This window comes from Chaetodon auriga, chromosome 7, assembly GCF_051107435.1.
Source record: "Chaetodon auriga isolate fChaAug3 chromosome 7, fChaAug3.hap1, whole genome shotgun sequence".
Lineage (NCBI taxonomy): Eukaryota > Metazoa > Chordata > Actinopteri > Chaetodontiformes > Chaetodontidae > Chaetodon > Chaetodon auriga.
In genome coordinates, this window is record NC_135080.1 from 10,611,573 (window position 1) to 10,897,778 (window position 286,206).

General features: G+C 43.0%; 15 protein-coding genes, 1 long non-coding RNA gene and 1 other non-coding gene across 22 annotated transcripts; 6 read left to right on the forward strand and 11 right to left on the reverse strand.

Annotated features, from left to right (window-relative positions):
• Positions 1 to 5,641: 5,641 nt before the first annotated feature.
• map3k10 (mitogen-activated protein kinase kinase kinase 10) lies at positions 5,642 to 38,911 on the reverse strand. 2 transcript variants are annotated; one of them, XM_076734632.1, is made up of 12 exons: positions 35,940 to 38,911; positions 16,788 to 16,968; positions 16,413 to 16,561; positions 14,166 to 14,341; positions 13,092 to 13,338; positions 12,335 to 12,457; positions 12,114 to 12,252; positions 11,232 to 11,344; positions 10,865 to 11,151; positions 8,824 to 9,358; positions 7,942 to 7,992; positions 5,642 to 7,820 (listed from the first exon to the last, which is right to left on the reverse strand). In XM_076734632.1, the coding sequence occupies exons 1-11, from the start codon at positions 36,943 to 36,945 to the stop codon at positions 7,943 to 7,945; spliced, it is 3,006 nt and encodes a 1,001-aa protein (XP_076590747.1). In that variant the 5' UTR covers positions 36,946 to 38,911; the 3' UTR covers positions 5,642 to 7,820; position 7,942. The 2 variants fall into 2 exon arrangements, with proteins under 2 accessions (XP_076590747.1, XP_076590746.1); XM_076734631.1 differs by lacking the exon at positions 7,942 to 7,992.
• A 2,195-nt stretch (positions 38,912 to 41,106) lies between these two features.
• Positions 41,107 to 110,452, forward strand: sipa1l3 (signal-induced proliferation-associated 1 like 3). Its single transcript, XM_076736086.1, has 24 exons — positions 41,107 to 41,233; positions 73,677 to 73,769; positions 82,578 to 83,315; positions 83,471 to 84,458; positions 86,967 to 87,097; positions 89,420 to 89,608; positions 90,224 to 90,398; positions 91,009 to 91,112; positions 92,799 to 92,956; positions 93,054 to 93,636; positions 95,230 to 95,328; positions 95,450 to 95,625; positions 98,257 to 98,508; positions 99,972 to 100,154; positions 100,622 to 100,746; positions 101,299 to 101,414; positions 101,493 to 101,938; positions 103,760 to 103,996; positions 104,375 to 104,537; positions 104,630 to 104,801; positions 104,977 to 105,126; positions 105,908 to 106,034; positions 106,486 to 106,567; positions 106,994 to 110,452. The coding sequence occupies exons 3-24, from the start codon at positions 82,824 to 82,826 to the stop codon at positions 107,186 to 107,188; spliced, it is 5,343 nt and encodes a 1,780-aa protein (XP_076592201.1). The 5' UTR covers positions 41,107 to 41,233; positions 73,677 to 73,769; positions 82,578 to 82,823; the 3' UTR covers positions 107,189 to 110,452.
• A 107-nt stretch (positions 110,453 to 110,559) lies between these two features.
• Positions 110,560 to 115,158, reverse strand: LOC143323912 (ribonucleoside-diphosphate reductase large subunit). The gene is made up of 4 exons (XM_076736087.1): positions 114,951 to 115,158; positions 111,468 to 113,449; positions 111,117 to 111,305; positions 110,560 to 111,023 (listed from the first exon to the last, which is right to left on the reverse strand). Exons 1-4 carry the CDS (start codon positions 114,967 to 114,969, stop codon positions 110,829 to 110,831), a joined length of 2,385 nt encoding a protein of 794 aa, XP_076592202.1. The 5' UTR covers positions 114,970 to 115,158; the 3' UTR covers positions 110,560 to 110,828.
• Positions 115,159 to 116,248: 1,090 nt separating this feature from the next.
• qpctla (glutaminyl-peptide cyclotransferase-like a) lies at positions 116,249 to 121,078 on the forward strand. The gene is made up of 7 exons (XM_076734967.1): positions 116,249 to 117,034; positions 118,351 to 118,497; positions 118,584 to 118,877; positions 119,298 to 119,459; positions 119,812 to 119,911; positions 120,001 to 120,117; positions 120,222 to 121,078. The coding sequence occupies exons 1-7, from the start codon at positions 116,816 to 116,818 to the stop codon at positions 120,365 to 120,367; spliced, it is 1,185 nt and encodes a 394-aa protein (XP_076591082.1). The 5' UTR covers positions 116,249 to 116,815; the 3' UTR covers positions 120,368 to 121,078.
• Positions 121,079 to 121,205: 127 nt separating this feature from the next.
• six9 (SIX homeobox 9) lies at positions 121,206 to 123,681 on the reverse strand. Its single transcript, XM_076734968.1, has 3 exons — positions 123,292 to 123,681; positions 122,314 to 122,474; positions 121,206 to 121,564 (listed from the first exon to the last, which is right to left on the reverse strand). The coding sequence occupies exons 1-3, from the start codon at positions 123,679 to 123,681 to the stop codon at positions 121,435 to 121,437; spliced, it is 681 nt and encodes a 226-aa protein (XP_076591083.1). The 3' UTR covers positions 121,206 to 121,434.
• Positions 123,522 to 128,465, forward strand: LOC143323230 (uncharacterized). Its single transcript, XR_013077394.1, has 3 exons — positions 123,522 to 123,896; positions 126,882 to 127,094; positions 128,334 to 128,465. It is a non-coding gene; the product is annotated as an uncharacterized LOC143323230 (long non-coding RNA).
• On the reverse strand, positions 124,336 to 132,589 carry six5 (SIX homeobox 5). Its single transcript, XM_076734966.1, has 3 exons — positions 131,865 to 132,589; positions 128,356 to 129,863; positions 124,336 to 127,583 (listed from the first exon to the last, which is right to left on the reverse strand). The coding sequence occupies exons 1-3, from the start codon at positions 132,548 to 132,550 to the stop codon at positions 126,916 to 126,918; spliced, it is 2,862 nt and encodes a 953-aa protein (XP_076591081.1). The 5' UTR covers positions 132,551 to 132,589; the 3' UTR covers positions 124,336 to 126,915.
• A 2,477-nt stretch (positions 132,590 to 135,066) lies between these two features.
• tbcb (tubulin folding cofactor B) lies at positions 135,067 to 140,282 on the forward strand. The gene is made up of 7 exons (XM_076735569.1): positions 135,067 to 135,632; positions 136,134 to 136,289; positions 136,481 to 136,624; positions 137,071 to 137,164; positions 137,672 to 137,863; positions 138,539 to 138,611; positions 138,709 to 140,282. Exons 2-7 carry the CDS (start codon positions 136,170 to 136,172, stop codon positions 138,821 to 138,823), a joined length of 738 nt encoding a protein of 245 aa, XP_076591684.1. The 5' UTR covers positions 135,067 to 135,632; positions 136,134 to 136,169; the 3' UTR covers positions 138,824 to 140,282.
• A 633-nt stretch (positions 140,283 to 140,915) lies between these two features.
• Positions 140,916 to 152,111, forward strand: clptm1 (CLPTM1 regulator of GABA type A receptor forward trafficking). Its single transcript, XM_076735355.1, has 14 exons — positions 140,916 to 141,029; positions 144,451 to 144,599; positions 146,716 to 146,839; positions 147,058 to 147,216; positions 147,413 to 147,530; positions 147,618 to 147,703; positions 148,059 to 148,179; positions 148,282 to 148,526; positions 148,618 to 148,711; positions 148,810 to 149,000; positions 149,278 to 149,373; positions 149,487 to 149,622; positions 150,217 to 150,384; positions 150,884 to 152,111. Exons 1-14 carry the CDS (start codon positions 140,979 to 140,981, stop codon positions 151,057 to 151,059), a joined length of 1,914 nt encoding a protein of 637 aa, XP_076591470.1. The 5' UTR covers positions 140,916 to 140,978; the 3' UTR covers positions 151,060 to 152,111.
• A 1,692-nt stretch (positions 152,112 to 153,803) lies between these two features.
• On the forward strand, positions 153,804 to 164,693 carry relb (v-rel avian reticuloendotheliosis viral oncogene homolog B). 3 transcript variants are annotated; one of them, XM_076736055.1, is made up of 11 exons: positions 153,804 to 154,107; positions 154,358 to 154,378; positions 155,306 to 155,481; positions 158,745 to 159,080; positions 160,247 to 160,413; positions 160,531 to 160,622; positions 160,757 to 160,888; positions 160,989 to 161,093; positions 162,206 to 162,421; positions 162,527 to 162,598; positions 163,359 to 164,693. In XM_076736055.1, exons 1-11 carry the CDS (start codon positions 154,074 to 154,076, stop codon positions 163,799 to 163,801), a joined length of 1,794 nt encoding a protein of 597 aa, XP_076592170.1. In that variant the 5' UTR covers positions 153,804 to 154,073; the 3' UTR covers positions 163,802 to 164,693. The 3 variants fall into 3 exon arrangements, with proteins under 3 accessions (XP_076592170.1, XP_076592169.1, XP_076592171.1); XM_076736054.1 differs by having other exon boundaries at positions 153,843 to 154,107; positions 163,356 to 164,693; XM_076736056.1 differs by lacking the exon at positions 154,358 to 154,378 and having other exon boundaries at positions 153,961 to 154,107; positions 163,356 to 164,693.
• Positions 164,694 to 169,457: 4,764 nt separating this feature from the next.
• On the reverse strand, positions 169,458 to 172,864 carry mrpl28 (mitochondrial ribosomal protein L28). Its single transcript, XM_076734273.1, has 6 exons — positions 172,744 to 172,864; positions 171,677 to 171,986; positions 171,008 to 171,160; positions 170,789 to 170,923; positions 170,582 to 170,668; positions 169,458 to 170,360 (listed from the first exon to the last, which is right to left on the reverse strand). The coding sequence occupies exons 2-6, from the start codon at positions 171,959 to 171,961 to the stop codon at positions 170,265 to 170,267; spliced, it is 756 nt and encodes a 251-aa protein (XP_076590388.1). The 5' UTR covers positions 171,962 to 171,986; positions 172,744 to 172,864; the 3' UTR covers positions 169,458 to 170,264.
• Positions 172,865 to 173,576: 712 nt separating this feature from the next.
• On the reverse strand, positions 173,577 to 173,663 carry trnastop-uca (transfer RNA opal suppressor (anticodon UCA)). The gene has a single exon. It is a non-coding gene; the product is annotated as a tRNA-Sec (tRNA).
• A 1,230-nt stretch (positions 173,664 to 174,893) lies between these two features.
• Positions 174,894 to 181,224, reverse strand: LOC143323913 (uncharacterized). 2 transcript variants are annotated; one of them, XM_076736089.1, is made up of 6 exons: positions 181,138 to 181,224; positions 178,021 to 178,647; positions 176,711 to 176,962; positions 176,203 to 176,480; positions 175,836 to 176,023; positions 174,894 to 175,494 (listed from the first exon to the last, which is right to left on the reverse strand). In XM_076736089.1, the coding sequence occupies exons 2-6, from the start codon at positions 178,637 to 178,639 to the stop codon at positions 175,182 to 175,184; spliced, it is 1,650 nt and encodes a 549-aa protein (XP_076592204.1). In that variant the 5' UTR covers positions 178,640 to 178,647; positions 181,138 to 181,224; the 3' UTR covers positions 174,894 to 175,181. The 2 variants fall into 2 exon arrangements, with proteins under 2 accessions (XP_076592204.1, XP_076592203.1); XM_076736088.1 differs by lacking the exon at positions 181,138 to 181,224 and having other exon boundaries at positions 178,021 to 178,690.
• Positions 181,225 to 186,121: 4,897 nt separating this feature from the next.
• Positions 186,122 to 224,449, reverse strand: ppp1r37 (protein phosphatase 1, regulatory subunit 37). The gene is made up of 13 exons (XM_076734670.1): positions 222,602 to 224,449; positions 204,759 to 204,856; positions 199,891 to 199,936; positions 199,657 to 199,757; positions 197,074 to 197,193; positions 194,938 to 195,088; positions 194,629 to 194,784; positions 193,701 to 193,813; positions 191,161 to 191,302; positions 190,903 to 191,069; positions 188,885 to 190,616; positions 188,706 to 188,791; positions 186,122 to 188,193 (listed from the first exon to the last, which is right to left on the reverse strand). The coding sequence occupies exons 1-12, from the start codon at positions 223,347 to 223,349 to the stop codon at positions 188,715 to 188,717; spliced, it is 3,651 nt and encodes a 1,216-aa protein (XP_076590785.1). The 5' UTR covers positions 223,350 to 224,449; the 3' UTR covers positions 186,122 to 188,193; positions 188,706 to 188,714.
• A 791-nt stretch (positions 224,450 to 225,240) lies between these two features.
• LOC143323408 (histone H2A-like) lies at positions 225,241 to 225,657 on the reverse strand. Its single transcript, XM_076735239.1, has one exon. It carries the CDS (start codon positions 225,655 to 225,657, stop codon positions 225,241 to 225,243), a length of 417 nt encoding a protein of 138 aa, XP_076591354.1.
• An 18,301-nt stretch (positions 225,658 to 243,958) lies between these two features.
• Positions 243,959 to 254,503, reverse strand: bmp16 (bone morphogenetic protein 16). Of its 2 annotated transcripts, none has more exons than XM_076734281.1 (4): positions 254,461 to 254,503; positions 253,199 to 253,282; positions 247,555 to 247,928; positions 243,959 to 246,484 (listed from the first exon to the last, which is right to left on the reverse strand). In XM_076734281.1, the coding sequence occupies exons 1-4, from the start codon at positions 254,481 to 254,483 to the stop codon at positions 245,409 to 245,411; spliced, it is 1,557 nt and encodes a 518-aa protein (XP_076590396.1). In that variant the 5' UTR covers positions 254,484 to 254,503; the 3' UTR covers positions 243,959 to 245,408. The 2 variants fall into 2 exon arrangements, with proteins under 2 accessions (XP_076590396.1, XP_076590397.1); XM_076734282.1 differs by lacking the exon at positions 254,461 to 254,503 and adding an exon at positions 253,378 to 253,770 and having other exon boundaries at positions 243,965 to 246,484.
• A 21,944-nt stretch (positions 254,504 to 276,447) lies between these two features.
• gemin7 (gem (nuclear organelle) associated protein 7) lies at positions 276,448 to 277,970 on the reverse strand. The gene is made up of 2 exons (XM_076735377.1): positions 277,908 to 277,970; positions 276,448 to 277,643 (listed from the first exon to the last, which is right to left on the reverse strand). Exon 2 carries the CDS (start codon positions 277,620 to 277,622, stop codon positions 277,236 to 277,238), a length of 387 nt encoding a protein of 128 aa, XP_076591492.1. The 5' UTR covers positions 277,623 to 277,643; positions 277,908 to 277,970; the 3' UTR covers positions 276,448 to 277,235.
• Between the last annotated feature and the right edge of the window lie 8,236 nt (positions 277,971 to 286,206).

Sequence of the window (286,206 nt, forward strand, 5' to 3'; positions counted from 1 at the left end):
GTAATCGTTCATCAAGTAGAAAAAAAGCCTAATCTGTTGCTCCTCTGTCTTACGTTTCTTTCCTTGATGCCATGGATCTCAGATTCGGAAGTTTTTTTTTTTGTTTTTTAATTCAAGGGCTAATTCAAGTGTTTGTAATCTGTTACTAGGGTTTTTAATTTGCTTTCGGTGTTCATCATACTCAGTGGTAATTAATCGGTTGTTAAAAGCATCTGTGTGCGCAGCAAACAGACAAAATTCTCCAGCAGTTCTTGCTGTTATCAGGTGTGCTACTGTGGAAACTGGTGTGTCTTGAATCTGTCGTCCCTTCTGGGTCATGTGTTGCTGTTGTTGAGATTGTCGAAGCCCCTCCCTCTCTCCCTCCCTCCGCCCCTGCTTGTTCTCCCTTTAATGATGTCACAAGGGAAAATAGCCAATGGGATCGGAGTTCCATCAACCGGCGTTGGCTAGATGGAGATCCACTCTAAAGTTTCAAAGCGAGAAACACTTTAAATTTCTAAACGTCTGTCCAACCTTTTATCGGTAATGCTGAAGCTTCCCAGACATCGATAACACACCGAGGAGACTCTGGGCAGCGTTAGTGCAGGGAAAACAATCACACATCTGTCCTGGAGCACTCAGCATTAGTGCACTTCAACAAGAGGGTGCCATTTGAGATTTCTTCCTCTTTCAGTTTATCTGTGTTTGAAACTTGTTCCAAACATAGAGCTGTGAGGACAGACAACACGCAGCGTTAGCATTAGCCAACACTGCTGATGATATGGTTTGTGGATATCCGTGGGCAGAGGTCAAACAATACGTAGATAATTTGCCACCGCTTCTCTTGTGACTTGTGAAGCCAAATCATTGACAATGCAATTATTGCTTTTATGATAGCTTTGCCAGAGGTATAAATCTGCCTGCCCTGTTCTGCAGAAGGTTGGACTGATGATCAAAGCATGACCTGAATTCCCGTCGTCTCTGATGCCATGAAACTCTTTCCCATGTGCAAGCACACCTCCTGCATGTAACGTGCGACTCCAGAGAGTTACTTCAGATGTATGGGATAGGGATTATATCTGCTCTGTTGCTTTCTGTCATGGCATGCTGCCACACTGTTTGCTCATACCTTTATCCATTCTGCCCTTTATAAATACACACAGAAGGCGGTGACAGACTCTGATCACTGCGGTAGAATAAGTAACAGATAAATCTGCAAAAAAAAAAAGGTCTTTTAATGAATTAGGATCACCTTCTGCCTCAGCTTAGTGAGGTGATGAGAGCTGATTCCACTGCTTAAGAAAATCAAAAAAAAAAAAAAAAAAGGTGGAAGAGGAAATCAAAGATGCTGTAAAAGATTTCCCCTCCCCATTTTTTTCAGTGACCTGTTAGGAGGTAAATAGGGACCTAAGTGTGTCAATGGGACTCTGGAGAGACGGCACCATGCGTCGAGGAGACCGGCATGATACAGAGAGGCTCCAGTGGAGGGAGAAGTAGGCCAGTAAAGCAGCTGCAGCAGAGACACGAGATTACAAACAGAGACGTTCAGGAGATTTATCATCATACATTATATGGCTGAACGTATGTGGACACCTGAGGGTTAAATCCATATATGATAGCTGAACATCTCATTCCCGAACTTCAGGTGTTAATCTGCCACAATCTCTGCCTTTCCCAGAGGGTTTTCCTCGAGATTTCTGCACCTGGCTGCAGCGATTTGCTACACACCTACTACAAATAATCACAACTCACTGGTGCAATTTCTCAAACATTTGATTTTGATCGCTCGGCTCTGGAGTTAAAACACCAGGCGCAGAAGCCTTCCTCACTCTTGATGTGCCTCTCTACGCTCTTCTTCTCTCTTCCCCTGGTACCCCAGAGGAAAGAAATCAGCAAAACAGCAGTGAGGAACGGCACCTGCAGGCTCGGTCTCCATGGCTGCCCGGGCTGAGTCTACTCACCCATGAGCCCCTCGGGGATAGGTCTCCTCCTGTGGTCCTCTCTCCAAAGCGCCAGTCCGCCATCTTGTTTGTGTCTCGCTGTGCTAAGTCATTCTAGCTCAACGTGTGCTATGACCGTCTTGGGGATAACTAGCTGCACACAGAACAGGTTCACTTCTGGCTGATCAGTTCCTGATTAATGGGAGCTGAGGCTGTTATTGTGAGCGCAATCTGACAACACGCTGTCTGTGCAAAAAGAGATACGTGATCTCGAGACCAGTGTAGCTTTGAAAACAACAAAAAGCACAACAAAAAAGAGACGGAAAAGTCAAACTACTGGCTGTGTTATTTTTGCTCTTTTGCTTTGATGTCATTTGAGGTAAATGTTTGTCAAATGTCAGAGTAGTTTTTGTGAATATATGATACAAATGTACAAAAAAAAATTAACAAAAATGGAAAGTTTTATGGTTGTGAAAAGCTTTACTTTATTGACTTACTTTATGTACGGAAAAGAAAAGCAAGAGATAGAAAAGAGAATTTTACTATAGCTCCTCCACAGAGCTGCTTTGTGACTGTGTCTGTATTTGTTGGTATTTCTGTTGATGTCCCTTACGTCAAGGGATCCAGAACTGGCTCAGAGTGTGTGCAATGCCCTTTGACCCCCGCTGTCCAAATGACCTTTCACCCGACTCGTCTGTTTCTGCACAGTAAGGCGACCGGTAACACAGGAGCGGAGGAGGACTCTGAGGGACTCGTACCAGAGCGCAGAGCTGCTCCTCACAGCCACAGATCTCCATCCTGCTTGTTTCTGTGGTGATGGAGAGGGAGGAAAAAAAAGGACATGAAGCTGGGGACGTCAAGGCTATGACTGAGTTTTTGTCTCGCCTCGCTCCCAAGAGGCCTTTTTCCATTCGACATCCAAACATCGCAGGCCTCCATCACTGGTTTTACTGAACTGCTAGCCCGGGAATGCACTATTGATTGGTTAATGAAGATTATGAATAAAGTTTCAAACAAAGAGGAATGATGTTGTTGTGTGGTCAGAATAAAGTTTACAGATGTCGGGGAGTACTACTGCAAGTGATGTCACTTGAGTCAGCATGGATTGGGTCTGAAGACTACAAGCCTGAAAATGAAAAATTTTGGGTGTGTGGAGTAAGACAGAAATGAGCTCACCAGACATTAGTCAGTACTGGTCAATGCTAACTATTAAAGGGACATTCCTCCAATTTACACATGAGGAAGAAGAAGTCGTATAATGTCTTCTGTGGCTCTGGAGGAGTTTTCTAAAGCCTGGCAGTGACGTTCATATCACATGATCTTCATCTGTAGATTTAAGTTGCTCAGAGTCATTGAATTGTAGATGTTCAGATTTTCATTTTTTGCTTCTTGCTTCTCCTTGATTTTGGATGAGGCATTTGACAAAACAGTCTTAAATAATAGCTCTTCTGGAGCTTTTGATTGCGTCACATGATCTCTTCAACGACTTCAAGGGCTTCTTGTCCATGATGGCTTAAAAGTTGAGTTTCAAAATTCATTTTGTGAAGGTCATGATGATGAAGACCATGCAAAATGATTGAAAGATATGAAGAGCAGCTACTAAATTGACCTGTCTCCCACAAGTCCCCCAGTTTGATGGACATTCAACAAGTCACGATGGACAGTGAGATTGTTCAGCAGCTCTGGCTGTAGACTCCTGAACGCAGCATACATCAGGTGAGCTGCATCAGTAACGAGCTCTCAGCTTCACCTTCTGACTTCCTGGAACAAAAAACTAAAACGAGTCAAGCCTCAGGCCCACTTCTTTCAAACTCCACAACCAAAGTCAGAGCAGTACTATCTGTGACGAGTTGGCTGACTTTGACATGTGAAATCGAAACGTTAAATGCTTTCAACGCTTTCTTCTTCAGTTTCAGTGAGTTGGGATCTGATTGATCATGACTGCACTCACAAAATCACTTCTGGACTTTCATTATGCATCCATGACTTTGGCACTGGTTTCCTCCAGCATGGGCTCAATTTAGAACACTTCACACAGATCCTTTCAGAATAAAACTTCCTTCATGGTTTAACGATCTGATAAAGATTTAGTTAAAGACAAAGAGAGTCCTTGTGGAGGTCTGAGGACACACCAACTAGCAGGCAGTCTGGGCCGTGGTTCACTTCAAATCTGAACACACATGTTTGCTCTTTCTGTCTCTTTTCTTTCATCCGTGCTTTAGATGGTCTGAAGTGGAGCCAACATTATCACCTCCTCCTTATTCTAATTATGCCATGATTGCTCCCTGAAGCGAAGAAACCGGGAAAAGATAGAATGATAGATAAGAAGAAATATGGTGGGAAATCTGTTGAGGAAGCGATGAGGGGAAATACGGAGAAGATGATAAACGTGAGAGAGTTGCTGCTGCAGTTGAGGACAAAGGCAGACAGAAAAAGACGGGCGAAGCACACAGTGTCTTCCTACCAGACAAAACACTTGTGTGTGCGAGCTGTGAAGCAGCCAGGCGAAGCTCAGCCTGCACAATCCTTTCTGCTGGCTCTTTCTCACCTCTCTCACTCTCTCTCTTCCTCACTTCATTTTCAGGCCCATCATCCCCTTTTTTTTTCCTCTCGTTTTCTTTGTTGTTGCTTTTAATAGCATCACCATGGAAGTGAAGAGGGGTTGCTAGGTAACTGGCTGGCGTCTGGAAGGGTGTTTGATTGGCGGTCACGCTGACAGACACAACAGTGGAGTGTGTGAGGATGTGTGTTTGTGTCATGTGTACATGTTGCATGTGCATTCGTCTTTCCATCCAATTCTGGCACGCAAGTGTGAAATATGACATTTTGTTTGGCCTTTAAGACGGTTTCCTCCTGCTCTTACATCTCAAATTTACTCCTAAAATCTTCGATTGCTTCGTTGAATGCATGAGTGCACCTTCATCTGCCTGTTGTGGTAACTGCAGAGTCAGAGAGCGACTACAGGAATTCATTACACAGAGAAAAACAGCAGACCCGGAGATGATATGACATCATAGGCCACAGTGATGACACCTAGAGGATATTGTGTGTTACTGCAGGCACCTTTGTCTGCTGGTACATGCATGTAAGCACCAAACGGCAACATAACCACCATCAGTAATCATAATACTACATTAGTATCATACTCAGAGCAGTTTTGACGAGCTTGTAATTTACAAGATTATTTTCATGTGTGCTACTGTTTACCTCTACTCCACAATATTTGAGGGAAATATAATTTTACTGTGCTACAACACTAGTACTGGTTACTTTTCAGATTAAGATTTGACATGAAAAACAATCAATAAGCTCATGAAACACAAGCTGATAAAGTTTTTTTCATATCTTTTTGGCTTGCGGCCTCTTACAGTAAAGCAGTGTCTTTGGAGGGGCCCGACGCCTCATCTGGACCCCCCTGAACTATAATACCTGTAGTAGCTACAACAGTAAAATACTAAAACATTCATGCATCAGTATTCACATCTATAATGTCATAAATTTATATATACAGTACATAACATTTTACTCCATTACAAGTGCTAATACCTTTGTACATTTTAATGAAGTTTTGAATGCAGGACTTGTATTTTTCTGTTCTCGCTTCTTGTATTTTTACTCAAGAATCTGAGTACTTCTTCCATCTCATCTGTTGAGGCTCTACGTGATTACCTCACAGACATAACGGATGCAATGAAAAAATAGATTTAGCACTGACACTGGAGCATCTTTCATGTTTTTTTATTCGCCTCTCATTCATCACATTTCACACTTTCTCCTCACTGAACCGAGAAATGTCACAGGTTGAGACTGGAGACAACATGGACGTTTCAGTAAGCAGTTTCCTAGGTTTTCCTTGGTTTTTCCTGTTATATTAACAAATATTTACAGATATCCCAGGAAGAACATCGTCATAATAATAATAATAATTAATCCTTTCCAACAATAACAATAAATTTAATAAATACTCAGTGTTCTTAACCACATGAGGAGAATGAGTTTGGGCTCACTCTTCTACCAATGGGATTGTCACCATCCCATACAAATAATAACACACACGCATATTCACGCTCACACGCACACACTCACTCTGAGAAATTTGCACTGTCAAGTAAATACCACCTGCAGCCAAGAGGAAACGTCCGCTGTGCGAAAACAACTCCGCGGAGAAAAGTTGATTTGTCAGCCGTGACTCGAGTCCACAGAGAGACTGACTAGATGCACAACGCGGCTCCAGAGGGGCCACTGATGCTGAACACAACAGGCGAGGGGAGAATACGAAGCGTCCTAACTGTGTTTCCTTCTTCCGTGTCCATTTGAGCGGCATGAACGGGATCCATATAGAGTGCTACTGACGGCTAGTGAGGAATGTTTTCAGCAAAAAAAAAAGAGAGAAAAAAGTGTAAAAGACAAACAGATGAGAACGCGTGTAGCAACCATCGGTCTTATTTTGAAGAAGTGCTGCACGTAGCACAGAGCGAACCATTCACACGGAAAACAACATGCACTGAAAAAGCACCAGCACGCAAAGAAAGAACCCATTTTGTTCTTCCACACATGTACTGTAATATATGCACATTCACACAAAGAGAAACACACCTGGTCTGCCGAACCAATAGAAAAACGTTTTTGCTAACAGGGTGCAGAAGGGGTGCACTGAGAAATTAACTGTGTTTTTCACTGGCTGAGGATCTCACCAGTCCACCAGTGCAGCGAGAAAAAGGCTTTTTCCCGTCTCAGTCCTGGAGGGACGAGGTGATGATGACCCCCATACAGAGAGATGACGCGTGAGGATGAAGGCAGAGCTGAGGATGGAGGGTTTATGGGAGATGTCCGCGCACCGGCAGAAAAAACAGCGTGCAAAAATAAGAAGAAAGACACTCTTTATTAAGGATTCGAAACAGTCCAGCTCCTCTTTTTGTCTGGGAAACACTCCTGAAGCGATGAATGTTTAGGTGAAATGTGCGTGAACTTTATTTCGCGATCCTTGGAGTGAGAGATGCAAGCAGAGAGTGAGCAGCTGCACAGACAGGCAAAAGCACAGGCAGGTGGGTCGAAATGAACAATTAGCAAAGTCAAAAAGTGGCTCTTTAAGTACTTGAATGGCTTTCGAAGGTCTTGAAGGAAACCAACCTGGTCATGGGTCACTAAGAAGCAGGTAAAGATGGCTTCCGAGGGTGTAAAGAGGTGTTGGGTAAGGTAGGTGGGTGAGCACACTACAAGGCTTTTAAAAGGCCTCTAGGACCCTCGGTGTCGTGCAGGTTAGAGCTCTATCAGGGAAGGGCTTGCTGAAAGGGTTTCACACCATATCAGGACACGAAAAGGACACACGAGAGGAATGACCTCCAGTAAGTGCCTAAAACATGACATGAAAGATGTGTTCACAAACTTTCAGTGAGTGCACTTTGCTCGGCTCAGACATCAGTAGGCATTCCTTCCTCAGCCCAAGCTCTGAAAAAAAAAAAAAAAAAACGGACTCGAAAATGTTCACTTGTTATTTTCACTACAAATAGTGTTGTCCACACAGGGTGGCAGGCTGCCGCTGTCCACACAGAGGGACAGTGTGGTCCGAACTCTGGCCCTCCACGTCCATGTCCATCAGGTTGGGCCGTGCGGTGCTGGCGCTGCTGTCCCCTGAGCCGAGGGGGCTGTCACAGCTGCTGCCCGGCGAGGAGCTGAGGGTCCGGGAGAGAGAGCCCAGCTTCCAGGGGTCGGCTCTCATCCTGGCTGGGGTGGGCCGCGGCCGGGGGGCGAACTCCAGCGTCTTGGGTCTCTCCAGCGGACTGATGAGGCAGAGAGGATCCGGGTCTGGGATCGGTGGAGCGGGGGCTTTACGCCGATGGGGGACTGGGAAGAGGGTGGAGGGGTCGGGGAGACGGGGGATATCTAGGGTGTCAGGTGTACCTGAATAATGAAAGAGAGAAGAAGAATGCAAAAAAAAAAATCCAACTCTGACTGTCATTGTTCAAGAAAAGAACAGAAATATTCTCTGATTCTAGTTTCTCAAATGTGACGATTTTCTTACCCTAATATCTTTTGGCTTTGGACTGTAGGTTGATGAGGATGTCACTTTGCACTAGATCAGATAATGATCAGAGCATATATTCAGAAGGTGATTTGTTCATTTTTATCAGGGGGGGTGACGTTAACCTTAACTCCTAACCCTAACCCTGCAGTAAAAAAATATCTGGAGTCATGTCTCCCATAAAAAAAATGTATTTACAGAGGTGGTTTGGTCTGGGGTGTATTTTCAGCCCCACAGATGCTCCTGAATGACTGTAGACATATCACAGGAATACTACAGGCAGCCATGTGTCTACATGATCCTCTCACTCTTATAGGCGGCAATATAGCATAGAATTGAGTTTTTAATAAAAGACCAACTAATCAGACATGGTGGACTAACACCTCTGCCCCTGATCTCCCTCCACCAGACATGTTAGCATTTCAGTTTGTGTGAATTTTGAACATTTCTTTAATATGATTATGTTCAAAAAAAAGTATTTCATGTCATTTCAGGCTCTGGTGGGTGGTCTGCGAGGTGAGGGATGGGGCAACAACTGCAATAAATGCTTCAAACCTATGAAGAGTGTGTTTTAAAGGTTTTTCAGACTAACACTCCAGGATAGCAGGGTTTCCCACAAGCCATGAACGCACCAGAAGTGTACTTGTTTGACGTGTGTGATTTATTTGATGTCTTTCAGGGTAAACTTTGTTTTGAGGAAACATAGGAGCATATAGGATGTCATTTAACTGTGTGCTGGTGAACAGAGTGTGAATCCTCATGACTTTGCTGATGCCTAGCGCCACCAACAGGTGAGAGTTTTCACTTATCAAGTCAAGTATTTTGGCTCATTTTTCCCTGTAACATTGAAAAAAATCCAGTTCTAAATTATTCATCTCTTACCTTTGTTAGTAGTTTTGTGTGGTACTCCTGGTGGAGGAGGCATGGGCATGCTCCCATCTGACGGTGACCTGTGGTGTCCCAGAGTTTGGGCTCGGGGTCGTATCGCCCCATCTGAAGGGGTCCGTCTGTGTCCTCTGTTCAGCGCCATGGCTGCAGACACGTGGGTGGGCGTGAGCGACTGATTGGGCTCCTTCTTGAAGCTCTCCGCCCGCAGGTCCAAGAGCGGGTTGAGGGCAGGGGTCGGCGGCGCAGCCGGTGTTTTGACCCCCGTCATCGGGGTCAGGGGGTACTCGTCTGGGTCGGAGGGAAGAAGGGACTTGGTGGAGTTGCAGTCAGACAGAGAGGACAAGGAGAGGAGTGTGACAGAGGGAGAAGGGTCCATGCAGGGGAGTGTCGAGTCGTGATGTCTGGAGAGGGAGAGGGAGAGGTTTCGGCTGGGCGGAGAGGTGCTGCGACGGAAACGTCCGGTCCGCTGGAAGAGACCCTCCTTCTTCTTACGCTGCTCCTCTCTGAGGTCCTGCTCATCCTGAAGCACCTGACAACAACATCAAGTAACGTTAACACGCCACTGAGAAGCAGTCTGACTGACATGAAATCAGCTGGAAAATGTTGCCACTCTAGCTCTTTGATGATCACATTCTGCCCCGATTAAAGCAAAAGATTACATCCAAATCATCTCATTGATCCTCTCTCTGTACTCTCTGCGTCTACTTTGGTAAGACCCTCGTTTGCTTCGACAGCAGACAGAAATCCTCATAACACAGAATCAACACGGTGCTGGAAAGCGTCCGTGCAGAACTCGGTTCATGCTGACTCGACGGCGTCACTAATTTCCTGCTGATAATTTGGCAGCTTGTTCATCCTGCCTCATCCCATCCCAGAGGTGATGTCATATCGCTGTTAGTGGTGCAATCATGAGACGACGCTGGCTTTGGGGCCTGCTGGAAATATCCATCTAAGAAAGGATCGACTGTATTGCTTGTTTAAATGGGGCAGACATCCAATACAAGGAATAAAGAAAAGGGAATGTGAATGATGCTCACCACAATGTAAACATTTATTATGCTGTAAGGGATATTTTGTTTACAGCTTGTAAAATAAAAACCATGAACCAGGAGGTATCTTAACTAATAAAAACTAATTAAAAACAATAAAACCTCACATAATGGCGACATCTTGAATAATAACACAGAGCTGAGTGTAAATAACGACCGCTCCTGGAGAGAAAATTAAAGTCATGCTTATAGCCTCAAATATCAGCTAAATTCCTAAAAAAAAAAAAAAAAAAACCTCCACCCATATATCGATATTGAGTAGATGTGCCACAGAAACAGTGCTGGTCGTGAAACTCATTTATTACAGCAGGTCTTCTGCTTGGTAGCCAACTTGTTTGTGATATTATGTTCTCTAATAAAGGTTTGGTTTGTTTATGTTTGGTGATAAACTTGCGGATCATTTTGTGAGCTTATTTATTCTTATTATGTATATTTTTATTATTAGCAGTGGTTGGATTTGTGGGCAGGTTCGATCACGACAGTTTAAAATGCTTGTCATTAAAATATACATAACAACAGAACGATGACTCTTCCTCGACATTATAACCCAACGACGACGCATTTAATCTGATGGTCAGTTGGCTGAAAGAAAACTGCTTGAGCATAATGACTGTTTGTCTTACTTGATCTACTTCTCTGATCAGAAGAATGAATTGAATTAAGTGACGTACTGTCAGTGTGTGGACCTCTGCGGTCGATGAGGTGCAGTCTCTTCTGCATAACCACTGTCGTATTTTTCTCCTCTTCATTTCATTACTTCCTTTCATTAGTGTGTTTCTTTATTAGGCAATGGGACAAATGGCTTCCAAGCTGTCTTATAGTACTTTCATTTATCTATTTATTATGTAATTTCTATCAATTACAGAATAAAACTGAGGTTGAAAAACACAAGAATTTTCCTTAAAGGTATGCTGTGATCGAGTCTGGTGGTTTCTTCCATAGAGATGAAACTCGAGCGATCACGGGATGTTTTACAGTTTTCTCACCTGTAGTTTTCCGAGCTGCAGCAGGTCTTGTCCGAGGGCAACGGACGCGAGCAGAGAGGCGCAACCCAACAGCAACATATCGCTCTTCTTCCTCTGGCTGCAGCGACGGAGCGAGTCCTGGTAGCTCGCCCCCGACCCCAGGCCTCCCTGACAGGAGCTACCGACAGTCGACAAAGTGTTGGGCCCAAGGTTGCCCCACATGGACCCCGAGTCGTCCACAGCCCCATTGCTGCTGGTCTCTGAGGGCAGCAAGGACCCTGGTGACTCCTCAAACTCGCAGCACTCCTCTGTTTGACAGAGAAAACGGGTTAAGATGAGGTTCTTCTCACTCGGTTAATCATGCACAGCTGGCAATGAAAAGACTCACCCATTTCATTGAGGCTGGAGAAGCCAGCGGTCATGGGGGCATGTTTGGGGGACTTGCCCAGATTCGGTGCACTGGACGACCAAACTTTGCATCCCTCACCCAGTGATTTCAGTCTACAAACAGACAAAATCACATCGAGACAGAAGCAACCAGAAAGAAATAGGAATCAGAACGCTTCGTGTGGTGTGAGGACAGCGTTCACACACAGCATAGATTTTCTCCACCACATTTCCAGAGATAATTGCTCTGCTTCTGACTGCTCCACAGACTGTGATGGGATATTGATTGAAAGGTTTTGTTTCTCTGTGTTATGAGCAATAATCCATCCAGAAAAATGGGAGAAAAGTCTGTTTCATTTCGCCTGTGATAACCTCTGTTAGCCTTTGTTACCTCACAAAAACCATCCAATTTTCGTCTCTGCAGTGTTATCAGGCGCTGTGCTTTGTGATATTTAACCTCCTTGTAGAAAACACTGACCCACTGTAAGAAATTACTGATCAAAACTTATTTACAAAGAGCTGTGACTTTCTGTGTTATGTCTCTTCCTTTCTGTAACATGTATCTCTTCCTATCTGAGCAGGTTTGTGAGGAAAGGTGCTACAAATACTGTACAACCCTGATTCCAAAAAGTTGGACACTGTGGAAAACATGAAGAAAAACAGGAGGAAATAATCAGCTGCTTAATCCATAATAAATATAATCATTAGTTATAGTCTTATACAAAATAGTTCAAAATGAGCTCCACCTCAACCAGCTACAACAGTATAACCCTGCTTTTACATTAATGCCTGAGTAATAATCTAATGATTCAATGAGTGACAGTGTAACAGTCACAGGGGACATTTGTCTGCACACTGGTATGTAAACATATCGTGCACGTACTTTTCCTCCCCGCCGACCCTCTCTTTTTGGTGGGTGGAGCTCGGTCCCCAGGTGCGTCCTTTCTTCTTGCTGGTCGACAGGTCTTCCTTCTTACACACAGCGCTGCGTCCCCACGTCTTACTGCCGTCGCTCGGTGTCACTGACGGACAGTAGGAAAACCCACATTACATTGGCTTTCTCTCGCACAGGAAGCTTTCTGACTTTCGGGTATTTGCACTCACATCTTATGGCTCTCAATCGGGGTATGACCCCCGGGCTGGCAGGCGGGGTGGTGCTCTCGCTCCCCTGAGTCTTCCTCTTGTCCACACTGGGAGACGCCTGGACGGTGATCTTGTGCTCAAAGCCTTCGAGTGAGCAAGAGCAGAAACATTTTTAACTTTGGAAACACACAAACAGTGAGGTGCAGGCCAGAATGAGCTTCAATACAAGTTAAATTAAAAGTCACACAGAGGTGCGGCTTAGGGGATAACATGCTGGACGTGAACTGCACTGTCAACAGGTTGCACCCAGTCACTCCTCATCTCTCTCTTTTATGATTTCCTGTCAGTTCTCTGCCATGTCTATCAAATAAAGATATGCAATCTCTCCAATACATCATTTAAAAAAGACGAGTCTTCTTGAATATACAATGCAACAATTATAACACGTATGATATACTGGAGAGACATTTCCATATACTGTGACTTTCCTTTACGTAGGTCTGATTAAGAAACACACACACTGAGTTACAGTAATTTAATTGTATCACCAACAGTTTGAGAGTGAAACATCGATGATACAGTGAAATCACTGGCGATCACATTGACTTTGCAGTGTACTGATGTAGATGCACTTCATGCAGTCTATGTCCTAAATATCCAGCGTGGAAATACACAGTGTAACAGGAAATGGCATCAAACCGGGAGCTCTGCCAGTTTCATGCACCTGATTCATCAGATACAACAAAAAAATCTGACTGCAGTTCCTGTTTCCACCCACCAGAGGGCAGACTGATGCAGTTACTGTCTCGGCCCAGCTTCAGCAGTCTGCTCTTCTTGAAGTGGCCTTTTCTTTTCTTGACACTGGGCTTCTCCTGGTACACCTGGTGGATGATGATGTTCAGCTCCCGCTCCACGATGTCGATCTCCCTCTCCGCAAGCTCCTGCTCTCGCCTCCTCAGCTGCTCCTCCTGCTCCCTCTGCTCTTCAGCTGCTCGAGCCAAGGCCTCCTCCCAAGACCTCAGCTCCTGCAGAGAGGAGAGGAAAAGTGAGGAGGGAAGAGGAGAGGAGAGAAAGAGGGAGAAGGAGAAGGAGAAGGAGAAAGAGGACAGGAGAGGACAAAGGTGTCGAGAACGGGAGTGGAAGAGGATTCAGGGGAGAGGAAATGAGGAAGATGAGAGGAGATTAAGTGGAAGAGGAGAGAACAGGGAGAAAACAGGAAAGAAAGAGGAAAAGAGGGGAGGAAAGGAGAGGATGAGGATAAGAAGAGGAGAGTTTGAGGAGATGAAAGGAAAGTAAGAGGATGTGGAGGAGACGAGACGAGAAGAGAGAAAGAAGGAGAAGGAGGACAGGAGAGGACAAAGGTGAGGAGGACAGGAGTGGAAGAGGATTCAGGCAAGAGGAAATGAGATAGAGGAGAAGAGAGGAAGATGAGAGAAGAGGAAGAGGAGAGAACAGGGAGAAAACAGGAGAGAAGGAGGAGAACAGGGGAGGAAAGGAGAGGATGAGGATAAGAGGAAGAGGAGAGATAAAGGAGATGAATAGAGAAGAGGAGAAAAGAGAAGAGGAAGATGACAAGAGGGGAAGAAAAAAGGAAGAGGAGAGAGTGATGCAGTGAGGAATAGCGAAGAGGAGAAAAGAGAAGAGGAAGAGGTTATTAGCACCTCTGTTAACACCTCTTCTGACGACAGGTTGGTTGCTAAGGTAGTTTTTACAGACAGACAGTGAAGCGCTGAGATATCTGCCAGCCTCAGTCTGAAATTTGACATTTTCTGCTAACAAACTCAAACGAAACACAAATAAAAGTCCTCAGAGTTACACAGAAACGTCTCAGCTGAGCTTTCAGTTCTCTCACCTTCTCTTTGGCCCTGAGCTCGTCAAACATCTGCTGGATCTCCAGCCTCCAGTCTTCTTGTAAGGAGTGAAAGGACTCCAGGGGCATTTGAAACATGGCCGACTGCTCGATGGCCAGCAGCCGCCTCAGGATGCTGGTGAAGGAGGGTCTGCTGCGGGGGTTTGGGCTCCAGCACTCTGCTGGGCAGGAGATGGTGTTAGTCTCACCACATTACTTTACATTCATTTAGTAAATGCTTTTGACGTTGTGCATTCAACCTCCATAGGAACAAACACTGTATCTGCACATAAACTGTAATAATGTATAATAATACTTTGTAATTAAAATGTAATAATTGAATGTTTTTATGTCTTTGAAATGCTTGACACAGATGTAGCTGTGTTTTTATTTATAAGGCAATCTTCTTCTCACCTGCTATGAACCCTGTAATACACAACGATTCACGCCAGCTTCCATTAACAGAACACCAAATGTTACAGCTCACACTGGCTCAGATAAAAAGGCATTTATGTTTCAAACACACTGCCTGTAATACCGTACCGAGGGAGTTTCAGCAGACTCCCTGATGATTTCTATATTTTTCTTTTTCTTATAGTTAATAAATGCCATAAAAAGACCAAAATCATTCAGCCCATCTTTCTGATTTCCCCTCCTCTGTAACCCCTTCTTTTCTACCAAAACCATAAATCTTTAAAAACAGGTCTCAAACATTAAGTATAGTTTATTTTTTAAAGGCTCAGTCATTTCCTAAAACAGCTGGGCACTGTAGTTTTTTAGCACATATCACTATAACAGATGTAAATACCACATTTGATGGGGACTATTTTCAGCTGTGGATTAATACACATTTGGTGCTCCAGTGAGTATTTAGAGCAGCAGGATGGTGAATATGGGATCGACTACACAGACAAAACCTGTTAGGGAGATCAATTATCATCAAATCACCATTCAAAGGATTCAACCGTGAATTTTTGGTCTGAATATATTTTTTTTCTTTAATTTCTGGCAGTGGAAAAGGCAACATGAGAAATGGAAGTGAGCAAGATGGGACAGCATATGGCAGCCATCATGAGCCAAACCCCGACTGACAGTGTAGCTGGAGAAAGATGGTGCACACCTACAGTAATCTGCTGAGCCACACACTGACCAGTACTGCCTCTACAACATTAAACCACACATATAGTAAAAGATGCAATTTGTGCCAAGAAAAGCATCAACAAAGACAAAGTAAAATGTTATTTTAGTGCAACCAGGGAGCTGTTCCACAGGCTAAAATATAGCAGGTAGCATGTATTTATTAGGTAACCTCAATTAGCATAAAGAGTATGGGGATAAAGTTGGAGGGAGAGGAGATGAAAGTGAGATGATGACAGGAGTAAACAGAGTGTAGAGAGCAGCGAGGGATGAAAAAGGAGAGCTTAACGGATGAACACGGATAAGATGAAATAGTGTGAGAGGAGGGATGAGGAGGAAAAGAGCTCCAGGAGCGGAGTGGGAGGGAAGTGGAGGGAGGTGACTGAAGTTGGCTGCCGGGCTGACAGTTTGAGAAACAAACAACTCAACCCTCCCTTTTTTTTTACGAGACCTAAAACCTGGCCTGCAGCTTACCCCTGCATAAAGAAAGGAGCTTGGGAATAAGCACATTAAGGCAAATTGGACATAAGGCAGGTGTGTGTTTAAACAGAGATGACCTGAACTGTGAAACAAGAGCCGGTTAATACTCCACCGCTGCTAACAAAGCGCTGCCTGGATTATGTACAAGGTGAAAAGGAGAAATCGGGTCCCAGGGGAGCTCAGGCGCAGGGCTGCACGAGGATGTATAAAAAGCAACTTAATGAAACCGTTCAGACGGTCTTCACCCATTTTTAACTCTTAGCGTTCGTCTCAGCTGGAAGATGCAGAATAAAAAGGCTTCAAAAACAACTGTAACCTCAAAAATCCAAGTGAGGTTAAAGTCAGCGGATGTGAACACCCAGAGGGCCCTTTTCAAAGCGAGTTACTGTACGTGACATGTTTAAGGTCACTTCTGATGACTGATGTACAGCACAGTCCCAAAAGAAAGAGCACAAGGACACGAGGAGCTAAACTTGCCAACCACGAAAGAACGAGACAAGTGAGACGAGTAGAAGGAAGCCCCGAGTCAAAAACACTGTCAAGCTGCTTTCACTGTGAGACGTTTGAAAATCACTTTCTCGGCTTCTTATTCTTGGATTTAATACCAAGTGTTCAGGTGGTCGGTCTGCTTACCGCTCAGCAGCTGAGCGAAAGGTTCGGGGCACGTCGAGGGGATGGGGAGCGTCAGCTTGTTCATGGCGACACCGTAAGCGACGGCCAGAGCGTCGATCTCCCGGTAGGGAACCTCGCCGGTGAGCAGCTCCCACAGCAGCACACCGAAACTGCGGCGAGAGACGCAGAGAGAGGACGGACAAGGAAAATGTTATGCTTAATAACAACTGAAGCATCTCCACCGGCTGATGAAGGCCATGAGGTGCTTTTGCTTCTGATACTTGAAGTACAGTTTGATAACTACGCTTATGTTCTTCTATTTAAGTGACATTTTCAATGCTGCAACGCTGACACAGTTTGTGTGTATCAGGCGGAGGGAGGTGAAACAGGCAGTACCTCCACACGTCGCTGCTCTTGGAGAAGAGGGAGAGCTTGATGACCTCCGGGGCCATCCAGGCGTAGGTCCCCGCCGCACTCATCTTGGTGGTCTGGTGCCACTCTCTGGCCAGACCGAAGTCTGTGATCTTCAGGATTTTCCCCCACAAGTCGTCCCGCTCCACCGGCTCCAGGATGAGGACTGAGGAGGAGGAGGAAGGAATGACAGAAGAGGAGGAGGAGGACAGAGAGAAGGAGAAGGCCGAGACAAAGAGCAGATTGTGTTAGAAGATGACAGCGTTGCACGCACAGTACATATCAGGCGGCAACATAAAAAACAGGAATGCGGACAGCAAAGAGAGCTCAGAGAGTCATGAATTATTAAAGTGAAAACCATCAATCAAACGGCTGTAAAGCGAACATTTCACAGAATAATTAGTCCATTGATTGATCAGTTAATGGACACAAATCAAGCAGTCTAACTATCGAATACTTTGATAATCGATTAAACTTAACGAAAAATGTACTGGTTTAAATGCCTTAACTACAGTGGAGGGAGAGATATTCTGATGTTTTATTGAAGTAACTAAAGCAAAATCTTACTTTATTTTCTTGTTCTATAAAAGTACAGAAGTATTAGCATCAACAGAGGCCTTAACTTACTAAAAGTGCCAAAAGTAAAAGCAGTCTGTCTGCAAAATGTCCCATTTCAGAATATTACGTGACTGGATTATAATTATTGAATTAATGTGTTCATCACTTTGAAGTCGAAGCTGGTAAAGGTGGAGCTCATTTCAATACTGCTGGGTGACTTCATCTCTAATAATATGTCTTAATTTATTAGTTGAATACTATAATCTGCAAAATACTCAAGCATATAAGTACTCAAGTGAATGTACTTAGTTACCACCACTTCTTAAATGTGAATATTTGGTTTTCGCAGTAAATTGAATATCTTTGGGTTTTAGACTGTTGAATAAAATAGGCAGTTGAAGATCTCTGCTTGCTGTTTGGGAAATATTTCACTAGTTTCTGACATTTTATGAACTAAACAACTAATTTATTTGAGGAAGAAATAATCAGCAGATGAAACTACAATGAAAACACTCGATAAACCATTAAACAAACATGTATAAGGAACAGGAAAGACCGGTAAATCGTCTGCATTTCACAACCTAGTCTTGTTGATTTAAGTCAATTTTAGATGTTTTGACTGATACTTTTTGAGATCACATGTTTCTATATGCAGCAGCTTGATTTTTATTGGTGCCGCAAATAAAGTCCACACTCAAAAACAACATGTGTAAAGGCCCATGTTCAATAACACAGTCATGTTTACTATACAGGCGTGGTCACCTGCGTGCTATTCAGGTTTCTGCTACAGGGCATAAGTATGGCCTCTGGTTCAGCAGTCTGCAGTGTGACGTGTGTATATTATCCACATACTGATTTTAATTCACGCAGTATCCTCATTAATGCGAGCATTTGACCCCATCCTTCTCTCTGTTTCTCTGTACGACTTCCTCCTTCATTTCCGTGTGAGGGCTGGCTATGGAAATGTTTGGAGTGTACACAGTTCACAGGCACTGGCAGGCAGGTGGGGGTTGCTTTCTCCCTCTCTCACTTATCTACAGGCGTATGCAAAGGGTGGTGGAGAGAGGCCACGCACACACAGCGGCGTCTTTGTTTACACACACACTCGCACGCACGCACGCACACACACACACACACAAGCTTTCACGTGATAAAGGTGTGCCGCTCTGTGCTCTGCTCTGCTCTGTCCACAAGCTGGCTAGGAGACCAGTTTCAGTGATAACAAATTGATCTGAGGCCAGTCTGTAGATATTTCCATAGTCAGAAAGAAGTATTGACATCTTTTACTTAAGCAAAAGCAATACTGCACAGTACAAATACTAAATAAAAGTAGTGCATTTAACATTTTACTCCCCTTACACTGGATATCATCACTCACGAATCAAAATGTGAGCAGGATGTTGTCGCTGCTCGAGCTGGAGGTTTGACTACCATTTATAAGGGCTGAAAAAAATGGTCAATTAATCAATTAATTGGCTGGCAAGTATCCTAAAAATCAAATACACACTTTTTAAGCAGAACTGCCAAACGTCTGTGGTTTCCAGCTGCTCAAATGTGAGATATTTGATGCTTTTCTTTGTCATTTACGACAGTGAACTGAACATTTTTGGACAGTTGGTTGAGTAAGACAAGCAGCATTGGAAAGTAACTAAGTACAATTACTCTGTAGTAATTGAGTATCTGAGTATCTTTATTTTTGATACTTTGAGCACATTGCTTGTAGTACTTATCTACTTTCACTTAAGTGGGATTCTGAGTGTAGAACTTGTGATATCATAAACCAAACGATTAATTGATTAATAGAGAAAGTAATCAGCAGATTAATTAAATAATTGATTAGTCTCAGCTGGACTTCCTCTGCTGTTGAGTGGTTTAATCAACACAAATGTAAAAAAAAAAACGATCACATTAAAAATGTTGCTCTCAGATAAATGTAGAAGGGCCATTTTCCTTTAAAATGCAGTGAAGTAGAAGTGCAAAGTATCATGAAGTGTGAGCACTGAAGTGAGGGAGTACTGCAGGCGTCTTTTCTATTCTGATACTGTGGTTTCTGTGAGGGACAGCTGTCTCCTCAGGGCCTAACTCCTTCTCTCTGTGTGTCTCTGAAAAGCAAAAGATGGAGACGGACTCAGAGAGGCCGAGAGGACGGGACGTGTTTGCATGCTGAGATGGGTGTGTCCTCCTCACAGTCTACCTCTGCTGGTTTGTGAAGCACATCCATAAGAGGAAAGGGACACCCGGCCTGACGGGTGGCGGGTGGGGTGGAAGCAGAGAGGACAGAAACAGACGAGGCTGTGACGGAGCCAGGAGCTAACACGGAAACTGAATGGAGGCAAGTTTACAGATGAACGCGTGAGTGAAGCAGCGCCTCCGCCTGCTCCCAACCTCTTCCTCATGAGATTATACCATCATCATGTTACTTTCACACCTCGAGAACATCGGCGTGCAGCCTCTTAACACCACCTTCGCATGTTCGCTCATCCCATCACAGGTTTCCACTACCGGCAGCACCTCATACATACGTCCGACGCAAAGATCAACATGTTTGTATTTAGCCGGCGGCACTGAGGCACAGCGATACACAAATAACACCTGCGAGGCTGTCGGAAGCATCAGAGCACATTTTATCACAGAGAAGAAGAAAAAAAACGTCCTCGAGGATAGTGTGGCTTTTACACAATGCAGTGCCAGCGCTGTTGGAAATGTTACCTCAAAATAGAGTACAGCATACGAATGAGAAGAAAGTGCTGCTGCTTAGCTCCCTGGTTACTACAAAGTCTCCCATAGCAACATGCATTATGGGAAATATCACAGGCCTGGCACAGTTTGATATTATATAATGAATTAATGTGACAATTGCTGCTGCACTGCCTTTTAATGCCCTGATCAAATGATGAGCTTTCGCTGTTTCAGTATTCGTCTGAGCACGCAGGAGATGACCCATTTCTTCTTACGTCCTCCACCGCGACCTTTTCTGTGCAAAGCCGATATCAATCAGACTCAATCTTATCAACAAACTGCATTATGCTAACAGACAGCCACTACATAAATGTAATCTAGCTAATTAGCAAGAGTCTGCAGCCATGCTGGCTGTGAGGCTGTAATGCTCACTGTAATGAAACGCAAATGATAAGATGGATAAAAACGGAGGTCCGAAGCTGGTTTCCCTTGAGCCTCAGTGCTGGGGCAAATGTCAAATAGTAGTAGTTGTCATGCTCATAGTGATGATGCTAAAGCAATCATGTTTAAACAGGTATAATGTACACCATCTTAATTAGAACGCTAACCTTTGCTAATTAGCACTATGAAGCTGATGTGATTGTCATTAGTTTTGCAGCAATTTGGACATGAACCAAAGAATTGGACAAAATGAAACATCAGGGGATCATCAGATTTATCCCAGATCATCTTGTGGGCACAATCAACGTCTGTACCAAACTTCATGATAATGCATCCAGCACTTGTTCACTTTGAAACCAAAGTGGTTGACCGACAGATATTTCCATCCCTGGAACCACATAACAAGAGCACAATTAGCAAATTTTGCCATTGAACAAGTTTTATATGATTACAAAATGCATTACTTGTAATGAAAGGATTCTAAAATCTATCCAGATAATGTAGAAAAATGCTTGTGGTCTGTGGTGATGCCTCCTATCGGGACCCTTTAAACCCTTTAAGGAGTGGTGCACCATCCTCAATGAGTGCAGACTTGTGCTGCAGGGGTTCAGGCTGGCACAAGGGGTGGAAAACATAGTTGGAAACTTTATAACATGTTGCCCTGCAGGTCACAATCCAGAAACTACTGTTAGGGCCAAGTATTATTGATCAGTTGTCAAAAACACCTGCTGACTGGGGTTTCGCCGGAGTCTCAGTTTCAGCACACAGAGAGCAGAGCGGCACTTTCCTTTCAGCTCCATGTGATTATGTGTTGATTTAACCTTTAAACTGCTGCCGTTCTTTCCTCCATCCTTGGACCCTGAACCCAGCTAAGTGTTGAGAAATGCCAGAGTGTCACTATTTAAACAGCGATGGAAGAGTACCCATCCAGGCTTTAACCTGACTAATGATCTCCAGACTGGTGAGTCAGTGCAGAAAGCACAGGTCACACATTAGCTTACAACCCACTCAAATATTTCACCACAGGGGAATGCAATCAAAGGTCTTCTGAGTGATGGTATTTCTGTCAGAGCCACTTCCAGCAAAGTTTATAATGCCTTTAACAAGCAGTGCAACAACTTTGGCATGCGGTTTCTCTAATCTGGAAACTCCCTGCTGGTCAACAGAGGATAATCTGCTTCATAAACAACATTAAGTCAGCACTTACAATAAAAGATTAGACAGTTAACAACAGCACAAAAATATCTGGTAATAGTAAAAGCCTGATGTGACAATAATGAGCTCTGAGCTGGGTGATGAAGGGGATTGGAGTATAATGGCCGTGGGAAGGAATTTAATTTTCACCCAGTCAAAACAAAACTTTATTTACTACAGATATACAGTATACATTCAATACATTATTGCATGCACAGCCCATACTGTATTTCATTTAAGTGTGCAGATTACAGACCACCCAACATCAACATTAGTCAATTATTTTTTTGTTCAGATCAGATATCAGATACAGATGACACAGATAACAGTGTCAGCCTGGTCTCTACCTTTTTATACTGACCCGACCTCACCTGCACGCTGTTATCGGCAAAGGGCGACACACCCACTGGCCACAGGTTGGAGCCCAGAAACATCCCGACCACAGCAAAACACGAAGAAAGTAATGAAATACAGGCAGAGGGCAGATGAATACACCGCCACACTTCTGGTGCTCTTAAGTGACGAGAGAGATTCATTCTGTATAAGCCATTTCATTGTTTTTTAGGAAAATTCTGCACAGTGTAACTTTGAAAACCTTCTGTAACTGTGTTTATATAAAAATATCTATATCTATCTATATATAGATAGATATATAGATTTGTAGTTGCTTTTCATGATTATTTGGGGCACTTAAACTGCAAAAAAAATTACAAAACAATGACCGTTCTATTGTCTCCCTGTGCTACCTCGCCTTAAATAAACTATGTGATGTGGGAGTGACCAATCAGCTGCCAGGGTTTTGGGCGTGGTCATCTGAGCAGTCCTCTGGGAGATGTGGTCAACTGATCTGGGTGCAGGAGGTGCAACATGTCTTTGATTTTTCCTGGATGAAGTATTTGATGCAGCTTTTTGTCATTTTTGAATCCTGAACACACTCAGACATACAGATGTGCATTCATTTGACCTCTGCACTGTACCTGTGGAATAAAGTGGTGAAACAGTATCCTGCTGTTGGTCCTGTGTGGTTTCATTTTTTAAGGAGAGTCACAGGTGAAATCCTCTTTTTGTTTTAATTTTCTCAATCAATCAATCAATCAATCTAAGAACATAAATTCAGTACAAATGGGAAAACTGTACTTTCACATTTTGGCAAAATCACAAAATCAGATCTGCCTACAGAGCAGTGCATTCTGTGTTTCTGCACTTGAACTGGATTTCCAAAAATAAGATGTGAGCCACAGTCACAGGCTGCTTCACAAATACAAACCTCCTCTGTATGACCTAAAGTCACTGATCAATTCAGTCTAAAGAGTTAAACAAACGGTGAAGAACGCACAAAGCTCGGTTCAAATAATATTGTTTCGTGTTATTTTGGCCGAGGATCAGTTCAGTATGCTGTGTCATTAACTTGCTGTTATGGTAACAAGGGCAGAGGTCACAGACTGAGACTATGACGCTGGGAAAGTAGAGAAGAAAACCCTCATGCCCCGATGAGGATGATTTGTTTTTGCCTTTCTCCCCTCTCACTTAATTTTCTGTTTAAAGGAGCCCTCCACTGATTTTTGACCATTCTTGTTAAATCTGACAACTTTATCAGGATAAAGTGCTAAAAACTTGGAATTTCGCTTTAAATTCAGCATATTTTCTATTGGAATAAGATCACCTCTATATACAAGACATTCAGTCAGTTCAGTCAATGATGAATAATTATTGACTTGTTTTTCAAACATGCATCACAGTCATTGGCTCAGCAACAGCTGTGTGGCTATAACGTCCAATCATATTCATGCAGGTGCACTGCGTATGTGGAACCTGACACTCATTATTCCTCTGCAGATATGCTCAAGCCTCAGCTGTACTTCATGTTTAGTGCTAATTTGCCAGTGTCAGCTTGCCAACATGCTAAATTAAAATGGTTAACAGTGTAAACTTCATACCTGCTTCACGTCAGCATGGTAAAGTTTTCATGTTAGCATGCTGATATTAGCATTTAGCTCAAACCACTGCTGGTGCCAGGGAAAATTCACATGAACACACCCTCAAGTTGGAACTCAGAAAATCTGCGAAAACTTTGGTGCACCGCTTTGACGACTTTGACAGATATGATGTGGGCCATACCTGCACCTGAACCCAACGTGACCTAGATTAGTTCAAAAAGTTAAAATATAACGCATCTTGTTTGTAGCGTCCATGCTGTTTCCACATTACGACTTAAAGGTTCATGAACACAGCACTGTTGGCAGAACAACTTCCTAACTCGGGAAATGGGACGATCCAAGGAACATGTGAATGCACTCTAAGCACAGCCTCACAGAGCCGCTAGCTTGTGTTTATCATAGATATCACATACATACATATTGATAGAATGCTAGGTATGTTTTCTGTTGCTCATTTGGAAGAACCTTTTCAGGGTTAAATATTTAATAAGACTGAAGACAGTTCTACCAGCTGGTATGTCAGATCTGTGATGCTTTTTGAGGAGACAAGACACAGAAAAAGAAACAAAAAAAACATGAAATGAAATGCAATGAAAAACATACGAAAGCAGCAGACATTTGTTTTTTCTCTTTCTAACACTGTTCTTCTTCCCTTTCCCCTCATTAGCCTCTTTTTCACCATCCTCCACTCACACAGAAACAGGTGTAGCCTGCAGGATGGAACAGCTGTTGCCGTGGCGCCAACTCAGCGAATCAGGTCCCACGTTCCAACAAACCCTGGACAGAGTCTCAGGTACCTCCCTCTAACTCTGCACAGCTCACAACACCTTCACACCTTCTTCCACCGTCTCATCCCCCTGCATGCCAAGAGCTGCTGCTTGTTTAGGCACAACATCAGCACCTCTGCGCCGGTCCCTGCCGTCTGTTTGTGCTGGTGTGTGCAAGCATGTCTGCGAGACAAACACAGCAAACTGAGTGGCGTCGCGGCGAGCCGACGGTGCATCAACACAGATGAGATACAGGCCCGTGGGATGCTGAGCAGCCAGCCCCCCGCCCCGCAGGCCGGGCATCTCCGTCTCTGTTTCTGCCTCGGCAAAGATCAAAACCTTGTCGACAAAAAAAGTAACCACCCCCTGCAACCCCACCGCCGTATGACTGTCCCTTCATCTTCACATCCCCCCTTTTCCGCCATCGTCATCCCTTCTTTCCCTCCCTCCCTCCCTCTGTTGGTGCCCACTGCCTGACTGTCTGCTGTTGCAGCTGCTGCCAGCCTGGCTACGATCACAACACACCAGGGAGAAGACATGGAAGAAGAGACGCAGGGAAAGCAAAACAGTGGAGGGAGTAACAAAAAAAAAAAAAGAGTAACTGAGAGGTAGATTGTGTGTTCATAACGTGGGAGGTGGCGGCAGAGTGGGAGGGGGTGTAAGAAGATGAGGAGGCAAAGCTGGCTGGAGGTTTGAAGATGAGGAATGGGGGAGGGGAGACAGAGGACGAGAGGAGGAAGGAGGCAAGAACGGAACAAAAAATGACAAGACGAAAGATGGGAAGGGCTGCAGAAATGAGGGCAAGAGAGGAAGAATGAAATATTGGGAGGACGCAGCTGAAAAAGGAGGAAGAGCCAGTGCAGGAGAGTAAGAAAAGGCACGAAACAGAGAGCGAGATGGGGGAGAAAAGGAACGAGCACTACGAGAAAGAGGGTAATAATGAGTGGATGAAAAGATGCGGGCTGCTGGAGGTAAAGGGAGATGACTGGAGGGAGAGCTTTTTGTCATTTTCCTGGCAGCACATACCAGATGTCTTTGTATCTCAATGGGTCTCTCCATTTTCCTTCGGCGTTCACACATCTCGTCTCTCAAGAGATTTCAAGCACAGGAAGGCATAAAACACATACATACACACACACACACACACACACACACACACACACACACACACACACAACAGCCCTTCAAACTCCCTCATAACCTGACATCCAAGTATATTTAGTTCAAATACAATATGAAATTTCAATCGCAGACACGTACAGCACATGAAAATGCTTTTAAAAATGTTGTTTCTCAATGACAACCATTTGGGTTATTTATCTAAAAGTAAATAGCTTCGCTAACCAGTTACATCCTCTGCATTCATAGCATTTCAATACATAAACAACAGTCAATTAAGGTGAAAAACTGATGCACACCAGAGCGAGACATGCAGCGAATCACTGGGTCTCTTCCCCGTTCCCCCATGCTTTGATATGGAGGTTGTAGTGAGTATGCTCCCATGTCATTGATACTGTGCTTTGGCTCCACTTGTACCACCACAGGCCATCGGGGCTCTAATCCTGAGCCGCTCAGTGGCACAGTTTCACCCCGCAGCCATTCACTTTGTCTCCACACAAGCGCAGCTGCCAGATTCGTGTGACCAGGCAGCCTCTCTCTCAGAAGAGATTGAGGTATTAAATGAGGTGGCTTTCTCTTGCCTCTTTTTGCTTGGCGTATGTGTGTGTGTGTGTGTGTGTGGCATGAAAAAAGGGAGTTCGTACAGTTTGGGAATTCACAGAGAGGTATGAGCGTCTTTTTTTGTGACTGATGACAGATTTTAACTTCTATGGTTGCTTTAGTTTTACAAATTGCTCAGAGCCAAACTGCTTTTATGTGCCACAACTGCAAAACATCGGGCTGTATGTTACAACAGACCTAAAAACGGCTGTACTCAGCTCTACAGCGAAGAAAAAGAGAGTCCCCTCATGCCTTGATCACTTTGGTGATTTTTATTCACGACAACTAGATTGACAAAACCGCAGATGCGTTTTGTCATGACACATTCATCAGAGCACGATGCTGACGAGCCAGCTGTGACGAAGGCCTCCGAACAAAACGTGTCCATAAAAAAAAAACAAGATGATTGTTGTGACATCTTTGCCCACAGTGTCGCCAGTTTGCTGTATCTATTTTGGAGAAACCAACATGTTCAAGTGTGTTTCTACTCCTCTTATACTTATGATGCAAAACAACCACCCACAAGCAAACAAAAAAAAGCTTCATTTAACTTTCAAGTGACTCATCTCACCTGATGCTCAGTTTTTCACTTTTAAGACAATAAGACCGAAAATGACAGAAAATCACATTCAAAGAATTTTCTGTGACACTACTTCTGTGATATTGTATTTGGCCATATTTCGATAAGATTTTGGTTATTTGTTCAGCCCCAGATAACACATTATAAACTGAGCAGCGTTGCCAGTTTCATGTCATTGTATTACACTCGACATCCATGAGTTATGGATGGACTTGAGCTCTCAGTGGGCTGTCCAGGAACAATACAACATGTTTACATCTCAAATCTCTCCACTCCTGAACATAAATGTTGAATAAAACATGACATTCTAGCATTGGCTCCCAGGGCTACAGACTCCATACAAACATGCCGTGGACTGCCCGTTGTTTGGCTGAAGTGTCCTCTACTTGACTCCACTACGAAAGTGGGTGAAGGACTTTCGGCTCGGGGGACACCCAGCGCCTTCTCTGCTTGGCCTGACTCCCCACTCTCCGTGCCAGGCTGCTGGCAAACAACAATGACCCTCTAACAGCAGAGTCAACAGCCACCGAACATACAACAGCCCAGGAGGTGCCAATGTGAGTGTGAATGTGTGACATTACTGTGTTGGTAATACGGAAATGTACAGCTTTGCCCCCTTGGCACACAAAGTCATATTGTACTTGTATTCGGGAGCATTATTCCACAAGAATCTTTGACTTAAGCAACCATCACCACGATAGCTAAAGTAAAACAAGGGCAACACAAATGTATTGTTTGTGTTGCTCCAGCTGAGTGGCTCCCCCGAGTTACACTCCTTTGTCATCTTGACTTTAATTTCAGACGACCTCTCGTGCCGCGGCTTCTCGGGCACTTTGTCTGAGTGAGGAGCTGAGGTGAATTTGAGGCGATGACGAGGAAAGGCGCTGCCTGTAGCATTTAACCGTGTGTGCTTACTGCTCTGCAGCTCCACTGCACTGTCTGCCTGTCTACCTGTCTCAGAGTAAAATACTCTTTAGGCCTGTTTTGCAGAAATGGACTGAGAAACACAAGTATATAAGTAGTAGTATATAAGTATATAATCCACTGGTGTACAGTATGTGTTTGCATACTGTGCTTGTGTGTACGAATACAGTTTCAAGACCAAAATGTGACAAAAGCAAACATTTGTACAGCGATCACAAGCAGCAAATCAATCCGCAGTACTGCAGCTCCACATCAACAGTGGTGTGTTTATGACTACCACTGTTACTCAGCTGTATTATGCAAATTCATAATGTACAACATACAGCAGGAGGAGGTGTGAATGTGTGTCAGTGTGTTTGGCAGGTCCACAGAGAGCCGGAGCTGCAATGCAGTAAAAGAGAGCATCCGGGAGTCGCTGTTAACTGATTTCAAATCAACTTTTTATCGACCAGTGGAGAAAAACATTTGTTATGTGTGTGTACGTGTGTGTGGGCGCATGCATGTGTATTCGTTTGTGCTCACGCAGCCATTGACTGGTGTCACTGTTTGGTTTAGTTGTGTCACTGTGGCTCTCCCTCTGTCTCTCACTCACTGAGACAGACTGAAACTCAGCAGTGTTTCCTTCTGACAGCGAGGCAACACAAACATCTGTTAGCAGTGTGGCCGAGTTCACATGGTGCCAGAGAACTGAGAAAGAGTCCAAAGTCTTTTCAACAGTCCACACTCTCAGACTCGTCCCTGTTTTATGTCATCAGCCTGACTGCGCTATAGATATGAAAAAGTAAAATCAACCCGAGCACAATGTATAACATGTCCTGTATTGCATTCTGGTCTGATGAGGCTACCATCAGCGCAGAACTCAACATCTCTCTGCTTTTCTCCCTCCTGCTGCAGCTGTCAGAATGGACTGAACGCTACTAGCCGCTAGCGTGGTTACACAGAAAGACAACTAGGATATTAACTTATTTCTGTGGGTCACTCAATGTAACTGGAGCTAATTTGAATTGAGAATCATTTACAGAAGCTGCAATTTATTTGAAGTTTAGTAGACCTACAAGACAATTAGGAAGATTTATGTATGCTACATCTACTGCGACTCAGGCCGTCATTATAAAGAAATGTTTTGGGGTCAGATTATCACCTATTACGAGCCCTTTACATGCTGGGGCTCACATGGTTCCAGCTGTTCCATAATTTGTGCATTTGACTTGAACTTGAGATGTATTGGTATAATGTGGCTTACAGTACAGACAGACACTGACAGCGGAGAACTGCAGCCCACAGTCCATCAAGAGCGTTAGCCTTAAATCTGCAGCCAGCTCACTGAGCAAAAGAAGAATGGTTTGACCTCTTCTCAGACTGGCCTTATACTTCTCCCTACTCCTGCATTTATCTCTCCCTCCCCCCATCCATCTCCCCATTCCCTTTCCTAACTAAGCCTCCAGGGGTTTCTCTACAGCCACTGCATTCCTGCTCTGCTCCTCTGCCCATCCTGCCTGCATCTCTCCGCTCTGTCATTCACGGCCTACAGTCGCCCCTCGCTGCCTGTATCGCCCACCCTTCGTCCACCATCCCCCCTGCAGTGACTCCTGCCATTGTGAGCTCTGCTCTCACTCGGTCTTGGGCTGCTGTGTGAGAATGGGGTCATTGTTGCCCTGTTGCAGTGTGTACATGAGTGTGTGTGTGTGTGTGTGTGTGTGTGTGTGTGTGTGTGTGTGTATGATAGTTGGAGGGTGAGAGTTATCTGCCCTAGTGCCAGCATGTCCTGCTGTCCGGCCTCCATATGCACACAGACCAACACACTCAAGTGCACACACACCAAGCTTCCCAATAACCTGTAATCCTAATTTTCTATACATTTCTAAACATTTGACAATGCCTGACGAGGATCTGTCGCAGCAACAGCTTTGCAAATGTAGGTATTACTTTGTTCATATATGCACACATGGAGAAATGCTCTCCACAGTCTGCAGTAGTCATGCATTTTGTTTATTTGTTGCATTATTTTGGGGGAAATGTAAAAAATTTCCCAGTTTAGGTAATAATTAAACTAACGTCAGCTTTGTTGTGTATTTCAGGTGGATGCACATCAGTTACACCTGGCTGTCAGTGCGGATATCTAGTCATGACTTACCTCACCATAAGAGTTTGTGTCATGTTGTTATTTCCTGATGCCCAAATCTCCAAATGAATTAGTAATACAGGCTAGGTTTGAACTTACTAACAGATGGTGCAACCAGCTCCAGGTCTGCATCAGTGAAACTGGTTTTACAGCAATGTGATTTTAATTAGTGCTAGTGTGGTAATAATACAGCAATTTCCAATTCCTTATTTCTTCCACTTTTTTGGTTAAAGAACCCCAGACTTAATTATGCGCCGCACCACCAGCAGCACATCTGAAACTAATCTATACCCTTAATAATAAAAGGAGCCATATCTATACATATCACACATATCCCTCAACTGCACGGCCATGAAATACTTCATCACCTCAGGCTAAAAGACGTGCGATAGCGGCCTCTTCCTCTCTATTTTGTGGGCCAGCCATATTGCTAGCTCACACTCCGGTTAGTCACAGTCTCGGCCTCCACCGCTCTGTCTCTCTGAGGGATTAGCAGCCGGCACTGGCCACCACTCTAATCCTTTCCTCAACAGACTCGCTCTTATATTCTCTCTCTCTCTCTCTCTCTCTCACACACACACATAGCCAGATGCAGGCTTTTCAATGACTCTTAGCCATATCTCACCTTGCTAATCTGTTGACTAGTTATTATAGCACTTATGCGCAGCGCTGCTGCTGATGTCATGGTAGCCTGTTTAACACATGAAGAAAAATGAAAAGAAAAATCCCAAAGAAACGGCCCTGTTATTACATCAATTTGTCTTTTCTTGCTTTGTAATCTAAACTCTCTCTGAGCAAACAGCATACTTGACAAGCCTGCTTTGAGACACCATTCAGATGATTGTTTACTGTGTAAACATGGCTTCCATTTGCAGCTACAGCAGTCAAAACACTTAATATAACAGTGAATGCCAAATGCGCTCTGTCTTATTGTGTGTCTATTAGCCTCTGCATTCACACTTTATCACCACAGAAGCTTCACCTAAATCACCATTTACATCCACCGTTGATTAAGTGTTTCATTAAGGTGAAGACGACTTATCTAAGATGTTGAAAGGGGAGGACAAACATGAGCCATTTGTATGTCCACAGTGAGACATTGTCAAGCTCTATGATGTTTACTCTATGTACGAGCAGGCTGCAGGAACAGATATGACCTGTGTTGCTGCAGTGAGCAACAGGTGATCAGCTCACCTGTATTGTCTTACCTGCAGCTGACTCACCGCCTCTTCAGAGCTTCTATATAAAGTGTCAGTGGCTCTCAGTGACGTACATGTACCTTAAAAAGGAACCATGGCAGAAACAGAACAGACCATAATGATCTCAACTCAAGGTCCGCTTGCTCAGTCGTTCTGGAGCTTTTTACCGTATCACACAGTGCTCATCATGAACTGTCCAGCTCAAGTTAATATATGTGTTTGATTTTTAAGAAGTTGGAGCTTTAATCATTATCTGTTAACTGCACTGTAAAATTCTCAAACAAATACGTGATCAGTTACAAACCTTTATAACTGGAGCTGAGCCACAAGTAACAGATATCTCAGGCTAGGAAAGCCAGACAAAGCCAGATATCTCAATACACTCCAAATAACTCCATGACGAGACTGTTACTCATGAATTTTGGCACTTTGGGAGGATTTTTTTTTCTAAATTATACAGATAATTATCACCAATAAGGTGATGACATTTATTCATTCATTTCATTCAACTACGACTAACTTACTTTAGTTAACAAAATTGTATTAATTCTCAGGCATCCTTAAAATTAAGAAAATAATGTGATATTGTGATAGCCAGAATCAATATTTGGTCCCATATAGGGTCAAAACGATTAGTTGATTGATTGCCTTAATCTTGCAACAACATGGATAGTCAATTGATCAGTCAATTGATTTTTCAGCAAAAAATGTCAAAGATTCACTGGTTCCAGCTTCTTGAGTGTGAATAGTTACTGGTTTTCCAAGTCTAACAAACTGAATATCTTTGGGGTTTTGGACTATGGGTAAGAAAACCAATCAAGAAATTAATCAACAGATTAATTGATGATTAAAGTTGCAGCTCTTCTCTCACACAGTAACACTGATATTAAATCATTACACTGTATCTTTTATGTTTGTGGTGATCAAGGGCACTGAGTGTTTCCACTGTTTCTACTTTAATCCCACGCGTCAATCAAGCCAATCAAGGAGGACTGTTGCCCTATGCTTTGAGAATCTGGAGGCTGATCCAGGATCAGAGTGACAGGTAAGACATGACCACAGGTGGCAATGACCTGCCAACCCACAAACATGCTGTGACATCACTCTAAGGAGGTCATGGTAATCAGATTATCCCCGTAACACCGACTCACTCACCACTGAGCGCCTGACCGACAGCAACACTCAGCAGGTTAAAACACAGAACACGCTCTCCCACGTGCACGAGGACACGCCTTAAAAAAAAAAAAAAAACGCTTTCACTCTGCTGGGATAAAATTAGATGAAAGCAGTGCGACTGAGCTGGAAATAAAATCCCAGTGTTGTAAAATGCTTGCAAAGCTTCAAACACACGTTGAGCACACTGAGCAGTGTCACGTTTTGCCTTGATGAATTCCTCTTCTGTGGGAGAATAAAGTCTGTTTACTGAGCACAGAAGCCGGATGATGGAAGACAGCGGAGAGGCTCGGGGGCCTGAGCTGCTCTGTAACCGCAGTGATGCCAAGTGGTCGGCGGTTTGAAGAGGACACCTGAGACCAGCGCACCTGGACAATGAGCTGAGGTGTAACCCTAAACTGAGATGAACCGCTGTTTATCCCCCGCGCTCTCCTTCTCTCGCTCTTTCCCATCAGTCTCCTCTCTCGCTTCATACATCTCAGCTCCCTTTCTTCCATCCCGTTATTCTCCCAGTGGTGGAATGTAAGAACTTTGATCAAGTACTGCACTTAAATACAACTGTGAAGTACTTTTCTTGAGTATTTCCATTTTATGCCACATTATACTTCCACTCAACTACACTTCAGAGGGACATATTTACTCATAATGCTTAGATTTGAAGAAGAATCAGATTTAGATTGTTAATGCAAAATACAAATCATCTAATAAATTATCATATGTTATTATCAGTCAAGCTGCCCAGCAGTATATAAAGACAAAATACCCCCTCCTTTACCAGCTGCAATATTGAAGTGGTGTACACATTAACGCATCAATAATTATCATTCATTGATTATTAATCAAGCAGTCCAGTAAAGTAACATCTATGATTCTGAAATGGAACATTCCGCATAATTAGTTCTCAGTACTTTTTACCTAAGATTTTGAATGCAGGACTTTCACCTGGAACAGAGTATTTCTACATTGCAGTATCATTTCTTTTACTTAAGCAAAAGACTTGACTACTTCTTCCAACACTGTATTCTCAGAATCTGACTGACTGCCTCCCTCCACTCTCCCTCTCTTCACCCTCCTGGGCATCACCAGGCTAATTCAAACATCCGTCAGTATGGGTGGGCGTCACAGTCTAATCACATACTTAACGATTACCACCCACACATGTCCAGCAAGAATCATCATTCAAGGGGAAAAGAGGGCCCAAGCCCTTCCTGAGACATTCCTGCATTTCTTCAGTTGCTATTTTCACACAAACAATACTCTAAATTGGGAGACTGACATTTTGTGCAGCAGCTGACAGCGGCTAGCAGCTGTATGACTCAGCGACACAGAAGCAGGGCCCATGTCACCATGGAAAAGGCAGCGTTATGGTGTTGTTGCCAAGGCTCTGCTGTCCAATACGCATCTGATCCCCCATTACTCGTTACACTGGAGCTGCAAAGGGAGGAGGGAGAAATGGGGAAGAGGCCTGCGTGTTTAAGAGTGAGGCGCGATAGAAAAGTGAGAGACTAAAGAAGTGAGGGATTGAAGATTAGGAGACATTTCAGCAGCAAGTCTGTTAGAGCTCCTCTTACTTCTGCTGTCTCCCTCTTTAAAAGGACTTTAGTCAGCATCCTGAACACTCCACCCATATTTATACACTCCCTCCTCCATCACTCATATCACTTGGGATAAACACACACCTGCATGTCAACCTGCATGTATACATACACACACACACACACACACACACACACACACACACACACACACACATACACACACACACACACACACACACACACACACACAATTGCACTTAGATGATCACTGTGTGTTATGTCTTTGATGCACCAACAACTGCAACTGCGTCTTTAAACAGCAAGTAGCACAAAGGACCAAAAATAGCACAGTGAGTTGCAGAGCAGAACTGCTCTCCTTGAGGAGGGGAGGAAAGAGGAGGAGGATGAAGAGCAGGAGGAGGTGCAGAGAGAGATGACAGGGAAAAGATGGCAGAAGGAGACCAGCTCTCCAGGACTTAGGCCTCCCTGCTGGCTTCAATTTAACTTTCTCATCCAGCGTCAGCTCGTGGAGACTGAATTCAGTGACAACGCTTCACATAATCACATTTCTATGAAAGTCATGAAATAATAAGGAGAGGGCTGAATGTTTGTACATTTGTAAATGTCCACCATGCCTGTGAATTCCATGTAGGCCGATCAGAGACACTACACACAGAACAACAAGACCACAAACATGTCAATGTCAGAGGTGATTCAGTTAATTCGGGCTGCAAACAACAATTATTTTCATTATTGATTAATCAGCTGATTATTTCACGATTAATTGTTTAGTGTATAAAATGAACCAAAAAAAAAACAATTTCCCAAAGTGAAGTCTTCAAACTGCGTCTTTTATTCATCCAACAGTCCAAAACCCAAAGACTCTTCATTTACCGTCATAAACGACGAACAAAAGGAACAAATATATTTAAGAAGCTGCAACCAGGAAATGTTTGATATTTTGGCTTGAAAACAGACTGAAATGATTAATAAATACATTACTGAGCTTCAGAGGCTGATTTCATTACCTTTGGACAGAGCCAGGCTAGCTGTTTCCCTCTGTTTCCTGTTTTTGTGCTAAGCTAAGCTAACTGTCTCCTGGCTACAGCTTCACATTTGCCACTCAGGCATGAAAATGGTGTCGATCTCCTTATCTTGCGCTGTCTAACAAAGATAATAAGCGTATTTCTCAAAATATCAAGCTGTTCCCTTTAGGCTATGTTTGTGCCTTGCAATATAAAATGCATGAAAAAATGCCCTGATGCCACTGTTAGCATTAGCCAATTATTCCCACCTTGTGTCAATATCACTGTCACAGACTTATATCAGAACACTTCATGTGTTTGAACTACTTGTTTGCAATAAAACCACAAAATACTGTTGCCCTGCCAATTTCTTTAGAAATAGATGAGAGGGGGGAAAAAAACAATACTCAGTTGCCAGTTTATTAGGTACAACTGGCTAAAAGTCCAGTACATCAGTTCTGTAATAAATGCTACCTTCATGAAGGTTAGAGTCTTCTGCTTTTGTTGGATGAGTTTCAACAACTCATGATTCACCTCCACTAGCTGTTATTTGGCTCTTTCAACCACGTATCACACTTCTACTGTTGTAATATTTCTGCTGTGCTCTCTTGTCTACCTCATAATATCAGTGAGCGTAGACTACATAGTAGACAAAGCTTTCAGTGTAACGCGATATAATTCAGCAGCACCACAAACTACAGTCTCTAAAATGATCAGAAAGTTGAATCAGTACTGTAGACCTGTGTTGTGTGAATCTGTGGGAATTTTTCTTGTATTTGAGTCTATATTATATACATACTGTATGTGTGGCCTGTGCCTGGAGTTTGACCCCACCTGTCCTCATTAAACCTCTCAGCTGTGAGTAAGATGATACATACAGATGAATGAGCTTTAAGGTTCATTATTCACCTTGGAAATTGTACTGTGACAAAGAGGGTCTACTGAATGTAAATATTCTGGTGCTTTGAGACACACTATGATCACCCATCCTGTATATGACCACCTGTTACTACGTGTACATCTTCGGTCACATGAAAAACTCCACCTACTGATGAAGACCACAACATGTGTCCTTGTTGCTGTGTTTTATGCACATAATAAGTTCTGCTTTGAAAATAGATGCGTTCTGTTTTTTTTAATTTATCTATCAATTAACCTCCCAAAACAACTCCCCTCTTCAGTTTTCATAATGTTCTCACAAGTGTTATGAAATTCAAATCAGATATTATCTAATTTGTTTATTTACTCAGAGGATAAGTCTCACATATTTTCAGTACTTACTATTGCTGGACTTGAGGTCTCTGTGGATGATGGGTACGAATGCCTGGTTGTGCAGGTAGTCCATCCCAGTAGCAATCTGGACCGCCCAGTTCACCAGAACCCTCGGAGGAACCTTCTTTCCAGCAAGCGCTCGGTTCAGAGCCCCCCCTCTGGCATACTCCATCACCAAGCACAGGTTGGGTTCCCGCAGGCAGACCCCACGGAGGGCGATTATGTTGGGGTGCCGGAGCATCCAGAACAGCCTGGCCTCCTGCCGCACACTCTCTGCTGTGACACTAATATCCTCATCAGGGTCTTGCCTGGCAGCTTTTACTGCTACTTCTTCTTTCCGCCATACTCCTTTGTACACCTTTCCAAACCCACCAGCTCCAATCACCTCCTCCAGGAGCAGTTCTGAGAAGTCTATCTCCAAAGGGCATTCACCCACCCCACCTACCACCAGCCCTCCTGCAGTCAGCTGCTGGTAGTTGGCAGCGTCCCCCTTCGTGACATAGTTGCTTGGAAAGATACCCACCTTGTCCTGGATCTTACCTGTCCACCAACCCTCGTCCCCAGATACTTTGGAGTCTTTGGAGAGAACCTCAAGAAGGTCCCCACGGCGCAGAGTTAACTCCTCATCTGCTGTGGCCTCATAGTCAAACACTGCCGTCCAGTAGGGGTTGGGGTTGTTGGCCCCACAGCGGTGACCAGGGTGAGAGTCTGGGGAGCCAGATGAGGAGATGGTGGAGGAGTTCCAGCTGCTACCATTCTCCACCTGTAAGACCGGGGCCGGAAACATCGGTGGCGGAGGGGTCATATTCGGAGGCATGGAGGAGGAGGAGGAGGTAGTAGAGGAGGGGGGTCCGGGCGGGATTAGGCAAGGGGGAGGCGGGGAGCAGCAGCCCCCACAGCTGGTGCAGGACAGGGGGGCTGCTGTGCTGCTCGCTCTGCCGTATGGGTTCATGGCAGCCTGACTGCTGTTTGACGCTGTAGGTCTGCCCTCTGTCAACTCAGGCACAAAATCCATACGGGGCCCATTGACAGAGACGAGGTGTCCTCGACCATCAGTGGGGGGGAGAGGGGATCAGAGGATCAGAGAGCTGCAACTGCTCTCCCCCATCACCACATCTCGCTGTTGAAACTGTGCCAAATCCTGTCACCGGTTGCTGCTGTGCTGTTGCTACGCAGTGTGTAAGTAACATGTATTCCCAACGGCAAGTTCACGCAGGGACAATGTACATCAGGTCAAACAATGACACTCAGCTGAGCAGATCCATGAGTGTACCCCCCCACCCCCCGACCCAATTGACTGCTTCCACAATTGTATCTTTTAGCAAGCTGCCACAGACTCTCACAGGAGATGGGAATATGTGTTTATCTAAGAAACAGCAGGTCTGATGAAGTCCTTCAGTCTAATGAGTTCTTGATCAATGAGCGAGTTGTGAAATTAAGTCAGGACATTATTTTTCTCACTGGCCTCTCAACTGCTGCCTACCATTAATAAAACATTTACATACTCGATAACAATGTCCTACATTGCCATTACAGTAAGAGTTTATCTAAATTTAAGACAAACGTAATCAAGGCTCATGGTTCAGAGTTTTGAATCCTTTGCCCTCATAAATACATAACCTCTTCTATATCAACATCAGCCCATTGGGAATTAGTCTTGACTCCGGAAGCTACACCCAAAGGCAATAATGAAACCGCTTAATTTTACTATGAAATATGGACTATTTAGGCTGCCAATAAAAACAGAAGTCTGTGTTTGAGCTGAGTAAAATCCTCTGAGCAGGGGTCCTCATTATTTCTCATCCAGCCCAGCGTAGATTCACCTCCCCCGCCAGCCATCTCCATGAACATGGGCTGTTTTCTCTGCTTCTACTGTGTTTGGAAATATCCGCGGATATTCGCCCTACATCCCGACAAGCCGGTCCAGACTAAATCCTACATGCATGGTCACTCACGAGCCGGTTCAACGTCCCTGAATAGATTTTATCAAAGAGGCCCCGTCCATTTTAAGACAGCAGGGGAATAACAGAAACAAGCTCACGCCAGGTATTCAATACAGAGCTGAAAAGTGGCACCGTGTTCAGCAGCATCCGGCCAACTCTGAGCACAACAAACCCGCCTCCGTCTCTGCGCAGCGGCCTGGATCAGTCGCCTCTGAAGGGTTACATTTGTGATGGTGACGAGTCCCCGACTGGGAAAGAAACTCTTCTTCACTGGAGGCAGTAAAGGGATGCCAGCATTTCTCATTATCCCGCTGCGTCGCGAGCACGCGTGGCAGTTTCAGATCATCAATCAATAGTGTTGTCGCGAAGGTGCGGGGTTGTTTAAATGTCCACAGCTTCCTTAGGAACGACAGAAACCATCATACGGTGGCAACAAGGTGGAAAAGATTCTCAGCGAAGGTTTGCATGGAGGCATTGCAGCATTACAGTATCTCTGATCCGAGAGGACGAGACGAAATGAAGCGATGAAGGGATCCACTCCATGTTTCCTCCATCAGAGGATCGACACCCCGTCTTAATACTACTACTAATAATAATAATAATAACAACAAAAACGATAATAACAATAACGATAAGAATAATAATAGTAATAATAACAGAATATGGTTGTTTATTATGCGCGTAAAATGTTGTATGTATCCAGTCTCCTCTTGCGTCTTCCGCCCCGAACAGCTTCAATTTTAATACGTAAACAATTCGCGTTTACTGTAACCTAACCTGGACACTGAGGGCAGCAACATCCACCGACATCGTCGCATGGGCGTGTGGTTGCATCCGAGTAAGAGGGACCATCCAGGTCAGTAACCCAGTTTAGTGACAAATGAAAACGCTCCCGGGAGTCCCTGCGCGTGCTGCTCAGCCAGCAGTCCGGAGGTCCATCGCACTCAGCCAGGCTTTATCTCCAAAAAAGACGTGACATTTCGAGCACCGAGCTGTCAGTCTGTGGGCTGACTTTGCATCCGAATACACCGGGGTGCCGTTCACGTACGTACGGACAAGTGCTTCCTCTGTCACTGATCTACAACACACAGGGATGGTTGAAGCGCGCACGCTGCTTACGCACCCACGCCCATCACATGCGCGCAGATCGCGGCGCAGCTCGCCGCGCAGGCCGGAGAGGAGGACGCCACGGCCTGTTGGAACGGGGCTGGGCAGTGCTGGTGGTGATGGTGTGAGGTTGCATTGTGGGTAATGTAGTTTATGAGGGATCTCCTGCTGACCCACATCATTTTGGCAGCTCATGACCAAATAATTAGCAATGGTATAATCATAAGGAAAATGATGGGTGTCATCAAAGATATAGTTAATTTATCCTGCACTGCAGTGCGTTGCCCTATTGAATGAAGACCAGCAGTTATCATTGTGACAATGGATTGCAATGATTGACTTAATTTATTCTCAGTGAAAAAACGTATCTTCTTTCCTCCACACATGGTCTGAGTCAAAGGCCAGCAAGAAAACACCACCCCTGTAGGTGGCAGGGATTGAGTGTTTGGCTCAAGAACACTATGAGGCAGTTTGAGGCCCAGTTAATCCAATATTCTTCTTATTCTTTCAAGACTAGAATGAGCACACACCTGCAAAAATGTGCCATATGTTTTTTTTTTTTTTTTTTTTTTAATGCAGGAGAACATAAGGTGAGGAAAAAAAATGTCGACATTCTTCTTGACATTGCATAAGACTGGGTCTTTCTGAGAACACATTAGACATTATATGACATGGTTGAGGGTCTTGTACACATGTATGTCATGTGTGATGATGTTATTTTAGTCTAAAGCATAATAATTATGTGTCAGAATTTCATTGCATTTCAGAATACAATCGATTGATGGGTTATTCAGACAATATGTAGCAGTGGTAATCACGCACATCAATTTTTGAGCTATACTGACCCCTGGTGCCCTATGAGTGAAACACAAGTATTTAGTGGTGGTCCAGTGTTCTGTGCATTTTCAGAAATATGCAGTGCTGGAAAGTACTACATTTCACAGGATATTGTACTTGCTTCATTTACATGACAGTTTTAGTTGCAAGTTACTTTTCATTTTGAATCTTTACACAGAAAACCTATGATTCACTTCTAAAATAGTATGTAGTTACGGGTTCAACAACAATATAGCAATAGATTGAAAGCATGGTTGTCAAAATTAGGCCCACCTCGACCCGCTCCAACATCAACAGTAATGTTATAGCAATAATAATCAGATAATATAACACATAATACAGTATCATTTCAATGAGTTCTTACACTTTTGATACTTTAAGTACTTTTTGTGGCTAATACTTTTATACTTTTACTTAGGTAAATTTTTGATTGAGTATTTCTACAGTGTAATATTGCTACTTTTACTTCAGCAAAAGATCCAAATATTTCTTTCATAACTGGAAATATTGGTATCTTTTGAGTTATACTTAGTTCTCATCATCTGAGCAGGACCTACAGTTTCAACAATTGTTTGCCTCCTTAATCTACCTTTTACCCCTTTTTTAATGTGTCTAATGAATGTTTAGCCTGTTGTATAACTCACACTTTGGAGATTCATATTTGTGAGCTCACCGTGTGTTTGTTTTTTTCTCTTTCTTTTGGTATTGATGTATATATTGATATGATCATTACCAGTTGACAGTCATAAAAAGTATTTAAAGATTAAAATTCATCTTCACCTGTACTTTAATAAATTGATTTATCTTTTAATTTTCAGGTCTTTTCAGGATTCCCGCCCCTCAAACACATGATTAGATAATTCATGAAAGTGAAATGGTGATTTAACAATTACATTTTTTTTTATCATTCATGTATATTATGTTAATTTGCGAAAGACCGTAACTGACGTCTCACAGGACTGATTATGTTTAGCAGCCACAAGGTTGTGCTATTGACTAATTTGTGTAAGATGCATAATCAAAATTTGATCATGCAGCACGATTAATATTCAGTATGCCTCTCTCGTGTTGTTTCTATAAGTGCTCACACTCACATGTTGTTCCCGTGCCTTTAATGTTCACAGTAAACTCTGTCACATTTACCAGATGGTCATTAAAACTACGTGTGTGTCCACAGTCCCAGCAGTAGTAGTCTGCTGCCCCCTGTGTGTTACTATCAGTAGGTTGCGCCAATCGGAGCTGCGCATGCGCAGTGAGCGTGCGGGCGCAGCTTCGCCGTGGTTTCGGTTGAGCATTCTTGGCAACGTCTCGCTCGGTGAACAGGCAGTCGACCGTCGGCCAACGAGTGTTTCCACAATGTCTGGAGAATTATTTTAACGGAGTAGGAGCCGAGCGGAAACACCGGAGCAGCGTGAGGTAAGACGTGTGCTCTTTTGGTTTTCTCTTAACAGTTTTAGTTGAGCAGTGCGGGCTATTCAAAAGCGCTGAAAAGTGACGAGTGAACTAAACGTTAGCGAGCAAGGCGAACGGCGAGAGGCAGCGGAGCCGACCAACTTCAGTCAATGCAGAGAGCAGGCTCCTTACTACGGCTACTGCTTAGTCTGAATATCGTTACTACTGAAAGCCGCTAAAACCGACTCAGGGCTTCGCTTCGACCTCCAGCCATTCAACGGAGCAACGTTACATATATACACTCAAATATGCCGCTACCCCCAAAATTTTAACTACCAAATATTCTACAACCTTCCTGATCACAGGGGTTCCAGTGCGCTTGCGCAGAGTGCTGTTCAGACTTCGGATTTGTAGTTTTTCGTACCTGAGTTGATCACAGTTGTGAGGGCCAAGAGAATATGGTAAGACTACAAGTTCCAGACAATGGGAGCTTTGTTTGGGAGCAGGGCTAGCCAGCTAGTTAGCCCGGACGAGCTTTGAATTTCGAGTAGTTGTGCTGCAAATCGGAAGTTGCCATGGCTGGAGATTTGTTTCAGAATGAGCTGCATGGGAGATCTTTTTTGTTTTCTCTACGGTTGCACACACAGGTTTGTTTCCCAGGAGTGTTGCAGTAGTGCTAAGTGACACCAGTTTGGAATGATGGGATGTGCAACATGTTTAATGTTATCTTAAAAGAAAAAATAATCGTGCACCTATGTGGTTGGACATGCAGACTCTGCTCAGATGACAGAAGACGTGTGCACTGTGCGCAGGATTTGCAAGTGCGTAGTATACATATGCATGTCTATATCTCTCTCTCTGTGTGAATGTATGTGTGTGTGTGTACACTGAGTAGGGGAGGTGATGATACCTCGGCGTGTCGTCTCCCTTTCATAGAGGTCTCCTGTGTTGCTGCTGTATTCCCCAGCCCTCAGGAAATGACACGTCGAGTATCAGGATGATGGATCTGTCATGCAAGAGCAGCAGAGCATGGCTGCACTGCACATATTCTGGGCAACATTTACTCTGGTTTCCTCCCATCTGGAACTAATGGAATAATTATTACTAGGGAGAAATCTGAGAATTACCATTTAGCGTCTAACCCTTGTTATCCTACTGCTTACCTGCCTGTAACAGCACAAGTGTTGATCACCCCTTTGCCCACTGTTGGCTGTACTATGGGGAAATCCTGCATTTCATCTTCAGTTTGAGAGGAAATCAGATTTTAATGTAGTCAACATAGCTCTGAACTGTGAAGCTGATGCAGAATGATAAGGTTCTCCTTATTGTACATCCAGTTCCCTTTGATCAAAGGCTGTGTACCAGACTGAAGTCAGTTATGAAATGGTGTCTGTTTTTAATTCCCATGAATTATTATCTTTTCAACAGAAATTTGCAAAACTAAGCAGACTTAATACTTCTGGCTTGTCACCTTATCAGTGTGTGCCTCTCCAGTGTTGTTTAGCTGGAAATCCAGATCACATTACAATTATTAAGCAGTGTCCTGCTTAATGACACTTGGATGAGACACAATGCTGTTGTGAGGCCTTCGAGTTTGAAACACCCTCGATTCATGAGGCCACGATATTTGCTCGTAACCTTCACAGACGCGCTTACTTTATATGCTCTTTTCCTGTCTCCTATTGTACTTCTCTACCTGTCTGACAAAGCAGCAAAAATACCATTAATTGATGGTTTGGGGGGAAAACTGCAGCACACGTGTAGTTCAGAATGACATATTACATCAGTGAGTGCAGCTGCATGTCCCTGCAAGCTGTTTTTGATGGATATATTGAAAACAACGGGAGCTTGTGACTTGAAAAAGATGAAGCAAATCTGCAGAGAGTACTACTTAAAATGTTGTGTAGATACATCGGTGCAGTTAGAATCTTGCAATTCAACGATTATGTTATCAAAAATTTATGGTTTAACTCCTTAAATCCACTATTGCATGGGCCTTTATACAGTGGGGGTGTGATGCTGCCATAGTTGTGGTGTAGTTATTTTTCACCTCCCATAATATGCTAATATAGCCCTTGAAAATGACAATTTAAAAAACGCCATTGGTATTAAACTCTTATTTTATTCTAAAAGTTCTGGTATTAACAGTGCATCAAATATCAGCCCAGTGTAGACTAATGTTAGGTTAAACAGTGTCTGTTCCGCGTTTAAAGGTTTAGGGTTAGGAAGCTGCAAAAATGGCGGACACTGTGCTTAGCATAGAGCCTCATCTTATACAATAAAAGTGTAGAACTGGGATTCTATAAGAGTTCAAAAATATGGTTCATACCTATTGGAGTTTGTCCAGAATATGTTTTGCTGCCAGTATACCATGATTTTGGGAAGTCCCGCCAGGTCTATTATATCAGTACAAGCCTGTTTACTTGGGTATTTCTGCAACAATATCACATCATTCATGCTAATCTGTGCTCATTTCATAACTTTGGACACACGTCACGTAGTTGTAAAGCACCTCCAGCAGTCGGCCTGTACCCGGCTCCACTGGGTACGAGATAACAATTGCTTAGACTGTGTGATCCTGAGGAACATCTCATATTTTGTGCTACTTGTTCTGGTGTTGCTTTGCAAACAGCTGCGGGAACAAAGGATCCTGTCTTCAAAGAGAGCTGAACGTGGGCCACCTGAGTTATTTTGCCTGTAAACATTACATTGAATCACCATGTCTTATCTTGGCAAAGGTGACTCATCACTAGTTGGTTTCTTCCGGCTCCTTTATTCTTGACAAAGATTTTAAAGAACTCACACACAGACATGCAGTCATAGTCATCTGTTGGGTGAACAATACATTTTTCAAAGAGGGTCTTTTGTGCAGTTTTTTAAGCAGCAAAGATTTTTGATTCGGCTACGGCTCTGGTTAAAGTTCTCCTTCCCCAACCGTGACACCTTGGCAGCCCTCCTGCTGTTTGTAATTTTAGAATGAAAAGCCTCTTGCCAGGTTCCTATTTAATCCTTGGAGGCGTCTTAGTTGAATAAAGGTTAATAGAAATGAATGATTGTGTGTTATCATAGCTTGCAGAAGAACACACACACACACACACACTCACTCACACTTAGGTACCTCAGACAACATCCATCACGATCACTGGGGGTATCCTGATAGGTCACAGAAAGGGAGGACAATACCTTAGGCCAACTAATGCCATATGGTCTGTCAGAATGTACAGTGAAGGCAGAAATGTGTGTTTTGAGGTGGATGAACATCTAACTTAGTCTTGCCAAAGCATCCTTGGGCAAGATACTGAACCCCAAAACTGCCCCCAGTGCTGCGGCATCGGTATGTGAATTCATATGTACATCGCTTTGGATGAAAGCGTCCGCCAAATGACCAATTGTAATTGTACTGACATTCACTTGTTATTGAAGACTGCTCTCTCTGTGTTTATTGCTGCCTCGTGCTGTTGATTTGTACTCCTTTTAAACCAACACTGTGATACAGGTTCAACCCGGGTATGTAGTTAATCTGAGTGGGTCGCCACACGTCATCACACCTGGTATTACAGCCTTCTCCCAACTGGGGCTGACGACAATTGAGACATTAACTGACTACAGTAAAAAGGTGTCTTTAGTTGGGTCAACATCTTATTTTCTAGTTGCTTTTTCTGACCATTTTGATCAGTTAAAAAGAACTTAAATAAGTAGATAAAGACCACCGTGGAGGTGACCAAACCCTCCTTATTCCTGCAAGAAGTACTAGTAGTTACAGTGCAGTAATATGGAATCCATTATATACTAATTGGGATATTCACTGAAGTCAGTCTTGTTGATAGTTAAACTTTTACTCGTTGACTGGTCTAACAAGAAAGAGACGGAGAGAATTGCATTGTGTGGCTGAGAGCCAGCATGGAGGCAGAGAGAAACTGGAAATGAAATTTTATTTGATAATTATGTAATGTAATGTAGTTCTGTGTAATTCTGTGGTTTAACTGTGATGAGTATGGCACTACAGTGGTAGACTAGAGTCTGTGTGAACAGCAATGTCCTCAAATAACAGAAAGAAAGATCTGTGCTCGCCTCAGATTCTAACATGTGCGTCAGAGCGCAACAAAACTTGACAGATTTTTTAAAGATCTCCTCCAAATTACATTGCTAGTCTGCACAACCTTCATCAGTTATATGGAGAAGCATTACAACTGATCCCTAATATATACTTCCATATATATACATAGACAATCTATGTAAGTAAAACTGTTGTGATACATGTGTAAACATAATAAATAAAAATGCAAGCAGTCACAGAGCTTTTTTGACTTCTTCAAGGGATTAACCCATGGTAGCAGTCTCATGTAAATGGGTCAAACAGAGGTTGAATGTGCGTTTGGTAGATCTGCGTCATAGATGAGTATTAGTCTGAGTGCAGGTGTACAGTTTGAGATGAAATACATTAGACCACCAACGGTATTGCAGTAACCCCCATCCACTCGCTTTGATGTATTTGCCTCCCGTGAGGGTCTTAACCATAAATCAACATACATGACAGTGTCAAGAGGTCAGAGATTTACAGAAAGAGGAGCACACCATGTTTCTTGAAATGAGTCTCTGCTTTATGGCCTACTGTGCAGCCATAAAACATTTGCTAGGTAGGCAGTTGATCTATCAAGCCTGCCTCCTCATTTTTTCTTCCTCTCACTCCCTCAGAGGTCAAATTCCCTCAAGGTGTTGTTTACCAATCTGTGTCTCCTTCTCGGGGAAGAGGATGAATCACAGAATCACAGTCCTGTGCATAAATGCCCAAAGTGTGCCTTTCATTCGGCTGATCGCGCTGACAGTGTGCGCTTTCTGTCTTTTTTACAGGGGTTGGGGTCTTCTCAGTTTTGGATATAAGACAGAGTTGATCTCCCAGGCGTAGCATAGGCTTTCTTCTCTTGACTCCTCTCTGTGCTGGATATGTTTGACTGGGGTAAATATAGCCTGTTGGTTTTAGCTCGAGGATAAACACAGATGTTGAGGAGGCCTTTCTTGCCACAGGTCGGCCTGCGTCCTCCCGCTGGTCAGCGCTGGTAGCAGAGGGAGAGAGTGAGAGGGAATGCCTCACTATCCGACCACAACACACTTAAACAGGACTATTGAACTTAAGACTAAGCTTTTGACAGGGTTATAGGACATGTATACGTGTTTAGACAGCCCGACAAAGTGCTGTGCATAAAGAGTGATTTACGTCCGGCTATATATGGCTCCCCATTTAGTAGAAGTGCAGGCCCCTCTACAGATTTACAAATGGGTGTCCACTTGAGAAAAAGCCTGCACTTAGCTTGAATACTTGGATCTGTGTTTATTGAAATAGAGGAGAATTTGAAGATTTTCACAGATAGGACTGTAAGAAAGCCAGACCTGACTGTTTGGGTTATTTCTCAATTCTCACACTGAATCCAAGGCCACAGGGGATAGGGATTGCTGCGATAACTGGCTATAGGCCTGCTTAGTCCCTGAGCAGTACTGAATGTGCTCATTTCCATAACATTAAGAGCTCTTATCTGTTACCCCCCCCCCCCCCTATAATGTTTCTCTCTAGCCTATATGCCTCTTTCAAAAGGGACTGATGATGCTAAATGGTGTTTCAGTGCTGTGCTGTAACAGACTTGGTGATAGGAGCGCAAATCATGCTTTCCTTCTCTGGGGAACAGGCTTTGTTCTAGAGACTTCCAAAGCATTGACACACATAACCATTAATATGAATTGTCATGCAGCTGAGAGGGGCAGCAGCTACCTTTCACTCTGTAATGTCTTCATTTCCTTTTTTCTTCCTACATCTTGTTTCTTGTGTCTTGGGAGTTGAGTTTGTCTGCCGCCTTAAGGGGGAAGAGTGTGTTGTTACACCTGCTTCATATCTGTCTCTAACTGAGGCATTACACAAAGAGTTGACAGGTGGTGTGTGTGTATGTGTGTGTGCGTGTGCACGCACAAAGAGCTCTGTCATACACGAACATAGCAGAAATGTTCTAGAAAGAGGAAATCCTGCATGACGGGATAGAGGAACAGCTGATTCTGTCTCCATCTGTTTTTATGGAGTGAGGCAAAGTAAATTAACCTCATGTGCCCCACATACACATGAGCTTGACCATCACACACCTGTCAGGTCATTAGCTCACTATGCATTTCAGTGTGAGCTGCAGCAAACAACCAAAAGGATACGCTACAGTTATAGTTGATTAATCATTTATGCATTTAGTTATAGTTGATTTATAATTTTTGTTTTTAGTATTTTTTTCTCTTCTACATCTCCTTTTCTGCTACTATTGCTGCTGTCTGTAACACCAAAATTTCCCAGCGGGAGATTAATAAAGTTCTATCTGTTACAGACCGATGATTAATCGAAAATCCCCCAAAAAACGCCATTAATTGATTGAATGATTAACTGATAATGATTAGTGGTTGTAGCCTTAACTTCTGGGACCATATAATCACATGAAGGCTACAACTAATGATTATTTATTTTTCAAATAAACATTAGTTTCAGCCGTTAAATGACAGAAAATTCTGAGAGATGTCCACCACAGAGCCCAAATCGACATCTTCACATTGATTCTTTTGTTCATCTAACTATGTCCGATGTCCCAAAGATATTCAGTTTACAGTTATATAAAACATACAAACACTCACATTTGAAGTGCTGCAACCAGTGAATATTTGTTCTCTATTACTGACTTAAATGATTACTGAGTTTAAATGTATTTTAAAAGGGAGGGAGGGAGAAATGTAGCCAGCAGAGCTCTTTAAGAGCAATTTCAAGGCAAGTATTAGTGCTAGACCATAATGGCAGGATGTTTCAAATCTCTGTGCAAGAACGTTAATGCGAATGAGTGAGTTAAGAAGCCCGTAATCACTGTCAATGACCTGAATCACTTAATCAACAAAGGGTTGGAGTGACCCACCCCACTATAGTCCCTTTCTTGTATGAACTCTGCACAATGTGCACACATGGGTTCAATTGGACATTACTCAGACTTTGTGCTAGAGATCTGACAGGGTAAATTGTGGTTAACCTGTTATGGACATTCGTATTCACACGTACAGCTCATACGGGTAATGTCCGGAAAAATTCAGCGTCGCAGCTTATGTCTGAATTCTTCTTTATGTCGATTCTGTCAAGTCAGTTCTTTGTGAGAGATGTGTGGCCAACCACATTTTCTTTCTTTCTGTAGAGCAGTAAGAGCATTGTTGTAGCCCCCAGACACCTTGTGAAATTCCATCTGTGTTTTATTTGGAGGCGTATGTCGGCCTCTTTGCTCCTTCTGGCTCTCCGTGCTGCCTGTTGGAGGTCAAGCTGTCGGACAGGAAGTGAGTATGTTCTGAGGAGGATGCGAGTGTGCGGTGGAGATGAGTGTTGCTATGAATCAGACAATAGGCATCAGGGAGAGAAGTGGCCTTGCACTACAGAGATCAGTCACTAAGACGAATGACTTGTTCCCAGGACATGAGTAAAAACATTCCTTTAAAGCTCAGAAAAATGTTAACACAATTTGTCTCTGGCATGCAGCTGATATCCTGGACTTTCTTTGCTGTTCATTGTTTGGATAGTTCAGTGTTAGCTCATCTGAGAAGAGAGGAATCACACTGCCTCCAACTGCTGCTGGAAAAAAAACGGTCGGAGAAAGGGTGTAACACCAACCACCACCAGGAAATGTGGAGATAGATTTGCATGTTTCCCCTTTCCTCTGTCACTTAGGATGTTTTTCCTTTGCTGACCTGCATGTCCTTTTTAAATACAGACTGCTAAACACTCCACCTCGTGTGTGTGTGTGTGTGTGTGTGTGGTCTGGGTGGGAATGGGTGGGTTTCAAAGATGTTTTTAGTTTTTTCTTCAGTCTCATTCGAAGATGTTTTAGGAAACATCAAAAGTCAGTGTCTCTTTCTTTTCACTAATTTTGTGGTATGTGTGCAGAGAGGCATGCATACATACATGCAGCCATTCAGAGAGGCATGCATACATACATATGGCCCGTCCCACCCTCTTCCTCTTCATAGCTCAGATCTCAGGCTATGACTGCTGACTGTGGAGCCATTGTTTTAATGCTAATTGAGTGTAGCATGTGGTCATTCCATGAATGCCTCTTGGCCCAGTTTTTATGGTACTGTATCAAAATGTGCATTTTTTTCCCTCCTCATTTCCAAATCAGATTTGACACTGGATGGAGGCTATTTAGCGTGCCATTTCCTCACAAGTTCATTTGGTCTATTCTGCACAATGGAGGGCAGGGTATGCTAATGTGTTTACGCTGTCGCTGAGGCAGGGTAGTGCAGATAATGTGTTACGTCTGCTCAATGAGTGGGACATGAGGGGATTTCTGAGAAACATACAGTATACAGTTGTTTGTTTTGGGGCTTTAAAAAAGCGTGTGCATGCATGTGCACTATGGCATCATTGATGAGTGTTTCTTGTGATCAATCTGTCATCAGGCAACCAAGTTCATTGCCTGTCTTAATGGGTGTTCAAATCAGGAACAGAAGGGATGGGGGTGTGTTGCTTCAAGTAAGGTGAGAGGATGAAATATGATCCAGTAGGGCTTGAGTTATAGATCCATGAATTTAAGGGCTTAACACCAAAACACTGCATAGTGATTTATGATACTGTGAGGAAGGATTTTACGACTCTGGAAAGGTATCACGAATAGCCAATGTAGTGCATTGCAGGAGTTATAAGGAGGAGAAATCTGTAGTGGGACTAACTGTGGTCACATCACACTCAGCAGTCCAAAAGCATTTCACATACTTTGTACAGTTATACAAAGATAATGTCTGAGAGGGAAACTATAGTGCGGCTCCTACTGCTTCATTTCCCTCCAAATAAAGGTTCTGTTCATCCAGCAAAATACACATAGATTTTTTTTAAGCTTTTTTGCTGAGCCTAAGCATTTCCAGGCGTTTCCAGCACTGCTACATGTGAAAACTTGTATGCCTTCCAGTGCTGTTTACTTAAGTGCTTGATTAAAGTAGTAGTATTGTAATTAGCTCTGCTGATGACACCCTTTGAAACACTTGCATTATAAGTGTCTCTTTGACTGTTTTTAGTCTTTAGTTTGACGTAATTCCTCTCTGCACATTTGGCTGCTGCCCAGTTTCTCTCAGTTTCTGCTGTAAGTGATGGGTAACACTTGTTTGTGGTAAGTACTCTTTTATTGCAGTTATTGGCATCAGTTTTCACTGTAATTATTTGTTGTAGCCTAAGACAGTGATACAAACTACTGTCTTCCCCACCAGCATACGAGCGTCTCTGCGTGTGTGTGTTTTTCATGTCGTGAGTGTGTGCGGCAGTGACAGCCTTGTTAACTGTCCCATAGGAGTAGTCCAGAGAGCAGTGGAGCGGAGAAGGAAGTGACAGAAGTTTGGGTGTTTCTGCACACAACAGTAGAGCCTGTTATCATCGTGGGAGAGGAGGAGACGGATGAGCTGATAACTCAGAGGGAGAGACATGGTTTGACAGGGGAGGAGGGATAGGAGGACATACACTGGGAGAGGCTAAAAGGGAGGCCTGTTGCAAGAAGAAAGCCAGCCCATGTGCTTCCTTCTCCTCTTTCACCTCCTTGGTTCGTCCCTCCTTTTCTTCCCCTGTTTTCCCCATGACCTCTGCAGCTGAGCTCTGATTAGATAACTGTCTGGTTCGGTGTGTCAGACGAGGCTCCACCTGAGAAATAATAACGATAATCAAAAGACAAAGAGGAAGAACAAAACAGTGGAAGTGAGTGACGATAAAAAAAAAAAACTTGTGAATGTGATACAATCCCCCCTAGAGAGAGGTGAGAGCCTCAGAGAGGGGAAGAGTGTGTGAATCTGCAGAGAAAATGCAGAGTCTGTTGTGTGGTTTTCTCTGGAGAGGGTGTGTATGTGGAGCGGATCTCTTCTGGCTGTGATGAGTACGATTAAGAGCTGCAGCTCAAAAAGGTTTTAGAACAAGAGAGAGACAGAAGACAGTGGACATTTTGTCCCTGTGCTGCAGCTACCAGGTGACTGCTTGTAAGTGCGCTGAAGGTCACAGCTATCACCCCGCCCCTGGATGAAACTTGCTTGACCCACTTTGTTGCCCAAAGGCGCTCAAACACCGACAACGCCTCCCCCCTACTCCTCCACAGACATTCACATCCCTGCTCCGCTCTCTCTCCAAGACTTGAACTCTTGTCACTGCTCTCAGCCCAAACACCTCAGCACACACATGGCTGCATCCATTAAGCACATTTCTGCCATACAACTACTGCAGACACTCCCCCACCCCCCTTGATGTGCATGTACACTCTCACATCCATGGTTGTCTATGGAGGGCTGTGTTTTTCTAGTGGTTCCCATGTCTGAATTTGACAGGAATGTTGGCAGCCCAGTGGGGAGCCTCTAGACTGCGGGGTTTTTTTCCTCCCATCGCAGTTTATAAAGGAATAGTTCAACATTTTGAGAAATGCGCTTTTTTGTGCTCTTGCAAAAATTACATTTGAAGATCAGTACCGCTCATGGCTGTCTGTGACTTTCTGTTAAATTTGAACCAGGAGCCAGTAGACACTTAGCTTAGTCTATCTTAGCATAAAGACTTGTAGCAGTGGGAAACAGCTAGCCTGGCTTTGTCCGAATAATTATTTGGACAATGTTTAACCTAACAGATTGAATTGTGCTCAATTTTGACTAATATCTGAGTGTTTTCTTACATTTAGACTAGTTGATTAGTCTAAGTTTAAACTTCCATTTAAACGTCAGGGGGGATCAAGCCGTTTGCAACCTCCCTAGATTTTACTAGGTGTTGTTAATTTTGCCAGACACACAGATTTTCTTGAGCCAAGTTAGCTGTTTCCGCGATTCCAGTCTTTATGCTAAACTAAGATAATCCACTCTTGGCACTAGCACCAAAGTTATTACATAGACACAGAGTGGTATTGATCTTCTCAACTAACTCTTGGCAAAAAAGCAAATATGCGGATTTCATTCAAACGTCAAGTTATACCTTTAACCCCTCCTTTTCCCCTCTCTGCACCTTTTTTTTTTTCTCTCTTAACTTTTTGCCTTGACTCAAGTGTTTTCACTCTGCACCATAGCTGTCTCTGCCTGGAAAACAAATAGGCCAGTGTATGCTTTTGTGAGCACATGTGCAGCTCAGTGTGGGTGCACATGCATGCGTGAGTGCATATATGGCTGCAGAACCACACCCTGGACTCACGCCACGCTTTAAACCAAACACAGAGAGAAAGAGAGGCGACTTCTGGAGGGATTTAGCTTGTTGTGACAGCGCTCTGCACTAGTTTAGGCCGAGGCGGTGATGACTGTTTATCGCAGGGTGAAGAACGAGCAAGGTGACAGACATGCAGGCCTTCAAGCCATTCCCACTCCTGTTGCCTTAGCAAAGTTTGAGGAACAAAGTGATGATGGTGATACGGTGGTACAGTCCCTCTGTTGGAGTTTCATTTGAAGCTGGTTGGAGCAGACACGCCTCCGACTTTGCTGTTATTACTGTTGCTGTTATTACTAGCCAAATTCCACTCCAGAGATGCTGCAGTCGGCCCAGATGCCTGAGATAGTTTTGAGGGGCTGAGATCTCTGTCAGCTTGTAAAACTCCCCCTCACCTCCCGTGTGTGATTGATACCGCGACCTGAAACCAACAAGCATATATAAATTATCCCAGCTACTTCAGCATTAGAACCATATGCTGGTTTTAGTGGGAACCAGGTTTTAAAGTAATTTTAGATTGACCTCTGTATTCTGAAGGAAAGGTGTTGACAGACCTTAACTCAGATCCTGTGTCTCCATTTAACTTTCCATAATGGGGGGTTCATATGGGTGCATGCACACACACACACACACACACACACACACACACACACACAATGCCACTCTGAGTTAAAGGAGCCACACCTTTCTCCTTTAATCCTCTTTCAGTTGAGACAAACCCCTCTTTATAACGTCTTCTGAATAGACCGTGTTCACCTGTGCTTACCACCTGCCTCTTGTTTTGCAGATGTGTGTATATGTGTGTGTGTGTGTGTGTGTGTGTGTGTGTGTGTGTGTGTGTGTGTGAGAGAAGCACATTTTGTGAATGGATGCATTATTAGGATTATTTTTGCTGATTTCCATCTGAAACAAACAATACAAAACCAAGTATTCATTTATAGTCGTCAAATAAGAATAAATCGTATGACAGAAAACAAAACCAGACAACCACAAATACATAAAAATAAGAAGCAAGTAGATAAATAAATACATTCAATGTGAGACCAGCAATAAATAAATAAAAAAATGCAAAAAATGTTTGCAACAGGTATCCATTTTGTTTTTTTTGCATATTTCAGCAATGCGGACATTCACACAAGACAACATTCAGTGACAACCAACTTTTAATTCTCGAAATGGATGATGAATGGCTGCCAGAGTGATTCTAACCTGTATTTGATCCCTTATCCGCTGAGTGTAGGTGGATGATGTTTCATCCGTCTTACCTGAGAAGATTCAGTCTTCTGAGAATCAGAGACATAAAAGCAGTAGTGTTTTAATTTATATTGTGAAAGATTAGTTTCTTCAGCAGCTACTTCAGCTTGGTCTGTCAGTGGATATGGGTTGAAAGAGATCACAAACCTTTTGAGGGAGTTTTGAAAATGCCTGCTGGGGCGCCCCTATAGCTCAGTTGGTAGGGTGTGCGCCCCATGTATTGAGGCTATTAGTCCTCTGCAGTGGCCACAGGTGGGACTCAAACCTGCGGCTCATTTGCTGTGTGTCGTACCCTCTCTCTGCCCCCCCTTTTCCTGTCGTACCTTCAGCTGTCTTCAGCTCTATCATAAAGGCTAAAAAGCCCAAAAAATAATTGAAATAGAAAGAAAGAAAGAAAATGCCTGCTCAGTAGCCACGGTAGTAGAGGGAGTAGAGTAGAGGGCAAAGTGTTTGATAAGGGACCCTGGTGATTTGTGCACCTAGCACATAGGCACTTCCCATATATTTTAACAAATATACAGTTACCGTTGAGATTTACTTCTGGTGCTATTTGCTTTGTTTTAACCTCCCTGGCTCGTCGGCTGCATTCTTTGTTTCTCTTTTCTCACAGCGTCAGTTTGTACAGTGCTTTCTGCTGCTCTGTGTTTCAGCTCAGTCTCAATGGACCTACTGTACTCTGTTTGCTCTCTCTAGTCAAAGTCCCGCAGGCGAACAGTGCCTGTTCTCTCTGGGGTCTGGGACTGTGCTAGAGCAGAGCCAGGCATGCTGAACTACAGTACTACAGTTTCACCATAGACTCATGTTACCACAGTGTCTGGTTAGTGACGCTGTGTGAGAAGTGGGGTTGTGTGTGTGTGTGTGTGTGTGTGTGTGTGTGTGTGTGTGTGTGTGTGGATTCACCATGGACTCCAGATGCATTTTTTTTTTGTAAGAGCTAAACACACAGAGAGTGCACACAGATCAATAAAAAGAGTCACACAGATGTAATGTTTTAGGCCTACACAGAGTGAAAAATATGGCCTCACATGAAGAGACAGGGAAAGGGGAGGAGGAGTGGAAACACTAGATCAAACGTAACAGTAGGTGTGAGAGGAAGAGCAGCAGACCCTCGTAAAAGAAAGATGCACCCCCCATTAGCAAGGAGGACTCAGCCATTGTCCCCCACGTTGCATGTTCACATTTTGGCGCACGTCTTTTCGATTTAATCGAACTCCAGCTACCTCAAAAGTATTCTGTGAGACTTGGAATTGCTCCTCTCGGCTGTTGTTGGCAGACGGAGGGAGAAGCAGGGAGGAGGAGGGGACGACCGGAGCGATTATGAGACTTGGGGTGTGCTTTAACCCACTTACCACACCATCTCAGGGTCCTTTGCCAAAACAGTGAGCTTAGTGCTTTTAATCCTCTTCCCAGAGTGAGCTGATAGTTTGTTGCTTGCGGCTGTTCTCTTGTCTTACTGCCTAAAAATGTTTTCTGTGTGAGTTTTTCTCCTCCCTTCACAATTTGTGATTATTTCTATCACCATGATGTTTTTATTTGTCTTTCAAGTGGATGTGCATCTGTCCATCTTGCAGTGAGTCTGTGAGAGTTCTGTGTGCAAGTTGTCTGGCAGTTTCCTGGTCATAAACACACCAGTGAAGTAGCCCTGCTGTGGTTTGAAGTGAGCCTCCCTGTTGGCCGTTTCAGTGCTCTCAGTCAGCCAGGCAGGCATGTTTATTTGCCCCCTCCAGACTGGTTTGTGCTGGGCTGGCCTCTGCCCCAGGGGTCTGACTACAGTCCAGTTTTGAGTCCATCCTCTCCCAGCTTACTGCCAGCATCATATGCCTGTTATCCCCACACTATGCTTTGCTCCCTCTCTTAATAAAATGGGCTCATAACGCCACGTTCCTTGCATTCTTTATGTGCAGGCTTCTCTCCCCTTTTTCACATGCCTGCATGGGTTGCACTGAGAAATGTAGACCACACCATTAATGAAGCCAAATTGTGCACAGAGCTTTTAGTGTGGCTGAATGTTCTCGAGTTTTTGATCTGTTAATTTGCCACCATAGTGCATTCACAGCATAGCAGGTCTCCACATAACATTTGAAGAAGTTTCCTGTTTTGTGCAAGTGGAAGTGCAAAGTGAAGAGCAAAGACGGAGGAGGAGGGGGGAGCAGGAGGAAGTGATGGCTGATTCAGTGGTGGGGGTGCGTTGTTGGAGCAGCAGCAACCCTGTCACTGTAGGTTTGCGTCTGGACTCCCCCACTCCTCCTAGCAGAGTGAAGTCATGGCAGAATTGGGGTCAGTCAGGCTTCCTCAGTAGCTACCCGGTCCTCATTTTATCCCTCTTTCCCCCAGAACAAACTCTCTCTTCTCTATGTCCCTTCTCATTTCTGTCATCTCTCAATCTGACCTCCTTCAAATCATTTTTTCTCATTTCTCTCTACCTCTCTTAATATCCCTCCTCATTTCATGTATTTGCTCTGGGTACTTTCCTACCCCGTGCCTGTAAGGGGAAGAGGACAGGGTGAGATTTATAATTAACAAAGGCTGATTCTAGCACTGAAAGGGAGAACTGTCTGAAGAGTCTGTGTGGAGGGGGGTGCCGGGTGGGGATGGTGAACAAATTGTGCTTTTTATACATATGAAATAGATGGTGAAGAGGAAAAAAGCAGGCTGATGAGACACAATGAGTGATGTGATCTAAAAGAGGTTGTGCTGTTTTTGTATGCAAGTTTTGGCCAAGTCTAAGCTGCTTAGCCATGGCAGAACTCCACTTTAAAAGCAGCCTACAGTACGGTGGTATGTAGTCCAATACTGCATAAATGCTCTGATGAGCTTGGGCAGCCATGAAGACTCATTACCATCTCATAAAAGATCTTTGTCCTCTCAAGACTACATTATCTCTGTTTACTTCTAGTGCTGTGTTGTTGTACATGCATAGTACAATTACACTCGGGAGAACTTCTGCATCTGTTTGTAAAGGTCAGAGTTTATGACCTGAGTGCAGATTTAACAAATTACATAAATGCAGTACAGTTGTGGAGTTTGCATAAGCAAACAGAACCTTTTTTCCTGGCACAACGCAGATCATCATATCTCATAAAACCAATGCTGTCTGGCTTTACAAGACAGCAGTATATTATCATGGTGGTTCATGTATGCCAGGATACTTGTTTACTCAAGGAAGGCAGTTTGAAAGAGGGAATGCAAATGATATCCAAAACTAACCGTCTGCATCTCTAAAGATGCAGACCTACACTGAGGCTATAAGGCAGGGCCTGGCCTGGCCTGGCACAGTCTGGTTGGTTAAACAGATGGCTCAGTGCAGGCTCAGTGCAGGCCAGTGTGGCAGAGGGAGGAACCGTGCAGACAGACTCTTAACCATCTGGGTTCCAAGTGACACCAGGGCTATTTCTCTGTATGTACATAAAACCGATACCTGCCTCCTGATGATGATAAGGTAAAAGTACTTAAGTACTAAGTTAAGTGCTTCATTGAACTCTACACAGAATGTTGCTTGCTGTCACCCCAATGTGGATAGGAGTCGATAATCTTACTGCTACCTGAAGAAAATGAACAGTGTTTGAAAAAATAGTTTGACATTTTGGGTAACGCACTTATTCACTGAAAAGGTGAAAACAAAGGGCTGGCTCTACCAGCACCTCTAAAACTCACAAATTAACGCTTCATGCTGCGTTTATTTCATATAAAATCTGATGTGTGAACACTTACAGTATGTGGTTTGATGGGAGTTCATATGTGGGAGGTTAGCAAGCAACGTAACAGTCCTGCGCTGACAGTCCTGCACCTAACAATCCTGCACGTGGGTCCTTGTAAAACCGCACAAAATCATTTTGACATTTGGGTTTCCAGTCTTTATGTTAAGCTCAGCGAGCTGTCTGCTGCTTCCACTTTATGTTGAACTGGCAATTATGAGAGTGGTATTGAATGAATAAGCGTGTTTCACAAAATATCAAACTGTTTAACTTTCCCACCTTGAAAGAAATGTTAAAAACTCACAGTCACCAAATGTTTCACTGACAGTCAGTCTATTTGTCCTCAAAGGGGAAGAAAGAAAAACAAAACATGTACCATTGCAGGATACAGCTACACTGACTTTGAGTTTTCTTGTGGCATCAGTTGGAGTTTAGCTTGGTTTGATAAAGTATACATCGGCCAAGTCAAAGGTCCTGGATTCCAATCCTGTATGAGTCAGGTTAGAAACAACGTGGTCACAGCTTACTAGAAATTCCAAGCTTGTTTTAACTAGTCACTGCTTTGACCTTCCTCGTGTGTGTTGACTGTAAGCCTTTTTCCAAAGCAATGTGGAACTGACAGTTTCACCAGAAACAACAGTTCTCTTTATTATTTTATGCTCACTAACTGAGTCAATAACAGACTGAATGAGAGTGTGGTGTGGCTTTGGAGATGTACTGCTGCATTCTGAACTTAAGTCCAAGGTGATGCGGTGGAGCACAGAGGCAGGGCCCAAGCCAGCCCTCAGTCAATATTTGCCTCAGAGAGTGCCTAGCCGCTGGCAGGAGAACAAACTAAAATGGTCTGGCAAATGTGTTAGACAGAGGTCCAGAGTTTCTCTTGGAGGTCTCAGCTCTAATGTTAAACCTCCTACAGCTGCCACCGAGTATGTGCGACACCTGTTCCCCACGTTCTTCAGGTCTGTGTTTATAAAAAGCATCAGAGCAAAACCGCAGCACTAAGTGGTTAGTGGGTGGCTGCAGCAGAAGCTTCATTAGATGCTCAAATGTACAGCATTTGTGTGTGTGTGCTGCTTTAGCTTAACGTTTGCATCGTGAGCTGCTGTTGTGACTGGTCATCGACAAACAGCGTGGACACAGGCCACCCAGAGAGAACTGGACGCTCTGCTGTTTGTCACCCACCCTCTCTCTCTTTGTCCCTCTGCTCTATCCATCTGGCTGGCAAAGAGGGAGAAATTAACAGTAGTACACAGGTGGGAAGAGCTGCCATGATGACACAAAAGAAATGAGAAAAGACAGTTGAGAATGAGGATGCCAAGAAAAAATGGAGGAGGAAAAAACAAGGGGAAGCAAGAAGATACTGAGATACCAATGAACAGAAAGGTGTGGCACTGAGGGTAAAAGTGTATGTGTGATTCTGTAACACATGTGGCACGTAAAGAGAGCGGCTCATCTCATTAACCAGACCTTCCACAGAGGCTTTGAAGGGAGCCACACTACCCCAGTTGTGTAACATTTACCACCCCATCCAACTAGAGTGACAATGTGGCAGCGCACAGAAAGTTGTAATCCTCTAGGAACAAGGTTCAGAGTATCTACATGCCTGCTCACCAGAGCTTTGCTCTGCACCCCAGAAGCATAGTTAACGTTATCAATATGATTTGGATTGTGATAATAAAAATAAGATAATAATGTTAAAGGGACTGATATGCTGTGGTATTGTCGCACCAAGCTTTGACATATGGACTTTGACTTTTTTAATATCCTTAGGCTGGCCTTTGGTATCTGGGTAAACCCCCTAACATCCCCAAATACAAGATGTTAAGTCTTTCTTTTTAAGTCATCCCTGCTGGCTTTTCAGTGGCCCCACCTTCTCCAATTGGATCGTCTGTCTGTGATCTCAAGCAACCACGACTGGACGATATGATATAGAAACGACAGCCCAACACTACTTTTGGTTTTCTACCCAGTTTTTGTGTTTCTTTGATATATACATTTTTTAATATACGAAGGTTTTAGCAGCTTTCTACCTTGTAAAAGATCACCTGACATTTATGAAAACAAAGCTCTCCTGCAGTTTCTGTTTGCGTAAAGTAATGAGGTTGTGTGTGCATACAGGCCAACATGCTGTCGGTATGACTTCCAACGAAAAACACATTGTTACTTTTTGTTCACGGAGGTGTGCAGTGACTCATGGCGTACTGAAACTCGCTTGCCTGGTTTACTCTCAGTTGTCCCCACTGTGCTGTGTGTGCTGCTGCGATGAAGTTGTATTTCCTGTTTTGCCAGGAGTTCCAGCAACCGGCGGCTTTGTTTGGGGTTGTGGGTTTGGGCTGTTTGAACGTGTTTACATGAAACTCTTCCACAAGAGTGACAGGCATGGCGACACACAGATGGATAAACAAAAAATAGCCAGATCTTTCTTTGAATTCACAGCAGTGAGATCACCTTTGTAAAATCTTTTGAGGTCTATGTCAGGACCAGTTGCTCCCTCTTAGCTCTGTCACTGCCAAGAGGGGAAAATAAACCGCACAGACATATCTATTATAGATTCATTTTCAGTATGGCATTGCTGAAGAGTAAAATGGAAAAGGGGCTCAATCACACTTCTTGTGGTCTCCATGTGGTATCTCCATAGCTGCAGTGGCCTTGATGTGTAGTTATATATTTTGAGTAGGTGCACGACAGCTCCAGCAGATCTACAGAGCCTCTGCAACACCCTAAAGCAGAAATATGGGTGGTTTAATGTTACAAGTGCAACAATTAGACTGGACAAAAAGATGTTAGCCATGAGAGTTCCCAAACACCTCCAAATGACAGCTGAAACTAAGTGTATCTGAAAATAACTGCGTTCAGCAATTACGTTAAGAGTGACAACCAAAGCGTAGCCTCTATGGCTAAGAGTGTAGCCACGGAGGTGCTCATCCTGGGACTGCATAGTCTTGAAATAAAGTCTGTAGTAAACTGGCAACAACTGTTGCTGATATGCAACTCTCTTGTCTCTTTTGACAGCTCCAAGCACCAGTCCTGTATGGATAGATGTGCATCAAAATTAAAGAAGTCACTGGTCTGAATGGATTTTCGCAAATGACTACTCACTTGACTACAGTGAGCTGAACTAAACATGCCACAACCTGGCAGGAAGTGAGTTTAGGCTTTTAGTGAAGGGTGAAAATGCAGCGATGTAAAGGAAAGGGGTGCGCTGGATTTATAACACAAGACAAAAGGAGAGCGTCACTGCAAAACAGAATGCAGAACAATTGTTTTATCTCAATTATATATCACTTTATACTGATTGCTTAGGGGAAAGCAAAGCAAATCAACCCGCTCCTCCAGTACAAAATTGGCTAAGAACACAATGTGAGGCTGAATGAGAAATCAGCTGAGTAACAATGATGGACATGTAACGAGGGAAAGAAAAGAAAATATTTGTTTAAAAAAATAAGTTTCTGTTACAGTGGCTAGAGGTTGAATTGGGCTGTGCACTTTTCTGTTTTGTGTAATTTCTAGATGAGTTTGTATTGAGACTCAGCAGTTGTAAGGCATTCAGCTCGGCAAATTCAGACTGAGGTTTCATTCAGCCGTTCAAAATGTGGCTGTTAAAATATAGGGGATCATATTTTTAGGGTTCCCCCATGCATTCCCCCCCCTTGTATTTTCCGTGTTCCTTGCCTGTATATCCTCTTAACCTTCTGTGAACGTCTTTCTTTGGCTAAAAGCAATCTGATCCCAGACATTTCTCACCGACCTGACCACAGAAGAGTCTACAGCGAGAGAAGTGACTCAGGCTATTATATATAGGGTTTTGGTAATTGTGATTCTGCTGACTTTTGGAGAAAATGATTTGTAATTTCATTTTATCTTGTACCTTACAGAAACTAGGGTTAAACTGTTGTAATCCATGGATTCCTTATCAGCCAGACATGGAGATGGTAGAGAAACAGCTCTTTCTCTCTCATAAATTTAGACTCTGGGGTTGAAGCAATAAATATTAAAAATGGAACTTAGTATGTAGACTTTACCAGGAGGAACAAGTATTTGGCCTCACTCAAGAGGAGAGGGAGGAAAAGGGAGGAACAAGGGAGTGGTAGCTGTGTTTTTAATTTCCTCTAGCAACTCTTAGCCTCCGTCTGCTGCTGTGCTGCCGCTGTGTAGAGTCCCCGTGATGGATTGAAGGGGTCTGGGTCAGGATCACCTCGGGATAGGGTGGAGGGGCATCGGGCCAGATTTAAGCAAGCAGAAAGGTTGGGTGAGGACAGGGGAGCAACATTTAAAGGACCAGTTTGTTAGATTCAGGGGGATCTATTTGCAGAAATGGAGTGTGATATTCATAAGTATGTTTTCATTAGTGTATAATCACCTGAAAATTAGAATTGTCGGGATCCACAGGGTCTGCCAAGCTGCACTCCATATTTCTACAGTAAGCCAGAAAGGACAATCCAACAAGTTGGCTGTAATGCACCTAAATCCTACACGCTGGTCCTGTTAAAAGATGGGATTTCTCAAGAGCTGTAAATTTTACTATAAAAGTCTACAGTCCTTTACTCTTTCCTCCTCTGGAAGTCTTTTCTCACTTCACAGTGAGGACTGACTGTGACTGTGCCCTACCTGACTCTATAACCCTCATGTCTCCGGTTCTTTATGGTCATTGTTTCCACTGTATGGTGGGGATCTGTTGTTTAGATCAGAAGTTGTCTTCTTCCTTTTTCTGCAAACATTTGAACTTTAAATGGTTCTGCTTTCTGGTAGTTCAGCTTTTTGCCAATTCCCAGTTGATTGACATTTACTTGGCGGTACATGTATTCATGTGCTGATAAAAAGGTTCAGACACATTTACAATGGTATGTTGTGACAGGTATGTCACACATTTTACCTTTTATTTTTATCAAAAATTGCAGCTCCTGCGATTTGGATATAGCCACTGTGATTTCAATAACATTTCAATCAATTGTTCAGCCCCAGTTAGAAACATATGATAGTGACTATGCTGCTTGCACATCCTCTTACATATTACAATGTTGCAGATGGAATTGAGGGGAACTTGGGCTGAGTGCCCTTTACAGCCACATTTTGAACCCAGAAGCCTTTAGCTGAATGATCCAGACCAGTGTGTTTGACTTGCTTCATTTAGAAAGCTAGGTATTGCGAATAAGACGCAAATTAAAAGTGAGCCCATAAAACTGCGCTTCTTCTCTTACAGTGCCTCATTTCACAGAGGACAAATTGCACTGAATAATCTCCAAATTCGCCAGCGGTTAAACCCTTTTACTTGTTCTGAGATTAATTTGACCTTACAGTATTACACCCACAATATGCCAAGCCTTTCCCACACTTTGTCTCAGCCTAACCACTGACTATGCTACAAAGCCAGTGACAATATGTACTGTCTGCAGAGAAAACCCCAAAGGAGTCCATCATTTCATCAGAGGAACCGCCGGGTACTATTATCTCTATCTCTGACCGCTATCTCTCAGCCCTGCAACATTCTCTCTCCACCAGCTGAGCCTATCTAGGACATACAGCTTTACAAATGCTGGGTGGAGGAAGCTGCAGTCATAGCTTTCAAAGCCCAAAATCAGGCAAAAGGCATCCAAGACTCATATCTTAAATTACATTGTTAATACTATCTTGATTTTCAAATGTTATAACCATTTTTTTTTAGCCAATTACAAACTCTGACCCCCAGTCTGTGTGCGTCATTCACTCTGGAGAAACAGTCACTGAGGGAAAATGATCTGCAACAGTCAGGTTTGTCTCTGAGAGCTCATTTATTCCTTTGGAAGCTCACAAAGTCTTCATACAATAAGGTCCTAACTGCTTCTTCTTTCAATGGACCCATTCAGGGAAAAAAATCAGTTAGAGGCCTGGTGAAAAAACAGGGAGAGAGAGAAAGACTGGCTGGATTTGTGTCAGAGGCCCTCTTTGTTTGAATACACTGTAACCCTACCACACACACACACACACACCCCTTGACCCTGTGCTCTTACGCTATTGTGGATGCATCATGCAGAGGAGTTTGCAGTAAAGAGGACAACAGTGTCACTTCTCATTAATCAGCCCTGTTATAAACGCAACTGATGGAAATGTCATTCGGTTTACTCTCACCTCCTTTATGTTTAAAAGGAAGGGTGTTAGCCCTTAATGCTAAATGAGGTTATGCTCTCATGTCACACTTAGCAGCATTTTGATTGACAATGCTGTCCAAATTGTCTTTATTGACCATGATATTCATGACGAATCCTAGATTTCAGTATTTTTAGTTCTTCCATGGATTTATTTAATTTACTGGCTGGAATGGAACTTTTGATAAACACTTTCTTGGATGCTTAATGGAAACTGTCCACAGTTTAATTATTGATGAATGTGCCTTAATGTCGTCATATTGCTTGTTTTCTCCAAGCAAAAGTCCAAAACCCAAAAATATTCAGTTTACAATCGTATAAAACAGAGAAAAGCAGCAAATCTTCACATTTGGAAACAGGACCCACTGAGTAGTTGGCCTTTTTCCTTAAGAAATGACAGAAAAGATTAATTCGTTATCAAATTTTCTTTTTTTCTGCCTTTTTTAGTGAGTTAACAGTCGAGAGATTGCAGGATATGAGGGAACAGAGATCCCTGACCTGACTTGAACTAGGAACCTTGTGGCTCTTGGCCTTAACCTCTAGATCACTTGAGCACACCCAATTTTTGAATTACTCAACAAATTGTTTCACCTGTAAAGTCAGCACTCATGCTTATTGCTGAAGCGTCATTGAGCAGGGCACTGTAGCCCACCCTGTGCTCTCTGTGGAAGGGAGCAGAGCATCAGAGATCAATAGAGCATGATCAGTTATCGCTGCTTATTTTTGTCTGTCTGTTTTTTCTTCAGTACATTTTGAATGTTGCCAGATCCTGTCCTTAGCCTTAAATACCGTTTTTGGCTCTTTTCAGTGCCTGTGCTGATTAAATAATCTGTTTTTAGTGATGTGCTTGGAGGAATGCGCTTTAGGAATTTTTTGATTGAGGCTTACCCCGCGCTTGAACCTCCCTGATCCGGTCACTGGAGGTAGTGAGATGGAGACCTAAGACTGTTGCTTGGCTGGCAGTCTGATCAGGGGCTGTTGAATGAAAGCCTACATTTGTTTACATCAGTAAACTGCAGCAGCACAGCATATGTCTCAGAGAAGGAAGAAGAAGGAGCGCACTTCAAGGACCTGAGACCAAGCTGTTAACCCTGACCCCTGACCTCACTTTGAAGAAGGGAATTTCCTCAAGGGGATCAATAATACATCATGTCTTAGCTGCTACTTGACTTTCAGACATTTTGTATTGCACAGGTCTAATTGGTGACTCCTAGTGGATACTGTAGACGATGAGACCAGCTTTTCTCTGCAGCATATAATGTTTCTATAAAAGTAAAGCTTCTGGACAAAAAGCCCTGACTGCCTCCCAGCTGTTTGACACATCTTCTCTTCTCCCTGCTGGAGGCCTTCTCTTCCTGAAGCCTCATCATCATTTAGCCTCATTAGTCTGTCACTGCTCTGATTCGGTTACAGGAAGAACCTTGAAATAACCCGCCGTACAGCCTCACACACAATTATATGTCGACAAACTCATGCCCCTGCGTCTTCCATGAGGTAGCATTGTAGAGAAATATATGAGAATATATGCAGATCTTTCCCTATCTTACTTTGAGTATTATAGTATAGTGTTTTTCGACAAAATCCTCCTTTATATTTAGCAAGATACACTAAGCTGAGCTGCTTAAAGGACCAGTGTGTAAGATTCAGGGGGATCTATTTGCAGAAAGGGAATATCATGTTCAGAAATATATTTTCATTAGTGTACAATCACCTGAAAACAAGAGTCATTGTGTTTTTGTTACCTTAGAATTAGCTATTTTTATCCACAGAGGGAGCGGCTCCTCTTCCACGGAGTCTGCCATGTTGGACCGCCATGTTTCTAAGGTAGCTCAGAATGGACAAACCAAACACTGGCTCTAGAGAACCTTTCGCATTTTTTCATACAGATTGACAAAGTGATGTGTAAAACACAACAGCTGCAAACATGTCTGCAAGTGACTTCAAAGGAGACCATGATTTTTTATCTGCAGGCACGAAATGAATGTCTCCTGAGCAGAGCCTCTGCTGCTCTGATTGCATGTCATTTTCGTGTGAGTGTATTTATGGAATCTGCATGAAATTATAGTAATAGACCAATGATTACCAACCCCATAATCACAATCAGCTGGCTAATTTATTTTTTATTTATTTTTTGGTCAAAAGATTGTAGCTGACCTCAGAGTGCAATCAAACAATGGTGTACAGCTTTAGAAATGGTGAAGATATTTCTGGTTGATTTGAGAAAATCTCTGCTGTACATTTCTCGCACTTAGCTGTGAGAGACTTTGGAGACAGAAGCACAAATTGCTAATCTCTTGTTGCTGTCACAGTGCTCACTTATCTGACTGCTCCTGCTCTGCCAAACTGCTCATATTGGGTACGAAGGGGAAACACCAGCTAATCACTATTGTGCTAGACAGATTGAATATGACAGATGTATTTACTGTAGTGGAATTGCTCTCACGATCCGCCTTCAGAGCTGTCAGTTTCTTGACTGGTGAGCAAACATGAATTCAGCATTATTCCCAATTATGAAAGCATGTGTCACTGATATAGTTCACCTGCAGGCAGGCTTGCTCAGCTGTAACTTGACAAAGCACAATTTTTTACATACCTCTGTTTGTAATGATTAATCATAGCAGTTGCCTCTGTGTTCTTCAACAGCATGGTGAAAAGCTAGCCACAGGGACCACTGTCTGGGTAGTCAGGTCGGGGGTCAAGATATTTTAACAAAAGCCTTTATTGTTCCTTAATTTAGCTCAAAATATACACAAAATAATGAAACTGAATAATTAAATTTAATATCTTTAGTTCAAGAGCTAAATGTTTGCATATTCCCAGGTCATTAGCATGTATTAGTTTTGCTAGTAGAACAAGGTTTCCGCTCACTGAGAAAGTGCAAATATGAGCATTCAATATACTTTAATTTGAGTTGTAAGTTGTATATTATTACATCAATGATATTGCCCTAATAGATGCAACCACGTCAGTATTATCATTATTGTAGTAGTGGTAGCAGTAATAATTTTATGCTTAAAGTTGGCTGAGAAAAATAAATATCATAGAAACAAACCGTCCATTGAGTCAAATATCAAAGGTGTCAGTGATTGGACACGTTTTGAACCACAGTAGTCAGATAAAATATTTTATTTCTTTTCTGTTACCTCCCGCTGATACACAAACACAGTAACAATTAAACATGAAGGTACCAGGCAGACAGTGCACATCTATGGATTGCGTTGCATTCATTTTCAACTTCTCCCTCAGAAAACATGAAAGAGGATTGAATAAACTACAGAAAGATATAGTTAAAAGCAGTAAGAACTCAACAAAGATTTTACTCTGGTAAATCTTGCACTACATTGCGAGTGGTAAGTTTAGCTCAGTAGCAAAGTAATTAAGCCATCCAGGCAAAGTGATAAGATAAAGCTAATAAATTATTTATTTAAACAATAAATGATTCAAAAACACAATGCAGGAGGAAAAACACACAGAAAGACATCCTAAAACCATTGTCTCGTGCCGTAGAAGATGAGTACTACTGAATTATTAAATAAATATTAAACTTTAAGCTACACCACAATGTCTTAAGTGCAGTAGTAAACATGCAGGTCTGCCTCAGCCTGTGCGTGAAAGTGTGTGTTTTCCTCGATGGTCCATGTGCACACCCTCGGGTTAATCAGCATGGAGCAGCAGTAGCCCGCTGTTCTCCCCTGAGACGTCTCTGTGGGAGCTGCAACAGCTGTGACGCTGTAAGTCACCCCGAGGACCCGTCGTTACTGCTGTGCACGCACACACACTCACTCATACACACACGGACGAACCCACCCAGTCTCACCGCACACCCATGGGGATAGAGGCTGAGGCCAAGAGCAGAGCTGAGGGCTTGCAGCTCTGTTTCCTTATTGTCTTCTATGTGTTTCTACATTGTGAGCAGTCAGCCAAGTCTCTTTCTCACAGTCTTTAGATATATACTGTTTGTATAGTCTAACCTGGTGTTAAATGCTTTTAAACAATGTTAAGCTCTGAACACATAATCAGCTGTTTCAACATTTAAGACTTGGGTATGGATGCTGGGTGTTTAACTGTAAAGTTGCATGTTGTTCTCCTCCATGTCGTCCCCGTTGCAGCCAAGAAACACATGTCAGGAATGTGCTCTTCTGGCCTTAGTCTGGATCAAATAATCAGTGAAGCTGATGTGTTCATTTCAACAGAAAGAAGTAGGCTGGTCTCGTTTCTGACCTGCACATCATTGCACAGGAATGTGTCTGGCAGTTTGTAAGACAGGCAGATAAAATGCAGGCCTGGCCTCCCGCGATATCTAGATGATAATCGTTGCTGTGTGCCGACAGTCACCTGACGCCAGGTGATATGCCTTGATGAGCCAGGAGAATGGCCGTGTGTTGAGAATATGTCTGTGTCGTGACAAATTCCCTCTTTTATATATGATATATCCTGAATAGGCAGGCCTGGAATCTCTAAGAAGTCGGTGTCATTTACAGCAGCTGTCTGAGGACACTGAGAGGTGAAGATTATATTACAGTACATGTGTGTATTCATGTGTGCATGATTTCTAACACAAACAGATACAAACGAAGGCCCAGGACATGAACAACCAAACTTCACATTGTCAGAGTGAATGTCACTGACTTAAGGGTCGTTATTTAGCTAAATTAGCTTAGTTATTTAGGAAGGGCAGAGGGAATTTTGTTTACCTGTGAACTTCCAGACATACAGTAAAGTTTACCCTTTTGACTCCTCTGCTAATCCTAATTACTTACTGTCACCAGGTTCAGGCTTTGCAGATGTAATTGAAAAGCCTCTCCATACAGCTGGCTCTGGAACCTGGCATATGGCTGCTTAATTCACCTTAAATAGTGTCTAAGACGGCCATCTATAGAAAATGCAAAGGAATTTGCTGGACGGGATTATGCTATGGAAACAAAAACAAGTAACAGATGCTGCAAGTCTGCTGATGACTGCCCTTTTACAGCCCTCAGCTTTTTCGTTTGTTTGAAGAGTTTAGAGCCCTTTTTAACATGCTTTGATGCTCGCATGGTACGTGGTCACGAGGGGACACGGACAGACTGATTAAACCACAGAGGAAGAAGGAACAGATCTGAGAACGGTTGCGTGAACGCTTTGCAGACAGAGAGGTAAAATTAGAATAAGAATAAGCAAGATCCACTGCAGCACCTCGAGTGAGCAAAGTTTGTTCAGTTATTCCAGCAAAGCACATGCAGTGTGTGTGTGTGTGTGTGTGTGTGTGTGTGTGTGTGTGAGCTTTGCTGCAGTGTGCTGCAGTGACAGCACACATCAGCCTGCCAAGTGACCAACTGATGGCCGCGTTATGTGCATTACTGTGTTGTGTCTTATTATTTACAGCTCCGCTCTCTCAGGTTGTGTCCTGATTGCCTGCGGCCCGCCGCCTACATCTTACGTCTTTTTGCTGGTGCACCTTGGCGTTCCTATGGCAACCAGCGGCAGCATAGCGATCAAACAGCTACAGCAGCATTTCCAAGTGGTTTTTGGTGAAAGGAGCTCTGTCTATTGCATATGACTTCATCACTGTATTTTCCTCTTATGTTGCCCAGAGTTAAAGCACACAGCCAGTGGACTTTGCTCAGTCCATTAAAAATTGAGAAATGCCTGATTTTGAGTTGAGATTTGGTATATCATTAATATGGTGCAATCATCCGTTGCTGAGCAAGTAATAATTAAAAACATGAGTCCTAATAAATAATCGTTGGAACAAACACCCACACACTTACAGTGAGTTTAGGATGCTTTCCAAAAATGCTCTCTGAGTAGATAATTACAGCCTGAAACAGTGTGATGGATGGAAGCAAACGTGGTGTTTGTTGACTCGCTGCAAGAGAATAATAATTTACTGCCTGATGTGTATCAGATAATGCAAGCTATGCACGCTTACTTTCCAAATTCATAGTGGAACACTGGAGTAGGTGGATCGCCAACCTCATATTTAGAAATGGATCCTCATTCCCACTGATCAGCTTCTGATCAATGAGAGCAACCCTGACACACGTAAGGCTACTTTAAGAGCACACTGTCTGGTTTCATATTGCTTTTGCAGTGGTTTGCCATCATGCAGCACTCTCACTCCATCCTGATTTCATCTTAATGAAGATCTTCACAGCAGGAAGCTTTACAGCGGGACAGAGCCACGTGTCACTTGTGCGGCTCAGAGCAAGGAAGCAAATCAAGGTCCCCTTTTCCCCCCAAACATCTTGCTCCATTTCAATTCGAATAAGACGAGGTGGCAAGAATAACAGGGGAAGACAGAGGGGTGTGCAGAGGATCGGAGATGTGAAAGGGATGAAAGTGTGGCTGTCCCCACCTCCCAGTGTTGGAGTGTGAATGGGGCTGCCCACCCCTCTCTGCAGGGGGTTCTCTCCCTCTCCTGCAGCTTGTGCACTCATTACCCACTCCAGACTACAGCATAATATGTGAAGAATATGCAAACCTAGACACAATGACTGCTGGTTTCAAACTGTAAACAACTCTGCAGAGATTTTTTACTGAGAAATGTAAACAGTAAAAATGTTGAAACTTAACATTTTGTATTTTTTATATGTTCACTGTAAGCTGCATATCTTGAATAAGATACTATTCAAAGATAAAGTGATTGTTGGTTGGCTTTTAGATGTGGATATTTGCAAGACACCTTTCAATGGACCATTATTTTCATCATTTTACCACTTTATAAAATGACTTAATCAATGAATTGATCATCACAATAGTTGCTGATTAATCTTCCATTAACAAAGCAATAGTTAAGCTTTAGCTTAGCTTATTTGAGCTTTAATCTATGACAAGCTAGTAGCACTAATAAAGCTCTTATATATTTGGTCACCTGTGAAAATCAGTTCATTTTTGGCAGAAAGTTTTTAATTCACTGTGTCATATCCATATCATATATCATATACATAACATGCATTAATCTAATGTCCAGAGCTGAATATACCAAGTGGAAATGATGAATCAACAAATATTTATTATCTGTTGCACAGATATTTTACTGGCCTTTCAGCTTTCTAGAAAATAGGATGCGCATTTTCAACACTCAGTATGAGTGAAAACTTGAGTAGGCTGAACTCTGGAGGAGTACCGGCACAGCAAATGCTCTAAAATATTCATGCACCAGAGTTGTGACAGTAATCCCATCTTAATCACAAAATAAAGCCAATGATGGTGAAGGCGCTGACATGCCTGCAGACACGTATACTGACTCCTTTTATCCCATCAGTGGTGGTTGTCTTTCACTTGTGTTTCTTCTCTGAAACGCTCAAGCAGACGAATGTATTTATTTATAGAATTATTTATGCTGAACTCATAGTCATACCGTCCTGAAAACATACTGTATGTACACAGACACACGCGCACACACACACACACACACACACACAAGGAGTAAGCCAACTGTGTTCTGGCTGTGTGACAGTTATTCTGTCTGGCAGGATTCAGAGCCACAGAGAATGACTCCACTACTAAATATACAGCAGACTCAAGACTTTACCAGATCCGAGTCACAGAGATCGACTTTCCACCAGGCACATGTGGACGTCTGCTCTGAATTCAGCTCTGCTCTGCACTCCACCGCTTCACGCAAAGGTTCAGTGATGTTTAGATGTGGTGTTCATGGAGGCCACAGAGGCCATTTGTCTTTATCCTGGTGCTCATGAATCCTCTGTCCAGCTTGTTCTGTGGTAAGACCTTTACCGTAATATCAGGCAGTCTTTGCACTCAGTATGTGTTTTAAGTTGTTCACTCTGTCACAGGTTGACCACCTTTCACACACGCGTCTTGTTTATGTAAGAAATTGATTGAAAGAAGTGTTGATTTTGTTTTCAAATACAGGTACTTCAGGAATAGCAGCACTGCCACAGATGGCAGCTTCTGATCCTCACACTAGAGGTTTTAAGATGAGCCTGTGGCACAGAGGTGATGATTCAACCCTGTGGCTGTTTGTGAGGGTATAGTTTTGTCATGGTGATGTGTGTTTGTGTGTGAGTGCGTGTGGTTTACCAGCTATGTTGGTATGAGTCCCATCACTCATGTTGTTGAGCTTCTGACCACTTTGGCAGTGTGGTTTATGGCTGTGACTTGTGAGTCAGGTGTCGACCGGCCTCTGTGGGAATCTCTTAAATACCAAAATAACCATTCCCATTGTCTTCTCAAGTCGTGTCTCCATCAGTGTATTTTTATGCGCATTTTCAATTTCCCAAACCAGTTTTTACGCCCACTTGTGGTTTTTGCCTTTTTGAGTTAATGTGTGTAAAGGGAGATGGAAACACCTTTTTCAGATAGATTTATCTCGCATGACCAGTCAGCTGTTACATCAGATTGAAATGTCTCCTCTTCATCTCTCCACGCAGATCTGATGTAACCTTCCTCGCATTAATACATAAAACAAACAGACATTTCTGTCACACATTTCCATTGCGTGTTTTTTTTTTATGTTGGAGCGATGCTCTCACATCATCGTGTTCTGTCTTCTTCTTCTGCAATACTAATACGGTTTCCCGACTGGAGGATTGATGCCACCTACTGCTTATCTCGATTGACTCTGAGAAAACTTGGCTTTAGGTAGAAAGCAAGTCCAAGAACTTGCAAAGAAAACAGGAGCACTTTGGAATGATGGGCTTGCAGAGTAGACTTTATTCCATGAGCTGATATTTTGGAAACAGTGAGCCTTCCTCAGATCTTAAAGGGAAAGGCTTGAAAACATTGTATTTATGCTTTCATGGGTAACTGGACATATGAAATCTTCTGTACACAAAATATTTAGTAAACCCAATTTCAAACCTAAGGTAACTACGTGTAGGTGCCCTCTGTAAATGTAATTGATTCAGTTTTCATCATTCATATTAGTTTGCTCCAAATATATGCTGTTTGTGTAAGTTTTCATTTGTTTGCCTTGATTTCAGTAATGCAGTATGTGTCCTTGAGTGTGTGTGTGTGTGTGTGTGTGTGTGTGTGTGTGTGTGTGTGTGTGTGTGTGTGTGTGTGTGAGATAATAGTATAATCACATTGAGGCTGAGGCTGGGGCCTGTGGTGCAAAGTCTGCCATGGTTGGGAAGTTTTCACTTACAGTTTAATTTCATTTTCGGGGCAGTGGAGTGAAGCCTGAGCCTTAAATCTGTGCTGATGCTGCTGACGTTCAGGACTGACACTTTGCTTTAGGAAAATAGACCCTCACATGAGCACTGACCCCTGTCCACCCCTGCTCTCCCCTTCTGCTAAGGACAGTGTTATTATGCTTGCCCTGGCAGGATAAGTGCACCCTGATTGATCTGTATTGATTAGAACTGTATTTGTCAGACAGTAATGGGCCTCCCCCTCAGGACATTATGTCTGCTGATTCCCACCCGCCCCCTCCTCTGGCCCCACTTCACCCATCTCTTTATGAAGACCCCCACCCTTCTCTTGGGCCCCTTGACCTCTAATCAAAATCACAGCCTCCTCCACTTTGCCTCCACTCTTCCTTTGTATATCTGGCCATGCTCCAGAAAGAGCTGGAAGATGGTTTCAGGTTGTGAGAATGAAACAAGAAATGACACAGGGGTTGGCAGAGACAGTATCAGAGCACGTTGGTTTGTTTCTGAGGAAGGAATGAATCCATCAGCTGTTTTGTTTTTTATGCACATTATTTCTGGTCCAGTGTTTGAGCTAATATTAAACAATTGGTTCTTGCAGAACCTGCATGACGTGGTGTTTGTAACGCCGCTTGTGTGCAAGCCCGTCTGCGTGTATGCAAACATGTTTACGGTACAGATGTGGCACAGATAGACCGCCGAGGGCATTTTTGTTCAGACTCCTCACAAACAATAGGCATGTCTGTGTGGATGACCTGATGAGCGTGGAACTGATCACAGCTGCTCTCCAGAAACACACACACACACCCTCAATTATTACCGCCACACACAGATTATGTGAAAAACAAAAGGTTAAAAACCTGACATCATAGTATGGCAAGTGGGTGCACGTTAATGTATGAAAACACATTGATTCAGTAAGTTTATGTTCACCTGTTATCCATTATATCATACAAAACTATTTGCATGTGTAACACAAAGACCTTGAGTCTTTTTAATGACGGTATGAAATAGTAGCCATAAAGCATGACTTTGAGATGTGTCTCAGATATCAACTGCAGTTTAACAAGAGGTCATTTTCTCTTTCATTTTTTCCTTCAGAGTCAAAGACTGAGCCCTCTCTCTCTGCACTGCGACGTCAAAGCTCACCACACCTGCTTCACCTGCATACTGCTCAGCTGAAGGCAGAACAAGGTAAAACTGGGACGTCTGATGTTGTATATATGTGTGTGTGTGTGTGTGTGTGTGTGTGTGTGTGTGTGTGTGTGTGAACATTAAGCAGGCTGTGCGATCCACTTTTCTCGAAATGACTTGATACTTTTAATGCAAGCATTTCTCCTCTAATCATTGTAATCTGCAGGTTATTGTATCAGTCTGCGGTTGCCAGTATTTAAGCTCTCCGTGAACGTAACTCACTGCACTTGCAAAATGTTTGATTGAAAGAAAAGTGACTTCCAAAGACTTGATAAAAGGCTAATTGACTTGATGACCTGGATATTCTTCTGCAGTGTAGCTCCGCTATTTTGTAGATAAAAGGTTTCCTCATCTGCATTTTGTGCTGATAATGAAAAGCAGGGTACCTGTTCTGTACTCTGTTCCATGGAGGAGCGCTGCACTAAAGGCCGCTGTGACAGCGCAACATCCAGCTCAATAGGGACTCCCATAATGCAGTGTTCTGGGTGCCATAATGACTCTCTCTGATTTAAATAACAGCTCACCAATACTTTCTTCAATGTCTCTCTGATTGTCATGTTATCCGCAGCCTCTTCTTGATTTACAAAACTATTGTGTTTTGGCCTCAGGAAGCACTGTGACCTGCCTCTGAACCGTCTGTCTGTGCTAACCTTAGCTATCTTAAGCTCTAGTGTCAACAAAGGTGCTGGCTGCAGAAGCTGAAATTCTTGTCTTTTAGTTTTTCACTTTTTAGTCTTTCATTTTTGTGTTAGGTAACCCATACTTTGATGCTAGTGCTGGTCTGGGATTCCCTCGCACAGCACTGATGTAGGAGACCAAAATAATATTTGATCAAATAATTAACATCACAATATAAAGCTGACAACCATCAGAGATTTTGCCATACCATTTGCTCCATAGTAGCTATCCCATTAATATCTGTGGATGTATCGGTTTAGGGCAGCACTGCTACAAATCAATCATCAGAAGTGGTTTATAACTACATTGGTTATGACCTCTGCATCAATTTGATGAACTATCTTGATTTATCATGTATTTAATTAGCTGGATTTGCCAAAACTACCACACATATCTGTCTTGTTATTGTATCCTTAACAGTTTCCCAGAAAACTGACTGCTGCTCGGGCTATAGCTAACCACTTCTTTTCTTGATTGATAGAATAGTTATTAGAAATGTAAGACAATAAAAAAATCACAACATCTTAGAGTCCAAGATAACTTCATCAAATGTCACAATATACCATAGATAGAACAGATTTATTTTATAAAGCCGCACATAGAAAGACAAACACTGGAGGAGGATGTGTTCACATTGTTCCATACAGTTGCTTGTTAAACAATTAATTGCTTTAAGTTAGAAACCGTGTCCTTCAACGAGACCTTGAAGGTTCATGAACACGTGTTATCTTCACCTTGTTGAGATGTGCTTGAGCAGGACACTGAATCCCTTCCAGCTGCTGCTGCACTGACCTCTGATCTGGGATGAATTTGATTATTCTGGAAAATCCTTTGGCAAACCAGAGAGATTGAAATGTCTCCTACATCCCCGCAGTATCTGAATATTTACATACTCATCTTGACCTCCCGTCTGTGTCTCCTCTCCACCTTCATCTCTGTAACTCTCCTTGTTTTCTCACCACCATTCATTTGTTCCAGTGAATGATGATGAATGTTGATGTGGGCTGCGATTCGTGATCCTCCAACTGGATGCAAATTATTCGACTCGCTAAGTGGATATCTGAATGTGTGTGTGTGTGTTTTGGATCTATTTCCTCTGAATGCATCTTGCTCTTTTCACCCCAACCCCTTGTCTTCCTCCTCCTCCTCCTCTTCTTCACGAGCTGTCTCAGTGTCATGGGACAGCAGCCTGACGGACAGACAGGCAGATGGAAGTGACACTAGCGACATCAGCGGGATTCAGCATAACAATGTAGACGGAAATCAGTGGAGACAATGACAGTGGGGTCGGGAGGGACTTGAGGAAAAGACTGGGGAGGAAAGTGAGTGGAAAGGAAAGCAGGGCGACAGGGAGCGAGCTGTAGCTTCGTACAGCTCCAGTCTGAGAGGGAGAGATGTTGCCTCCAGATAAGCCAAACGGACTTAAAAGCCCAATATAGATTCGAGTCAGAGGCCTCGACTGTTTATTTCCTTCCAGCCCAATGTTCTGATATGTCGGTGTTGTTTTCAGTGTTTCCTGTAGGGTTTTGTTGTTGATGGAGGGGACTCCATGGAGGGAAGTTTGTATCTGAGACTGTCGGGATCACCTGCAAATAGTGTTGCATGAATGTTTGTGCTGAGTTTAAGTTGGATGACTGGTCAGAAGCAGAGCTCTGTAGCTCCATATGGCTCGAATGCCAGCATGTCATCAACTTTGTTTATCAAATCTGTTATTGTAGAAGGAAAGACAAGTTGCCTCTGCAATCACATCAGGGAAACACAGACAGACACCGGCAGTCATCCTGTAACCTCTCATGCTGCTCCACTCCACAGCACAATGAAACATCCGCTGAACTTCACTCATGGCTCCAGACACTTCACCTCTACCACTTCCTCTTAAAGGCACTGACCTTTCAGCAGTGCACTGATGTCTTTTCATTTTATACTTCCTTTTTGTAATCAGAGCTGGTTTTTCCACATCGTGTCACTAGTCTTTATGGGCAAATTGAAAGTTTCACGTCTCTGAATGCTCATCAAAGGACATGTCTGTCTTAATAACATGCTTATATGCCACATGTATGTTGAAAGAGTTACTGATTATCATTTGTGTTTTCCATGGCCATGAAAACATCCTTTGCGTTGTGACTACACTGTAAGAAATGGGGGATAGGCAAACAGCATCTGACCTTTTCCTTTTAAAGCTTTTATGAAGAGTGGTCGGTTTTCTTACCTAAGACCAAGATGTTCATATCGCATTTATTTTGTATTTTTGTGGCATCGTATCAGGTCAGAGCTTCAGACTTGAATGTTTTTTCTTCATCTTTAGAAAGTCGAGATGCAAACCAAAGTCCAAATCTCAAATCTGTAGTCTGCTCTTCATGTTTTGTGGCTACTTAAACAAAAACAAGTTTCTGTGTTGCCAGTACTCCACATTCAGCCTGTCTCAATGGCCTGAGGTTATTTTTATGTTTACTCGTGTCTTCAGTTTGAAAGTCTCTCTTGGTTTTTTAAATTCATCACTTCAGCTGCCTCTGTCTTCGGCAACTTTGCCCTTCTCAATGAGCTGAGGTCGCTCAGGTTGAGTTCAGGGTCGGCGCAGATCTGATGGCACGTCCTGGTCTGTCCACTCCGTCAGAAGCCAGAGTGGCATGGACACTGGACATGCTGTCCCTGCCAGCGCTGTATTGTGTTGTATTACAGTGTCGTGATCTGCTCCTGCTCCTGTCTGCCATCTGCCAGTCATATGTACCACCATCTGTTCTTCAAGACAGCCCATAATCTAGCTCGCACTCTGGCATCGTTAGCTTAATTTAAACACTTACAGTAACTGCTGCTGATGTTTAATGTCTGGGGAGCTTTTTCTTTTTTCTTTGGGGATTTTTTAAAACCTGTGTTAATACCACTCTTTGCTGCCGTGGCACTATGTCAAGAGCTAATGTTTGCATTTTCTTTTAGAACTTAGATAGTTAGGACAGATTTTTGGGAGTCTTTTGTCTTTTTATTTGACTTTTGCCTTTCGTCTCACATCCCTGCTTCAGTCTCAGCTATAATTACGCTGCTTTCTATTTTGGCAATGATAGAGAGAGACACATGTGGCAGGTCTATATCTCCTCATCTCTGATCCTTTTACATTTGTGACAAGCTCTCAGTGGCTCTTCACGCTGATCTCAGGTCAGTCCGTACTGGTATGACATGCATGCGAGCAGCAGCATCAGCAGCACCTCCTCCACACAGAGTACACTCATCGCTCTGGAAGCTGTACTCCTCTGCTAACTCTGTCATTACTACCATCTAACCAGTGTAATTACCAGCCTCGGTGTGTGTTTGTGGTGCTTGGGCCAAGCCTGCATCATGCATAGCAAGTCGGAGCGGGTGTGGAGGGAAGGAGCATGAATGGGAGAGTCAAAACAGGGGAGGTATATCCCAGAGCTAACTAATTACTGTATGTGAGTAATTAAAAGGCATTAAATGTCTGCACTTTATCTTCTGAAGTCTGGGCCAAAGCTGAATGTGTCTGCTCAATTCTTACTGTGTTTGATGGGGATTAATTCTTTGTTCTCACACGTTTTCCTCTGCATTCTTTTTCTTTGTGGTTGATAATCATATTTTGTAATGCTGTTGATTGAAACGCCTCCCCCCCAGTGCTCCTCTTCATCTCACCAGTGGAGCAAATATGTGGTTTACAGGGATAGTTTGTCGGCCTCCTCTTCTCTTCCTTTTATATCTAAAGTTACATTTTTCTAATTTTACAGACGTTTCTCTAAATCAGAACATGTACTGTGTGAGTGTTTGAAGGTCATGATGACCTGACGTGACAACGTCTGGTTGTTGTGTGTAAGTTCAATTCACAGAGGAAAACCTGGGATGTTGTTCAAATCTCAGACAGAGGTTGGACCTTCAGCTGAGAATAATTTGTCACAGTGATTTCAAGACTCATGCTCAAATTAATCTTGCAAATTGGATGATAACTAGATTCAGTGCATCTTGGGAGATTTGTGAACATAGTGAATCCCTACTGTTTGTATTTAACTTCTTTTTTGTCATAATTTATGGGTGTAACTGGTATTTACAACAGATGTTTGAGGGCAGTATAATGTATTTCATCTGTCACTTGGTCACTAGTTGTGCACAACAATCAGTCGTCTCATCGTCATCTTGGTGTATGAAAGGCAGATTTTACAAAATACACTGAGCATGAAGAAAATAATGCACTTTTGAGATGTGATAAACGTGTTACCACATCAGGGTAACCAGACGCCCCTCAGTCGGCATGTTAGTGCTGTCATTGTGAACATGTTAGCATGTTGGCATTAGCATTTAGCTCAGTACAGCCACACAGGGATGGTAGTGGGCTGTAGACTCTTAGTCTTGTTGTATTGATGTAGCTATAAACGGCGCCGTCCCACAGATTAGCCATCTCACAGGGAAAACTCCAGATTACCAGTATGTATCTCTCACTCAGTGGTGTCTGTTAAACATCGTCAGGCTGCAGGCACTCCGACAGAAGTCTGAAGTCGCTAGTAAAGATCAAACCACACTCTCTCCATTGCCTCTCTCATCAAGCACCTCAGACACATAATGAAGCCATTCTGTAGCTCCTGCAGCTGGGGCCGGATAATCTGGGATTGGGCCTGATAGTGGATCACAGGACAGCAGTCCGGATGAGGAGAAACCCTGTCAGACAGCATGATCAGAGTGGGAGTCTTTGGCCCGGAAGTGCCTGTGGTTCTCCTAAAACAAAGACATGATACATTTGCGTGGCTGTATGAGTATAGGGGGATTTTGTTTGCTGTGAATGAGTTCTGTTGATGATGCCCGTGTGCGTGTATGAGTGAATGAGTAATGCAGTCTTGGGGCCAGAAATGAATTCAGCAAGGACTCATAAAAAGCTTTGTGTATCATAAAACACACACAAACCACTCAGAGCTGCCTTGACACAATGAAAAGCTCAACATTATGCAAATTGGACTTCATAACGAGATAGTCACCCCAGGAGTCGACGTTTGTAGAATTCACAAAAACTGAGGCAGCTGGAGAGAGACAAGCACAGATTTGTTCTCACAACAAAAATTGTTCCTAATGTACGCTTTCTGCTGGCTATTAAACTTAAAGGGTCAAATGTTTAGCTCCTCTTTTCAGTGTAGCCCCAGATTTTTAAACCCCAATGGCTCCACGTGTAAAAAACACTATCAGTGAACACGCTTAGATTTTTATGTGGTTGTACGGGGGCCCAAATGAATATAGAGTTAAACATTGTGTGTAGGTGTCCTTAAAGCTTTTGTCTGAGGAGTCAGAATTTTACTGCCCCTGTCTTTTTAGGGGTGCTCATGCATAAAATAAGATTGTATTATTCTTAATTATTAAAATTTTCTGTATTATTTTCTTATTGTCTTTATTATGACATTACAAGCAGTGTATTGATATACTGTTATCAAACCTGTATTCTCCTCAGAGAGAGAGAGAGAGAGAGAGAGAGAGAGAGAGAGAGAGAGAGAGAGCTAAAGGTCTGATGAATTGAATTGAGGTTGAATCCCATGTTGTGGTGCAGACAAACATGTGCAAGAAAAGAGTATCAGGAAGGTTTCATAGATCCATGATGCAGGAATAAAATTAAGGAAATCATGAAATTTGCAAGACTGAAACCTGACAACAGCACATTTTAAAAGGTAGATATGGAGATGGTATGCGTTTGCCCTCTGAGCAATTTAGCGTAGATATTTGAATGACTTTGGCTGTTTGAGCAGAGACTTATGTAGATAAAGGAGCTTAAATCCAGGAATGGAGAACTAAATAGAGAATGAGATTAGACAGGAACCTGAGAATGGGAAAGGAAATTCAGGAGAGAGGAATAGTAGCATTGGAAAGAGGAGCAGTTTGACTTCAGCAGAAATGGGCGGATTGAGCACATTTACATTTCAGACATTTAGCCGACGCTCTCATTCAAAATATTTAAACCCCCCACAGACTCTAATAATCTTGCTTTCCATATTGCGTGCTGAATTGTGTAATCAGAGTATCTACTAGTCCTGAAGAGTCTTAAAAAGAATTGAATTTGGTTTCCTCCGAAAAGAATTTGACCGCCAAAAAATTTTAATTTGACCATTATAGGAAGGTATGTTGCTCATAAAATGTTTCTGTATCAAAGTACTAAAAAATGTGAAGAAATGAAAATAGATATTCTAGACCATATCCATATCATTTTCAGTTGAGTGTTTGTCAAGAAGGATTAGCAAGTTATCAACTTTTTTGGAATCTGGGTTGTACTTTGGCCAGTGTGACTGTGAAGCAGATATTAGATTGCATGCCGTGTGGTATTAAAAGGTTTTTAAAAGTCTAAATTTGAACTATGTGAACCACGTAGAAACCCTGTTAATGAGACACGAACAGATACTGCAGATTTCACACGAATGCACTGTGCTTGTTGTTCAAGGCTGCCAAGATCCCACTGCCAGCATATTGTCATTGCTTGCTGTGTTAATCATTGTCATCCAGTGGATTCATAACCACAACATAATGTTATTGAATATGAATTCCCAGCCGGTCACTATGAGCAACCACAACAGTCATAGCCTAAAAATTATGACCATGACTTGGACGTTTTGTCTGGACCAAAGGGTTCAATGATTCAGTCTGATGGGAACTTTACAATGAGTGCCACGCTAGTGTAAATGCTTTAAGATCACCAAACATGAACATTAATATAGAGTGTGAGGCATAAACCACATTCCCGTGCATGTGCAATGACCACGTAAAGATGCCTGCAAAAAAAGTAATTACATTAAAGCTCAGCAGAGACATGAGATGCCTCCGAGTAAACAAGAGTCTTCACAAGGCCGGTGCGTTTTTAAGACTTGATGCAGTGTGACTGTCGTATTAAAGCACGCCGTTGTGGTTCACTGAGCAATGTGTCGCTCTCCTCCTTGCTCTTTCATGACTGTGTCCATTCTATTTCTGGATTTACCCCACCCCTCCCCTCCAGCTGTTGGGTCACTTTGTGCCCCTTTCTGTCTCTCCTGAAGTCCCTATTCTTCTCATGTCACAGTTGTAGTTTGTTGTTTGGCTTCGTCAGAGTTCGGAGGGCTCGATCATAATCCAGATTAATAATGGTCAGTAATGGATTTCTCACTAGCTTGGAAACATAATGCATTTTGGCCACTTCAAGCACCAGTACTGCAACAGCACAAATAGATGCTAATCAAAATCCAAGGGGCTTGACTGGGTTTTCGCAAAGGATGGCTCGCTGGAGTGCAGTGAGCTGGACTAAACGTGCCACACCCTGGCTCCGAGTGGGTTTGAGATTTTGGGGAGGAGTGAGGGCGCAAGGCTGCAAAGGGAAGGGGTGCGCTGGATTTACAATACAAGACAAACGAGACCATCACTGCGAAGCAGAATGCGGCGCAATTGTTTTCTTTCGATTATCTTGTTTTCATAATCGTTGGCAAAATTGAAATAGAAAGTAAAATTTATCACCCAGCCCTATTCAGAGCAGAGCAGAGTATTTTCTTTGTCTCAGCCATGCGGAGATCAGAGCCCGCAGGATGACAACATCAGTGATGAGCTGACTCCAACACACATATCAGCGTTATCATCATCACCGTGGGCCTCTTTCAGACACGAGACATGCGGAGCAAATACGCTACAGTGCTCAAGTGCTTAAATTGTCTGCGTACTCTGCATTCCCTCTGTTTGGATCCGTATTACTTTCTAGTCAGATGATATTAGCTGAGGTGTTTCAGTGGGTTTAATCTGCAGCAGAGCGGCCACAGCCTTCATGTCCTGTGGCTGTTTGAGTGTCTGTGTGTGCACGCACATGCACTCGAGTGCACAGTGTGTGATATAATAATATCCCTTGTCAGCCTCCTGAAGATTAGCCTCAATGGGAGAAATCCTCTGTCATATCCCCTCACCTTATTTTCTCTCTCTCTCTCTCTCTCTCTCTCTCTCTCTCTCTCTCTTATCAGTCTTACATAGTCGTACAGATGACTGAGTCACTCTTTTCTGAATTCAGGTTTTCTTTGTGCCTGTGGAAAAAACATTTAGGTCACAAAAGCTCTGTGATTTAAACATGTTCAAAGTATTTAAGATCTAATTTGTTTTGCTTTCTGATTTGTTGAATGATTGTTTTTCTCGTCTTTTTTTTTCTTTTCTCAGATCTGCATTAGACAAAAAAACAAACAAAATAAGGCAAAGAGGATTGGTCCTGATGCAAGTCGGTCCTCCATGGACCAGTGAAGTCTCTCCCATCCTGCTAGTTAAAAGAGATGTTTTTGGGAGCTGGAGGCCGTAGCACCGTCAGCCGAGTGTGTGTGGGGCCCCTCCTCTCCCACTTTCCCAGCACCCCTCCTGACATGGGATGTCAGCCCCCTGCCTCCCTGTCCTGAGCTCTCCTGGGCTGCCATGAACAGTTACAGAGACAGAGGGGTCACTTGCACCTCCTCGGACCTCCTGGATGGAGGTGGTGGAGGAGGAGGGTTGCCCCAAAACACTCCGTTTCGCCACACCCCCAATGGCCACCCGGCTCCTGGCCTCACAGACCCGGCCATCCAACCACGTGTCTCTGTGCCCAAAATGGGTGTGCGGGCGCGGATTGCAGAATGGCCCCCACGCCGCGCACAGTCCAGGGAGTCGCTGCTTGAAAATGGGCAAATTGGCATCAGTCGCCATGGAGATGACTGCTCCACTTCAGTTTCCTCATCAGTTTTGTCATCTGACATCGGGTTGGTGCGGGGAGGCGTTGCCAGGTTGCCACGACGGCGGTCCAAGGATGTAGAGTTCAGAGGAGGAGGGTTCGGCGGTGAAAGAGGTTCGCCTTTGAGCCTGAGAGTGTTCCCTCCACTGAGACAACGTTCAAACAGCGAGGTGACGCTGAGTGAGCAGGACGAAAACGAGGTGAGTCTTACATCTTCAGTCGCTCAGATGACATGTGTGGTTCAAAACAAAAATTATATTTTCGTTCAGTTTCATTTCATGTTTACACTTTGTCCAAAACAGAGTTGTTCTGCATCCACTGATACCACAAAATTCTCTCCACTTTCTGCTCAAAGGTGGAGGTACGTGGAGGTGGCGGGATGGGGAACCTGTTCAGAGAATATGGCAGCACCTCCTCCATCGACATCCAGGGCATTCCCGACCAGAGCTTCTTCGATATGCTCAGCCAATTCCACCAGGAGAGACCTGACCAGCGCAGCTCAGCACCCGTACGCCTCGGGGAGCTGCTGCGCGCTCCTGACTCACCACCAAACGCACCCCTTCCCTCTGCTCCCTCACCTGGTCCCACAGGCGGGGACGACAGAGGGACAGGAAGGAAGGACGGAACTGAGAGGGTGAGGAAGAAAAGTGGAGGGACGGAGTCCTCACTCGGCACCTCCTCTCTGTTCAGGAAACTTAGGAGCTCTAGTCGAGGCGAGCTGGATGGAGGGAAAGGAGAGACTAATGAGGACGGGGGAGGCCGGAGTTCAGGAGATGCCTCCTACAAACCGTGGGTGTGCCCCAAGAGCTTTGTCCACTTCGATGCTCAGAGCATCCTGTTTGACCTCCATGAGGCGGCAGCTCAGCGGGGCTACGCCGCCCAGAGGAGGAACACTGCCACAGGGGCGTCAGCTGCCTCAGTGTCCCTGTCTGTCTCCAGATCGTCGGCTCCAAGTATGAATGACCCAGTTTACTCCAGCATAGAGGATCTGACCCTGAGCCTCGACCCTGGCTCCACGACACCCTCCCTGGGTACGGACCCCCTGGAGGGGCTTCCCGGAGCCCACAGCACAAGCCCGCTGCTCCTCTGCTGCCCCCACTTCCTCAATGAGACCGGGGGCCACGGGGAACGCAACATCAGCTTCCTCAGCTCGTCAGGTGAACGAGGAGGAGATGGAGGAGGGGACGGAGCAAGGGGTTGGCTGAGGAGGAGTAACGCCAGTGTCTCAGTGCTGGAGGTGCCTATTGAACAGCAGGTCACGAGACTGGACAGGCTGAAACTGTACAGCATAGAGCATGTAGACCTGGGGGCCAGGTACTACAGAGACTACTTCCATGGGAAAGGTAATACTGATACACAGTCACTGCAAGGCAGATTTCACACTTAAAGAATCACTGATGCCAGCTGTGGCATGTACTTAAGAATCAATATGAAAATTGATTATACTTTATTGTGCTTTGCAGTAATACAATTTAGTATAATAGTGCAATATGCTTTGTCGTAACTGTGGTTTATAAATGCCTGAACAGTGTTTATTCCAGTTAGAGTTCATGAAAATGGGCAAGGCCAGCAATTACTCTCATGAAATAGAGAGCATACTTCAAGCAGACAAGGCAGGTGCATTTGCATTGCACAGTGTGAGGATTTGCTGCTTCTTTATAAACTTTTTAAAACATTTTATAAACTGAATACCTATAAGTTTTGGACTGTCAGAGGAAACAGTCAGCCTGAAGATGTTACCATGGGCTCTGAGAAATTATGATCTCATTGTTTTCTCACTCCAGGCTGATGGAGCTAAAGTATGTGCATACTGATCCCATTTTATACTCTTGATTTGGGCCCCGCTGTTATCCATCCACATGAAATAGAGAGCGTAGATGTCGTTTCTCCAGCCAGAGTTTCTCCAGTGTCATTCCCCACATCTCATCCTGTGGCTGTTAAAATCCAGCTGGGCCTGAGCAGAGCAGAGTGGGCCAAGCTGGCAACACTCCCAGAGTTTTTATTACACATGTACCTGCCACTGGACTGTTGGCAAACTCCGAGCTGATGATACACCACCTGCCTTTCTGCACCGTCATACAAGTGCCACTTAACATGTTAAGCCAGTGCAGCTTTGGTTTACATCTGGTTTTCAGTGTCAGAAGTAACACCTAACTTCAGAAAACAGTGGTGTGCGTGTTTGTGTGTATGATGTGTGCCTGTCCATATGTGTGTGCATGTTGGCATTTCTTGTCAACATCACCTCTTCAGACACTGTAGATGAAACTTCCACTTGGCAAGCATCATCTGGCTGCACCCTAATTAGTGACAGATGCTGTTAGAGCACGTGTGTGCAAGCGAGCGTGTGTGTGTGCATGCGTGTGTGTGTGTCTGCATGCGCGTATAAGAGAGAGAGAGACAGAGAGAGAGAGACAGAGCGAGAGAGAGAGAGAGAGAGAGGCCTGCAGCCACACAGATAAAGGTTATCATTCCAAAAATATGTTCATCTGCTGACTCGTTGCCAGCTTAGCTGTCCCCCAGAACGAGCCTGTGATTGTGTGTGCGTGTGTGCGTGTGTGCGTGTGTGCGTGTGTGCGTGTGTGCGTGTGTGCGTGTGTGTGTGTGTGTGTGTGTGTGTGTGTGTGTGTGAGTGAGTGAGTGTGTGAGTGAGTGAGTACGTGCACGCACGCGCTGAGATATGCCTCATGTGCACGTCAGAAAGCCTCATCAAAAAGCTGACATTTTCACCACAGGACATGGCATGTGAGCTAAGCAGTATCCTAACGCGTACGTCGTCCCGGTTCATTCCAGTCGGACAGGGGATCGAGGAGGAGTACTTGTCAAGCACGATTCCTCCCTGAGTGTCAGGAGAATTTGTCTCTCGGCTGCCACACTGCCTGTGGTGCTGGCATTACCACGACTTAGCTTAGGAGCTTTAAGAGAGAACATGGGAGATGCTTATGAAGTGTGTCAGTAACTTTGTCTCGGCACTCTTAATGGACGGTATGTTGTGTGGTAACACTGATAACAAGAATGTTACTCATCGACTTATGGCTCCACATTTTGCTGATTTCCTACAAGACTCAGGACATACTTGTTCCTTCACTGTCTTATTGTTCAACATGGAGTCTAATGGTATTTTATCAGGTCTTCCTGTAGTGAAACTCCGACACACAACATCAGAAATATTTTTAGCATCTCTTTGGCTATGAGACTATTTAGTCCTTTAATCCTCACCTTTCTTTAGCAACATTTTCTCTGGGTAACGCTTGTGTTGGCTAACCTGATTTTGTAATTATGTGAGTATTGATTACTAGATAACATGTCATTGTCTTAGTCCTGTCCTTGGCTTAATGCTCCTCCTCCATCAGTCCTGCTCACGACACAGACAGTGCCTGGTTTCTTTTTTTCTAACTCCTCTGATCCTCTTTCAACTCCTCTTTTATCTGTCGCATCTTTATCTCTGGATGGTCTCACTTTAGAGTCAATAGCTTTTTGTTATTCATACAAATGTACCAAACAAAGTACCAAAAACAACTGAATGCTGGGACAGAATACCAGATTTAAATTGTGACATTTTCTGCTAGTGTTTAAACACAAATGTTAAATACAGAAAAACAAAGAATCGAAATAGTTTGATCAGAAAATAGTAAAAATAGAAAACCAGCAAATATTCACATTTGAGAAGCTGGAAACACTTAAAATGATTATTTTCATTATCACTTGTTAGGATTTTATCACTATGATTGATTAATTCTTTGATCTATAAAAGGTTAATCACATATAAAGTATATAAAACATTGGTCCATAAAACAGTGAAAAATGCTCTTTCACACGTGTAATGTCTCGTCTTTGTGCTCATCCTTCACCAGAGCACTCAAACTACTTTGGGACAGACGATAAGCTTGGCCCCGTGGCCGTGAGCATCCGCAGGGAGAAACTGGAAGACACCAAAGACCTGAAAGACCAGTACCAGTACCGCCTCATCGTCAGGACAAGTGAGGTATGCACTGACCTGCCGTTTGTGTGTGTTTGTTTGGGGATGTCTGAGCGATGGCGACTGTCAGTGTGCACGCTCAAGTCAGTTCCTTTGCTACCTTCGTTTCACTCAGCCCTCTCTCTCCCTACCTGTGATTCTCCTCACCCTGTCTGCCCTGATTTTAACCTCCCCCCCTCACCCCTCACCCCCTCTCTTGTCTCTGCCAGTGGAAAATTCCACCTGCCCCGGCCCCAGCAGAGCAAAGCCAAACCAAACACTGGCGGCTCTGGCCAAAGTGTTTGGCCCGCTCTCATAGGGAGCACACCCAACCACTTTTCCACTTTGATGGATCAAATCCTCGTAATGTGTTAAATGACAGGCTGGTGATCATGGAGAATTAATTTCTCTGCAGTCTCCCCCAGACTTGTTCGAAGCAGGTCATTTATGTTCATTTACTTACAGAGATTCTGCTTTCAGAGCACAAAGCGTTTTTTTTTTTTTTCTCATCTTTTTCCACAGTTAATGACTGGTAACAATATGAACCTAGCAGACAGTCTCTTTTCAAGCAAAAATGGAAAATATTCGCTTGTTTTCATCTTCTCATATGTGAGGATTTTCTTTGCCTTGTGTGATTTTAAAGTGAATATCTTTAATATCACACAAGACCCATAGACCAAGGTGACATTTGAGTGTGACACCTTGATGTCTGGGAAACTGTCATCTGCATTTTTTGTCCATTTTTTGTTTAGATAAGATCAATTAATCTGGAAAATAAATGGCCGATTAACCTATAATGTCAAAACAGTGTTTTGCAATTATTGTGTTCGTCCTCTGAGGTCTCCATGAATAGCTTATTATATTATGATATTGTAGTAACACCTGTGTAGCTTTGTCAAGGTCACTCTTGCAAACAGCGAAGTTTGCCTCTGATCACTGTGTATATGTGGTGTCTTCGTCTGTGTGGCTGTGTTGATTTTAGTTGGATTACATGGCTGCCTGGCCTCATCACCTTAGCTCTGGTATAACAATGGAGCCTCTCCGCCATCTAAGTACACAGAGCTCAGCTAACAGACACAACCAGCACGCCCAGGCCTACTGTTCCCACACAGAAAGAAAAAAAGATTGATTGCAGACTTTATTCTCTCCCACTCAAGCCGCAGCTGCTCTCAAATATCCATCCCCCTAAAGTCTGTCATTTAATTCTGTGCAGCAGTGCTGACACAGCAAGGTGGAGAGACTTCCTCTTTCTCCCTCCATCACACATTTACACACAAAGCCCTCATGCTCGCTCCACTGTCGCACAGAAGCTGACGAGTTGAAACGACCGCTCCATAACTTCAGCTGCGTGTCAATCAGGTTTCATTTCTCTGCGGCACACACCCGAGTCTCTGAGGTTACACTGTCTCTCCGGCCTCTGCCAGCTCCAGAGTCTGCCATGCATTTTTAATGAAGCCGATTTGTGTGTGTTGTGTGTGTATGCCCGTGTGCGTGTGTCTGTGTGTGAGAAAGAACAGCCCACTCCTTCCAACTGTATCTGAGGTTATTATAGTCTCACTGTTTTGAAGCAGGTCAATTTCCCCTCACCAGGGAGCAGCACTCTGTGGCAGCACAACACTGAGCAGAATATTAATTCACAATACAGCTCGACTTTAAGTCCTCAACACAGAGCACTTTCACTGTGCGTGCGTGCGTGCATGCGCCTTCAGGGCAGCAGGCCTTTGTTATGAGTAGTGAGGTCCATCCTTCATCTGATGGACCCGCTTCAAGCTCCCAGGCGACTAATCATCCACCCCTCTATTTCCAGACTGTATTATATTGTAGCTGAGCCTGACCTGTGACCTTTTCCAACACATTTAACCTAATATCAATAGTCTGACTATGAGGGCTGAACAATCAATCGAAATCCTATCAAAATCGCAATATGGCCCAGTGCAGAATCCACACTGCAGGAGCTGCAAATTCTTTTGAAGAAGGTAAAATGTGTCACGACATAAATCACATTCTCAGCATCTAAGGAGACATGCTTGTTTACAAACCTCAGCAATTATCATTTTTATACTTTTTTCAGTAAAATGGAGTGCAAAAATGACCATTCCCAATAAAACTGTGACTCATATCCCAATCGCAGTATCTGTGAACATAATATGATTTTTTTATTGCATATTGTTGTGCATGTAGCATTTTGACGTTACTGTTTGGCCAGGCTAAGCCTCAATCCCCCTGCTACTTGATACAAAACAACTATACACAACACAAAGGCTTTAACCATTACCAATAAAAAAAAAAACATGAAACAAATAAAGAAGTATGTAATTGAGCAACATTTTATTTTTCCCCCACGTTCAGCTTGTGACCCTGCGAGGCGCCATTTTAGAGGATTCGGTGGCATCGACAGGGAGGCATGGTACAGTGCGGGGTCTGCCGCTCAAAGAGGTCCTGGAGCAGATCGTCCCCGAGCTCAGCGTCTCCTGTTTGAGGCTGGCACTCAGCACACCCAAAGTCACCGAGCAGCTTCTCAAACTGGATGAGCAGGGGGTGAGTTTGGTCTCTGCGTCTGTATTTGCATTTTGTTTTATGGCTTGTGTAAGAAAAATGAAATCAAGCAGCAACTATGCCTCTAATGAAATTTCTCTTGGGTAAAATACACAAAGTGTAAAGTCAGTACAAGTCAGGCTGGCTAAAATCTGAGCTGATAAAGAAACACACTGACATATGGTACGTTCAGATAGTGTGTTTGAAAGTGTCTGAAACCCATAACTGATTTAGTGCTGGTGCAAAGTACAGAATTGTACTGAGGGCAGTGAAAGCTGAGTGAAGCAGGGTGTGGTGTGTTTGAGCATGAGTGTGCAACCATAAAAGCTTTAATGTTCAGCCATGTTATCTCACCTTTTTATTTAATGGAGGATGAAGTGCAAGGCGGAGGTGTTTTGCCAGCCGTAGGCTTGTTTTTGTTTGTGTGGGTGGTTTATACAACACTGAAGTTGTGCCCAGCGTGTGTGTTTTAAGTGCACCCAGATATACATCCTTATCTCCCACATCTACTTTCAAATTAAGTCGCATTAGAAGCACACGGTTCAGACCGCAGTGTGTTTGAATGTGGTGTTTCAGCTGTTTGTGTAATGTTAATGTTATCTCTCCGCTGCCTGGCAGTTAAGTCAGAAGCACAAGGTGGGTGTTCTGCTGTGCCGTGCTGGCCAGAGCACAGAGGAGGAGATGTACAACAATGAGGAGGCGTCGCCAGCCTTCTCTGCCTTCCTGGAGCTGCTGGGGGAGCAGGTGCTTCTCAAAGGATTCACCAAATACGCCGCACAGCTCGACACAAAGAGTGAGTCTTCACAAGAGCCCCTTTCAGACAAATCTGCATCAAAGTCAAGATTTCCACCTTACGAGGTCGAACCTGCTAACATTTTCTGGGCCCTTTCACCATTGAACATGTGCAGATTGTCAAATTAACTTCAAGGCTGCAGCAGCACAAGGTTAACATGTAGGTCTTGCTCACCATATGAAGTCACTGTAATAAACATATCAGATAATTATCGTCTCTGATGCGTTGAGAAGATAAAATAAATCAGCGCATTTTCTCTCTTTCTTCATTCAGTTAGCATTAGGAATATACAGCAAGATGTTTTTAAAGCATGTGAGCAAATAGGAATGAAATGGGAGTCCAGAGAGAATGACTTGTCAAATGTTGCATGTGCACTGTTGGACATTATAAAATAGGCAGCAGAATTATCTATCAATGAGGAATGTGAAACATGCATTGTTATGAATCCTGTGTCTGGAAAGTGCTAAGTGATAACCAGGCCAAGTGTAATAACCCCAGCTGTGAGTCTTCATGATCCCTGGAAAAAACATCTGTTTGCACCAGGAAGCGTTTGGATTCAAATTCAACATCTGCAGTTAACAGCTTCTGACTCCTGAATATCTTTCTCCAGCCGACTCCACGGGCACCCACTCCCTGTACACCACCTACCAAGGCTACGAGGTCATGTTCCACGTGTCCACCATGCTGCCGTACATGCCCAACAACCCTCAGCAGGTAAGAGCTTCTGAGCAGCCCGACCTAAATCCTGCACCATCACAGAGGCCTGTATGTCTGAGGTCAAGTTTTGGTGTGTACAGAGTGTCCTTTCTTGTCACCCAAAGCCTTTCAAAGTCTGCCTGTGGTTGTTGGTTAAAGCGTCTGCCATTTGCTCTGGGTTATAAACCACAGCCAGAATTCATCAAGTGGAAACTCGTGATTTGTGTCACCCTCTTCATTTAGAGTCTCTTTCCTTTTTTCATTCAGCCTCTCGTGTTTTTATAGTCTTTGTTCTCCGTGTCTTGGCTTCTCTGTCCTCCCTGTCTCACTGGCTTGCCCTCACTCTGGCTCTCATTCTTTAACTGGATCAGAGCTGGGTGGGGTTCAGTAGTGAGTAGTTTCTTTATTTTCTCCCTCCTTTTTTTCACTTAAACTAAACTGCCTTCCTACACGTTCTCCTGGGCGCTGTGTGTTTGCAGCGTGGGCTGCATGGAAGCGACCTGTGTGTAAGATAGCATTTTGCGTGTGGGTATTTTTAATAGTTTGCATAAGTGTTTGCGTGAGAGGCTGAGAGCACACGGGTGAACACATGTGCTCAAACTGGCCCTGTGGGTGCTCAGGATTTGTGTACACACTGTAATGTGTCGGTGCATCACTGCAGAACAGTGCAGGCTATGGAGAAGTCATTTGCTCTTCCTCAAAACATCAATTAACCTTGTGAATTGGAGAACTATGCTTTTATTACCATACCCACCGCAATTTATTGTCTGTTGTTGCAAACAAGCTTTTCTGACAGTTACATCATCCTGTTAAACCTCTTGTAAATGGTGAGTAAACAAGAAACGTGAGGGTTTAAAAACGAGTTTCAACAGTTCATATTACTATCGACTCTTAAAATCAGAAAGTAATATTTTACAAGTGGTACAATAACTCCATCCAGAGGTTTAGAGACTGCAGCAGCGAGGAGTTTTACTTGCTCAGATGAACCTCTAGGTGGCAGCATTGACATTAAAAGTAAACCACAGTGGATGAACAGGAAGGATGAAGAAGGAATACAGAAAGTGTGAACACTCGTACTCAGGAGAGAGGAAAAGGGGAGCACAAGCTCGGCCTGCGCAACCAATCAGCAGCGTTATCTGGGTCAAGAATGGATGCAAAAGAGGAAATAGTCAAGAAGTTGATAAATGACTTATTTCATTCAAATGATTAATTCTAATAATTGTAGTTCATGTTTATACCCTGTATAAAGTACGTTTAGCACGATAATCCAGATTTTCAAAACTGTATTGTTGATGAAGTGAAGGATGCTCCTCTGGCACCATGCTGGAGAATGTGAGTATCTGTGGCCAAACAGTGGGCTGGATTACATAATTGGTACTTTCACACTTCCCTCTGCAGATGAAGAGAGGATTGGCAAGCACCACACCACAGACACAGCCTGGACTCTGTGCCGCGTCTCCTACACAAACACAGATAGACGGACAAACCAGCGCGCACACACACAGACGCAAATAGCCCACACAGAATCCGAAAAACAAATTACATAAAGAGCTGTTGTTTGGTGTCTGGTAGCGAGCGTCTCAATCTCTCATTCCCCTTGTCAGACTTTCTGTATCGGTGACTGAGTCAGTTGTGTCGATGCCAGTTATGTTAGCTCATTTTATTAATTTGTCGTTTTTATCTCTGCTCACTTCTCTCCCTCAGCTCTTGAGAAAGAGGCACATAGGGAACGACATTGTCACCATAATCTTTCAGGAGCCGGGAGCGTTGCCTTTCACCCCTCAGAATATTCGCTCACACTTCCAGCATGTCTTTGTTATCGTCCGTGTGCACAACCCCTGCTCTGAAAGCCCCTGTTACAGGTAAATGTTTAGAATAGAACAAGCACATGTTCATATACACACAGCTATGATTAAAAGTTTCCCACACTTCAAATTCTCCATGTTCTGTTTTTTCCAGTGTTGCTGTGACAAGAATGAAGGATGTGCCTCCCTTCGGCCCGCCCATCCCCAGCGGTGTCACCTTTCGTGACCCAGAAACCTTTCGGAACTTCCTTTTAGCCAAAGTTATCAATGCAGAAAATGCAGCGCACAAGTCGGAGAAGTTCCACACCATGGCAACACGAACACGGCAGGAGTACCTGCGCGATCTGGCAGAGAACTACATTAGCAGCACACCACTTGACTCGGCCGGCAAGCTTAACAACCTCATCTCGCTCGCGTCCAAAAAACGTGAGCGCACCAAGGCAAGAGAGGGAGCAGAGCTGGGAGCCGCGGGGGCTGTCGCCTGGAGGGTCCAAGCCCAGGACTTCAGTGGAGGTGGGACGGAGCTCCCCTGTGCCTTGGGTTTGTCGGCCGAGTACGTCCTCTTGACAGACTGTTCCACCAAAGAGGTGGTGTTTAATTGTTTCTGTTCGGATGTGATTGGCTGGACTCCGGAGCGGCTGGCGCTGAAGATCTTCTACGGCAGAGGAGACCACATTGCTGTGCGGGTACCAGAGGGCTGCGCGCAGGACATCAGGGAGGTGGTGCAGAGATTAAAGGTGAGAGCTTAGAGCTTGTTCCAGTTCAAGTGAAGAGGAATAGTGATCACCAGAGCAGAAAATGCAAAACTCTATGGCCTAGCTTACACTGTATTTGGCATCATAGTGTGTAGTAGGACGACCAGAGCTTAAAAGTATCCTATATAATGTTATATTTACAGTGTTTTTCACCAGAAAACATTCCATGTATGTACGGTGACCAGATGTCCTGGTTCATCTGGGATTCTCCCAGTTTCAAGCTGGTTTTCAACAATCACTACCAAGTTGATCAAGTTTTCACCATAAATACAAACTATACTCATTTGTTAGCACTTGCGTAGATGTTTTGCGTGTTCTGTCTCACTCATTTTTACCTAACCCTTTATAAAAGCATAAACAATGCACCACATGTCTGAATTCAACTCTGATTTGTCTGCATGTGTGTCAATCAATGTGTCGTCAAGGCTGTTGCTAGTGCCTGAGTCATAGGCAAGTGTCATAGGCTATGGCGCTGGCAGCTCTTTCTAAGAGAAGCTGTCAGCATGCCAAAGAGAAAGTCAGCCTTTTCTAAACAGCTCCAGGAGGCTCACTTCCTCCTTTGTAAAGTACCTGCCATCAGAACTGCGGCGTTCATGGTGTCCATGGTGTTCAGTGTATGAAAATACGGTCACTCTAACATTGTGTGTATCCTTGAGGTCTGATGAATGTGTTGAATGCATCTCCTTCCTACTAAAATATTTGAAAAGACAATTTTTAAAATATTTCTCCTGTCATCTCTTTACTGGTGCTATTAGATAAAGGCATTAAATGCAAAAAAAAAAAAAAAGGCTTACAGGTTTCTTCTTCACGGCGGCATTAAATGTTCTGAAATGTTGGAGACGATGCAATATCTGTGTTTTTTGAATGTGATTTATTATGGTTTTATCTTGACAATTGGTGGAATTGTTCACATTTCATGACCGTGTTACTCCTCAGTTCTGTTATATATTCTTCTTACACTCCGCAACAACTAACTGAGGAGCAACCGTAAAGATGTTGACAGAAGTGTTTCTTGTATGGCCCTGGACACAATGTGTAGTGTAATTATGTACTTTCTCATTAAAAAGTATCAGCTCAAAGCTAACAACCTTCAAAAACTAAAATTGCAGGCTAATTAGATTTATATGAGAACGTGAACACAGTTATTATATAGCTTGCAGGTTCTCTGGGCGACCATATCACTTTTTCAGTGAAGTTGTGCATCTGCATGCACTGGCTGATGATATTGTCATAATCCCTGGAAAATGTGATGAATTAAATGCTGGGAAAAGGAGATTTCCTGGAGTCCAGTGAGCTTTGTGTTAATCCAAGAGAAAACTCATATTTAAAAAATTAGATAATCTTTCTAAAAATACCAAATAAATGCATATGAGAGACTGATCGGGTTTCCAGAAGCAGGATTCACAGTTGAACAGCCTTCATGTCCTTTCCTCGTTCAGGCGCTTTTCATGAAGTTTTCTTTGTTCTGGAGGACACCTCCAGAGTATTTTAGTGCACACATACAGTAAGAACATGATAGTACTGTAAATCAATTTTGGATTTTTTTTTATTCACATCATGTCCTCTCCTCACCAGTCTTTGACAGTGGGATGTGAGACGGTGGATATGACTCTGAGAAGAAACGGACTGGGACAACTGGGCTTCCATGTTCGCCTGGACGGCACTGTGGCTGAGGTACCGTCAGATGACCATCTGCCACTCCAGATCTCCTCCTGAAATACTCATCTATGAAGATTCTTGGCTGTACATAACTGGCTTCTTTGAAGACCTTGTTTTTTGTGGTTTTCTTATGCAGGTGGAGGAGTACGGCTTTGCCTGGCAGGCAGGACTGAGACAGGGCAGTCGGTTAGTGGAGATCTGCAAGGTGGCCGCGGTGACGCTGACTCACGAGCAGATGATCGACCTGCTCAGGACATCGGTCACGGTCAAAGTGGTCATCATTCCTCCGTATGAAGAGGGGGGACCTCGCAGGTGTGTTAACGTCTGAATGTTGGATTTCTTTGAAGCTAAACTAATGAGAGTGATTCATTTTTGAGCAGCTGTGGTGAATACAGATGTTGGGGCGGTAAGGTGACAGCACAGGAGGGCGCTGAGTGTTAGCAGGCTGTAGTGGAAGGACAAGAGTGAGCTAGAGTGAGTGCAGGACGCTCTTCACTCCAACACACAAAGGCATGGGTGAGATAGTGGCTAGACTCCAATGTTCTGAGAGGATTTTGTGTGGGAGTGTGTGAAAAGAGGAAGCGAGCGAACAGAGAAAGAATGATGTGTGTTTCGAGAGGAAATGGGCGAAATGAGGTAGGGAGACAAAAAGAAGGAAGCATTTGTTTTAACATGAATTAACGAAATCTGGCGTTCTTTGTTTCTCCGTCCTTCATATCTAGTCATCTCCTTCAGCTCACCAGCGTCTTGCCTCCCCTCCTCCCACAATCTATTTCTTTTCCCTGCCGTCATCCTTTTCCAGCCTTTCATCTACACATACGGCCTTGACAAAGAGCACAATAACGAGGCCTTATGAGACGCTGATGTGGTGTTACAGAACGGTTACGGAGGTGAAGAAATAACCACAGTGTGTGTGTGAGTGTGTGTGTGTATGTATGTGTGTGCGTGTTTCTGACTGAAAACCATGGCTCCTAAATACAGTAATTGTGGCTGGCTGTGTGATGGCACAGTGGTTAGATTTCTTTAATGTTGGAGGCAGTTTAATTACACCAAGTTAAATCCCTTTGACACGCACACACATGCACAAACACACACACGCACACTCAAGTAGCAGCTGATAATTAGAGTCTTGTATTTCACTCTCCCCCTCTCCCCCTTTCTCTCTCTCTGTGACTGGTTTGTGTGCCAGGCAAGCAGATTGCATGAGATTAAGGCCTGGAATCTGTGGGGGAAAAAAACAGAGAGACCACAATAAATAAATAAATAAATGAGTGGAAGTGATTAATTAAAAATGCATGCCCTGTGCGAATGAAAAGGATGGGAAAGAGGGAGGGATGGAGAGAGAGAAAGGCAGGGTAGAGTGCGTCGAGTCGGAGAAGCAGAGACATGCTCGGCGAGGACGACGTGTTTCAACACCGCCGGGAGTGAGAGAAGTGGGCGGAAGAGAGAAAGAAAGAGAAAGAGTTGGAAGTGTTTTTCCTTCGCCTCACTGACTCCGTCGTGCACATGCAAGGTGGACGGATACAGCGGAGAAGAGGTGTGATGCTGTGGTGTGTTTGACCATGTGTGTGTGCGCGTTTGGGAGCTCCAGCTGTGTCACCTCCGGCAGCGTGACGGAAGAAACACCGCATGTCAACATATGTAGGCTCTGCTCTCGCTAAGGTCTGTACTGCTGTTATGTAATTGGATGGATGTTGATTGAGCTGGTAGTATTCCTTGATGGATCGAAATGCTCTGGCCACGTGTTGTGCTCGTGTTCATCTGTTTGAAATGGGGTGATTGTGCACTGGTGTTATACCTTTGTTAAATGCACTGGCATTGGCTTTCTGCTAGTAATCATGGTTTCTACAGACATAATTGTGATAATGTTCACATTTTTGTGGCTGAGAAGATGGAGAGATTTGTGTGACCAGGCTGTAGGATGTCCTTGGGTTTTTTGTAAATTGGGTTAGTCGATTAATCAATTAGTCAAAAGACAGAAAATTAATCAACAATCACTTAATCATTTAAGACAGTTTTTAAGCAAAAATGCTATATTTTCTCAAATAGATTTTTATGACAGTGAAAGAATATCTGTGGGTTTTAGACTGATAAATAAAATTAGACTTTCAAAGGCATTTATGACAGACATTTTTGCTATTTTCTGACAATCAATCAATCAATAATCAATAATATTCTACAATTTGTCCAAACGATATGCAAAAAAAAAAAAAAATCATCAATCATCAATATTGCAATTGAGATACAATACCACACAGCTTTAGTGGGAATGATCTTTTTTGTGTTTCATTTTCACTGAAAAAAATCTAAAAAGGATGATGATACAATCTTCGCTGGGGTCTTCACCAAACAAGCATGTCCTGTTATGTCTGGAGAATGTGATTTGTCAGACGGGACATCTCTGTAGCACCAAACGCTTCATTAGTGGAACAGGACGTTTCACCTTAATCGTTATTTGGACAATATTTCAGTTAACTGCTCAGCCCTGACCTGCAGTTGATTTATAATGAAAATAATTGTTACTTGCAGCCCTGATTTGAGTGAAGCGACCCTTTAAAGGACACATCACACCCCGTGTCCCCGTCTCTGCTGCTTTGTGTTTGTTTCTCTTAAAGTGTTGTTTTTTTTTAATCTCACTCCTCCCTGGTTTCACCTCACAGTGAATTCAACGCTTCACTTTGACACCATTTTCTCCATCATCATCTCCACCCTCCTCTCTCGACATTGTCTCATCTTGAACACATCCTCTATGCATATTTGATGCCTCCTGCGCTCCTGTAATAGACTGTGAATGAAATAATGATGATGCATAAAAGATATCAGGCTAGAGGCTGTTATGAGAACATTTTAGTTGAGCGTTGTGTTTGTGTGTGTGAGCTGATGAAAGATGACCCCCCTCCCCTCATCTTCTTACTAACTAACTTTCCCCCTCTGTCTCTTTAGGGGCTGCACAGAGGAGTATGAGATGAAGACCATGGAGCAGAAGCATGAACCTGAGCCTCTGGCGGTGGGCTACCGACCCTCCCCTCGCCCGGCGTGGCGATGGGACAGCCCACCTATTCCTCCAGTGCTCCACAGCGCCCCCAACCCACAGCGCTGGACTCCCATGGGTCCCCCACCTCCTCCACTGCCCCGCTCGCACAAGGCCCTGATGCCTGTTCCCTACAGGGAGCCCCAGCACCTCAACTCTAAGAGGTGAGACTCAGAGCTGGATTTATTCAGTCACATTAGACACAGATGAGATTGGATTGGGTTATTTATAGCATCAGTATTAGCAGTAGTACAGTTTCTTTGTATTTTTACTCTGCAAATAGTACATTTACCTGTCTCAGATACTACAGCTGATGATATTAATTCTCTGAACGATGCAATGTATACATAAATGAAAAAGAGGCTAATGAATGACAAAAATTAAAGTGCAGAATCTCTAAATACAACTCAGTAAGCAGAATCTTTGTTGTGCCATGACAGACTGAAAAATTAGACAAAGAGTTATTTTTATTCACAAATCGTCCTGCGGCGTGAGGCTGGCTCCACACGTCTGACCCGTCACCCGCAGGGCTGATTTGACCGGTGATTTCAGTCGTGTCACATGTAAGGCTGGTCGACCGCTGCTTCCACCAGCTGAATAAACAAGTGGCCGATCAGAGCTTTGTCGGCGAGATTAGCCAGAAAAATAACAACAGAAAAATGGGACCAAGTGGGATGAGACTGATGCAGCTGAACAGGTTGTTGTAAGTCAACTTCCAGAAATAACACCGGTTTAATTGACTTATTCTTTGATTGTTGTGAACAGTGTTCACTGTTCCTGGAAACCACGGCCGCAGGTTCTGTTTTATTGCTGAATATTCCTCTGTATATTCTTTTGACTGTTGTCCCTTTATGTTGATTTTATTTATTGTTGGAACAATGTTTTCGTGCTGCCCTCTTGGCCCAGTCTCCCTTCAAACAAAACATTTTAATCTCAAAGAGACTTTTACCTGTGAAATACAGTGAAATAAGTCTGATTATCAGGCTGCGTTTTCAGTCATTGTAGATTCTTTCCAGCATATAAACACTGTGTGAATCCATCAAACGAGGTATTTCTAGCTTCAGCCCTGTTGTACAGATGGCCTTCATGCATGCAGCTTTCAATGAACGAGCAATTACAAATAATCTTCTACCAAACTCACATGTGCTTTTTATTACACCGTTTCAGAGCCAGTCTTCAATTGAATACATTTGGAAACTTGTAGTGATAGTAACTGATGTTCTCTTAAAAAGTGAGAAACTGTATGTTTCTCTGCCAAAACATATTTCAAGGCCACGTAGGTTGTGAGTGTGTGACCTTACAGTACTTTGTCTCGTTTTCTGAAGGAATGAATTCACATAACTCTGTTTTCAGGGCTATTTTGGTTTTGTTTTGACCCTTTTTGTTCTCGGTTGCTAACCACACACACGTGACTTGGAGCTGGTGTCACGCTGCCCACTCCCATAGTTAATACCCGCAATCAAACCCTGGCAGCGTCTGACTGAGTCTCTTCTCGCAGCACGTTTCTCACTAATTTAGATAAGTGGTTTCTTGTGTTCCTGCTGCAGCCTTACTCATGTGCCTCACCTCTCTGTGGTCTGTTTGTTTGTCTTTTGGTTAACCCTCAACCTCTTTGTGTGTCCCACAGGCCAGTGAGCTACCCAGAGAACCACTACAGTTTATCTCCTGCGGGAGGAGACAGAGTGCTGCCCTACAGAAACCCCTCAGCCAGCTTCTCCTCGCCCTCCTCAGGCCTGGTCAGCCTCGCCACGATGGGGCCGCCTGGAATCACCCCAGGCCCCTTCGTACGCTACAAACCCTCACCTGACAGGTGCGTGTGTGGTCTTTTATTATCCGAGCTCCCCTCCATCACTCCTTTGATCTTGATTAAACATGTCCGATGTTACTCAGAACAACTGTTGTGTGTGCTGGATTATATCTGTTCACAAGATAAGGCTGACTCACGTGGCGTGTTGAGGTCTGCAGTTAGACATGTATGAACACACTGTCTCCTCGAGGAAGGATCTGTTGTGTGGGTGGCTCTTCCTCACAGTGTGGAGGTTGATAGCATCTCGCCCAACCAGAAAAATGTGTTTTATTCAACTGCCATCAGGATGCAATACAGAAACTGAAAGCCTCCTCTTCTCCAAACATTTTTAGGGCTTGCTTTTATTTTATTTTTGTGAATTTGTGTGTTCAAGTCAACTTAATCCTCTCTGTGTTGCTTCATGTATAAGTGACAGTGGCACGAATGTGTTTGTTAATCAAGTAGCCTCCCTCATCCTGTGATTTATGTAGATATGGAACAGGACAGCGCCCCCTGCTGCCCTATGAGCCCCACCTCAGCGTGGACATCACATCCAGTGGAGAGTCTTCCTCAGGCTTCACTAGTCAGGACAGCACCATGGAGCGCTGCAAAACAGGTACACCACCATCAAAAAACTGTGTAAAGTTGCTGCATTATGTTAAAGCTGTTAGAATCATTTTTATTAATGACACTTTATATTAAGGTATGAATATTCACCATTAGCTAACTGCTCATTAGCATGCAAATCAGTGGCATAATGGCTCTTTGTAAGTCATTGTAAAGCACGTATAAATGCCTTATTTTGGGGGCATTTAGCAGCTAAAGAGCCAGATATTTTTCTCAGAAGTTGATGGAGACCAAAAACAGAACTATAAATACTGGACTTAGATTCATCAGGTGGCCAGTAGACTGGGTTTGTACAGTGTCTTGAAAGTTTGGAAATTTTTGACTGAGATACTTTGAAAGTGCTTGAAAGGTGCTTGACTTTTGCTCGTAAAAAGCTGTATGAACCCACAGTAGAGATAACGGAGTGTGACTTTGTGCGTTGGTGAGTGGGTGGAGGTCAGTGTTAAAATGTGCTATAAGTATTTAATCCTCTTTGCCAACCATGGAGGTTCAGTGTAATTTGCTTTAATCCTGTGAGTGTCTGTGTGTGTTTTCTGTCTAGAACCCCTCTGGCATGTCCCAGCGTCGTCATCTCGGGGGCCGGGTGGAGGAGGGGGGCAGAGGAGACTACCCAGACAGGAGGTCCCGGGGAAAGACTCTCCAAACAGACACTCGAAGGTCAGACTCGCCATCAACCCGTCTCACTTGTTCATCACCTCTGAGTCTGTCTTAATGTTGCCCTCTTGTTCTCTGCAGGGCGAGACTCAATACTCCAGCCACTCCAGCAGTAACACTCTGTCCAGCAACGCCTCCAGCAGCCACAGCGACGAACGCTGGTTTGACGGAGGAGCTGGAGGAGAGCGAGGAGGTGGGGGTTGCCTGGGCGACCCGGCCGACCCTGACCCTGACCTTCTCAACAAGGGGGGATCTAACGACAGTGGCATCGACGCCTCGACCCACTACAACAACGCTCGCCACGGAAACATGTCCAACAGCCAGCCCCACAAGCCCATGCACTCCTTCGCCACCTACAGCGGCATGCAGGAGCTGTCTGTGGGAAGGAGCAGCGGCGGGGGAGAAGCGAGGAGACGAGAGTCTTCGCCAATCATACCGGCCACAGCCAGTCAGAACAAAGGATACCGGACGAGGACATTCCCACCTCCTGGCTCCAGTGCTGATAAAATGGATGCTTTCAAACCCAGGTAAGAGAGCGACTCACTAATGAGATGCATCTTTTATGGCATGTTTTTATGAAGCTGATATTAAGTTACTGGCAGATTTAGCCAAGATCTGTGCTGGCGTTTATTGTATGGCGAGTGTTGAATTGCATTCATAAATCTTGCAGTTTAATGCTGCTCATCTTAATGGAGTAATGCATGTTCTCGGTAACAACTTAAGACTTTCAACAAGTTTTGAGGAAACTTTAGTGAATGATGCACCAAGCAGTAATTATGCACCATTATGCAATTTAAGCAATAGTGTGATACATGAAAATGTATCTCTAGAGGGTACATTAAGGATTAAAGCAGCCTAATCCCTGAGAAACATACAGATCATCATGTGATCTCTTCTGCTGGTGGACTTGTCACGGTCACCCCCACATCATGAATGCATAGAGGCACAAAACACGAAAACATACACAGGGTTTGACCACTCTGTGTTGGATTAAAGCAGTGGTGGTCAAATCCTGAGTGCCAGTGACTCTGATGTTGCAGTCTGTGCCTTGGATGTGTTGGACCATCAACTTAACATAGATACAGGAAGAATTTACACAGAAGACACGGATGATCCATCACAGGTGATGAGCACACATTTGGACAGATAGTGTTGTAAGGTGTCTGTTTTGATAACAGTGTGTCTTTCTAAACAATTAAAAGACAGTTTAATAATCTGGACGTTTTAGAATAAATGTGCAAAGACAACACATACAAAGTGCAGTAAAAGAAACTTGATTTACCTGCTATCATTGACCCTTTTAACATTTTTATGTGCGCTTCATCTGTGCTCTCGTAATGCATTTCCATGTTACAGTGACGTTACATGTCGGCTTCATGATTACTGCATGATGCATGATTATTATTTCTTCCTTCTTAAAGGAATAGTTTGACATTTTGGCAGTCAGTTGAGGAGATCAATACCGTTCTCATATGTGTCTGTTAAATATGAAGCTACAGCCAGCAGATCGTTAGCTTAGCATAAAGAGTGGAAACGGGGGGAAACAGCTAGCCTGGCTCTGTCCAAATGTAACAAAAAAATCATGTACCAGCATTTCTGAAGCTCACTGATTAAACTGGCAATGGACTTTAACGTATCCTTGTGAAGTAAATATTGATTGCACAGTGAACTGGCTTTAGGATAATGACACCATCAGTGTTTTGATCGATTCAGAATAAGCCTCACTTTTACTATGCAGTTCTGTCTGCCAGCGGGTACGATCTCCCGGGAAAATGAAGGCTGATCCAATCCAGTCTGGCTGGCACCATTTCTAACTGCTTTTATGTCTCCATTATAGACTAAGTGAATGAATAAACTCACACTGTTTTCTCCCACTCCACCTTGACACCAACTGCTGCTGTAGTTACTTGTTTGTGTGAAGCAATACTCAAACTATGCTATTACTCCATCCAAAATTATGACAAGTTCACTTTCCCTCTTCAGTGAACATGCATCTGTCTGTTCTCTTATTTCCAAAGTGGTGTTGATCATTTCTTCACTGACATTTGGAAACAAACGCAGTGTTTTTGTGCTTGTGGAAGTTGCCGGGCTCTGAGGAAAACAGACAGCCAGAGGGGGTGGAGACTGGTCTGTTTCCACTTCAATAGGGATGCACCGATCCAGCACTGATATTGGATATCGGTCCAGCACTGACTCAAATAGCTGGATCGTTACCACCTTATTAGTGTTAGCAGGTCACAGTTTCACGGGGCTAACTGTGTTTAAGACACCACTTTTTCATGTTTTTCTGTTGTTGATGTTGATGCACTGATCACATGCACATCTGCGTGTCTTGTCCGTCCTCTCAGGGCCTACACACCACAGGGTTACAAGACTCCGACAGCTGAGAAAGCTCGGCCTGTCCGAGCTGCCACGACAACACCCACTTCAGCTCAGTTGAGCTCCATCCCTCTGTCGAGCTCTGCCCCCAAGGCCTTGTATGGAAAGAGCAGACAAACGGCCTGGCAGACCGAAGAGACCTGCCCATCACCTTCAAACGCTACCACAACATCTGGCTCTGACAGCAGCAGCAGCAGCAGCAAGAAGTACGTTAGTGACTGAGAGCTTCAGATGATCCCAACAGCTTACATTCTGTTCCTGAAACATCACAAATATTTAAACATAATGAGTTTACTGAGCACATGAAAGACATGAAAATTATTAGGATCTTTGAAACAGAGTGAGTTTGCTCGGCCGTCCTTTGCAATGCCTGCAAGGGAAAATCCATCTCTTTCTTATGCAAAATATGATCATATACTTATATTCTATAATATACACCAGTGTCTCCCAAACAACCTTTTTTGACTTGTTACCCCCTAAAACACTCACTTTCTAAATAAAGCAGGAATGCCAAAAAAAATCTTAGAAGAAAAGAGAGAAAGTAAGTAAGTATGCGTTTTGGTGCTCACACCTTGTGTCTCCAGACAGGTGGATACCAATTCGAAGAACGTGTTTGGACAACCTCGGCTCCGAGCATCACTGAGGGATCTGCGCTCTCCACGACGGACGTACAAAAGCACCATCGAAGACGACCTGAAGAAACTGATTATCATGGACAACCCGGGAGAGACACCACAAAGAGATCCAGTGAGGAACACACTAACACTTCTTAACCGTTTATATCGGGCTTCAGTCAACAGCCCACACAGTTCTGATCCATGTCACTTGTCTTCCTGCAGTCTCCCAGACGAACGCTGCAGCGCACCTTTTCAGATGAGTCACTGTGCAGCGGGCGTAGAGAAGCCAGCTTTGCCAACTCTGAGAACCAGACGACCCCCACTGACGGGCTGTTCACCTGCACGCTGCCCACACGCCGACATGCCGTCTCCAACCACATTCAGGGCAAGAAGGGTGAGTTTAAGATGTAACCACTGCAGATATTTTGTTTTCAGGCAGGTGGGCAAAATAGTGCATCCTCATTCTGATTGAAGCTATTTGTTGCCTTCATAACTTCTGCAGCCTTATAATGCACTTGTTTAGTCAGTTTGTTTTCTCACTGCAGCTGTTGTCCTCTCCTGTCCCTCAGTGCCTCTGTCTGCTTCGGAGCTGTCTCTCACAGAAGTTCGCGACAAAGTTCCCCCCCTGAGGAGGCTCGATCCAGGCCTGATGCCTCTTCCTGACACAGCCTGTGGGCTAGAGTGGTCCAGCCTTGTCAACGCCGCTAAAGCCTATGAAGGTGAGGATGGAAACACTTCAGGATTAGGTTTGTTCAACTTAGTGTGGGAGTCTAAATGTGGGGTTTTGTGGATTTTTCTGTTACGTTTTTGACCAAACATTCTCGAAGTGGCACCTGCACTCTGGCAGGGTGTTGCTGGTTTGGATATGTGGTGTTTGGATGTTTGGATTGTGTTGAAATTTTCTGAAAGTCATGCAAAAAGTTGAAGCATTCACAACTACTTTTATTAACTACCTTCTTATCAAATTCATATATGGTTTTACTGGTCAATTTAATGCTAAACAAATCTTAAACTCCCCAAAATATCACTGATCCATTTTAACAAAGATTTTGCAACATTTAATAACAAAAGCTGGCTTTATTAAGTATAATTAACCAGCATAAAATCTTAAATCCCTGGTGGATTTGAAACATATTGTCTGCATATTGGGGGTGGATCGGTTTTACCGTGTCTTGGCTCTCCTGTGTCATGCGACACTCCTGGGAAAGAAACAGGAGGTGTGCGTTCATCTCTGCCTCGTATATGATCACCTGCTCTGCTTCCCAGCCACTGTTTCTTTTCTGGGTCTCTCTCCCGTCCCTTGTGTTTCCTGCGAACACAAAGACGATCATGGCAGAGACAAACAGACTAGACTCAAGCCAACACTTGATCCATAACCTTACCTGCTGCCAGAGCCCCCTGTGCTGAGGCGTGATTGTGTCCCATATCCCAAGGGACACTTGGGTAAAAAGACTCATTCACGCAGCTTTTAGAAAGTACGATTATGTGTCTCTGTTGCAGCACAAAGAGCAGTTTCCCTCTTCTCGCTGACGGAGCCGCAGGTTGGAGGTCCAGACATGAGACCAGTGGTCAGTCCAGTCCAGTTTCACACTCCTCAGACACCTCGGACCACCCCGACCTTCAGTGGGTAGGTCAACCTCGCTGTTACACAAACAAAACAAACAGTATTTGTTGCAAATGAGTGCAGGCAGAGCACCACAGGAACACAACTCCTCTGAATATTTTTGTTTTGTAGTCCTCTAGCCTGCAGCCATGTTGTTACCTTTGTCACTGCTGCCACCTTGTGGTAATTTGCAGAACTGCCACCAAATCCCTTGGTTGTTTACTCCTGTGTGTATTCTCTGTAGTAAACATTTGGTTTAGTTGTAGTCCTGTTTTTGTGTTGCCAGAAGGGGTGTGTATTTTTTCTACCAATGAGCAGCAAGAGTACAACATTACTGATGCTGAAGAGCTTCAGTTCCAGCCGTCTTACACATGAATGAACATGCATGCACAGGCATCTCCCTAACCACTGACATAACCTGTACAGCAGTGAGTGTGTATTTGTCTTAAGTAATGTGTGCTGTGTTTGTTTACAGTGACGAGGTGCCCAACGATCTGTCTGGTCGGCTGTACCAGCTGGAAGTGATGTTAAAACAGCTGAACACTGATCTGGAGAGAGTGAGACTCATTTGTTTTTTTACATTTTTGCCTTTATCAAACGTCTTGGGCCACATTTTAGTCTAGAATATGATAGTAATGTTACATGCACCCACTAGTGCCCACTAAGCTACGCAACAGATCCCATTTTCTATTTTGATGTTACTGTTTAAAGGAATAATTTGACCACAAAATCTCCCTACCACCACCTCTAATGGTCTCTAATCAGTGCTTAAAATCCTATTTGTTGTGGTGTTTTATCCTGTGCTAAGCTAAGCTAATAGCCTCCAAACTTCACAGCTTCATATTTAGAGGACAGGTATGAGAGTGCGATCAATCTTCTCATCTAAGTCTCTGCAAGAAAGCGCACAAAAATATCCAGAATATCAAACCATCCATTGTCCAGTTAACTGAAAAATCATCACTTCCCTTCTTCTCTCCCACCAGGAGAAGCAGGATAAAGTCGTACTGCTCGCAGAGATGGCCAACCTGAGAGAGAATAACCAGCGCTTGCAGGAGGAGAGCATGACAGCCAGTGAGCAGCTGCGCAAGTTCAGCAGGCTTTTCACAAACCTCGACAAGACGGAGAGTGACCACGAGGCTCGCTCCTTAACACACGAAACCGACTCAAAGAGGGAGTGACACCAGCAGAGAAAGAAGAGGGCGAGATTCAGGCCTCAGAGGGAGGGCGGCCATGAGAGAAATACAGTTTCAGTACCCATAATTCCTTGCACACACAGGGGCGGCAGAGGTCACCATAATGTCCCCTCACTCAGCTTCCACTGGACTGCCTTAAACCGTAGAGAAAAAGACGATCTTGATTTTTAAAATGCAACACTCTCAGAAAGTCTCACCAAGCCTGTGCACAGACAGAGCAGAGACCCTCCCTCTCTATTCCCCGAGCCTGTTTATTTTTATAAACTGAAGTCGAAACGTCTTATATACTTGTCTTATATATAAATACATATGCTACTATGCCAGAGGAGCGAGTAGGAGAGGAGAACCTGACTGTTTTAGAGAACACTACATCACCTGGAGAGGCCTAATACTGTTCCTGCAGCGAATCAGCCAAAAAAAAAAAAAAGACTCATTACAGACTGCATCTCCCAGAATGCACTAGGAGTAATGGAGGCTCTACAGACAAGGCACTGTAGATAGAGACCTGTGTGGTACAATTCTCATGTATCAATATTATCTATATTGTACTGATACTGTATAACAGTTGTACTAAAGAGGTGTGTGTGTGTGCGTGCGTGCGTGTGTAACTGATGGTACAGCGAATACTCAGAAGCATTATGGCACAATGTTTGTGCTGAAGGCAAGATGCATTTTATTACCCTTTGGTGTGAGTGTGTGAGAAAGAGGATGAACGTGGTGGTCTGTGCTGGGCGTGATGAACAAACTAGTTTACTGTAATATGAAACTTGGGGGCCACAACAGTTTCCCTTTCCTCCGTTTATATGGACGAACCGTGGCCCTTCGATGTGAAACAAGCCATCAGCGTGTTGAGCGAGTGTAAATGTCTTAAGGCTCAGTGATATACTAGTATCATATCTCTAATGTAGTGCAGTGTTTTCCATTTATTTTTACACTGTTTCCAGCAGTGCCGTATCATCTCAGATCTAAATGTACTGGGTAATTATTTTAACCTTGAGACGTTATCACAGTACTTATTTGAAATGGTCTTTTCTTCTTATATTTAAAGCAGTAGTTTGACATTTTGAGAAATAGTCGTGAGAGATTTGACACCACACTCACGTTTTTTCACTCACTGTCAAGCTACGGCCAGCTAACACTTGTTAGCTTAGCACGAAGACTGGAGACATAACCTGGCGCTCAGACCAGTGGTGCAAATGTCACCTATCAACACCCATAAAGCTCACTAATTAACAGTCCATATCTTGCTTGTTGAACGTTTACAAAAAGCTAAGTCTTAAAGAGGACAAAAGGCAAATTTTACTGGCTATTTTGAAGCTAAGAGCGCAGTAACTTCCGGCAGTCTCCGCTGGTTGCCTGGGATGATACGCGCCACCAAAACTACGGTGTCCTTATAGCGTTTATGTATTAAAAAGGATATGACGTTAATAATTAGTGAGCTTTAGAGCTGGTGGTAGGTGGATTTTGTGAATGTTAACTTTGGACAGAGCCAAGCCAGCAGTTTTCCCTTGTTTCCAGTCTCAATGCTAAGCTAACCGTCCGTTGGCTGTAGCTTCACGTCTTCTCACCCGACTCTCCTCTTGAACGTGAGTCGTCATTTCCAAAATGCCACCCTGCTCTTCTAATCGCGTCTTTGCGTACTAATGAAGCCGAAGCTGTCACCAGTAACGTGTGCTTATAAAGAAAGCGTAAACTGTACATGAAACTCACTCGACAACACTGAAGCTCCTTCATATCAGATCCAGTCTGCGTGTATGAGAGGATTTGTCCTCGTGTTCTGTGATACCCAAATGAACACAAAAGACACTATTTATACTGCTAGCTTGCTTAATGATATTGTCTACTATATCTATTTTTCATACAGAAATAATGCGTCTGTCTGTTTTTTGGATGCTGGTACTGGACTGAACGGACAGTACATCCCTGCTGAGGATGACTCTTCTCTTCCTGTGTCAGTAGATATCGCTGATAAAATTGTACTAAATCACCATCTGTTGAACAACTACTTCTTCCCTGGTCGGACTGGAACTGTTGAATTTTCAATCCCAACTCACTCAGGTTCCTCGAGATGCTGTTAATGACACTAAACCACCAGTTAGAGGGGTGGGCGATGTGATGCACTGTAGCCTGAGACAATATCAACTTGTCCACCATCAGTTTTCCATACTGTTTATAGACACTAGTTTTCCCTTTAAATACCTCTGGGTGTATTAGGTCACTAAGTTAAAAGTCAAGTCTGCTTTATGGCAATATCGGGTTTTTATAATTCTTGATTTATAAATATTCAATTGGCTGGATTGGATTGATTTTCCATTAAGTTGACTATCTTGTTATAAAAGTACATATCACCCACACCTACTATTAAAAATACTTTCGCTGACACAAGAGGGAGCAGGTGTTGTGGTCTGACTGAACAGGACAGAAAACTGCCTGCTCCTCCTCAGCCCATCAACACAAGAGGCTGCATCTGCTCCCATGCCACCTCCTCCTTTACTCCTCTGCAGCCACAAGTGAGGCTGAAACTTTGATACGAGTGACGTTTGTACTTAAGCTTATTTGGACCTTTTCTTCTGGGTTAAGAAATGTTACCTTCACCAGTCACCATAAACAAAGTCAGGCGATAATGGGGGTTCATGTTCTCCTTTTCCTCTGGTTTTATGTTTGGACATTTTTAGTTCAGCCTCAGTGACACACTCCTGTTAATCCTCCTTTAGGAAATCCATCATGCAGCTTCGCAGGTGTAGCTGTGACTTTAGTATCTGCAAGTCTCATTAGTTTGCTTATGTAAAAGGGGCAATGTTTCTTTCTTTTTATATACATTTTGCTCATTTTATGTATAATTGTAAGCTATTTATAGCATACACAAGGATCCCTGTTGAACAAATTAATAATGCATTATGGTTAATGGTAATATTGTATAACTAGGTTTGTTTTTTAGATGTTAAATATTTTGATAATTTATTTTTTAACACATTCCCGCTGTTGCAGACAGTAGTGAAGATGAGAGGGTACTGTGTTTTTATTTGTGTATGCCGTTTTACTTCTGATCTGTGTACAAACTGATTCCTCATTGTTTTCTATTTTCTGCCGTCATCTTTCCTCTGTGCGTTGGTGCTTTCTGCGTGTGGCAGAGGTACGTGATGCACAGACACAATGTCTTCTTTGGGTTGTAATAATAACTTGTACATTTAAAAGTGTAAATTATGTTTTCATTATTTTATAAAAAATATATTAAAAGTAAGAATCAGAGCATTGTCTGATTTTTTTTATTGTTTTGGAAATCCCTCTGAAGTGGCAGTAAACTGGGGCTGCAACGTTTTAAATGAATTTGGTTGACATCTTACACAAATACGATTAAACTTGCATGTAAAACCTTTTATTTTCTATTACAAAGCAGTTTCATTTCAAACAAAATACATTTTATTGTAAGTACTTGCATTGACATAAGTGAGTAGACAGAACACTTATTTTTAATAAAATTAATTCTATACATTGTGACAGTGCACCCAAGAGGATTTTGTATTGTGACAGACACACTCTTATAAACGTCAAGCACCGCAACTAAAGCTTTGAAATGCAGCTTTCTGTGGTAAGACAGTATTTAGAGAATGGATAGAGGACAAGTTTACGACCCGCACATGAGGCACTCATCTCGGTTCTCCAAAGAACACACCATGGCGGCCATGTTGCGCTCTTTGATCTCCTCTTCTGAGGCCTTGACCGGCTCCTGCGCCTCCTTCAGCTTCTCCTTGTTCAGGGTGAACTGGATGGGGTTAGCAGCAGGCTTTGTCCTCAGGTAGTACATTCCTGTCTTCAGACCCTGTGAGGAGAGGGAGAAGTGAGTTTAACGTCACGTTCACAGTCGTCAGCTCTCATTCTTTATGATCTGGTTCATCCTCTGCTTCTCACTTACTTGTTTCCAGCCAAAGAAGTGCATGCTGGTCAGTTTGCCATAGTTTGGCTCTGCGATGTGGATGTTCAGGGACTGGCTCTGGTCAATGAAGGCCCCGCGGTCAGCGGCCATCTTCAGAACGGTCTTCTGGGAGATTTCCCACACGGTTTTGTACAGCTGCTTCAGATCATCTGGAATTCCTTCAATGTCCTGTTGAAACAAAAAAAAAAAAAAGTTCAGAAATGTCAGAAGGACTTTGTTTACTGCTTAAGTCAGAAAACAAGAAGTGAAACAGTCAAGTGACAGAACTTAAAGTGGACAATTTGAACATTTTTTATAAAATTTAAAAAAAAAAGTTAGCAGTTAGATTACCTGAATGGACCCGTTGTGAGCGATCAGCTGATTCTTCATCTCCTCACTCCACAGCCCCCTCTCCGTCAGGTCTTTGAGCAAATGAGGATTCACGATCTGAAACTCTCCAGAGAGGACCCTGCGGGTGTAGATGTTGCTGGTGTAGGCTTCGATAGACTCGTTGTTGCCCAGGATCTGGGCGGTGGAGGCTGTGGGCATCGGGGCCATCAGCAGGCTGTTCCTCACGCCGTGCTTGGCGATCTTCTCTTTCAGCAGCTTCCAGTCCAGCAGGTCGGTGGGCTTCTTCTCCCACATGTCGTACTGCAGGATGCCCTTGCTGACCGGAGAGCCTTCGTACGTCTCATAGGGGCCGAGCTCAGCGGCCAGCTCGCAGCTCGCCTCCAGGGCAGCGTAGTAGATGGTCTCAAAGATGTGGATGTTCAGCAGCTGAGCTTCAGGGCTTTCAAACGGATAACGCATGAGGATGAAGGCATCTGCCAAACCCTGGACACCGATTCCTATCGGCCTGTGGCGCTTGTTGGACTTCTCCGCTTCAGGCACTGGGTAGTAGTTAATGTCGATGATCTTGTTCAAGTTTCTGACGATTACTTTGGTCACGGATGCTAGTTTTTTAAAGTCAAAAGTCCGCTCTGGGGTGACGTACATGTTGAGCGCGATGGAGGCCAAATTACAGACGGCTACCTCATCGTCACTAGTGTATTCGACGATTTCTGTGCAGAGGTTGCTGCTTTTGATGGTGCCCAGATTCTGCTGGTTGCTCTTCCTGTTGCAGGCGTCTTTGTACAGCATGTATGGTGTACCAGTTTCTGTCTGGGACTCAATGATGGCGTGCCACAGCTGCTGAGCCTTGACCACACGCTTGACCCTCCCCTCCTTCTCATACGTGGTGTAGAGCTTCTCAAACTCCTCCCCCCAGCACTCGTCCAGCCCGGGACACTCATTTGGACACATCAGAGACCAGTCTTGGTTGCTCTCCACTCTCTTCATGAAGAGGTCGGGGATCCACAGGGCGTAGAAAAGGTCTCTGGCCCTCTGCTCCTCCTTTCCTGTGTTCTTCTTCAGCTCCAGGAAGTCAAACACATCAAAGTGCCAGGGCTCCAGGTACATGGCAAAGGCTCCAGGTCTCTTGTTGCCACCCTGGTCCACATAACGTGCAGTGTTGTTGTATACTCTCAGCATGGGGACCAGCCCGTTGGAGTTGCCATTGGTGCCGGCGATGTAGCTCCCCGTTGATCTGATGCAGCTGACCGCCACGCCAATTCCTCCAGCTGACTTGGAGATGAGGGCGCATTGCTTCAGCGTGTCATAAATGCCTTCGATGCTGTCGTCTTTCATGGCGAGCAGGAAGCAGCTGGACAGCTGTGGCCTGTTGGTCCCTGCGTTGAAGAGCGTAGGGGAGGCGTGGGTGAACCACTTCTCTGACAGCAGGTTGTAGGTCTCGATGGCGGCGTCGATATCTGTTTTGTGGATTCCGACAGATACCCTCATGAGCATGTGCTGCGGTCGCTCAGCCACTTTGCCGTTGATCTTCAACAGGTAGGACCGCTCCAGAGTCTTGAAGCCAAAGAAGTTGTAGGAGAAATCACGATCGTAAATGATGGCAGAGTTGAGGCGGTCTTTGTTCTCAAGAACAATGTCGAGCGTCTCCTTGCAGATCATGGGAGAGTGGCGTTTATTTAAGGGGTTGATGTAGGCGTACAGATCCTCCATCACTTCACTGAACACTTTCTTTGTCTCTTTGTGCAGGTTTGAGACAGCGATACGTGCAGCAAGGATTGCATAGTCGGGGTGTTTGGTAGTGAGAGTGGCGGCAATCTCTGCAGCCAGTGTGTCGAGCTCCACAGTGGTGACGCCACTGTACAAACCCTGGATCACCTTCATGGTAATCTGGGCCGGATCCACGAAGTCAGAGTTCAGTCCGTAGCACAGCTTCTGGATGCGAGAGGTGATTTTATCGAACATGACGCGCTCCTGGCGTCCATCTGAAAAATAAGCAAACAAGAACACTGAATTAAATCAATCAACGCTTCCCAAAGCTTCAGTCAGCAAAATCACACCATCAATAAAGGTGAAGCTACTCGCTGCCTCAATAAGTAATCATGACAAACTGATGCAGGTCAGAGTCTGGACTCCTCTGTAAGACTCCTTTGTTAATGAGGAACGTCTTTAACAGAAACAAATGCATCTGGTGCTAAACCATCATTTTATATAAATATTAACATAAACATCCTCACACACATCACTATTTCTTGTCATTTCATCAACATGCTTAACTAAATCATCTTTTTGCGTCAACTGGCTTCCTCTTCCTTCCTTCTTTTCATTTTATCCTCGCCTACATTTCCCCTTTAACCTTTTCCTGTTGTGACTGAGCCTTTCGTCCACACTTACTTCTGTTAAACTTCAGTCTGTGTTTGATAAAATAATCCACAATAGTTCGTCCAAATATTAACACAAACATGGTCTTAACACTGTGTGACCCCTCCTGGTATTTAACGGTTTCTGAACCTGCAAACTAGCTAATGACTATCTAATAAACACAGGGGAGAAAAAGGTACAATATTTGCCTCCAAAATTAAGTGACATGAAGTGCAAGTAAAGTCAAGTAAAAGTACCTCAAAACTGTACTTACATACAGCACCTGACTAAATGTACTTAGTTGCAAAACATTTGAGAGCGTCATCTTTGGTTTTTGGAAACAATGAGCAACGTTTTTCACCACTTTCCTACATTTAAAGTACCAAATAACTAATCGATTAATCAAGAAAATAATGGACAGATTGAAAATAATAGTTAGATGTAGTCCTTGTGACTTTATACCTTACTGTGGTCTTAATTATTTGTTTGTTTCTGCTGAACTAGATTCAAATAACTGAGTTTTGAGGAAAACTACTGTGCAGTAATTTTAGTGAAATGCACTTTGTTCCAGTACTGATCCAACCTGAGCGAGATGACGGACATGTCTTGAACCAGATCCTCTCTGAGGTCCACACTGACCGTCAGGCAGATATTTATACCTTTGGCGCCAACTATGACAAAGACTTATGGCTGAATTCATAAACACCAACATCAATAAAAGCCTTCAGCTGAGGGGCTTAGAAATTACATTTTAATCGGTCAATGTTCATTTATATAACCAGGTGATCACTGATCTTGACCTTTCTAAAACGACGTGTTTGTTACTCTAAAGCTAATTAGCTCAATAAAACGCTGACAGCCTGCTTTAGGAAACCAGCTGAAGTAAGTTAAGGGGCTACTAGCTAGCTAACGTTAGCTATGTTAGCTAACCGCTCCCCGATACTACACCGACTCCAGCATGGCGAGAGTTTCGATTGTGGGATATGACACCTAATCAGAGGCTGGGGAAATAAATTAGTCGCTGTCATCTCATTATAGCTGGTTCATCACCACGAGTGACGGTGATAAAACTGAAGCTAACACAGGCCCTTTACACTGATGCCTAATGGCTGAAAGTTAGCTCACCTCGCTTAATCACATGCATCCTGGTAGAGAGTGATGTTACTCGTCTCCCGAGAAAACAGAAGCTGTCCAGCTACAAGTTCAACTTCTCCTCGGTGTCAAAATGTGCTGCCAACCAGGAACTCGGTCCAGACTCAAAGGACAGAGCGCGAACAACTCCCCAAAACCCCGCGAACGGTGCATTTGTACGGAAGGCGTAACCAATGTGGGCAGAGACGGACGGGTGTTTTGACCAATCAGCAGCGAGAGAAAGCGGGTCTCCATGTCTGCGGACCAATCAGAGCCGTTAAAAATACCAGCTTCCTTTTCCGTTCGTCTTCCGGGACAAAAATCTGGCGGGACAGAGAGGTAGGTTACAAAACACGATTGTTTTGTTCAGCGCTGATGTAACATTACCGGTTGTTCTTTACACAAGGCTCAGGAGTGTCTTCAGTCTACGTTCTTACTCATTTTGCTGTTTTGCTTCACTCATTTCGGGATATCATCAAATCAAACATGTCCGCAAACGAATCCAAGTCAGACAATAAAGAGGAGAATGATGCAGTTATTTGGATGAGTGTGAAAAGGAAGATCAGGAAATAAGTTCAGTGAAAACATCTTACTGATCTTTCATGCACATGTTAATCTTACCTGTCGGTTGAAAAGGTAATAAAACTATTAGAAATATAGAAACTTAGACTTGTGTAAAATGTGTGATTGGGTGACATTCTGTACAGATAGTTTGCATTCTTCACAGATGACACAGGAACTGAGGGTGAGATGGGGTGAAGAGTATACTGAATGAGTTTGACACTGAACGTATAATAGTCTCTAATCTTTCTGTTTACACTTTGTTTTCATAATTATACACACACTGATTTATATACTGGACTGATTTGTTTGTTTTATCTTGTATTTGTAATCACGGGAGATCAAACAAAATCATTATGTACAAGCTGTAAATACAGAAAATAACTTCCGATCCAATTACACATGCGACTGCACCCAGTAAAGCCCTTCAGCCATATAAGGGGTGGAAACAACTGTGTCATACATAAACCTGCAAAGATCAAAAAAAGAAGTGGAGCAAAAAGTACAGTATTTGCCACTGACATGAAGTGGGTGGATGTAGGAAGTATCATTAAATGGAAATGCTCAAGTAAAGTCCAAGTACCACAAAACTATACTTAACTGCAGTACTTGAGTAAATATACCCTGTCACTTTCCGCCACTGTGTCTCTATTTTGGTTTACTGTAGTTCCTTCACCCGACCAGTGGGTGGCGGTGGCGCACCGCAACGCTGTTAGCCCACCACGATGAAAAGCTAAAAGAAGCTACGCCATTTAACCAGAAATCACGAACATGTCCCACAATGAAAAGGCGCTAAATGTGTACATTTTCACATGGATTACAGCAGCAGAAGAGTTGTGATAAGTTAGTCACATGCTCACTTTGTCACAGTTATTTTTTTTCTCAACAGTCGCCGTGGATGAAAATGAGTTTAGCTGCAGTAAAGAGTTGCTGCTCGCTCACCGGCACGAGCTAGAGATAAACAAGACCAGTGTGTTTCAGTGTTAAAATAATCTATCCTGGTTCAACTTGGTCAAAGTCAGCCATGCCTTCAAAGAACCGTGCTGCTAGAGTAGCGTCGAACATCGGGACCACAAAAGACAGACTTTTAAAAGGGAAGGATGGACCGTAATGCTGAAGGGGGACTGCAGAGCGACCGACAGACTGCCTGTTTTCCTCGAGTCTGCCTCAGCTCAGTGCTAACGTCCCTCCTCGACTTCCTGTGTGGATTTCCCTCCTACATGCTCCACAAGTCGGGTTGGACACGTAGCTGTTAGAGCTGACTGGTCGATCCTGCAGAGGCACTGTGTCTCCGAGCCATGTCCAGGTCCAGTCGGAGGTACAAGCCTCTGCAGCAGAGCAACGGCAGCGGCTCTTTCCCCGGCTGTGACCGGGTGCGGATGCCCCGGGCCCGGGTACTGCTGCTCTGTCTCCTCGCTGTTCTGGTACTGGCGGTGGTGCTGGGAGTCTACCTGTCCAACGACACCACCGATGGACATGTGAACCGCATGCCAGCCGCAGATCTGACCAAAGACAGGGTAAGAGTAATGGCAGATACATAAACACAGACTCTAAAACTTGCGGGACGAGTTTGGTCCTCAAAGTGTTAATTGTCACTGACATGTAAAAGCCACAACCAGACGGTGATGCATTGTCTTGACATCTGTGTCGCAACATCCCATAATAACCAGATATAAGCCGTGTCAGGCGTGACAAACACGAGTTAATAGACTCATAAGGACTGTCACACTATATCAGCAGGACAGAAAACAATGTCCATTCAGGGACTTGAAGCATGCAGTCACATGCCGACTATACATCCAGTGCTGGAACTAATAAGATTAATGATTAATTTTATTATTGTGATAATCGATTAATCATGCAGGTCCTTTTTTTTTTTTTTTTTCTTAAAGCAGAAATGCCAAATAATTTCTGGTTCCAGCTTAGGCGATTGCCAGCTCTTCATCGTCTTGTGATAATAAACTTAATGTCTTTAAAGATCCCCTCCAGACACATTTTAAGACTTCTACACCTTGAATGATGGTTTTCTACGATAAAAGTTACATTTCCTCATTAAAAATATCTTGAAATGTATGAGGATGCAAATATTCTTCATTTCAAAACTTAAACTGCTGGACAGAAAATGTCCAAGTTCCTTCTCAGTTTTTTCACACAGGATGATTCAAGTTTCTTCTTTCGTAAAAGTGTTATGAAGTAAATCCTGTTGGTATTAAACTCAGATTTAAGGTGATTACAGAGAAACTTTGCCTCTTCAGCAGATGAATGTGAAAACAGGCTTCTAATGTCAAAATGTTGCACAGCAACAAAAAGCGTCACAGTTGTGACAGGAGAGGGAACAGTTCGTCAGACGAAACAAGCAATCTGATGCCACTATCATGTACAGCTTTCACTTTTTGCCTTTTGAGGGGTAGATTTTCTTCTTCCGTTTCACAGACATCCTGATATATCATAAATGACTGTCTTGCAGTGTATTGAGTATCACAGAATCGTGGTTTTGTGATACCTTTGTTATCGTGGACGACCTATCGTGATCGTATCATATCGCGGGAATCTGATTCCCACGTCTACTTTTCATTCAAGCCAATTAAATGTAATCATATAGTGCCTAATCACACATTTGACAGATGACACCCTCTGACTTTAGATCCTCCATTCAGGACCACTTAACCTCCTCTGTGCCACAGTGACCTGGATGAAGTTCTCTGTGTTGTTGCAGCACTTTGTCACCTGACATTTTGTTCACAGAACACATTGTTTTAATGCATTTCCTCCTCCCTCATTTGCTTTTTTTTTTTTTTTCCTCAATCATTAATCTTATCTCCCAACCATCCAGTTGTCCCACAAACCCAGTAAGTGCTCTCCAGCTCAGATCCACCGGCTGGCCTCTCAGGTAGATGGTACTCGCCTGTGGGAGACCCACCTGAGGTCCATCCTAATCGAGAGGCTCCCAGGGACACAAGGCAGCCAGGCGGTACAGCAGGTGTGTGTAAATATTTCTGGCTTCCTCCTTTTTACACATTCCCTTTTTAGGTTCTATTTTAATCCACCCTCTCTCCTCTGCTGCAGCACATCACCTCCACTCTGTCTTCGCTGTCTGCTGGCTGGGCCATAGACTTAGACTCCTTCCAGTCTTCAACGCCTCGCGGCCAGGTCACGTTCACCAACATCATCGCCACTCTGGACCCATCGGCCCCCCGCAGGCTGCTCCTGGCCTGCCACTATGACTCTAAGGCTCTGCCTCCGGACCCCCGGGCCCCAGAGAAGGTGTTTCTGGGGGCCAGTGACTCGGCAGTGCCCTGCGCTATGATCCTGGAGCTCGCCACCTCTCTGGATGCCCAGCTCAGATCATTCAAACAGCAGGTATGTGCTCAGTTGTGTTTTCTTACACGTGTATTGACATGTTGGCTCTGTGGTTACACTTGAGATATAAACAGCAATTGATTCAGATGCTGACAGATTAGTTTCCTATCAGTTTGATATATCCCCGTGTTTCTTCCCATGATGAAGAGGAACGTCTGAGATGCTGACAGTAGTTTTTTGTCTTTTTTCCTTGTACTCTCATTTCCTCCCTTGCCTCTGTGCCTGCAGTGTAGCATAGAAAATGCTGACTGCAGCCCCTTACTTTCTTTGCAGTAGTCATCTTTGAACAGCAGTATCTCTCCAGAGGCTGTGATTTATGTAGTTACTGTGGGAGTGAACACTGCAACATCAGTGCAGAAAAAGAAACTGGCTGCAGTTACTGCCTTTTCTAAAGTGCGTTTTCATTCGATTTCTCCCCAGAAACTTCCAGTATCTCTGCAGCTGGTGTTTTTTGATGGGGAGGAGTCATTTGAAGAGTGGACCGCCACAGACTCCCTCTACGGCTCCCGTCACCTGGCTGAGCGCATGGCCAACACGCCTCACCCCGCGGGCTCCCCGCACGGCAACATGCTCCAGGCTGTGGTGAGGAAACTCTGTTTGCTCCGCGCAGAAATGCACAGACCTCATGGCCGTCCCCGCATCCTGATCCAGACACACAGGCTAAATTATGTATGACCACGCTGGATTTAGCAGACTGCCAAAACACCGGCCCATTTTACAATAACAGCAGGTCTGCCTTGTCTTTATGGATTTTTTCTAAATTTAACAGTCTGAATCGAGTTATAGTGTCTGATGTCAGCCCTCCTGCTCATGTAACTTAACACTACTGTTTCTATGTGTTCTTTTTCCCCCCACAGCTTAGCTACATGTACTATGACTAAACAGAAACTCACTATTCAGTATGCATCTCTCTCTCTTTTATCTTCCTCTCTAGGACCTCTTTGTGCTGCTAGACCTGCTCGGCGGTCCCGATCCTCTCATTGCAAATCACTTTGATAACACAGCACGCTGGTTCGACCGTCTGATTGCTGCAGGTGAGCACTGGGTGTGACGTTTCAACCAATATTTAAAATCCCCCTCTGTTGTACACCCTAACTCCTCCCTTCACCCCTCACTCCTTCAGAAAAGAGACTCCATCGACAGGGTCTTTTGGTGTCTCACCCCTCAGAGCAGACGTATTTTAGGAAAGACGTGTACCTTGGACCAGTACAGGATGACCACATCCCCTTCCTTCACAAAGGTGGGTGATAATTGTTCCTGGAGACTGCATACAGACATAACACATGCGGTCAGTCATCATCACTGCCTTCCCCTTTCCTCTCCCTCCCCCCTACATTCATACAGGTGTCCCCGTGCTACATGTCATCACCACTCCCTTCCCGCAGTTCTGGCACACGCTGGACGACACAGAGGAGAACATGCACCGTCCCACTGTGGTCAACCTGACCAAGATCATGGCTGTGTTTCTGGCAGAGTATCTTGGCTTCTGAAGACCTGAAGTCTGTTCTCTGTTCTCTACCATGCACTGGAGCACTAGTGCTGTTTGTCACACTGCTGACAAATAAATCGCTTAAATGACCAGCATGAATTGGACGCACAGAAGAAGACCCTGGTGAAGCAGGTACAGTGTACAGGGATACCAGCTAAAACTTAACCAAAGACTCGGCCCTGTTGGGACTGAGCAGTCTCCTTGGTTTCATGTGAAGAATGAAGTGGAGATCGCTCTGTGAATGTGTGGGCGTGTGGACAGAAAGAGTCTTAAATGAAGTGTTGTTAGTTCTGGGATAATGGTGCCAGAGGAAAAGCTGGGAAAGTCTGTGAATTAGATTTTTTTTTTCATTCCTGTGGAGAAAAATGAATCCTAGCTGTTATTTACTCCGTTAATATGATCGAGATGCACTACTGTCTTCTTAAAGACTTTGTAACCAGCTCTCTGAACTGCTGTGAACACTGTCCATACAGTGACAATGGTGAACGACGGCCAGGTCATATCTGTGAATAATTACGTTGACTTTACCTTCACTTGAGTGAGGATCCCCTTCGCCTTACAACCTGCTGTGTTTAATTGCCACCCTATATTATGTGGCTATACTGCACATTTTGAGTCAGTGCAATGATGCTATTGAGTGAAAATACAAGTGTTGGTTTACACCGTGTGAAAGGTGTAGTGACACGTCTGCAATAAAGTTAAAATGGTTTTATTCAGTTTCTCTTGATTTTCAGAAGTCAAAAACAAAATCTGTAACTTCTAGAAACAGTGCATGCAGGAATATTTGACCAACATAGGCACATTTTATTGTCCCTTCAACAAGCTGAAGAACCTGATTGTTAGAAACACCATTTGGGAATATTGTGTTTAGGGATGAGTGAGAGACCCTCTAAGTGTGGATATAATCCTGTGTGATGCATCAGTGGTGTTCTGTATATGTTTAAATGTGCAGTATCTGTCATGTTTTGCAAAGTATTTGTATTACTGACACCAGAAAATAGACCTTACACTCAAGAAAAAGCAAAGCAAAAATGTTAAAGTAACCAATTAAACATTTGAGGGGCAGACTCAAATAATGTGATGCAGAGGAGGTGGTGGGTGAGAGAGGGGTGGAGGTGGGCTGCCTGGAGGTGAACAGTCGTTGTCAGAGGGAGGGTAGACTTCTCCTGAGGGTCCTCCACAGAATGCTGTTTGGAAACTGAATGAAGAGAAAGGAGCATCAGAAAAATGATGCTGAGTATCTGTTCATGTCCAAAACCATCATGTTAAATCTTACATCCTGTCTTAATTTAACCACAAGAGGGTGCTGTTATTCTATGGAAAAGAAATAAAATTAGACATGAACGATAGCGCATTAACTGTTTTTAATAAATGTCAGTATTGGGACTGATGTCGGTGATATGGCCTTCAGACTAGATCACTTATATCGATATTGATATGAGCTCCCAAAGTATCCATGCTACTGATAGGAAGGCTGATACTAATATCGATATCGGTATCGATATCAACGATGGCCCTCAGATAAGATCACCCAGCTAATCTAACTGATTCCTCATATCACTCCGCGGTCAACACACGTTGCTCGATTACTGATCTTGTGAGCAGCAGATGCCTTTTGTGAGATGTTTTTACTTTTTAGCCAAATTAAATAAAACATTAGGTGAGTCAATAACTTATGAGTTAGAATTAAGTATATGGTACGTTTTGTATGTGGCGCGAGGCTAAACGGTTAATTTGCTCACCGTGTATCCATGCGCTTCCTGTGGTGTGGGTGAGTGAGTGCAGCTTCACTACAGCGTGTCATGTGAATTAGCTGCTTCATTCTTTTGAAAATTCATGTCATCTCAACTGTTTTTGGAAACTACCTTGCGGTTGGTGCGTAGGAGAACATTAAGTGGTTAAATTCAGACAGCTGCCCGCAGGTTGACCTGCTGCCCGGTCACTTACACGGTAACATCTGTGGTTCGGTCCCTCTGCCGGCGGTTCTTAAACCAGTTGCTAACTTGTGTGGTTGTCAGGCCGGTGGCTGCTGCGAGCTCCCGCTTCTCCCGGGTAGAAGGATAAGGTTTGTGGTGGTACCATTCCCGGAGAATACTGCGTGATTTTTCCTGGAAATAAGACCAAGTTTGAAGTTGGGCCTGAGCCTAAAAACTCAAAGATGTACGAAGAATTTTGATCGTTTCATACTAGCTATATCATAAGTTTAGTTCGAGGGCTAATTAGCTAGCTTACCTGGTGACGCAATCAAGATGTCAGTGAATGTATCACTGGAAGACTAAAATATTTATGTGAATTAGGTGCTGCCATTCCACATTTATTCATTTTTAGTGGTTATTTTGTTACTTTAAATGGTGCCCAAAGCCCTTCAAGTAAAGTTTTTTAACTTTCGACAGTTTCCACGATTGTGACTTCCCTAAGAGTGGAAAAGATGTCAAATCAGATAATATGTGAACAGTAATGCCAAAGTGCGAAAATAGCAACAGTAAAAGTAACTTTTAATATAATTTTTTGTTAATCATTTATCACTGGTGTAATAATGTTATCATTTTACAGTCGTGGCTGGTCCATGTGGAGCAAAGTTTGACGACTTTATACAGGCCTGCTTTTGAGCATGTGAATCTATAACATAACCATATTTTAGAGGAGAATCAAATATCTTTCATGTAAAATCTGAATCTGTATATAGCCTGGGTAGATGTCAGATAAATATAGAAGGGTATGATATTTCCCCTTTGAAATGTGATGGAAGTATAAGGTAGCATAAGATACTCAAGAATAAAACAAGTAGAGTAAAACTGGCCTTACAGTAAGCATAGTACTTTAGTAAATGTAATTAGCTCAGACCACTAACCACTGATAGGTAGACAAAATTCATAAGTCCTGCAGACACTTAGCCGTCTCATACAATAGCAAAGATTTGTCTACCTTGAAACAATAGCTGGTCTCTTCTCCGTCCCAGATGGTGTGTGGTAGAGGAAACTTTCTCCTTACACGATACTTCCCCACAGCTCCCAGGGGTCGACCCCTCTGCCTCTCGGCCTCTATGTAGTGGGCTCTGAGCCAGAGCTGCTGCAGGAGTGGTTGGCTGCGTGGGGAGAAGGCGAAGCCCTTCAGCAGGGTGTAGAGGTCAGTGAAGCGGCCCTGGTGAAAGGCCACTGCGGCTTTAGCCTTCAGCACACTCTCCAGCTCCCCAGGGCAAGGAGTAGAGAGGGAAGGAGTGGGAAGAGTGCGAAGGAAGTCAGCAAGACGATCCATGCAACCGCTTTGCAGAAGAACCTCACACATGCAAGCCACCTGCTCTGCTGTGAAAATCATTGCTGTGGAAACAGAGCGGTAGCCCAAAAAGTCTTGACATGTAAGTGGAATTAAAGTCTGTGTGAAGATATCTTCTAATAACCTCTCTTACGTTTGTACTGCAAAGAGCTGAAGTCTCTGTGGAGCATCGTGGCTTGTCTGTGGATGAACAAACCTGAAGTGAACACGCATGTGTTTATCATGACTCATCATGCCCTGGAAGAAGCAAATCACAGGTAACCCGAGCCCATCAGGGTTATAACAACACACCTTACATCCCTCCTCCTCTTGTAAAAACAAATGCATGCACACCCTCACACACATTCTGGACTTTTGCTATTATACTGGCATTCACACACAGAGAGAGAGACTATGACGATTTTGCCGTGCAGACAGAAGAAGCATTTGCATAAAATTTTCTTGCCAAATCAGAAGCAAAATCCTCTGACAAATAGTTTTAATGCTGACAATGATTCATGATGAATGAGAACACTGATAATAAAAGCCAAACCTTTTTGTAAATGTAGTTTATTACAATATTATGTAATATAAAAAATAGAATGCATTTGAATACAAAAATGAGAAAACAAGAACCTTTAATGACAGACACAAATGATCCCTTTTAAAACTATCAAAAAGTCGATCAAAATACATTATCTTTGGTTACATCTGGAGTCATACATTATGTGTCAGGTAGGAGAGAGTAAAAACACATCCCAGGCTACAAGCAAACAGGGCTACAAATGTGCGTAAGCCCACACAGGCTTTAATGTCTACATACTTTGGTAAGAAATGGCTCATATGAACAAAGGCTACTGTATTTTACATATTGGACACATTTCCCTTTACCCCTAACTAATTTACATTTTTAGTAAAATTTAATCTAAAGTTGATTTGTCCAAGCCATTTAATAATCTACTCAAAGGCCACTGGGAACAAATGACCTTAAAATTTATTAACGGGGGGTGACCTACTTTATTTTAAAATGACCTACCTGCCATCAAAATTGATTTAATACCTGTGGTCAAAGAGTGTAAAACCTCAGTTTGCACAATTTGACCTTCCAAGTGAAAATGAATATCATTTCCTATCTATGTATTTCCACAAGGACTCATTTGTTTTTCAGTTAAAACTAGAAACTGATTGATACATGCTTTAAATAGATAGAATGTAAAAAAAAAAAAAAAAGACAAACAACAAATATATGGGGAAAAAAAAACAAAACACAAAAGGCCATTATTGTAACTAGATGTGACACTGAAGTGTATTTTGTGTACCATTATTGCCAAAGGTTTGACTGCTACCTGTGTTATGATAGTGGAAAGCTCATAATGATGCACCTTTCTAGGCTGAAAAGTTTTCCATCAATTTATGACAGATTTAATCAGGAAATCAGTATTCTGATTTACCTCTTTAGCTTTTCTGTCAGGTGAGGATTATTAAGGTCCAATTGAGGAAGAAAAGGAAATTTCAGAACAGAATATGAGTCCAACCATTGTCGTAACAACACGGCAGCACAGCGTAAACATTGTGTGAATTAAAGGTGCAAAATATACAAAAAAAGAGGAGACAGAGCTGAGTGTCACATTATGTTTCAGTCCAGGGAGAGTTGAATCGTGGGCAGCTGGACTTGGTTGTAGAATCTCAAAAACGTTTCACCTCTCATCCAAGAGGCTTCGTCAGTTCAAACTGGCTGGCGGGGAGTCCCAGGTATATAACCTCTGTGGGGTCGTTATCACAATCGTTCAAACCACTTTGGTGCGGCTGGCTGTGTGAATGATAGCACGGAGAGCGGCACAATGTTTTCAAAGTTTCTACAACCATGTCCAGTTGCCCTTAATTCAGCCGTCCTTGGGTAACCATGACCTGGATGACTGAGAATCTTCACAGACATTATGTTTCCATAGAGATCAAACAGATACAGAAATGTGGGTATTCAAACAAAAGAAGTCCATAAAGTGAATCCCGTTTGGTCGGGTACACAACAATTGTAAAACTGTGTAAAAAGTCAAAACATTTTTCTTTCAAAAACATCAAACCTGTAAGCTTTAAAATAAGGCACTTATGTATATCAACAAACAGATTTTGAATTCATTTGACAACCAAAAATATCACTATGTGGGATCACAGCAATCATCTTAGTGTAATGCACTGTCGTGCCTCATTTAAAAGCTGTTTATTATCTCCCAAGTATACTGGCTTTTAAACTCAGCCATTGTGCCACATAGTGTCCTATAAAGAACTAAACATGCATTGCATAGAGTAGAAACCCTTTTATTTCCTGTGTTATATTTGTACTAATGACGGGTGACATTCTCACTTCAGCACAAAATGCTTAAAGTAAATTAAAACAGTTCACTGATAAAATGAAGTTTGGCTGCATGTTTCAACCCAGACTTCAGTAACTTGTAATAATACAATACGGTTGTATAGCCCTTAAAGCCATGATGTACTAATGGGTGAAGAAAATGTATGTCAAAGGTTTCACATAAAACTCAATAAACTCAAATAAACTGTTATCGTTTGTGAAGATTGTAGTCTTCACTATATTCCTGGATTGTTAGCAAAATAATATATTGAGGTTGCGAAAAAGAAGAACATCCCAAATCTCTTGAGTTTGGACGGGCAGGCGATACTCAACTTCTAGATTTAAGCCTTTGCCAGAGAGTCTGGTGTATAGTAATTTTGGTGTATCCACAACAAAGTACTTCTATTGCTAGCAAAATCACCAAACATGACAGCTGAACTTGGCCTGCAGTCCACAAAACTGCAAAGAAGAGCTGAGAAAATAGGCAAAGTCACAACACCTTGCATAATGACAATAGTCTTGATTTTAAAAAAAACAGGACCTGGGCCAAGCAGACTAGTCCATGTAGTTCTTCTGTCTGGATCTGATAGTCAGGAGAAAGGCACATACAAATTTCTGTCAAAACCTCTGAGGCGCAAAAATCTCAGTCAAAACCCAGAGGAATATCGTGATGTTAAATCCGCAGGTGAGCATCCCATGTAACCCTGTCCATTCATGTGAAATAGAGCTGCAGAGGAGTCATCTCAAAAGTGCCAGCTTAGACCATGATGCTATCAGGCCCTAATGAGAGAGCATCACTGTTGGACATAAACATGTAAGAGACATCTGGGCCCAAGAGGTGGAATAAAAAACAGACAGCACAGTCTGTAATCTACTGTATGTTTCATGTTTTTTTTTTTTTGTTTGTTTTTAGAGACATGGGGTTGCCAACCAACAACGTAAACAGACTACAAGCCCAGCTCATCATCCACAGGGACAGACTGAAGCTGAGTAAGAATCTTGGAGTCCCCATCCATCTCCTCTGGATTCCCCAGTGCTGAGCTGGCTTCCACATCCTGCTCTGGCGAGGGGCTTCCCAAGAGCAGTGACTCTCCCCCAGGAAGGCCCAACAAAGCCGGGTCTACAGGTAGGTCTCCCTTGCTACGGACATCAAACAAAGTTAGACTAGCTGAAGTGGAGAGGGGGACAGGGCTCCAGGCTGGTTGGGACAACTGGGTGTTGGGTGTCACTCCACTGTACATGGGACTGAGGGTAAGCATACTTTCTGGTGTAAGAGTGTTTGGTGTTGTAGGGGTGACTGAATGGTCCAGCGAATGAGGGGAGGGGACGGCAGGTGTCCCCGTCTCTGGAGCACAGTAGGGTGGAGACGAGTTAATGAAGTTTAGGGGAGATGATGTGAGGCCAATGGGGGTTGGGCATGAAGTGGTTGAAGGCTGGGAAGGTACAGGAGGTGTGGAGGGGGTGAGACCGGGGCTCACTCCATTAACAGAGATGGGTGAAGCCTCTGGGACTGGTTTCAGGGGCAAACTGGTGAGCTGAATGCCTGCTGGGATGGTCAGAATCAGCTTGCCTTGCTGGACACTCAGGTAGGGGCTTCCACCAAGGAGGAGGTTGCCTGCAGTGGTGACAAATGATACATTGACAACATGCAAACAGGAGATGCACTAGTATGAGATTTAGCATCAAATTAATTCGTAGGCCGATACTTATTTGTTTTACACAATTTGTTGTAAGGGGAAAAACCAAAAATAATGCTGTGTGTATTACAATCTGTTCTTTCCTTAACTTTCTGTTGTTTTGTGTTAGATAAAATAGCCTAATGTATCTGTGACTACTATGATAGTCAATTTATTGTCCCTTTTTCAATATTTTTTAAGCAAAGATGTAAAATATTCTGTGGTTCTAGCTCATCAGTTTTGAGTGCTTTCTACTTTTCCTTGTCTAATGTGATATAAACTGAATATATTTTTGAATTTTTGGATTGATGGTTGATTGATTGATTGATTGATTGATGGATGGAAACATGATAACAACACCTTTGGTTATAGTAACTTTCATGCGCATTTTTCATTATTTTCTGACATTTTATACACCAAATAAATAATCTATTTTTTGATAAAATGACCATCAGATTCCTCAATAATGAAAAACAATTGTTAATTCCAGTCCTAAAATATTTCTCCTAACTACCAGTAATTTAAGAATTATGTGGATCACTTGACTTTGCATCAGCTAATCCATGTAATGAAATACTTTTTACTTTGATTGGTCCTGAAAACAAACCCCATCAATTTTGCTTGGGAAATCATTAAATCGCTTCAGTCATTTATCAAAACAGTTGAATAGCCCTTTGCTACATTTGCAGATATCTCATGAATTCAGTGTACCTGGAGGAGCAGAGGGCAGCTGAATGATCCCAGAGTTGAGAAGCTGTACACCAGGGGCCATGCTGGTTGGGGGACCCACACTCTGAATGGGCCTCAGCTGGTTTATCCTGAGAGGACCCTGTGTGACCCCTGCAGCCGCAGGTGCTGAAGTCAGGATCTGTAAGGGCATTCCTGCAGAGGGGATGGAGAGAGAGGGACCGGCAGGTACCACTTGGGGGAAAGAGATTGTGGACGAAGTCTGGATGGGGGAGACTGGGACCAGCTGAGGCATGGGGAGGGAAACTAACTGTGCTGGTGCAGTGCCTTTGGCTTGGGGGACCGGGACAACTTGTGTTGGGGAAGAAATGGAAATGACCTGTGGGGCCTGGATTTTACTGGGTGTGGAGTTTGTGGTTTGGTCCCCCGGTTGGTGTGCCGTTCGCTGTGGGAGCTGATTGTTGTTCAGCTGTGAAATGGAGACTATGGTTGTGGCACCTCCTGGCAGACTTGTTGAAGCGTCCTGCTGTTGTTGCACCAGTCTGTTGCCTGTGTTCACTGTCTGACTTTGGAACTGAGGAGCTGACGAGGTGAGGGGGGATACCGGGACCAACTGAGGGCACTGGGACACCTGGGCACCTGTGGAGTGCTGGACCAGCTGGGATACTGGTATACCCTGGATGGAAGGCACAACCTGTGGCAGAGAGAAGACCTGAGGGGTGGGGTTGCTGGAGGAAACCACAGAGCTACATGGGTTTAACTGGGAGCCAGCAGTAGCAAAGACAACATACTCCCCTTGCTGACTGGACAGAGACACGGCGGAACTGGAGACTACCATGCCTGCAGACGACATAGAGGGCGGGAGGGTGAGGGACTCTTGATGTTGGCTGTTTTGTGTTAAGACTAGTGAAGGGATACTGGTTGGGGAGGACAGAGTTGGTGAGGAGGGAGATAAAGATGAAGAAGAGGAAGATACTGTCTGGCAGCTGCCCTCGGAATCAGGGACACTTATGAAATCCATTGTGTTGTTGCTGTCTGTCTTAATTTGCAGAGGAAGAGAGATGATGGATGGAGGGTTTGACACGGGTGTGGTGTTTGTGCTAAGAATGACTGCTGGAAGGCTGCTTGGCTTGGGCTCCATGGCTGAAACCTCCTGCTCTGTCACAGAAACTGCTTGCTGCGCCTGCACACCGACACTAGGCTTGGTTATTACCTGAGCCCCATTCAGTATCAAAGGAGAGTTGGTTGCAACAGGACTCAGTGTGACTGTCTGGCAATCTCCCAAGCTTAGCCCATTAATGATGACACCAGCACCAGTGCTGGAGATGAGGGAATTTCCATTAAGAAGTAATGACTGAGAGGCTGTAAGGAAGCCACCGGACCCATTGAGGATGAGCTGGCCTCCTGTGCTACAGGGAACAGCAGACAGAGAGATGATGGGCGCTGTGCTGCCAGCAGCCTCCTCAGGTTTGTCAGGGATGTCGTCCATGGGACTCGCCTCGTCCTCAGTGCTGTGGTTCCCATCAGACTCACTGGAACAGAGGAGAAAAAATGGGTCAAATTACAGGGGAATGTGTGTGGCTGTAGCGGGTTGGGCACAAATGCTTTGTTTTGCAAACCTCTACGATACAAATGTTTTTGAGGTCAACCTTGCACAAATAGAGGCATCGTGATGTGTCTCATCATTCCTTTGACTTCTGTTAATTTTACCCAACAGAATTAAGAGTCTGATAAATGAACAGGACACGGTATATGTGCACTTAGATATGGCTCCCAATCTCCATTAGACAGTCGTACAGCTTCATCAGGCTTATCTTGTGTAATGGCATCTGGTCATTCACAGTCACAGTAGCAGACATTGATTGCTTGAATTTGTCGCAGGATTCAAATTCACACTTTCATGAGAGAGCTTTAAAATTTGCATTTTGTTTTGCAGTGACCTTGTGATTTTTACCTGCTCAAAGATAAAAAGTTGATGTCAGACGAACTTTAGGATCAGTTTGTAAGATCTATCAAAAGTTAGTTATTAAACAAATCTGGCTCATGTGCACTGTTTATAAATTTGCAGTCTCTGGTTTCCATAGATGTTGTCAATCACATTTCATTCATATTGTTTATAATAATGTAGTCTCTGGTAATTAAAGAAAACATGAGGCTACTTAAAGATGATGACATGAGTAATTTGTGTGACAAGATTTGCAAATGTTTCATGGTAACATCCATTATTATATTGATTGAAGGATTCATTTAAGAAATATATTTCACCTGTTTTAGCCTCAGCCCTCTGGAATCATCTCCCGCGGCTGTCAGATCTGCTGAATCTTTGGACTGTTTCAAGCAGCTTCTAAAAATGCATTTTTGTGGGCAAGGCTTTTTATAGATGTCCACTGTGGACTTTGTTTTTGCTGTCTGGTCTGTCTCTCATTGTGTTGTGTTTTCTATTCTATTGTATTTTTCTCTTTGTATGTATGAAGCACTTTGTAACTGTGTAAATACAAATGTACATACTAATTATCCAGAATGGACCGTGTCAGAATAATAAATATCACTGGAGCATCACTGGTGTTGCAGCTGGTAATAATGGGGTTAAGTGCAGCTACATTATATACTAATGGGTAGATTAATCCATAATAATAGTTGGTGTATATTTTGTATAACGTGTAAGTATAAAGCAGCATAAAATGGAACTACTCAAACACAAGCACCCCAAAACTCTGCTTGGGAACAGTATTTCAGTAAATGCAGTTATATTCCTCCACTGTGGATCAGTATAAAACTGTGCAGACAGGAAGCTGGATCAGATTCCTAGAAACTCTTTTAAGTCCTGTGCTTGGTTAATGTGTGTTCCAAAGTATGGCAGCCTGGGCAGGCATACAGATAAACTGCCTGCCAGAACGGCACAAACCTTCAAGTTTGATAAGATGAGTCTGCTCTATTCTCTTATCTTCCGCCCCTGCTTGGTAAAATAGTGGCAGTAAACCTCTGAGATTTCAGCCTGTGTGAAAGTACCTAAAGCAGATGTTTTCCTTTCTGTTTACCACCCCCACCTTCTTCAGTTTAAGCCCTTACTCTAACCTCGGTCACCCTGCAGGCCCTCGGCAGCAGTGCAGGGTTTCAGGAAACTTGAGGCATGGTGGGTGCCTGGATCTCACATTTCATAACAAAGCAACATGCTCCTGGTCTCAGACCTGTGTGCCTTTACTGCTGTCAGAAGTCAGCTCCTCTGGCCACCTTCTTGCTTAATGCAAAGTTTTTTGTTGTTGTTAATTTTATTGCCTTAAATTTAATGTACACATGCTCTTCCTATGCTCCCCTGTATGGGTCTTTGTTTACCACTGAGGTTTGGTCTGGTTGTCTCAGTCATGACTCTGACTGATCCTTGGTGTCCTAAAACACAACATAAAGTAACGAGCCGCTCTCAAACACACCAAAGTTCAGGACAGCTGTCGCCCACATAATGACTTTCACCAAGCTCAATCCACACACACACTAGATAAATGCAGTACATGTGTGTGCTGTGTTGCAGATCTTGCCTTTTGCAGTGGGTCCCGGACGGTGTCCTGTCCCTCTGCCTGCGGTTCTTGAACCAGTTGCTGACCTGTGTGAGGGACAGTCCGGTGACTTTGGCCAGGTTTTTCTTCTCGTCCGGAGTCGGGTACCTGTTGCTCTTATAGCACTCTTTCAAAGCATTTCGGGACTTCTCCTTGAAGCAGTACACGGTCTCCTCTCCGTCCCAGATGGTCTTGGGCAGGGGGAACTTTTTCCTGAGCCGGTATTTGTCCACTGCGCCCAGGCTGCGGCCCCGGGACCTCTCTGCCTCCTTGTAGCGGGCTTTCAGGTACAGGTCCTGCAGGAACCCATGGTTGGACGGGTGGAAGACGTAGCTCTCCAGGATGGCGTACAGCTCCTTGAATTCTTCCCGGTGAAAAGCCACCAGAGCTTGGGCCTTCAGAAGGGTCTCGTTGCCACGTAGCAGCTCGGACGAAGGAGGTATGGTGGATAGAAACCTCCACAGGCGATCCACATTGCCCGCCTGCAGGAGGGCCTCGCACAGACATGATACTTGGTCAGTGGAAAAACTCAGCGCCGACTTTTGGAAACTTTGGAGTAAATGTTCCGAAATTTGGACCGGCTCTTTCTCCTCTTTGGACTCCGCTGCCGTTGGCTCCTCCGGGCTGTTCTCAGTTTGTTCTGTAGACTCCAAAGACAAGGAAGCCATTTTTACTTGAACTTTTTTTCCTCCAGTAGTTCCTCCTCCTCTCTCCCTCCCTCCCTCCCTCTGCAGCGCTGCGCTCTCTCCCACTCTCCGATCAAACCGTGAATGTGCCTGCAAACCTCCAGCGGTCACGCCCCTTGTCTTTTATAACCTAATGCGGTGTCTTTGTTCCAAGTTACTCTCTAGGCTGACTTTTATTTGTTGGGATGTTATTGAGGCATCGACATATTTCTGTCTTATTATCTTTATCAGCTCTCGCGCTTCAAACGCTCCTCTCACTTTTGCTGCTGAATAAAACATGTGGATGACAAAGATCTTTCACTTGAGTAAAAGTATCAACATTCTAATGCGAAAATATCCGACTTTGCAGTAAAACCAAGTCTTTGCAACAAAATGCAGCCTGATGCAGCAGAACCGATTAGTCAATAAATCAGTTGATCCACAGAAAATCAAAACCCTGACCCCTGTCAGTTTATATTATTGGATTATTAGAGGCATTACTGTGTAGGCAGTGTTTAGTTGTAGCTGATGGAGGTGAAGCTGACAACAACAACCACACAACAATGATAAAACTATTTCCTCTTGAATATAGTGAAGTAGAAGTACAAAGTAGCAGAAAAGGTAAATACTCAAGAACAATACAAGTACATATGACTTAGTACTTGGGACTTAGTAAAAGGGATTTAGATACTTTCCACCACTGCAGACCACAAACTGGTCACTGTTCAGTGGGCTCAATTTGTAGGTAATTATTACCGATTAATGCAACCAACATTTATTATCACCATCATCATCATCATCATCATCATCATCATCATCAATATTTTTATCATGAATTAGTCTGATGATTTTTTTCGTGTTGTACATTAGTGAAAACTTCCCAAAGCCAAGTTGACTAAGTGTTTGTCACACTAAGAGTCCAAAACCAAAAGATGTTCAGTTATTTAACGTGCAAGACTAAGAAAATCAGTAAATATTGACATTCAATATGCTGGAATCAGTGAATATTTCATGGCAACCTTAATGATCAACTGATTATCCATGTTGTTTATGTTCATCCACTGATCAGTTGATGAACTGTTGAATGACTTGGTGTTAATTCATTCTTCAACTGTCCAAATGTTGTCTCATGCACTTGTGGTAACATTACATCCCTGAAGAATTTGACAATCTTCAGGAGATTAGAAAATCGCATATGATATATCCCAAAAAAGAATAACATGTTACATGTAATGAATAAGGCCATTGCATGGCAGTGTTTGTTCTGGTAAGACGTGTTGTCATCCCAGTTTTTCAGCCGGATCCTACGGGTGTCTGAGGTGGTTTCCTTATGCAAATACAACCAGAACAAACACATGCAATTAAGTCTACACTAACACGGATGGTATGATTTGCATGTGTGACGTGTTAAATGTTTGCATTTTTGCAGCAGGTGTGCATCATGCTGAAGGGGAGAAAATCATACGTTAATTCAAACCATTTCAGTGCACCAATGCAAATGCAACATAACTGAATTGAAAATATGAAACCAAAACTGCAAAACCTCCTGCATATCAATAGCAAATGCCTAGTTTGTTTGTTTGTTTTTTTTAAATTTGCTCCTGTCATAATGATAAAAACTTCAAACTGACATTTGTATGTACAGGTCTTACACAGAGAATCTGTGTTCCAGAAACAGAACAGAAAATAGCATTTTCTTTTTGATGTGACACATATGTGACCTGGCGATAAGGTGTGAATGAGGCCAGTCAGGTTTGCAGGCCCCCATCTCTATCAACAACCATAGGAATGTAAATCTTCACTGTGGGGCTGTGGGCTTGTCTCAACCCCCCCTTCTCCTTGCCTGGGGTTTGGTTGTTGCTCTCTCTGCTATCTTTGATGTTCTCCTTTCTGCCCATACATGCACTTGTCTGTTATCTGTGCTGAAGGAATAGTTTTGTTCACTGTTAACACGACTAGAAAAGGCCTGTTTTTCTTGCAGGGAGATTGATTCCTGATATCAAAAATGAAACCGCCGCAGGTCAAAATAAGAGCTTTATCAGGGAATTTACAAACAAAGGATTTAAAAATGACTTATCAAATGCATAGCATTCATCACAGAAACTGCAGTAATGTGATTTCATATCCAAAGCACACAGTATGTTTTATTCTGTACATTAATGTTGTGTACAAATAAGGTATTGTCGTCCAGATTTACAGTCTGAGTGACAGGATAAGGGACATTTGTTAGACATTAACATTCAAAGAATAGGTAATAGGTGGATGTAAAATGTTTTAAATAATCCTCATAAAAAGAAACTTTGCAGTCTTCAGGGTTTACACTCGGGGATAGCGCCGCTGTGTGGTAGTTTCAACGGTCGCGTTCACTCTTGTCTGATGATTGGTTTTCGATCGTGTCAATCAACTAGTAAGTAGGCGGTTCCACAGGACCTTTATTCGTATCGTAACACTATTGGTTGAATTCATTTACTGCCTCGTGTGATTGGTGTTCTCCAGTCTGGGAGTGGCTAGAATGTGCCAGAGCTGGGCAAAGCAGTAATGGATGTTGTAATGTGGCACAATCACACGACAGGACAGTTCCTTCAAACATAACGTAGTATTCATAGATTCCTCATGTTGTATGGCCATACAAAGACGAACCAGCAGTGACTTGGGAGGCGAAGCTCTCTAAAGCACTTAATTCCTATGAATTTGATACAGTCACAGTATTTGGAAGTCAAAAATGGCGACATCTGCTGGCTGCACCCTCGGTACAGCTGCTTTGCATAGATAGATTTAATCCGAGACCATGATGAGACAGTCAGAAAATACATGTTTATACCGCGTCTGCTGCTATTCAGTTCAATAGAACGTGTTTTACAAATAGTTCTCTTCTGATGCAGATTAATGGAAACATCTCGTAAACACGCGACATCTCCTGAGATGAGTGTGACGTAACGAGGTGGGTGTTGGATTGGTCACGTGAGTTTTGGCGTGGCGAAGCAACGCATCGAAACATCTTGCTGCGATACTGCTACTTGGAAAGGCTGATACTGTGTGGGGTGGTCTGGTTCGATTGTAACATCACTACAAACTACACTTGTTTGTAAGTATCTACGTCCACCTTGCCATCAAGATGAGGGTCCTCGCCGTGTCCAGTGTGACTCTGCCTCTGTTAGCCGCCCGAACAGCTAGCGTCAACGCAGTCTATGAGTTAGCTAATCTGAACTAGCTAGCTAAAATTAGACGTCGAATTTAAATCATCACAGCCTATAAGTGGTGTGAACATGAGAGAGAAAGATCTAAATTTACCTAATTAAACACAAATATATATTCCAATACTTGAACGTGCTTACTAACAACGTGAGGTTATCAGTGCTATTAGGGGAACAACAAACTACGATTTGGGAGTGGGCGTACGTTAGTGGGACTGTTTCATGGGAATTGAACTGAAAGGAAAAAGCTTCCAAGTTTTCTCACTGTCAGGTAATTCGCTGCAACAGATCAGCGGGAAACGACCTGTTTATAACCATTGTTTGTTACTGTGAGTTGGTGTATCGATTTCAGTTCAGCTAATATGTCACGTTGTTTGTCCATTGTTTTCCAGATTTGATCATTTGCTGTGTCCACACCAATCGGTATAATGGACGGCGAAGTGGTGGTAGTTACCAATCCCATCGTGAAGGTGCGCTTAACGACCAGCATCTCCCAGTTTGAGATTCAGCGCAAGTTCAGTAAAGGGATCAGTATAGCAGAACTGAAGGTGAGACTTAGTTTACCGTATATCATACATGATACGCCTCAAAACATGCATAAGTTGGCTCTACAGGCCAGACCTAAACTGCACAATGCACTTCAAATTGAGATTTTTGTTTAATTTCTACCTTCATGTTTTAGAGACCTAAAAATACGTTACTTGTATTACATGTACAAATTTCTTTACATTGTAATTAGGTAAAGTTAGAGATGGTTGTGGGCGCACCTGCCTCCTGCATGGACCTGGAGTTGTTCAGCGCCTCAGACAAGTTCCTGCAGAAATTGGATGACAATGATGCCTTGCTGGGTTCCTATTCTGTGGATGATGACTGCAGAATACATGTATGTAGATACTTGGTTTTGAAGCACTTTCAATACAGCAGTCCAGACCACTTTCCTATTGTAGTAAAATGTAGGCAGCGACGTTTTCAGATCAGTCTCTGTGTTCAAATATAATTCTTTGTTCCAGCAGGTTAAAACAAACTTGCTTCAGATAAGATAACATGCATATGATTTGAACAACAAATTGTGTGAAATTACACACTAAAAACAACATAATCATCCTTTTCACCTGGAGGCCTAATGAGCACTTAAGTTCACCAATAACAACAATTGCAACCTACAACTGTATTACTATGTATGTAGCAAGAAGGATAAGAAGAATCAGCCACTTATCACTGTCTTGATTACCTTGCTTGTTTCATGCTGAAGTTATATGCATTTTTTGGCTAAAACATGCATAACTATGTGGCCTTTTTTGAAAGTGTCTTGTCTCATCCTGATCACAGGTTACTGACAGAAGTGGTCAGATGGCCGAGCTCACTGATGTTTCCAAAGTGGACAGATTTGAAATGTCAGATGATGCTTATGATAAGAGAACAGGTATGGTCTGACAACCTCAAGCTTCTCTCCAATTTGTAATTTTTATAAACCTTTTTTTCCCCCTGTGCTTTTGGTATTAAGGAAAAAGACATAGTTCCTCAGTTTTATGATCAAATAAGGCCATTACAGCAGCAAATCATAATATTATAGCTACACAATGAATATAATATTGGAGACTTAGCTGAATTGATTAGTTGACAACTAAGTCAATCCCCTAAAAATTATACATTTATTATCAATCAGTGGACACAGACAATGATTGGTAAAGCAATTGATCATGAAAATGTTGGTTGTTTCGCCAAGTACAAAAGTACAAAACAATTACAATACCACCATCATCATGTGGCATCTGAGCTTTGATTATTAAGAAAGATTTATATTCATGCTAACTATTGACAAATGTTGTAAAGGAATTGTCCGATCGTATTTAAAAGAAGATGTTTTGCAGAATCCACAGTCTGTTTTTAAGTGCCCTGTGTTTAGTGCAATCCAACTTTTTTACTTCAGATTCAGCACGGTCATTCATGAAGAAACATCGTATTGGTCAATACAATGAGGAAGAATTGGCCAAGAAGAAAGCTGGGCTTGCTGCTCGGATGGAGGAACAGAAGGCTGCTTCTGATGCCATTCCTGTTGGCAGCCGATGCAAAGTGCAGGTCCCTGGGCAACCCACGAAGCTTGGCACAGTCATGTATGTTGGTAAGTGTGGATAAAGCTTAGCTGTTTACTTTCTTTAGGACATTGGTTTAATTCCCGTGCAACTTAGGATTTTCTCTCCAACAGTCCAGACTTTGTTGTCATTTGCGATGGCCATCACATTCAAGCTATGCAGGAGGAATTGAAACACCTTTTATGCATTGCTCCACATGTTTTAGGAGACCACTGCTGATGTGTTTCTTGTGCTGGTGTGGTTTGTTTTGTCTGTGTTTTGGAAGCTGTTGTCAATGTCCACATAAATCAAGTGGCCTAAATAATTCTTCACATGTCATCAAATGTGAATGTAATTATTTAAAGTCAAATTTGTTTGAGTGCTGAGCCTAAATAATCTTTCACTGCAAGTAATTCATTGAGTCAGGTACTGTAGTTGGTCAGTGAAAGAAATTATGATTAACCATCTTCAGGTTTTGTTGTTGCTTGATCTAGAGAGGCATAATGTGGCTTAGAACAATTGTCCAAATTTACGGTATAGTAATCTCTGATCTTGCATATAATATAAAAAATACTTAGCTAGAACCAGTCAATAAAGATGAATAAACTAAAAAATTGATTGGATTTAAGATGTCTAACATCATGATAGGGAGTTTACTAAGCAAACAACAGCTGTAAGAGTGGGAGTATTTGGTGTACTGAACAGTGTTGTAACGTTCATTGCAGGTACAACAGATTTCAAGCCAGGCTATTGGGTGGGTGTGAAGTATGATGAGCCCCTGGGAAAGCACAATGGAACGTAAGAGCGCTATCTTCTTTGTCTTTTTGAAGTTACACACAATTTTGATCACATTGGTTTTGCATTTGACCCCCTTTTATTAATTGTGTCTCCACAGTGTTGAAGGGAAGCAATACTTTGAATGTGAGAACAAATATGGTGGATTTGTGAAGCCCCTGAGTGTGACTGTGGGAGACTTTGCCGAGGAGGATTACGGTTTGGATGAGATGTAGGACTGTAATAAGTATAATGGAAGGACAGGAGTGTTTTCTGCCCTGAAATTTGAGCATCAACTTCAAGATGTTATCCATTCACCAACCAGAGAAAAGTTCTTATTGTTAATTAAAGTTTTGTTTTGCTTCTCTGGAAGGCATGATCCAAAGAGTGGCACTTAAAGGTCTTTTAGGTTCAAGTTCTCTCTCACTAAGACCAATGCAACCTGATAGAGATGAATGTCACTTAGCACATCTCCTAGTGTGCTGGGTATGATGATAATTCAGGATAAATGCAAGAGGAGCTCACACCATCTTAGTTTGTTAAAGAAGAGGGTTTTTGTTGCATGTAAGGCAACATGATGAAGGTTAATTTGTAGTCCTGTTCAATTTCATTCAATTGCTTTTAGTAGTACGTGTTGCTCCCAGGTTTTCTCAAGATGAGTGTGTTCTTTGTAATCTGAATGTCAATATTGACAATTTGGGCAGCAACTCCATCTCTCTTCACTTAGATCACACCAGTTTGTTCAAAGATGATTGTATATAACTGTTTCTAGTTAGCTTTAGTCTAAATGTAATTTGCTGATGGGTGGTCCAATGATTGGACAGCAGTCTGTTAAAGGAAAAATCCCCCCTAAAATACTTTGACGCTAAAATAAAAAGATGGGATTGTACCCTGTATCCCTGACTAACATGATGTCACATACTGCACACGTCTTGAATTCAGTTGAGCTGGACAGACTTTTTCCAGTCTTTGCTTAAAATTAGTGCGTAATGGTAAAACTCATTCCATCATATTTCACTCATGATTGACAGACAAATTTTAAGAGAAACGAACCATAAATCCTCACCAATGGTCACAGCTGTTAGTTGTATTTTGAGTCAGGGGTACCACCCTCACCTCTTCTGAGATAAATCTTGTTTTCCTGTGTGCTATATTTGCAGTTATTGCTATCTACATCAGTGTACAATGCCTGGAATAAGAGTGAAAGTATGCAAGGGTCAATATTTCCTTTAACAACTCTTTAAATTCCTTAAATTTCATCTTGTGTTTCTATGTAGTATGTCTTTTTCATCCTTTGAAGTTTACAAAAGAAATGTAAATGAATTATTTTTGTGGTTTATTTTCAATGAAATGTCATTGCCACACATACAAAAATGTAGTGTCCTCGTTTCCTTTTCTAAACTGATCTCTAAGGTGCTGGTGTTACTATGTGCCAAAGGGTAATGCATAATAATAAAAATGTTTTGCCAGTATACAAGTTTACCAGATTGAGTTGATTTGTCTGTACATGTATCTCTGAGGTTTCTCCCTTTTCCTCTTGAAAGGGTTTTTGTGGAGTCCTTGTCTGAACTAAATTGGATTTGTGATTTTGGCCTATATTAATAAAACTGGCTTGAATTGATGGGATAAGGAAGCAACATTATACTGCAACTGTATAGTGCAAGCATGTAAAGAATAAAAATCCTTATTCAATTACTTTGCTTGCTTTGCTGAGAAATCAATGAGAGCAATGCAGTTTGAATGGAGAAAAAACAAAAACATACATTTCCTGGACACAATGCATTCAAGGCAACAGGACAAGATGCAGAATAAAGATCCTAATGAAAGCCACAAGTCGACAAATAGAGTTCTTTCTCACACTAAGTGTTGCTGACCTTTTCAGACCCTTTGCCTTCTACATAAACACTGGATGTTGCTGTAATCCCTAAGCTGCTTCTAGAATATTCATTTTAGAGGTATTATCAGCAAAGTATACTTCAAACAATAACGTGAATGTACTCATGACAGAATAGACCTCTTTCAGTGTTATTACCTTGTTGGATTATTACGATTTATGATTAGGTTATGTATTATCGAGTTAAAAATGCAGTGTTTGCCCCTGAAATACGGTGGAGTAGAAGTACTATAGCGTTTAAATAAATACGACATAGTCGAGGCTTCATTTTAGTTTGGAGAAAGCTTGCATTGCATGACTAAGCGCAGTGTTTCATGCTGTTTCATCAGCTTTGTCACAAAAAGCAGCTTACAATATTTATCAGCCTCACAGTTTTCATCACTCCCCGAAGACTCGCGTCACTACAATGACGCTACAACTGACATCTCGCGAGACCGAGCGCAGTTTCCCAGCCAGCAGTGTGGTGTGGCGTGTGTGTGCGACAGAGACAAGGAAAGATGGCGACGCGGGAGAGCGAAGCAACCAAAGCTACCGTGAGCAACGGCGAGGTAAAATGAATGACACTCATATGTACTTTAGGGTAAGGGGCTGGTTTTGTCCGCCTGAGCGTTAAATGCGGGGCCGTTCACGTTAAAACATGTTACCTATCGTTACACGAGCCCTAGTGACGTTGTCAGTGCCGGTCGGTTTTAAAACGACCCCCTCCTGCCGTTAACGATGTGTTGAGAAATCCTGAGTGTTAGCGAGCAGATGTACGGAGGGATAGTGGCGTTAGCGGTCACATCGCACCTCGAGATATCCAGTTACATAAAATTGTCAAGATAATGAGTGAGTCAAAGTGTGATAGTGTGAGCCAGCTGCAGTGTGTCAGATAGTTAGCTATCACAAGGCCTGAACCGGAGCAACGCAGCTGGGCTCGATTCACCAGGTCAGTGCGAGGCAGCTCTCAGACATTTCTAACTTAACGTGACTGCTAAAGCTTATGTCACCTGCTTTTTATTTACAGTCATTTCCAGCGTTAACTGTACGCTTTAGGTGCATTTTGTAAGCCTCACAGTGAAGGTTCACTTGGTAGCTCACCTTGTTAACGCTGACAGGTTAACGCAGATCAATCAGGTGTAGCCATCGTCAAATTTGGCTAACGCTGGAAAACGCTTACTGAAGTGGTCATAATAGCAGATGTTGGAGGTAATAAGGGTTATATTCAGGCAGCTGGTAATTATTTCCGGAGTGACAAATGTCTGTCACAAGTTACCAGAGGTCAAAGTGAATCATCGCTCCTTCAGAGGCAAATCACTGGTCTCCTTTATGCTTAATCCAAAGTCTGTCCGTCTGTGGCCAAACAAACAAACAAACAAACAAGGACTTCCAGCGAAAACATTTATATGAGGAAACAAGCAAATTGTAAAGCTCTAGCAAATACTTGTACTCTTTATGAAAGATCAAGACCATCCTGTATGGTTTCAGTTTTAATTCCAGTTTTTTCAGTTTACGCCTCACCTGTATTAGCATTACACTGAAATCACAGATCTGAAGCATAGATAAAGCAAACTTACATTCCTAACTAATCTCAACATTTGTCACTGTTTTGAAGGTATTTCTAGAAAGTCTCTTTCAGCCATGCAAGTAAGGATGTAGTTGCAACTCTGAAACAGGCCACAAATTCGTGTTGTAAAGGGATCACAGTATTTTTTTTTTTATCCATTCAGTCAGAGGTGTCTTGTTAGGACTCTGGAAAAACTGACAAAAAAAAGTGGCTGAATGTTAATCGTTTGAAGAGATGACAGATTTATCTTGCAGAATAACAGATGCCTAGCTCAGTAAGTCAAATCTAATGGTAGCAGAAAAGTGGTAGAAACAAGGGCAAGGGTACAATGTGCGCCAAGTGTCTCTTTTGTAATAAAATTGCTCTGTCAGGATAAACGCGCTGTTAGTGTCAGATGAGGCACTTGCGTTGCTCTCGAGGCCCACTGCTGGTGAATCAGTTGAAAGAAATTTCAGCAATATGAATCTCGAGGAAATATAATTGTCTTTGTGTTTGCTCTACTTCTCAATTTGTCAAGTTTTGATTTAATAACTTCTGTCAGTTATTTGAATTTTCCTTGCATTACATGTCCTCTGAATGTGGAAAGATTATCTTCGATGTAGCAGAGACAGAAAGCTTTTTCAGCCATTAGTAACTGACACACATTTGACAGACATGCCTTTTATGTCCTTATTTAAAAGCCTAATATTGCATACTAGCTTGCTTCCCCCCGTAGGATACACCATGCGTGCTAAACACTACCAGAGCAATCACCACTTCTCTGTGAATGACCAACTTCTCCAAACTTTTCACCCTCTTCCTCTCAGACAAACTCATTCAGTGTTCAAACCAGCGTCAAGCATTTACCCTGCAGCCTGAATAGGTGGTTAATTTTTAATCCTTGTTCAGAGTGTGTAAATTGTAATTTATTATCTTGAGCTGGGACAGATAACCTGTTTTTGTTGCTTAGCATAGTGGTGATCCGTGTGTGTCATGGTTATTGCGCGGATCCCTCCAGGAGACAGAGATCCATGTCTCTGATAATGGAATGGCTTCTATTTTAACACAACAGGACATTGCAAGGAGGATGAAAAGCTCTATTTTGAGCCCCTGCCTTGGCCTTGAAATGCTCTGTTTATGATGGTGCTAGGCCAGTGGCTTATCATGAACCTTTGCATTTTCACTGTTCACTCATTTCTAGGCCTTCTTGGCACCCTGATAAATGGTCAAACCTGCTTAGCGGAAAACATGTTTTACCCTCAAGTGTTGTTTGTTTCTAGAGGCCAGCCTCTGAAATCCCTTGTGCTGGTGACAATTGGGGGAGATTAGACGTTTAGATAGTGAATGAGTCTCATGACTTGGCATGCGCTTGTGTATTGTGTCACTTGAATAGAATGTGGCCTTGCTGGTGGGGTGGGAGGGGGTTACATCAACAGACTGAAACAAACCACTGACACGTTTTTACTTTATCTTTAGCATGCAAATATGCATGCTGGCACTCACATGAGTTTGACCTCAGGGTTATTCAAACTATGCAAAACTTCACAGGTTCTGTTTTGATTATGATAGTTACACAGTCAATATCAATTTTGACGGAGTGATTAATCTATCCGTTGCATGTCTACAGCAACCATTATTTTCTTTTCATCACTCTGTTGAAATGTCTAAATTCAAATTAATTTGATTTATGATTAGATAAACATAGAAAAACAGCAAATGATCAGATTTGAGAAGGTATAGTGAGAAAACATTGGAAATTTTTGCTTGCTATAAATGATTATTAAAAAAGTATTGCCATGCGCGTGAAATTTGCTTTAGAGATAATTCGACATTTTCTGATAAGTTTACAAATTTTCATTCACTGTCAGAGACAAGGACATGCTGTTATCTGCTGATAAATAATGTTGTTAAGATTTTAGTTGATATTTTATTTAAAACTGCAGACCTACTAAGGCAAACAGACAATGCAGACAGTTATTATTACAGCACACAATTATTAAAACATTCACATTAAATAGTCATTTAACTTCAGCAATGGTGTCTTCATTTGTTATTATTAAATCTGAATCGAATCCAAAAAACCAAGAACATGACAGCAAAAAACCCGTACCGGTCGAATTAACTGCTTTATACACACAGTCTGGGATGAGTTGTGTTTTTGACACCTGATCTCCACCTTAAAGATGTACCATATACTCTCTGTGTTGACTGGAGACTGATAGTGGATCAGTGCCCTATAAATTTCACTGTGTCATTGTATCACCACTTAAAGCTCTCAGTAAAGTACAGTACAGTATCCACTCACAGATTTAAAGTACATGACGGCCCCCTTTACAGCCAGTAAAGCTGTTTTATTTTGATGACAGACTTCTTCACATGATGCCATTGCTGCTCCACCATTGTGACTTTGTTTGGGTATACTGACTGTGTCTTTATGGTTATAGGTCAGCAGCAATGGAACTGCTGCAACAACAGATGGCCAGACTGTGCAGACAGCTGGAAATGCACAGGATCCTCAGCAGCAGCAGCAGCAGCAGCAACAGCAGCAACAAGCACCTAATGCATGGCAGGTCATCAAAGGAGTGCTCTTCAGGTGAGGTTCTCCTTTTGTCCTTTTTCCTTCTCGCTCTCTGTTTACGAGCAGAGACAACCAGCCTACGGATGAAGACCGACTTTGATACAGTGGGTGTAATAATTAACAACATGATGTCATATATTGTGGTGGTGTCACAATCCAAATGAAAGTGGAAAGTAAATGGAAAATTCAGATGACGTTGACCTCGTTTTTACAGAGTTGACTGTTCCAGATCTCTGTGCAGAGTTTATACTCTGTTTTACCTCTCTGGCTGCCATTTTACCTGAATTTGGCCTTTTAAAATCCAGGTTTTTTCCCCCAAAATTGTTGTTGATGATTTCTGTTTTGTTACAGTTTTTAGTGACAATTTGTCCTGGCTGGGCTTGGTGGGTTGACAAGGGTCAGATCTCTAATTATGGTCTGTTAGTGTTCACTGTATTGTTCACTGTATTTACTCAGTTGCTCAGTAAGTACAACTTTCTGTCTGGCTGATGAACAAAAAAAAATCCTGCACCACTGATTGCTTTTTATGCCGTTTTTGTTAATGAATGACTTTCATCGGGTAAAATTCCCAAGTAAGCGACGGTGTGCAGGATTTTTTGACAGACTTTAGCAGTCGGAGTTGAATGCTCCAATGCACAGGTCTGCTCTTTGTAGGAAATGATGGCTGGTTGCTGTGTGTTGCTGTGTAGTGATTGTAGATTTGAGTAGTTTTCAGGGTAATTTCACAGTTGATTTTCCTGTTTTTACAGATTCAGGAATCCGTTAATGTTGAGGGATATATTCCTGTATGACCAAAAGGACAGTACCTCAGTAGCGAGCGTTATTTTGCACTAAAGATGCTCATGTAAAGCACAGCATGTACGGGACTGCTACCAGTGCAGTACTTTTTGGCACCTAGTTTGTATAAAACCCTGCCTTTGCCAAGCAGTTACTTTGCCAGCCAATCAGCAGCCACTTGAGAACAGGTCCATTTATTAGATTAAAAAGATTATGTTGCATTAACCATTTAAAACACACTTTCATTGGTACCTTTTTCCTGCAGTTGTTAATGGAAGATTGCCCTCATAGCCAAAGGACAAATCATTTGTCATTCAGCCAATTAACCAAAACAATATCCACACAATTCTCTACTTATTCCTACACTGCAGCATCCTAATACGTGATTGTATAATGGATCCCAGAACAAACGTGGGCTGCGATACAATAAAGATTAAAATAGTGCCATCCACCACTTATCCAAAATGTCACATTTATGACAGCCGAGCTCAGAAGTAGGAGCTTACAAGAGGTGTCTGAGGGCATGCAACGTGTGAACCAGTGAATCAGTGAGTTGCAGAATTTTGCTGCGGTCATTTTGTTTGGCTGTGATTGAGTTTAGTTTTCATGTCCTCCATCACTTAGAGACAGTTGTAACTTTTGATGAGTATTTGGTGAAAAACGGATGAAAACTGACAGGATTGTTTCAGATCATTTCGTCTCTTTTGAGCTGACAAACACGAAACTAAGATCTTGTCTGAAGTGGGTGTGTGTTTGTGAGCATGATGTACATCGTGCACCACATCAAGCCACCAGCCTATCAGTTAACAATAATGCGTGTATAATGAATCCTTCATTATACATTTAACTGTCATATCAGACAGAAAATTCATTATTTATCTGCGAGTTGAACCCACAACAACCAAAGAGGAAAGTGAACAATGAACAAAACCACAAAGGGAGGTTGGAGGTTGGACTAATAAAAATGAAAAGATCGGTCAGTTCTTGATATTCTTTAATATTTTGCAGTCTTTTCTTTGCCACAGAGGACTATGTTCTTCCTTCACTTCCAAGTTTGTCTCCTTAGATCTGTCACTGATTCATGATGTAGGAAAGGCACGTCTCTTATCGTATGAATGTAATGCAGTTTGACTGGCTGGTTAAATCTGATTAGCCTCCTTGTGGTCTGACTCTCCTGGAGCAGCTCCTCACATCTCAAGAGAAAAGGAGTTTGTCATGCTGGTGTATCCACCATTTCTCCATTTACAATCATATTAACTCTGTCTTTTATTAGTTTTCTCTGTTATCTTTGACTGTAAATCCATATTCATCAAATCACCCTGTCCTCTGATTGTGTTTGCACTTATTCCTCTAGAATCTTCATAATCTGGGCAATCAGTAGTTGGTTCCGTCGAGGGCCGTCCACTCCAGACCCCAACGCACCAGCTGGGGCACCCAGAGTACCCAGCAGGAACCTCTTCCCCAAGGACACCCTCATGGTATTACACCTGTCCCCTCTGTCCGTTGCCTTATCTGCACAGCCAGCTGCTTCATCAGACATATTTTAATTGAATTGATGCTGTTCATTCCTAAAGAGCCGTCATGGTCCCCTCAAGTATTTCGACAGCAAACCGTCTCTCCCTCTCAGACTAACTCGATGTCTCTCCCCTGACTCTGTAATATCATAAACACCTTTATTTTCTCACCGTTCCTGCAGGACCTTTACGTCTACGTGTCACAGGAGGAGGTGTTCTCCGACTTCAACAACACAGAAGCCCTGTTCTGGTTCCACAGGGATCTGGTCTATGGAGACTGGACCACGGGGGAGAACGGGGACGGCTGTTACGAGCACTATAAGGAGATGGAGATCCCAGAGGTGGGGATAACTGAGGATGGAGGGGAGGTGCAGTGTGAGAGATATGCAGCTGGAGTGATTTGATAGACAGAAGGAGCAGGTGTTATTTTAGGAAATGAGCTAGATGTAGTTGAAGGGTAGGAAAGAAAGGTTAGTACTGTACAGGTGTGTCTGTCTGAGACTCTAATTCTGCGTGCTGTTTGTTGTGTCCTTGCAGAAGGTGCAGCAGAACGGTTCCCTTTACATGCACGTCTACTTCACTAAAAGTGGATTCCACCCAGACCCCAAACGCAAGGGCCAGTATCGCAGACTGGCGACAGTTCATTCAACGCGAAGTAAGCACACGTGGAAAACTCGTGCTAAACAAAAGCTCTGCTAATACTAATTTCTGTGCGGTAATCTTTGCTGCTTTACTCTTTCAGTGCTGAATAAATTCAAGCGAAGAAAGTTTCTGAAGACCAAGAATCTGCTAACAGGAGAGACGGAAGCAGATCCTGAAATGATCAAGGTTGATATGTTTTAGTTTCACTTCACTTTGTACGCTGCAGAGCTCGACTGATAAATCAACCAGACATGCGTACTGGCTGATATTAGCTCATTGTAGATATATCAGTATTAGTGTATATGTTGGCTGATCAGTCATAGGAAAACTGCAGTTTTCAACCGAAAAATGTCTCACGTAGTCTGTATCTTGGTCACAATTTTAAAAAAAGAAATCCATATCGAGATTAATTGTTTATGTTAAAGTTATACCCTTGTTGGCTATAATGTTGTTAAATCTTCAATTTTAAAATATCTTTATGGGCCTCAGATATCAATCTGTCATCACTGCCATGTCTAATAAAAAATGCGCTTCCTCACAGCGGGCAGAGAGCCACGGTCCAGTGGAGATTATCTCTCACTGGCACCCCAACCTCACCATCAACATGGTGGATGACCACACTGCCTGGGTCAAAGGCTCGGTTCCCCCTCCTCTAGACCAGCGTAAGTTCCTCCCTCTCACCTCTTTACTGCATAATGCTGTACTGAGAGAAGTTCTGTTTGTGGCAAACCATCTTTGACATTTCCACTCTTCTACCTCATCAGATGTAAAGTTTGATGCCGTAAGCGGTGACTACTATCCCATTGTGTACTTCAACGACTACTGGAACCTTCAGAAGGACTACTATCCCATCAACGAGACCCTGACAGCACTCCCGCTCCGCCTTTCTTACTGCCCGCTGTCCCTGTGGCGTTGGCAGCTGTACGCCGCCCAAAATGCACGCTCGCCATGGAACTTCCTACCTGAGGACACCTACGAGCAGTCTGATGAAGACCAAGACTCTGTTAAGGTAAGAAGTCAAGGGTCCCAGGTTTGATTTTGGGTTCCTTCACTGTGTGTGCAGTAACCTCAGATTGATAGAAAGCCCTCTGTTTGTACAGGTGGCCCTTTTGGAAACAAACCCGTACCTGCTGGGTCTCACCATCGTCGTCTCCATCGTGCACAGCATCTTCGAGTTCCTTGCCTTCAAGAATGGTAAAGTCACACCAGCCGGTCTATGTTAACAACAGAAGCATAGTTTGCACAGTGTCTGTTTACCCCTCGGCTTCGGCTCACCACCATCTCCTCCTCAGATATCCAGTTCTGGAACAGCAGACAGTCCCTAGAAGGCCTGTCTGTGCGCTCCATCATATTTGGAGTTTTTCAGTCTCTGGTGGTGCTGCTGTACATACTGGACAACGAGACCAACTTTGTGGTGCAGGTCAGCGTCTTCATTGGCCTCCTTATTGACCTGTGGAAAATCACCAAGGTCATGGACGTCAGAGTAAGTCACAATAACACTTCTTTTTTTTTTTTTTTTTCATGTCTATGTCACTGAATTCACCTTCAACCAAAAGAGTGTGAGCTAAGCAGTGAAGGTGTTGATGAATCCTACTCACTGGTCCTTTAAGTTTCACCTATTTTTTCCAACTTTCCTTCGCTTCCCTTCTGCTAATGCAAATGCTAACCCGTTCTATCTGCACTTTATGTTTTGCATTTCTACTTCCTGTTACGCTATTATTTCCATAATCCAGTAACCGCCTATTTTTGTCGTCCTCTAGTTGAACAGAGAGAACAAAATCGCAGGAATATTCCCAAGATTGGTATTCACAGACAAGTCAACATATGTGGAGTCTTCAACAAAAATCTACGACGACGTAAGTCCAGCAGACACTCAGCTACAAGGACAGCCTTAAATACACGAGTCTCTGTTGAGACGAACAAAGTCTCACTAGCGTGTCACTCCTTTTCTCTCCTCCACCGTGAACAGATGGCCTTCAAGTACTTGTCGTGGCTGCTCTACCCTCTGTTTGGCTGCTATGCCGTCTACAGTTTATTGTACGTAGAGCACAAAGGCTGGTACTCATGGGTACTCAGCATGCTCTATGGCTTCTTGTTAACGTTTGGTAAGTTCCTCTGAAGAATATACAGTATATATACTCCACTAATGTTTTTCCATGTGTGTCCCTTTTTGTTTCAGACATTTAAATTGAATGTCAGGTGTTGAAACTTTACACATCAGCTGAAATGTGTGACTTAAGACTTAAGTGTCTTAAGTTTGTAAATTATCCCTAATATGCAGCGTTAGCTAAAATTCAACCCCTCTCCTTGTATACTCAGTCTTATCTCTCTCCATTGGAGCTAATTATATTTTATTCTCTTCATGTATTATTGATTTTACTCTCTGCTGAGATATTGTCTCCAACAGGGTTTGTTTCTGTTTGTGTAAATCTATTTTTAAAGGCCAGCGATGAGGCTCGTTACATGTCGCTCTTCATTATCTTGTCTCTTAGTGGATGTGCATACAGCTGATGTTTTCATACTTGCATCATGGTTACGTGTCCAATTCCCCATAGCCTCTGCTAATGTGCTGTGTATTAATAGACTTCATGAGGGCAGTCTGTTGCCTGCCGTCTAATTTACTGCCTCTATGTAAAATAGTTTGTTACCTAACGGTTGCTCCTCCCTCTCCCCCTCCCTCTCTGTTTTTGGTTTTTTAGGTTTCATTACAATGACGCCGCAGCTATTCATCAACTACAAAATGAAGTCTGTGGCCCACCTCCCGTGGAGGATGCTCACCTACAAGGCTCTCAATACCTTTATTGATGACCTGTTTGCCTTCGTTATCAAGATGCCCATGATGTACAGGATAGGATGCCTCAGAGATGGTATGTCACCCCTCATCTACGTGTTTACTGTTTACAGACCACTGCCCCCACCAAAAACATCTAAACGAGATGTGTTTGCCTTTAATTATCTGGCTTGTTATCAGACACTAGGCTTGGGGTCTTACCCCCTTAAATGTGTTACAAGCAGGTGATGTCATTGTCTTAGCTCAGCTTTAAGTTGGTTTTCTGGGTTTCCCTTCTTTCATTCATACTTTGGGTTGAATATGGATATTGGTGCGTCTTGACAGGTCATGCAGCTGATGCACAGCAGCTTTCATTGAATGGCGAGTGCTGCTTGGATAGCTATAGTGGTTTCATGCTGCATCAGAGTTACTGCAATTACTGGGAACAGTAATATCTCAACACTTAATATCTCACTGAAAGCTCTGATATACCAAACCTGCTGTATAATAATAGAGAATTGCCTGAAAAGCCTCATCTTATCCAAAGTAGTTACAGGTATTTAAACTCCAAATAAATGCACGCTCCTCTCCTGCAGATGTGGTGTTCTTCATCTACCTTTACCAGCGCTGGATCTATCGGGTGGATCCCAACAGGGTCAACGAGTTTGGCACCAGCGGAGCAGACCAGACCCGGAACAACACAGCAGCGGCAGCTCCTGCCACGGCGGCCGCCATCACAGACAAACCAGAGGGGGAGAAGAAGAACGATTAAGCAAGACCGCGCCCTTATCCGCCTCCCCGGCCCTCACTGCTGGGGGTGAAGAGGACTTGTGGAAATTAGGCAGGGAGGGGAGTTGTCGTTTAGCTGTCATGGAAGCCACTACAAAAAAAAAAAAATGCAGTTCAACTGTTCCCTCTGATTTCTGTGTGGACCCACAGAGAATCATATTCAGTGTAGACTTGGTAAATTCTTATTTCTGTTCGCCGCCCTCTCGTTTTGCAGTTCAAGTGAAGTAAAACAAAACGTGATGTACTGTATTCTGTATGATTTCTCGGAGGGTAACAGTGTCTTTGAGTAGAGGTTGGGAGGGGAACGGGTCGCATTTACACAACTTTTTTTTTTTATGCAGGGAAGAAAGAGGCCAAGAGCTACTTTTGTTCTTTGTGTAGATTCCTTGTGAATTTTTCTTTTCATTCCATGTGAGCACCATGTTTCGGATTGCCTGGAAACTGGTGAGTAGTACTGGAGGAAACTGGAAAGATCCTGAGCCACGACGGAGGGAGAACGCTGAAAAAGGGAGGTGGTGACAGGAGAGAAGATGGAGGACCCTACGAGACACTACCCACAAGACAGTGACTACTACCCTCAATTTAAAACAAATGGTTAATGTTCTAAACTTGAACATAAAAAATAACAGCCTTGTTGGTATTAATATAAATATATTAATATTGTCAATGACTTAATTTTTGTTTCTCAGTCACTGAAGCGTTATTTTGTATGTCCTCAAACTGTACAGAATCTCAGCTCGTCATAATAATACCGATGTCAGAACTGTCTAGCAATAGCTAATTTGCGAGTCTTAATTTTTATTTCCCCCCCCTCCTCAGCCAGATTTTTCAGATGGTTTCACGTTCGTGTTTCAAACCAGATCACCTTCGCAGGCGCAGCGGAGACGGGTGTCGGCAGGTGCGCGCTGGAGGAGTTACAGTGTCTCTTGTTTTAATTTTTAGTGCTGTAAATCCTGAAACGAAGAGGGTTCCATGTTGGTTCATATTAAATTTTGATTCATTCATGTTTATAGTAAAACTTAAGTGTGATTTAAAGTGTCTATGCAAAGCTTTTTTTTTTTTATTTTACTCTCTTTAGTTTTGACTTGCTGCTCTGAGGTCAAGAACAACACTTGCATGAGAATTTTTCACATTCATTTCTATTGATGCTAGTTTTTGTGCTCATGTCTTAGCATGTACATTATTATGTGGTCAGGCCTTTGTACACCCTGAAAGCTTGACTCATTGATTACAACTAACTTATTTTGACAGAATGCTGTGAATGATGGCCATCACAATTTTCATAGACCTAACGGTGGAGACTTTTTACTTGCTCATTTTGTCCAAACAAAAGCCCAAAACTCAAAAAGATTCAGATTGCAAAGAAATAAAAATAAGAGACACACACAATATTTGCATTCAAGAAGCTGACGCCAGCAAAAGTTTGCTGTTTTTCCTCAGAAAAGTGACTCAAATGATTAGTTATGCAAAATAGCTGCTGTTCCTGAGTTTAATCATCACTGTAAATTCAAATAGCAAAGCCTGGTTTACATTGACAGAGGCATGGCAAACAGTCAGTTTAATCCCTTATTTCTTTCAGGGATTCACATAGTTAACAGTAAAAATAATGGCAATTTAGTCAGTCAGTATCAGGCTGGTGGCCAAACATGTAGCAGGTGATGTGCAGGAGATGCTCAAGATAGTTTCACTCGCCTTTTTTTTTTTTTTAAAAGCATCTGTAGAAAAACTGACGCCCTAAACCCAAACCTGATGCTGTGTGTAACCCTTAACCTACTGATTCATACTGTGGTTCAGCAGTGGTTTTGCTAAATTTTTTTTAGTGTTTCACAGAAGTGTTTTTTCTTCTTTCCCATCTTGTAAATCCTCCTCTAGGCTGGGAAACACTGGTTTATTTCTCTTTGAAATGTCCTTATAGATTTACCCAGACATATCTACAGGTTGCTTTTTGGACTTTTGCAACCGTTGTTTTTCACACGGTTGTTGCTTTCTTATCTGTAACACCACTTCTGCAACTGAGTCACCTCTTTTTGTTTTTAAAACTTGAGTCACTGCTTCCTCTAAACGCCTCAATTTTCGCTTTCCATTTCCTTTAAACCGCCGGGCCTCTGTTTGACCACCAGGTGTCGCCGTTGCGCCTCATAACTTGAGTGAAAACAGCCAAACGTCACTTTTTAAGGGCTGTGACTAAACGTGCAGGCAGGTTATTGGCGCCGTCTGACAGCTATAACTCTTAATGATTAAATCAGGAATTCCCATTTGTCCCCCTTATTGTCGGAAACAGGATCTGCAGCAGGATCCACATCTGAAACTCGATTCATGTCCTTTCTTTTTTGCCTTATGTCGTTATTTTTATTTATTTTTGGGCAGCATCTTTGAATACCCTGAAAAGCGGTAAATAAGAACAATGTATTATTATTATCATTATTATTAATGTATCTAGTTGGGGAAAAACTGGCTTTTACTAGATTGGATTTCGTTTATAAATAAGTGGTGTTTGCGCGCGTGTGGTGTAATGGAAACTTATTTAAATAGTTCTACTTTGCATATGCAATGAAGCAAACCGAAGAAAAACAATTACTTAATGGAAAAAAGTGCTTTTTGGGGGGCGGGGAGTCACGATGCAGTGTGGGGCTCATGGTGAGTGAAACGTACCTGCCTTCTCGGGGCGGGGGTTCCCGTCTGGTAGGTGACGTGATGCTGAGGGGATTTCCACGTCCCGAACCAGCCAATCAGAGCGAGGCTGCTGCGGAAACACTCAACTGAAGCAAAGTAAGCGTTAGACATTCGACACATGGGTTCAAGCGGAGTCAACACCTTTCCACCTGCCGACACCAACACTCAGAGCTCAGTTTCCAGCCCGACGAGACTTTTCCCGGAGCTGTGTTAAAGAAAGCGACAAGTTTCGACCGAGAAGACAAGATACCGGAAATTATCCGCTTTGGAAAGACTTCAAGGACAAGAGGGAGGAGTTGATGGTTCAAAGACTCTTCACATGCGATGAAAGATATGGATCTCTTCAATGGTATCTCTGGTAGGTGCGAAGAGTCAGTCTTTATGTTTGTGTGTGCGTGTGTGTGTGTGAGAGAGAGAGAGAGGAAGAGCGTGAGAGAGAGCTGACATCATCACCAGGCATGTGATTTGTCAGGGTAGAGGAGCCAACACCCATAGCCGGGATGTGAGCGCTCCTACCCGGCTCCCACGGCTCTGTTTGTGCAGCTTTAACATTTCCATGCTGTTTTCTTCCGCTTCGTCTGACTCTCTGCTCTCTGTTCGTCCTGCAGATCGAGGGCAGACAGACTTCGGTGAGTGTTGACTCTTCGTTTGTGCTTTTACTTTTCGCTGAGGAGAAATGCAGCCATGCATGTGCCAGCTGCTATACGGCGTTACTGAAAAGTGTGACCAGAGGCGACCTCATGCAGAAGTAGACTATCATTAGTAGTTCAACTTCCTCATGTGGTGTTGTGATCTTTCAACACACGGCCTTTATTGAGTACGGTGGCCCAGAGGTGCAAAACGACACATTTAAGATAAGTTTAAGTTAAGTTAAGCATTCCATGCATTCATTCAAATGTATTTTTTTAATTTAAGGCTGCGATTCATCATTAATTGACCTATTATTTATGTCTTTAACCTACTGACGTCACTGTGACAGTGTAAGAAAACCAGCAAAATTAACATTTGACAAGCTGTTGTCACATTTCCTTCTTTAGAAAAATGCATAAATGAGTACCCAGTCATCAAAAGTGCCCAATAATAGACTAATCATTCCCTAAGTTGCATTTCACATAAGTCACGACGGCTTTGTTGATATGTTATGCAAAGTGGCTGCAGGAAACTCTGGTTTCTGTTTGGTTGGCAAGTGTCAGACAGTATGGCTCAACCACAGGTACACGGTTCACTTTACTACTGGTGTCAACAAAGGCAGCACTAAACAGCAACAATGCCTAACTATGGATTCAACTAACTATTTTAACACCACACGTTTGTATTTTTTGGTCATGGTATAAACATGATAATGCACTTCTAGGTGTTCTGATAAAGAAAATAATGGACAGTGTGGAGTAAACATCACATCCAAAGTTCAGCATATACTAACAAAAAGGCAGAGTCTTGTTACCTTTATTTTTCATTGCTTCAATGTAGGGCTGCAATTTACCATTATTTTCCTTATTGATTAATCTGCCGATTATTTGTTTGCTTATCTGTTTATCATCAATGCTGTTTTACAGACCTCATCACCGAAATCATCACAGAGTACAATGAGCGGGCGGGAGCCCTCCCTGGACCTCCTCGCCCTCCTGTTGACCTCATCTGCCAGCCGCACAGCGAGAACCCAAGGAGGCTCCAACAGAGCTCCTCACCGCCATCTCAGTCCATGCTGGTGGCGAGAGGCACCGCATGTCAGGTGAGTGGGATCAATTATGTTAACGGCGTGTATGTTTTGTGCTGCAGAGATATTTAGTGAAGTTAGCATGCTAACCAGTTAGCTGCAGCCCTTCCTGCGCCGTAATACCACTTTGTACCTCAAGAGACAAGTTTCAGCAGGGAGATGTGAGTTTGCTATGCTTCACGAGCTTTCTTAGCTTTTTAGTGTCATAAATAAAGTAAACTAACAAAATGTGAAGAATGAAAATATTCTTACACTTATTTTCCTTATTAAACAGAAAAAAAACAGTACACATTCCAAACTTTCTCCCTTTAATGGAGCTAAAATGAGCTTGTTTTGCCTTAATTGTAAGAATTATCAGAGTTAGCCAATCAGAGGCAGACTAGGGCGGGTCATCTCTGCACCATAGTAGAATTTGTAAATTTATGCCGGCAGACTTAGTTGGCTAATAGCACCATTAGCTGCACGGCTAACTGAGCTAACTATCTAACAGCAGCTAGTAGCTGCAGCCATCGATAGCTACACAAAGAGTATAGTAAGCAACAGTTAGCGGTCACTCTGGTGATGTACTGCCCCCTATCTGTTAGGAGTGACCTGCGACAGGTGGCCAATTCTTCCACAGTGTATCTTTTAAATATTTAAGCATATTCTTGCATTTTGCTCTGTGCTACCAAACCAAAGGTTACACTACATTAATGGCAAAACAGGCAGTCCATTAATCGCTAAGTCAATTGTCAGGAAATTAATTATCGTCAATTTTTGACAATTATTTGATTGTTTAAATTAATTATCAAACAAAAATATACAAAAAATCTGGTTTCAGCCTCTCATATGTGAGGATTTCTGTCTCCTTTTTCAATTCTGTATGGTGAAGTGTATATTTTAGGTGTTGGACTGTTGCTCAGACCAAAAAAAAATCAGTCAAACAAGCAATTTGAAGATGTTACCTTGACCTCTGGGGATGTTTCACTATTTTCTGACATTTTATTGACTCAGCAGTCAGCAGATTAATCAATAATGAAAATCATTTGTCACAGCCCTGAACTACATATGATGAGTACACAAACACTGTCCATGACTGTGACTCAGTCAGTGATTTTGTCCACATTTCCTTCATGATGCTGTTGAAAGCTTGTTCTTATCAAACAATAGAGGAAGCTCCAGGCAGGCGTCACTTCTGTTAGGCTGTAAAAATAGGCAACCGTGCAGCTTTAGTGAAGAGGTTTTTTCTTGGTGGAAGAAGGTGCAGTGTTGCACATGTGTAGCCTGCGGATGATCGGGTGTATTGTCGTTGTACAGAGTAATTAGACTGCCAGGCAGGTTGGGCTCTTACCATAAAGCACGTGGTTTACCAACAGCAGGCAGATCAGAAGTGGTGTAATCTGATCAGACTGCAGTGACGCTGTAGCCTGCGCAGGCAGGTGAGAAAGTAGCTGAAGCTCTTTATTGGCAAATGGCCTGTATGTGGGTTTCCTACATTTATTTTGTTTATTTGTTTTTAAAAGTCTTTGTGACCCGTGGTAGAGGCTGACACACCTCCTCAACACGCTTTCCTGGGGGAGGAGGCTGAGAGAGAGGAAGGAGGAGCGGAAGAAATGTAATCTGACTCCTACTTTCAGTTTGCCGTCCTTTCTGTTTATGAGCCAAACCCACCGGCGGGTGAAAGGTCACATTCTTCGCCTCGCGCCGCTTCTCCAATTGGTGGATCCAGGTCAGGTTGAGCTGACATCCTGTTTCCTGCTCGCTGGCTCAGTCTGCCAGGCTTTTGTTTAGCTCTGGTGGCTTCAGGCTAACAGGTATGCCCAGGCTGACACGCTCACAGACGCACGCACACGAACAGACATCTGTGGCTCGACAGGATATTGTGAAACATGAGCTCATGCAGAGGCATCACCCAGATCTCTGCAGCAACGGTTTAATGAGCGCTCAGCCTGAGTAACCGCTACACAGGCGACGAAGGGCTCAACCTCTTTACGTCTTTGTTCTCTGCAGGTTTGGTTATTCATTTGTTGTTAAACCGATGCCTCAGACATATTAGCTGATGCTTCAGACTCTAAATATGATGTGAGTTTTGTGAGGTTTAACATGTTTTTGTGATGCTTTGTCTTTCTTTTACGACTCATGGAAGCCGATCAGAGGCCCAGCTGGACAGAAATTGATGAGTGAGGACAGGGAGCATATAGCAGATAGAGTAAAAGTACTAAAAGTAAAAGCAGCACTAAGAGGGACCTATTCAACAACAAGTCTGAGTGGGAGCGGAAAGAGCTGTGGTGTAACGCAAAAATGAGACATTAAAGTGCAACAAGAGGAGTCAAATGAGCACATGGTTAACTCTGTGCACTGATGGAAAGCACATGTATGAAGGAAAATTATGCAGTGACTCAGTTTTGCTGCTTGGTTTCACTGCAGCTATGATGCAGAGTGCCTCACCTCCAGCGTCATCCGCTATAATGGACGACAGACGTGGTTCCCTGTTTTATACTTGCATGTGACTGTTTATTATTGCTATCATTATTTCCGCTGTAAGTCGATGGTTTTTTTTTAATGCTACAGGGAAGCATATAGACATTAGTAGTACTTGTAGTATTTCGGACTTTTTCTACATACGTGTTATCAGTGAAGTGTACTTAGGCCCCTGTGACTGACATATTATTAAATGTTACGTTATGAGATTGTTAGTACTTATGTGTAAATGCAGACATCTGAAACATGACAGGGAGCTAGACAGCTTCTTTGAAGGGGTTGCAGACCAGAAAGGTGGAGTTTTTCTGTAAAAATCTTAATCTGAAAAGTAACTTGTAGCTATAGGTCTCAGACAAATGTAGTGGAGTATAAATAAAGTATCAGATCATTACATTTTCTATCACTGTCTATAGACATTGTGGATATTGCTGCAGCTTCAGAAAAAAGACAATAGAAGTTGCTGCCTGTTACAAATATCTTGGCTTGATGAATTTCTTTCTCATGTGTTTCTCATGTTGAAAAACTTGTCAACAGAGACTGAAGGCTCGTTAGTTTCTCTTTTGAAGCTTGTGTGTATACACTGTTTTAAAACCATCATATTTCTGCATGTGTATTTGATCTTGCCATTATCTCAGATCACAGGACGTGTATCTGCTGACTGCGGACTCCATTTTCATTTTGTGTCTGTTCTTAGCCTCAGTCTTTTGTATTGTTTTAGCTGCTGTCTGATTCGTGTTGTCTTGTCTGCATCGCGACTGAATTGGTTGAATAGAGGTTAAATAATGTTAATAAGGTTGTGTTATTTTTTTTCCTCACAGCCAACCTGCACCTTCCCTCAGCCCCTGCAGCAGTCGTGCACGTCCAGAGACATGGCTCATCCTTCCCGGGGAGGCGCCTCTGCAGCCGGTTCCTCTCGCCGTGGCCGAGGCTCCTCCTGTTTGCTGGCCTCTAAGAGCTCCGGTGGCGTTTCCGCTCAGAACCGGGTAGGCGACACCGAGATGCTGGAGCAGATTCTACAGAAGCCCAAACTGGTGGTGGTGGAGGAGCCCAAGGAGAGAGGCATGAGGTTTCGCTATGAGTGTGAGGGACGCTCAGCTGGCAGCATCTTGGGGACGTCCAGCACTGAAACCAACAAGACTCAGCCTGCAATAGAGGTAGACACAACACAGTTAAACTCGGTTTTTGTTTTGGACCTTCAAGGGGGTTTACTTGCCTCTGAGACTGTTGAGAGGGTTTCAACCACAGCCCTTGTTTGGTGTTCACACTTGAACCCCCAATGTCGGCCGGTGAAGATGGGTGGAGCTGGAAGGATGTGGGTTGCTAGAGTCAATTAGAAAGTCCCCACAAATCCCAACTCAAGTGTGGTCAAAGACAGGCGGTTTATTCCCTCCCTGCATACTAACAAACACTCCTACACGTTCATCTTCACCCTATACGAACACCATCACCAACGAGGGCCACACTTAAGACATGTGGGGGTTTTTAGTGAGACATCAGTGGATCACTGCAATTTGTGTAGATGAAGTCTAGTAATTTAAGTAAAACCTGAGCTTAATATATAGGTTTTCAGCATGTCTGCTTTTTGTCCACCTGTAATTCTTCATGAAATTGAAACCCAGCGATCAGTTGGGCTGTGCAATACAACCGAAATCTCATATCCAGATAACGAAACATATCTCAGTATAGCACATTTTCTCTAAATTCAATGGATATACCATCACCACAAGGGGAAGGCCTATTTCTCACTGCTTTTTGAATTATACACTTCATCATTTTGATTATTTTTCTCCTATTATTTAAAACCTTTGTGCAAATTTCCAATGAAGAATGTAACAAAAAATGAACTGTATGAAATATAAAAAGGTAAATAGTGTGTGCAGGCATTAAAGGAGGTTAGTGGTGTTTCAGTCTGTTCTGGGGACCAGAACCAGCTGCATAATACACAGAACACAACCACGTCAATGTGACAGAAGCAGCCTCACATTAGGTATGAGCTCTTCGTGTTGTCCTCCTCCCGTTCAGATATTTAATATGATAAATAAATGCACAAATACAGCTTGAAGAATGGAAAATAAAGGCTGAGACTGGCTGCTGATCTGAATTGGAACAGCTTGCCGCTCTCTCTCAGGCAGAATTTGCTGCATAATGTTTCTGAATTTGGCTCCATCCTTTTTTCTGAGTATTAGAATGATAAAGTCACCACGTTGAAACACTTCCTGTTTAACAATACAACAATTCACACGCCAGGTTTGTGTGTGTAGATCTTATTTCTCTGTTCGTACTCCTGTTGTTCATCTTTCTGTCCTGTCCTCGCTTTCAGATTCAAGGTCCCATTGATGACATAAAGAGGGTCACAGTCACCGTTTCCTTGGTGACCAAAGACCTCCCACACAGGCCTCACCCCCACTGCCTTGTGGGTAAAGATTGCCCGAATGGTTCAGGAATCTGCGTGGTCACGCTCAATCCTCACAACAACCGGCGTCACAGGTGCACGTCCCGTCTTCTCGTTTATCTCCTCCCAGCACAGCTTTTTTTTTTTATCTCTTCCCTACACTCTTCACATCATAACATCGTTCCCTTCTTCACTCCCTTCTGGACTTGCAGCTTTGCTAACCTTGGGATTCAGTGTGTGAGGAGGAAAGAGCTGGACGTTTCACTTCAGAAAAGAAGAGGCCTAAATATCGACCCCTTTCAAAGTAAGATCAATCCCATATTGTAGTTTTTCTGTCCATCCGTATATTTAAATATAAAGGATGATACAGTGTCTTCTGTCCTCACTGTCCTCAAAAATCAGACTTCATGATTGATCTTGTGTCTTTTTGTCCCTCAGCTGGCGACTCAAAGGGCATTGAAGACATGGACATGAACGCCGTGCGTCTGTGTTTTCAGTGTGAGATTGAGTGGAATGATGGCAGAAAAGACAGTCTCAGCCCAGTGGTGTCCAACCCCATCTATGACAAGAGTGAGACGCTGCCAGACACACACACTTATGACCTACCTTAAAAATATGTGAATGTATTTCCTGATTCTGATGCATTGCTGCGTGTTTGTTTGGCTCACAGAGGCCACGACGACATCGCAGCTGAAGATCAGCTGTTTGAACGAGTACAAAGGTTCCTGCGCCGGCAAGACAGAGATCTACATGCTGTGTGACAAAGTGCAGAAAGGTAAGATCATTCTGTTGACCAGCTGCAGAATAAACAGAGGGGGGACAAAACTGAACATGGGACAAGCTCAGCGTCCACTGCAGGAGTTCAGTGTCTAAAACATCCTCTGCTGGGTCACATACAACCCAACCAAACGGCAGACATTTAGAGTATGATGATGATGTGACTCTTCCTCTCTACGCTGCCAAACTCTAGTCACTTTCTGGGTGAATAGTAATTCTGTCAAAGTACTCTAAGAGGGGATGCCAGGTTTTACTGAAAACATTACCAGAACCCGCAAGTGAGAATCAAACCTTCTCAAGTTTGATATGAATTAGGACCTCCCTATTGTGTGAAGGGGGGAGAACATGTTTAAACTTTAACAAAATAAGGCGTCTGGCCAATAGAGTTGTAAAGGCCAATACCCAGCGCTTTGCCATAGGGAGATTAGGTGTTGTAAGTCAGGGGGAACCAAACAGGGATCCATATCAAGCACTATTGCAAGTTTGTCAAAAATTTGGCACCAAAAACCGGTGAAGTTCGGACAGGAACAAAACATGTGTGTATGATTAGCAGGTGACTGCTTACACTTATTACAACTGTCACTGGTGCCTGGGTAAATCTTCGCCAGCTGAGCGTTTGTGTAGTGCACTCTGAAAAGAACCTTACATTGTAATAAGCTGTGCCTAGCACACATGGAGGGCGAGTGAACCAGCTTAAGAATTTGGTCCCAATGGTTGTCTGATATTGGTACTCCTATCACCTCCTCCCAGGTCAGCTTCAGGCGAGTCATTTGGTCAGGGTTAAGGGAATTGATGGAGTTGTAAATCACAGAGATGGAGCGTTTTTGTGCAGGGTCGAGGGTGAGCAAAGAGTCAATCAGAGACCCGGGTGGGTGGTTGGGGAAGTGAGTGGTCTAAAGCACTTTGAGCTGCATTTCTTACGAATGAAAGGTGCTGCAGTTATAAAAATAATAATAACCTCAGATGCTGAAATGTAATCTTACTGCTGAATACAACACTGTGTGATCAGATAAAAGATCTCAATAGTTTGAAACAATAATCCTTTATTCTCATGCAGCTGTGTCATTTTTCCTGTTTAGCACGGCTCTGTGTGTTGTCACTGATCCACAGATGACATAGAGATCATCTTCAGGCGAGGGTCGTGGAAGGCGAGCGGGGAGTTTGCCCAGACAGACGTGCACCGGCAGATCGCCATCGTGTTTAAGACCCCACCCTACCAGGACCAGGACATCACGGAGGAGGTTGAAGTCAGCGTCACCCTCCGTCGCCTCTCAGACCAGATGGAGAGCGAGCCGATTAGCTTCACGTACCTGCCGCACAACCCAGGTCAGCCAGGACTGCACAGCGCTGAACCGTGTGATCGACGGCAGCGTTATCTAAAATGACTTCTACTAACAAGCAGGAGGTTAATTATTTCTGTCCTCATTTCAGATCCATATGAGGTGAAGCGGAAGAGAAAGATAAAGTCAGACATCAGCTTCAGAGAGAAGCCTTGTGTGACGGGTGAGGCTTTAGCATCGTCAGTCCTTTTCTTTCTTTATTCATGTTTGTTCTTGTGGTATGTCGAGGCAGTCGAGGGAAACTGATTCAATGAGGAGAGTTGACCTTTGTGTTGGTCAGATTGTTGGTCTGAATCGGCCTTTTTTTACAGCGTTTGTCACAGCAGGAAAAGCACAGCTGTCGCCACTAAGAGTAACAACAGACACTGTGCCTTTTGTTAATCTTGTATTTTGTGTTAACACACACTGTAATCAACTTTTCTGCACAGACAATTAATCAGGCGTTGTGATCTCCTCTCACATTGCAAGTCAAACAACCGCCAATCTTGCAGAAAATCGTAAATTAGTTGGCCCTGATCAGTTTGTGGGTTAAGATCCTTCTTTATCCTACAAAAATAAAAATAAAATAAAAACTGGACTAACTGAGACGATATTAGGTTCTTACGAAACTAAGATAAAAAAAAAATATACATTTTGTTTTCTTAAGCTTTAGCCTTTGCTATTTGCTCAAATCAATTTGGAGACGTTGATGCATGTTTCTTTAGACTGGTGATGTCTCCATGACTGTGAGTCAGTGTCCATAAAAACTAAACTGAAATGAGCAAATCCAGCTAACTGAAACTAAACTGAACTGACAACTAAATTAAAAGTGAAATAAAAAAAATCAAATAAAAACGAAAAAAACAAAAACAAAACTGCAATAATTCTGATATGCACACATCATGTGCACACATTCATGTTCTCTGTTTCCTCTCCTGCAGCAGAAAGTGCACCTGCAGCAGAGCAGCCCTTCCACTTCCCGCAGCCTCAAACCGTGTCTCCAGACGAGAGGCTTTGTGCCGCCCAGCCCGGGGCCTCCACTTTAGGGGAAATGTGTTACAATGAGGTCCAGGACTCAAACAGTGGCACCGATACGACAGCCATCCTCAACCAGTTGCTGGAAATACCTGCATTATGGGACATGATAACCGACCCGAGCTTCACCTTGTCCGTGCCCCCTGGCTTTGATCAGGGGCCCGACACCAACGGCACGTTTGCCAACATGGATCTGAACTTTAACCAGAACTTTGGCTCGTACGCGCAGGACTTTTCCCATTACAACGACTTGCAGTTCAACATGCTCGTCAACGAGAACCAGACTCCGCAGTCAGAGGCGCAGGAGAGCCCCTCCAACGTGGTCCAGGTGAAGACAGAGGACGAGCCCTGAGGACGGGACAGACAGGATCATGTAGCGCTTTTACACAAGAGAATAATTGGACATTTTGGGAAATATTCTTATAACCTTTGGAGAGAGCCAGGCAAGCTAGCTGTGCCCCCTGTTTCCTGTCTTTGTGCTAAGCTATACTAAGCTAACCAGCTTGATGAGAATGGTATCAATCTTCTAATCTAACTCTCAGCAAGAAAGAGAATAAGCTTATTTCCCAGAATGGTGAACTTGTCCCTCAGTCCCTCAGGGGTTCGAGCCAAACAAGATTATGTGAAATGTGTTTGTAGACTCTGGTTTCACAGCTCTGCACTGTTGCCCCCTCACTCACCCCCTGTCTTTATCTTTGTCTGAACGCCTTGCTGGTCAAGGCTTTAGCAAGGTTAACATTCTTAAATATTAAATACTGCTAGCATTAATCTGCAGGCTTAAGGTCAGACGACGGTGATGGAGCTTAAAAGAGACTCGTTGGACATATTGAACAGCAGAGACCCTTCCATAAGCTGCTGTCTTATTGTATTAAATGATTGATGTGGTAAGACTGAAATACCTGTCGTGTTTGTGCAAAGTTTTTGGATTGTACTTTTAAAACTAAGTCTCAAGAAGAGTAGTTCCAGATCTGTTCTTCACATTGTTCTTGTGTGTTGTTACTCTGCTGATGTGGCCGTCACAGCAGCTGGCTTGTTTAATAGTTAATCTACTTAAATGCAATAGAAACCAGTCTTCCTCGTATTCATAGCTCTGTGCCAGTTCCTTTTGTTCCGCAGTTTCACTCTCGTGCAAAGCATTCAAATTTCCACTCGCAGCCTGTCACACGTCCAACTCCGCCCCCTCGCTGCTGCACTGTAGTGTCAATATTTCAGAAGAGACAAAAATAAAATCTCAGTTGGTGTTATTTCTGTCCTGTCGTTACTTCCTCTGAAACTACTGCTTTTGTGATGGTTTGTGACCTGTAAAAAGAAACAAAAAAGGAAGAGGACACTTGTGAATGTGAGCCATCTTCAGCTGCCGGCCTACACACATTCCTAACCTGCTCGCTCACTTACAAAAACAATGAATCTTGGCAACAGAAAGTAGATGGTTTTACGCTTCTTACATCTGAGCTTTCAATGCCAGCAGTGTCACGGGATGACGTTGCGTGACTCGTTTGCCCAAGAAATTAAAGAGAAACGCTCAGATGAAGAGAGTCCTTTGTTCGTGGCTCTCAGACACCTTGCTGGTCTGTTCAGTCGCAGCATCTTTACCTCACACGAGCAACACAAAGACTGTTTATCCTCAGAAACTTCAGACAATAATCCAGGCTAAAGAAAATCCGTTTCTCCTTTTAGTTTGTGGTTTGCGTGCAGAGTCTTTTGAAAGGCCAAAGGCTTATTGGGAAACTTGTTACGCCACTTCAGAAATTTTCATAGATCAAGACAGATTGGGAATTACGCTATTACAGCCCTGATTCCAAAGAAGTTGGGGCGTTGTGAACAAGATAAATAAAACAGAACTAATCCTTTTTGACATATACTCAACTGAAACAGTACAAAGACACTACATTTAGTGTTTGACCTCATCAGCTTCATTGATTTTTGATGCAGAAATATGTTTCAAACAAGTTGGGACAGGAACAGCTAAAGACTGGGAAAGTTGTGGAATGTACGATTTTCATTCAATTAAACCCAGTTTTTGATTTTTGCAGTAAAAGCCATTAATATTTACACTCTGAAGTAAATAAGTGGCGGAGTCCGCCATTTCCGCCATGATTCAGACTGCCTTCACACAACAGATACACCTTTGCTTTTTTTTCCAACTCTGACAAATTAGCTGCTCAAGGAGCGTTTGATAGAATTATTTTGCAAGGATTGTAACTTTAACGATTATTTTCAGGATCAGTTAATTCATTAATTGTTTAATCTACACAATATTAGAAAACAGTGGGAAAACATCCATTGAAATTTCCCATAGTCCAAGGTGATGAAAAAAGTAGCAAATCTAAGAAGAAATTTAAGTTGAAACCGATAAATTTTGGTATTTTTGAGTGATAAATTAGCAAAATTGTTGCTGCTAATTGTCTAATAGTATTTAAGCTGAAATGATAGTCACAAACCAGTTTTTACTGAGAAGTAAACAATGGTTTACTGAGTATTAAACATTCTCAATCGTCCATCTGTCATGCTCTGCTGTTGGCAGTGTGTTGGTTGGCGCAGGTGTTACCTTTTCAGCCTCCGCTCGTCACTTGCAACCACTGGGAAACTCCACGCTGGGCTGGCGTCCAAGGCCTTTTATCTAGTGTACACACACAGAGATACACATTACTTCCTATGAAATGGCACCGCCGTTCCCTGCTGCTGGGACTCGTCCAGACATGTCCACGCAATCACTTTCAACACATGGTCATCCTCTGTGCCGAAGGTTGAAAAGTGATGCTTTGATGAACAGCTGTGTATTTGTACAGAGCTCAGCTGCAGCCTGGCTGTACTGGCCTGACACTTACAGGAAGTATTTGCATAGTTCAGGATTTTCTGATAAAAGATTAGTTTTACTCTGAGAGTTCAACATTTTAGAAATGTTGACTTGCTTTCTTGAGAGGACTGATACCACGTGTGGACGTAGATGAAGCTGGAGTCAGCAGCTGGTTATCTTAGCATGCAGACTGGAAGCAGAGGGAACAGCTGGCCTGGCTGTCTAAATGAACCAAACAATACGACGTGTTAATTAGTAAGCTTTAGCAGTGCTGGTAAGTGTTTTTTTTTTTTTTTCTATTTTGTACACAGTCAGACTGCCTGCTTCCAGTCCCGTCTTTATGCTAAACTAACCAGCTCCTGTACCTTAATTTAATTTTTAACAGACATGACAGTGGCATCAATTTTTTCAACCAACTCTTGGCAAGAGACTTCATTTGCAAAGACTCAGGACAGAGGACGTGTTAAAACTGGCCAGATGGAGACGTCCTCTCACATGTCACTTGAACACTTCAGGGACTATAGTTTCACTCAGTCGTCTGTTCTTGGAAAGTCCAGACATGATCTGTGCTCGCTCTGTATTAGACTGAACAGCTGTCCAAAGGTTGCATCAGCCTGATGAGTCTGGATTAGGATTAAAAAGGTAGAAATCTATGAGGCAGCATTTCTCTCCTCAGTGCGTTAACTATATCAGACTAATGTTGTTTCTCAGTGTAATAAAGCAGCGTTTTCAGACTGCACCTCCACTTTCAGGTGTATGATGGGTAGAGGTGTCTGTTGGTTTGCGGAGACTCTGGGGAATACTGAGCAGACCGGATGAGTCGTGTGGTGGAAACAATCAAATATAGAGGCGCTGTTACAGAGAGATGCAATCTGGGAGTTGGTATGTTTCTTAACCTCAGGAAGAGGAGGTGTTACTTTCACTTAGATTAATTCACACTGGAGGCTTTCACTGGAGTCGCGCCCACTCTGTCAGGTCATCAGGCATTTGCTGAGAAATCTCACACACACACACACACACACACACACACACACACACACACACTTTGGGAAAACAGTGGCACCATGCTTCAACTTTACTCAACATCACAGTCACCTTTGGCTTCAATACTCTATCGAAGAACAACCAGCACAGCCTGATCGAGGCTGCAGTAATGTAAGCATGCGGAAGTCTAAATGTGACCACAAGCAGCTTGATCTGGACTGAATTTGACGGGAAGCCAGTTGTCACCAAAATATCAATTAGGGTGGTTTGAACAGACGAGGAGAAGAGCCAAAGCCTCAGTGACAAGACCTGGTGGAGCAGAAGAACCTGTTTTGTCACCATCAACCCAATTTCTCATGAGGTTTATGCAGTTGTTGATTAATTTTATTACACTTTCAGTCTTCAGTGAGATAAAAAAAAAAACTGAATATGCTGACATGATGTTAAGTAGGCATAATATTCATGTTCAACATCTTATTCAGTGTGTTAGCATGCTGCATTTGCCAATCAGCAGTAAACATAAGCACCGCTGATGGGTTTCAGTTGAAAATGAAAGTGTTGGACAGATTAAAACTGTGACCTGATGGTGAACTTTATGAAAACTTCTGCATCAAATTTCACAGCAATCTGTCTGAAAGTTGAGATATTTCAGCCTGAACTCAAGTTGCTGGACTGACACACTGCCATCCCTAAAGCCAGTGTGGGTAAAGGGTACCAGGCTTCACAGGTACCAGCACAGCTTTCTACAACTGTTCCTGTCCAAGTTTCACTCACCTGAGTGCAATAAGAAAAATCAATTTGGGCTAAAGGGTGGATCGGAAACGAGATTGGTAAAGGGGCACCAACCAAAATAAACATTTAAACGAGTGAATGTAAACAGGGATAGTTGAGAAGTGACGACAGGTGGAGGCTGATGGCTGACGGAAAAAAAAAAAAAAAGTGACACAGACGGGTCACACATGGTCATGGACTGAAGCTTCACAAAAGCTAATCGGACTGAATGGATTTCTCTTTGTGTCCTGATTTTAAATGGAAAAACGTCACTAACTATTAAGCCTCGTGCAGCTCAGAGGAGATGATGAAGATGAAGCAGCCATGTGTCACCAAATGACCAGCAGTGGCTCTTGGTATGTGTCACGTTCAGAGATTTTGTTAACATGGATGATGTGCTTATCACTACACCAAAGGGTAATTCCACACTGAGGATGCTGCTATATACGGAGTCTATCTTTCTGTTTACAGGTGCCAGGTATCTTTTCTCTTTCTCTGTTGCCAGGTTACAACACCCACGGGAGTCCCCGCGCCAGTAGGGACTCCCCATCTTACCATAATTGCATACTGCAACCACAAAGTGACAAAACGCCAAATACAGCAGACACAGATCACAGAGAAGTGCAGAAAGCGAAACCAGGCGAGAAACGGCTTTTTTTTTTGTTTTCATAACCGCCTCGTCTTGTTTTCCACTGGTCACCTTGAGCTCCGTGTGAGGCCTCAGCTGCATTAAGTGCTGTCTTCATGGGCAGATGTGTGGTTTATTATGCTCTGTTTGTTCTGATGGCAGTGCCCACACAAACACTGAGAAACACAGGAGCTGTTTCACTGCTGTTTGAAGGTGGACATGTGGGGTTTTTTGGTTTATTGATGGACTTGATTAATGTCTGGAAATCCTACATTGCAGCTTGATTTTAGTAAAACCAAGTAGGCTCAGTAATTCAAACTAGACCTGATCTCTCACGGCCTTAAATGGTGACTTTACTCACTTAAAACACTTTGGCTCCATCTAATGGGGAAACACTGACACAGCATGTCCAACATTTACAGAACATCCTCAAACTTGTACTTCAAAAGCTGCTTTGCTGAGAGTTGATGATGTTGATTTATGGGCCTATCTAATAATATTTTATTAACAATGTGGTATTAATACTTTTACAGTTGAGTCTTAAGACTATGGTCTTACATTTTGAGTGTATGAAAGTATTTCTCTGCTTTGCAGGCTACCTGTACAGAACAGTGGATGTCATTGCATCAGTGCTTTGTTTATCTCGAGTCTGTTAACTTTGTCTTTTTAGTGTTTTATTGTGTTCGGTTTGTGTGTCGTAATTTCAAAAGGTCATTGGTTTGAGAACATCTCGCTGCAGCTGAAGATTAGCCTGCTGGCTAACACTGATACGTCTACCAAAACAGATGTGGAATAATGTGTTTTTAAATGTATTTAAATTAAAATGTCCTTTCTTCATTTCTTTTCTTTATTTCTTTATCCATTAAATGTAGCCACAGCCAGTTTATGGTTAGCTTAGCATTAAGACTGGAAATGGACAAGGGATTAGAAAATGACGACGTCCAACCAAGAAATACTCTGACGCATAAAAACAAAACATGCTATTCTCACACTGTGGTTTTAGTCCATCTTAAACAAATTAGATAAAATAAGTTCATTGGTGAGCTTTAGAGATGCTGGTAGGTTGATTTTCTCAGCACTGGACAGAACCAGGCTATCTGTTTCACCCTGTCTATATGCTAAACTATGCTAAGAAGCTAGCTACAGCATCATGTTTACCACACAGACATGAAAAAAGTGCCAATCTTCTCATCTAACTCTGTGCAAGGGACCAAATAAGGGTTTCCGAAAATGTTAATTACATAATTAGTGATCTGGGTTACTGGAGAACAGGTTAGCAGAAACAAGGTTTAAGAAATAACCAGTAATATTTTATTTTTCATATATCTTGTACAACAGCCTTATATCACAGCTGGTCAGGGAGTATTTACACTGATGGAGGCTTCTCCCCTAATCCTTAAAATGTCTTATGACTGGATCTCAATTCCAAGGGGAAATAAATAAGCATTGCTCCAAACTCATCTGTGCCGCTCCCACCTCAGTGTCGCCCCCAGAAGGACAGGTGAACCTGCAGGAAGCTCTCTGTTTCAGAAACTCAGTGACTCCCACCACCATCTGGAGAAGTTTGACAGTTCAACCTGCTGACTTTTTCAGTTTAAAACGCTGCCTCTGGTCCTGCTCAGATGATTCAGGCTGTCACTTCTTCTCTATGAGGTGTGGCTCTGAGAGTTTCTGGTGCTGCAGATCCTCCACCAGCTTGTCCACGTAAACCTTGAAGAGAGGTTTGGGCTCCTGAAGAGACAAGAACAAAAGAGTGTCAGGACAGACTCATCACAGAATGGACACGTTGTTATCATTACAAAGCAGGATCTTGGATTTGGTTAAGGAGGGTAATGTATATATTTTCATGAGAAAAACTGAAGACCTTTGCACTTTGTGTCTCCAATTTCGAAGTTCCTTAATAATCATGCAGGTGAAACGGCACACTGTGTTGTGTTTGAGGACTGTGTTACCTTGCGCTCCAGTTGCCTCTGTTTCTCCACGGCCTCCTCCAGATTCAGACCCACCCACTCGGCCTCCTCCGCAGGGATCTCAAACTGCTGTTGAGACATAAGAGAGCGGGGAAAGAAACATGTCATTCGTCTTTTAATTGCAGCTCCTTCTCTCATACCGAGGTTAGCTAAGACAGAAATCTCTCCACTCCCACACAGCCCACCTACCTTGTATTTGCTGTAGACCTTCTCTCTCTTGACGGGGTCGTTGGGGTAAAGCTCTGTGTTTTTGTGTGCCAGGCGAAGCAACATGGCCCTCTTCAGGTTCATCCCCAGCTTGGAGTTCAGGTCTTCCTTTGACGTCTGACAGGAGATGGATGATTACAGTCATGTTAAAAGCCCTGTGGAAAATGTACATTTTGTCACACAGAGGAGGCGTTCTCTTACTTTAAGAATATAAAAGTCAAATCCGTAGGCAGCATCGATGAGGTCCAGAGTGCGCGGTGTGACTGTGATGGTGAACTTGTGGTCGAGGATCTCGCTGTACAGCTCTCTCTTGAACAGCTGCGGTTTCCAGGTCTTCTTCAGACGAGTCGACATCTACGCAAAGTGACAATTCAGAGATCAATAAAAACATGAGACAGACAAACTGAAGTATGAAGTCTAGAGCTACATGTGTCAAAAAAATTACTTTTGTGGACTTTAGTACAAAAGCATAGAACATGTCGGAAAAATCTACCATCTCTAAATAACACAATGTGGAGTTCAGGGAAAAAGATCAATAACAACTTAATGTGATATTTTGCTTGGCAATAGTGTATCAACATTAGAGCTGCAACATTTGGTCAATTAATTGCTGGAAAGAAACTCAATTGCCAACTATTCTAATAATCAATCAATCATTGAAGCCATTTTTCAAGCACAGATGTCAAATATTTGCTGGTTCCAGCTTCTTAAATGAAAAGATCTGTTGCGTTTCTTTGTCATTTATGGAAAATCTCAATGAGGACTTTTCACATTTTTTTTTGACATTTTAAAATCTTAAAAAACAAAACAAACAAAATATCACATCATACTAAAGGAAAGTAATAATAATTCATCTTCCTGGAGACTCACCTTGTCATTGTTGGCATATCTGAAGCCGGATATCCAGCCCTCTCCTCCCCACAGGCCGTCCTGTGAGTGTGGAGGGTAGTAGATGGGGATCGGGACATCCTGCACCCGTTCCTTCTGCCCAGTCACTGGGTTGGCTCGGTACTGGACTCCCAGAGGCTTCCAATGGACAGGGGTGGGCTCTTTCTTCTCGAGGGACTTGAGGTAGTGTTTAGGGAGACGAGTGTAGATGCCCTGCTTCAGCTTCAGGGCATCCCAGAGTTTGGGGGGGTACTTATGAAGAGGCATAATGGATCGTCTTTCAAAGTCAAATCTGTAAGACAGAGTAAGGAAAATGTCAAGATGAAACAAACAGCTACGTGAAATACAAAGCTCGGCTCTCTGAACCAATTTAAAGTGCCTTCATGTTCATTTAAACATTTTCTGCAGGTGAAGGAGCCCTTACACTTTTCTTCCACACGCAGGAAACATTTAAATAATTACAAAACTTTAAGTTGGTCCAGAGCTGAACCAGGAAAGACTTTTCAGTAACGACTATCAATAGTGATCATTAATGATTATATTCATCAGTGATATTCTGCTCATTTCTTTTTAAATTAGTCTACAACAAACAATCCCCTGCCCATTTTTCCCAGGGTCCTATAGACCAACCAGTGTATTTAAATAATAACACTACGCCGCTGGTTTAACGTGTTTCATTTCAAACAATTAAAACCTGCTAAATGATACTCTGAAATGGTAAGGGGCAGTAAAGTTGTGGGCTTGCTTTAAAACTAACTAGCTGCAGATGTCCAGTTTATGACCGCTGGTTGCCTGGTACAGAGCGTCTCTTGCAAGTAAATATTTAATAATAATAGTAATAATAATAATGGTAGAATTAACTACATACATATTTACAGAAACTCTCAAGCACCACAGAATAACTTTGATAACATTACACTCGTTAGCATGTTAGCATGTCGCTAACGGGCACAGGCCAACAGCACACTTATTAATCGGTTAATTTTACGAAAAAGGGCCTCTACGACACTAATACACCATTGGAAATACGTTCACGACGTCTGTCTTACCGGGTAATAAGAAAACAATGACCTCTGTGGAATACAGTTTGAGTTTTTAATCCGCGTTATCCCAAACTCTAGCAAGCAAGGACATCACGCATCTTCTGCTAAACAGGCATGTTTCCGCATTGATTGACGTACCTACACCAACGAGGAACATGATTGGATGATGAACAAGTTCTCGTGGATGATTGGCTTTCACCAATGTCAATCAATATATTTTCCGGCCAAAGCGGATGTATAGTCACAGCAAACTCCCCAAATCACACTGATCACAGATTGAACACGTATTTACAATATATGATGTGTGAGTCATTTTTTTACGATTTTTTAAAATCATTCATTTTGGTTATTTTTAATCTTCATGGCTGCTATGTATGTTTTTAGGTTGTTTAAATTCTTGCATAGTATCATTAGCTGTCAGATACATGAAGCTGTGGCTACAACACTCCCCACTAAAATGTAGAGCGACACAAGATGGAAATGCACAAAAAGAGTACGAGTACCTCAAACATTGTAATAAAGTATAATACCTAAGTAAATATATTTTTTATGAAGAAAAAGGATGTAGTTAAAATTATTTTGAAGTCCAAGGACAAGGCTAGACCAAGGCTAGGTTTATGACGTAGTTAGGAGATTAACGGTTATAAAAGGTGAAAATAAAACATGAGTGGTTCGGTCTGAAGTCTTTTAACTGTGGTTTGTTAAGCTTAACTTGATAAACAACAGCTACACTTAAAGAAGTTACGACGCTTTTTGATTATATCGTCACCGTAGTACGAAGTCTGTTCTGGATGCATAGAAATATGAGGAACTAGAGGCTCCAATAAATACTATTAACCCGCCCGAAAGGTGGAATTGAACCACTCTGCCGCTAAGCAGCTACAGGTTTGAAGCCTGCACCCCGGACCACCGAGGCTCATCCGGGCACTTTTGCCATGGCAGTCAGATGTTTATATACTTCATAACATCGACAGCTTCCTCAGTCACGGTTTCATCTCAATGCCTAATGTTATTTTGCATTTATCAGAGACAGTTCGTGTACACAAATACAATCACATGCTGGATATCCCAAAGCGCATTTATGCCAAATAACAATAAGAAAGGGGAATGCAGTCCGGTCAGTTGTGTATTGTGTAAAACAGACCAATTGTGATTGGTTGTCTGAAAATAAGAAGGTGGAGCCAAATGGCTTGATCACAGGTAAGCGATACGTTCAGGATTGTAGTTAAACACGAATAGAAATCCATTTTCGTATGTCATGGCAGGAAAGGGGCAGGCGTAACTGATATTAATGATGGCTGCGTTCCATTTAGGTCTGCCAGTTAATGTGCATGCAGCGCCGTCATAAATGTATTTCGTTACACCTGTGCGTTTCTGGCAATGACAGATCGGAGTGTCTGCCATGAAAACGGCCGGACAATTTTGCTGCTTCAAGTCCCATAATATTTTATAGTGCTGACACTGCTGTCTGAACACACAAGGCACTTTGCCTGAATCCAGAAATTTTTCATTTAATTTATCTGAGCTACCTTATTCTATTTGTTATTATTTTGTCTCAATATGCATTGTAGTGACTCTGTGTTTGGCAGATACAGTAAAAGTGGAACTACCTATACTGTAAAATTACAACATTACGGGTCCTGCGTTCAACACAAAGTATCGTAAAACAATACAGAAGTGATAGAAACAAAATACTTAAAGTATTGAAAGTAAGAATTCTAATTGCACAGAATGTCCCTCGTCAATTATGTTTTTGCCTATTGATGTATTCATATGTAAGTGTACTTTAATGTTGTAGTTCATCGACTACTTCAAATGACTTAAAATCTTAATCTGTAAATAATTACTAACTATAATCTGTCAGATAAATGTAGTGGAGTAAAAGTATAAAGTAGCATAACATGAAAATACACAGGTAGAGTGCAAAAGTGTGGTACTGCAAAACTGTACTTAAGCACAGTTCTTGAGTAAATGTACTTGTTACTTTATGTATATAGAGGTTTGTTTAACTTTGCCTAATAGTAGGTGCTCGTAATATATACAGTGACAAATTAATTATCTATATGGATTTGTTCCTCTGCTTCCTTTTGCTGATTTGAAACCTGCATGGGAACGATGCATTTTCTATTATTCCAAAATGAAAAGAGACACACTTTAACATTATTATTAATTTTATTCCAGCACACATGGGTGAGAATACAGTGGCTCCAGGTACACATGAAGCAACATAAGAAAAGTGCCTCAGTTTTCACTGAATTTCACTTGATATTGCATAAAAATCTTGCAGTGCAGTACAATGTTAATAAAACTAACAGAACATTTACATATTATGTGCAGGCAGTGTTTGAAGACAGATGACATCCATCACCTTTACCTTTGCAGTAAATGGATATCAGATCATTCATTTATGTTCTCCTGTGCAATTCTTTGGTAAAAACTGGCGGTCAGAGGAAGGTGTTCTCGATGACCAGTGTCTGAGGCTCTTCTTTTGTTTCTCCAGCTGGTGGTGCCAGCAAGCTTGTGGTCTCTTCCTCTAAGAGAGAGCAGCACATACTCCCTGAGCAGGCCTTCCCACAGGCAAGGCTGCAGGCCAAGAGAGGAGGCAGGGAGGGGTCTTCTCTGTGGACAACAGGGGAGGCTTCACCTCCACTGCCTGCAGAGGACCCAGAGCAGGAAGCGAACTCTGGCTGAACGGTGCAGCAGCTCACGCCAACACTCTGCAGCACCTTTGTGACCTCCGACATCAGATCACCACACCTGAAAAAACGTGAAATGGTTCTGCATCAATAACGTATTTATGACAACCACTCAGAAACCACTAATAGAATCTAAAAAAATGAAGATTATCTGACCTGTCCAGGACTCACCTAGTGCCCTAGCTCCATGAGCTTTATCTAACATCAAGCCTTACTATTACTGTCTTTACTTATAGTTTAATACCGTATGTCTTTTTTACTCTAATTTAGACCAACAACCGTGTTATAAGTGACTGGTTATACTGTCTGGTTACCGACAGTTAATCCGCATCTTCCCGCCAATCAGAATTGAGAGTGCTCAGAGGCCACCACCAGTACAAAGGTCCAACGTTTCCACTTCACCTGTGTGTCGGAAAGCCAACATGGCAGTGTACATGGACAGAGGCCACCATGAATGATTCAGTTAACTGCCAGACGTGGAGGTCGTGCACAGCCTGCACCCCCGGGATGCTTGCAATCCTCCGTTGTAGATCAGATACAGAAATGTGTGGAGGTGGGGCCTGTAGCAGCATCAGTCCATACCTGTACACCTGAAGAGAGTTATGAGTGAAACAACAGCAACAGTCAGTGCAGGTCTGGACACAACTGCAGCAAACATGAGCGACACAAGTCATTTTTCAGATCTCCTGGAGCTGATCCTTTCTTGCTTGCTTGTAATTAGTCATTTGAACTCTTAATTTGGTACCGACTTAAATACATAGAGTCTGACCTGTGGCACAGCTGCGGTGGACAGTGCAGTCACAGCCAGCAGGGAGACACAAGGATCCAGGTAAACCAGGAGGCTACAGGGTCCAGAGCTGTGCAGGCACTGTGGGCCTATCAGCAGCATCACCAAGCTGTTGATCAGAGCCAGGAGGGCGGTACAAAGGCCCTGAATGACAAGGATGAGCAATCGGCAACAGACCGGCCACTGGCTGGCAGATACGGGCGTCTCAGTGTAATGTGATGACTTGCAGACTGGGGAGGTATTAGATGCATTCTGACTGTCTGAAAGAGGAGAACACAGCAAAACATGACTGTTTCAAGGACTTTTTGCACATATCATCAGAGCTGCCTTTGGGTCATAAATAAAACCAGAAAAAACATAAAATTTTTCCATCATAAATTCTGACTATCGCATGCATTTTAAACACTGTGAATTTGGAAATACAATGTGGCCCTTTTTCCAAGGGACACTAAGATGAAAGAGATGACAGTCTAAGGAGTTAAACTCTTACCAAGATGTCCTATGCTGGTGTTGTCTTTGTGAATGTCTTTTGATGGACTCAAATCAGCAACACTGCTTGCTACATCATAGACTTTGCCATCCCGTGGAGCTGCTTCATGCAGGACTTCTGCCTGGTGTTTTGAAGTTTGCGAGTCAGTATCAGGGATGCTGGAGATTCCTGGGTTACAGAGGATAAGCGCCCCGTTGTGGAGCGAGTCGTCCACAGCAGCCTGGCCTTTGGCTTCCTCTTCAGCCAAGACTGCTGGAGTCGAACAGAGGAATGAAAAACAAATATGTTCCTTACAGCTGAATATACACTTGGCAGCTACTTCAAAGTGAAATCTGTCAGGGCAGCATCATCACCTGGACAGGCACACTAATTCTTCTGTAGTAAAAGATTATTATTACATAACGCCAGTACTTGCTGTCACACTGGCTATCTTAAACTCACAAGTAATTGTTGGAAGGACATAGACGCGTGTTTGGAGCCAATAATCACATCTCTCAGAGCAGAAACTCAAGCTCCAGTTTCAGCTCTCTGCTTTCAAATGTGCAATCAATTGAATCTAAATTAAAGCTGTGGCGAGTGCAACTGGAAAACTGCTCTTCAAATCTGGAACAACTTCCTGCAAAGCCTCAGAGAAGCCAAATCAGTGTACATCTTTTTAAAAAGTGTATTGATGCATTTGTTACTGTGGGCTTTCTCTTGACTTATATTTAGTCTTCTCTATCTCTTTTATCTTGCTGGTTCTGCCCCTCCAACATTTCTCACTCTCTACAGAAACATAAATTATGCTATTAGAAATGCTAATATGTCACTAATCCTAATCATTCATAATGTCTTCCATTATAAATTTTAATACATTCAGAATAAACTGACTTTGCTCCAGATGCCCTGCAGCTGTACCCCTTTGGAGTGGTCTGACATTGCTGCGTTGAATAGCAAAACCCTAATATCCGCACGTGCAGAGAAACTATACTAACTAAAAAAATGAAATAGAAAAAACGGTGAGACTTAAGATAGGATAGAGCTCTCACAGTACAATTAAAGTTGAATGTGCCAAGTTAGTGAGGAAAATAAAGATTAATGATGTGATGAACTGTAGAACTAAAAAGATAAAAGAAATATCCTGTGGGAGGAGCATAAATACCAGCGTGCCAACCCAAGTGTTGCTCTTATGAATGAGTTATAACTGATCTAAAAGTAAGTGATTTATTAGGTTATTATGTGCCTTATTAGAAAATGATACCACATATTTCTATACTGTATATCTGTGCATCAGCTTTCAAAATGGGCGTATAATTTGTTGGTAATGTTACCTTTGTGGTTCACTTCAGTGTGAGATTTGCTGTCCAGGGCCTGCTGCTGATCCCAGTTCAGCCAGAGCACCAGCATTTTATAGAGCAGACTGACAGCGCTAACCACCACCGGCAGCAGTGGGCGCTGTACTAGTTTTGGCTCCATGAAGAAGCGGGCGATTTCCAATACGTAAGCGACACACAGAGAAGCCAAGAGGAGAGCGGAAATAAAAGTCCCCACACTCTGAATCCTGCAGCTGATGTAGGACAGGCCGCAGTCCAGAGCTGCAGGAGAGGTGTTAGGCTGAGGAGTTTGGGGTTGATCTTTGAGGTTTGATCCACCAGTGGAGGTCTGAGTGCCAGGTAGAGGTTTGATGGATGACTCCACAGGCAGGGTGGCAGGAAGTGCTGGTGAGGAGGAGGAAGTCTGCGGAGGAGGCGCAGGGGAGCCCAGGCAGGAGAGACATGGTTTCATTATGCATGCAGTTTGAGAAAGAGTAAATGCCATGCGCACGAGGATGAAGAGCGTGTGGAAACCATCCACCAGGATGATGAGTGAGCTGCACAGCTGACTGATGGTGACCTCGCATACCAGCAGCAGTGTGGTCACTCCCAGCATGCACCAGTGTAGCACCCTCATATCTGTAACTGAGAGTGCACAACAGAAATACTTCATACAGTTAAACACACAATCACCTGTTCATACAATCTTGACGCTGCTTGTTGTACATTAAGCATTTTTACAAAAAGACACAAAGGAAAAAATGCTTGTAAATCAGATTTTTTTTGTTTTGTTTGGATTTTCTTCCCTCTCGCTGGTTTCTGTGTCTGGAAACATTGTGTTTGATGTACAGTGGTCAGTGTATTCTCACAGAAGGAAACAACACTTTTGACTGATGTCTGAGAATCTCTTGAAGATGATTTTTAGGCAAAGCTTGTTTCAATTTGATACTTATGTCTGTATATATGATACCAAATGTCTGAAGAGGTTTCTTTAACATATTCAGATGTCATAGCAGGCTTTTACTCATGCAGAATAGGAAAATGCAGCATTACCCCTTTTCAGGGTTAGGGTTAGGGTGCCACAGCTTTAATTTCACTTCACATGACTCAAATGACAACTTCTGCTTTCTTGACAGTCGCCAATGAATCCGCTAGTAAGGTAAGATCGATAAGATAGGACTAGTACGTATGTGTTATCTTGAGGGACCAAGTTGTTTGCATATTATCCTTTACGTGGCGTGCAGGCCAGAGGTTCCCCACCCCTGTTTTAAATACATCAAGCTATGCAAACACAAGTTAGGTGAAAGAAAATTAGTTAGCCAGTAGTCCTTCTTCAATGATTTTCATTCTTGTCATCAAAGGTCTCACAGTTTAAAAGTAACACATTTTCAACACTGTTGTTTTCTTGACTGTCGGTCAGGCAAACAAGACACTTGAAGATGACAAATTGGGAAAGTTGTGATGGCCATTTTCACCATTTTCTAACACTTTTTCTAACATTCTTTTTTTAGATGTTACAGCTGCATCACAGAAGGTCAAGATGTTAAGTTTCATCAGCCCACACAGTTCACACGTACCACTCTGTTGTCTCAGCTGATTAGGCTCCTAATTCTCTTTAAAAATTCTAGCTTTTTAAACCCTCCAATGTTTATCTCTGCATGGATTTCCCAGTATCGACTCAGCCTGCCTTTGACCTCGCCTGTTCTCCTGCCCCCTGGTAACTACCTCAGCTTCGTGACTCTGACTACTTCTTTTGCCTTGCCCTTCCTGAATATGAGAAAGGTCTTCAGCCTGGGGGCACAGGGGGCCGCCGCAGCTCAGGGCATTCTTTGTCTCCAGCAGGGGTCCTCCGTGCCACCTGAATACCACGACTACAAAGAGGTGTTCAGCAAGACCAAAGTCACCTGTCTGCCTCCTCATCGACCATGACTGCACCATTGAGCTACAGCCCGGCTCATCTCCACCCAAGGTTTGCCTGTATTCCATGTCGGCATGTTGCCAGAGACATGCTAAACCACTATGTGTTCGTCTACCTCAACGACATTCTGATCTTCTCCCGGTCCCAGGAAGAACACATTCATCATGTTCAGACTGTCCTACAAGGCCTTCTGGAGAACATGCTTTCGTCAAAGCCGAGAAGCGCGAGTTCAACGCCCCTTCTGTCTCCTTCCTGGGATACATCATGGCCAAGGATAGTATCCAGATGGACCCAGCGAAACCATGTGCTAATAGTTCTCAGTTACCAATGCCATAGTTCCTCTCAGCGGGTGTCGCTGAGAGGAACTACGGCATTGGTAACTGAGAACTATTAGCAGTCAAGATGGCATTGGAGGAATGGCGACATTGGCTAGAGACTCATGTACGTCTGGCTTCAGGTGACGCTGCAATTGGATCCTGGTAATACCCGTTACATAGGGATGGGAATTGAAACCTGGTTCCAGTTAAGAACCGGTTATTGTCTGATCCACCAGAGTTATAAGCCTCTGAGTTTTCCAATTCCTTTTATCGATGCTGGCATGTTTTTCTGATAGTTGCACATTGTAAAACGATGACGTCAAACTTGTGCGTCTACGCTGCAGGAAACTTCTAACAAGAAGGAATCATGGTGGAGAGGAAGAAACGGTCCAAAGCCTGGCTTCATTTCACAAGGAAAGAGCACAACAGTGCTGGTTGTAATGTCTGCAAAATGATAATTTGAAGTAAGGGTGGAAACACCAGCAATATATGGAAACATCTTTCTATGCAATGCAGGCTCAACTTGCCCATCACTGATCAGGAATCAACAAAGAATAGGACAGATAAGTAAAAAATATGACCAATTCCTATCCCTTTCTCACTGAAATGTAGTGGAGTAGAAGTGTAAAGCTGCATAAACTGACAACACTTGCATTGTAAATACCTCAAGCTGAGTAGATGCTTTTTTGATGTTAATACTTTCGTACTTTTGCAGAAGTCAATTTTTGAATGCATGAGTTTTGCGTCCAAAAGAGTATTTCTACACTGTGGTGTCGCTGCTTTTACTCAAGTAAAAGAACTACTTCCTTTCACCACTCAACCACACAACAAGCTATCTGCACCAGCAGCATTTGGAAACAAAAACTGATGACAAGTATCCTTAGTCTAAAGTTTAATTACCCCAGAAAGGTGGACGACCCTCGGCCAGCAGTCAAAAGCAAGTTGGATCCTTGGATGTGATCTGTGCAGCGAAATCAGAAAAATGTCATTCATCGTACTCACCACCTCCCCTCTCTCTGTCCCAGGACACTCCTCCTCTGGTCTAATTGCAGTCATGTGGGCTGGGGAGGGGGTGGGTATCGTTCTCTCTACAGTTATCCCTGTTTGCATTCCCTCCTCAGCTAGCTGGTGGGAGAAAATTCCTTCAGCGGACACATCACACAGCCCACCCACCCTTCATGCACTCTCTGAGCAGATCAAGTGAAGCTAATTTGTACTAATTAAATCCCCATTGTGTTGTCAGTATTACAGATACTGGTATTCCATAACCTGATCAACCACAGATCTTTTCCTTTATGTAAGGCAAACATCAGAGCGCTTAATGTAGAATAAATAGTAGACTATTATAATAAGGGATGCTAGTTAAGAAGTCAATATAGATATTTTCCCTATGTATGAGCTGGTAGAGCCTCTTGTGTTCAGGATATCAGAAAATATTAGCATGAATGCACAGGCAGGCTGTCACCGTCCACAAGTATATTAAAAAAGAGTTTGTAGACATTTGTGGAAAAGCACTTACTCCCATTGCTGATAAGAGTTAGATGGCAGGATTGATGCCACTCTCAAGTGTGGATGGCAAATACAAAGCTGCAGCAACACTTAACATAACAACAGCTTAACATAAATGCTGAGGGGAAAACAGCTAGCCTGGCTCTGACCAAAGGTAACAAAATCCATGCACCAGCACATGTAAACCTCACTGAATGAACTAGATATTCAGCGTAGATCAATGAGCTTCAGAGGTGTTGGTCGGTAGATTTTCAAGTCAAGCTCGCTGTTTCTAGCATTTATGCTAAGCTAACCATCTCATGGCTGTTGCTTCATATTTAGTGGACAGATGTGAGAGTGGTGTCAATCCTCATCTAACTCTCAGCATGAGTAATCACATTTCACAGATTGTCAAAGTATTCCTTTGTTATCTTAGTGTTTATTAGCCCTTTCCAGCCCTGTCGAGGAGGTGTGGCCCCTCTGTCCCCATCTCAGCACTCATGATCTCACAGGTGACGCTGCTGTCCCATCAGCCCCTGCTCTTGTGTGCCGGGGTGCAGGGGTTTGTTGCAGTCCACTGGACTGCAAATCAACATGCCAGATAGGGGCTGACACCACGGATAAATCCCTACTGTTCTACTAGCGTGCCAGCACATTCCTGAGGCACGGCTAAGCCCAAGGAAAGACCCAGTGAGGAAGCATTTGATCACTTGCCACTGTCCCCTAACAGAAAGAGAGGCCACGGACCTGCTAGCTTGGCCAGACCTTTAGCATCTGCAAAACAGTTATTTAGTTCTGTAACACAGTCCAACTTACAAGGCACTATGTCGGACATCTTGTCAAACACTAGAGTATTTACACATCCAATGAACAAGGAGCTGTTTGGTTTAAAAGCTGTCTTCTTACAATGCCTGATGGCCATAACTGTCTGCTCAGTGGGTGCCCTGCTACGTTCACCAGGTAGTCACTACAGTGCAGCTCCTTTATCCCATGCCTGAGGATGCTGACTTTTTGTCTGCTGCATAAGATAAGACTTCATTGATCCCACACCGGAGAAATTCAGTTGTTACGGCCAGCAAGAGTGACAAAAAGCAAACACAGTGGCATAAAAGGGTCAAGATAAAAGGAAAGTGTACGGGATACAGAACAGAAAAACAATTACGTATAGTACATTTGTACAGATTATAAAATGCTGAAGGCTATGATTTTCAAAAGTGCTTAAAAGCTTAATTTGCACAAGAAACCAAATCAAAGATTAGAAAACTGTCTGCAAAACACAGTTTTTGGGAATCAGGTGTCAGGTTTTGGTTTTATGTCCCTGTGAGGGTCCGTTTGTTAGAGCCGAACACACAAACTACCTGCCTGATGTCTAACTATAACAAAACATTGATTGTCATTTTGCACTGACAGCTGCTCTATCGCTCGCTCAGACCTGGACTTTATGTTAAGACTGAATCACAGCAGGTGTAACTGATATTGTTCATCAACAAAAAGTGTAAATAATCTCTTAGGGAAATTGCACTTTTTTTCACCTTTGAAACACCAACCAGAACACAAAGTAGTCTATTACCAGTTAGTGTTTATGAGACAATATCCTTGATCCTGGTCCAGATTGACTCCCTGTTGAGAACAGGCATCAATCATTATCAAACGAAGTCCAGCTCTGTCTTACTTCTGCTTGAGGAAATGAAACTGGACCGTCTGACTGTCTGAGAATCTAACAAAACAACTTCACAGAGAAAACTTTGGATGCACTCTCATCCTCAGGTGCACAGTCATGTGTTTCATATCGATGTGGATGTGGACTCAGGGTGAGGAGTCACGAAAAACAGAAAACAGGAGGATGACAGAACATTAGGAAATGTTTTATTTCAACAAGAATATTACAGGAACCCCACAGATGCAATAAAACCAAAACCCTCTGGTGCGCTCCATGGGGTCTTAAGAACCCAGACCTTTGTTGCTCAACAATGTCACAATGCTCCTGTTCCCAAACAGAGAGAATTCAGACCGACACGCCACCGAACAGCAAACTACATTCACTGTATGGCAGGTTTATATGTGTGTGAATACAGGCCGTGATTCAGTAACAGGAACGATGAAACTCGCTGTGATATGAGACGCTTTTCTTTTGCAGGATGGATGAATTGTGTGAGCTTGAACATCCTTCTAAACTCTAAACATGCGACCGATCATTTCAGGAGGAAAATGAACTCTAAAGAGAGAGGTTAAAAAGATAAAGGTCACTTTAAATGCTGTATGTTATGTGTGGGTTTGGGTTGGGGATTGAGAATGAAACGGTTCCAGAGAAAGAGAAGGTTGGGGACAGTCAGGGCAAATATTTCCCAACATTCACGTCAAGAAGAACATTAAAAAAAAATCTATTCATGCATTTAGACCAGTGGTTCCCAGCCTGTGGGGCAGGGCCCTTTAAAGGGGCCACTGAATAAAACTGGGGTTTGCCTGAGTACCTTTGTTTTGTGGAGTTATGCACTAAAAAAGTTACTCATACAGATAAAACATTGCAAACTGCAGCTTTAGTTAGAAAAACAATGCATGCTGCATTATATGTTTGAGACATTTGACTCATCGGGGTCGTCTGTACGTGTTGAAAACTACATAAAATCACATTTTGATAACTTGTGTCTCACAATCTCGCCTCTCTGCACTGTTGGAGCATTATTGGACGGGAGTGGATTAGTGCAGTCTGGAATTCCTTCAGAGAATTTCAGTAACACAAACTGTACAGAGCAGAGCTCCCACCCTGTACTTCACCCCCTGCCACCACTACACACCCTCACTCTGGGAGACGTGAACCACCTCTCCTGGAATGAGGGAGTGAGGGTCCCACCAACTGTGGGGCGGGGTGGTGAGAGGTTTTCTTTGCTTTATTGGAACCATTTGTTGAAGGCATGAAACAGAGAAGGCCAAAGAAGCAAAGGATTAGAGGAATTTCTGAAGAATGAGCATAATTTGTGGTAGCAGAAACATGTTTTCCTGCTAATCCTCTTTTTGCAAACAGATGTTGTTGAATGTTTTATTTATTTATTTATTTAAACGACTGCATGGAATGCCATGAAACTGAGGTTCCCCTAATGTTTCCTCCACCATCACTGTCATTTCTCAAAACTTTGGTGGACCTATGTTGCGTGACTTGTTTGCTTCCAGTGGGTCTCCTCTCTGATGTTCTTTGGAAATGTGAACAAAGCAGTGAAATCCAAACATCTCTTTCAAATAAACTGCTCTGCTAACTATCCACTCTGGCTAACAGCCAAGTGTAATTTTATGATGTGAGGGGCTATCTAGTCACCCCAAATCACATTTGACTGGATACATTTAAGTTCACGATGATTTTTAGATTTTTGTTTCATAGGAAAAGGAAAGAAGGATTTTGATCTAAAAAATATTTTTTGACATAGTTATCATGTAACAAGAGACACATGAAGAGTCAACACAGGATGAAAACTTGACATGTTTCATCTCAGCCTCTTTAATCACTGCTGTAACTCAGGCTGTGATCATGTCAGTGTTAGCAGAATTACAAGTTCCTGACTTCCTCACATCAACTTTCAAGTTTCTATTTCAACTAGGAGACTCTTTCAGAAAGCATGTATATGTCTGACTTGACACCTACATGAAAACCAACATGGACGCCTCACAATGGCAAAAGACTGTTGTTCAGTGTAATTAAACCCAAATTTAATAAATATGACGCTATACTGTCGGTGCACAGTATTTTAATTCTCATGCGATGGTGGTGATCATGTGAGAGCTCCCTGGCTGTCAACATGTGGATCTTTAAATCTCTAGCCTCACTGAGCTGCGGGCACTGCTATGGACTCTGTTTTATTTGTATGATTTTCAAAAGTGCTTAAAAGTTTAATTAGCACAAGAAACCAAATCAAAGATTAGAAAACGGTCTGCAAAACACAGTTTTTGGGAATCAAGTGTCAGGTTTTGGTTTTATGTCCCTGTGAGGGTCCGTTTGTTAGAGCCGAACACACAAACTACCTGCCTGATGTCTAACTATAACAAAACATTGATTGTCATTTTGCACTGACAGCCGCTCTATCGCTCGCTCAGACCTGGACTTTATGTTAAGACTGAATCACAGCAGGTGCAACTGATTTTGTTCATCAACAAAAAGTGTACATAATCTCTTAGGGAAATTGTACTTTTTCATACTATATTAATGAAGCAGTGTTTTTATAGAATGGATAAATGGACTGTATTCTCTGCAAAAGTGGTCAGCGAACAAGTTGAACAGAAGTTTCAAAAATCACACATTTGAAAAAGAGGCACCAGCTACATCCTGTTATTTATGCATTCACCTGTAGAGTTCAGCAGTTCTCCAGTCTCAAACGGAGCAATTTCATTGAAACATTCAGTCATATCATTCGTTATTACATGCATTTATTTGAGAGGAACAAATTTCGCCATACATATCTTTGTGATTACCAGCACATTTCAATTAAGTTAACAAATTATTATTAAAAATTTCTAAAAATTAAAGCATAACAAACAGTGGGGGCAAACTATCTGTCGGGTGGAGAGGAGCAGGAGGGTTGAATGCTGCTCCTTTTAAGAAGAAAAAAAACAAACAACACACCTGCCCGTGTCTGCTTCAGGGGGAAATTCAAAGCAGGATGAACCAGCTCGTCACTAACAAGTTGACATTTTGTGTAAAGGTTCACTGCCTTGTTCAGGATAGGAGTTGGATGTGAGCAGAGCCATCGGCGCCTGCAGCAAGTCATATATGATGCTGTTCAGACTGAGTTCTGCCTCCACAGTAGGAAAACAACACAACCACTGGCGCCCCCTTGTGGCCGCAGCTTCACCCAGCAGAGTAGTGTTAACAAGGACCTAGATGAGAACTATTATATTTGCTGCTTCCCTGTGTTTGCTTCAATTACTGCACCCCGACTGCTATCATAGTCAACCATTCAATCATATTTACCTTTCCTCCAACACAGATTATCCCCCAAAAAACTAAACTAAATATTTGCTCTAGTTTTAATCTGAAATGTACATCAAAAAATGGGGCTTATCTTTAAAAGCAACCCCCAAATGGAAAAGAAAAGAAGTGAAGAAGGGGGAAAAAACAAAAAAAAAATCAGAAAAGGCTCATATATCTATAAAATAAATACAAAACTGATTTCTCAAAGAAAAAAACAACAACAACAACAACAAAACAAGAACAGAGACTGAATCTGAAGTGGTGAGTTTGAAGGCAACATGAATGATGAACCGGAGCAGAGAGGTGAGATGGTGTGATGTACCAGTGGAAGACTGAGGGGACAGGAGGAAGGAGAGGGGAGGACGACAGAGACCGAGCTGCTTTTCTTGAATGACTTTTGAATGAACACGACGACGACTGGTCCAACAAAGCAATAACAGTGGCTGAAGTTGCAGTGAATCAAGGAAAAACTGACTTTTTTTTGTTGTTGTTTTTGTTTCGTTTTCCTGTAAATAACTCCACCGAACGCAGACATCTTGCTTTCCGACATTTGCGGAAGTTCTGGGAGCGAATAACCGACTTTGTGACTTTCAAGGAGCGGAGGCGGGCGGGGGGAAACAGTTGCAGCTCCTCCACATCGGGTCTGAGGAGACTGACCGGAGGGGGACGCTGATTCCTGAGGGGCCAAAAATGAGCAGAGGGGGAGAAAACAGACACGAGGGAGGTCACTTTGGCAGAGGTCCCTTACAGTTTCCTTGTTTTTCTCCCCCCGAAGTATGGTCGGGAGAGCGGGGACACGGACATAAAACGTTGACATTTAAACAGACACATTAACATCTTCAGCTTCCTTGGATATGAAAGCCTTTGACAGTGACATACTTTCACCTCTAGAACAAGTGCTTAAAGCCAGCAGGTCCGGCCAGCAGGGTCCGTCACCCTTATGTCATGTTTGGACTGTGCCGTTAACCCCTTTTCTCACTATCACTGATATGTCTTTGTGTGTGTTGTGACAAAAATTGCTAGTTATTTCACCAACTACAGTGGAAATCTACACAAGAAAGCGAGTCGGGCTGTGAGAAAGGTCTGTCTTTGGTTAGTGTTTTATCCTCCCTCCTTTGTCCCCCGTCTCTCTTCTTTCTCACTCACAGGCAGCTGCTTGTTTGTAAAGATTGCAGGTTGACAAACAGTAGTGATAAAAGGGTGATTTCATTTCTCTTCCCCCCTCCCATCTTCCTCATATTCAGTGTGCATATGTATGTGATTCAGTGGTTGATGTAGTGTTGATGCAGAGGATTTGTCACAGCCGAGCTCGAGCAGTTGATTTTGTCCTCTGGGTCTTTCCATAATTAGCTTGTATTTTCAGGTATTGAGTGCAACACCGGGTCTTCCTTTATGGAAAGGTCGTGTTGGTGGTAAAGTCAAAGAAATGACAAAAACATTGTAGGGCAGCCAGTCATGTAGAAGAGCCAGACAAACTATCTGAGTGCTGATTTCTCCTGTCCTCACAGTCCCTGCAGCAGTGGAAGAGAGGAGATAAATTAGTCCTGAATGGAGCAGAGAAGCGCAGCAGCAATGTTACCAATAATCCACATGCAAAACATTAATTTTTACAACCTCTACAAACAGGACAAGCTCTTCTCTCTACTCTGTGTAAACAGCCTGCAGTTCAGTGGATTTACACTGCTGTCATTCAAGGCCTCCCAGGAGCACAGAATCTGGTTAGTGTCAACAGTTTATTCTTGGAAACATCTTAAATCAGACGCGTTGAATAAATTTGACTTATCACAATTTTAAGTTTTGATTTCGAAGGATTCTAAAGAAAACTTGTCTTGTTGTATTTGACTTTGTTTTCAGACCCACTTGTTCAACATCAAGTCACTAATAAAGACAAAGTGCCTTTGAAGAAGTAAATTCTGCAGGTTGAAGTCACTTTTTCATGGAAACGCTACAGCACGTCAACAGTACGATGATTAATCTATGCCTCCGTGATAAATTTCATTGTTCATACATGATAAACGTTTACCTCGCAGCCTCACGGTGCGTCTCTCCCTGTCTCCAAACTGGCCTCTAGCAGCAGCTCCTCCAGCTCTTGTCCACAGCTGACACTCACTACACAAACAACACATTAGATTCATTATCGTACAGGATTGTCACATCAAAAACCAACTTATCATTCAGAGATCAGCGATTACAGCGACTCACCGTGCTCCATCACACAGCTGCCGGGTTTGGGGCTTTCAGTGTCGAGAAGATGGAGGGAGAACTCGGGCTTCAGGCCGTTGGGCAGAGCCGAGCCGACGACCTCCTCCTCCTCTGGGGCCTCGGCAAAACACTCGTCCTCGTCTGCAGAGCTCTCGTCGGGCGAATTCTCCACTTGGGCCGGGGACACGGGTGCGATTGGGGCAGGTTCGAGACTCTTTGAAGCTTCCCCTGCTGGAGGATTTGACTCATGAGCTCCACCTTGAGTGACAGATGGTGCTTGTTCATCAGTCTGGGCAGAGAGAACAGGCTGTCCTCCCTGTTCATCTGCCTCTGTCTGCTGCTTTGGACATGGTTCCTCTTGGCTTGGCTGGCTGTACTTGTTCCCTGTTAAACTGGGTTTTTCATTTTCTGACAAGGTGGCTGGTGCTTCCTCCAGTGCCTCCTCTTCTTCCTCTTCTGTTTGGTTCTGTGACTGGGTCTCCTCTGATGCGGATGCAAGCTCATTCTGTAGCTGTTCAAGAGCAGAGGTTAACGGCTGCTGCTGCGTTTCTACTGCGGGGATACTAGCCTGGGTTTGACCCAGTTTGTCCAACTGTCTACACTCTCCTTCTGTGCTATCAGGGGACATCACCTGTCTCTCATCTTCTCTATGACCTTCCTCCTCCTCCTCTCCTTTAACACTAGTGGGCTCAGGCTGGGGGCTTTTAGTGCCTTCTGCTATCTCCTCAGTGAGCTGTACTGAATCTGAAGGCAAGGCTGGTGCTTGCTGACTTGGATCCGTCTCTCCTGGGTCTAAAGTGCTGGCTGTCACATCCCCCGTGGGTTGAGTTGCAGACTGTGGCTCGAGTGTGAGGGTCTGTGTAGTATTTGGTGCGGTGACTAAGTGCGCTACAGGGCTCTGCTCTGTCCGTTTACAGTCTGTTGACGGAGCAGGTGCGCTGTCCTCCACGTCCTCCTGTGTCAGTTGTGTTTGTGTGGGTGTTTGAGATGAGGGTGACGGCTGTGTCTGCTGTGTTGTGGGTGTGTTGACGTCTGCAGGCTTCTCCGAGGCCTGTTTAGTCTGGCTGGGAGCTGCAGGTGTGCCCAGTTGGAGTTGCAGCTGCTGCTGCTCAGGTGGGCTCTCCACTCGAGTTACCATGAAGATCTTATGACCCCTCCCTGGACTAGAGACAGATATACAGCGACCAGGAGACGGAGGGGTCCCGGGAGGAACTGAAGACTCTGTGACGGTGATACCAGAAATGACGCTCGGCCCGCCAGCAGGTGAGGCCGCCGGGGATGAGGACGTATGTGAGGCACTGAGGAGAGGCTGTGCAACCTCTGTCTGGGTTTGAAGGGCAGTCTGGTTTAAGTGAATAGTGGAGTTTGAAGTGGAAGAGGACTTTGTTACCACTTCCTCTTCCTCCTCATCTTCAGTGTCTGAGTCGGACTCCAGGTTCATCTGAGGAACGCCTGCCTCAGCGCTCGCCCCTGACTGGCTGCTCGTCTGTCCTTCGTTTCCTGTTGTTTCACCTTCTCCCCCCTCTTTCCTCTCTGTTTGCTCTCTCTCCTCTGATGCTGGTTGCTCCTCCTCTTCTGTGGTCCCATCCTCGGTGGCGATTTCAGCCATGGAAGCCGACTGCCTCATCTTCTGCTCAGTTTCCTCCTTCTCCTTAGCCAGGATGAAGTTCCTCTTGCAGCCATTCTGGATCTCGGACAGAAGGGCACGCTGGGTCTCGATGAAGCTCTTCACCTGAGAGACAAATAATATGTCTGAAACATGCAACATAAACCACAACATCAAAATAAACAGAACTCTTACATCTAATAAAGACGTAAAAATCCCAGAAGGAATAAGAGTTTACATTCATTGTTGGTTTTGTTGTTTTCATGCGATTTGTTGACCTGAAAAACTCATGCCAACAAACGCTTAAACAGACACTCAATGCAGGATAAATGTCCATGTCTGTTTTGGACTATATTCTGTCCTTTACCTCTTCTCCTCTATCCCTTTCCCAATGCCTTGTCCCCATGCTTACAGTCTCTTTCTTGGGCTCCCGGTCTAAGTCGAGGCGCAGCAGAGAGGTGTTGACTTTCAGGGCGAGCGACAGAGCCATCAGTCCACCCGTCTTGATCTCGTTCTCTCGAAGGTCGAGGCGCAGCAGTCTGGGGCTCTCAGCGATGAATTCAGCCACAGCCACAGCTCCTACAGCGCAGATGACAGAAAAATGTCAAAAAATGCAAAAAAATCCTCCACAAAACTGCAGAAGCAAAGGCACACAGGTACCGGTTCCCACCTTCGCAGGACAATTTGGTGGAAGCCAGGCCCAGTCGGAGCACAGAGCGGTTGGCAATCAGTCCGTCTTTCAGCTTGTGGACCCCTTCGTTACCCACCGAGTTATGGCCGAGGTTCAGAGTCTCCAGACTCTGGGTGCATGGCTGAAACAGCAGAGCAGAGAGAAAAGCTTTGATGTTGTCTTTGAATGTGAACAGAGACGAGAGAGTGCAGTTATAAAACCACATTATGCTAATACTGAGTGCACCATGTGTTTCATGGTGTTTATGAAACCTGTGTTATGACACAGGCCAGTCATTTCCAACAGACTGTCAAATATTTTATGTATATTTTAGCTTTCTGACAAAGACAGCATGTATTTATGCATTAGCTTTTATGTTTAAATTATGCATTATGGATCTTTCTTAACTGTGGAGAGTTCTGACATCACTGAGAGTCCTTCTGGAATAGACTGTAGATATTTCCTTGCAGGCCGCAGTTTATTATTTAATGAGCTGAATAATAAGACTCCTTCCACTTATCCTTCCTGTTAAGCTATCGCTAATATGTTGAATGCCTATTTAAACCTCTCAGTGAGTGCCAGAGCTGTAGGTTTGAGACCTAAACACATCTTTTCACTAGAAATCTCTATTCATTTTGTCTATTTACAGGCTTTTTCTCCTTACCTTACTGTCAAATGCCCAACGTTACCCTCTCATTTTATTCTGCCAATTGAGTACACAGTCATTGTTTCCAGGGTTATATCAGCAGCAAGGGCAGTCATGGGATGTTATCTATCAGCATGAATTGGGGTTTTTAGGCCATTTATGTGTCTCCTGCAACATCTCACAAGCCTCAGTAAACACCACCATCAAACAGATTTCTTGGAAGAGCTCAAAAATGCAGCATTTTAAAATCCACAAGGAAAATCGTCACGTGTTTCTAAAAATAAAAGGACTTCTGTGTCATAATTCTTTGTAATTAACAACACACAACAAGCAAAGTCATTCACTAGATTGAATAATATTTAATATAATCTTTAATCTGATCAATAGTTACCATTCACTTCCCTCCCTTTATGGATGGACTGAAGCAATAAATAACATCAATCACAGTAATAACAGCTGTATGTTTTAGTGATATGTATATATATGTATGTGTGTGTGTGTGTGTGTGTGTGTGTGTGTGTGTGTGTGTGTATATATATATATATATATATATATATATATATATATATATATATATATATAGAGAGAGAGAGAGAGAGAGAGAGAGAATAAACAAAAAGGTACATTTTGAGGATAGATTCAGCTGATTATCTTGATTCATGTGTCATTGAGAAAACTAATATGAGCAGCTAACAGGCTGAAGTCAAACACGAGCAACATTCAAGCTTCACTGTAACACTGCTCATCTTGAACAAATGGAGAGTTTTGTAGACATAACACTGGGTCAACAAAGGTAATCTCCTCTCATAAAACAGCACTGAACTCAGAACAATGTGAGCAAAAAACATGCTGTATTCTACTCCTTCAATGTTTGCTGTGTCTGTCAAATTTTCTGTGGTTCTATTAATATGACAAAACTGTAACAAAACACTAAAAACAGCATAAAAAATGATCTCACTCTGACAGGGCTGACTCTAATGACTCAGCAGCATCTACGCTTAAACACTGCAGCACTAAAACAAGTGAGCAACGAGTGTGAAGATAATGACGCTATCACTCAACAACAGACATGAGACCAGTAATGGATTATCTCCACCCGACTGCTGTGAAATCAAACCAAGAAGAACCGAGAGAAACGGTGCGACGCAAAGACCAGAGCCTGAGCTCACATCTGTTCACCGAGCGAGATGCGGCCGCACAAAATGTCAGGTGTATTAAGGAGGCGCTTGAGTGGAAATATACGCTCACATCAGACGTAACAACACCTATCTACACAGCACGCTAATCTCTCACCTACACACCTGAGTTTACACAAGGAAATCAGTTAACGGGTTCTCCAGTGAAATGCAAATATGAGTAATTCGTCTAACAATGACACAGCAAATGCAAAGTTTTTAATCGTATTTGTTTTAAAAAAAGGAGGTCAATATGCAGCCTGCGTAACTGCTACGTCCACCTCTTGTAGATAATCCTTAACACGTCGGTACTGTTAACTGGGAAATAAACCAGCTGCTACATGCTGCTGGTGGTGAACTGGACAGACTGAGAAATACTCCAGCAAAGATGACTTTTTCCATCAGTACAATCCTTTCTTACAAATGAAACACACTCACATATCAGGTGTAGGAGAGACTTGAGCTACAGTAAAATGTGTGCATGGGGCAGAAAGCTGAGATCCAGCTGCCCAACGTGAACAGATATGATGAGAAAAGAGTGTAAAACAAACAGCAGAGCCCTACTTTGATCACTGCTCTGATAAGGGTAATGAGGAGAAAATTGAATTCTCCCTGCCTGTGCTGTTATACACACATCTGATAAGTGCACAGACTGGCTTTATCGGGTGAGAGTGTGTGTGTGTGTGTGTGTGTGTGTGTGTGTGTGTGTGTGTGTGTACCAGTGCAGCAGCGAGGTAGCCCATGCCGTTGTGTGTGAGCTGGTTGTTCCATAGCACCAAAGTTACGAGGCCTTTTCTCTGCTCTTTTAGTCCTTCACACACGTAGGCCAGACCTGTGAAGACAGACAGACAGACAGAGCTAAAATTACCACAATATTAACAAAATATCACGTGAACTAAAATAAAATGTTTCATTTGAGGGAGTCTGTTTGCGTTGTCATGTATTTTTTCTTCACTTTCTAAGTGCGCTGGAGGAAAAACAATATTTGTCCATATTTAAAATTGATCTGTTCAGGAACTTCTCCTTGAAAACCGCTAAAAAAATGAGCCATAGCCACATCGTGTGTATTTGCATCTGGAAGCGCTCAGTGTGCATAATGGTCAAATAACTGTTGCAGCTAGAATGAGTTCAGTGTTTTTTGTGCATCTATTGATCAAGTGTTGATGAAAAATACTGTGTGCAGTGGTGGAAAGCAAAACAAAAAATATAGATTTTTACACCAAGACTAACACATTATTAATAGCCCATAAGTCAGTCTGTTATACAGACCTCCAAACAGGGATATTTGACAGTGTTTGGCCACATAATGCAGTAAAATCCAAATCAATTGCACTGTACTTATTAACTTATTCAGTGGTGACAAATATATCAGGATAAAACTGTCAAAAAAGAGAAAAAAAACAAAGAAAGATGGCAAAATGTCAAGATATTATGAATTTAAATGACACCAAATTATCAAACATAATAAGCTTGGGATTGTGTTTAAAAAAAGCCTGTAGCATGTAATGATCATAATTTCTCCACAGGGATCAACAGATTAATCTTATCTGAGTTTTCCGATGTCCAAACAAATCTTTTAAACGACCCTGAAAAAAACATGCAAGGCTCTGTAACAGTTATGCTCCTGTATGCGTTAGTGCTGCGTACCAGAGTCTAGGATGTGGTTGTTGCGCAGGTCCAGGATCTGAATATTGTAGTTGAACTTGAGCAAGTTGCCAAGTTGGGCTGAGTCCTGCAGGCCATTGAGCTTGTTGTCTGCCAGGTACAACTCCCGCAGGTTCATATTCATCTTCAGAGCTGTAGCTGTAAATGATAAAGGAAGGTGGTGGAAGAAGAAGGAGACAGAGTGAAAGAATAAGAATAAAAACAAATGTCAGGAGCAGAGGACTGAATTCAGGGGTTAGGATTCTCTGAAACTGAAGGCCCACCCCCCCTCAGGCACTCTGCCTATCTTACCCAGTAACATGAGCGGTCTGCCAGACAGGCCAGCATTCTCCAGGTGGAGGACCGCCAGGCTGCCGCTGATCCTGAGCGCTCGTGCTACAAAGGGAGCCGAGTGGTCCAGCAGGGGAGTGTTACGTGCATCAAGATACTGCAGGGAGCTCGTCTGAGGGGGGAACACCAGCAGGGATAAAATTAGTAAGTATGATGAAAGTGCACACATCCATATCAGACACCATAGCAGTGTGTGAAATAATGTCCTTGTTATTGTGATGAAAACTATATTTGCGTAGTAAAGGAACAGAACTATAAACAGCAGGAAGAGTAATTATTGAGGTTTAATGTAGATCTTGAGATGAGGTTGTCTTGTGGCCTGGAGGGAGGTGACCTCACACATTAACACTCATTTTCCATCTTTGCATCCTTTATCCTCTAGTTGGATGAGTTTACACTTTATTCCCAAACCAATCTGGTCACCTGAGTAAACCGGTGGCAACTCATGAAGGTCTTCTACATCAGACTCAACAGATGTGAATGACAAAGATGACTTGTATGCACACTGTTGCCCAGACCGAAGCACTTCCAATCCAAGATCTCACCTCAGGGACTCGAGGACACACACACGTTCGAAGCATCAGTCTGTTAAGATCTACTGGACTTTCCTGAATGAGCTCCGACGACTTTATTTACAAGCTACGACACAAACAATCGACCAGCTGGAATACGTGTGCGGTGCCTCCAGGCAGCTCTTCATTTACCATCAGACACTCAATGCTTAAAGGCAGGGGAATTCCTTTAGCTACCAACAGTGATCAGATGACAAATCAGCTCCTCAGACACAGTCGACTGTGGCGCTCATACATTTTTTGTGAACAGTTATTGTGTTAGTAAGTGTGATTAAGAATATGTTGTTTCTCCCCTCGAGGAGGGAAAGTAATGAACCGGATCTAATATATATGCCACAATATTCATAATCAAGACTGCAAAGTAATTTGCTGCTTGGCAAACAGATTAGTTTGGTACACTGCCAGGACAGGCAGCCAAAATATCCACAATCTAGTCACCTAATATGCAAATGAAACAGCGACTTTTCATTGTGATATGTTTTTGTATGCATCATCACAGACTTCACATCTTAAGGCAGCAGACAGTATGAAATGATATACAGAGAAATGTCTCTGTTCCTCTGACACGCAGTTCCTTCACAAAAAAACAGCTCAAACTAACATGCAGCTGTTTGTGTCCGTGTGTTTTCTCACACATACTGCTTGAAAGGTGATACATTAATGTGTTTGCCTGGCAACCCATTTGTATTCCTAACAGTAATAAGTGATGACTGACGTCAAAGTACAGCGTACAGGGCACAGTCAAGACTTGGGAAGCGAGGAAAGGCCGACCCTTATGTCTGAGTGCTGACAGAGCAGCAGCTCTGCACGACACAAGTTCAGACAGAGATAAAATCAGTGGAAAGATCGATCTTCTCCTCTGGGCACGGAGCTACAATTAGAGAAGCAGAGGACAATACTTGACTTGAAGTCAGTGGTATTTAAGGCCAAACATCCTTTTCACTGGCCAAACAAAATACATGGCGTGAAATATTGCACACAGTTTGGTCTTTAGCCTGAAGAGCTTTCTCGCTGACGACAACAAACGCACTCCAGTGTCATCCATCACACTGCTTTTTTATTTAACAAATGATTACTTTTACCATCCATCCTCAGAATCTTTCAGTGCCATAACCTCGTTTGTTCTGTCACAATTCAACCTGTACTCTCCTTAACATTACTATTTGCGCTGGTGTTGCACTGTGGAACAGCCTTAAATCCAGGGCTCGTGCAGCTTTTTAAGCACTTTCAAGGCACCTGGTTTGCTGATGAAGCACCAAGTTATGTTAAAAATCAAGCATTTTCCAAGGAGGATATTCCAGTTAAAGCATATTCCAAAATTAAGCATTTTCAAAACTTTAAAGACTTTATACCAGCCCTGTAAACTTTAAGATTTTTGTACTGCTAATGGCTCTATTGCTGTCACCATATATATGTCTCCGTTGTCTACTGCTATACATCCTGACAGCACTTCTCATTCATTGCACTTTACGGTCCTTGAACTTGTCTATTGTATCCGTCCTTATTGTGTACCGTGATCTCTCACCTTTCTCATCATGTGAGCTGCTGCCTGCCATCCCCGTATGCCAATGTGCTTGTTGAAGGAGATGTTGAGATGTGTGGCTGACTCGTAGTACTCGATCATGTCGAACAGAGCTGATGCACCCTGAGAAGCACAGAGAGGAGGCGAAAAACAGAAGCCAAAGAGAAAGTGATTAACCACGGTGGCATTTCAGATTCAAATCCAACAGATTTAAACAAATAACACCGCTGGTCACAGTATCACAACCCTGAAAGAGAGGTCACAAGACGCAGTGTGCAGCAGCTGTGGTTGCCACAGAAACAGTCCCTCAGGACAGGTAAGAGCTGCTGAGGTGTTTGCATGAGGGCCTCAGGTGGGGTGGAAGAGACACCTGTCTGGGCCACTTTCTACAGGTGCAAATGAAGTAACCAGTGAACACATGAAAATGTATGAAGGCTCCAGATTGTCATTATGATCTGCAGCTTATTTTCACAACTAACCCATTAATAGTTTGCTCTGTGAAATAAGAGAACTTTGTGAAACATCCCAATGAGCTCACAATGACGTCTTGTCCAAATTCTAAATATTCAGGTTACAATGACATAAAACGGACATCTGAGGAGCTGGAACAATCTCAGGTTTTGCATTTTTGCTCAAATAATTACTTACAACTGTTACTCGAGTATAAACACGGTGGCTGATTGTGTATGCAGAACAGAGTAATGACTTAATTTCCAGGTCATTTTGGTTATACCCTGCAGATAATGTGAGAAGTGTCATTCATTACAGGCTGAAAAATGATGTGAAATCATAGATAATGAGAGCCTGTTTTGGCCAGGAGCAGACGCAGGACTGAAGTGAAAAATCAGGTGATGCAGCATAAGGCCAGAGAGCACTCATGTGATCAGAGTGTTTTAATCTCCTCTCGGTTTTAATGGTGCTGTGCGGGTGCATCTCTTTCATCCATACAGACTATGAAAAGGTGTTGATGACACTGGAGTGAGGCCGGATTTCTGGTTGCTTTGCTTTTCAGCATTTTCCCCACTTGCATTCATTACATAACAACTTATTACCATATTTTAACACAAAAAATAGCTACTGGGTCATTGTGTCCCATATGTGGACTCGTTGTCCCTCATGTCTTTCACTGGGCAACAATTAAAGGCAAACTTAAAAACCACAGAAATAAACAGCCAGAGATGAATTTCCTCCTGTGCAGCAAATTGCAGGAGATTAAAACGGGAGTTTGGGTGAAGCTGATGAGAAGTAACGAAATCAGACAGGCTGTTGCATAGCGTCTCATAACCTTTTCCTCTTGTATGTGTGTGTGTGTACTGGGAGACATTACTGAGCACACACAAGTGTGTTTATCTACAGGGTGGGGGAAGATGAGTCACATCCATTCCAATAAGAGTCAGACAGGGTTAGTGCTCCCCATGCCTGCTCCTCCCTAGGCTCCTTTAAAACATATCCCCAAGTCTATTTTCTCTCCTTTCATCCTCCCAAATCATTCCCAACAAGAAGCCACTACTGCAGATAGGACGCCCCGCCAAATCAAACCATCTACTGTACGTCTCTCACTTCAAAGATGAAGCTGTCACTTCCCCTTTCGACTCCTTTTCTATCCCACCTTCATCCCTTCTTGCCTCCTCTAACAACACTCGCTCAGTATTTTCTCCTTTCAGCGTCTCATTTCATCTGAGCTCAAGGCGAGAAAACTTGTCTCGGACTGAGATGCTGCTCTCTGGGGACTCAATCACCGACTCATTCAGCTACTTCATTCACACTTCTGGGGCAGAGTTACATGTTGGGTGAGAAAGGTGTATATGTCACTCTGCATTTGGTTGGATTATTTGAAGCTCTGATGTCTGTATAATCGTATATACCGATATTTCATGGCTTTATGTGATGATGAATCAGGCTTTGCTCTTTCAGTGGACCATTTATGTGGGATTAAGGAACATTATTATCATAACCCATTGTTATAATATGAGTTCATCTCTTTTTTTCTTAAGAATGTGGTCACGAGGAAAGACTGGACAACCTGATCACCTTCCCAATCTGTTCTGCATGCATTTATACCTGGTATTAATCATACTGCATAATAATGTGTTTTTCTTTATCCAGCTAAATGGAGATGTAAATAGAGTAAAACCCTGTATCAGTAAAATTTAGCTGTAATTCAAGTGACCCTTCCTTCCCCAAAGAAATGTATCCCGTGGGACTCTGGCTACGAGCAGAGCTTGTGTCTGTGTGTGATACAGTGCTGTACAGTGTATTTAGAGCTCTGCATGACAGGAAGTGGTCGGGCCTGTCCCCTCTGCTCCACACTGCAGCACTGTCTTTCTGTGCGTGTCTAGAGCCCAAACGTCCCTAATGGTGTTTACACAAGTGGACATCTGGAGTTATCAGAAAACCCATGACAAAACACTCCACATCCCGCCGATGCAGTAAGAGTGAACCGAATGCAGAGGCAAGAGTGAAAGAGGGCGAGAAAGAGAGACAGGCATGAATTAAGGATGAAACCTGGAAGTGTGCTAGCTGCACTGAGACAAATGAAGGATAGGAATGAGACAGAGATAAGTTTAAAATGCAGGATCTTCTTACATCTTCATCCAGGTTGGTCTGCTCCAAGTCAATCACTTTAAACTGGACCCTCTTCAAAATCTCTTCCAGAGACTCACAGGCTTTGTAGTCCAGCTTCTCACCTACAGAAGCACACACACATCCGGTCAATAAAGCATTTTGTGGCAGCGCATTGTATGTTGTTGCACTACATGAAAAAGTCTTGGCATCTGTTGATTGCCTCAAGTCCCACAGTATGACTGCTTTGGTTCTTACCTTTTAGGTCTAAGCATTCATTTCGCTGTGTCAGGTCTTTCAGTTCCTGCAGAGAGAAAAGGAGGCAGCGTCAGATAGAGTTGAGTTTGTGTATTACTCCATGGCAGCACACTTTGCTTTTCACACGCTGAAACTTTCACATCATACAGGAGGCAATTCAATAAATTACTACTGGAGATAAAACACAGATCTCAGGCACAATCATTGTAGAGTCTGATGCCTGCAGCTCTCCATCTAACAGCTAGATGTTATCCACAGACCAAATAGTGCAGAATATGTCCCCTATCTGCATGGACTTATTTATTTACAAATTATCAATAATAGCACTGCTAATGAAGCTCTGCTAACTTGGTGACAAATACATTAAATTTCCAAGAGACGCTTCAAAATAAAAGCCTCCCCTTGGTTCGCTGGTGGGAAAAAATTGAAGCAGCAGCAGGAAATATTTGGGTTGCATCAGCAGTAACATCCCTTTTTTAGTCAGCAGCACAGCCACACATGTTGAGCCATCAGTTTACTGCAAGACATAGCTCTTTTTAGAGGGGAGTCCCAGGCTGGCTGTAGTTGGCCCTGCTCAGGAGGCAGTGCAGCTCAGCGGCATGAAAGCGGGCCAGCCGTGGTCCATGGAAAGGTGGCCTAAACGTGCCTCAATTATACTGTGAGCCCATTTTATGTGCCATTTGAGTCTTTACACCTGAGCATGTGCAACCGTCTGTGTGTTCAACTGGACCATGTCATCTATCCTGATGTAGTCCGACACCCCAGCAACACAGGTGGAAAGATATTTAACCTCTCGCCCTGGTAAAACACCCAACCACCCACTCAAACACAAAAACACAGAGTGCTGCCCTCGAAACTATGTACCAGCAAATCCCTCTCTCTCGTCGACTGCCCGGCCCATTCAGCATGAACTCCATAACCTCTGCCCTCGTACCACACTGCCACCACTTATGTGTGTGATTGAACATTCTGATGATGGTTTAGTTGCACTGAGGGTTCACGGCCTCCTGGGTGACTCAACAGGTCCTAAAACATGATGATGTTATGTGACAAATGCCACATGTAAAAAGCTGCATTGTCATAACACAAACAGTAGAAAACACTGTGACACTAAATAACTCACTGCAGCAGTTGCAAAGATAATTCAGCTGTGAAACTGACTGAACCACTCACTTTATTCAGCTTAAGTGAGAAATTTCAACACTATTTTCTCCGTACGTTGTGGTTTAATTCAAAAACTCTGGATGTTCTTTAGCATTCAGATGGTGTTGACTACGTTCACACAAGGCGAGACACATTTTGAGCAATTTAACAGTGAGACCATCTTCACCTTGAATTAACATGGGCACCTGTCAGCGAGAATGACTTTATCAGTGTAAATACCTCTCTGACAGCCTTCCAAAAGCCAAAAATAGAGGATGACGCACAGTGTGCCTCTGCACGAGTGGTGGTATGCGTGTGTGTGGGTGGACTACACTGAGCTACAGATTCTCTTTTTGATCTTGTTCATTAAATTCGTGATGACTCTTGCTGTGCCTCTGTTGTATATTTGCTGTGTTTTCACTAGTGTGTTTTAGCCAAATTACCTTCTGCAAAATTTCTCACTAGCCTGAAGTCAATAAAGAAATATGACATATGGGTGTCTAATTGAAAAGGACGGGTGGTGATGCATAAGGAAAAAAAGGCCTTTGAATTGCATCCCTAATGAGAACAAGAATACGTCTGTACTTAAATGGCATAATACGAGTAGGTGTCTGCGTAGTGGATAGATGTTGCCATGTCTTAGAGTGCGGATGCCCATGTCCCATCCTTTATCACACATTTTATGTAGATTTTACTCCGTTATTCTGGACATGCTGAACCAGTCTAGAGACAGCAAGTTTCTGCATTTTCTGAGAAAATCAAGTGAGCACCCTGGCTGCATGTGAGACATTGCATAATAGGGAACCACTTGTCCCCAAAGGAATTGCAGCAACAGAAATGTGACACAAGGCTACCAAGTGTCCGGGTCTCAAGGCTCTGGTGGGAGTTACTGTAGAGCAGGCATTCAACAAGTAGCTGCTAAATGGTGACCCTTATAAACACACAGACACAAACAACTGTACAGAAATGCACATAAGCTGTAGGGCTCCTGGCAAGCCGCCACGTGTACAGTGCAGTTGGTCTTAATAAAGAAAGCATTTAGAGGGAAAGAAGAAAAAAACAGTAAACGGCTGAACTCCTCTTGCAAACCCCCCTTTCACTGATCAGCCATTTGGTCTGACTGGCTTGTTTATGTGGCTGGTTACTGCAAGGATGACTAAGCAGAAATGAGAGGGGGCGGATGTGGACCAAAAGACTACAGAGGTAGGGAGGGATGGAACGCAGCCAGACATTGCAAACATGAGCAATCACAAAAAAGCAGAGTACGATGGAGGGAAGGATGGGAGAAGGTGGGACATCTCTGTGATGTAGTCAGCCAACTCCCAGTGGAAATGTACCCAGACTGTAGGACTAAATGAAGCTCACAGCAGCAGCTTAGCACAGAGATGTGCATTTCCACAAGTAGCTGAGATGTTAACCCAACTCCTCTTTCTCAGCTGACCAAGCATGTGGGGACTTCTTTGCAGAGTCCTTCGAATCACAAATGTGTTTCCATCTGGGGCTCACTTCACTTCAACATCATCCATCAAACATGGAGACACACCTGCAGGTACAAATGTGCAAAGCCCCAGCGGAGAGGCCCAGTTAAGGGTTTATGAGTGTGTGCTGCAGTGACTGTGCGACAGAACAAACAGGAAAAAGTGCTAATGTGTCCCTGCTGCAAAGGCCAGCACTGCCAGCTCCTCCATCATCCCACCAGTCTCACTGGAGGGGAATTGGTTTGGTGATGGGACATTCCCACACAAATACAAGCACAGAGAAAGGCACCCATTATGCCTGCACACACAGATTACCAGCAGTATCAGATCAACATAAGATTTCCAGTAATGTGTGGGGCATTTATTTACCTACACAAAGGGCATTCAAGGTCACAGACAGGCCATTATTTATTTTGACATATTCACATGAAACATATTGCTTTATTAGGCATTATTATATTGCTTGCACTCATTTTAACTCTAGGACAGTATGCCTGGGAGTTTTGCCCCCCACAGGCAGTGGAATCAGAGTAGTGTACATCTAGTTGAGGGGGAGGTTAAAGAGCCTTTTTGTTTTCTCTGCCCATTCATTTATATTTCCTCTCGTTCTCTGTAACAAAAACCCGTCTCACATTGCGTAGAAACAGCTCCCACATGAGGAAACATTTGAACATGTTGACAATCGCAATACAGATAAAGCACGTGCACCAATTCACATACAAAGGCACAAGGTTGGCAGAAATATAAAAAAAAACAGCCCTGAGGCATCCCCCACTGGATTTGAAGAACTGCTTATGCGAAGGGATTATGGGACACATGACTATGTTGGCTAACCCACAAGAGAGGGCAGAAAAAAAAGACATGAAACACTTGCCTGCCTGTTGGGAGTAACAACCACCCTTGTTGAAAAAGGACAAAGGCCCACCTCTGCTGGATGCTATCATAGCACTTGCCCAGAGTCATGCCGTGGTGCATCACGCCATGCCCTCAAACCACATGTTTTTCATCACTAGAAGAAAACTTTTAGGATGTAATTCTTGGAACTACATTTAATTCAACCTCACAAACAGGAACCTTCACAATTACAAAGAACTTTTGGGCGGAAAGACCGGGACTTCCGACATGTCCACAGCCAGCTTGTCCAGCTCCTGGCTACACAGCGAAGCCAAGTGTTGCTACAATGGGACTAGTTTCTATCTTTATATATGCTGTATAGCCTTGAGATTTATGCAGATATTTGTAAACCAGTGGTTTTGAATTTGCACTGCATGCACACGCCAATCTTCTTGTTAAGGGCTCAGCCAACACCTGCCCTATGCGACTAACCCTATTCAGTATTTTGCATGTATACAAAGCTGAATGTATGGTTCCCCTGTGTGTCAAGATGCTGCTCGTCGGACTTCATGGTTGCCATCGTGATGACCATGAATGGAGGTCAGGCTCTCCGATTAACAGGCAGCAATTTCATCATGACAAGTTATATATATCAATCCAAGCTGTTGCTTAATGTGAGCAGCACGCAGCTGTGTCTCTAGCCATGTGTATTATACACTTTTGAGCACATTATGCATCTCCTGTTGAAGCTTTTGCCATCAAAAAGCAGCTTCATGACAGCAGTGTTTGCAGCGAAAGGGAAGTAAAAGTAAAAGGGAATTGGCCACATCAAATTGGAGTGAAAAAGGGGTAAAAAGCAGGAGCTAAGCAGGCTGGGGTTGTGATGGCTTTCCACTCTGCCAAGGGATTTAAGAGGGGATTATGATGTTCCACTAGAGGTGGCAAATAACATAATTTCAAGTAGAAACAGCCCACTTCATTCATCACCTTTTCTCCCCTCATTGGGTGAAATGGATATTTTCCCGTCCCAACGGCAGACAAATCGAGTTACACAACAGCTGAGGCTATGAAAAAGAGAAAAAAGTACAAAAATCCAGAAACTACACTCAGTTGATCATTAAGTACACCATGTTAAAACTAATGCAGCCTGATACAACAGTCTTGCAATAATTGACTACCCTCATGAAGGTCGCAGTGTTCAATTTTTGTTGATACTGTGGGGCATGGTTATTTTGGAGGCTGCAGTATGTGGTGCTGCTGATTTGTATTGCATTATACTGACAGATGTCTCTATTATTTTGTCCATTCCACTTATATCACTGACAGTGGGCAAAATAGAAATACCCCTCTGTTGTGTCAAACTGCATTAGTTAGCTAGGTGTGCATGTGTGTGTGTGTTAAACTGAAGCTCACCTGTACTTGTTTGAGCACTTTGGGGATGGGTTTACAGTTGAGTTTCTGACAGGCCTGTTTGTAGGAAGAGAGGATCTCCTCCATTGTCACATTCTGAGCTGAAAAACACAGAACATTAAGAAAAGATTAGCATTGCCTTTATTGCTTTGTTTCTTTGAGCACATCTGTCATCCCGTAGGAGGTAAACACACACGCTCACACATGCAGGCAAGAATCAGATGGGAGAAAAAATTACACACACAATGTCCTGATCATGTTTTTTCCCTCACATCCTTTAATATTGTCTGACATCTGTTGACATTGATCAACCTGTTAATTATATTTAAAAAGGTGCAATGCGTGAGGATTGGCCACCTGTTGAAGCTCCAAACAAATAGGCAATATACTCTGTCTTCATAGATTGCTGTAGCTACTTGTTGCCATAAGCTAGCTAGCTCAGTTAGCTGTGCAGCTAGTGACCCTATTAGCTGACTGGAGTCTGCCCCAACGGAGAGCTCGGACCACCGGGGGAGTGCTTGTGTTTACACAAAGGTCAACAGAATCAGGTTCTGGAACTGGGTAATAACGTTAGCTAATTTCTTGAACTTTTTAAACTAAAATTCTGGCCATCTTACACATTGCACTCTTTCAAGCTAGTAATCCAATTTAACTATGTGTGACAGCTTAAGTGCAAGACAGTTTTCTTTTGATGGTTTCCTGTAATATGCTGTATAATGAGTCAGGACAGTTGGGACATGATTTAGTCGGCCTTTCTTCATCTCACAATGCTGTTGCAGTATGGCACATGTTATCATATCATTAGGCTGTGTGTGCAGAGGCGCTTGTGAGGAAAGTGCAACAAACTGAAATGGTGATTTCCTGACAGCCACCCTTCACAAAGTAAACAAAGCATCTGAAATGGATTGGTCTTTAGTGACATCTTCCCCGATGCTGATCCTGCATGTCAAGGATTTCCCGACACAACTGGTAAAAATGATCAACACGATGAAATCTTGGACAGGGAAACACTTGGAAAATGGTCTTTTTCGATGTGACCTGTTTGTGCGTATGCCTTGGGGAGCACTTGCTTGACAGAGAGGATCAGAAATTGTAACCCTTTTAAGGACTCCACTACTTAAGTCAGCAAAAAGGAGGTATTGTTCTTGGTGTGTGTGTGTGTGTGTGTGTGTGTGTGTGTTTTTTTTTGTGAGTGTGTGCGTGTGGGTCAGGCTGCTGCTGCCTTCCCAGACTGTTGCGGGGGCTAACTCCAGTCAGATGACCAGGCAGCATTCAAAGTCACTGTTCTGGCTGAGAGACTCTGCTGAGAGATGAAGTGAGACACTCGGGTAAAGAAAGATGGAAAAAATGACAGAATTGAAGGAAAAGGAACAAAAAATATGCAAAGAATGTGCACGTCGCAATCCAAAAAGATCAGGACATGAAATGGGATAAACACAAACAGAATGATACGTATGCTGATACAGACAGAACCTGTGCCCATGCTTCCACTGCACTAACACATGGGCTGGCTGGAGTGTGTGTGTGTGTGTGTGTGTGTGTGTGTGTGTGTGTGTGTGAGTGAATCTGACTTTGTGCTGCAGTCAGCATTTTCACCAAGGTGAAAATCTGTCCGCTTCACTTTTCAGTCGCCTCCATCTCCTCTCCCCTTTGTCTCCCACCGTGTCCCACCGTATTTAACTCATGCTCTCAAGTTCACCCCCCCCATCTATACGAGGCTGTGACAGAACAGACTGAACCAACAAGCATTACTAAAATGTCAAATAATTAGAAAACCATTCTCTTTCTATACAAATAGCTTCAGAATTGACCCTAGTAGCAGCACTAGCAATGCGTAGATTTGGACGCTTGAATCCACATGTCAGGTCAGGTCAGAATGAAAAACCTGCTGGTGGGACAAAGAGGTGGTTAAAAACCTGCATGAGCAGCCACGTATGTCAGACCTACTGTGTTGTTCACCGTCTCAATGAAACCTACAAACATCAGACCATGGCTGAAAATACTGCAAGAGCGAATACTGCGGTGAGTCTGGAGTAATTGTGTGCCTGTGTGTGTGTGTGTGTGTGTGTGTGTGAGAGTAAATGAAAGAGCGACTCAGTGCCACATGAATACATTGAGAACGGCCACAACACCTCTTTCATTTGTTTTGAGACTCAGACCAGACAGCCACTCAAACAGAGACCAGTGCAGTCTTACAGTTGGTGCATACTGAACAGGTAGGTTCAAGACTCAAACTGAAAATATGCATACACCTGACCAACCAGTAGAAACAGCTGGTGCAACAACAAGGATGACATCCCTCATCTGGCTTCAAAGCCGAGAACACGGCCAATTTTGTGTGCTGACCACATGACCAAAGCAGTAGTTTTGCTACCGGAAATCAAACCCTGGGTTTTTGTGGTGGTGGATGGGAGCTTTACTTCAGTCCGACTCATGTGCCCTTAGAAAATTTCCTCACACTAATTACTGCTGTATAATGAACCCAACAACCACTTACAGCACAACGCTGCTGTTAAAAACTGAGCAGAGTCCATGTTTGTACGAGGATAGTCTTTAATTACCTTCAAGTCTTCACTTCAGCAGCCACACCAATATTGCCTCCAAACCTACATACCTCCTGCTAGGTTAAGGAGACTGCCAAGCATTAAGAGGTCTACTGTATGTAAGATCGGTTCTTTACATCAATTACATGACATGCTCTTACTTCTAAAATGCCAGTTTAAGTGTGCATATGAATCATTTATGCTTTTTGTCCCCGGCCTTAACAGTTAATACCCACAGCTCTGTGATAATACCCTGAATGTCTTACAAAATGAAGACACATGGACAGACATTCTGGCTTTGTTTCACAGCTTCACATTAGGGCCAAGGCCCATTTTTTCTTTTTGATTTGCCTCTTCTAATTGTGATGGGTTTCCGCCCGGATCTGTGACTTTTTCTCAAATTTCTACATTTCATTTAATCTGCACCCTCAGTGTAAAAATAGTCCTTTAATTAAGCAAAAGCATGTTAATAACTTGCTCTGGTGATTTCGATCATTCATGCCGGCTTCCAGGGTTTTGCTGGTAGAAAATAAGTTGTATTTAAGCACTACTCACTTAATCTGCATTTACATTTGTGCTTTATATCTGTAAAAACTATCTGCAACTGTGGATCCAACCTTAATGCCTCTGCTGCCAGCGTGTGAGAGTCTTGTAAATTTGTACAGTACAGAGTGTGCAGTCCAGTGAACACTGTGTCCTTGGAAAAGTGTTATTGTGCAGAGTCGCTGTGGAGCAAGTGTGTGTGTGTAAACACTTCCTGAGGGAAAGGTGGGGTCTGAGGGTGGGCAGCAGAGGTGGTAAGGGTCCCATGCTTACTGCACAGTATTTTCTCACATACAGTAGCTCATTAATTAGAGAGGGAGAAGGGGAGGTGAGATGGGGACTCGCTGAAGAAAGTACATGATTTTATTTGTTTTAATGAAAAATAATCTATCACTAGTGAAATCAAAAGCAAGGCAGCAGTGTAAGGAAGCTTAGATTGAACACCTCAGCAAAAAATAAACTACAAGTATGTGAAAATGGGAAGTGGTGAAAAGGAAAACCAGTAACAGAGAGAGAGCTGCTTGGTAGTGAAATGCTCGGTGTTTGAGAGATTTCGGAGATGTGTGCTTCAGCTCTGCAGGATCATTAAGAGCTGAGCTACAGCTGTTGCCTACATTTCTGCTTGCTCTGTATTTGTTTTATTGCACTCCCTCCAGTGCTGCTGGTACATGTATAGAGGGAGTGGCGATGAGGAGGTACAGAAAAGGGGAAGAGAGGGAGGGGAAACAATTGCTCCAAACAACATCTTCAAAAACCAAGGTGAGAGGAAGTAGAGAGGTGACGTTTAGCCAGCACTGATTGTATATCACTGCCAACCAGTTTAGGAAGGTCTGACTCTGATCTCACCCACTAATGCCCAGAAAACTCCCTCAGCTCAGGGTGCTCAGAGTTCAGCCACAGTTTTCACACTTTAAATTGTGTCAATTATTATTTCATAAATCCAAGTCAAGCAGTCAGACACCAAATTTCCTTTGTTGCGCCGCACCTTCCTCAATTTGTCCTGACCATCCCTCTGATACACAAAACCTGCTCTTCATGTTGTAGTTAAGAGAGAGAGCATAAAGGGAAGGGCAGCTGCGTTGTAAACACCTCAGACTGAGATTTCAGACGTAGATGGGGAGAAGAGAGGAGGAAGAGACAAAAGAGTACGAAAGAGAGCACATCTCTGCTTTGACTAAGCCAATCTGCTAAATGACACGAACGAGCAGCACGCCCCTTTTCTCCTTGTTGTTGTTGTTGGCCACCATCCACTGTACAACAACACACAGTAAATCACTTACTGCTGCCGTCGCTGTGCTTGTGAGCAAAATGAAAAAAGGTGGATGCTGCTACACCAGCACCTAGAATGCTGACTCAGATTAACAGAGGTAAATGAAGCACTGCGGCCTTTATGGTTAAGACAGATGATGAGCTTTTGAGCCACCATCTTGCTGGGGCAGATTTAGCCTTTAGTGGAGCAAACATTTTGAACTGTAGCTGGATTTCAATCTAAATGTATCAAAAATTTTAACCGAATTTCATCTAAAAACAAAATACAAATGAATGCTTTTTCCAACCACTACTGTTATGCTAATATTAGGAGTTGGTTCAGCAAGATAAGATGTAGGAGGTGGCAATTCTCCAGTCAGAAAACCATTAGACCATTGCAGACGAAGAAGGCGCAACAAGATGATGTAATCAAAAAACAGCCAGTCGCACTTCGAATGGTAAAAATACTGTATGAAACACAATGGAAATATGCCAATCTTCTGTTTCATGTATTAATGTGAGGAAGGTTACATCAGATCTGAGTGGACCAATGAGGAGAAGCTGTAATCTGAGGAAACAGCTTTGTCTTCTCCCGGAGTGGAAACAGCTGATCAGTCACATGAGCGTTCACATCAAATGTTCACTGCGTCAGAACTTAAAAAAAATGTGTTTCTATCTTGAGGCGTTAACTAATAATACTATACTGACATTATTCAAAAATGCTGCAATATGACAACTGTTGCTCTTTATATTGCTTTCCTCATTTCTAACCCCTTCCCTCATGATTTAGATGGGCTGATGGTATTCAAAAGTAATCACTGCAATTAAACCTAAGGGATTCTAGGAGATCTGGAAATCAGTTTGGTATAATCTATTTTTTGGGGCAGGCCCTTCTAACAGTCAAGTGCATCATGAATGCAAAAAAATGTATAAGGAAACCCGATTTACCTTTACTTAAGAACTTTAAGTTCTTCAGAAAGATGCGTCTGTTTCAACTCCTACCCTAATGAATTATGGCTCAGCTGCATCTGCGCTGCAGTACACAGCCTGTTTGATTGGTATCTTGGGGCGAGGAAAAACTGCAGGCAACAAGGGAGGTATGCCTGCCGTAAATTACAGATAAATTACTTAAACTGAGAAACGGGCAGAGCTGCTACAAGTACAGGCACATATGTTGTGTGTGCTGTATTAACAGTAGGTCAAAGCTTTGTAAAGACTTTTTTTTTTCACAGTTAGGCATTGAATGTGAGCAGATGTTCGCTAAACCTGCTAATTCCCTTCCACACCTTAATTGTAGTGGAGCTAGAAAGCACAAGGTGAGGTCAAGGTTTTCAGTGAATGAACATGACACGCCTGAAGTTAAGACTTCATCTCAGTATGAAGACTTTACCTCGAAAATACAGTATCTGTCACATTTCTATTGCGAAAAGAAACTCACCTGTACTTCATGTACAAGTCTTGTAAAAACAATCCAGTCATTCACGCACTTTTCAAAGATGATTTTGGCCTTTCCTATTTGTATTTCTACTATTTTGCCAGTACAATGCAACTCAATACAGCATCCATCCATTTTCTCAACTGCTTTTAAACTGTTTTGGGGTTCGGTTTCAGGGAGCTGGAGCCAATCCCAGTACGCACTGGGCAATGGGAAGGGCTCCGTCTGGACAGATCACCAGTCTTTGAGGGTGCCAGTACACTCCGTCAGAACAGCCTGTTTCAAAGAGCTCAGCCTCCCCCAACACCTACACCTTTCCGATGTCAGATTAGGTGGGTCTGTGTCCGACAACTTCTGTAACTTTCCAAAACAAGCAATCGGTCATTCACACCCATTTCACGCTGTGCCTGGCCAGCTGTGGGCTGATGGGTTTAAACTACAACGTTTGACAAAACATAACATCTATTCATGTCCATTGTTCTTTTGAATGTTTACTTTTTAAATCCTACTGCAATTTATTTTCTGTATCATCTTTTAAATGTTGCGTTAATGCGTATTTATGCCTTGTCGTGACACTGATATTCTTCTGTGTTTTAAAAGCTGTTAGACTTGCCTTACCCAGTCCTGCTCATGTGGAGTGTATATGAAACGCGGGAAACATACAAACAAACAGGTTCAGCAGGTCATGGTTGAGGTACTAACGCACACAAAAAACCACGATCAATCATGCCACCAGAAGTAACTTCTAATAGACACAGGCTGCCGTCCCACTTTCCTCATTCTCGGTTTCTAAGATGATTTCGTTCATGAAAACATATCTTGACAAGTCTTCTTGACGAGTGTAAAACAAGAGAGAAGTAATCAGCTGTGAAACCACTTCTTCAAGTGGTTTATTTTCAATAATGGTACCTAATTAAATCCAGCTAATCCCTCATGTCTACTCATCAAACCAATGTAACACTGTTATTTGATTTTCAGTTAACGCTGGCCAACAAGCCTCTTGCCATTCAAGTCTGACAACTCATCAAAAACCATTATCAAACGCAGCAGCTAAAAATACAAGACTTCGCCTCCTTTGTTGCTGCACAACATCCTAACCTCGCAGTCAAAGCCTGCACCACGGCCCACAAAAGGTCAGAGTGGATCGACCCACAGTGCCCACAGTGTGAGTGTGGGCTTCAGTACCAGACTCAGTTTTTGCTGGTCTAACTGGGACAGAGGAGTGGAGTGGTGTATGAAAGCCCACTAAATTGTAAACTGTAAATGAGAAATGGATCTGAATTTTTGATTTCTTCCTCCTCTGCAAATGTTTACTCATTTTCAAAACGGGTACCTTTGAAGGCAGGACAAGAAACTCTTCACTGCATAATAAAGCAGCATAAACATGAATGCATTTCCCACTGTGTGTATAATGGTTCAATTTTTTAAAAAACAAGCAGAGGAAGTAGGACTGTGGGGACTGTGAAGAGTTTGTGGTGGACTTGGAGTTCTGCCCACTTTTTCTTTTCTTTTCTTTCTTTTTTTTTTTTTTAATACATACTTACACCTGGCCAGTTTCTGCAAAAAGCAGCATGACCATCGGATTGCTAGTTCTGGAAAGTTACAAAGAACTTGGGCAACAGTGAAAACTCCCTTCCTCTAAACTTATGAAAAGAGCTTTCAACCTGCTTTCAGACATTTTGAAAAACATCTAAAAAGGAACATGTAAGGGCCCTGACTATTTTCTTATGAAGTCCTTTGAAATGAAGTTGAAGCCAAACCTTTAGGGCCTGTAGAAACCTGTGATTCTCATCTTTCAAGGAGCTGTAAAGAAGCTAACACCACACCTACAGTACCCAGACGCTGCTGCCATATGAAGGTGCTGAATAGATGTAGACAACAATCATCATCTTAGCACAAAAAAAAAAAAATCATCCAATGCCAGCTCTTGCTCCACATTTGTATGACGAATTATATTTCAGAAATGCTGTTTACTGCACAAAATCAAGGATAAGTACAGAGTAAGGATATCTGAATTGTTGAGAAGGCATTCAAGAGAAGTCTGACTCAATTTCTGTCAGTCTGTTTATCCGTCTCGGCCCTCACATCTTCGTACCTTCATTGCTCACTTATTCGTCGTCCAGCTGACAAGAAACAAAGTGCAAACATAAAGTCTACAGGCGCTGCGCTTTCTCCCCTCAGTCCAACGACATGGAGGAAACAAGCAAAGACAAGTGTTTGCATGTGTGCAGAGGAAGGCGCGACGCTATTTGCAGAGACAGACAGACAACTGAGAGGCTTGGCAGAAAGAGAGGACTCATTGACTGTCTTCACAGTCTGGTTTCACTAGTTAAGAATGAAAAAGCAAACTCTGTATGTGGAGAAAAACTTTGCCAGTGAACGGGAACGTGGTGAAGACTGTACCAGCCTCAGTCAAGCTACTGCAGATAAATACCTCATCTGCTGTCTGCACACATCTGCAGCTGCATGGACAGCGGGGGTTTCAGCACAGAATAATGTTAAGTTACATAACAACAAAGTAAGAGAGAGGACTGCGCTCGGAAAAGGTAGTCAGCCTGTTGACTGACCTAGTTTGTACTTGGACAAATGGTTATGTAGCAGCTAATACTGCCCTGCAACAACTGACGACCAGTCCTCTGGAAGGATTAGCACACCGATAGGAGGAAAAGATAAATTCTTAAATGACAGAAAGGTCTCTGGAAAGCGATTGTCACCTTGATGTGATCATTTAAAATGTATGTAACGAAAGGAAACAGCTGAGAAACCACCGCTGACAGGTTACATACTTCATGAGGAAATTACTCCTCGCCAGCGGTTCAAAAGAGGTGCTCCAGTAAAGATGACTGGACGCAGAACACTCGGCAACACATGGAGGCCATGTGTCCAACTGTCAGCGCTTTAGACTTTAATCCGCTGTGTTTGATGGCCAACATCTTCAGCTGCCAGACTGACTGAAGCCATTCAAGTCTGAGGGTGGTTTGCCTGTCAGTCTTTTTGGTATTGTACCAGTTGCATATTGTGGTTGTCATGTTAAGTCGAATTATGCTTATTCATTAGTCTGACATTCTTTATCAGCTCAATCCATCTTCGAGCTGATTTCAAAAAGGCTTCATAAAACCAAGACTTGAGCAATTTCAAACCATGTAGTCCTTCAATTAAGAGTGAAATCATACTCTCGGCCAAATTTAATGATGTGCCTTTCTCGTGTTATGGATGTCCGTCTGCACACGGTCTCCAGAGTGAATAAATGTGAAAACACAGGATGGCTGTTTTAGTTTGGAAGGGGAAAACTGAGTGACACACACTCAATGTAGTCTAATACAACAGTCAGGCAATTAACCTTATCTGCATGAAGGTTTGAACGTTTAGTTTGTGTGAAACTGTATGATCAGTTTGTTGGATGTAGTTTGTGGAGCTGTTGAACTGCACTGCATTATACAGAGAAGCATTTCTGTTATTTGCCCTCAATCATGTAAATGAGGCGGACAAAAAAACAAAACAAAACACGTGTCAGGACAGGACAATACAGACGAACAGCACCACAAACTGCAGTTGGGCTGTATTTAAACTCTGGTGGTGCTGGTGATGACAGATCAGGAGTAGACATAATGAAGGATAAAGAAGACGAACTTTAGTCATTGTCCCGATATGAACCTGAAAACACTGGTGTTGATGCATGTTGTTTTCACGCATAAATGGCATTTTGAAATTTATCTGGCTTAGTGTAGACAAAAACATGAAAATCACTTAAATTTTGAGTTGGCAGTGTTTTCACAGGACAACAGCACAGTATGAAATAACATGCCAAGCCTTTGGGCAAACGTCCAGAGATAGATGTGAGCATGCTGCTGGTGGAACACAAAAGTGTGGCCCGTTCCCACTTGACATGCAAGTGCCAGTGTTCAAAATAGTCCCCCTCTCACAGTCTCTTGTCCCCTTTCCCTGCCATTTCACACTGCTGTGCTGTGGATGGTGACAGCAGCGTCATTCACACATGACAGCTGGCTGCTTGGATGGTCAGAGGTGGGGCAGAAAGGCAGGGACTGTGCCCCTGCTGCCATGTGCTTCTACCAGTCTGGATGACAAGACCTCAGCAGTGGGTAAACATAAAGAAGAGAGGAAAGTGCAAATTTCACAAGGGAGCTTCCTTCCAGATGAAAAAGGTATAAATTACTACCCAAACACATTTAAATCATACTGCACCAGCACAAGTCTGCATGAGAGCAGTGGGCCAAAAGTAAACAAAGTAAATCTGATGGCTTCTACTGATGTGGCTAAAGAAATGGCAAGACTTTGCAGGAATGTAATTACGCAAAACCCTGGAATTGATTCCAAGTAGCTGCGTGCAGATCAATAATTAAAAGACAGCAAAGACCAGGGCTGCTTAATTATGGCAAAACTCATAATCACTGCTATTTCGGTCGTTGCTGAGATCGTAGCTACTTAACACGGTTACTCAGTGACTTCGGAAACATCAGTGCATTTAAAGAACTTATAAAGGACCAGCGCGTAGGATTTAGGGGGCAGAAACAGAATAGTAGTAATTATGTTTTCATTAGTGTATAATCACCTCAAAAGACAAACTGTGTGTTTTTGTCTCATGATAAGATTAATACTGTATATATATAATAAAGACTTAATATATGATGCTTATACTAATGTCATTTTTAACACATAAAATGTGAGAAAAGATTGCTGAGATGCGATTCTCTCACTCTTTTTGGACACCAGTACCGTAGCAGCATGGATAAATGTGCCTAAAGATCCAAGTGGTGGCTGGCTTGACCGCAGTGAGTTAACTAAACATGCCACAGCCTGGCTGAGAGTGAGTCTGGGCTTTCAGGAAAGGGGTGTACTGGATTCATAACCCAAGATGCAAAGAGAGCATCATTGCAAAATAGAAATCGGCACAATAATCGTATTATCTTGTTGATTGTTTTCATAATTGGAAGCTGAAATTGTTATTGAAAATAAAATTTGATTCATCACCCAGCCCTAGCATAGACTGAGGCAGAATCTCATGAAATTACACTATCTGCAACCCCCCAGAGTCCTACAAAACACACACATCCCACATCACCCCAGTCCTCAGCTGGCCTTCATGTCATTGCTCTCAAACACAGACCTCCAGTATTTCAGGTTTGTTTGCACATCACTGCAGACACAGCAACCACAGCAGGACGCTGTCTAATATCACAATATCTATGTTGACTTCAGGCTTCTAGCAGTGCAACACTTTTTAATTGCATTAACGGTGGCTTCTCTCTTGTATAATGAACTACGATGAAAAAACAAAAAAAACAGAGCAGCCATTTTAAACTATCTCCCACATGAAACCAGGCCTGCATCTGAGAGAAGAAAAAGCTGCCAGACCAGATGGAGAGTGACATTATGAGCAAACAACAGTTGTATGCTCTATTTTTAAACGAGAGGGCATTTTTTTTGCAATATGTAGAGAACATAGGTAATATTTGTCACTTCCAGTCTCTTCGGGGATTGATAAGAGAGTGAGGAATTCCCGTTTGACAAGGACAGACCGAGACTGGTTGAGCTTGGATAGTTCTCTGTCTTCTGCAATTTACAATCAATCCTCAGCTTGGTTGGTAATTACCATGGTTTAGGGCAACAGTGCATACAGACACAAGGTTAAAGAGCAGGGTTCATCTAAAAATAAACATAGCCAAAACACTTTGTTTTCATATATACGAGACAAACAAAGGCACATGTGTAGCACAGACAGGCATAAATGCATAATAGATGAATGTACAAACTAAAGCTTGCCCAGAGGCCTGATATTATCAGCAGGCATTATCATATCACAGGCATATCAGCAGTGTGTATTGTTGGTCAGAAAATAAATATCCCAACACTTGAAAAAACAGTATTTGGAAACTGTGTCATCATTACATAGTTTATCTCCAATGTTTACAATACTTTGCAACACCTGAGTAGCTGTTTGACAACTGAGCAGATGTTGGTAGGCAGAGATGCACAAATAAAGTTTTACTTGGCTTGAATACCAAGATCAGGTTATAGATTATACAGCTGCACACTGGAAGGATATCAAAGTAATGTAATAGCTATTTCTAAAAACTAAACCAAAGCTCTAAAACTGTCACACATATTACAAAAAGAAGACTGGCCAGAGGTAAAGAATAATATGGGGGAATAACATGCAGAAGGATCAATATATTTTCAACTTCAACTGATTCAGAACTAAATTATTTGCAGCTATGTTGTCCCAACAGGATGAAAAAACTATGTAAGAGGATATAAAACACTGACTTCAAATCCAGAAACCCCAGTACTATAATCTGCCTCCAGTGCAAGCTGAACTAACTTGCAGGTTTTCGAAGCCTTTGTCCATTCTGTACACTGAAAGCTTTGCTTATCAGTTTGTAACTTGGTCCACAGCCACAACACATAACATTTCATGGGTCACAGAGCCTCTAACAACCTGGTGCCAAGTGGGCCTTGGGTCTGATGACATGAGACGGAGCAGCGTGTAGGCCAAAGAGTTTGGTCGCTTGCATAATAAACAGTCGTTAATGAGAAGGAACTGTCTGCACTTCATGTAGGCGGCTTCACCTTGTTCGTAAAAAAAGATGTATTTGAGTAAACTTGCAGTACTCCATTATTCTCTATGGCTGCTATGAAAAACTATCTTGCATCATGACAGCTGGCTAGCTTGACTTTAGCTCATCCTTCGTCTCCACAAAGTGTTTTTCAATGCATTTAGTCACAGTAGCTCTTGATGGCATAACATAGTCAGGCTTGAGGTACTGAACTAGCTCTCTGAATACCTCAGCCATGGACAGGGTGGCGAGCTGCTTATTGTTAATATGGCACAGCATAGTGCTGGTACCATAAACTGAAGAGAAATTTGAAATTGCTGCCTTTCAGGAGAAAATGTTCCCACACCAAGCTTGGTTTAGTGGGCTTCATCTTTCACCTCAGCTGGCAGTGTCTCTGTAATGACATGCTTTTCTCATGTAAACCCGAGCTGCACCTAGACTGAACTGGCCATCCAGGGAGGAGGAGAAATATGGGAGGAGAAGCAAAGGGAATCAAGGAAGCATCACAGCATGTTGGGAAGTACAGGAATCTCAGGATATGATGGTGTATTTACTCGGGCCTGGAGGGAAAGAGCAAGCCTCAAATATCAACAGGGGGAGGGGAAAGAAACAAATGGGAAATGATGTTATCTAACTCAGAACTAAATCACATATTTCACAACTTCCCTTATGCTGCTGATGAGTATGCTGACAGATTTCACCTAGAGCATGATATTACACAGGTCGCTCAGAGAAGCACTACTTGTCTTTTTTGTGTAAATTCCAACCTCACTCATTGCTTGCTAGCTGACACCACTAAACTGGATGACTCCAATTCTGGAAAAATGAGAGTGCCAAGAAAGAAATGGAAATACGACACCCCAGCTGCCTACTATTGTTCCCCGAACTGTGTTCCCTCCTGAACCCCAGGGGTTTGTTTTGAATGGCAGCTTTCTACACTCTGTGAAGTTAACTCCTGTTCAGAAGCTCATTTCGTGACAGCGATTAAACCAGATATGTGTTGCTTTGGGAACATTCAATACCCCATCTAACTAATTCTTCCCTCTGCTCTTACAACAGTAACTCATATTGTGCATGGATGAAGCTCCACGCTCTGTGAGCTCAGGCCCAGTTCACTCTCTGGGTCCCTGTCTTATGTCTGTCAGACACATGACACTAGTTCAGCAGACAAAGGGTCTGCATGGATCATTGGATTTATTGTGGCACAGTGCTCCTAATGAAGCATGAAAAGCCTTGGAGAGGAGATTCAGATACATTTCATTTCCTGGACTTCGTCTCAGGCACACACACAAACACATTCAGATTCAGTCTATCCTATGTGAGAGAGACGGCAGCGGCAGGACAAAGGAAAAGACATCCAGGTGAAAGTCAAAGGTTTAGGAAGTTCCCCATTGAGAAACCAATAGAGTAACCTGTGACGCACATGACACCTGTAACTCAGGTGCAAAGGAGCAATCATTTATTAAACCTCAAGCACAGTGCGATCATCAGGCTTCGTCAGAAGTTATTAAATAATTTAAAGTAGGTGACTACATGCTTTTCCAACTTATTAAGATTTAACTTGCATGTGCTGTCAGCTTTCAAATGACAGCCATTACATATTCTTTAAGTAATGAGGCAGCAGCATTTCTACTTTTTTCCTTGTGACTATTGTGCCAAAAAGATAAAACAATTGCAGCAGTGATAACTTTACAGAGTTGTAAAATTCTGTTTGTGAGTATTGTGTAGTGTTTTGGCATTCGGACCTCATCAGTACCCAAACAACAGGAACACAGCCCTCTGCGGAGTGTGAACGCAGGGCTGGTTTTGGTCTGACTGCCCTATAAAAAAGGGGACCCTTTGGATGCATCCCATCTACGTCATTTTCAGTGGACACAGATGCTGCAGTACCTGTTGCTTAGAGCAGTTCATGTTGGCCACATCAAACAGAGAAATATGCTGATTTTTAAGTTATTTCCTAAGCCAGTTTATGTAGAGTCTCATCTATGCTTGTCGCCATCGTAGTTGCCATTTTGTCCTGGCTCTAGTGCAGGATTATGACATCTCTTAATTCCACCTGGAAAGCTGGCCTGTTTGCTCAAACCCAGGAAACTGCTGTCGAACGGCTGAAAATTCAATGGTCTGGAAGCAAGATAACACAATTCACTGAATAATGAGAGAGATGAGTGTATTAAACGTTTCAAAGCAAAAATTATTAAAAAATGACTTCAATATGAACTCATTTTGATAGTACTTGCAAGTAATTCTGTCAAATATGGAGGGTTTGAGTTTTTGGAATTCAAATTACTGTAAATGTCCAATCCATTGTCCATGGACTGAAAAATGATCTGATAAATGTACCGCTGGGTTTTATCTTTGCCTGCATTAAAAACAGAACATTCTGTATCATGAGTCAGTCTACCTCTACATCTACAGCACAATCAGATGGACCTTTGGACCTTAAATAAACTACATGATAAAATGTGCTGAGATAAATAATCCGGGCCCACACTAAAGTCATGTAATCACCTCACTGTCCCCAATGCCATGTGAGGGTTTGCCCTGCCTGTCAAACTCAAAGGTGGGTTGCCTTTAAATTATTGGCTACGTCACAATTTTTCCAAGATCAAGGTAAGCAATGAATTGCCATTATTTAAATAAATAAATAAATAAATAAATTGTTCTCATTCACACGTATTTTGATTGCTAATGTGCAATTAATTTATTTAACATATCTGAATAGAAAATAATTGCAGTTTATTTCAATAGCTTCCATGTCAGTGCCTCCAAATCAAAACCGAATTGTACTGTTACAATGGACAAATAAGACATACCCATTTATATATTATTTTATATTCATATTTTTAGGGAAAAATCTGCATTATTTTTCCATAGCCTGTTGGTATCTGTGCACTGATCATATTGGAAAGCTCTTTTCCTTCATCATACTTGTCTTCACTTTTCCCATCAGGCTCGGGACCCTTTTGTTTTATCAAGAAATAGAGCCGGGAGAGGGAAATGTGCACAGAAAGATTGCACAATCTGCAACTGAGTTTTTTCTATGCTCATTCCTATGCCAAAATAAAGAATGCTATTTGTCACAATCTTTGTTTTTCATCTTTTTTGCTCCATCATGGTATAAAATTCATTGTTGTAAAGCACTTCAAGCTGCAATTCCTGGATGAAAGGTGCTATATAAATAACGATAATTATTATTATTATTATTATATTAAAATGTAAATCCCTGTGGACACGTTGGTCTGTCGGTGCAAGCACAAACCGTGTACACTGCATACCACACATGTTCTCCAGTTTTGTCCAGGGACACAAAAAATCCAGGGAAAACCCTCCATGTGTTTCATAAGGTCCCAGAAATCTTGGCTAACTGGGTTGGAGACTTTGCCCCTGCAGAGTCTGGCTAAGGATACATCGTGTCCAATTTACTATCAGACCGGCTGCCTGGCATGTGGACTGTAAACTGACACAGAAACCTTTAGAAAAGCAACAGGGTTATGTGACAAGCAGTGAGGGGCATGAAAGCTACAAATGTGTGTATTATTTTAAGTGGTCACAATGTGATTTACAGTTACATAAAGCTGAATGTGTGAGGACAAGTGGGGGAAAATGTAAGTGTCTTTCTAAGTGGCTGTCTGACCAATTGCAGGGGTGTTAATAGACTAATTTATATTCAGCTGAACACGAGGCAGTGCATTTTAACCTTGCTGCTTTTGTGCTTCTTCCTACTCCCCCTCCCCCATCTGGACATCTCGCATCACTGACCCTTGCCTTGGTCTGGCCTACATTTTTGGTTTTATACATCAGGAAAACAAACAGGACTCTCACGAGCTTACCCTTAAAACCACACAGGTCACAAAGACATAGAGACCGCCCGCAGTACATTGTTGAAATAAAGGAAATTTGGCATTTTCTCAAACTGCAGTCAACGATGTAACTCAGTCGACTGCCATCACAGTACTGTGAGCAAACACCAGTTGTTACACAAAGACAGTAAGTCTGTTCATTAAATGATGTCCATTGTACGCACTGGACGAAGGAGTGTGTGAGTCATGGGCAGATCATACATGACTAGTTCGTCCTTCCAAAAAAAGAATTAAACATCAAACTATGATGTACTAAAGCCGCAGAACTGCATAAGATGAACTAAACTGCAAAGACATAAAAAATTATAAAAAAAAAAAAAAGACCTGATCATGGCAGATAATCAATATTATTAGACTTTACTCTATGCAAAGGCAACAAAGTTGAACAAAATCTGAAACTATAGCAAAAAGAAAAATGTGTACTAAAGAAATTGTTGATTATATAGTAAACATTTTTTCACATCATGTTTGATTTTGTTCATAATGAATGCATGCTAATCTATATATAAATACTAGTTTGTATATGAAAATACATTGCAAATATACTTGATCTGTTATGTCATTTGATCTGGATTGGCAGAAAACACTATTGGCTTTGCACATATGTTGCATTCATGCACACTGGATCAGAGTAACAAATATACACTGCTTGGATTTATTTGTATATGTCTGTATATCATTTCTCTACTTGTCCTGTTCCTGTTCTTATTTATTCTGCTGGTTTACTGTTTGTGCTGCTGTGGTGCTCCTGGGCATCAAAAAAGTTTCATTTTATCTTAAGTATATTCAAGTTTCAATTTCATTTTTACAGCACCACATCACAGCAGAAGTGGTCTCAGATCACTTTTCTATGAAGCAGGTCAAAACAGAGACCGCATTCCCTTATGAGCAAGCACTTGGGGACAGTGGTGAGGAAACATGTGGCATCTATTGTAAAACATATACATATTATTACATGGAAGATTAAATGTAAAGATAAAAAAGCTGCTTCTCATTATGTTGCAGCTTTTAAGACTGAGGTCAGTATAGGCAGTGCCATATCCTGCAAGAGCTTCCTTTAGACGTGTTTTCACTGAGCAAACAGGAACCTAACTGTGGTGGAATGGCACACCTCAAGGAGTGGTGGGATCCACTCACACTATGGCATCCAGCACAGGCCTCGGGCTACACTGAGAGCATGTTTGGGGGAAAAAAAGCCATACTAAGCGATTCTGTTATTTGACGATTAAAGCTAAGATGCAGACGGTTTGAAAAAGGGGTGGGGGCAAAGATGCCGCCCGAGGACTAAGTAGACTGTAGTGTGATTGTGCAAGAGATAAAAAAGGCTTGAAGACAGACAAAAAAAGAACATTCCTCTCAAAGGACACACCTCTGATGTACCAGTGTCAACATCCAGCATCCAATCGCGTTTTTTTTACTAACTACACATGGAATATGGATCGTGACAGGGCTCATTTTAAACCCAACCTGAACAGAGTTAACAGCTTTTTAGAAATCCTATGAGAGTAAACCCTCACAAACCATGTTTATCTGACATGTTCACACAGGAACAATACACGAATAAACATGAACTCATTCATTCACACACACACACACACACACACACACACACACACACACACACACACACACACAGTATTACCATGTCTCCAGGGGTCCTTGGGCTCCACTGCTCCGGAAACTATATCCTCATCTGAGGGGAACGTCACCCTTTTGCCACTTGGTTTGTGTTTATCGTCCCCCTCCTCCACCAAGGGGTACAGTCCAGCCTGGTCCGTGGCAGAAGCCTCCGTGCTCGTGTTGCTTGCATCTGACGGGTTCTCTGCCGTGCTGCCAGCCGGAACATCCTGAGACGTGGACTCCGAAGAGTCCGAAGCGTTGTCTGAGAATGATCTGACGTTGGTGGATTCGGCCTCCAAAACCCCGCTCTCATCGAGACTCAGATCCACACCTATGTCCATGTCCCCACCATCGTCCCCTTGTTCCACAAACTTAGCAGGTTCAGTGTCCTTGTCTTCCTTCATTTTCTCCACCCCAATATTGTCCTTGTGCTGCTCATCATTAGAAAAGATCAAGTCAGTGGGATTCACCTCCACAGGGGTGTCTTGAGGACTGCTCTTTCTATTTCCATTAACCTCGTCAATTTCCAGTGTGTCTTGCGCCTGGTGGTTATCCTCCACAACCGCCTGAAGGTTGTCAGTGAGCTGAGGCATCAGGTACGTTTCAGAGGCCTCTGTAGGAACAATGTTTTGTTTTTCTGCGGTGCTGTCCGTCATCAGTTCAGAGATCCGGGGGGTGACCCCTTCTGTGTGGTTGGTGTTGTGATCAGCGTCCACATTGCTTTTTGTCTTAACATTGCACAAATCTACACACTGCTCTTCGATATTCATGTTTTCATGTCCAGTGAAACTCAGTCTTTAACTGTGCCAGACAGCCTAGATATTGAGTTAAACAGTAACTAGGAACCAATTGACATGGATAAGCTTGTCTCTGCTCTATGCCTCACAACAGTATATGCGGATGTGCACCTACCCTGGTCCTTTCTGGACAAAATTATATTCAAGTGCAATAAGAAAATTAAATCTGTATTTTGAACGGTTGGTTGTACTGGGGTGATTTATAGTTTTCTCAAACACCAAATCACAGGTGTCTTTGGCGCATCCTTCACAAATAGCTAATTAAAGTGCACTTTCACACAATTATCAATATCAGGAATATGTGTGATACCTGTGTGAAATAGATACTGTTTCAGTTATAATTAATATACCAAATTAGCCAACTTTGCTCAAGTGTCACCCAAGCAGGCAACCACCACTTAAAGATTTAGTGCCAACCGTGTTTTACTGCTCCGAACGGGAACCGACGAAAGGCTCACTCGTCGTCAGCACATTGCCAGCAGTATTAAAGAGCACCAGGACAGTCAATTGAAACGAACAAGTCACTCAGGGTGCCTCCATTACGCTAGCAAAGTGAGCTCACAGCCAAACCGATTCATTTGCATGAATTTGAGCGAGCTAACGTTAGCTAGCTTGCTAAAGTTGTTGCCCAACAATGACGTCCAGGCCCGTGTACGGTCGCATGTCTGCTTCTTTGCATGAGCCCGTCTGTCTATCCCCGACAAAGTCCATTCTTCTGTGTCAAGAAAGATATTTTCCGGCTGTAGCTCTTGACTCACCCTCTGTCGTGGTGCAACTCAGCTCACATCACAACCCTCGACCAGCGGCAGTCAGAAAAAAAACAGGCGTCACACTCCGAGCAATGAGCGTGTTTCGGTGGCTAACGTTCACGCTGGGAACCGTGCCGAAAATACACTCACTGGGACTAGTAGTGCCAATTGTTAGGAGATCATAACGATTTCGCGACCGCGCAGGTCTCGTAGGTATCTCCCCGTCCGGGTGAAGTACGCTGGACCTGTTTTTGTCTGGCGTTACCATTCGCTAGCTTAAGTCCAACAACTGTTTGTTGTTCACACGTCTTACGTCAGCACGTCATTACCCACCGGGCTACGTTCAGCAGACGCAGCGTTCCAGAGGGTTGCAAAATAGTGTCAAAAAGGGGCAACATCCTAAAGGAATCTCGAGGTTACACAATTTAATTAATAACGACAGTGTTGCTTACTCTGATTTCTCGAAAAGATACAGTTGATTTGATTACACTCAGATTCCACATGCATAGATCAAAATCTTTACATCATCCCCAAATTTCGAAGTTTATTTTTTTTGGGTTGAGTTATCAGTTCTTTCAAAGCAGATATTTTACTTGGGAGGCAGCTTAAACTACATTTTGAAATAATTTGTGCACAACTGAAGACTTTAAGGGACTATATCTTTTACAAGCCACTTGTACCTGTTGGCATACTGTATATGTTTAAAAAAAAAAATATTATATATTACCTTTTACTTGGAGCATTTGCAGGATAGTGGTATGATATCAAAGAATACTTTTGGAATGATGTATTGTTTGGCAGACTTTCTCCTACAAGATTTTGAGTCTTACCAATGTTGTGTTATTAAGACTCTTTTTTCTGTGCGGTTTCTGCACATTATGGCAAATGTGTATGTTAGAGTCACAGAACCAAGACCAGTGAGTGGTTTGATGATGCGAGTTGAGACAGACATGTAAAGAAAACTGAATATACAAATAATCACTCATTTTCTATTCCCCTAAAAGCACCCATAAAGGCTGCAGAATGAGTGCCTTGCTGAACAAAAAAAATAAACAAGCCCACTTTAAAAACTAAACACTTTAATTTGAAAACATTTGTAGAACCTGTACATTTAGTTAAAACTCTTGTGACTGAACATCCTTAGCTGAACTGTCATCCCTGGGCCCCTTGGTCCTCTTGGGGAGAAGGCTTGCTTGGATATTTGGAATGACACCACCATCTGAGATCGTGACCCCTGCCAGCAGTTTGTTGAGCTCTTCATCATTTTTCACTGCCAGCAAGATGTGGCGAGGTGCAATGCGTTGTTTCTTGTTGTCACGGCAGGCGTTTCCTGCCAGCTCCAGGATTTCAGCTGAGAGGTACTCCAGGACGGCTGAGAGGTAAACTGCAGCCCCGGTGCCGACTCGCTCAGCATAGTGGCCCTTCCTCAGCAACCTGTGGATGCGGCCCACTGGGAAACTGATCCCTGCTCTGGCAGACCTTGACACCGCAGATTTAGGTTTGGGCGCAGCTTTCTTCCCACGGCCAGACATCTTCAGTCTGAATTGAGAAATACTTCAGATTACACAGTAAAGAAAGTGACTGCAAAAATTTGTATTGTCATTTCAAAGTCTATTTAATTTGCCTTCATCTTAAAACTAGAGAAGAAGAGTCATTAAATCAGCAGCTGTGTCTGAAATAAAGGCCTTCAGAATTTGGGGACATAAGGCTAAATTGCTTGAAAAGCAGCCTCTTAGAAAACATTTGATCCTACTCCATGAAAGACAGTCTAATAAATAATAAACTCACTCTCCTCGAGGTAGAAACCACACCAAACTAAATAACACTCACCAGCACTTCCTTCTAGTTGAGACAGCAGCTCGCATTGAAACCCAGAATACTGCTTTTATATGAGTCAGGCAGCCGCTTGTTGATTGCTGACACCTGGCTCCTCTGCTACATGGAGTCACCTTGATCACCTATAGCCTTATAGACTGTTTGATATCTTCATCTGTATCAGCCCACACGTCCTCTCACATACATTTTAGCTACAGACAAACAGCGTGGAGACTTCTGTTTCTTGTAGCGAAGGAGTAAGTTTTCTGCACAAGCACATTGCTCCACTGGAGAAGTGTAATGAGCCAAAGAGCAAACACCTGTGCGAACTGGATAACCTGGAAGTTGTGATCGAGCACCAGTGAACGTGCTGATGTATGTGCACATATTGATGATCTAATTAAAAAAAGATGAAAATGAAGAGATACTTCAAATTAAATTTTGGTTGCAGTGAGTGAGATGTTGACAGTGGAACCTCCCAGTCAATGAAGAATTAGAGCTCCAAGCTTGGAGAACAATTTTGAGGTATTTGAGCATATTATTATATTAAGAATATTATCTGTTCATTTACTTCAGAATAATAAGTGTGTGTAGAAAACAATACTATTGGACTGTTTGATTTTTGTCACTTAAAACACGCCCAAAACCTAGTAACTATACTAGTAGAAAATAAAAAGAAACAGTACTTTTATGCTGCCAAAGTATTTCCATGCACAGGGAGGGACACGTGTATCTGAAGTAGCCAGCAGTATTTTCTTTACGGTCTCCCTCTTTAGAAAATTGTTTTGTACTTATATGTTTATTTTGCTCCTGAACTCTAATCTCCTCGCTGTGTAAACACCTTAGATAAAACATTTGTTTACGCTCTCCTTTGAGTAGTAACGTAGGAAGTATTCAGATCATTTACTTAAGTAAAAGTAGCAATACTACAACGTAAAAATAACAGTACAAAGTGCAGTATTTATCCTCTACAAATGTAGTGGAACAGAGTTATAAAGTAGCACAAAATATAAATACTCCAATACTCAGTACTCACATACTTACCTGGAAGAATCCAAAGTTTGTATTTAAGTACATTTTGTCATCTTTGATCCATCCATTTTGATGAACTCATAATGTGTATGAACTCTAAATGTGCCGAAAAACGTCAACAGCAGATGGCAGCACAGACCTCAGATTTAACCCAAAGCCTGTTGTATTTTGTAGTTTTTCTTTATCATTGTACATTTAACTCAAATGACTTACTCTTAATGACAGAGCACTTATAAAACCACACTTAGTGGTGTCATGATCCTTCACTTTATGATCAGGTGCTTGACTGAGTCTGTCTCCCTCAGTGCCTGATGTGCTTACTAACGAACTGCTGGGGGAGTGATGACTCATCTCCTACCTCTGTGTACAACACAGAAACAAGTATTTCATTACAACACATGAAGAAAACAGACAGAGATAAACAGGGATTATTCATGTCTCAAAGGCAACTCATGACCAAACTTGGCAACCCAGTATTTTTTGTGACATTTTTGTGGTGATGTCTCATTTTAGAGGCAAAACACTGATTAAAATAAACATCAATGTCCATTCTTGACCCTAAAATCCTGAATCATGGTCCACTTTCTGGCTTTTTCTGGAGTTTTCAACCATATTACACAGTCATGTGGCTTGCTGTGAGTCCGGTAGCTCTATCCATAAACTTTGTTTAGCATGTCCATATACTCCATATCACCTTTTCTAGCCACTGAGCTTGCATTTCAGTCGATCTATCCTGATGACATGACACCTGTGCAGTGTCCATCTGCTGATGAAGCCCATGTAGAAAGCTCCAGGAAAATCTAGTACGTTGACACTGAATAGTTTTGTCAAACTACTAATTAAACAGTTTCCTTGAATGGACAGAAGCTTTTGGGTTTATTCAGTAAAGTAAACACATTTCTAATTGAAGAACATTCACGTGGAATTTGATTGATTTAAGACACACTGTTTTATATCTGCCCCTGTTAGCAGTTGTCAGGACATTTTAACTCATTTGTACTGCGCTATACTAGGATTTAAACTGCCAGTGGCACACATGACCTCCCCTTGCTGAGCTAAAAGTAAATATTTTAACATCACACTGGAAGCGCTGTCAGCCACATGTTTTCTTAACATGTTTTCCCAGTTTTTTTTTTTTTTTTTTGGTTTAATGGAATGACTGATGGCTTATTGCCAAATTGTAAGGCAACAGGCTTCGTCCTTTGTACTATTTTCCTTCTCCCCCAAGTACTGACAGTGAGAGATGGAGGAGAGAGAGAGAGAGAGACAGAGAGAGAGAGAGACATTTTGACTGTTCGTATTCACTTTAAAATATGGCAAAGGGCCAATCGCAGAGCAGCGGGAAGACAAATTAAGCAGGGACCTTCCCAGCAGGTCGTCCTTGGCCAGATTGGATGTGATTCTGTTCAACCTCTCAACATCCTCCCGACACGAGGAGGACAGGACAGTTCCCAATATGTATCTGCAGCCTGACTTTCAAGTATGTAAAATATAAAGCCAGTGCACACATTGAGCTGGTTTCTAACACAATTTATTGGCATTCAGTGGAGGCTAAATCAGCGTGTAAGGCTGTAAGCTGCAGTTTTTCATCATGTGAGTTGTCATCATTGAAACAAACCACTTGTTTTTGCGCAGTTCTCCTGAGAGTCTTCATCTGGATAAAGGCTGAAGGCCCTCTGTATTTATTAGCAACAGTAGCTACTAACACTGAAGTTTGCAGTCTGCTGCCGAGCGAGGAGACGAGATGAAAGGGAGAGCGGAGGAAGCCACTAAATGATACAAACATACGATTAAAACCAGAGATTGAAGCGAAAACCAGACACTAAAGCCCTAACAAGATTTCTTTTGTGTCTGCTAACTCAGGATAATTTAAATAAGATAGTTTAGCACTCCCTTGTATGTCATTTTTCACTAAATTGATTACAGAGCACACAGGTCTTTGCACCAGACAGGTGGACAGGTAAACAGTGAAGGCAGCCTCACGCTCTCTTTTGCTGACACACAGAGACCTCTTTCTCTTTTCCCTCAGCAGTAATAAATCTGTAGATGTGGCTTTTAGGAGGATTGTGCTGCTACTTTGACTACTAGTTTTTCCCCTCTCCTCAGCTTTATGGAGATTGTGCCTGATCTTTGGAAAGCAATTTATCTTCTACATGAAACAAAGCCAGGGGTCAAAGACCTCTTTCATACTTGCAGACACGCTTGTGCGATTGCAGACATGCTTTCACGTGGAAAGACTGGTACTCACATTTGAATTACTGGCAACATTCAAAGGGCAATAACCCCTCTGAAAATAACCAAAATCTATAGAAATTTTTCATTGCAAATGTTCACCTCTTTCAACGGTTAACAGCCTATTCATCATCAAGCACTTTCCCCTCACTCATAAATTCCCAGATGACGGCGACATTGGCCTCATATGGTGCCTTGACAGCAGAAAAAAGGTGTTGAATGCGTCTGGCCCCTGTTGTAATCTGAAGTTAATAAAGAGACAATTAATGTGAGGTGTCCACACAGTAAGTGGAGAGTGACTCATTCTCTGAGTGGATTGACTTTAATTATGAAACCTTATGGACACCCACAGTGCAGCCGGGTGTCCTGAGGTCCCAGGATCCTTAGGTGCTGAAAGTCTGTCGCCTCCTGAAAAAGAAATGCCTGTGAGGCTGTGATTGTTTTTCCATGGCTGCTTCTTCAACAGCCCGGGCTCTCTCCCATTAAAAGAAGGAGAAACAACTTTCAGAGACCACAGGCCTCAAAGCTATTTCATGAGTGAAACCCTACACATTCTGCTTTTATATGTCTTATGTGTTTTCATTCATATGAACATTAATCTCACTGCTCTAAAGCAGCTTTTAAAGGAATAATTAGGCATTTGGGGAAAAACACTTAAATAACCACAGCTGATTAGCTTAGCATAAACACTGGAAACATGGAAAATGCTAGCCTGGACCTGTCCAAAGGTGATGTTAAGTGGATGTGCGTATTTACCATAAAGACATGATGGTATTGATCCTCTCATCTAAATGTCAACAAGAGAGCAATTAAGTGTATTTCCAAAGAAAGTCAAGCTATTCGTTTAAGGATAAGAGAATCAGAAGTAAAGAAACAGCATGGAAGGTCACTAAAGGTCACTGAGGAAACACAGAGGATGCTTTTGTATCTGACCTTTAAATACACAGATCACATACTGAAAACTGTTGATAAAAACTGAGGCACCATCACAATATACAGCATCACTGTCCAATGAAAATCAATGTCAACATTTCACAAAAAAGATAAGAGCCTTGTTTTAAGCGTTATGACAGTTTTAAGATACATTTCCATGCACTTGTTATCACATGCTCGTGTACTTAACCCACACTCATCTGGTTGGAAGGTCTGGAAAGAGCTAGTTGGAACTTGTGTTTAGATGTTTCTGTTAAACTAATATTTCAAAGATCACGAATTAACACTGATGCTCAATTTTGTTGCAAAATTGAGTTGTTTTTAGGAAGTTTTACTTACCGAAGATGTAGGACAGCACTTGATACTCAGAGGCTGACATAAAAAACTAATGCATTTAGTACATTTAGTACGTACGTTTTCAGATTCTACCTTCTGTCATTAATGAATGTGCAGTAGCTGCAGTAGGTGTACTCTCTCAGTTCCTCAGCCTTGATGTGCAGGCCAACTCTCTCCTTTCACAAACCTCCAGATCCACCAACGCACCACTGGGATGTGGAGAAAAGCTGGAGAATAACACTTATGATATTAGGGAACATTATACTCAACTATTTGGTTTTCTGGCCTGTTTTTTTTTTTTTTTTTTTTTTCAGATGTTGGCCCACATTCATACCCCAACAGATTCAGATGCTTAATTACCTTTGAGAATCATTTTTTACAGGACTTAGTTTGCAAATCAGATAGAAATTTACTCTTAAGATGAAAATCCCTCTGAGAAGCACAATAATACAACACAGTCAAGGGTATCTTAAAGGATAGGTTTGCCTTTTTTCAGCTCTGTTTAAACAATATTCACATGTCCATACACTATATATATATATATAGTTGCTCCTCTTCTCCTTTTTTTTCTCCCATCAAGAGATTCCTTCCTGACACGTTTCCCATGCAGGTGATCACTCAACAGTCCGCCTACTGCGCAAAAATGACTTCTACTGTTCACCTGAAGTCACTATAAAGCTTTGAGGAGGAAGATCAATTCATTGGGTATCTTCCAAACTTTGTCTTTTTTGTACGAAAGTCACTCTTAGCATTTCCCAGTTGTCATTTTTGAGCTGCAGTGGGAGGATAGTAAGAAAAAAATACATTTGGTACCAAAAAGAGGTTTAAATTTGTGTTGTCTAACTCAAACTGTTGAAGCCTCAGATTAGCTTCCCATTGATAGACGTGTTAATCTCGTTAATAAGGAATCTCTTCACTGCAAGTACAGAGAGGAGGAACAATTATAGCAACCAAAATTGCAATGTACGTATGAGCACGTCAGTGTTGTTTTTAGACAGGTATGAAAAAATGTGAACTTGTCCTTAAAAAAAGAAACATGGAATAATGGAATAAAAAGCAAAACCGGGTATTTTAAGTGAGACTTCAGGACATTTTCCAGCCGTGCTTGCGGTGACAAATGTGGGTACTGATCTTTTTCTAACTCTAACCAAGTGGTTTTAGTGTCTAAACCTAACCAGACCTTAGCCATACCACTGTCACAACATAAAGAAACGTGCGGTTTCAACATATACGTGGTTTGGAGAAATGTATAATGTCAACATTTATTCTGCAGATTGGGTTGCCTCTCGTCTCCTCTCCACCTTCCTCATCCTTTGCATCATCCTACGCATCTTTCATCCTCCTCAGGTCCTCGTCCAGCTGTGATGGCTACCATATGTCCATACCACATGTCGCCGGTTTCCCAATAAAACCATTTCCCTTTTTAAGCATTATGAAAACACAGGGTGGACCTTGGGAAATATAAAATTGGGGTAGGATTTGATCTGGCACTGAGCACCTGTGTGTGGGGATTGACCAGAAGAAGACAACCACCGCAAATCCACCGCCACGTCATTAGAAGAGGGAAGAACGAAGGACAAAGAGATTTTCCATCATCCACCCAGCCACCCATCCGTCCATCCCACCTGTGCAAAACTCCCATTCCTCCCTGCTTTTAATTCCTCCATCTGTTTTTCTCTCTTTCCTTTCTGTCTCTCTTTCTTTTCAGCCATAACTTGTTTTGGCTCTCTTTCACATTATTCTCTACTGTATAACTCATTTTTTTTTTTTTATGTAATCCACTTCCTGTCCTCTCTCTCTCCTCCTTACACCCTTGGTACCTCATCATCCAACACACACACACACACACACACACACACACACACACACACACACACACACACAGAGAGGCATTCACACACTTCATTTCTTTAAATATTCATTTCCGTCTGTCTGTGATGTGTTTTGGGGAGTTTCCTGTTCCCAGCCCTGCCGCTTCCCTGAGAACCGCCATGTAGGAAGTGGCAGTCCTGGCACTGGTTCCTCCTCCCCCTCCGACTGGTCACCCACCTTATATAGAGACCAACAGAGGTGGAAAGAGAGGGAGTAGGAGAGATGGACTTCTGCCATAGAGGTCACTGTCCATTTAATATTACTGGTTTCTGGATTCTGTTACAAAAATTGTTGTTGCAATAGCCTTTTCCCAGACAATATCACCCTCTTTACTGGTCAACCGGCACAGCCCTGCGCGCTAATAAACTCGGCATATTACTCTATTTCACAGCTGGAGGCTTCTCAGAATTTCTCTAAGTCTTTTGACAGAAGCAATTCCCAGGGTGTCACTCAGGAAGTTATGGCATGTTTTCCCCGACATAAACATGCAAACTCTAAACCGCGCATTTTATTTCAGCCTGGAAAATGTCTCCTTCTTTTTAACTGACGTGACAATACTTTTGATTTTTAGACCACCTTTACAAGATTCACACATTGACACCAGAGAATTAAAAACTGGCAGGAAGCATAAATTCAGAGGAGCTGCAAACTCTCAGGTCTCTGGTGGTCTGAAGCAGATGATGTGCTGCTGAGAGGTCAAGGAGGGGAAACAGAGGGACATCATGAGTGTTTGTGCAACTGATTTGGCTCCTGCTTCAGTTTGAAGCCCCGGTTACAGCACAGGGCTTTCCCTTGGTTTTTAGAGGGCTCCATGTAGGAGCTGTGCAGCTGTTGGTTGCTTGAAGGTGTCTGACTTAAAATGCCCTTAACACCTTAAATAATTCTTTTATTATTCAGTTAGATTTATTCACAAAATTCACAAGTCGACACCCTGGGTTTCCAGCTCCAGGCACCCCTACCGCCCGTTTTCCAGTTTCCTCTGATCTAGCACGCCTGAGCGAGCTGATGCTGAAGCTGGTGAGTTCCATCAGGTGCATCAAATGAGTTCAACACATAACCTGACGAGTCTGTTGCTAACTGCTATTGTTGTGTCGATGATTTATTTTCCACTGCTCGGGCTCAAGAAACTGATGACAGCGGTGTGTACAGTAGAAAACAAGTGTCAAAACTTAACAAGACGGCTCCAGTGCTTAACTGTGGTGCATTATGCTAGCTAGTTAGCGCGATAGCTAACAGTCACAAATCTTAAAATGATGACGGTAAATGCGGCCTTCTTAGATGCTGTATATTGGCTGGGAAGAGGTGAGATAGGGAAGAAGACAGCGTAGATGACAGTGTTTGTTATGGTTGGTTATACTCACCAAAATTAATCTTGTAGCCTACTGTGAGAGCTTCTGTGGACCCTCGTTGAAAACATACCAACCATGCCATGTGGGATTTTTTAATTGGTGGCAGAGATGAATGGTAGCATCATATCTTGCTCTTTAACTACATCCACGGTCTCTACCCTCGCTCTCGCATGTAACAGTCTCTTATTACATGAAACCCATCCTCTTGATATTGACAACCGATCAAAAATGACAACTGTGACACCTGCTCTTTTCTGCATCCTCCCCATCCTGTTATTACTCATACTTTGCTTCCTCCTCTCCATTTGCCTTTTCCTGCACTTCCACGATTACATCCTTTCCTCCCTCTCCCATCTGGACCACACGACGCCTCAGGTCTGACCCTCCCTCCTGTCAATATACATAAAAATAACCTGTTGCAGGATTTGGGCCCCTGTGCTGACAGCTCAAGGCTGTTCTCAGACTTGTGTTTGTTTGCGTGCATGTCTGTGAATGTGTGTGCGTTCTAGAGGGAAGACCAGATGCTCTTGAAGCTTCAGGCTTGGTTTTCTCATTCTGGCTACAAATGGACCTGTGATTTATGTTATTGTGCTGTTGCTTTGGCCAAAATAAGACTGGAAGAAGGATGAGGGGACAGAGGGGCAGATGGAAGGGCCACTGGATAGAAGAAAGTGTTGATTGCTCAGCTGCAGCTTGGCAAGACCCTGACATGTTGACTGTGGGTCCCAAAATGAAGTCAGGAAAAAGATGGAACTCCTCATGTCTTGATCATTCAGGTGAATTTCACCTACAACTAGCAGACTAACAGGACAGCATGAGGCGCTCATGAGAACATGTGTGACAGCAGTAAGCTCGGACACCTCATGCAGTCATCATGAAAAGAACTGCAGGCACCTGCACACTTGTGACAAAATCCACAAGACTAGAAAAAAAAAATATTAAAAAAGAGCAAAATAAAACCAAAAAGAGGCATAAAATAACTGTGGAAAGTATTAATATCTGTTCTGTTTGTTATTTAATTAGACTTGAGCACAGCCGGTTATTGAATTAAAATGTGAATTGCCGATTAAATTAGTGCTGATGATTTATTTTCCCTTGCAGTGATTTAGATGTCAATCAAAGCATCTTTGACCTGTTAATACAAACAGCAGCATTTTGGAGCTGCACATTAATCAGATAATGATTTTCATGCCTGTTTCACTGATTGCTGGTTTTCCTAATGTTCTTGCTACTTGCTGTGCATGTCTGTTGGATATACTCACACTTTGTCTTGTGGTTACTATTGTCTGCGCTTTAACGGAGTACACCCTCTGAGCCTTTGGTTCCTGAACGGCTTCCTAAATAAATTAATTCAAATGGAGTGTGACGGATGTTTATATAACATGTTTTTGGTGTTTCCATGCTGTGACCAAGCCACAATCAGGATGTCTCTCTCTCCCCCAATAAAACATAATACTATTTTGTATTAAGCAAGTATTTTGTAACAGTTTTTTTCTCAATTCTATTGCCAGGCGTCTTCAAAACAAGTATAATATGGACACCTGCTATAGTGCTCATTGTTATTACAACAGGCTTTGTTGATGTCCCGTAAGCGCCCAGATGGAAATGCTCCATGGCCTCGTGTTGGCCTCTATTCTCTTCCTTCCTACTAGCTGTTGTCACAACTTGCCAAATGTGAGGCACATATCATCCCCACACACTCACACAGTCACACAGTCACACAGTCACACACACACACACACACACACACACACACACACACACACACACACACACACACACACCTGATCTTGACTCAGACCAAGGTTCGGGGATGTGCAGGAGCATGTGGCAGCTTGTTTTTCTTTAAAAAGGGTACATGCTTCCAGTAAGCCGCTGGTCTCTGCTGGACATCTGTTTGATGGTGAAATTGTCTATAAAAGCTGGAGTTTGAATTAAAGTAAAGTTTGTGTTTTAGTCGAGCCAGAAGAGGCCGACATTAAAAACAGAGAGGGGAAATATATCAGATAAAGACGAGGAGTTTCACAGAGAGGTCGCGAGGAATATTGTTTTTCAACACAAACATTATATTTAGAGCAGCCAACCACAAACAGCCGGTTTCACCTGGCTGCTGATCATTCGCTAAGCTCCGCCCCCCTCAGTTACTGTTGCTATGCTTGTCAAGCCTTATGTCTTAGCACAGCAAATATACAGGGACAGATTTACGGCTTGAAAATCAATACTTTTCATTTGGCTGGCTGCGTAAAACCAATAGCAGGACTGAGACGCTAACATTAGAATAAACTCTAGACCAGTGTCTATACAGTGATGTGAACAGAGATTTTTTTTTTAACGTAACCTAAATCTCCACAAACTGAGACGATTGCAGCTTACACTAGAGCAGACAACCAGGGTTATGTTAGGCTACAGCCAATGAAGCTGGCATATGAAAATGACACTAATGTAAAAAACGAATTCCACAAATCATTGATGGATTCCTTTTTCGGCTTGCTGTACATCACTGAATTGGTCTTCTGAGGAACTGTTTCGGCTACATTTTGTGAAGTTTTTGGGCGTGCCAGTGAAGCTTTCTTGAGATATCATGCAGTTCATTTAAGAATATACAGCATTCAGTCCACATTGGTGGTTTTAGATGGACATTCCTGTGGTCCCCCATGAGCCTCAGCTCATCTCTTAATTTTCAGACAGAATAATTGAGCCTCCACCAGCCCACCAGTGGAGATTAGAGGGTATATATCAGTCTTTCCATCGCTTTGTCTTCATACTGTTCCCACCCTTCCTCCCTTTGGAGTTACAGCTCAGTGCTGCTGGAAACAAGCTCATAGCTAAAGGGGAAAGGAACGGAGGAAACCCTTTTCCTCCAAACCAGGCCAATGCTTTCTTCCCAATGGATGCATAATAGTGATGTGAACAGAGTTGGGAGGAATGCCGTCCCATACCTTCACTTGCAGAGGGTGTTTAATGTAGCACACATTATCAAGCCCTAAATAAACAACCGTCTGGGAAGGTGGGAGTGTTGCATGCTCCATGGGAAGCACATATGAGCTGACATACTATGCATATGAATTCATCACCATGCTATAACATTTGATTCACTATGATCAAAGCAGACAGTGTAGTTTATTCCTTTTCAAAATAGCATAAATGTAGGGAGGTAAGAGGTTTTGGGGCACTGTAAAGGGGTCAGTATGCTTCAACCAACATGCTTGCTGGATTGTCAAAGAGTGTCTGGATCCCCTTGCCCACATCAAAGTGACAATTCAGCATTCACAGCCCACTTCCTACAACAACTGGCCACTGATGTGCTGAGGTGACAGAATAAGCAGGTGTTGAACTTCACCATGAATGCCTTTGAGGAAAAAAGTGAGCATCATTATTCCCATTGGAACAATTATCTTGTCTTGCCCCTTCTTTGAGTGTGGCCTATAAGCACTTTAGCCTTCAGATGTGTTCGTAGGAACTATTTACTTTCAGGCATACCCTGGTTGTAATGTCACGCTATTTCTGACAGACAACAGTCATTACGCACTCAGCCACAAGAGGTCCTTGTCAGGAAAACATAAACCTTACGTTGTATGAGTGTATCCACATTACAGCAGAAAACAAGGGTCGTTGGTCGGCCCAATATTTACCACTCTGGAACTCCTGAGGGCGCCACCTTAACTACAGTGCTAATGCTGCTAGCAGTGAGTCACATTTCAGAGACTCAAACAGTGTTTTTGTAGCTGTACATGCATGTGATATTATTCCAGGCCAATAGCTATTTCTTGTCTCAATGGTTTCGATATGAGGCCAGTTTGTAATTGCTCAGCTCTGGAAACAGAAACTAAGTGAACCTTTTTTCCAACTGTCTTTCAGCTCAAGCAGCAAACTTCAACTAATTTGACCTTTGGCGCGTTCTTGCTCTGCCAGCACACCACGGACATCCTCGCAATACACAACAGCGAAGGACACGAGTGCACAAAGCTGTTTGAGACAGAGCGACTCTCCAGAGATCTAAAATGTAGTCACTGGGTTTTCATTTTTAGATGAGAGTGGGGTTCTCTGGCACGGTAACATGAGCAAAGGCAGGCTACACAGACAGGACTCGCTCATTAAAATTAAAAGATAAAACAACACCAGCCTTACCCTTAAACTAAAAGACCAATGACGGAACAAACAGAGTAGATAAACCACAAAAAGGAGGACGAGGGTGGAGGAAGGAGAGGTGAAGAGCAGTGGAGGGGAAGTGGAGGAAAGAAAATGTGAGATCGGGCCCAAATCTGTGGGGAAGCGGTAGCTTGGGCCAGACGAGTTCACAGATGTTTTAAAGTGCTAATCTAATCTTTATGCCAGGCCTTCCCCCTCCTCTCTCTTTCTTTCCTCTGTCCCTGTCTCAGGTTTTTTTTCTTTTCCTCCTTTCACTTTTTTGCAGGGAGGTTGGAAAGGCTGCGGCCTGTGTTAATGCATCTCAGGAGCATCATGTACCGCTGCTGCTCAGTGATGCGCCCTAGTTATTCATGCGCCTGTTATCAGCCCTGTTTTTAGACTCAGACACATGTGAAACTGCAATGAAGGAGCCTGGAACTGAGAAAAAAGTACAATGGAAAGCTGCCTATAAGAAAGGATGACAGGGAGGTAACGTAGCAGGAGGTGGGGATTGTCTTCTTGTTTAAGAATATCACCCATGGTGATCATTCAGCGATGTCAGTGACCTTCCTTTTTTCACACTCTGACACGTTATTGGTCCACAGACTTGCCCTGTTTTTTAAGCTTTGCCAAAAGTGTGTTGCGTTGGTGTTATATTGCTTTGTTACAGGATGAGGAGGGATGACCTCTCATGCTAGAGAAGCAAATGTTTAGGCCCCACTTTGAGTTTTAACTCATTTCCTCCCCTTGTCACCCTTTTCCTTGATTTTCCCTCTTGCTTTTTCTGCCTTCCTCCCTCTTCTGCCCGATAGGAGGGAGACTTTGTGTCAGACAGTGGCTGCATTGAAATACGCCGACAGCTCCCTCCAATTCAGCGGATGTGCTCGCACAGGAGTTAATCTCACTCCACAGAAATTAACAGCAAACCCAAATCCTGTGGTTTAAGCCTCTTCCTCCCGACACGCTAGACAAGAAACAAAGAGGCCACTGCCAGAAAAATCCCCCAGGTCACAAAACCTGGAAATACAGCCAGAGATTAGAGGTACCTGTGGAAGTGTGAGAAGAAACAAAGCACTGAATCGTTTTTCTGCCTGAGAACATGAGTTAATTACTTACAGGTTGACTGATCATATCCATGCAGTGATTTTCACTTTATGTTGTTTCGCTTTGCTTTTTAATTTATGTGTTTTACTTCTGGGGGAGATTTATTGGGATCAGTGGATGTTGGTTCTCATTGTGAGCCTGGTGTTTCCTGTGTTATCCCGTGACAGGGCATTCCTACCACTGATTCCCGGTTGCTGACCACGTAGCGCTTTGAATGTGCAAGTCATAAAATACACCATGATGAGTCCAACCTGGCAACCGCCACCGAACCTCCAATCACTCACATCCTTCGCCTCTGCCCTTCTCTCTCTCTCTCCCCCTTTTCCTCTGTGTGCTGCTAAACATCTGGAGAAGAGGGATATCCTCGAAGTAAACAGACCAACAGCTGTCCACCAGCTCCTGTCTTTCTCCTCACCATCTCTCTCTTTCTTCATCACTTGTGTCCTCCTTATATTTCTCCCTCCTTTTCTTCACAGGCCGTGCGACAGGTTCCGTTTCAGTCGTTCTGCCCTCTCGGCTCTGTTTGTTATTGGTCTGTTGGCTAATCAACAGGTTACCATCAGTGATGGATGTGTTTATGCCGCTGCTGGTCTGGGCCTTGTGATTTCAGTGATGGAGGACACTGAGGACACAGATGGAGTGATAGTGATAATTGTGGCACGGTCATGTCTTGCAAATTTTTCACTCTCTCATGGTGTTTCTTTTCTACTTGGTAAAATCTACCAACACATCTCACAACGGCTTTAGTTACCAGTTATTTCACAGATTAAGATTTTCGATATTTTAGATGTAACACCGAACTATAGATTTGACTTTCTGACAGTGTATAAAGTAGTTGAAATGTGCTCCATGAGCGTTAAATTGCTGCTTTGTGTTGATACATAACTAATAGTATTCTAAAAACATGACATCTGTATACAATGAAAAAACTAATTTTTCCCAACAAATACTTTTACGTTAATTGTTTAAATAAATTTTGCTGTTCATACTGTACTTTTACTCATTAAATACTGAATGCAGGACTTTTACTGCAGAGTATTTTTACGGAGAGAGATGCTAATTTTACTTCTACCTCTTCCACCACTGCACTACCACAACTTGCATTGAACCTTTAATGCTGGCTGCTCCAGGGAAGAATTAAAGGGTAAATGCTGTGAGGGGGGAGACCTCGCACAGTCCAAATCTCTGCCTCCATCCTCCACACAGGTCTAATTAAACCTGAACTTACGAACATCTCGGCCCTCTTCTCGACTCCAGTGGTACATTTCCCTGAACGCATGCCTTAAGTGTCAAAAGCAAATCAGAGATGGTGGGAGAAGGTAGAAACAGCAGAAAGGGAGGAAGGAATGAATGCAATTTCCATTCGAGCAGGGACAGCATCCGCATTGTGAGGCACCTGAAATAACATCATTTTTCAATGTTGAGCTGTAAAGGAATGGGAGGAGGGAAGATGAAATGAAAACATAAATGAAGAGATAGACAGACGACAGAAGAGGAAGAAAAGAGAGTGTACAGACGGTTCATTCACTCTTTAAACTGGTATCGTTTTTGATGAAGATGTCATATCTGGTGCATGCATACATACTTTTTCAGGCCGAGACGACTGACATAGATGGATTCAGGACAACAGCTGGTTCTTATGCAACCTCCACACTGCTACATCAAACACACATGCACACAGAGTTGGAAAAAAAGAGACACGCACTTAGACTGCAGCCCTCCCTGGTTTCAGGGGTCAGGGTTCTGGCTCGTGACGGGTCGGCTTCCGGTCGGCGTGCCCGGCTTTTCGACGTGCTGCACCTGCCTCACTCCGCGGCCCAGAGGTCCATTTCTGCTCGTTCGGTTTCAGCATGAGTCTGTCTTTGAAGCTCAGAAGCAAAACCCAAGACCCTCGCTATCTGTTTTATGTGTTCCAGACTGAAACCACCAACTCAGCAGCAGCAGCCTACAACTGGTGGATACATCCACATCTGCCACAGTGATTTGGGACACTATCATTTTATTGTGTGACACACTATATGTATCAAACAGCAATTTAGTGGACTTAAGGGGTTAGCATGATTGAAAACTATTTCTGATGTCCAAAAGGGAATATTTTGCAGCCATTAAGGGTCTGTGACCCCGGCAGTATAAGTGATGCCCTTGTACTTCTGCTGCTGGTATATCACTGTCATCTTGGCTTTATTTATTATCGCTGCAGGCGCACACTCTTTGTAGCTGTGCCATTTGTAAAACAGCCAACAGGGTTTCAAATTTCTGCGCCAGTAAATATGCTTATGTGTTTTTGCCTGCAGACAAATGGTCAAATTCTTTATTCAATCCTCATATTGAAATCTGAAAATGCATGAGCTTCTGCTGGTAGTGATCCAATATGTGCTTTAGACAGGTATCATTAAATGTTTCCTAAATACAGTGGGTGGGCTGCATAGTTGACCCAGCAGTGAGTCCAACAGTCAAAGGAGGGGGTACTGCAGTTTCCATGGACCAGGCTGTCAGTCTGCAGGGGACACCAGGGACGAACGAGGCTCCCTCCATCTGTGGCTCACCTCAGCTCTGTCAGAGTGGGTGTGAAGAGTGACAGGCCGGTCCTTGTGGACTACACTGCGGTGAATACCCATCCACGTACGACAGCGCTCATGTCGCTCATTTGTTACTGGATAATGCAATAATACAGTCCTAAATAACTGGGATTTGTCCCGAAGTTTCCGAAGCATTTTAAAACTTTGACACAGAAACCACTGAGGATACTGGTCAGGTTGTCAGTTTCTGGAGTTTTTAAGCCTGATTTATGAAAATGTTTTGTTCCTGAGAAAAAGTGTATTAAATCTGCTACAACTCCGATTTGTACTTTAGCCTTCTCAATGGCAGCTGAGGGTCATGGGTGTGGTGGCATTTAGCACCATCTGTGATGCCAAACTGACATAACATGATTTCTCAGAAAAGAGGCTGGAATAATTAAAACCGGTAATGTTAAAAAGTTAGAAATTGGAATTCATAGTCTGGTTTCTTTCTCTGGACTCTGTGGGCCGCAGCATTTGTAAAATCTGGCTTCGGCTCTGCTGCACCATTTTCATGTAGCAAACTCTGGTAGTAATTATCAAAAAATCCCTGGTACACCACGTCCACTCCTTGTGCGAAGAAGTCTCTGTAATGTGAGGCATTTGTACTCCCTCATGCTCTCCCAGCGCTTATCTGGCACACATCACAGATAAACACCTGGTCAGAAGCGTGGCCATGTGTCCGTGCGGCTCTTTCATTGGGAGTAACCCTCCATAGCTCTCTCAGCATGATTTATGGACTAAGGGAAGGTGTTCCTCGGGGCTGACTGGGTCAAGGCCGCTGCTACCCAGCCTCAAACACACTCCACACCTGACAAGATAAGCCTGGTCATATCCCATCTTTGTGCTCCACAACCTCACCCGTAACAATTCATAACCAGAGCACCTGTGAGAGGAAGGAGAGAGGCAGAAAACGTGTTTCAAAGATAGATATGAGATAGAGGCAGCCTTGTTGAAGGCAGAGGTCAAGGTGTGATCAGCTTTTCAGACAATTGCTGCAGTCCTGAAGAAGTCAGAATGCAGGAATATCTGATCAGCAGTGTCTGTGATGATGTACATAACATATACACAATTAAACACCTTGTAAGCTCCACAGACCGTTTAACCCCTTAACATTCAGTGTCTTTTGATTTCTCCCTTCAAAGCAGCTTTAGTGTGGTCAATTTCACACTGTCTGGCAGTATCACATAGTTATCACTCCAATCATTTCATCATGAGGGACAAATGGACAGTGTTGTTTCTAATCAAGCACCTTGGAGAAGAAGGAGGTTTGGAAGCAGAAACCGTGCAGGTGATTGACAAACAGGCTGAGATAAAAGTGAGATTGAAGACGCTGTGATTTGCAAAGTGGATGCTGAGGGATGAGAGAGATAGATGAGTCAGGAAAGGTAGAGTATGGGATGGACTGGAGGTGAAACAGTGAGTAAGGGGTCATGGAGGAAAGAAGGCCAGAGGTTATCGCTCAACGACTAAGTGAACCATGATGTGTTATAGCCAATGGGATAAAACGCACTGGCAGGAAGCAAGGAGTTCTCTATAATACACCTTATGTACACATCTTTATCTCTTTCTATCTATTTCACGCTTCCTTTGCTTTTCTGTGAAAAGGGTGATATATTCATGGGAAGTAATCTGTGATATTTTTAGGTTTTTGTGTAAAAAAGACAGGAGGGGAGTACCACTTAGGAAAGTTTGTATTCTGATTGTTTACATTCTCATGGAGTCTGTAGCATCTCAGTTACGGTAGCTGCTCTGTGGGATGCTCATGGCTTACGTGCAGCACTTGTTTCTGCTCTCTACCTCGTGCAAACTTCACACTTGTGCGTTTGGTGTGAAACCAGATCGCACCCTGTCCCTTCCCCTGACAGGTGGTAGGCTTCACTCACCTGTAAGCTGCAGTGAGACGGTCCATCTGGTGGTGGCAGAGAGGGCAGGCTCCTCGCTAACATGCAGGAATGTGGAGGTCAAAGACGCTGTTTGACCCCTGGATTGAGGAATGACCTGCAGCACAGTGTGCAAACTTTTGCTCCTCTTCATCGACCTTCTGTCTCTCTCTCTCTCTGTCTCTCTCTCTCTCTCTGTCTGTCTTTGTTTTTCTGCATCCATGTGTGAGATCTGGGATCAGAAACATGTGTGCACTCTTCACAGGTGGTATGTGAAGTGATACAGTGGTTTTGTGTGGTGCAGATAAGACCTTTCCCCCTCACATTTAAACATCACTCTCAGCCTCACAGCTGTCCCGATGTGAGAATTTAAGGCTGCTTCCTTAGCTACAGTATCATACACACAGATCTGTTTAGATTGTGTTCAGATTACACTTCTTCTGGCTCTCTTCTTTCTTCCTGAACATGGCAGAAATTCCACTGCAGGCTGAAGATGAATGTATACACTTGAGGCTTTTTTCATGCCCCAGATAAAGAACAAAACTTCAGGACAAAATGATTGAAGCAAAAGAAAAGTCACGTGGCACTTGTGCTGTTTGCTTTGTTTATTAGAGGTATATTGTCAAACATTTTACAAGCTGTTGCTTAAATGTTTCCATTTAGAGAGAAAAATGCAACACCGAAACCATTTACTAAGCTCAGCGGAGAACACTTTTAAAGCCCCTGTTTGAAAGGCACTGAAGTCCCAGTTTTAATATCAGTCTTCCTTTTTTTCTTGACACATGCAGACACAACTAGCAAAGACACCTGTTGTTACACACTTCAGTAGCTACAATACACAGAGCTTTCCATTGACTTGTTAGTTGAGCGTTGAAAGGCAACACCACTTATGTCTGCTATCATGTGTTGTACACCAAAATGTGTGCAATGATAAGGTGGGAAGTAACACAGACTGTTAATTCAATACACTGAACATTTGAACGGATGTAAAGCTACCATAACTTACTTCATGTGGACGGCGGGCTTTCAGTTTGCTGTATGCTCCGTTGAGTGCAGGTATCTTAAATATTTTCAAGATTAAATACACCATATTGCTGCTATTTAAATACATAATGTGTCTTTTAAGTTAGAATCGCCATTCAGTGGAATTACGCATAATCACAGGACAACCATCACTTGGATTTTCTTCACGTCTGCAAAAGGAATGTACAAAAAAAGTCTCTCTTTTTTTTAAATAATAGTGATAGTAGTACATTCAAACAATAGCATAATAGTTCTTCAGCATTATTGTTGTGGTTTTAAATAGCTTGTGATGTAGGGGTGCTTGTAAGCGGCAGTCTGTCATTATATTAACGTTCATAAAAACAGGTGCTCCCTACTTCTCGGTTCAAACACTGCAGAAACAACACTGTCACACTAAGTTTAGATGCCGTGCTAGTGCCATCGTCGTGTTGCTAATGCTGTTGATCATCAGGCAGTCCATCAGAAAGTTCTGCTCCGGAGCTTAAATCGAAGTTGGTCCACAACTGCCTGTGCTGCCATGTCGGCTGCCCTCCGCAACAGCTAAACACATGTGCCTGTCAGACAGTCGTGTGGGAGTGAGATGAGTGGCAACACAGGAACACAGAACAGACACCTTCTGATGTTAAAGCGCTGGCCTCTCATGGGAGCACAAGGAGCCTGTCAGTTGATGGTGGACACAGCTGCATCATCGCTAAATGGGCAAAAGTGAAAAGTAATTCCTGGCATTTTGCTACCTGTGTTGATCATATTTCTGCTTGCACTTCCTCCTCTGCCTTACTGTCTAATCATTTATCGTGTGTAGAAGATTATGTCTGCTTCTCTCACTCTTTTTCTTCCCCTTCATATGTCTGACCCTTTTTGATGATGTTTTGGCTGCTTTATGCATTCCCATATCTCTTTCCTGTCCACTCACCTTTCTAATGCTGCTACATTTGTCTCTATCATCTGTTTATAGCTAGCTGGCCATGCTTTTGTCTTTCTCCTATGCCCTCAATGCTCCTCTGTCTGGCTGAGCCCACTACCGGCAGCCACAGCCCTCCACCACCATGTCCTGGTAATTCTTCAGCACCACTCGGTCTTGAGGGTCCAGGTATAGCAGGGCGATGGGGCTGAGGGAGGTGGGGACGCAGCAGGCACGGGGCACTGCTCCATTCACAGAGTTTACCAGAGTTTGCACCATGGCGTGGCTGGAGGAGTTCATGTGGTCGGCCAGAGGAAAGCGACACTCTCCCAGGCAGAAGAAGGCGTCGTAGCCGCTGGGTGCAATGATCCACTTGTGCCAGCCCACATCGTTGAAATCTACATACAGAGGGTGACGGCGGCATCTGTTACGGGAAAGGCGTTTCAGTTTCGCAGCACGGCCACCATTTCTTTTCACCCTTACGCCTTCGCTCCAACTGGCTCCTCCTTTGTCACGACCCCACCCTGGCACTGTGTACCCCATTTTTTTGGCCCTCCCCCAGGCTTGGCCTCTGTTGCGGCCCTTGCTGCTGCTCCTGGCCCTCTCTTTTGTCCCTTTCCTCCCTCTCATCCTTTGGCCACCACTGGGGGTCCTCCTGCCATGTTTGACTAAGGGCTCTCCACGCCCATCATGACTGTAAGTCACCAAGAGGGGTCTCTCCTGAGCCCAGCTGTGCTCATCCTGACCCACAGACCTGCATACCCTCAGGTGTCCCTCTTTGTGTTTCTGTGCCTCCTCCTCACCTGCAGCAGAGGAGAGGCTCTGCTCAGGGAGCGAGGTGGTGCTGTTCTCAGGTCTGACCTCCAGGAGGAAGCCCAGGCTGCCGGTCCCAGCAAGGGCCTTTTGGAAGAGCTCTGTATTTAGGGTAAAAGCTTCCCAGAAACCATTTGCTTTATGACTGTTGCGGCCAGCGGTGAGTAACCTTGTTTCCAGCAGGGTGAGCTCAGGGTCCTCGTGGTTCTCAGAGAGGTATATGTTTAGTCTGTGGGCCCCAGGGCCCAAGGGGGCTCTGTCACTGCGGAGCAGCCGAAGCTCAGCAGAAAGCACCCTCTCATCCTCAGGGATGGAGGAAATATTGAAGGAGATGTGCAGCTTCTTATGATCCTCTGCTATGGAGTTGTCCGCAAGGGCCTCTAAGAGAAAGAGGAAAAGAGATGGGGGGGGTCAGGAGTTCAGAGTGGTTTATATTTACATAGCCTTTCTTTACATTGATCAGGACACAAACAGAACCTCAGTTTGCCAGATCTTCCTTGACAGATCTCAAAAGTAGGAAAATTGCCAAACTATTTACTAATATCAACAGATTTATATATAGTTCATGATGCAAGTTCCAACTTTTGGCAAGAAGATACCAAGTTCACCAATTAAAGTGAACCATTACAAGTCTTCACTTGTACCTCGAAGTGCTGGTGCTTTACACTGAGGGAAGTTAAAAGCGCACCTTTTGCACAGTTTGCTTGCTTTTGTTCTCTCCTCTTTTACGTTTGTGATTTGTTCATTGTCTTCTTTGTATCAGTGTGAAAGCTGGTTTACAGATCAGGCAATACTGACAACTGCCCCAGGGCCCTGCCAAAGTTAGTTTTAGTATGTTAATTAATTGCAAATTTGTTTGGGATTTTCCACCACTAAAGCACAATATCAACTAAGGTCAACTTTCATATTACAGGTGAATTTTGGGGGTTGGTCTTGTTGAAAACGGCTGCTGTGAATTCCCTCTGTGCTGCTCCAGGAACACGGCTCCAAGAAGTCTTAGTGACAATTTATCCCCGACATGACCCTCCTGATAAGATTAAGGGACTCCAGGTGTGTACAGATGTTCTGGTCATTTTCACATTTCTAATAATAAGTGGGAGATACAAGAAATAAGTTGTATTCCAGAAGTGGTTGCACTGGAATCAATGGGAACTTAGAAATGACTGGTTCTTCCACAGAGAAGAGTAGGAGGGGGACCAATAGGGGCCCGACAGCAAATGTTTGCCCTGGGGACCCCCTAACAAGTCAGTCCAGCCAGATGATCAGAACTGGAGTGCAAAGTGTGAGACATATCGAAACGTGCTCGCGGGATTGTGACATCTTATCTACAATAATTGTTATCACGATCTTTAGCAATAATCAGTCTTCATACTTCATCTGTGGCTGATAAAAGAGTTCATTGTTTTATATCCAGTAAAACCTGTGCACAGCATTGTCCCTGTGAACGTACCATTGTGGTGAAAGCTGCGTACGGTGTTCGCCTGCTGGATGTGGTGGCTGGGGAAGCTAAATGAAGGGTCCTCCACTAGATGGTACTGCTGCTGGTGGAAGCGGTAAAGATCCAGGAGGTACCGAGGCACCGGCACTCCAGGCCGAGGGTTTGGCTGCGACTGCAGGCCCAGCCGGCTCAGGAGGAGACTCTGGATGGTCTGAGCCAGACTGGGCTTCAGGAGGGAGCCAGCAAGTGGGGGCGACAAGGAGGAAGGCATGGGGGACACCCTGCCATGGTCGATCTTGCTGGTGTCTCCACCCTGGCGACCAGACGAGGCTTGAGGTAGCAGCAGGACCATGAGGAGCAGGAGGTTAGCAGGGAACATGGTGGACCTGGAGGGAGACAGGAGGTGAGGAGAGATGATGGGAGGACAGGTGCGGTGGGGAGAAGACGAGAGGAAGTGGTAAGATGAAAAAAAAAAAGAGAAGTAATCTAAACGTCAAGAAACAAACTTGTGAGGGTTAGTTTGAGTTTTTCATGCTGGTGAACAATGTGTGTTTTATACAGGAGCAATGTAAATCATATGACATAATGACACTATATAAAGTATTGGTTGAAAAATCTGCAAAAGAGATAGCTCCTCTGAGATGCTCCTGGACTCTGTATATCATGCTTATGTCTTCTCCTTCCTGGACACACTAGTTTCTCATCAGTCCTCAGACTTCACGTGGGCATATGTTCAAGAAATTTACTGTCCGCATATCCATATGAAGTTGTTTGCTTGTTACTCCTGGCTGTAGAAACAGCCAGGAGTCAGTGCCACTTTATTTTTTTTTCTGTTAATTTATGGCCAGCCTTTTACCCCCAAGACCCATATATTTCCTAGAACACCTAAGCAGGAGTAATTAAACGGTCTCCATCTGTGATTTAATCATGCCGCGTGTGTTTGTGAAGGAGATGATAGCGCTGTGCATGAAAGGCGTCTCGCATTAATCACTGTGGACTCTGGTGACTCTAGTAATGGAGCTGTAGAGGCCTGTCACAATGACAGGTAAATAGATGTTTTTCTTATCTCTTTCTTTCAAATCACAGGATTAAACATTCAGCAGCTTTCCAAGACAAATCTTTACATTTAAAGGCCTGATTAAATGAATGCTGTTAAAATCACTGACAGAAACAAACATTCAACAAAGCTTCAAAAAACATTTTGAACTCAGATGCAGTTGTTGTCTTATGTTGATCCTTGGATCTGAACACCTGCCAGTTTAGTCTGAAATCAGACTTAAATCCTGCCTTCTGAAATTTGGTGACGGGAAGTCTATTTTGTTTAAATCTGGATCAACTGTGCTCTGAGGCATTACGTTGCAGCAATCATTGCTTCGTGACTTTGGACTCCTGCAGGTCGGGAGGATAATTTTCTAGAAGAATGTGGACGTTGCCTCTGGAGTAATGAGGACAAAGGAACTAAGAGCATGCTTTGGAGAGACTGATGTTAATCATCAGAGGGAGAGAAGAGCTTTGCACCTATGGTATTTTCATCCATATGCAATATGTTGACATTAAAGTAAAATAGGGATATCATCCAATCAAACTCTGTTGCTGATGTGTGCAAAGGTGCCACATTAGTGCATGTGCTGTAGGAGTTTAGCGTGCAATGCAGAGCCCTATTTCACAGCCGTAATCTGCAGAGAAAACTGATAATGAAAACTGAGACACATGAAATGGACAATCTGGTTTAATTAGTGTTTTGCATTGAAAACACATTCAATAGAGGATGATAATGCCCTGTTTTGAAAAAGTTCAAACTGAGTTTAGCTGTGCATGCTGTGATAATGCAATGCTAAAGCAAATCCGTCCCTGCTCAACTAATCAGTGTGTCTTTAATAAAGGTATGCTCAAATATGCAGCTTTTGTGGTTTGCACCTTGGGTCCTCTTGAAGCTTGATCGTTAACCTAAAAATCTCTGCTGAGTTCCTCCAGAGTGAGAAGAGAAGAGAGAGAGTCCTCATGATTTTCAAATTCCTGAAGCAGAATTATTTTCGTACTCTGTCTCTGCCTGCATTAATTCTGACTAAACCCCCACAGATGCCACAACAGTGCTCCTTTACTCGTGACCTCAGACAGGGGGTCAAACAATTACCAACCTGGCTAACACCCCGCACCTCTGTAGTGCAGGTGTTAATAACCGAGCTGGTAATTAGAAGCCAGCAAGTTAACAGCCCCGTAGATCCAAAGAGGTCGAGGTGAGGTGTAAAAGGATCAGAGCAAAGGAGTAAAACCTGTTGACCAGTCAGAGACAAGACAGTGTGAACTGCAAATGAACTTAAGTGCTACACAACAGAGTAGAATAGAATTGAATCAGGTACCCATTGATGCTCTGGTTGACTGAACAAATGCTTCTTTTTCAAAAGGAAGTGCACCCACCTCTATCGCTTACTCAAACATAGAACTGTGTGGTTGTAGCTATCTCTTTCCTTGTCTGAGCTCTCGCGTATCTCTCCTCTATCTCTTTATCTCATCTCACTTCAGCCAGATAACAGAGGCGTTTATGGCTGAGCGAACGCATAATGACACTGTAATGACAGCTAATCTTACCACACTGTCGGAAAAAGGGTTAAAAGGAGGTCACAGGTGTGAAGGTTTGTGTGTATTTTTATGCCTGTGTTGTTGTGTGTATGTGTGCTGTTCATGTGGTGCGCTGTTCAAAGGGCAGGCCTGGGAAAATGAGCCACCTCCATGCGTGGGATTGTTGCTAGCTATCCATTAAACTCTCGCAGCCCCACCCAGGCCTGTTTCACCTGAGGCAACGCAGCGGAGGACAATTACAGATGAGACACTCAGGCTGGACAGCCTCCCCCATATACTGTGGAGGCTTGTAAAGCAGATTAAGGCCAACAACACCACCTCTCTCCTGTACTTTCCTCACCTACAAAACCACCCAGGTGACTCTGAGGTTCAAAGGTTCAGTCATCACACAGCAGGGTGTGTCACCGGCCGAGCGAGGCCGAGAAGCACGGACGAAAAGAGAGGAAGAGCGGAGGCCAGCTTGCCCTACATCACTTTGACACACATACAGCCTCTCTGTTCTCCTTGGGTGTCTGTGTTGTGACTGATTGTGTCCAATTTAGACTGAGCAAAGAGGATCCAGGCTTAATTTAGCGTCTTTATGTGCCATGTGCATCAGGGCACCACCCACCCTGATGTTGACTCATTGCAGTTAGCTGGAAAAACTGACATTTTTACGATTACATATCCCCCAGTTCCTGCTGGTACGTCTGACTATTCCTGCCTTCCTGAACTCTTTTTATTCTGTCTCTGTCTGGCATGAACGTGGACTAATCAAATGTTCTTGGGGGGACAAAGGAGGAGAGCTGTATGATGAATGGGTTAGGGTGAGATGAAGGGTTGGGGCTCAGCAGCATCTTTTCCCTGTGTGCATGCTTGCAGCTCGGCCTATTAGACGTATTAGATGTGACCTGACCCCCCGAGCAGACAGTAGCGTGACCCTGGCGTGCGGCAGGCGAGTGTCGTTGCCGGCCGGCCCCGTGTCTCTCTGAACTGATTAAAGCCTCTGACCTCCGACGTCCGTTTCTGACTCCTGCTTTTGTCGTGCTTCTCTCCCTGCCTCTCCTTTTATCTGTTTATTTCAAACCCTGCTCCCTTTCCCCTTCCTCCTTCCTCTTTGCATTCCTTGAACTCTGTCCTTTTGCTTTGTCCTCCATGTTGTCATACAGTATGTCACTGCTTTTCTGTTTTCTCCTTTCCTTCTCCTGATTCATCCAGCAATTTTTCGGACTTTCTCCTCGGCCTCTCGCTCTTTCTTGTTTAAAATATGTCTCGTGCATCACCTTCCCATTCCCTATCTCTCTCTCTCCCTTTCCTTCTCTCCCATGAATATTGCTCTTTTTTCCTAGGCCTTAAATGAATGGTGTTTTTGCGGAAGAGTGTGGCGGACTGTTGCCGGGCCAGAGGGCCGGAGTGTCACCGCAGCCGGCTGATTTATCCACCGCCGCTGTCTTCATGTTACGCCTGGTCCCTCAACTTTCCCTTCCTGTTGTTCTTCCCGTGTTTCTTTTCCCAAATTCCTCCTCTCATTCTCCCTGATCCCCCCCTCCCCATTCCAGTTCTCATTTTTCTATGCGGCCGTCTCTTTCTTTCAGAACATGATATGTGCAGTGTACATGCCACAGGGTTAATTTCCTTGCTCTGAGCTTACTCAAATACTTGAAAATATGTCATGTCGGACAGCCTCATGAGCCCAAATGTGATGTACAGTGTATATATACACACCTGAGAACACTTCTGAGGATACATTCACTGCAGCTCTTTTTCCAGGGCGGCCATATAACCTAAGCATGCACGCCATAGTCTGTATAATTAACTGTGAGGTTATGACTGCACAATCCTTCCCATGCTTAACCAGTCATTAATACATGACTTTGAACTGTGGAATATTTATATATATATATATATATGTATATATATATGTTGGGGGGAGTGGGGTGAAAAATATCCAAAACAGTTGCTAGTGGAGTTGCGGTTCTGCTCACTGAGCCGCAGCAGATGAAATCATTAGAACAATATTCCAGGTAGGCTGCTGTGTGGTTTTATTGGACTCTATTAGAACAGCTCTCTAATTCATCCCAGCTGTACCGATTAGTTGGCTAATGACCCAGACGTCAAACACACACACACACACACACACACACACACACACACACACACACACACAAATTTGTCCATGCTAAGAACAGAACAGGGTTTAAACACATGGTGGAGTGAGCACCAACACGTACGCAGAGACACACGCCAAGATGTATAACTGTGGAGGAGCTGGGTTGTAAATATGTGAGAGAAGTTGGAAGTAGATTTAGAGTCACACACACATGCACACACACACACACACATGCACACACACACACACACACACACACAGCCACGGTGCTCCCCCGCTTCCACGACATAACTACAACCTGCTCTGGCTGACGTCTACACACACACACACTCACACAGACGCAGACTAAGTTTTGGCGTCAGTCTGAGCACGAGCAGAGAATCAACAGGTTGCCATGTATTTTCTCCTTCTCATCCTCACGCTCCTTCTTTTTCCCCTCAGCACATCTCGTCTTTTCGTCTCAGCACTGGGATGCCCGGAGATCTCAGAGTCAGAAGTGCATTGTGGTTAACAGGGGGCCCTGCCGAGGCACAACACTGCGCAAGCATCAATGGAAATACTGACATATCCAACCCGTGACTGCTGAAAGCTCAGAGACTGCTCTTGTCATATGTCTGACAGCTGAACCGATGTGAAATACAGAACAAAAACACACCTCTGCTTTTCACATTAAAGCTGCTGCGCGTTAACACTGAGGGCTGATTCATACTGTGTACATTGCAGCGGTGGTGTGTTACGTTATGCTCTTTGAACTCATAATGGGCACATTATTCTTGGACAAGCTGCTCACCGGACAAGATTTTGATTGAGAAACACAGTTTGCCAGCCAGTATGCATGTGCATGAGTGTGTGCGTGTGTGTGTGTTGTTCCCCAGAGTGACTAATGGTTTCAGCAGCACAGTTCCTGTGGCCTGTGGCTTGACAGACATACAGATGTGTGTGTGTATGTGTGTGTGTGTGTGTGTTTGAAAGGGATGTAGTACTCACGTCCAGGTGTGGTGGGATGTATGCAGAGTCCATGGTTTATCCTTGAGCTCCAGTGTTACGATCCCTCGGCTCTCACTCCCGCTCCTTTGGACAGAATGGACAAAGTGGACTATTTACCTCTTTTTCTCTCTTGTCTTCTCTCTCTCTCTCTTGCTCTCTCTCTCTCTCTTTTTTTTTACCTCTCAAGGTAGCCAGTGCCTGCCTGTCCTATGTCTCCTGTGTAAACGCACTGTAGGTAATGCTGCTCTCTCCATGTTTTTCTCCCCTCTCTGCTCCCTCACTCAGCTTCTCATCCTGTTGTCAGTGTCAGATAAGCAAACTCTTAAAAACATCCACCGGCTTCCCCTCTGCCTGCCTGCCTGACCTCTGCTAGTAGGCAACTCCCTTTCTCTGTCGCCTGCACTTCCACCCCTGCTTGTTTAAAGCACACTGGGATCGTCGCTGTGCATGGAAGCAGCAGGAGGAAAATGAGTTGTGTCTGTCTGTCTGTCTGTCTGTATTGTACCACCGGCAACAACTCCCTCTTGCTCCTAAACCTCCTTACTATGTCTCTCTCCTTTCGTCTCCACTCTGTTCCTCCCTTTTGTATCTCCTCCCCTTTTCCTCTCTCTCTCTCTTTCTCGCTCTCTCTCCCAAGCACACACACACACACACACACACACACACACACACACACACACACACTTTTTGTGCTTTTTTCCCTATGCTATCCTAAGTGCCCAGCTGGTAAACTCAGTTTTACTCTAATTGACTTTCCTGGCCACTAAGATCCTCCCAAATAGTGATGCCACAAAGACTGACCACAGTACATATACAGGGCTGTTATCTCTCGCTCCCTCTCTCACACACACACCCATGCACACACAGAGTTGTGTTTCATTACATTACATTGTCTTACATTCATTTCCTGGAGACTTACTCTACCCATAACCACTACTTGCCTAACCCTTAACCCTTAACATTATGGGGACTTGCATTTTGTCAACATAAGGAATGCAAGTCCCTACAATGTGACTGTGTAAACAGATTTATATGCCCACAATGTGAGTAATACACACACACACACACACACACACACACGCAAAAACATTCTCACAAGCACAGTCACACTAAAACACAACCAAACACACAAGAATGTACACGCACACACACACACACCTACACACAGACACACACGCATGCGACCTGTCCCAGATAACCCTGAGGTCAGCACACAGAAGCAGACTGATTATTTTCAACATTTCCTCCTTTAACAAACTCACCTGCTGCTTTTCGTTGGCACCATTTTAGGTTTCGGCCAACGAGCTCGCAGGCACTCGCTCCGTCATTATAAATACGAGCCCCCATGACACTGAATATGAGCAAACAGATTCAGCTGCAAAAGTATGAATGGATGAGTCATAACAGCTGCCATGAAGTCACCTCAGCTGAGTTTTGTGATTGGATAGAAGTAAACGTTGAGGTAAGAAAAAAAAAAAGGAAAAAGCTGTACCTCTCCACTACGGGTTGAAGCAAGGTGCATCCGTCCTTCCAGTGCAGAGCGGGTGGTGGGGTGAATTTGTATTCATGGGGTGAGCCCATGAGAAAACGTCTCTTTAGGATGCATCGTCTCACATATTAGATCTCATCTGGAGAATCACTTGCCCACGTCCCCCTGCTCCTCCTCTCTGTCCCCTCCACTTGCTCTTCCCGTCCACTCTCGTACAAACACACACACAAAAAAAATCATCCACAGACCTCATTCATCCCAAGGCTGAGTAATTGTCTCAATGCAGAGCAACTTTACACACAAACACACACTCGCTCAGCTTGCAAGACACACATTTTCTTTTGGAAAATGTTTTTTTTTTTTTTTTTTTTTAATCATTGACAGCTTGGTTATTATCAGATTCAGGACGCTTTTGTTGGTTATTTGATGAAATTGTCCATTTGTACATTTTTACACCTCCTCCTCTCCTCCTTTAAACAGCTGGATCCGAACCAAAACATCTAATCTACACAGAATTTCTACGTCACGTCAATGAATCGTCTGGCTGGGAGGCGTAGTGAGTACTGAGCTTGACCTTCAGCTGGACATCATCCACCGCAAGTCCTCCAGTAAAGCTCCAGCTGACCTTGAACTTTGACCTCCCTGAGGAGAGCTTTGAGTGGAAACAGAATTTAGCTTTTGTATCACAGCAGATAAATGTAAATCAAGTCTTTGTGGCCTTTGCCATCTCCAAACATACCCCACCATCAACTTCACTATCAGCAGTGTTTTAGGTCTCAGACTAACACCTTCATTTTGGGAAATCTGCTTGTTTGCTTTCGTGCAGTGAGTCAGATGAGATGATCAATACCACCATCATTTCTGTACGGTATGTATGGAGCTGGAGCCAAGAGATGATTAGCTTAGCTTAGCATAAAAACTAGCCATTATTTTGACAGCCTAAACCCCAAAAGTCAGAAAAATGCCCCGTTGCCATTTGTCAACTCAAAAGGTTGATTCTAATACATTAAAATGATTGCAAAGCCTTGAACTTAGGTTAAGGAACAAAGACCAAGTCTAATCTAATTTCTTGTGTCTACCTGTACAGGTGTGTCTGATTCTATTTTTGTCAGTTCTCAACTTTCCTGCCCAAAGCCCTTTTTTTGTTCCCCTTGTCCTTCTCTATCATCACAGGAATCACATTCAATCACAGTGAAGCTATGATGCCCCCAACTATCTAACCTAACTAAATATTTGGTAGGCAGCTGTTTGCAAACTACACACTCAAGTCTTGCAACATGGATAATCAATTTCAGTGACTATTAAGGAGCTACCGGATTTTTTGACTCTCTTGAAACTGTTCCTTACTTTCAGGAATCTCTGCATCTGGTACTAGAGAGTGAAAAGCGTGCTTAAGTTAGAGCATTTTGTCCAGGAGATCGAACACAGGAGACAAACAGTAAGCACAAACACAGGCAGTGCTTAAGCATAATGTGAATTTGTTGTTGTAGAGCTTCTCACAAACCCTTGAATGCACCACCAGGAAAAGTTTTACACTAATTACAATCCCTGTTTGCAGCTGCATTACCATGATAACATAAAACAATAAAAGCAAAGTATGCTTACTGTGATGGATTGCATAACTCAGGCAAGCTGTTTTCATATTGCATGAGCAGAAACCAACAGCTGCCTGAAAGTAATAAAATCTGTTTAGAACATATAGTCAGTGGAAATTTAAAATATACACAAGTTTATAAAGCTTCTTAAACCTCACTGACCCGCTGGAGGGCCAGTCATTATAAATGTGTGCTGGCAGACAAACTTTATTTCAAATGTAAGTGTCCAAAAATGTCAAATATGTCGGGTTAAATTTAAGAGAAACATGTATAAATGATGCAGAAGACATCCAGAAATCACAGCATCCATCACAGCTGGAACATGCTAATAATACATATACTTTAAGACACTTGGGAAGCCTATAAGATGATTTTTCCAACCTTTAAGCTACACTTAAAGGGACAAAAAAGGACTAAGGCTGAGCCACAGCTCTGGTGCCTTCTCCAAATGAGCAGTAATTCCAGCCTCCAGGTTTCCCATCCTCTGGAAAAGCCGTCGGCTGCCTGTCCCGCTGACTTCCGACGGGGGTGGAGAGAAACTTTTAAAGTAATACCTCACCGCCCTCTTAACAAGCCATCCATCCATCCTGCATCCCAACGTTCCCACCTCCATATCGCTCTGTCCCTCCATGGACACTGAGAGCGAGACCTGGTCAGGAGAGGAGGAGGAGGAGGGAGTCTGGACTTATTCCCTGTTCAGCCACCTCTTTCATTCTTTTCCCTCTTTCACCAAATTGTCCCAGATATTTACTCATTGACAGAGACAGTCAGTCGTTGAATAATGTTCGTAAGGACAGCAGTAAATCTGGATAGAGAGGTGACTTGGCCTCACAGCAGGAGCAGCTGTACACACGCACGCCCACTCAAGTGTGCATTTGTGTGTTAAATAAATACTTCCAAGGTGATAATGTGGGAATTTATGAGGCTCTTTATCCCTTCAATAAATGGTCCAACAATCCACATTATCTTGGGTCAACTAAACATCTGTGTCTTGTACCTCCATGAAGATGATTGCTGATTGTCACCCAGAGGAAAATAAATGTCGAAATAATGTGATAGACTGTGTCTGGTTCACAATTATCTACATACATGACATGAATCTGAATCATTTTGTTATAAATCAGACAGAGTTTGCTTTTGCTGGGGCTCTAGCAAGGCGTAGACTCACAGGAAGGTGGTGGAGTAAAAGTTAAAGTTTAGTAAGTCATTAACCCTCTGAGGGGGAGGGTGGGGGTGGACGTCAGGTGGTGAACGCAGTGGGGGCTGCTGGACAGAGAGTGAATGTCAGGCTCTGAAACGACAGGAGTCAGTTAACAACGGACAGACTGACAACAGCGCAAGACGCAAAAAGGTTGGGTTTTTGCCATGACAGCAGAGGTAGATAATGTAATGATTTGTGACAGTGACTTATGAGGAAATTTGGCCAGACAGATGATCAATAACAGATGTGAATTCTACTGCCAGCAGCTGCTCTTTTTTAATCAACAAAATATCATCGGACTAATGTCATTAATGAGCAGTACAAAAAATGAGCGCTGTCACAGTATTCAGGAAAACACGTTTGACATATTTAAGTTTCGGATTTACTGTTTCTGTTGATGTGTATGTTTTTAGTCACTGACTTAAAGCTGCACTAGTCAATATTTTTACATCAACAATGGCTCAAATGACTATGAGCCATGTAAAAGGGTCGCCTGTAGTGAACCCACAGACAATTATCACCCTTCTCTGTTTTACAGTATTTGCCACTGTGTGCTACATGCCCAGCACCAAACAGCTGGTAGATACAGACTAGCTAATCAGAGGCGTAGTGCTATTTGTTTAAGTACCAGACAGCATATGACGCACCTTTTCTTAGGTTATGTAACCACAGTTCCTTCAGACAAATTTACATACATGGGTTATCTATAACTGACTACACAGTCCAACTGACTGTTGTTTGATGTTTCATCATGTTGAGAATATTACGCAGCGGCAGTCAGCCAAACGTCTTAGCTAGGTAGTATTGAGCAATACCAAGGATGCAATTAGCATGGCATTAAGGGGAATGAACACAAGCAGCTTTGTGTATTGAGGGATTTCATTTACTTTTTTGTGCTGAGCAAATGAAGCCGCATTCAAAACATCCAGTCTGAGGAAAAGTTGCAGTGCTGGTGAAGGTCAAAGCCTATTAGTTGAGGTCAAGCTCATCTACTAGGCTTTGAAAACATGGCTAAGCAAGCTTTCATTTCCTGCAGGCATTATGGATGCAGCACAAGCTGTTTAACAGGCAGGCTTTGTAACATTTTCTTTGAAAATGCAGCACAAATAAAGAAACTGTCAGAAGAGTGAATGATGAATGAAAGGGTGTTTCACTGCATTTTCATCTTTACACATCAGTGTTAGCTAGACAGAGACTGGAGAAACGACAGTGTGTGCCACTGTGCCACACAAGTGCTACCTGCAGCTGCTAGCAACTTTTACGGTGGAATGTTTACTTGCATGTCATTCAATGCAGTTGGCGTTGTGAATCAACCAACACACCTTAAATGTCATGACATATGCTTTAGTGATTATTGGATCCGAAAGCGCTTTAGAAAATTAAGTTCAATCAGAGTTTGTGTAAACTGCAAATATTCGATGGCCTCACTTTTAGTGAGCTGCGCTCCGGCAGCACTACACCTGTGTAGCTCAGGATAGAAGTGGAACATTTAGCTGCTAAAGAGCCAGATATTTCCCTCTGGACTTGAAGAAAACCAATGTGGCCAGAAACACAACTCAATATGTTTGCCAGTGCTCGGCTGAACATGTAAACAGGCAACTAACACGTCAGCCATATTAACTTTCTAAGAATGGCCACAGCTTTTCAGTCTGACAGCCTGCAGATGTGAATTGATGAAGATCTTCAGGTTGATAGATCAGTAGATGAGTGTACAACCCGAAATGATAACGCATTTAAATGTGCTTCAGTTTAAATGAATGGGGTCACATTGCACACTGCAGCTGGAAACTGTTGTAAAGTCACATATTTTTGTGAGTAATCAACCCCAGCTATTAAATCACTTAATGTAAACCTGTGTGAAAGGGAAAATCTCTTTACTTTGAACCATGGAAAAAGTTCTAATGAATGAATCTGATTATTTACTGTTGCGAGTGCGGTGAGCAAGTAAAGGTTTCATTGTGTTGCAGATGAGTTGGAAAACAACAAATGCCAATGAGTGCTGTCACTGTTATTAAAATGAAACCAGTGAAGTGACGCTGATAAACATCAGCATAATGTGAAGTGCCATTTTAGAACTTATGGAAACAATGGAGCTTAATGACTTGGTCGTCTGCTGTCTTTTTCCAAAATCAAATTTTCCTGAGGAGAGCACGTCACGGAGCAGAGTGAGTCATGAGAGCAAAGCTTCACGGCCCCCAAAATAAGCAAAGATTGATGTGCAAACACTTAACGTGATCGATGCCTCACCAGGAAACAGCCTGAATGACAAACATGAAGAGCCGGAGAGTCGTTTCTGTGATGACCTCACATTTACCTTCATTGCGTGCATGTAATGAAGTTACATTGTTTTGCCTTTGATGTGCAGCTATGAAACTTTGTAGACTTCACTGTATCCATGTATTTAAATGAAATTACATCTCCTGCTTGACCCTGCTAACATTTCATCCACCTGGGGGTTAATGGCAGGTCTATGACACAACCTCTTACATGAAACGGGCTGAAATGACATGCATGCAGTCTTACAAAGAATTTAAACATTACTGAGCATAAATGCAATCTGAAAGTTATGTTTGCAGAATAAGTGGTATAAAGTTACATTGAATTATTGTCCCTCCTGCTCACATATAGCTTTTTCCAACTTTGCTCTACTGCGCGCGTCTTCAGAAGAGAGAACTTTTTAAAGTTGCACATCAAGGCGACATCGACATTGTTACCTGACGTCGCTTCATTTTCACTTTGGCTTTGAATTTCAGCCCATTTCAGCTCTTTTTTTTTTAATATGGAAGTGTTTGCTGGAAGGTGTTTGTCTTTTCACATGCTGCTTTTTTAATGTAAACATATTATAGGTGTACATGCGTTCTGTCAGACTCATTCTATTTATTTATTGGTTCTTCCATCCTGTATATAGCGGCTATATTACTAAAATATACATGAATATGCATTTTTGCTACTCTTTGTGCTAAGCTTCATTTCGATGTACTGGTACCTTAGTGTGAAATGACAATAAAGTTTGAGTCTAATCTGACTGAACATGCTGTTACCAGCTGTCCAATACAGGCAAAACTTTTATTTATATCACATCCACTCAGTGAGGTAATAATTATGCTGCCAGTTTGTCCATGACTGCCCTGAAAGATTTCGATTTTAAGAGGCTATCCTGATTTTGCAAAGATGGAGCACCAGCCAGACACAAGTTGATGACAACACTGTTTTATTTACACTGTCAAACACTACAGGTTGTAGTAATGAGATGAACGCAGCCTGATAATGAATATAAACACACACTGTGTCTCTGCTGGTGCTGAACCAATAAGCACTGAGCACATAAGTAAGAGACATTACATGATGAGAAAAGTGTTTGGATTGCTGGAAAGGTGCTTCCAGTAAATACTTAGATGCTCTTTGCTGTTTTTAGACTTTGAGTGGGCCTTAGAGGGGAATGACACTGCAAAAAAAAAAAAAAAAAAAAAGGAGAGAGAGAGAGAGAGAGAAGAAGAAGGATGATTTGTGAGTGTTGCGTGCTGGGAAGGACAAATGGATGTCAGAGCGACGAGAGCAGAGATAGGAGAGGGAGACAAAGACAAGATTTCATTAGATGTTAACATGAAGGAGTCCACTCTACTAAAATGACCACACATCCTGCATGAATGTACACACACACACACACACACACACACACACACACACACACACATTGACAGACTATACACAGACACAGTCACATAAACAGGCTCTGACGTTTTTCATTCACCGGCGAGGAATTCCAGTGAGTTTTTGCAGCGATAAGATTTCATTCCTGCCTCCTAAGGTCACTGTTTTTGGAGGGAGAGGCATGAGGGATAAATGTGTGTGTGTGTACGTGTGTGTATGTGTGTGTGTTTCTCAATGCCATCACCTCATGCCCCTCTGCTGCCCACTGACTCACTCAAACACATCCTTCTCTCCTCCTATGATTTCACTGGAAAGACGATGCTGCTGGGAAATTTTACACTTAACTGCTTGGAAACCTTAGAAAAAATAAATATTATCCATTGCAGTCGTTGTGAGTAATAAATCTAAATTAATCACATGTATAATTTGTCATAGGTGGACTTACTCTGAACACCTGTTCGAGTGTGGCTTGAAGAGAGGGTAGCATCAGGGGCTGCAAAGCTACTGTGGATGGTTGTATGTTCAGTGACATATGGGGTCAAAGAGCACCACAGGACATGATTAATCTGTGTTTAGTGTGATAGTTTATTAATAGAATTAATAGAAATTAACATATTATTTTGACAACAAGAATATAAGCTATGTGTGAAATTTACTCAAAAATGCTTCCATTAAGAGCTCCACAGGTAGAGTCACCTGTGGGGCTTTGGGTGGCTGCAGCACAGAGACAGAGGAGAGCATGCACTTGACGGCACAATATAGCATTGATGACAATGAATGGTATGTTATTGGAAACAATATCTTTATTCACTACCCTTCATTACCCTAACTATAAAACAGTTAAAGCTACTCTATTGGAAAGACCAGACACTGCGAGATTATGGAAGGAAAAAGGAATAATAGTATACAAATAATCATTGATACGTCACAGCGACATAAAGTTAAATCAAAAACTGTGTGAATATGAGAGAAAAACGCAAGTTAAATGTTTGTAATTACATATAAAAGAACGAGAAGGGAAACAGGAAGTTTCATGGTCACATACCGTGTTTGCAGATACTAAAGACAAGGTCATTGAAGAGGCAGAGATGGCTCCTGTATGTGTGTGTGTGTGTGTGTGTGTGAGAGAGAGAGAGAGAGAGAGAGAGAAAGAGAAAGAGAAAGAGCGAGAGAGAAAGAGAGAGAGAGAGAGAGAGAGAGAGAGCATCCTGTAAGCTGGTGTACATTCATTATCTCGCTCAAGGACGTTTACACAGGGATGGACTCGTCTTTCATTCAAGCACCCACCTACGCACTCCAGACACTACTACTGCTGCTGCACGAATTCATTCAGCAATTCAGTGACCGGGGGAGTTCACACACACACACACACACACACACACACACACATACACACACACACACACAGACGCACGTACACACAGACAGGTAGATCACTGCTGTCTGTAAAAAGGTAACCTTGTGGGCTCATAGAAGGTGTGCTTTGTTCTCTTTCCGTTCCCTTATTTACATACTTTGAATTAATTTTAGAGTAACCTGTCGTGCAGTAAACATGTAAGTCACTGTCGTGTATAAAGCTGTTGTGCAGCAGTGGATGTTGACAGTTCCTGCGGTTAGAGCAGCATTTAATTAGGGTGTAATGTTTATAATTTCAGAGCTGCACTCTCATGCATGCTCCTGTGTAGCCTAAACCACATGCATCAGCTGCACTGGTTGGTAGTGTGTCATCTACTAACAGTTACATTATTTCCAGCTGTCAACACACAATCTTGTAGGTCATAACAAAAAAGTAACCAAAATAACATAGTTTTTGTTCAGTCTTGAAATTTTCAAATGGTAATTTGGTCAGGTCAGAATTTTTTTTTTTTTTTTTTCAGTTGGATCATCATCATCATCATCATCATCATCATCATCATCATCAAAACATTTAAAAATGATCACCTCAGTCAGGTCTCAGACTCACTCAGATGTTCATACGTCTCAAAGAACAGCAACACAAAGACAATAATTCGTCAAATATATCAAGCAGCTTTAAAACTTTTGATCCTAATAGAGAAAAACTATAAAAATGACTCTACATATAACATATTTCAGAAAATGGCCACACCTATGACCTTTTTTTTCTTTTAGCATCTGGTTAATTAACAAATATAAAACTTTCTATTAAGGTACACAAACTCTGACCAAAATACACCAAAATACAAAATATATAACATCAATCAATATACGCTGACATTCACATATATGAATTACACCTGTTTATTAGAGATACACAATTAATATAATCCAAGAATATTTTAGAAAGCAGTTGCCAGCAAACACAGATGCCAGACTTGGTCTGTACCGGCACACACTCCGCTGTGAGGGTCACTGTATTGTTTTTCTGCCTTTCCATTCAGCTGCCTGTCAGCTAAGCTGTGATAAGAAACTATTCGAAATGTGAATCTTACAGACCTGCACACATAAGCAGAGGATGTTTGTGGATGTGTCTCGCAGTGTGTTCACCACTTTGTGCGCATTTGTATAAGCCTCATAGAGCACATGCGTCCGTCTTGAGCTTGCATACAATTACAGTACATATATTACAGGTTTGTATACGTGTGCGTGTGTGGTCAGTAATAACAGGAAGCTGGCCCTCCATAAACCTGCCCCGGTGATTGGCCACTTGAAATAAATAAACAAACAAGAGAGTGGCCCACTCAGCCCACAAGCAGCAGAGTTCCCCAAGAGGCTAAAAATAAGAAACACTGAGCGCTCCGAGCCATCAAACCCAAACAGGAACACCTGCAGCTCACCCCTCAGCCCGGCCCGCCATCGTGACAACCAACTGCACTGCATGCAAACAGTTTATAGTAGGATAAGGACGGGTGGGAGGTACTTTGCAGTTGCCAGAGGGCTTGAGGATGAGCTGCAGCTGAACTGAAACACAGACTATAAAATTAGACGACAGCAGAGGTTGAAATAAAGTCAAAGAGGGTGAGGAATCAAGGCATCACAGACATAAAAGGAGAGGAGAGAGTCTGGGATGTGGTTTGAGTAGGAGTTGGTAGCCTATGGGTTTCAGAGTCAGCTGGTGGCTGTGGAGCACCAAGGCCACAAGACTGACAAAAGGAATGCACATGTATGTGAATAACAATCCTCCCTAAATGTAAATAAGTAGCTGTGTGGGCAGTGATGGCACACACTCTGGTCTGACAGATGGAGAAATGACTGAAATGATAACAAGAGGACACGATTCAAGAAGACCAGTGTGAATGTTTTATGGTAATTTCAGATAAAAAGGGACTGGACTCCAGTGCATGAACGGCAATTTCCCAATCATAGCTTAGCAACCATGAGAAAGAGCGGTGTCTTTTTTTAAGCCTTTTCCAAAAGCAAAAACATAAGAGCAAAGGTGCAAGAAATGGATCAAACAGTGTTTATCTGCCCAATAAGCTGCAAACATGAACACACCTGTTAAGGCTGTGTAAGTGGTTCAAAATGCAGGACACAGATTCAAACAGTTTGGATAAAGAAAAAGGATTTAATGTCACAGAAGGGTTCATTGATCACTGGGAGACGATCCGTGAGAAGAGCTAAATGGCCGAGATGTTTTGCTGAGTTAATGCTGAGGACAGCCAGGTTTTTATTCTGTGGCTGGTGATTTGTGGATTGGCTGCAGCTGTGGAGGCTCATTGGCAGGAGGATCAGGTGTAGGTGAGCTGTGATTGAGGAGGAACCGCCCAGTCCAGACACACACACACACACACACACACACACACACACACACACACACGCACACACGCACACAGGGATAAACACAAAGAGAGGACTCACAAGACACACAGGGACAGGGCGAAAAACACAGGGAAACACAAGGAAGGGGTGTTTTCAGTGTCATGGTCAATGGCGACTGAATAAACTCCACACGTTGATGAAGCCATCACTGACATGAAAAGAGTCAAATACACCACCTGCCCCAATTAACCTGCATCTTCTGATATGCAAACCACCAGAGAGGATATTTTGGTACCTCTTTAGCCCTCATTTGAAAAACATGATGGTGCATGATCGATTTGATAAAAAGCACAAAACAGTGATGGATTGTAACCACTTTCTTTAAAAAAATGTTCATGTTTGGACTGTTGGTTGGACAAAGCAAGCATAGACAAGGTGTCACTTTGGACTCTGAGGAATTAATACCTCGTTTCTCACTATTTTCAGGATTTTTAGCAACCAAACAATCAGCTGCTAAATGGAGAAAGTAATCACCATATTGACTGTTACGTAAACTCAGAATTTTGCTCTCTGACACCCCTCTGCATCGCTGACTGCAGATGTCCATTCATTCCTTTAACAGATGATTTTGTATCTGAGGGTCGACCCTGAGGGAGGCTCAGGGCTTTAATTTGTGATGTCTTGTCCGGCACTGTTAGTGGGCTCGTCTGGGAGGTTAAAATGCCCCTCAAACAGCTGCAGCACCTGCTCATATTTCTCTCTGAGGCAGTGTGATAAAACACAAGTCTCCCTCCATACATAAAATAAAAAGGCTCACAACTCGTGAGATGGCAGGGCAGACCAGCTGCATCTGGTCTAAGTGTGTGTGTGTGTGTGTGTGTGTGTGTGTGTGTGTGTGATTACATGACTTAATGTACAGTTTTGTCTCTCTGCATGTGTGTGCATTTAAATACACACACGACACGCGTACGAAGACGTATGTTTGTTCTTTGGTGTAGAAGTGCATGCCTGTCTGTGTTTGTGCATTTCCCATGAAGAACATTCTGCACACATGCGTGAGTGTTATTTATGCATCTCCTCGCTGTCTCTGAGTGTGTCAGCTCCAGATGTGCTGGGGTCAGAGCCGAGCTGCCCTCCCCGATCCAGATGTGTACAGGTGTGGCCCTGCAGTGTCACGCATTCATGCATGCAGCCCAGACTCTCCTTGGACCCTGAAACAGGTCGTATGCTTGGACACATTTCCACATCCTCTGGAGGTTCGAGAAGAACAAAATGTGGAAGAAAAGATTTCAAACAAGCACCAGCATAAACGACGGTAGGTCCGGTAAATTGATATGTCCTGTTGATGCACTGCTCTGTGGCAGTTTGTACTAAAATGAACATCGCTGGCTTGAATAAAATAATCAAGCGATTCATCTCTGTTACTATCTTTGGCAGGATGTGGCAGTCTGTCCAGTCAGGACAGCTGTGTCCGTTGATATCTTCAGCAAGGAGAACGGGGCCGAGCTTAAGGACAGAGATCTGGCAATTTTACAACAGGAAGAGGGCACGAGTCTTACATTCTCTGGCAGAAAGGAGGGAGAGAGAGAGAGGCAGAAACAGAAAGAGTGGGTTCAGTGGGTTGAAAGAGATTTGAAATAAAGATTTTGCAAGGGGAGATGTAAAAGAGGAGGAATGATGCTGAGGGTTAGTTCTCTGTAAGGTTTTGAGTTTCGGAGGCATCAGAAGGTGGTGGTGGAGAACAGAAGAAGAGAGAGAAGATCTCCTTGTTATCTGGCCTCACTGTTTACTCAGATTCCTACTCACAGATAGCATCAGCAAATAAGCTGCGGCCAAGTCGACGTGCTGTTGGACCAAGCCAAAGCTGACCTTTTGCCTCTGTGACACACACACACACACACACACACACACACACACACACACACACACAACATATACACACAGTCCTGCTGTTCTCTACATTCTGCTCAGTTATAAACACTGAGCGTCGGTGGGGCCAAAGAAAAACAAGAGCCTGGTTCTCAGTAAGTTTAGCTAATTGAGGAACATAAACATAAAGTTTCTATTTTGTTTTGTGAGGCGCAGCGTAACGTTTTGTTGTCCTTAAAGATGACAAACATGAATCCTCATATATAGTGTCTCAAGAATGGGAAGCTGAATTAAAGGTTCAGTTCAGTAAAATGACAAAAAACACATTTTCCTGCTTGCATCTCAACTGGTTTTGATCCATGCTCTATTTGAAGCGTTCACAGCATGTTCTGTAAATTACAGTATACAGGCTAACTGGGACACTGAGTCCAGAAAATAGTAGCCTCAATGTGACAAGGCAAAAAGCAGTGATGTGGTGGTTGGTATTAGATGCACGTGTCAATTGTAGAATTAATGTTTTTATATTTCTATTGTTCTTTTAATTGTCTCTATGATCTTAACAAAGAGTTTTTGTTGCCTAGCCCTGAAGGCCTTGCACCGCCTTGCATCACCCAGACAGGTAATTCTGGGGCTCCTGGGCTACCACTAGAGGTAAATGAGGAAATGTACTCCCATGCTTCAAACTGTTGCTTCTTGGCAAGAGCCATGTGATTAGAAGCATGCTGAGGTAACGGCGGGGTATCAGCTACATGTCTTGTCTACTTTCTGTCCTCTCTGTTCATGCAGTGAACGATGGGACGACTGTATTAAAACACTACAATGGCTGTTTGATGAAGCAAGAAAAAGGTGGTGAGCTTTGATGCTATGTCGGTATTATACTGTATCTTTCACCAGTACCCCACTCCCTTTAACCACCAGGCCCCTCATTCATATTCCACCTCTCCCTCTATTTCTTTATTCCTCTCTTTGTGCGACAGAGTGATGTGACAGTAGAGAGCAGACAATGTCGGGTTACCCTGGTAATTTGGGAAGGAGGACGGAAGTATCCTGGGCGGGCAGCGTCCCTCCTCCCTGCGCGGCGCGAGTCCCTCTGATGATTCACCAGCCTGCACGATGAAGGTTGGTGACCCCAATTTGAGTAAGGCAGGAGGAGGAGGAGCAGGAGAAGAAGGCGGATGAGGAAGGGGGATAATAAGGAGGAGGGGATGGCGATGCCTACGTCAGTGGCACTTGCTAATAGGCAGATGTCCTTGTCCCTGACACAAGTAAATCATGTCTCTTGGGGGAAACAATAAAAGAACGAGAGGAGGAGAGGAAGGGAGGAAACAAGTGAAGCAGAGATTGAGATTGGCGTCTGGAGGAGTGAGGCGCTGGGTTGGACGTGAGTGCGTGTCTAAATGAAATTAGAAGCAATTACTTCAGGCTCTGAGTCCACTGTAGAAATGCTGTTTTGATGAAGACAGAAAACAAGGAGGGAACCTGGAGAAGGTGAAATGACTCAGTTTAAGTGTTTTAAGCTGTTGAGGGTGAGTGGGCTGAGTTGCACTTAAACCAGAGAGGGAAACAGGTGTTCAGTGGAGATGGAGAAGGAGTGGAAGCAGATGGGAAAGGGGAGAGAAAATGAGAGGTAGAGGTTGAGACAAGAGGAGGGAGGGCATCCAGCAGTGGTGGAAAAACTATTCACACCATAAAAATACTCAGTTACTGAGTAAAAGTCACAAGTAATAAGTCGTAAAAAAAAAAAAAAAAGTCGGTAACTATCACAAGAAAGATGTACTTAAAGTATCAAAAATGAAAGTACTCATGCCCCTGTTAGATTATATAATGACATAATATATTACATTATGGATGTTTATTATTCATGCATTAAAGTGTGCATGCGCCACCATGTGCAGAAGGTGGAAATACTCACGTGAAGTACCACATATTTTCACTTGAGTAAATGCACTAAATTGAATTCCACCACTGGTGTTCAGCAGCATGCCTTCATCGCCGTGGGAAGAAGTTTGTTGCAGTTGTTCTGTCCCACAGACTCAGCTAATGGCCACAGGAAGATAAACTTTCACAAGTATGTGATCTTCCTCCTGATTAAATAGCTCTATAGCAGACAACCACCCCCTCTGCAAGGGCAGCTTCCCCTCGGCGAACGCCATCATCCAACCTCCTTCACAAACACCATAAGCACATATCATTATAAGCAATGTAGTCATTTAAGGTCACCAAAACATTTCTACAGGAATCTCTGTTCACCGGAGTGCTACCATATGTTTTCCCACATAACTTGCTGATAATAATAATATGATCCGTTTTGAGAGTGGGCACACACAGCAGAAGTCAGGATTGGGTCTTTGCCTGCAGTCAGCTCCAACGGGAAACCACTTCTCAAATACCGCATGACTATTTCCTATTTTTGTCTAATTAAAGGATTGTTGCGCTGAAATGGAAACTGCTTCCACGGCAGGCACTGGCTGACCGGTTTCTGTGCAACCTGTGATTCAAATCATGTTTGAGAGGTGAGGCGGCAAGTGATTGGCTGCTGAAGCAACTGCCTGGCCGTTCAAAACATGAAGTGGGGTTTAAAGAGCCTGACTCACTATTCGACTTCAGATAAAACAAGATAAGTTAATGTGTGTAAACTGAGTGTTGCACTGGTTAACATCACCAGGATGCAGAACAAATATAAAGTAAGTGCACATTATACAAAACATTAGTAAGAACTGTAAAGACAAAAGTAAGGGGAAAATATTTGTAGTAAAACTAAATTCCTCTGGCAAACTCCCAGCGAATCCAAAAATGGGCAAAGAGGTGGAGCGTGGGTGGAAGTGAGAAAGGCCAAATGAAGCCTGGTTGCTGAAACCTAGCTGTCACTTGAAGCAGCCATATCCATAATTGTGCATAATGTTAAGACTTAATATAATTTAAATTAGTAAGTTAAATATAAACGAAAGCCCTGAACAGCTGCCATGAACTGGGAAATTAACTTTAATTAACTTTTCTGTATCAGGCTGTAAAAATGTTTCTTTCTGCCATGAAGTTGGGGATTGTAATGTGGGGGTCTATGGGGATCGAATTGCTTTTGGAATTAGCCTCAAGTGGCCATTTGTGGAAGTGCAGTTTTTGGTAATTTGCTAACATTTGCTAATTAGCACTAAACACAGAAGACAGCTGTAGCCGAATGTTAATACTTTTTCACATATTATGTCATAAATTGAAGTATTGGACAAGTGAAAAGAGATCGCAAAAGTGACTACAATTAATCCTGAGTGGAGCAGTGATGTCTGAACCAAATAAAATGGCAATCCATCTGATAGCTGGATCACTGGACACATGATCATCAACCTCATGTTGGTGCTAGAGGAAAAATCAGGGGGTCACCAAAGTCAGTATAATATATCCTCTGGAGCGTTAGACCCACCAACACTCATGATGACGTCCCTTTCTGCTACACAAGAACAACCATGTTTCTATTATTCACTAGTTTGGCATTCACACGTGTCAAACACAAAATCTTAAAGATAAACATTTTCACACAGTATGACTCACGCACTGGTCAGCAAAATGTTGTGACTGGTCTGGATTAACGGTCACAGATGGTGAATCTGTTCAACCAGTGCTGATATCAGTGGGTCTTCAGCATCACAGACACTAATTAGCAGCATCTTCCTGTGTTTACTCCTGTGGGAAAGGGAGTGGACCATGATGGAGTCTACAGACTTATAGATAAATGAAGATAACTTTAATCTCACTCTAATGAGCACTTCCCTTTCCTCCCACCTCCTCATATGTCTTCCTGTCTAGACTTGTGCATATGTGCCCCTCTTTCCTTACAAAGCTGTGGCGACATCTTGATAACGTTCTGAATCTTGTGTCTCTTCATACTGGACACTGACAGCAGCGCTCACTGAGAGCTGCAGGTCATAACGCTGCGACTGATGTGTTTGACGAATAAGAACACCGATGCTTTGATTCCTTGAAGTTCCCTAAAAGGACACAACTGTTAAACCAATTTTCAGTGTTTTTTGGCAGCTTCATGCAAAAGCATAGCAGCTGGATAAGCTCTTGCATTCACATTATACTCACCCTAAACACAAATAAAATCAAATGTTTCATAGCCTCAGGATTTGTTTATGTTTGGGGCCCAGGCCGCTGCTCGGTGGGGTCCAGCTGGCATGCTCCCCTGCCAGCCTCTTTATCTCCCTGGCCACTTGAGTCGGGGAAGTGAGGCTGCCACACAGCGCCTGGCCTTCACAATCACTGGAGCTCCTCCAACATTCCCCCCCGGTGGCAACTCAAACAAACCTGGGGACTGACTGTGACTCAGCCATTCCTCTCGTGTCTGCCTGTCTGGCTGCTTCGACAACACCTCCAGTAAGTACTTCACGGTAAATACCTATTAGCATGTGGTCACAGTCGAAGAAATGTGTTCATCAGTGATTGCACTGTATGCATTGATGTAGATGAAGTTTGTTCTGATTGTGGTAATTGATGACATTGATTAATAGTTTGGCACCATACTTCTGATAATAATAATCGTGGTGCGCCTCAATAACACTCCCTCATTGACGCACTCACTATTCCCATAAAATACTCACTCAGAAGTTTACAGTACTGCATCGTGAGTAGTAATTTTCACCTGACGATAATATTTGTATCCATCAAATGTGACTCATTGCATAGTGGGATTATTAGTCGGTTTTGCTGCATTGTGAGAGTTTTTGAGGGTGTGTAAATTTCATATCCAGAGTTTGGACACTTAAATGGCAGGAAGTAGATGTAATGCACGTGCAATGCGGTAGAAACTCTGTGAGGCAGCCAGCACAGCAGCACTTTGAGCTAAATGCTAACATCAACATAGCAACATGCTAACAATGACCATGTTATCATGCTTTTACAGGTGTCTGGGAATGGTTTTGAGGGTATGCAATGTATTTAGTCATAATCCAAAGGGCTGGATGCACTCTGACCAAGCTGACGAATATGTGAGGTGACAAGTCAGGAGAACAGCAAGGTCATGAGGATGGCTGACCCATGAATGTCTGCTCCAATAGACTCAGAACACGTTGAGATATTTTACAGGATAGTTGATTTTAACATGCTGGTGGTGGGACAGGAGAAGTCAAGGGATAGCCAACGTCAATAGATTTCATCCTCTGGGGACCACGAATGTACAAAATTTCATGGAAATGCACTGATATTTGTTGAGGTACGTTGATATGATGTACAAATGTACGTATGCATGTATGAAATGTACAAATGTGACACACTTGTACTTGTACAATGCCATCATTTTACTCTGGCAACATGCCAGCATACAGAGTCATTCCGTCACCGTTGTACTTTTGTTTTGTCACAAGCCAGCAGAGAGGAACGAGTTTCATTGACTTGTCAGCCGGCTGTGTAAATCCTCCATCTCACCACATGACTCATTTTAACGGCTTGATGCAGCCTTCTTGTGCTCTCTATGTGATAACGCTTTTCCATCAATGTCATCTGTTGTTAGATCAGATGTTAGATAAGAGTGATGCAATAATTCCTGAGCTGTTGCTTCTTTTATAGAAACGAATGTTATCACGTGAATCATCATCATCTCCTCTCCTAAAAATACATGGTCATGAGGTCACTGCTCAATTATTTTAGTCTGCTGGCAGGAGTTTGGGGCAAAAGGGTGATTAAGTGGTTTTGCAAGTTATCAGACACTTACCAGGAAGTGAGAGAGGGCCACAAACAGGAAGGAGCGGAATGTGCTTCCTGTTGGCCAGCGGTGTTATACAGGGCAGATTCCTCAAACCATCATAGCTGACACACACACACCCGCAGAAATACACATGCAAACTAAGAGGCAGGAATGTTTTTCCACTGAAATCAGGGAGAAGCAGGCTGTCAGGAAAGACAAACATTAAGAGTAGATAACATTGAGACAGCGTGTCCCTGCGCACAGCTGCAAACGAGAGAGCATGAATCCGAACACGAGTTCCTCAGAAGAGACCATTGTTATGGTCGGTTCACTTTTAAGACTCACATATTCACATGAAACTGTTCTTATCTCAGTCATGTAATGAATTGATACAAACTGACAATTTATTGTTGTTATGATTATTGATTTCAGTCATGGCCACTTTAATTTTACATAAAATAGTGATGATGCTTTCAACACATAGCACACTGATTTGACGTTAAACGTTGATTGACTGGTTGTTTTTTGACCACTTGGGGGCAGCAGAAACAAGCTGTAAGCACAACACCGACATATCGTCACCTAAAAAAATCGATTCAGCCAACAGTTGCTTTGTTTCTGCTGAGACCAGCGGCTTGTTTGAACATGTCACTGATGTGTGAATCAAAACAGTAAAGCTGTGCGCTGGAAAGCCAAAAGAATGAGCGACCCCTTTCACATTGTGCATATCTTCATGCATAGCTAATATGCTTTCAAGATGGCGAACCTTGGAGATGTTATGTGGCAACCATCATCCGATTTTTTTTTTTGTTATATATAGCACAAATAAGCACATTTAGGAAATATAGTTGGTTGCAGTGGTAAATGTTGATCACCTGAAAATAAGAGTTGGTGTGTTTTGCTACCTTACAATGAGTTCTTTACATCTATGGAGGGAACAGGTCCTCTTTCGTGGAGCGCCCCATGTTGCAGTGCCATATTTCTACAGTGGCCCAGAAAGGACAAACCAAACACTGGCGAGGGCCTTTTGTGTTTTTGCAGCCACTGAAGTTTCTCCCACGGGTCTGGAAAGGGAGGGGCGGGGAGATGCCACGAAACCCTGCACACTGGTCCTTTAAGTAAAACTAATAAAAACACAATGTAAAAATACTTCCTGCTCCTTCCAAAATGGCTCCTGTCGGTGTCTCATCACTTATTATTACATCAAATTGACTGACTCACAAGAAGGAGAAAGTGGCTGATGCTCCGAAATTGGCTGGAAACATTTTTTTTTTCTGAACTTATTATGAGGTCTAAACATGTATCCAGCAGTTTAACATTGTAGCCGGTTTAAGTGGAAGTCAAACTACTTTATAGACTGCTGTGCAGCTTAATATTAACAATTCATCATATTTTATTAGCTGATCATATGTCTTTTTATGTCTGCAAATTAGCTGCAGTACAGCCATCAGGGTAAAAGTACAACATGTGGCTCTGAAATGCAGTAAACACATAAAGCAGCATGAAATGGAAATGCAGATGTTTGAGTGTTCCAGCTGTTGTGATGGACGCTCATCACCGAGGTGAGAACTGAGGGCTGCAGGTCAAAGAACAGCACGCTTGCGTACGTATATGAAATTAACATTGGTTGTCCTTGAGGGCTTCCTGATTGAATCACACAGGCTCGATGACGTCATGCGAGGTTTAAGTCATATTTCGGATTAGGGAGGGCGAGAGAGGGAGAGAGAAGGGGGTGAGGGGGTGGGGGGGTGGGGGGGTGGGGGATGAGTCACTGCCTCATTGATGACTGTCTCCACTGAGTGGTCAGATAATTCAGGTACAAAAAAGAGACACAGGCACAGCACGACCGCCTAATGGCACTCAAATAAAATGACTTATTGAGAACTCGCAAAATACACCTTTTAGGAAGATTAAATAGTATTGATGCCCCCTCCTCCCCCTCCCCATACAGCTGGTGCTATGAATCCTCCTCCTCTGTATTATGTCTATGACCAAAGATTTACATAACTAATTAACATCTGTGCCGCCATCAGATGTGCACGGGCTCAGAGGTGGCTGTGTTAGAGTACTGAGCCATTCAGGAAAATTGATCTGATGTGAACCTGATCCATCCGAGACCCCCATATAATTGAGGGCCTATTACTTTGATTCAGGTTAATATCCCACCATATAAATGTTTCCTCTTTCCTGGTTTAGATATTACTCAAGTTCTGTATCCATGGATCAACTGTTCAACAGGCCTACTGGGCAGCAGGCCCAGGGGATCAGGGGGTCACAAGGACCCTAAGCCCGAACATGTTGGAATTGCCTGCACAAAAAAGTCAATCAAATGACGACAAGAGAGGCAGAATGGCCCTAAAGAGACAGGAGACGACCAAGAAAAGACACAAAACGATTACAAAGAGATGACTACATAGACATGCAAAATGACCACAGAGAAAGAAAGAGAGAGAGAAAGACTGAGAGGGAGACAAGGCTGAAAATGACCACAGACAGGCATACAAAACAGGCACAGAGGCACAAAATGATGCATAACAACAACAAAGAGATGCAAATAACTTAGAAACAAGACATATTCTTGGTATATGGTTCCAGCGTAGGAGGGGTTGGGCCCTGTTACATATCTGTGGCCAGGGGCCCGTTGTCCCACAGTCCACAACGCAACACGGATCATGGGTTAAGATTCTTTTGTCAAACTGCAGCTTTCAAGAATTAACTTTGAATCATAAATAATCTCTAATACGCTGCATATTTTTTTGTCAGAATCAGTGTGTGTGTCTGATAGGCAGAGATTTGAGCGATTTATTATCGGCCTTTTACCAGGGGGCTTTTTCCAAATTACCAGGACGAGAAAACAACAAATCATGTGTATATGCAGAGATTCAGGATTGGTTAAAAGAGTGTAAATTATCAGAACGCTGAATTACTTTAATGATCCCATCAGGGAACTTTAATTCCAGCTTCCCTCCACTTGCAGAAGGTCTTTCTCTAGAGCCCTTCAGCAGGGCGGCTGCTTGCTGACACAGGTGCCTGACCACGAATCCCCCTGCTGAAGGTCAGTTTCCACGTTACTGCTGCCCACCAAGACAGACACCATATATCTGACAGAACACCATAGCCCTGGTGTTGTTACTCAGGCAGCAATACTTCACTTCAAGTCCCTTTTTAGCAGTTATAAACAGTACACAAATATTTAAGAGACTGTTAAGAACACACTGTACTGTAGTTTTGTCAGTGTCTCTGACTCGGACATATCTTAAATCCTCCACTTATAGATGTCCATGGGAGGACTTGTAGTTGTTGACAAATACATTAATGAACACTTATTTCTGCTTACAACCACATTATAGTGTGTTATAAACCATTTAATCAGTGTGTATATACAGCTCTGCTTCCAAAAACACTGGGACGCTGTGCTAAACAGAAATAAAACACAATGCGATCATTTCCTAATCCTTTCTGACAGACACTCAATCGAAAACAGTACACAGACAATATATTTAGTGTTTTTCCTCATCAGCTTCATTGATTTTTGTAAATATCTGCTTATTCAGAATTTGATGCAGCGACACGTTTCAAACAAGTTGGGAGAGGAGCAGCAAAAGACTGGGAAAGTAGTGGAATGCTCCAAAAACACCTGTTTGGAACATTCCACAGGTAAACAGGTTCATTGTAACAGGTGATAGTGTCATGACTGGGTATGAAAGGGGCGTCCTGGAAAGGCTGCCGATCACAAGCAAGGATGGAGAGAGGTTCACCACTTTGTGAACACATGACTGTATGTATGCACTCAGGAACACTTTGTGACAGCGTCATCTGTAAACACAGTTTGATTGATGAGGATTTATATTTCATAAAGAATCCCAACTTCTTTTGGAATTGGGGTTGTAGTGCTTATACATGCTAAAGAGGGGGACTAAAAAGAGCTAAGAATGGCTAATATTGTTAATAGGGCTGCATCTAATGATTATTTTCCATCTTTGATTTATCGATGTATCATTTGGTCCATAAAACACTCGTGAACAGTGAATCACGATTTCCTGGAGCCCAAGGTATCGATGTCACATGCTTTTTTATTTGTACAAAACTCTATTATATTTATGACAAAGTCTTGATCATTTCTCCAAACAGATACAAAGCAGACTTTCGAATACAAAAGCTTTTAACTCAGAATAACTTTTAAAGTGCAATGTTTCACTGACAGAGACATAACTTCTCAACTCCAGCACCAGAACAGTAACAGCCTGTTTCTGTATTTCATAAAAGATGATGTACAGAGAGTCTTGTGGAGTGGAGCAGAAATGGGAGACACGTTGATACATTTTACTTCCTGGTCTTAAAGGCTGCATGAGCACGAAGTGTTACACCTTACTGAACTAATTACATTGTTGCAACTGAAAGAAGTAACAGTGAATGCCTCAAATTCCCAAGATGTTCTTGTGGTTATACATATTTTGAAAGCATGGGTGTCATCAGCAAATTATCACCACAGTACCAATATTTTGGTCAATCATCCAAAGCCAGTGCAAACCTTCACGAGGCCCCACATCAGGATTCTGCATCCCTCTGGAAACACGGGCGTACGGCTCCCTCTAGTGCTGAAAATGGGGAATCGTTTCAGAGTTGGATCTTTGAATGCAGTCACGGGGCAGTCAGTACTGAGTACTGAGCCGTGCAGACAGGATTGAAAAGAACCATGCGCAGCCAATCTGCTCATCAAAAATACAACCAGTTTTATAAACTATCTTACAGAGTAACAAAATAGAGCTCACTCGCAACAACAAATGAGGCTCCAAAGTGCTTTTCTTCACAAATAAACCGGTTCCAAAAACCTCAGGTGTTCATAAATCAAAAGTGAATGAAATCACGTCCTGAGACCTGATCAGCGCCTCTTTCTGCACCCCGATGGGAGTGTGCAGGTTCGACACCTGAAAGTTCAGCACGTCGATGTCAGACGCTCCAAACGTGGCCTCCACCTTCACCCTCTCGTGCAGGTCGAAGTGAACCTTCTTGTTGGTCATGGAGAGGAGACACCGGAGGAAGCGCTCTCTCAGCATAGATCTGGCATGCTGCTCTCTCTGCAGCTGCTCAGCGTCCGCTTCTGATGCAGCAGAGGTGGGGATGGAGGTGCGACAGAGAGCGATGAAACGGGGTGATCTGGGGTCGAATCCACGGCTGTTGGGGTCGGGTCCTCTTGGCAGGCGGAGCACAGACACCGGCGTTGCCATGTTGAGTCTTTCTGCCTACACCTATTAAAAAAAAAAAAAAAAAAAAATCATTAACACACTAGCGCGGCAGTATCCCTACAATAAATGTCAGGCTTACAGTTTGCTAACTTTGCTAAAAGTTAGCAGCTTGGCGATGAGCGTTGCTATGGCTCAGCTAACTCTGATAAAAGCTGCTAAATCTGAACACCACATGACCGCAAAACGAGATACAGAGCGGTGAATATGTCTGAATAAATACGGTCTAAAGCTTAACAAACCCCCATTTTCTCTTATTTCTACACTTACCTTACTGCTGTTTCCTTGCAGTTATCAGAAGCTGTTGCAGCGCGGAAGCATTTCTTCTTCGTTGTATTTATTGGCGCATGGCAAAGCAGTGCTTACACGTGGATTGCGCCGCCTTGTGGACTGGAGGGCTAAAAACAGGCAGCTCAACTCTCCCACTAACGAAATGTAATTAAGAACATTTAATCAAGCGCTGTACTTAAGTACAAACTTGAGGTACTTGCACTTTATTTCAGGCTTTTCTTTTCATGTCACTTTCTACTTTTTACTTTACCACACTTATCTGACAACTTTAGTTGCTAGTTACTTTACAAATAAAAATATTTTTTATACAGAGCATATAAAGAGCTCACCCAAGAGTTTACACAAGTACAGCTGAAACCATTGATTGATTGGTTAATTGATTGGCTGATTCATGATTCCGTGATCACTTATATGGGGATTTGCTGCTTTTCCTTTAAATTATCTTAATAATTTAAAAGGTTTGTACTTTTGATTGGATGATGGGACAAAACATGCATTGTGAAAGATGGTGTCACTTTGATGCTCTGGGTTTTTACAAGTCACACAATCAATCAATTGATGGAGAAAATAATCATCAGATTCATCCATAATAAAAATAATCATTAGCTTACACAAACCTCAACCAGCCTCAAGTAACTTAAACAGTAAAATCTTGCTACATGAGTAATAACCCAATGATATCATATATGATAGTATAACAGTCACAGGCTCAATTTTACTGCATTGACTACTTTTACTTTAAATACCATAAGTACATTTTCCTGATTATGCTTACATACTTCTACCTACCATTACCAGTTTCAATACAGGACATTAAACAAGGTTAACAGTAAGGATCATAAGTTACTCCCAACTTGCTTCGCAAGTTGCATTTAGATATCTATGTTAAGCTGCATGTAGCTCCATATGTACAATGTAAAATCTCAAGTACAGGCAGGTCTATATGATTGAGTACAGTGTGCGCATAAAACGGTTTTGTGTATATATTACACAGGCGTCTTCTTCTTTAATTCATGTCCTGGTATTCCTCCACTACTGTTTGAACATTACATTTTATGAGTCTTAACCCCAGCTGTACTTTACACACTCTGTATGTTGACTGTGGTTTGACTGGCCAGAATGTCCACATTCCCATCACCTCCCACACTCGCTGCAGATGTGTAGGAACCCGCAGAAAGTGAACACTCAAAGCTTCACTATGCAATCCATGTAAAACAGAATATTTGTGTCCATGCAATGATTTCCCAGACTTGATACTTAAAAAGGATGCAAAACTAGACTACTGTCACGCTGGTTTTGTTGTTTTCCTCAATCCACTGTGAATATATATATATATATATTCTTTTTGTAACAGCTATATCACACTAAAGGATGAATGGATGAATATGAACCATACTACACATCCAGATAAGCCTACATTAGCTTAACATCTGATTAAGTTTTATTCATGAATACAAATGTCATCCTGCCATATTCCATCACACAATAATTTTTTTCCTGCTGTTTTAATATTAAAGTGTCCATTTTATGATCACTTTAAAGCCGTGGCTCCCTTCAGAAGACCCTCCACTTCACAATTTATATCAATCATGAAGAATGACAGGAGAAGCAACTGATAACAAAGAATCCAAGTTGGATTTTAGTGAAATAAAGGTCTATTTATTTCAAAAACTATTTTCATTTAAAGATTGTGTTAGCAGTCTGACCCCTGGAGCTCAAACTGCTGTGTGTTGTCAAGAGTCTGGCTGATAAAACTCATGCTAACATAAGAGATTGCTGGTTCTTCGTCACAATCACACTTGCAATCACAATCACGATGTCATGTTTAAGGTGGAAAGATGTTGAAAGGAAAGGTCTGTGAGTCACAGACTGAGGGAAAGGGGAGAAATCGTGTGTGTCATTACTCATTACATTTCATGATTTCTGCACCTTCAGAGTCCATATGAGTAGAATAGATAAGATATTTGCTGTAAAAATGCAGTTACAAGACAGATTGTTTTAATATATATATAAATGCAGAAAAGAAACAACTTATCATCACTTCTCCACCCTGGTGGGGCACTCCTGTCTTTGTTGACATCACATAGGATCTGTGTGAATCATCACATTCCCATGAACAGAGGCAAGAGGCGTTAGAAAAACAGTCAAGATGCAAGTCTTGGTGTGGTTGACATGTTTGGTGGGATCATTTTCTAAAACGTTTTTTGTTCTCACAGGAATGCCTCTTGTCAATTAGTCACCGTGAAGCCATGCTGAGGTCCTCCTCTGGAAGGCTTGAGAGGGTGGGGGGGCAGTGAACGCAAAAAAATTCCAAGTGAACATTTTTTTCCCCATAAACTAAATGTTGTAAAGCGGGTTGTGGTCGATGATGAAAAGATGCTCAAAGCTGGTTTAAAGCTGAACTGAACTTTTTCACTGACTGTCTGAAGATGTTGGTTAAATGTTGACACCATTTTTTTTATTGTGATTTGCAGTACCAGCTTTAAAGAGAGAAACTGAATTTTGAATTATATTATTATTTGCATATTGCAGAGGATGAGAAATTTCATCAATGCAAATCCAGGTGAAATACGGCCTAAATGTGAACGTTTTTGACTCTTGAACCTATTTTCAGCGTCTTTTCAGCAGTTGTTGTTCTTCAAACATCTGTTCAGTCCACGAAAAATAGCAGATCATTTATTTTCCAGCAGGGGAACAATACCCAACCTAGCAAAAGCTAAAAGCACTAAAATAATTTAAAAACAACAGTTTTAAAGGGCAGATTCACATTGTTCATGTCAGTCTTAAGACAATAGTCAAGTTCCCGTAAGAGCACTGAAACAGGCTTTGCTTCCTGTTCATATGGACCATTAAGATGTCCCTTCCTGATACACTTCCAATGAAAGACAAAATCAATTGACCTTGTTTTGTCATCCAAAGTTGGCGCCTAACAAGATAAATTGAAAGATAGCCACTTGGTCTGGCTATTACAGACAGATCACTCATAGCTTCAGCTGAACTCTTAAACGTACCCATTTCTTGAAACCAAAAACCATAATTTTTCCTGAAAACCTAACCAACTAGTTTTGGCATCTATTTTAGAACATGTTGCAACGCTGACTATGATTCAAAGTAATGAAAAATAAAACAACATGCACAAGTCCAATGCTTTTAAGATAGGATACACTTTATTTATCCCACAATGGGGGAAATTCACATATTACAGCAGCAACAAGACAGAGTGCAAGAAGTCAGAGGACAAGAAGACAACTTGCATTTGAGTGGATGTTATTGTGCACTGTTATACAGTCTGATGGCTGTGGGCAGGAAAGACCTACGGTAGCGCTCCTTCCTGCACTGGGGATGTAAAAGTCTTGTGTTGAAGGAGCTGCTCAGGTTCCTCACAGTGTGGTGCAGGGGGTGGGAGGAGTTGTCCATGATGGATGTCAGCTTGGCTAACATCCTTCTGTCTACCACCTCCTCGATGGAGTCCAGTGGGCAGCCCAGGACAGAGCTGGCTCTCTTAACCAGTTTGTTCAGTCTCTTCCTGTCTCTGTCCGTGCTGCCCCCTCCCCAGCACACTATGGCATAAAACACTGCAGAGGACACCACAGTGTCATAGAAAGTCCGGAGTAGAGCCCTGCACACACTAAAGGACCTCAGTCTCCTCAGCAGGTGTGAGCGACTCTGGCCCTTCCTGTACAGGGCGTTAGTATTGTCTGTCCAGTCCAGTTTATTGTTGAGGTGAACACCCGGGTACTTAAATGAGTCCACCATGTCAATGACCGAGCCCTGGATGTTCACCAGTGTGTGAGGGGAAGGTTTCCTTCGGAAATCAATAATCATCTTCTTGGTCTTGCTGGTTCAGACTATAACAATAGAGTTGTACATGAAGTCTGAGGTGTAGAGGGAGAAAGGGAACGGTGACAGCACCGTTCCCTGGGGGGCCCCTGTGCTGCTGACAACCACATCTGACACACAGCTGTGTAGCCTCACGTACTGCGGTCTGTCAGTGAGGTAGTCGATGGTCCACGCAGCTAGCTGTTGGTCCACACCAGCCGCCTCCATTTTCCCCCGCAGCATTGATGGCTCGATGGTGTTGAAAGCACTGGAGAAGTCAAAAAACATGACTCTCACACTGCTCCCGGGGGACTCCAGGTGAGACAGGGCCCGGTGTAGCAGGTGTGTGATGGCGTCGTCCACCCCGATGCCAGGTCGATAAGCGAACTGCAGCGGGTCCAGCGCAGAGCTGCGGTGCGGATGTGGCCGAGCACAATCCTCTCCATGGTCTTCATGAGGTGGGAGGTCAGGGCGACAGGTCTGTACTGGCTTGGTTCCCCGGCACTTTTACTGGCACTATATGAACACCTGCACCATTTGGTCACCATTCACCAAAAAATGGTCAGTTTTGTTCTGTATGGCGGCACAAAAAGGGACCTTACAGCTGTGTCACACATGTTGTCAGATTTACTTGTTAAATGCAGGCTGACGATAAATGATGGTGCAGCATCCCTCTCTGGTTTGTACATTGCTGTTCTCACAGAGATCTAACATGTCGACTCAACTCTCTGAGCCAATCCAGTGGCTGTTCTTTCTCTCTGATGTGGTGTACTCTGAAAACAGATTGGATGGGCAGATCTGTGGAGTGAAACAAAAACAAAAGCCCAGCAAACTGAAAAATATATGGTTGCTGACTCCTGATGTTTTCGTGATGCTCAGATGAGGCTGATGGTACATGAATGTACTTTTGTTTTTGTTCTTCAGTTTTGGTGCAAATAGACAGATCGAAGAATACACAAACATGATCTGATAGAGCAATAGCAATAACTAGATCTAGAGTGTGTCCTGTATTTTGAGTCAGCTCTTTCACATAATGACTGAAAGGATCTCATGCCTAAAAAAGGCACAAACATCCCCTCCCTTGTCGAGCTTCAGACTCAGCACGAACACAGAATCTTGGCTCAGTCTTCAAACGTTCTGTGTAAAGGAATGCAGTGTCTTGGCATGACTGTGCCCGCCCACATGATAAAGATCAACATAAATTCCCAGAATAACACAGCAGTGACGTATTCTCAACTTTTCCACTGCACATTCTTTTCAGACGGGTTGAGTGAAGTCATATTTTGCATGTAATGAGAGTGAGGTCATTTTTCTACCAGAGTAGCACTGGGCAAACAGCACTGCGGCCACTGTGTTAGGCTGCCGTCAGGGAGCACTCAACCACCAAGCTCAAGCAAAATGTTCAAATTAAGGGGACTTAGCTCTTACATGCACGTGGCTCAATAAGATAAGGTTGATAAAACAGTGGAAAAATGTAATATATGAAGCTTTAAACCACGAAACAGTATACGCAAGATCTAAAGGACATGTTTTCAGTCTGAATCCACATATTTAATACATGTGCCTTTTTGAACTGCCATACTTATAATTTACATTTTCAGAATGGATGAATTAAATGACAAAGTCGAAACCAAGTGATAATGTGAATGGGCCATTGTAGTGATGAACCGAGGGAGAATTATCACCTGAATCAGCTTCACTGTTTCGGTTCGCCCTCACAGCTCTGTCTTGTTTTTGGATGCAGCAGGGATTTCCCTCAGGAGTTGGTAGAGACCAGAAACATAGATGAAACACAGTGAATATTTGACCTAACGTTCATCAGGTGGCCAGAAGCTCCACTTCAAATGAATGATGCAATTACACCATAACATGTGTAAACAAGCAACTGTTTGCTAACCAGTTCAACATGTTGAAACTGTTTTCGAGATACTTGTGTCTCAGGTCAGAATGAAATGCCCGAGTGCTGCAGAGAGAGTGGTGGAGTCAAACACAGACAGACTTTCATGGGATTTATTGGCAAAAATGATTAAATATATCAGCTCTGTGAACTGAGGGATTGCACACTGAGTGTATCTCAGTGAAGGAAAGATGAGGTGGATCACAGTCTGTTATCTCTATTGATGATGATAAGGATGATGATGATCTTTTTTGGCTTCTTCATCTGGCATTGTCTCAGTTTTTTTACATTGCTGACTTTTGAGAAAAAAGATAAATGAAATCCATCTGTAGGTGAGTGGGCTGAGAAAACAGTTTATTTTCCTTTTCTTTTTTTAGGCTGCTGACTAATAATACATTAACCAGAACCTATTTCAGCTAAAAAAATATGCACAACTTTCAACACCAATGACACAAAGTAGTGACAGGTCATACATCTGGTCCTCATTCACTGTTCATGATCATGAGCAGTTCAGAGTTTTTGTTCATCCTCTGAACTCCTGGTAGGTGAAATCCCAGACTGAGGTTCTGTCCAGTGGTTTAGAAATTAAATTAAATTTAATAAAATTGGGAAGTGTTGTCACTGATTTCGCAACCTTGCCTGTTTGTTGGTTTCATTGGTGTGAGAAACGACTACTCAGAAACAATATATAAATTTGGCTTGTAAATTTTAATTAAATCTGCATTGTTCACTCAGAGACACTCAAGTCAAAGAAGTGGTCCGTATGTTTGCCATATGTTTGCTCTGCCATGTAACTTTTGTTTAACAGCAGGCATTACAAGATGTAATGAATTTGCCCTTGTTAACCAAGACCCTCTTGAGTCAGCAGCTTTGAACACATCATCCTCAACATGCTAAAATGTGTAACGGGAGCACATGTAGAAAAAGAGCGAGAGTCAGTGAACGCACTCATTAATATCAGTTAGATTGCATCAGCCTAAAGGTTGCTAACATTAGCCACCGTAAGCTACTGGTCATACCAGACCAAGTAAGGCTGTAGGGGCAAAAAATCTGAACCCAATTAAATGAGTAATGATGTGTTTTATTTCTTATGGAGTCAGCTTTTCATATCCATGATGAAGATCGCAGCCTAGTAACTTGGAGGGAGAGAGGAAACAGCTCTGCTTCCACAATATTTGGAGCAATTGCAGAAGCATCACTCAATGCACAATGAATAAACAGCTTGTAGCTTAACTGATTCAACGTCATGGGGAAACCACACAACTCTTATCTGGATTGTACAACGGGAAGAAGCAGATTAAACATGTTATCACGATCATGAGGTAACTGTAATGAACTATATCAGCAGTTTGTTTGGCAAATGTGTAATTATTGCATGATGTTACACAACAGCAACAGATGGGAAAACAACGGTTCGACTGTTCCCCTCACTTAAAATTACCCCTGGGTGTGTTTTTAGTAGTGACTGTACATCCAGAAAGGCAGCTGTGATGAGATAAACCAGTAAAAATGATTAGGAAATCATGGAAACATGTGCATCTTCTGCTGGAGGCCTGCAGAGACAACTTAACTGCTCTTTGCCACTCCAGAGAGAATTAATTACATCTAGACTACACAGCCAGACAATGCCCGCTGAAGTTAAGACTTGTCCTGCTTTCTACAGTTAATGTGCTGTTAGCTGTGTTTTCATTGGCATCGGCTTCAGTTATCCCCCACTTCAGAACATTTCATCCCGTTCGCTGTGACTACGATCCACAGGACGTAAATGTCAAGGCATTATTATTAGTTTACAGAAGGAGAGTAAGGTAAATTCACAAAATGTTTTCTCAAAGCAGATATTTTGACTTGTCATAGTAGGAAAAGCACAGCTGCACAATATCAGGACCCTGAGACTGAGGCAGCTATACGGAAATGAGTAATGATAAATTTTATTATTTACTTTTTTTCTTTTGCTAGAGTGACAGTGTCAAAAAGTCAGGGTTAGCGTTAGGGTTAGCTTTTCATTCATGTAATTTGAGTTTTATTGCAATGATGCACATGAGGTGGATCTATAATTTTACTGTGTTTACAGGCCTGACATTACCATAGAACATACACAGTGAAGTCTTGATGGTGCAGGCTGATATCCAGATTGGCTGGCTCATTAATTGAAGTCAGCCTTAATCCAGATTTATTAGCATTCACTACATCAGAATCAGAAGTCTGAGTGCACATTGGGAATCTGACTCTGGTTTTTCACCGCTCTTAACGTACTTATACAGGAATAGACATACAGCTAAGAACAAGGAGAACAAAAACTGAACAAACAAAAGTAAGGAAAGGTAAAGAACTGGTTCCTGCAGCTTTGTCTTAATTAATGAAGTGTATAAATTGGCAAAAGACAAACCAGATTTAACTGTGTTGAGATGATGGCACTTCAAAGCAAATTTCATGTTTCCTCCTATTCTGTACTGATGATGTACTATGAAGGACTGACAATGTTCTTTATGGTCAAGTTATTTATGCTTTGCTTTGTGCACCTTGGTGTTTGACACAGAACGTCACAGATGTCTGTTGTACTAT

Bases quoted from the DNA above. Each gene is read 5' to 3' on its own strand.
- gemin7 (XM_076735377.1), bottom strand. From the start codon at position 277,622: ATGGCAACGCCGGTGTCTGTGCTCCGCCTGCCAAGAGGACCCGACCCC.
- bmp16 (XM_076734281.1), bottom strand. From the start codon at position 254,483: ATGGTGCCAACGAAAAGCAGCAG. The intron at 247,929-253,198 runs GTGAGTACTACA...GTCTCCCTCCAG, and splicing joins ACATCCCACCACACCTGGAC to GTCCACCATGTTCCCTGCTA. The intron at 246,485-247,554 runs GTACGTTCACAG...TCTTTCTCTTAG, and splicing joins ACGCAGCTTTCACCACAATG to AGGCCCTTGCGGACAACTCC.
- map3k10 (XM_076734631.1), bottom strand. From the start codon at position 36,945: ATGGATTTTGTGCCTGAGTTGACAGAGGGCAGACCTACAGCGTCAAAC. The intron at 12,458-13,091 runs GTGGGTGGAAAC...GCTCACTCGAAG, and splicing joins CTGCATCAGTCTGCCCTCTG to GCTTTGAGCACAAGATCACC. The intron at 7,821-8,823 runs GTAAGAGATGAA...TTCATTATTCAG, and splicing joins ACACAAAACTACTAACAAAG to GTACACCTGACACCCTAGAT.
- mrpl28 (XM_076734273.1), bottom strand. From the start codon at position 171,961: ATGCCTCTTCATAAGTACCCCCCCAAACTCTGGGATGCCCTGAAGCTG. The intron at 171,161-171,676 runs GTGAGTCTCCAG...CACTTTGCGTAG, and splicing joins GATATGCCAACAATGACAAG to ATGTCGACTCGTCTGAAGAA. The intron at 170,924-171,007 runs GTAAGAGAACGC...ATCTCCTGTCAG, and splicing joins TTGACTTTTATATTCTTAAA to ACGTCAAAGGAAGACCTGAA.
- qpctla (XM_076734967.1), top strand. From the start codon at position 116,816: ATGTCCAGGTCCAGTCGGAGGTACAAGCCTCTGCAGCAGAGCAACGGC. The intron at 117,035-118,350 runs GTAAGAGTAATG...CCAACCATCCAG, and splicing joins CAGATCTGACCAAAGACAGG to TTGTCCCACAAACCCAGTAA. The intron at 118,878-119,297 runs GTATGTGCTCAG...ATTTCTCCCCAG, and splicing joins TCAGATCATTCAAACAGCAG to AAACTTCCAGTATCTCTGCA.
- LOC143323913 (XM_076736088.1), bottom strand. From the start codon at position 178,675: ATGAAGTATTTCTGTTGTGCACTCTCAGTTACAGATATGAGGGTGCTA. The intron at 176,024-176,202 runs GTCAGACTCTAT...AACTCTCTTCAG, and splicing joins CCACCGCAGCTGTGCCACAG to GTGTACAGGTATGGACTGAT. The intron at 175,495-175,835 runs GTGAAGTGGAAA...ACGTTTTTTCAG, and splicing joins GTTGGCTTTCCGACACACAG to GTGTGGTGATCTGATGTCGG.
- six9 (XM_076734968.1), bottom strand. From the start codon at position 123,681: ATGATTTTCACAGCAGAGCAGGTGGCTTGCATGTGTGAGGTTCTTCTG. The intron at 122,475-123,291 runs GTAGACAAATCT...TCTTATTTCCAG, and splicing joins AGACCAGCTATTGTTTCAAG to GAAAAATCACGCAGTATTCT. The intron at 121,565-122,313 runs GTAAGTGACCGG...CTCTTCATTCAG, and splicing joins CGAACCACAGATGTTACCGT to TTTCCAAACAGCATTCTGTG.
- ppp1r37 (XM_076734670.1), bottom strand. From the start codon at position 223,349: ATGAATATCGAAGAGCAGTGTGTAGATTTGTGCAATGTTAAGACAAAA. The intron at 199,937-204,758 runs GTGAGCTTCAGT...TTCTCTCTGCAG, and splicing joins AAGTGCTCAAACAAGTACAG to GAACTGAAAGACCTGACACA. The intron at 195,089-197,073 runs GTGAGAGATCAC...TTCCCCCCTCAG, and splicing joins CAGCTCACATGATGAGAAAG to ACGAGCTCCCTGCAGTATCT.
- six5 (XM_076734966.1), bottom strand. From the start codon at position 132,550: ATGGCTTCCTTGTCTTTGGAGTCTACAGAACAAACTGAGAACAGCCCG. The intron at 129,864-131,864 runs GCAAGATCTGCA...CCTCTGTTCCAG, and splicing joins TCCGGGACCCACTGCAAAAG to TGAGTCTGATGGGAACCACA. The intron at 127,584-128,355 runs GTACACTGAATT...TCACCACTGCAG, and splicing joins GCTGCCCTCTGCTCCTCCAG to GCAACCTCCTCCTTGGTGGA.
- sipa1l3 (XM_076736086.1), top strand. From the start codon at position 82,824: ATGAACAGTTACAGAGACAGAGGGGTCACTTGCACCTCCTCGGACCTC. The intron at 104,802-104,976 runs GTGAGTTTAAGA...CCTGTCCCTCAG, and splicing joins CCACATTCAGGGCAAGAAGG to TGCCTCTGTCTGCTTCGGAG. The intron at 106,035-106,485 runs GTAGGTCAACCT...GTTTGTTTACAG, and splicing joins ACCACCCCGACCTTCAGTGG to TGACGAGGTGCCCAACGATC.
- tbcb (XM_076735569.1), top strand. From the start codon at position 136,170: ATGGACGGCGAAGTGGTGGTAGTTACCAATCCCATCGTGAAGGTGCGC. The intron at 136,625-137,070 runs GTATGTAGATAC...TCCTGATCACAG, and splicing joins ATGATGACTGCAGAATACAT to GTTACTGACAGAAGTGGTCA. The intron at 138,612-138,708 runs GTAAGAGCGCTA...GTGTCTCCACAG, and splicing joins CTGGGAAAGCACAATGGAAC to TGTTGAAGGGAAGCAATACT.
- relb (XM_076736054.1), top strand. From the start codon at position 154,074: ATGAAAGATATGGATCTCTTCAATGGTATCTCTG. The intron at 160,414-160,530 runs GTGCACGTCCCG...CTGGACTTGCAG, and splicing joins CACAACAACCGGCGTCACAG to CTTTGCTAACCTTGGGATTC. The intron at 162,599-163,355 runs GTGAGGCTTTAG...CCTCTCCTGCAG, and splicing joins AGAGAAGCCTTGTGTGACGG to CAGAAAGTGCACCTGCAGCA.
- clptm1 (XM_076735355.1), top strand. From the start codon at position 140,979: ATGGCGACGCGGGAGAGCGAAGCAACCAAAGCTACCGTGAGCAACGGC. The intron at 146,840-147,057 runs GTATTACACCTG...CCGTTCCTGCAG, and splicing joins TCCCCAAGGACACCCTCATG to GACCTTTACGTCTACGTGTC. The intron at 149,001-149,277 runs GTAAGTCACAAT...GTCGTCCTCTAG, and splicing joins CCAAGGTCATGGACGTCAGA to TTGAACAGAGAGAACAAAAT.
- LOC143323408 (XM_076735239.1), bottom strand. From the start codon at position 225,657: ATGTCTGGCCGTGGGAAGAAAGCTGCGCCCAAACCTAAATCTGCGGTG.
- LOC143323912 (XM_076736087.1), bottom strand. The intron at 111,306-111,467 runs GTAATCTAACTG...TTGTTTCAACAG, and splicing joins CTCACAACGGGTCCATTCAG to GACATTGAAGGAATTCCAGA. The intron at 111,024-111,116 runs GTAAGTGAGAAG...CTCTCCTCACAG, and splicing joins ACTTCTTTGGCTGGAAACAA to GGTCTGAAGACAGGAATGTA.